Source organism: Platalea leucorodia (genome assembly GCF_965183815.1).
Source record: "Platalea leucorodia genome assembly, chromosome: 24".
NCBI classification, from domain to species: Eukaryota; Metazoa; Chordata; class Aves; order Pelecaniformes; family Threskiornithidae; genus Platalea; species Platalea leucorodia.
Genome location: NC_138846.1, coordinates 2087450 through 2350049, shown reverse-complemented (window position 1 = coordinate 2350049; position 262600 = coordinate 2087450). Strand labels below are relative to the sequence as shown.

General features: G+C 62.9%; 21 protein-coding genes and 3 long non-coding RNA genes across 42 annotated transcripts; 16 read left to right on the top strand and 8 right to left on the bottom strand.

Moving 5' to 3' along the window:
* Positions 1–3186: 3186 nt before the first annotated feature.
* On the top strand, positions 3187–3998 carry LOC309600637. Its single transcript, XR_014230441.1, has 3 exons — positions 3187–3281; positions 3501–3547; positions 3709–3998. It is a non-coding gene; the product is annotated as an uncharacterized lncRNA (long non-coding RNA).
* A 27688-nt stretch (positions 3999–31686) lies between these two features.
* Positions 31687–32262, top strand: LOC309600487. Its single transcript, XR_014230435.1, has 3 exons — positions 31687–31755; positions 31975–32021; positions 32183–32262. It is a non-coding gene; the product is annotated as an uncharacterized lncRNA (long non-coding RNA).
* Positions 32263–37518: 5256 nt separating this feature from the next.
* On the top strand, positions 37519–38422 carry LOC309600742. The gene is made up of 3 exons (XR_014230458.1): positions 37519–37631; positions 38064–38180; positions 38400–38422. It is a non-coding gene; the product is annotated as an uncharacterized lncRNA (long non-coding RNA).
* Positions 38423–39067: 645 nt separating this feature from the next.
* On the top strand, positions 39068–43315 carry APH1A (aph-1 homolog A, gamma-secretase subunit). 2 transcript variants are annotated; one of them, XM_082332870.1, is made up of 7 exons: positions 39068–39192; positions 40739–40909; positions 41150–41223; positions 41471–41593; positions 41746–41873; positions 42271–42394; positions 42683–43315. In XM_082332870.1, exons 1-7 carry the CDS (start codon positions 39080–39082, stop codon positions 42745–42747), a joined length of 798 nt encoding a protein of 265 aa, XP_082188996.1. In that variant the 5' UTR covers positions 39068–39079; the 3' UTR covers positions 42748–43315. The 2 variants fall into 2 exon arrangements, 1 of the variants encoding a protein (XP_082188996.1); XR_014230434.1 differs by lacking the exon at positions 42683–43315 and having other exon boundaries at positions 41746–42073; positions 42271–42351.
* Positions 43316–43892: 577 nt separating this feature from the next.
* Positions 43893–48025, bottom strand: CA14 (carbonic anhydrase 14; the record flags this gene model as incomplete). Its single annotated transcript, XM_082332765.1, has 9 exons — positions 43893–43981; positions 44194–44320; positions 44415–44572; positions 44680–44746; positions 44827–44922; positions 46225–46370; positions 46453–46632; positions 47868–47888; positions 47974–48025. 9 exons carry the CDS (start codon positions 48023–48025, stop codon positions 43893–43895), a joined length of 936 nt encoding a protein of 311 aa, XP_082188891.1.
* Positions 48026–48273: 248 nt separating this feature from the next.
* Positions 48274–51238, top strand: CIART (circadian associated repressor of transcription; the record flags this gene model as incomplete). The annotated part of the gene is made up of 6 exons (XM_082332764.1): positions 48274–48278; positions 48975–49067; positions 49727–50051; positions 50229–50304; positions 50423–50501; positions 50612–51238. The coding sequence occupies 6 exons, from the start codon at positions 48274–48276 to the stop codon at positions 50898–50900; spliced, it is 867 nt and encodes a 288-aa protein (XP_082188890.1). The 3' UTR covers positions 50901–51238.
* A 485-nt stretch (positions 51239–51723) lies between these two features.
* MRPS21 (mitochondrial ribosomal protein S21) lies at positions 51724–54766 on the top strand. 4 transcript variants are annotated; one of them, XM_082333363.1, is made up of 3 exons: positions 51724–51770; positions 52082–52177; positions 54529–54766. In XM_082333363.1, exons 2-3 carry the CDS (start codon positions 52095–52097, stop codon positions 54707–54709), a joined length of 264 nt encoding a protein of 87 aa, XP_082189489.1. In that variant the 5' UTR covers positions 51724–51770; positions 52082–52094; the 3' UTR covers positions 54710–54766. The 4 variants fall into 4 exon arrangements, with proteins under 4 accessions (XP_082189489.1, XP_082189488.1, XP_082189486.1 ...); XM_082333362.1 differs by having other exon boundaries at positions 51730–51770; positions 52079–52177; XM_082333360.1 differs by having other exon boundaries at positions 51745–51839.
* Positions 54767–55003: 237 nt separating this feature from the next.
* Positions 55004–68373, top strand: PRPF3 (pre-mRNA processing factor 3). 4 transcript variants are annotated; one of them, XM_082333147.1, is made up of 18 exons: positions 55018–55086; positions 55499–55944; positions 56355–56461; positions 57200–57382; positions 58114–58244; positions 61397–61543; positions 62014–62097; positions 62208–62428; positions 62783–63089; positions 63817–63983; positions 64610–64692; positions 65241–65384; positions 65594–65693; positions 66200–66313; positions 66878–66996; positions 67576–67659; positions 67752–67813; positions 68121–68373. In XM_082333147.1, exons 4-18 carry the CDS (start codon positions 57238–57240, stop codon positions 68265–68267), a joined length of 2055 nt encoding a protein of 684 aa, XP_082189273.1. In that variant the 5' UTR covers positions 55018–55086; positions 55499–55944; positions 56355–56461; positions 57200–57237; the 3' UTR covers positions 68268–68373. The 4 variants fall into 4 exon arrangements, with proteins under 4 accessions (XP_082189275.1, XP_082189274.1, XP_082189273.1 ...); XM_082333149.1 differs by lacking the exon at positions 55499–55944 and having other exon boundaries at positions 55004–55086; XM_082333146.1 differs by having other exon boundaries at positions 55499–56461.
* A 649-nt stretch (positions 68374–69022) lies between these two features.
* Positions 69023–89159, top strand: RPRD2 (regulation of nuclear pre-mRNA domain containing 2). 2 transcript variants are annotated; one of them, XM_082333084.1, is made up of 11 exons: positions 69023–69314; positions 75521–75650; positions 78224–78324; positions 79565–79642; positions 81563–81615; positions 82363–82489; positions 83376–83551; positions 84217–84502; positions 84842–85108; positions 85394–85597; positions 86287–89159. In XM_082333084.1, exons 1-11 carry the CDS (start codon positions 69098–69100, stop codon positions 89013–89015), a joined length of 4368 nt encoding a protein of 1455 aa, XP_082189210.1. In that variant the 5' UTR covers positions 69023–69097; the 3' UTR covers positions 89016–89159. The 2 variants fall into 2 exon arrangements, with proteins under 2 accessions (XP_082189210.1, XP_082189209.1); XM_082333083.1 differs by lacking the exon at positions 79565–79642 and having other exon boundaries at positions 69027–69314.
* A 1437-nt stretch (positions 89160–90596) lies between these two features.
* Positions 90597–98169, top strand: TARS2 (threonyl-tRNA synthetase 2, mitochondrial). 2 transcript variants are annotated; one of them, XM_082333348.1, is made up of 18 exons: positions 90597–90667; positions 90814–91010; positions 91621–91744; positions 91831–91952; positions 92025–92142; positions 92388–92452; positions 92533–92611; positions 92692–92838; positions 92939–93037; positions 93290–93456; positions 93531–93693; positions 93769–93906; positions 94744–94821; positions 94905–95005; positions 95094–95195; positions 95346–95418; positions 96394–96508; positions 97296–98168. In XM_082333348.1, exons 1-18 carry the CDS (start codon positions 90608–90610, stop codon positions 97442–97444), a joined length of 2097 nt encoding a protein of 698 aa, XP_082189474.1. In that variant the 5' UTR covers positions 90597–90607; the 3' UTR covers positions 97445–98168. The 2 variants fall into 2 exon arrangements, with proteins under 2 accessions (XP_082189474.1, XP_082189475.1); XM_082333349.1 differs by lacking the exon at positions 93769–93906 and having other exon boundaries at positions 97296–98169.
* A 72-nt stretch (positions 98170–98241) lies between these two features.
* ECM1 (extracellular matrix protein 1) lies at positions 98242–101457 on the top strand. The gene is given in 8 exon segments (XM_082333350.1): positions 98242–98420; positions 99187–99258; positions 99706–99896; positions 99898–100020; positions 100103–100474; positions 100753–100973; positions 101077–101164; positions 101258–101457. Coding segments are annotated over 8 exon segments (1281 nt in total). The 5' UTR covers positions 98242–98380; the 3' UTR covers positions 101432–101457.
* Positions 101458–104335: 2878 nt separating this feature from the next.
* RPS27 (ribosomal protein S27) lies at positions 104336–105463 on the bottom strand. The gene is made up of 4 exons (XM_082332732.1): positions 105409–105463; positions 105075–105183; positions 104853–104963; positions 104336–104566 (listed from the first exon to the last, which is right to left on the bottom strand). Exons 1-4 carry the CDS (start codon positions 105412–105414, stop codon positions 104538–104540), a joined length of 255 nt encoding a protein of 84 aa, XP_082188858.1. The 5' UTR covers positions 105415–105463; the 3' UTR covers positions 104336–104537.
* Positions 105464–105754: 291 nt separating this feature from the next.
* On the top strand, positions 105755–109050 carry RAB13 (RAB13, member RAS oncogene family). The gene is made up of 11 exons (XM_082332784.1): positions 105755–105916; positions 106894–106954; positions 107039–107099; positions 107228–107305; positions 107386–107475; positions 107575–107640; positions 107774–107824; positions 107917–107971; positions 108684–108724; positions 108831–108916; positions 108996–109050. Exons 1-9 carry the CDS (start codon positions 105793–105795, stop codon positions 108704–108706), a joined length of 609 nt encoding a protein of 202 aa, XP_082188910.1. The 5' UTR covers positions 105755–105792; the 3' UTR covers positions 108707–108724; positions 108831–108916; positions 108996–109050.
* A 583-nt stretch (positions 109051–109633) lies between these two features.
* Positions 109634–111654, bottom strand: CREB3L4 (cAMP responsive element binding protein 3 like 4; the record flags this gene model as incomplete). Its single annotated transcript, XM_082332763.1, has 9 exons — positions 109634–110058; positions 110141–110237; positions 110325–110400; positions 110485–110553; positions 110647–110753; positions 110819–110896; positions 110970–111079; positions 111200–111410; positions 111514–111654. The coding sequence occupies 9 exons, from the start codon at positions 111652–111654 to the stop codon at positions 109817–109819; spliced, it is 1131 nt and encodes a 376-aa protein (XP_082188889.1). The 3' UTR covers positions 109634–109816.
* Positions 111655–111810: 156 nt separating this feature from the next.
* On the top strand, positions 111811–115336 carry SLC39A1 (solute carrier family 39 member 1). The gene is made up of 4 exons (XM_082332837.1): positions 111811–112089; positions 112483–112767; positions 113484–113614; positions 114356–115336. The coding sequence occupies exons 2-4, from the start codon at positions 112587–112589 to the stop codon at positions 114980–114982; spliced, it is 939 nt and encodes a 312-aa protein (XP_082188963.1). The 5' UTR covers positions 111811–112089; positions 112483–112586; the 3' UTR covers positions 114983–115336.
* Positions 115337–115833: 497 nt separating this feature from the next.
* Positions 115834–128030, top strand: CRTC2 (CREB regulated transcription coactivator 2). 2 transcript variants are annotated; one of them, XM_082333277.1, is made up of 14 exons: positions 115834–116033; positions 119868–119969; positions 120313–120431; positions 120659–120718; positions 122188–122256; positions 123711–123814; positions 124066–124095; positions 124320–124399; positions 124590–124639; positions 124777–125021; positions 125609–126057; positions 126527–126820; positions 126918–127092; positions 127190–128030. In XM_082333277.1, exons 1-14 carry the CDS (start codon positions 115863–115865, stop codon positions 127396–127398), a joined length of 2157 nt encoding a protein of 718 aa, XP_082189403.1. In that variant the 5' UTR covers positions 115834–115862; the 3' UTR covers positions 127399–128030. The 2 variants fall into 2 exon arrangements, with proteins under 2 accessions (XP_082189403.1, XP_082189404.1); XM_082333278.1 differs by lacking the exon at positions 122188–122256.
* A 525-nt stretch (positions 128031–128555) lies between these two features.
* Positions 128556–138246, top strand: DENND4B (DENN domain containing 4B). Of its 3 annotated transcripts, XM_082333102.1 has the most exons (27): positions 128556–128620; positions 130989–131299; positions 131378–131630; positions 131724–131793; positions 131952–132121; positions 132212–132453; positions 132542–132608; positions 132692–132750; positions 132845–132989; positions 133081–133256; positions 133367–133467; positions 133543–133758; positions 133833–133978; positions 134053–134192; positions 134272–134395; positions 134519–134725; positions 134803–134931; positions 135010–135157; positions 135232–135791; positions 135871–135993; positions 136078–136253; positions 136705–136828; positions 136914–137147; positions 137220–137325; positions 137410–137575; positions 137647–137711; positions 137812–138246. In XM_082333102.1, the coding sequence occupies exons 2-27, from the start codon at positions 131001–131003 to the stop codon at positions 137955–137957; spliced, it is 4392 nt and encodes a 1463-aa protein (XP_082189228.1). In that variant the 5' UTR covers positions 128556–128620; positions 130989–131000; the 3' UTR covers positions 137958–138246. The 3 variants fall into 3 exon arrangements, with proteins under 3 accessions (XP_082189228.1, XP_082189229.1, XP_082189227.1); XM_082333103.1 differs by having other exon boundaries at positions 135430–135791; positions 136914–137325; XM_082333101.1 differs by having other exon boundaries at positions 136914–137325.
* Positions 138247–139051: 805 nt separating this feature from the next.
* GATAD2B (GATA zinc finger domain containing 2B) lies at positions 139052–182633 on the top strand. Of its 4 annotated transcripts, none has more exons than XM_082333218.1 (11): positions 139052–139158; positions 165102–165431; positions 170847–170976; positions 171249–171380; positions 171723–171854; positions 174039–174209; positions 176232–176547; positions 177400–177602; positions 178458–178568; positions 179106–179223; positions 179532–182633. In XM_082333218.1, the coding sequence occupies exons 2-11, from the start codon at positions 165103–165105 to the stop codon at positions 179663–179665; spliced, it is 1776 nt and encodes a 591-aa protein (XP_082189344.1). In that variant the 5' UTR covers positions 139052–139158; position 165102; the 3' UTR covers positions 179666–182633. The 4 variants fall into 4 exon arrangements, with proteins under 4 accessions (XP_082189344.1, XP_082189346.1, XP_082189345.1 ...); XM_082333220.1 differs by lacking the exon at positions 139052–139158 and adding an exon at positions 157990–158081; XM_082333219.1 differs by lacking the exon at positions 139052–139158 and adding an exon at positions 158589–158626.
* A 3942-nt stretch (positions 182634–186575) lies between these two features.
* On the bottom strand, positions 186576–190421 carry SLC27A3 (solute carrier family 27 member 3; the record flags this gene model as incomplete). 2 transcript variants are annotated; one of them, XR_014230451.1, is made up of 11 exons in its annotated part: positions 186576–186977; positions 187228–187547; positions 187626–187756; positions 187842–187939; positions 188031–188229; positions 188304–188394; positions 188477–188671; positions 188743–188867; positions 188947–189105; positions 189182–189391; positions 189950–190421. XR_014230451.1 is itself a non-coding variant. In XM_082333236.1 (10 exons), the coding sequence occupies 10 exons, from the start codon at positions 190419–190421 to the stop codon at positions 187371–187373; spliced, it is 1857 nt and encodes a 618-aa protein (XP_082189362.1). In that variant the 3' UTR covers positions 186576–187370. The 2 variants fall into 2 exon arrangements, 1 of the variants encoding a protein (XP_082189362.1); XM_082333236.1 differs by having other exon boundaries at positions 186576–187547.
* A 1253-nt stretch (positions 190422–191674) lies between these two features.
* Positions 191675–233866, bottom strand: INTS3 (integrator complex subunit 3). The gene is made up of 30 exons (XM_082333009.1): positions 233454–233866; positions 229868–229951; positions 228631–228714; positions 223369–223482; positions 223034–223118; positions 221352–221418; positions 217622–217766; positions 216553–216682; positions 213216–213313; positions 212252–212443; positions 211271–211358; positions 210618–210697; positions 208657–208748; positions 207951–208057; positions 207027–207146; positions 205474–205603; positions 204557–204611; positions 203514–203617; positions 202914–202958; positions 202320–202439; positions 202008–202161; positions 200068–200136; positions 197967–198042; positions 196128–196241; positions 195993–196041; positions 194789–194956; positions 192645–192745; positions 192367–192439; positions 192110–192266; positions 191675–192012 (listed from the first exon to the last, which is right to left on the bottom strand). The coding sequence occupies exons 1-30, from the start codon at positions 233544–233546 to the stop codon at positions 191935–191937; spliced, it is 3072 nt and encodes a 1023-aa protein (XP_082189135.1). The 5' UTR covers positions 233547–233866; the 3' UTR covers positions 191675–191934.
* Positions 233867–235213: 1347 nt separating this feature from the next.
* On the bottom strand, positions 235214–246587 carry NPR1 (natriuretic peptide receptor 1). Its single transcript, XM_082332783.1, has 21 exons — positions 245842–246587; positions 244450–244649; positions 243940–244053; positions 243047–243182; positions 242794–242885; positions 242575–242710; positions 242405–242489; positions 242166–242286; positions 242012–242086; positions 241863–241940; positions 241641–241745; positions 240019–240090; positions 239759–239918; positions 239510–239665; positions 238524–238692; positions 238295–238441; positions 237559–237751; positions 237258–237432; positions 236360–236458; positions 236188–236279; positions 235214–235505 (listed from the first exon to the last, which is right to left on the bottom strand). The coding sequence occupies exons 1-21, from the start codon at positions 246521–246523 to the stop codon at positions 235443–235445; spliced, it is 3150 nt and encodes a 1049-aa protein (XP_082188909.1). The 5' UTR covers positions 246524–246587; the 3' UTR covers positions 235214–235442.
* A 953-nt stretch (positions 246588–247540) lies between these two features.
* On the top strand, positions 247541–252973 carry ILF2 (interleukin enhancer binding factor 2). Of its 3 annotated transcripts, XM_082333252.1 has the most exons (14): positions 247541–247635; positions 247801–247860; positions 248280–248322; positions 249278–249382; positions 249704–249781; positions 249960–250062; positions 250142–250207; positions 250384–250500; positions 250619–250697; positions 250843–250930; positions 251085–251146; positions 251357–251471; positions 251545–251635; positions 252639–252973. In XM_082333252.1, exons 1-14 carry the CDS (start codon positions 247631–247633, stop codon positions 252797–252799), a joined length of 1173 nt encoding a protein of 390 aa, XP_082189378.1. In that variant the 5' UTR covers positions 247541–247630; the 3' UTR covers positions 252800–252973. The 3 variants fall into 3 exon arrangements, with proteins under 3 accessions (XP_082189378.1, XP_082189380.1, XP_082189379.1); XM_082333254.1 differs by lacking the exon at positions 247541–247635 and having other exon boundaries at positions 247801–247844; positions 248281–248322; XM_082333253.1 differs by lacking the exon at positions 247541–247635 and having other exon boundaries at positions 248280–248559.
* Positions 252974–253178: 205 nt separating this feature from the next.
* Positions 253179–254624, bottom strand: SNAPIN (SNAP associated protein). The gene is made up of 4 exons (XM_082333255.1): positions 254463–254624; positions 253908–253954; positions 253691–253809; positions 253179–253599 (listed from the first exon to the last, which is right to left on the bottom strand). Exons 1-4 carry the CDS (start codon positions 254570–254572, stop codon positions 253495–253497), a joined length of 381 nt encoding a protein of 126 aa, XP_082189381.1. The 5' UTR covers positions 254573–254624; the 3' UTR covers positions 253179–253494.
* Positions 254625–254668: 44 nt separating this feature from the next.
* LOC309600711 (mothers against decapentaplegic homolog 4-like) lies at positions 254669–262400 on the bottom strand. The gene is made up of 12 exons (XM_082333251.1): positions 262334–262400; positions 259429–259677; positions 258384–258558; positions 258254–258274; positions 257937–258140; positions 257716–257847; positions 257500–257628; positions 257363–257416; positions 257084–257267; positions 255763–255931; positions 255259–255397; positions 254669–255167 (listed from the first exon to the last, which is right to left on the bottom strand). Exons 2-12 carry the CDS (start codon positions 259663–259665, stop codon positions 254956–254958), a joined length of 1656 nt encoding a protein of 551 aa, XP_082189377.1. The 5' UTR covers positions 259666–259677; positions 262334–262400; the 3' UTR covers positions 254669–254955.
* Positions 262401–262600: the final 200 nt, after the last annotated feature.

Below are 262600 nucleotides of genomic sequence, written 5' to 3'. Positions count from 1 at the left end.
CTCTGCCGAGGCACCTCCTGCACGGGGGGAGCGGCTGTGAGTGGGATTCTCTGCACTGGGGGCTTTCCCATCCAGCGCCTTCAAGGCGTTTGGGGGCAAAACCCCCCCAGCGGCGCATGGGGCGCGGGTCGGGGGCTCTGGAGCGGGCACGTACCTGGCAGGAGGAGCAGGAGGGTCCCCAGGAGCGCGGAGGACATGCTGGCCAAAGCCCTTTTGCCGGGGAGCTTTTTCTCGGCCTCCGCGGCTGGGGGGCTCTGAAGGCCGAGCCCCGCCGGGGGTTTGGCAGCCGCACGCCCCGCGGGCGCTCGGAGGAGGCAGCCCAGGAGCTGGCCCTGCCCCGGGCGGGACGGGGGGGTCCCCCACGTGTCCCCCCGCAGCGCGGGGCTTTCCAGCCTCGGCAGCCTCCGTGGCTGATGGCAACGGGGTGGCGACGGCGGCTTTGCCCCCCGTCCCCTGCCCACGGGCCCTTTCTGGGCTGGGTTTGGCGCAGGGTGATGGCGGAGGGGGTTGCGGGTCCCAGGGATCCTCCGGCCTGGGGGCCGGTTGGGGGCTTGGGGGGCCGGAGAGGGGGGGTTTGGGGAGGGACCCGAGCGCCCTGCTCTCGCTTGCCAAATGGGATTTCAAGGCCAGCTCCGTGTTGCACCGAGGGTTCTCATGCCCCCGCCCGAGCCCGCGCGGACCCCGGGCTTCGTCGTCCCCTGGGTTTCTGCTCTCCCGGGCCAACGTTTTGCTCGCCCTGGGTCTTTGGGCTGGATTTCCCCAGGCGCCCGCATGGGAGCCACCGGGAATCGCCCCCGGAGCACGGCCTCCCCCTCCAGCAGGAGCATCTCTCGCTCCTGCAATGCCCAGCAGCTATTCTTCCGCCCTTCTGCAGCAGCTGCAGGCTTTGCTCGAGCTGGAGATGGCTGCGGTCGGCCTCGCTGCTGCATTTTCTCACTTCGACGGGGTTTCTTGCCACCAAACAGCTTCCCCCCCGCCAGCACTGGGCCTTTGTGCTGCTTTTCGGCGCCGGTTTGGCCGAGGGCCCCGTGTGCCCAACCGCAGCAGGAAAGGCGGTGGCAGGGCTGGGGGCTGGGAAGGGCTTTGCAGTGTTCGGTCCCTTGGAAGGGCGTTTTGGGGCGGTGGGGGGCGGCTGGGGGCGGCTGGGGGTGGCGGGGGAGACGCTCCACCAACCGCTGCCGGGAATTGCCCCCAAGCCAGGGGCGGGGATGGGATTTCTGTGGTTTCAGCGCGTCTGGGACTCGGCCGGCGTTGGAAGGCTGCACCCAGCCCCAGTCCGCCTGGCCGGGGCCGTCTCCGTCCCCCAGCATCGCCCAGATGCTTCCCCCGCCAGGTTTCCCCCCAGCCTGGTGCCAGGCAGCGCCCGGCTCCGGACCTGCAGCCTCTCGCCCCGCTTTTGCATCCAGAAACGATTTCCTCTCCATTGCGGAGGCCGTGGAGGGGGGTTCAGCATGCCCTCGGCGCAGGGCATCGCCCGGCCGGGTTTATTCCCCCACGATGCTCCCAGAGCCCCAAGTTGGACTCGGGGGCTTGGAAAGCGGGGGGTGAGGGCGGCCGGTGGCATCTCAGCCCCAGCGCCCAAGCGTCCGCCACGTCCCCGGTGACGAAGGCAGCGGGGTGGGGGGATGTCGCTGCCCAGGGCCCCGTGGTTTCGGCGGCGGCGGCAGCGGCAGCTCTGCAGAAGGGCTCGGCCCTGGGGAGGAGCTGGACCCCAGCGCAGCACGGGCCCGCGATGGCAGCCGGGGGCTCGCTGGCCCCCGCGGGGCTGCTGTGGCTCTGCCTGGGTGGGTGGCAGGGCCGGGGCTGGGGGAGCGCGGCCAGGCCCGGGGCTGGGGAGATTTCTGGGCTTTTTGGAGCAACTGGCTGCTGGGGGTGGCGGGGGCTACGGCGGGGCCGGGCTGAGCCCCCGCTTGGTCCCCGCAGCCCCGGCAGCGCTGCTGAGGCTGCGCCAGCCCCAGCCCGTCCTGGTTGTGGAGCCCGGGGAGCCGGTGCGGATCGGCTGCGAGGCCAGCGAGGACACGGAGAGCAGCGGCAAAGTGCTGTGGTACCGGCGCGGCGGCAGGGACGGACCCCAGCAGGTCCTGCATTGCTGGACCTGGAAAAAGGGGGGGTTCTCCTGCGAGTACGGGCGGCACAAAATCACCCTGCACATCGCCAACGCCAGCCCCGAGGACACCGGCATCTACCTGTGTGCCTACAAGAATGGAAACCGCCTGGATTTCGGCAGCGGCACTGTGCTGCTGGTGGGAGGTAGGACGGCGACATTGCCGGGGTGGGACCGCCATGTCACCCCCATGTCCCTCATCCCCTGCTGTCACCCACTGTGCTGTCCAGCATCCTCCACTCCCCTCCAGCACCCTCTATCCCCATCCACCACCCGCTCTGTACCCGTCCATCCCCTCCGTCCCCTCTGTCCCCTCCGTCCCCTCCGTCCCCTCCATCCCCTCCATCCCTTCCATCCCCTCCGTCCCCTCCGTCCCCTCCGTCCCCTCTGTCCCCTCCATCCCCTCCATCCCCTCCATCCCCTCCGTCCCCTCTGTCCCCTCCGTCCCCTCCACCCCGGCTCCGTGCCCACCCCAGACCCCGCTGCAGCCCCTCTCCCTGTTGCAGACAGTTGGACGGCCGCGAGCTGGGTGCGGGTGCTGGCGCCCCGCAGGGACCCCTGGGACCCCCCCAGCCTGGTCTGTGCCGTGGGTGCCAGCGCCGGCCCCGTCCTTGTCTCCTGGCCGGGGGGGATCGGGGCGGTGCTGGGGCTGGGGGCCAGCGTGGAGCCGTTCAACAGCACCGTGGGCCTGGCCGGGGGGGCCGGGGGGCTCTGCGAGGTGCGCTTCAACGCCTCGGGGCCCCCCGTCCGCAGGAGCATGGAGCTGCGTGAGGCCGCGGGTGAGTGCAGGGACCCCCCAGCTGGGTCACCCCTGGGGAAACTGAGGCAGCGGGGACGGCTTGGCCGCAGGGCGAGGGGACGGTGGGGGGTGGTGGGGGCTGATGGTGGGGGCTGTTGGGGGATGATGGTGGAGGCTGTTGGGGGCTGATGGGGGGGTGTTGGGGGCTGATGGTGGGGGATGATCGGGGCTGATGGGGGGGTGTTGGGGGCTGATGGTGGGGGCTGTTGGGGGTGTGGGGGGCTTTGGGGGGGATGATGGGACGAGTCAGCCCCTCTCGCCCAGGCTGCTCCTTCCTGAGCCCCACCTGGGTCGTAGCCGGGGTCGGGGTGCTGCTGCTGCTCAGCCTCTGCCTCAGCATCTGCCACCTCCGCCGCCTCCGCCGCCCCACGCCGATGGGTAAGGAGTGTGGCACAGGCGGGGGACGTCCCACCATGTCCCCGCTGTCCCCCGCTGTCCTCTCCATCTCGCTGTGATCCCTCCATCCCCACTCCCCCTCCATCCCCAATGCCCCTCCGTCCTCCTCCCTCCTCCCTCATCCTCCTCCACCCCCTCCGGCCCCCTCGGCCCCCTCCAGCCCCACGCTAGGGACACGTCTCCCCGCTCTGTCCCCTCCAGGCCACCAGCCCGGGACCCCGATGGCACCAGCGTCGCAGGAGGTTGAGGTGAGGCCGTGCGGCCCCCGGCTGCCCCAAAGCTGGGCTGGGGCCTCCGGGCTGGCGGGGAGGCGGCGTCCCCCGGCTCGGGGAGCGCAGGCGGCGGGGGCCGGCGGCAGCAGAGGGGGAACTGGGGGTGCGGGCGGCTCTGACGGCGCGGTCGCCCGCAGGAGGAGCTGAAGTACGCCCAGCTGATCTTCGCCGCCCCGGCAGGGCCCCGGCCGTGAGCTGGAGGCGGGTGCCGAGCCCACCCCCGCGGCTCGTCCCTCCGTGCCCGAAACCCCCCGCTATCGGCGTGCGACCCCCCCGGGGCGCTGGGGCTGCTCCCCGCGCCGTGCCGCAGCGGCTGAAATAAAGAGCTTTGGGCTTCGGCAGCGTCCCGGGGCTGAATTCCAAGGGATTTGCTGCCTTGGGGCTGAGAACAGCTCCTCGTGGCTGGACGCGAGGATGTCCAACTTGGAAAAACTGGGGAAAGAAAACTGTGTGGCACCCGCAGGGCGGAGATGCCGCTAAGGGAGCTGGATAAAATGTGCTGGAAGGCGAGGGAGGGGGCCAAGAAACCCTTGGCACCAGACCCTGCTGCTCTTGCGCGGCTGCCATCGCATCGGTGCCCGGCTGGAGCATCCCCGGCGGCATCCCGCCTCTCGGTGGGGCGAGGGACGGCCCTCGGGGCCGGGGGCACCGGGGAAACGCGAGGGCGGATTGGGAGGGGTGTTTCTGGCCGGAGGAATAAAACGCTCTGGTTACGGTCAGTTTTTTCCTTTTACCTTTCTTCTTACTGGCTTTTCCTGTCTCGCACCACAGAGCAAAAGCATCGCAATGCAAAGAGCAGCCAAAGAAAGCAGCCAAACCAGCGTCTTTGCCGTTTCCCTTTCACAGCTTTGGGGTATTTTTCGCTGCCCTGGGTGAGGCCGGGCGGGGGACGGTGGGGACCGGTGCCAGCGCTGGCAAAACGTGGTCCCCCTGAGCGGGCAAAGGAAATCTTGGGTGCCTAACCCAGCCTCGCCCCCGCGTTTGAGGCTTTTGGAAGCAGCCGGGCTGCTTCTGAGCTGCGGCTGCCGTGCGAAGGGCCGGGGCTCAGGCTGGGGAGCCGCGGCGCTCCCCCAGAGAGGGTTTGGGGGGGACACGCGAGGCCTGGGAGCCGGACCCGGGCGCGAGCCGACGCCTGGGCGAGCTTTACCCTCGGCTTTTGGGCGACGCGAGCGGCGGCCGGCGCCTTGGGGGATGCTCCAGGCGGCAGCCCAGGGATGCGGCAGCAGCGTCTGCAGCAGCACCGCCAGGCAAACGGGAGCTGTCTGCCCGGGCGGCTGGGGTTTTCCCCCCAGGGAAACGCCGGAGGCAACTCTGGATGCGAGGGGTGCTGGGTTTTGAGCAGAGCACCGTTCCGAAGCTGTAAATGTCTGTCTGTCTGCCTCGTGCGCCGGGGGCTGGGGAAGCGGTTTCACCTCCCGGCTGGGTCTCCCGGGTGGGCGTGCGGGTGGCCGGGGGAGGCGAGGCGAGAGCCGGGGCGAAGGGGCTGCGAGGGGGCCCCGGAGCGGGGGTGGGCTCCGGCCAGGCGCTGTCTGCAGAGCAGGATGGTCAGCTGGAGCAGGAGAAGGAGGGAGACGCAGGACAGCCCCAGGCTCAGCGGCCAGGAAGGGCATCCTTCTGCGGAGGGGAAAGGAGAGGTGACAGAGGGGGAGGCGGTGGGTTTGGTCCCCCTGGAGAGCCGAGCATCCCCGGAACGGGGAGGTGCAGGGCTGGGCAAGGGGGGACGTGCAGGTTTCAAGGCTTTCAGGGCAGGGGGACCCCAGTGAGGAGATGGGAAGGGGCCGAGGGATTTCCGAAATGGGGCTTCAGGAGGACGAAGTGGGACGTGGGGCTTTCCGAAATGCGGCAAGGCTGGGAGAAGTGGGGTGCAGGGGGTGGGGGGAGGCCGGGATGCGCAGGGGGCTGGGGGGGATGGACTAATTACCCTGCCCGGCTCCTTTGCCGATGGCGACGCTGGCGGTCCTGTTCGTGCCGCTCTGCAGGGCCGTGCACGTCGCAGCCCCGTGCCACCGCTCGGCCGGGAGCCAGGCGATGCTCCAGGCGCTGAGGACGCCACGCTCGTCCACGGCCGCCGCCGTCACCGGCGTCTCCTGCCCGCCGGGCTGCCAGCGCACGGTGTCCCAGCCCGGAGGGAGGTCGTGGAGGCGGCAGAGCAGGGGGATGGCGGCCGGGGGCGGCCCGGGCTCCTCTGCGCCAACGGGCACCAGGATGGAGAGCTGGGGCTGGGTGGCATCTGAAGAGGGAAAGTGGGTGCCGCGGGGTGGCAGAAACCTCCCCGGGGATGTCCCCAGCCCCACGCGACCGGCCGGGCACTCACCGGTGACGACGAGCCTGGTCCCGTTCCCAAATGAGAGGAAGAAGGTGTGGGAGCTGCAGTAATAAACCCCGGAGTCCTCCCTCTGCGCGGGGCTGATGGCCAGGGAAAAATCGTACTCGTTTTCCATCCTCCCCGAGTATTTTCCCTTCGGAGAGGAGAACTTTGTGGTCTGGTAAATCCAGTGCAAACTGCCGCCTGGCTTCTCCTTGTACCAGTTCACGTGGCTGCCGTGGTCCGGGATGCGACAGCTCAGGTTCGCCGTCTGTCCGGGGAGCAGCCAGAGCTGCCGCGGGCTTTGCTGGACCCCCGTGCCCTCTGCCGAGGCACCTCCTGCACGGGGGGAGCGGCTGTGAGTGGGATTCTCTGCACTGGGGGCTTTCCCATCCAGCGCCTTCAAGGCGTTTGGGGGCAAAACCCCCCCAGCGGCGCATGGGGCGCGGGTCGGGGGCTCTGGAGCGGGCACGTACCTGGCAGGAGGAGCAGGAGGGTCCCCAGGAGCGCGGAGGACATGCTGGCCAAAGCCCTTTTGCCGGGGAGCTTTTTCTCGGCCTCCGCGGCTGGGGGGCTCTGAAGGCCGAGCCCCGCCGGGGGTTTGGCAGCCGCACGCCCCGCGGGCGCTCGGAGGAGGCAGCCCAGGAGCTGGCCCTGCCCCGGGCGGGACGGGGGGGTCCCCCACGTGTGCCCCCGCAGCGCGGGGCTTTCCAGCCTCGGCAGCCTCCGTGGCTGATGGCAACGGGGTGGCGACGGCGGCTTTGCCCCCCGTCCCCTGCCCACGGGCCCTTTCTGGGCTGGGTTTGGCGCAGGGTGATGGCGGAGGGGGTTGCGGGTCCCAGGGATCCTCCGGCCTGGGGTCCGGTTGGGGGCTTGGGGGGCAGGAGAGGGGGGGTTTGGGGAGGGACCCGAGCGCCCTGCTCTCGCTTGCCAAATGGGATTTCAAGGCCAGCTCCGTGTTGCACCGAGGGTTCTCATGCCCCCGCCCGAGCCCGCGCGGACCCCGGGCTTCGTCGTCCCCTGGGTTTCTGCTCTCCCGGGCCAACGTTTTGCTCGCCCTGGGTCTTTGGGCTGGATTTCCCCAGGCGCCCGCATGGGAGCCACCGGGAATCGCCCCCGGAGCACGGCCTCCCCCTCCAGCAGGAGCATCTCTCGCTCCTGCAATGCCCAGCAGCTATTCTTCCGCCCTTCTGCAGCAGCTGCAGGCTTTGCTCGAGCTGGAGATGGCTGCGGTCGGCCTCGCTGCTGCATTTTCTCACTTCGACGGGGTTTCTTGCCACCAAACAGCTTCCCCCCCGCCAGCACTGGGCCTTTGTGCTGCTTTTCGGCGCCGGTTTGGCCGAGGGCCCCGTGTGCCCAACCGCAGCAGGAAAGGCGGTGGCAGGGCTGGGGGCTGGGAAGGGCTTTGCAGTGTTCGGTCCCTTGGAAGGGCGTTTTGGGGCGGTGGGGGGCGGCTGGGGGTGGCGGGGGAGACGCTCCACCAACCGCTGCCGGGAATTGCCCCCAAGCCAGGGGCGGGGATGGGATTTCTGTGGTTTCAGCGCGTCTGGGACTCGGCCGGCGTTGGAAGGCTGCACCCAGCCCCAGTCCGCCTGGCCGGGGCCGTCTCCGTCCCCCAGCATCGCCCAGATGCTTCCCCCGCCAGGTTTCCCCCCAGCCTGGTGCCAGGCAGCGCCCGGCTCCGGACCTGCAGCCTCTCGCCCCGCTTTTGCATCCAGAAACGATTTCCTCTCCATTGCGGAGGCCGTGGAGGGGGGTTCAGCATGCCCTCGGCGCAGGGCATCGCCCGGCCGGGTTTATTCCCCCACGATGCTCCCAGAGCCCCAAGTTGGACTCGGGGGCTTGGAAAGCGGGGGGTGAGGGCGGCCGGTGGCATCTCAGCCCCAGCGCCCAAGCGTCCGCCACGTCCCCGGTGACGAAGGCAGCGGGGTGGGGGGATGTCGCTGCCCAGGGCCCCGTGGTTTCGGCGGCGGCGGCAGCGGCAGCTCTGCAGAAGGGCTCGGCCCTGGGGAGGAGCTGGACCCCAGCGCAGCACGGGCCCGCGATGGCAGCCGGGGGCTCGCTGGCCCCCGCGGGGCTGCTGTGGCTCTGCCTGGGTGGGTGGCAGGGCCGGGGCTGGGGGAGCGCGGCCAGGCCCGGGGCTGGGGAGATTTCTGGGCTTTTTGGAGCAACTGGCTGCTGGGGGTGGCGGGGGCTACGGCGGGGCCGGGCTGAGCCCCCGCTTGGTCCCCGCAGCCCCGGCAGCGCTGCTGAGGCTGCGCCAGCCCCAGCCCGTCCTGGTTGTGGAGCCCGGGGAGCCGGTGCGGATCGGCTGCGAGGCCAGCGAGGACACGGAGAGCAGAGGCAATGTGCTGTGGTACCGGCGCGGCGGCAGGGACGGACCCCAGCAGGTCCTGCATTGCTGGACCTGGAAAAAGGGGGGGTTCTCCTGCGAGTACGGGCGGCACAAAATCACCCTGCACATCGCCAACGCCAGCCCCGAGGACACCGGCATCTACCTGTGTGCCTACAACAATGGAAACCGCCTGGTTTTCGGCAGTGGCACTGCGCTGCTGGTGGGAGGTAGGACGGCGACATTGCCGGGGTGGGACCGCCATGTCACCCCCATGTCCCTCATCCCCTGCTGTCACCCACTGTGCTGTCCAGCATCCTCCACTCCCCTCCAGCACCCTCTATCCCCATCCACCACCCGCTCTGTACCCGTCCATCCCCTCCGTCCCCTTCATCCCCTCTGTCCCTCTCTGTCGCCCTCCATCCACTCCATCCCCTCCGTCCCCTCTTGCCCCCTGCGTCCCCTCTTGCCCCCTCCATCCCCTCCGTCCCCTCCATCCCCTCCGTCCCCTCTGTCCCCTCCGTCCCCTCCACCCCGGCTCCGTGCCCACCCCAGACCCCGCTGCAGCCCCTCTCCCTGTTGCAGACAGTTGGACGGCCGCGAGCTGGGTGCGGGTGCTGGCACCCCGCAGGGACCCCTGGGACCCCCCCAGCCTGGTCTGTGCCGTGGGTGCCAGCGCCGGCCCCGTCCTTGTCTCCTGGCCGGGGGGGATCGGGGGGGTGCTGGGGCTGGGGGCCAGCGTGGAGCCGTTCCAGAGCACCGTGGGCCTGGCCGGGGGGGCCGGGGGGCTCTGCGAGGTGCGCTTCAACGCCTCGGGGCCCCCCGTCCGCAGGAGCATGGAGCTGCGTGAGGCCGCGGGTGAGTGCAGGGACCCCCCCAGCTGGGTCACCCCTGGGGAAACTGAGGCAGCGGGGACGGCTTGGCCGCAGGGCGAGGGGACGGTGGGGGGTGGTGGGGGATGATGATGGTGGAGGCTGTTGGGGGCTGATGGGGGGGGATGATGATGGTGGGGGCTGTTGGGGGCTGATGGTGGGGAACGATGATGGTGGGGGCTGTTGGGGGTGTGGGGGGATGATGATGGGGCAGTGTTGGGGGATGATGATGGGGGGGTGTTGGGGGCTGATGGTGGGGGCTGTTGGGGGCTGATGGTGGGGGATGATGATGGTGGGGGCTGTTGGGGGTGTGGGGGGATGATGATGGGGGGGTGTTGGCGGCTGATGGTGGGGGCTGTTGGGGGCTGATGGGGGGGTGTTGGGGGCTGATGGTGGGGGATGATGGGGGCTGATGGGGGGGTGTTGGGGGATGATGGTGGGGGCTCTTGGGGGCTGATGGGGGGGTGTTGGGGGCTGATGGTGGGGGATGATGATGGTGGGGGATGATGGGGGAGTGTTCGGGGATGATGGTGGGAGGTTGTTGGGGGATGATGGTGGGGGATGATGGGGGCTGATGGGGGGGTGTTGGGGGATGATGGGGGTTGCTGTTGGGGGTGTGGGGGGCTTTGGGGGGGACGATGGGACGAGTCAGCCCCTCTCGCCCAGGCTGCTTCTTCCTGAAACTCAGCACCTGGGTCGTAGCCGGGGTCGGGGTGCTGCTGCTGCTCAGCCTCTGCCTCAGCATCTGCCACCTCCGCCGCCTCCGCCGCCCCACGCCGATGGGTAAGGAGTGTGGCACAGGCGGGGGACGTCCCACCATGTCCCCGCTGTCCCCCGCTGTCCTCTCCATCTCGCTGTGATCCCTCCATCCCCACTCCCCCTCCATCCCCAATGCCCCTCCGTCCTCCTCCCTCCTCCCTCATCCTCCTCCACCCCCTCCGGCCCCCTCGGCCCCCTCCAGCCCCACGCTAGGGACACGTCTCCCCGCTCTGTCCCCTCCAGGCCACCAGCCCGGGACCCCGATGGCACCAGAGTCACAGTAGGTTGAGGTGAGGCCGTGCGGCCCCCGGCTGCCCCAAAGCTGGGCTGGGGCCTCCGGGCTGGCGGGGAGGCGGCGTCCCCCGGCTCGGGGAGCGCAGGCGGCGGGGGCCGGCGGCAGCAGAGGGGGAACTGGGGGTGCGGGCGGCTCTGACGGCGTGGTCGCCCGCAGGAGGAGCTGAAGTACGCCCAGCTGATCTTCGCCGCCCCGGCAGGGCCCCGGCCGTGAGCCGGAGGCGGGTGCCGAGCCCACCCCCGCGGCTCGTCCCTCCGTGCCCGAAACCCCCCGCTATCGGCGTGCGACCCCCCGGGGCGCTGGGGCTGCTCCCCGCGCCGTGCCGCAGCGGCTGAAATAAAGAGCTTTGGGCTTCGGCAGCGTCCCGGGGCTGAATTCCAAGGGATTTGCTGCCTTGGGGCTGAGAACCGCTCCTCGTGGCTGGATGCGAGGATGTCCAACTTGGAAAAACTGGGGAAAGAAAACTGTGTGGTACCCGCAGGGCGGAGATGCCGCTAAGGGAGCTGGATAAAATGTGCTGGAAGGCGAGGGAGGGGGCCAAGAAACCCTTGGCACCAGACCCTGCTGCTCTTGCGCGGCTGCCATCGCATCGGTGCCCGGCTGGAGCATCCCCGGCGGCATCCCACCTCTCGGTGGGGCGAGGGACGGCCCTCGGGGCCGGGGGCACCGGGGAAACGCGAGGGCGGATTGGGAGGGGTGTTTCTGGCCGGAGGAATAAAACGCTCTGGTTACGGTCAGTTTTTTCCTTTTACCTTTGTTCTTACTGGCTTTTCCTGTCTCGCACCACAGAGCAAAAGCATCGCAATGCAAAGAGCAGCCAAAGAAAGCAGCCAAACCAGCGTCTTTGCCGTTTCCCATCCCATGCTGCTTTCCCAAAACCGAATTCCTGGTTTGCACCATCTCTGTGCTTTTACGCCTTTTTTTTGAATTGTTGAAGTTTACACGCGGAAATCAAACTGTACGAGGTCCCGCAGCGAGGGAGCAGCGTGGGAGCGAGGCCTTTCCCATGGGAAAACTCCATGTGCGAGCCAGCAAACCTACGGCTTTTGCAGAAAGGGCTGGCGCTGCCGGCTCTTGCTTCCGACGACGGCGACGGCGCTGCGTCCCGGGGCTGCGCCGAGCATCCCGGCGCGGCGAAGCCTGGCAGGCTGCGGTCGGGGCTTGCCCCGCGACCGTGGGTTTTATGCTGAGGACGAAGGTGTGAATGAGATCACTGCCATCCTCGGCTCTCGGAGGCATCGCGTCATTTCCCAGCTTTAATAGGCGGAAGCGCAACTTGAAGGGAAATTTAAAAAATGCAGCTGGTAAATCAGACTCTTCCCTTAACAATGACTTGTGCCCGAGCAGATGCCGTTGTCAGGATTCCTGCGGAAGCCGCGGGAGGGGACGTTGTGGAGTGGTTTTGCTGCAGGAGGCGAGAAGATGGATGAAGGAAACCCCCAAAATCCGTTGCCCCACGGCACCGGCTGCCGCGGGCTTCCCAGCGCTCCCCGAGGGGCCGCGTGCCGGCCGGGAGGTAGGTGGGACGAGCTGCCCTTCCTGCGGGGCCCTCGGGGAGCGGAGGGGCTTTTCTAGCGAGCAGGCTGCTCTCGCTGTCCGACGGGGTTTTCTGCTCTGGCTGAAGCTTTCCTGCCCTTCCCTGGCCTTTTGTGATCAGCGGCTGCTTGGGCTGGCGGCCGCCAACGGGGAGATCATGACGCGGTCCTTTAGAGACTTTGAAATAACGAAAAAAGGCCCTTTGAAGCAGCCGTTCTTAAGAAAATAACATAAAGTAGAAATGAAGTAAAAATGGGGTAAAAATAAAGCAAAATAAAAATGAAGTAAGGTAAAAATAAAGTAAAAGTAAGGTAAAAATAAAGTAAAAGTAAGGTAAAAATAAAGTAAAAGTAAGGTAAAAATAAAGTAAAAGTAAGGTAAAAATAAAGTAAAAGTAAGGTAAAAATAAAGGTAAAAAAAATTAAAAATAAGGTAAGGTAAAAATAAAGTCAAAATAAGGTAAGGTAAAAATAAAGTCAAAATAAAGTAAGGTAAAAATAAAGTCAAAATAAAGTAAGGTAAAAATAAAGTCAAAATAAAGTAAGGTAAAAATAAAGTCAAAATAAAGTAAACCCAAACCCATGTTTGTGGTTTTCCCAGTCGGTGCCCGCCGTGCAGCGGGGCAGCAGCTCGCTCCCCCCTGGGCCTCGTCCCCACGCGCGGCTCCCGACGGCTCCCGACGGGGATGAAGCAGGGGGGATTTGCCACCCCGTGATCAGCGGCGCGAAGCCCCGGGCCGCTCTCGGGCTGCGTTCGAGGGCTCGGAGCAATGGAGGGTGCTTCCCCTCCCCTCCGAAATACCCCTCCGGCCGCAGCACCCACCGAAACGGGGGCGATGAATCGCACCCAAGCACCCGCAGCACCGCAGAGTCCCGGCCTCCGGGCGTTACCGGGGCATCGCCGAGCAGCCGGGGAACCGGGAGCATCCTCGGAGCAGGGAGAGGAGTCGCTCTCTGCGTGTCCTGCGGTTGCCCTGCGGTGCGTTTTGCCGCCCCGTGAGCAGAGGGAGGAGGGGAGGGGCTGTAACGCGGCTTTGCTTGGTTTGGTGGCTTTAAACTACCTTTTTTCCTGTTTAACAGCAATTTCTGATGGCTGCTGGGCAGGGTCCCACAAGGCACGACCTGATACGAATACCAGAGCTCGGTTGCTTACCCAGGGATTGGGAATTTTATTATTTTTATGCCATCTCTCATTGCTAGCGAGCATCCCTTCCCTCTCCCGGCGCCTACAGCCTTCCTCCTCCTCCTCCTCGGCAAGCAGGAAAAAAGCCAAGGTTATTCCCCCCCCAGCCCCAGCGCCCTGGGAGGGCCAAAACTGGGATCAGGGAGCTGCTGGGGGTGCTCCGGGCACCCAAAGGCCGCGGGCTCCGGCCGGTGGGGCCCGGTGGCGGTGGCACTAGATGGCGGTGGCACCGCGCTGGCTCGCCCCATCCCACCTCGCTCCGAGCGCTTGGCAGCTGCCCAGGCCTTTGACATTTTTTTCCGGAGCGCTCGTGCGCTTATTAGCTGGTGAACCACCGAAATGAGCTTTCCGGGCGGTTTGCGTGTGATACCGTCTATGAGCAGCCGTGAAATTCGCTTCTGAGATGAGAAAGGGGTAAAAAACTTCCGCTCAAACCCCTCCCCGAGAGGCAGAAAACACCTGCAGGGAACTTTCCCGGGGCTGGTGGTCAAATCCTACGGGGAAAGATTGTGCCGCAAAACTGCTCCTGGCTCTTGCAAAGCTCCTGCAAGTTTGCAAACTCTTCCCGGGGCAAACCTGCCCGTTCTTGCGGGAGGTTTGCGCGCTGCGGCCGACAAGGGGCCGTGCCCGCCCAGCTCCCACCCCGCCGGCTCTGGCGATTTTCCCTTTTCTCTGGGTTCGGAACTCCTTGCAGCCGGCGGTTTTGGCAGCGCGGGGCAGGGGAGATGGGGCGCCTCGCCGGCGTGGAGCCCTCTGCGAGAGGAAGCGAGAGCCGGTGTTGTTCAACCGCGTTCTGCACTGGAGGAGGCGGGCAGCGAAACAAAAAGGCTTTGGGGTATTTTTCGCTGCCCTGGGTGAGGCCGGGCGGGGGACGGTGGGGACCGGTGCCAGCGCTGGCAAAACGTGGTCCCCCTGAGCGGGCAAAGGAAATCTTGGGTGCCTAACCCAGCCTCGCCCCCGCGTTTGAGGCTTTTGGAAGCAGCCGGGCTGCTTCTGAGCTGCGGCTGCCGTGCGAAGGGCCGGGGCTCAGGCTGGGGAGCCGCGGCGCTCCCCCAGAGAGGGTTTGGGGGGGACAGGCGAGGCCTGGGAGCCGGACCCGGGCGCGAGCCGACGCCTGGGCGAGCTTTACCCTCGGCTTTTGGGCGACGCGAGCGGCGGCCGGCGCCTTGGGGGATGCTCCAGGCGGCAGCCCAGGGATGCGGCAGCAGCGTCTGCAGCAGCACCGCCAGGCAAACGGGAGCTGTCTGCCCGGGCGGCTGGGGTTTTCCCCCCAGGGAAACGCCGGAGGCAACTCTGGATGCGAGGGGTGCTGGGTTTTGAGCAGAGCACCGTTCCGAAGCTGTAAATGTCTGTCTGTCTGCCTCGTGCGCCGGGGGCTGGGGAAGCGGTTTCACCTCCCGGCTGGGTCTCCCGGGTGGGCGTGCGGGTGGCCGGGGGAGGCGAGGCGAGAGCCGGGGCGAAGGGGCTGCGAGGGGGCCCCGGAGCGGGGGTGGGCTCCGGCCAGGCGCTGTCTGCAGAGCAGGATGGCCAGCTGGAGCAGGAGAAGGAGGGAGACGCAGGACAGCCCCAGGCTCAGCGGCCAGGAAGGGCATCCTTCTGCGGAGGGGAAAGGAGAGGTGACAGAGGGGGAGGCGGTGGGTTTGGTCCCCCTGGAGAGCCGAGCATCCCCGGAACGGGGAGGTGCAGGGCTGGGCAAGGGGGGACGTGCAGGTTTCAAGGCTTTCAGGGCAGGGGGACCCCAGTGAGGAGACGGGAAGGGGCCGAGGGATTTCCGAAATGGGGCTTCAGGAGGACGAAGTGGGACGTGGGGCTTTCCGAAATGCGGCAAGGCTGGGAGAAGTGGGGTGCAGGGGGTGGGGGGAGGCCGGGATCCGCAGGGGGCTGGGGGGGATGGACTAATTACCCTGCCCGGCTCCTTTGCCGATGGCGACGCTGGCGGTCCTGTTCGTGCCGCTCTGCAGGGCCGTGCACGTCGCAGCCCCGTGCCACCGCTCGGCCGGGAGCCAGGCGATGCTCCAGGCGCTGAGGACGCCACGCTCGTCCACGGCCGCCGCCGTCACCGGCGTCTCCTGCCCGCCGGGCTGCCAGCGCACGGTGTCCCAGCCCGGAGGGAGGTCGTGGAGGCGGCAGAGCAGGGGGATGGCGGCCGGGGGCTGCCCGGGCTCCTCTGCGTCAACGGGCACCAGGATGGAGAGCTGGGGCTGGGTGGCATCTGAAGAGGGAAAGTGGGTGCCGCGGGGTGGCAGAAGCCTCCCCGGGGATGTCCCCAGCCCCACGCGACCGGCCGGGCACTCACCGGTGACGACGAGCCTGGTCCCGCTCCCAAATGAGAGGAAGAAGGTGTGGGAGCTGCAGTAATAAACCCCGGAGTCCTCCCTCTGCGCGGGGCTGATGGCCAGGGAAAAATCGTACTCATTTTCCATCCTCCCCGAGTATTTTCCCTTCGGAGAGGAGAACTTTGTGGTCTGGTAAATCCAGTGCAAACTGCCGCCTGGCTTCTCCTTGTACCAGTTCACGTGGCTGCCGCGGTCCCAGATGCGACAGCTCAGGTTCGCCGTCTGTCCGGGGAGCAGCCAGAGCTGCCGCGGGCTTTGCTGGACCCCCGTGCCCTCTGCCGAGGCACCTCCTGCACGGGGGGAGCGGCTGTGAGTGGGATTCTCTGCACTGGGGGCTTTCCCATCCAGCGCCTTCAAGGCGTTTGGGGGCAAAACCCCCCCAGCGGCGCATGGGGCGCGGGTCGGGGGCTCTGGAGCGGGCACGTACCTGGCAGGAGGAGCAGGAGGGTCCCCAGGAGCGCGGAGGACATGCTGGCCAAAGCCCTTTTGCCGGGGAGCTTTTTCTCGGCCTCCGCGGCTGGGGGGCTCTGAAGGCCGAGCCCCGCCGGGGGTTTGGCAGCCGCACGCCCCGCGGGCGCTCGGAGGAGGCAGCCCAGGAGCTGGCCCTGCCCCGGGCGGGACGGGGGGGTCCCCCACGTGTGCCCCCGCAGCGCGGGGCTTTCCAGCCTCGGCAGCCTCCGTGGCTGATGGCAACGGGGTGGCGACGGCGGCTTTGCCCCCCGTCCCCTGCCCACGGGCCCTTTCTGGGCTGGGTTTGGCGCAGGGTGATGGCGGAGGGGGTTGCGGGTCCCAGGGATCCTCCGGCCTGGGGGCCGGTTGGGGGCTTGGGGGGCAGGAGAGGGGGGGTTTGGGGAGGGACCCGAGCGCCCTGCTCTCGCTTGCCAAATGGGATTTCAAGGCCAGCTCCGTGTTGCACCGAGGGTTCTCATGCCCCCGCCCGAGCCCGCGCGGACCCCGGGCTTCGTCGTCCCCTGGGTTTCTGCTCTCCCGGGCCAACGTTTTGCTCGCCCTGGGTCTTTGGGCTGGATTTCCCCAGGCGCCCGCATGGGAGCCACCGGGAATCGCCCCCGGAGCACGGCCTCCCCCTCCAGCAGGAGCATCTCTCGCTCCTGCAATGCCCAGCAGCTATTCTTCCGCCCTTCTGCAGCAGCTGCAGGCTTTGCTCGAGCTGGAGATGGCTGCGGTCGGCCTCGCTGCTGCATTTTCTCACTTCGACGGGGTTTCTTGCCACCAAACAGCTTCCCCCCCGCCAGCACTGGGCCTTTGTGCTGCTTTTCGGCGCCGGTTTGGCCGAGGGCCCCGTGTGCCCAACCGCAGCAGGAAAGGCGGTGGCAGGGCTGGGGGCTGGGAAGGGCTTTGCAGTGTTCGGTCCCTTGGAAGGGCGTTTTGGGGCGGTGGGGGGCGGCTGGGGGTGGCGGGGGAGACGCTCCACCAACCGCTGCCGGGAATTGCCCCCAAGCCAGGGGCGGGGATGGGATTTCTGTGGTTTCAGCGCGTCTGGGACTCGGCCGGCGTTGGAAGGCTGCACCCAGCCCCAGTCCGCCTGGCCGGGGCCGTCTCCGTCCCCCAGCATCGCCCAGATGCTTCCCCCGCCAGGTTTCCCCCCAGCCTGGTGCCAGGCAGCGCCCGGCTCCGGACCTGCAGCCTCTCGCCCCGCTTTTGCATCCAGAAACGATTTCCTCTCCATTGCGGAGGCCGTGGAGGGGGGTTCAGCATGCCCTCGGCGCAGGGCATCGCCCGGCCGGGTTTATTCCCCCACGATGCTCCCAGAGCCCCAAGTTGGACTCGGGGGCTTGGAAAGCGGGGGGTGAGGGCGGCCGGTGGCATCTCAGCCCCAGCGCCCAAGCGTCCGCCACGTCCCCGGTGACGAAGGCAGCGGGGTGGGGGGATGTCGCTGCCCAGGGCCCCGTGGTTTCGGCGGCGGCGGCAGCGGCAGCTCTGCAGAAGGGCTCGGCCCTGGGGAGGAGCTGGACCCCAGCGCAGCACGGGCCCGCGATGGCAGCCGGGGGCTCGCTGGCCCCCGCGGGGCTGCTGTGGCTCTGCCTGGGTGGGTGGCAGGGCCGGGGCTGGGGGAGCGCGGCCAGGCCCGGGGCTGGGGAGATTTCTGGGCTTTTTGGAGCAACTGGCTGCTGGGGGTGGCGGGGGCTACGGCGGGGCCGGGCTGAGCCCCCGCTTGGTCCCCGCAGCCCCGGCAGCGCTGCTGAGGCTGCGCCAGCCCCAGCCCGTCCTGGTTGTGGAGCCCGGGGAGCCGGTGCGGATCGGCTGCGAGGCCAGCGAGGACACGGAGAGCAGCGGCAAAGTGCTGTGGTACCGGCGCGGCGGCAGGGACGGACCCCAGCAGGTCCTGTATTGCTGGACCTGGAAAAAGGGGGGGTTCTCCTGCGAGTACGGGCGGCACAAAATCACCCTGCACATCGCCAACGCCAGCCCCGAGGACACCGGCATCTACCTGTGTGCCTACAAGAATGGAAACCGCCTGGTTTTCGGCAGCGGCACTGCGCTGCTGGTGGGAGGTAGGACGGCGACATTGCCGGGGTGGGACCCCCATGTCACCCCCATGTCCCTCATCCCCTGCTGTCACCCACTGTGCTGTCCAGCATCCTCCACTCCCCTCCAGCACCCTCTATCCCCATCCACCACCCGCTCTGTACCCGTCCATCCCCTCTGTCCCCTCCGTCCCCTTCATCCCCTCTGTCCCTCTCTGTCGCCCTCCATCCACTCCATCCCCTCCATCCCCTCTTGCCCCCTCCATCCCCTCCGTCCCCTCCATCCCCTCTTGCCCCCTCCATCCCCTCTGTCCCTTCCATCCCCTCTGTCCCTCTCTGTCCCCCTCCGTCCCCTCCATCCCCTCCATCCCCTCCGTCCCCTCTGTCCCTTCCATCCCCTCTGTCCCTCTCTGTCCCCCTCCGTCCCCTCCATCCCCTCCATCCCCTCCGTCCCCTCTGTCCCCTCCGTCCCCTCCGTCCCCTCCACCCCGGCTCCGTGCCCACCCCAGACCCCGCTGCAGCCCCTCTCCCTGTTGCAGACAGTTGGACGGCCGCGAGCTGGGTGCGGGTGCTGGTCTGTGCCGTGGGTGCCAGCGCCGGCCCCGTCCTTGTCTCCTGGCCGGGGGGGATCAGGGGGGTGCTGGGGCTGGGGGCCAGCGTGGAGCCGTTCAACAGCACCGTGGGCCTGGCCGGGGGGGCCGGGGGGCTCTGCGAGGTGCGCTTCAACGCCTCGGGGCCCCCCGTCCGCAGGAGCATGGAGCTGCGTGAGGCCGCGGGTGAGTGCAGGGACCCCCCAGCTGGGTCACCCCTGGGGAAACTGAGGCAGCGGGGACGGCTTGGCCGCAGGGCGAGGGGACGGTGGGGGGTGGTGGGGGCTGATGGTGGGGGCTCTTGTGGGCTGATGGGGGGGTGTTGGGGGATGATGGTGGAGGCTGTTGGGGGCTGATGGGGGGGTGTTGGGGGCTGATGGTGGGGGATGATCGGGGCTGATGGGGGGGTGTTGGGGGCTGATGGTGGGGGCTGTTGGGGGTGTGGGGGGCTTTGGGGGGGACGATGGGACGAGTCAGCCCCTCTCGCCCAGGCTGCTCCTTCCTGAGCCCCACCTGGGTCGTAGCCGGGGTCGGGGTGCTGCTGCTGCTCAGCCTCTGCCTCAGCATCTGCCACCTCCGCCGCCTCCGCCGCCCCACGCCGATGGGTAAGGAGTGTGGCACAGGCGGGGGACGTCCCACCATGTCCCCGCTGTCCCCCGCTGTCCTCTCCATCTCGCTGTGATCCCTCCATCCCCACTCCCCCTCCATCCCCAATGCCCCTCCATCCTCCTCCCTCCTCCCTCATCCTCCTCCACCCCCTCCGGCCCCCTCGGCCCCCTCCAGCCCCACGCTAGGGACACGTCTCCCCGCTCTGTCCCCTCCAGGCCACCAGCCCGGGACCCCGATGGCACCAGCGTCGCAGGAGGTTGAGGTGAGGCCGTGCGGCCCCCGGCTGCCCCAAAGCTGGGCTGGGGCCTCCGGGCTGGCGGGGAGGCGGCGTCCCCCGGCTCGGGGAGCGCAGGCGGCGGGGGCCGGCGGCAGCAGAGGGGGAACTGGGGGTGCGGGCGGCTCTGACGGCGCGGTCGCCCGCAGGAGGAGCTGAAGTACGCCCAGCTGATCTTCGCCGCCCCGGCAGGGCCCCGGCCGTGAGCTGGAGGCGGGTGCCGAGCCCACCCCCGCGGCTCGTCCCTCCGTGCCCGAAACCCCCCGCTATCGGCGTGCGACCCCCCCGGGGCGCTGGGGCTGCTCCCCGCGCCGTGCCGCAGCGGCTGAAATAAAGAGCTTTGGGCTTCGGCAGCGTCCCGGGGCTGAATTCCAAGGGATTTGCTGGCTTGGGGCTGAGAACCGCTCCTCGTGGCTGGACGCGAGGATGTCCAACTTGGAAAAACTGGGGAAAGAAAACTGTGTGGTACCCGCAGGGCGGAGATGCCGCTAAGGGAGCTGGATAAAATGTGCTGGAAGGCGAGGGAGGGGGCCAAGAAACCCTTGGCACCAGACCCTGCTGCTCTTGCGCGGCTGCCATCGCATCGGTGCCCGGCTGGAGCATCCCCGGCGGCATCCCGCCTCTCGGTGGGGCGAGGGACGGCCCTCGGGGCCGGGGGCACCGGGGAAACGCGAGGGCGGATTGGGAGGGGTGTTTCTGGCCGGAGGAATAAAACGCTCTGGTTACGGTCAGTTTTTTCCTTTTACCTTTGTTCTTACTGGCTTTTCCTGTCTCGCGCCACAGAGCAAAAGCATCGCAATGCAAAGAGCAGCCAAAGAAAGCAGCCAAACCAGCGTCTTTGCCGTTTCCCATTCACAGCTTTGGGGTATTTTTCGCTGCCCTGGGTGAGGCCGGGCGGGGGACGGTGGGGACCGGTGCCAGCGCTGGCAAAACGTGGTCCCCCTGAGCGGGCAAAGGAAATCTTGGGTGCCTAACCCAGCCTCGCCCCCGCGTTTGAGGCTTTTGGAAGCAGCCGGGCTGCTTCTGAGCTGCGGCTGCCGTGCGAAGGGCCGGGGCTCAGGCTGGGGAGCCGCGGCGCTCCCCCAGAGAGGGTTTGGGGGGGACAGGCGAGGCCTGGGAGCCGGACCCGGGCGCGAGCCGACGCCTGGGCGAGCTTTACCCTCGGCTTTTGGGCGACGCGAGCGGCGGCCGGCGCCTTGGGGGATGCTCCAGGCGGCAGCCCAGGGATGCGGCAGCAGCGTCTGCAGCAGCACCGCCAGGCAAACGGGAGCTGTCTGCCCGGGCGGCTGGGGTTTTCCCCCCAGGGAAACGCCGGAGGCAACTCTGGATGCGAGGGGTGCTGGGTTTTGAGCAGAGCACCGTTCCGAAGCTGTAAATGTCTGTCTGTCTGCCTCGTGCGCCGGGGGCTGGGGAAGCGGTTTCACCTCCCGGCTGGGTCTCCCGGGTGGGCGTGCGGGTGGCCGGGGGAGGCGAGGCGAGAGCCGGGGCGAAGGGGCTGCGAGGGGGCCCCGGAGCGGGGGTGGGCTCCGGCCAGGCGCTGTCTGCAGAGCAGGATGGTCAGCTGGAGCAGGAGAAGGAGGGAGACGCAGGACAGCCCCAGGCTCAGCGGCCAGGAAGGGCATCCTTCTGCGGAGGGGAAAGGAGAGGTGACAGAGGGGGAGGCGGTGGGTTTGGTCCCCCTGGAGAGCCGAGCATCCCCGGAACGGGGAGGTGCAGGGCTGGGCAAGGGGGGACGTGCAGGTTTCAAGGCTTTCAGGGCAGGGGGACCCCAGTGAGGAGATGGGAAGGGGCCGAGGGATTTCCGAAATGGGGCTTCAGGAGGACAAAGTGGGACGTGGGGCTTTCCGAAATGCGGCAAGGCTGGGAGAAGTGGGGTGCAGGGGGTGGGGGGAGGCCGGGATCCGCAGGGGGCTGGGGGGGATGGACTAATTACCCTGCCCGGCTCCTTTGCCGATGGCGACGCTGGCGGTCCTGTTCGTGCCGCTCTGCAGGGCCGTGCACGTCGCAGCCCCGTGCCACCGCTCGGCCGGGAGCCAGGCGATGCTCCAGGCGCTGAGGACGCCACGCTCGTCCACGGCCGCCGCCGTCACCGGCGTCTCCTGCCCGCCGGGCTGCCAGCGCACGGTGTCCCAGCCCGGAGGGAGGTCGTGGAGGCGGCAGAGCAGGGGGATGGCGGCCAGGGGCTGCCCGGGCTCCTCTGCGTCAACGGGCACCAGGATGGAGAGCTGGGGCTGGGTGGCATCTGAAGAGGGAAAGTGGGTGCCGCGGGGTGGCAGAAGCCTCCCCGGGGATGTCCCCAGCCCCACGCGACCGGCCGGGCACTCACCGGTGACGACGAGCCTGGTCCCGTTCCCAAATGAGAGGAAGAAGGTGTGGGAGCTGCAGTAATAAACCCCGGAGTCCTCCCTCTGCGCGGGGCTGATGGCCAGGGAAAAATCGTACTCGTTTTCCATCCTCCCGGAGTATTTTCCCTTCGGAGAGGAGAACTTTGTGGTCTGGTAAATCCAGTGCAAACTGCCGCCTGGCTTCTCCTTGTACCAGTTCACGTGGCTGCCGCGGTCCCAGATGCGACAGCTCAGGTTCGCCGTCTGTCCGGGGAGCAGCCAGAGCTGCCGCGGGCTTTGCTGGACCCCCGTGCCCTCTGCCGAGGCACCTCCTGCACGGGGGGAGCGGCTGTGAGTGGGATTCTCTGCACTGGGGGCTTTCCCATCCAGCGCCTTCAAGGCGTTTGGGGGCAAAACCCCCCCAGCGGCGCATGGGGCGCGGGTCGGGGGCTCTGGAGCGGGCACGTACCTGGCAGGAGGAGCAGGAGGGTCCCCAGGAGCGCGGAGGACATGCTGGCCAAAGCCCTTTTGCCGGGGAGCTTTTTCTCGGCCTCCGCGGCTGGGGGGCTCTGAAGGCCGAGCCCCGCCGGGGGTTTGGCAGCCGCACGCCCCGCGGGCGCTCGGAGGAGGCAGCCCAGGAGCTGGCCCTGCCCCGGGCGGGACGGGGGGGTCCCCCACGTGTGCCCCCGCAGCGCGGGGCTTTCCAGCCTCGGCAGCCTCCGTGGCTGATGGCAACGGGGTGGCGACGGCGGCTTTGCCCCCCGTCCCCTGCCCACGGGCCCTTTCTGGGCTGGGTTTGGCGCAGGGTGATGGCGGAGGGGGTTGTGGGTCCCAGGGATCCTCCGGCCTGGGGTCCGGTTGGGGGCTTGGGGGGCCGGAGAGGGGGGGTTTGGGGAGGGACCCGAGCGCCCTGCTCTCGCTTGCCAAATGGGATTTCAAGGCCAGCTCCGTGTTGCACCGAGGGTTCTCATGCCCCCGCCCGAGCCCGCGCGGACCCCGGGCTTCGTCGTCCCCTGGGTTTCTGCTCTCCCGGGCCAACGTTTTGCTCGCCCTGGGTCTTTGGGCTGGATTTCCCCAGGCGCCCGCATGGGAGCCACCGGGAATCGCCCCCGGAGCACGGCCTCCCCCTCCAGCAGGAGCATCTCTCGCTCCTGCAATGCCCAGCAGCTATTCTTCCGCCCTTCTGCAGCAGCTGCAGGCTTTGCTCGAGCTGGAGATGGCTGCGGTCGGCCTCGCTGCTGCATTTTCTCACTTCGACGGGGTTTCTTGCCACCAAACAGCTTCCCCCCCGCCAGCACTGGGCCTTTGTGCTGCTTTTCGGCGCCGGTTTGGCCGAGGGCCCCGTGTGCCCAACCGCAGCAGGAAAGGCGGTGGCAGGGCTGGGGGCTGGGAAGGGCTTTGCAGTGTTCGGTCCCTTGGAAGGGCGTTTTGGGGCGGTGGGGGGCGGCTGGGGGTGGCGGGGGAGACGCTCCACCAACCGCTGCCGGGAATTGCCCCCAAGCCAGGGGCGGGGATGGGATTTCTGTGGTTTCAGCGCGTCTGGGACTCGGCCGGCGTTGGAAGGCTGCACCCAGCCCCAGTCCGCCTGGCCGGGGCCGTCTCCGTCCCCCAGCATCGCCCAGATGCTTCCCCCGCCAGGTTTCCCCCCAGCCTGGTGCCAGGCAGCGCCCGGCTCCGGACCTGCAGCCTCTCGCCCCGCTTTTGCATCCAGAAACGATTTCCTCTCCATTGCGGAGGCCGTGGAGGGGGGTTCAGCATGCCCTCGGCGCAGGGCATCGCCCGGCCGGGTTTATTCCCCCACGATGCTCCCAGAGCCCCAAGTTGGACTCGGGGGCTTGGAAAGCGGGGGGTGAGGGCGGCCGGTGGCATCTCAGCCCCAGCGCCCAAGCGTCCGCCACGTCCCCGGTGACGAAGGCAGCGGGGTGGGGGGATGTCGCTGCCCAGGGCCCCGTGGTTTCGGCGGCGGCGGCAGCGGCAGCTCTGCAGAAGGGCTCGGCCCTGGGGAGGAGCTGGACCCCAGCGCAGCACGGGCCCGCGATGGCAGCCGGGGGCTCGCTGGCCCCCGCGGGGCTGCTGTGGCTCTGCCTGGGTGGGTGGCAGGGCCGGGGCTGGGGGAGCGCGGCCAGGCCCGGGGCTGGGGAGATTTCTGGGCTTTTTGGAGCAACTGGCTGCTGGGGGTGGCGGGGGCTACGGCGGGGCCGGGCTGAGCCCCCGCTTGGTCCCCGCAGCCCCGGCAGCGCTGCTGAGGCTGCGCCAGCCCCAGCCCGTCCTGGTTGTGGAGCCCGGGGAGCCGGTGCGGATCGGCTGCGAGGCCAGCGAGGACACGGAGAGCAGAGGCAATGTGCTGTGGTACCGGCGCGGCGGCAGGGACGGACCCCAGCAGGTCCTGGATTGCTGGACCTGGAAAAAGGGGGGGTTCTCCTGCGAGTACGGGCGGCACAAAATCACCCTGCACATCGCCAACGCCAGCCCCGAGGACACCGGCATCTACCTGTGTGCCTACGACAATGGAAACCGCCTGGTTTTCGGCAGTGGCACTGCGCTGCTGGTGGGAGGTAGGACGGCGACATTGCCGGGGTGGGACCGCCATGTCACCCCCATGTCCCTCATCCCCTGCTGTCACCCACTGTGCTGTCCAGCATCCCCCACTCCCCTCCAGCACCCTCTATCCCCATCCACCACCCGCTCTGTACCCGTCCATCCCCTCCGTCCCCTCCGTCCCCTCCGTCCCCTCCGTCCCCTCCATCCCCTCCATCCCTTCCATCCCCCTCCATCCCCTCCATCCCCTCCGTCCCCTCCACCCCCCTCCATCCCCTCCGTCCCCTCCGTCCCCTCCTTCCCCTCCGTCCCCTCCATCCCCTCTGTCCCTCTCTGTCCCCCTCCATCCCCTCCATCCCCTCCGTCCCCTCCTTCCCCTCCGTCCCCTCCATCCCCTCTGTCCCTCTCTGTCCCCCTCCATCCCCTCCGTCCCCTCCGTCCCCTCCATCCCCTCCGTCCCCTCTGTCCCCTCCGTCCCCTCCGTCCCCTCTGTCCCCTCCGTCCCCTCCACCCCGGCTCCGTGCCCACCCCAGACCCCGCTGCAGCCCCTCTCCCTGTTGCAGACAGTTGGACGGCCGCGAGCTGGGTGCGGGTGCTGGTCTGTGCCATGGGTGCCAGCGCCGGCCCCGTCCTTGTCTCCTGGCCGGGGGGGATCGGGGGGGTGCTGGGGCTGGGGGCCAGCGTGGAGCCGTTCAACAGCACCGTGGGCCTGGCCGGGGGGGCCGGGGGGCTCTGCGAGGTGCGCTTCAACGCCTCGGGGCCCCCCGTCCGCAGGAGCATGGAGCTGCGTGAGGCCGCGGGTGAGTGCAGGGACCACCCCAGCTGGGTCACCCCTGGGGAAACTGAGGCAGCGGGGACGGCTTGGCCGCAGGGCGAGGGGACGGTGGGGGCTGTTGGGGGCTGATGGTGGGGGCTGTTGGGGGCTGATGGTGGGGGATGATGATGGTGGGGGCTGATGGGGGGGTGTTGGGGGATGATGATGGGGGGGTGTTGGGGGATGATGATGGGGGGGTGTTGGGGGCTGATGGGGGCTGATGGGGGGGTGTTGGGGGATGATGGTGGGGGCTGTTGGGGGCTGATGGTGGGGGATGATGATGGTGGGGGATGATGGGGCAGTGTTGGGGGATGATGATGGGGGGGTGTTGGGGGATGATGGTGGGGGCTGTTGGGGGCTGATGGGGGGGTGTTGGGGGATGATGGTGGGGGCTGTTGGGGGTGTGGGGGGCTTTGGGGGGGACGATGGGACGAGTCAGCCCCTCTCGCCCAGGCTGCTCCTTCCTGAACCCCACCACCTGGGTCGTAGCCGGGGTCGGGGTGCTGCTGCTGCTCAGCCTCTGCCTCAGCATCTGCCACCTCCGCCACCTCCGCCGCCCCACACCGATGGGTAAGGAGTGTGGCACAGGCGGGGGACGTCCCACCATGTCCCCGCTGTCCCCCACTGTCCTCTCCATCTCGCTGTGATCCCTCCATCCCCACTCCCCCTCCATCCCCAATGCCCCTCCATCCTCCTCCCTCCTCCCTCATCCTCCTCCACCCCCTCCGGCCCCCTCGGCCCCCTCCAGCCCCACGCTAGGGACACGTCTCCCCGCTCTGTCCCCTCCAGGCCACCAGCCCGGGACCCCGATGGCACCAGCGTCGCAGGAGGTTGAGGTGAGGCCGTGCGGCCCCCGGCTGCCCCAAAGCTGGGCTGGGGCCTCCGGGCTGGCGGGGAGGCGGCGTCCCCCGGCTCGGGGAGCGCAGGCGGCGGGGGCCGGCGGCAGCAGAGGGGGAACTGGGGGTGCGGGCGGCTCTGACGGCGCGGTCGCCCGCAGGAGGAGCTGAAGTACGCCCAGCTGATCTTCGCCGCCCCGGCAGGGCCCCGGCCGTGAGCTGGAGGCGGGTGCCGAGCCCACCCCCGCGGCTCGTCCCTCCGTGCCCGAAACCCCCCGCTATCGGCGTGCGACCCCCCCGGGGCGCTGGGGCTGCTCCCCGCGCCGTGCCGCAGCGGCTGAAATAAAGAGCTTTGGGCTTCGGCAGCGTCCCGGGGCTGAATTCCAAGGGATTTGCTGGCTTGGGGCTGAGAACCGCTCCTCGTGGCTGGACGCGAGGATGTCCAACTTGGAAAAACTGGGGAAAGAAAACTGTGTGGTACCCGCAGGGCGGAGATGCCGCTAAGGGAGCTGGATAAAATGTGCTGGAAGGCGAGGGAGGGGGCCAAGAAACCCTTGGCACCAGACCCTGCTGCTCTTGCGCGGCTGCCATCGCATCGGTGCCCGGCTGGAGCATCCCCGGCGGCATCCCGCCTCTCGGTGGGGCGAGGGACGGCCCTGGGGGCCGGGGGCACCGGGGAAACGCGAGGGCGGATTGGGAGGGGTGTTTCTGGCCGGAGGAATAAAACGCTCTGGTTACGGTCAGTTTTTTCCTTTTACCTTTGCTCTTACTGGCTTTTCCTGTCTCGCGCCACAGAGCAAAAGCATCGCAATGCAAAGAGCAGCCAAAGAAAGCAGCCAAACCAGCGTCTTTGCCGTTTCCCATTCACAGCTTTGGGGTATTTTTCGCTGCCCTGGGTGAGGCCGGGCGGGGGACGGTGGGGACCGGTGCCAGCGCTGGCAAAACGTGGTCCCCCTGAGCGGGCAAAGGAAATCTTGGGTGCCTAACCCAGCCTCGCCCCCGCGTTTGAGGCTTTTGGAAGCAGCCGGGCTGCTTCTGAGCTGCGGCTGCCGTGCGAAGGGCCGGGGCTCAGGCTGGGGAGCCGCGGCGCTCCCCCAGGGAGGGTTTGGGGGGGACAGGCGAGGCCTGGGAGCCGGACCCGGGCGCGAGCCGACGCCTGGGCGAGCTTTACCCTCGGCTTTTGGGCGACGCGAGCGGCGGCCGGCGCCTTGGGGGATGCTCCAGGCGGCAGCCCAGGGATGCGGCAGCAGCGTCTGCAGCAGCACCGCCAGGCAAACGGGAGCTGTCTGCCCGGGCGGCTGGGGTTTTCCCCCCAGGGAAACGCCGGAGGCAACTCTGGATGCGAGGGGTGCTGGGTTTTGAGCAGAGCACCGTTCCGAAGCTGTAAATGTCTGTCTGTCTGCCTCGTGCGCCGGGGGCTGGGGAAGCGGTTTCACCTCCCGGCTGGGTCTCCCGGGTGGGCGTGCGGGTGGCCGGGGGAGGCGAGGCGAGAGCCGGGGCGAAGGGGCTGCGAGGGGGCCCCGGAGCGGGGGTGGGCTCCGGCCAGGCGCTGTCTGCAGAGCAGGATGGCCAGCTGGAGCAGGAGAAGGAGGGAGACGCAGGACAGCCCCAGGCTCAGCGGCCAGGAAGGGCATCCTTCTGCGGAGGGGAAAGGAGAGGTGACAGAGGGGGAGGCGGTGGGTTTGGTCCCCCTGGAGAGCCGAGCATCCCCGGAACGGGGAGGTGCAGGGCTGGGCAAGGGGGGACGTGCAGGTTTCAAGGCTTTCAGGGCAGGGGGACCCCAGTGAGGAGACGGGAAGGGGCCGAGGGATTTCCGAAATGGGGCTTCAGGAGGACGAAGTGGGACGTGGGGCTTTCCGAAATGCGGCAAGGCTGGGAGAAGTGGGGTGCAGGGGGTGGGGGGAGGCCGGGATCCGCAGGGGGCTGGGGGGGATGGACTAATTACCCTGCCCGGCTCCTTTGCCGATGGCGACGCTGGCGGTCCTGTTCGTGCCGCTCTGCAGGGCCGTGCACGTCGCAGCCCCGTGCCACCGCTCGGCCGGGAGCCAGGCGATGCTCCAGGCGCTGAGGACGCCACGCTCGTCCACGGCCGCCGCCGTCACCGGCGTCTCCTGCCCGCCGGGCTGCCAGCGCACGGTGTCCCAGCCCGGAGGGAGGTCGTGGAGGCGGCAGAGCAGGGGGATGGCGGCCAGGGGCTGCCCGGGCTCCTCTGCGTCAACGGGCACCAGGATGGAGAGCTGGGGCTGGGTGGCATCTGAAGAGGGAAAGTGGGTGCCGCGGGGTGGCAGAAGCCTCCCCGGGGATGTCCCCAGCCCCACGCGACCGGCCGGGCACTCACCGGTGACGACGAGCCTGGTCCCGTTCCCAAATGAGAGGAAGAAGGTGTGGAAGCTGCAGTAATAAACCCCGGAGTCCTCCCTCTGCGCGGGGCTGATGGCCAGGGAAAAATCGTACTCGTTTTCCATCCTCCCCGAGTATTTTCCCTTCGGAGAGGAGAACTTTGTGGTCTGGTAAATCCAGTGCAAACTGCCGCCTGGCTTCTCCTTGTACCAGTTCACGTGGCTGCCGCGGTCCCAGATGCGACAGCTCAGGTTCGCCGTCTGTCCGGGGAGCAGCCAGAGCTGCCGCGGGCTTTGCTGGACCCCCGTGCCCTCTGCCGAGGCACCTCCTGCACGGGGGGAGCGGCTGTGAGTGGGATTCTCTGCACTGGGGGCTTTCCCATCCAGCGCCTTCAAGGCGTTTGGGGGCAAAACCCCCCCAGCGGCGCATGGGGCGCGGGTCGGGGGCTCTGGAGCGGGCACGTACCTGGCAGGAGGAGCAGGAGGGTCCCCAGGAGCGCGGAGGACATGCTGGCCAAAGCCCTTTTGCTGGGGAGCTTTTTCTCGGCCTCCGCGGCTGGGGGGCTCTGAAGGCCGAGCCCCGCCGGGGGTTTGGCAGCCGCACGCCCCGCGGGCGCTCGGAGGAGGCAGCCCAGGAGCTGGCCCTGCCCCGGGCGGGACGGGGGGGTCCCCCACGTGTCCCCCCGCCGCGCGGGGCTTTCCAGCCTCGGCAGCCTCCGTGGCTGATGGAAACGGGGTGGCGACGGCGGCTTTGCCCCCCGTCCCCTGCCCACGGGCCCTTTCTGGGCTGGGTTTGGCGCAGGGTGATGGCGGAGGGGGTTGCGGGTCCCAGGGATCCTCCGGCCTGGGGGCCGGTTGGGGGCTTGGGGGGCCGGAGAGGGGGGGTTTGGGGAGGGACCCGAGCGCCCTGCTCTCGCTTGCCAAATGGGATTTCAAGGCCAGCTCCGTGTTGCACCGAGGGTTCTCATGCCCCCGCCCGAGCCCGCGCGGACCCCGGGCTTCGTCGTCCCCTGGGTTTCTGCTCTCCCGGGCCAACGTTTTGCTCGCCCTGGGTCTTTGGGCTGGATTTCCCCAGGCGCCCGCATGGGAGCCACCGGGAATCGCCCCCGGAGCACGGCCTCCCCCTCCAGCAGGAGCATCTCTCGCTCCTGCAATGCCCAGCAGCTATTCTTCCGCCCTTCTGCAGCAGCTGCAGGCTTTGCTCGAGCTGGAGATGGCTGCGGTCGGCCTCGCTGCTGCATTTTCTCACTTCGACGGGGTTTCTTGCCACCAAACAGCTTCCCCCCCGCCAGCACTGGGCCTTTGTGCTGCTTTTCGGCGCCGGTTTGGCCGAGGGCCCCGTGTGCCCAACCGCAGCAGGAAAGGCGGTGGCAGGGCTGGGGGCTGGGAAGGGCTTTGCAGTGTTCGGTCCCTTGGAAGGGCGTTTTGGGGCGGTGGGGGGCGGCTGGGGGTGGCGGGGGAGACGCTCCACCAACCGCTGCCGGGAATTGCCCCCAAGCCAGGGGCGGGGATGGGATTTCTGTGGTTTCAGCGCGTCTGGGACTCGGCCGGCGTTGGAAGGCTGCACCCAGCCCCAGTCCGCCTGGCCGGGGCCGTCTCCGTCCCCCAGCATCGCCCAGATGCTTCCCCCGCCAGGTTTCCCCCCAGCCTGGTGCCAGGCAGCGCCCGGCTCCGGACCTGCAGCCTCTCGCCCCGCTTTTGCATCCAGAAACGATTTCCTCTCCATTGCGGAGGCCGTGGAGGGGGGTTCAGCATGCCCTCGGCGCAGGGCATCGCCCGGCCGGGTTTATTCCCCCACGATGCTCCCAGAGCCCCAAGTTGGACTCGGGGGCTTGGAAAGCGGGGGGTGAGGGCGGCCGGTGGCATCTCAGCCCCAGCGCCCAAGCGTCCGCCACGTCCCCGGTGACGAAGGCAGCGGGGTGGGGGGATGTCGCTGCCCAGGGCCCCGTGGTTTCGGCGGCGGCGGCAGCGGCAGCTCTGCAGAAGGGCTCGGCCCTGGGGAGGAGCTGGACCCCAGCGCAGCACGGGCCCGCGATGGCAGCCGGGGGCTCGCTGGCCCCCGCGGGGCTGCTGTGGCTCTGCCTGGGTGGGTGGCAGGGCCGGGGCTGGGGGAGCGCGGCCAGGCCCGGGGCTGGGGAGATTTCTGGGCTTTTTGGAGCAACTGGCTGCTGGGGGTGGCGGGGGCTACGGCGGGGCCGGGCTGAGCCCCCGCTTGGTCCCCGCAGCCCCGGCAGCGCTGCTGAGGCTGCGCCAGCCCCAGCCCGTCCTGGTTGTGGAGCCCGGGGAGCCGGTGCGGATCGGCTGCGAGGCCAGCGAGGACACGGAGAGCAGCAGCAATGTGCTGTGGTACCGGCGCGGCGGCAGGGACGGACCCCAGCAGGTCCTGCATTGCTGGACCTGGAAAAAGGGGGGGTTCTCCTGCGAGTACGGGCGGCACAAAATCACCCTGCACATCGCCAACGCCAGCCCCGAGGACACCGGCATCTACCTGTGTGCCTACAACAATGGAAACCGCCTGGTTTTCGGCAGCGGCACTGCGCTGCTGGTGGGAGGTAGGACGGCGACATTGCCGGGGTGGGACCGCCATGTCACCCCCATGTCCCTCATCCCCTGCTGTCACCCACTGTGCTCTCCAGCATCCTCCACTCCCCTCCAGCACCCTCTATCCCCATCCACCACCCGCTCTGTACCCGTCCATCCCCTCCGTCCCCTCCGTCCCCTTCATCCCCTCTGTCCCTCTCTGTCCCCTCCATCCCCTCTGTCCCTTCCGTCCCCCTCCATCCCCTCCGTCCCCTCCGTCCCCTCTGTCCCCTCCATCCCCTCTGTCCCTTCCGTCCCCCTCCATCCCCTCCGTCCCCTCCGTCCCCTCCATCCCCTCCATCCCCTCCATCCCTTCCATCCCCTCCATCCCCTCCGTCCCCTCCGTCCCCTCTGTCCCCTCCATCCCCTCTGTCCCTTCCGTCCCCCTCCATCCCCTCCGTCCCCTCCGTCCCCTCCATCCCCTCCATCCCCTCCATCCCCTCCGTCCCCTCCGTCCCCTCCACCCCGGCTCCGTGCCCACCCCAGACCCCGCTGCAGCCCCTCTCCCTGTTGCAGACAGTTGGACGGCCGCGAGCTGGGTGCGGGTGCTGGCTCCCGGCAGGGACCCCTGGGACCCCCCCAGCCTGGTCTGTGCCGTGGGTGCCAGCGCCGGCCCCGTCCTTGTGTCCTGGCCGGGGGGCATCGGGGGGGTGCTGGGGCTGGGGGCCAGCGTGGAGCCGTTCCAGAGCACCGTGGGCCTGGCCGGGGGGGCCGGGGGGCTCTGCGAGGTGCGCTTCAACGCCTCGGGGCCCCCCGTCCGCAGGAGCATGGAGCTGCGTGAGGCCGCGGGTGAGTGCAGGGACCCCCCAGCTGGGTCACCCCTGGGGAAACTGAGGCAGCGGGACGGCTTGGCCGCAGGGCAAGGGGACGGTGGGGGGTGGTGGGGGCTGATGGTGGGGGCTGTTGGGGGCTGATGGTGGGGAATGATGATGGTGGGGGATGTTGGGGCAGTGTTGGGGGATGATGATGGGGGGGTGTTGGGGGATGATGGTGGGGGATGATCGGGGCTGATGGGGGGCTTTGGGGGGGACGATGGGACGAGTCAGCCCCTCTCGCCCAGGCTGCTCCTCCCTGAGCCCCACCACCTGGCGTGTAGCCGAGGTCGGGGTGCTGCTGCTGCTCAGCCTCTGCCTCAGCATCTGCCACCTCCGCCGCCTCCGCCGCCCCACGCCGATGGGTAAGGAGTGTGGCACAGGCGGGGGACGTCCCACCATGTCCCCGCTGTCCCCCGCTGTCCTCTCCATCTCGCTGTGATCCCTCCATCCCCACTCCCCCTCCATCCCCAATGCCCCTCCGTCCTCCTCCCTCCTCCCTCATCCTTCTCCACCCCCTCCGGCCCCCTCGGCCCCCTCCAGCCCCACGCTAGGGACACGTCTCCCCGCTCTGTCCCCTCCAGGCCACCAGCCCGGGACCCCGATGGCACCAGCGTCGCAGGAGGTTGAGGTGAGGCCGTGCGGCCCCCGGCTGCCCCAAAGCTGGGCTGGGGCCTCCGGGCTGGCGGGGAGGCGGCGTCCCCCGGCTCGGGGAGCGCAGGCGGCGGGGGCCGGCGGCAGCAGAGGGGGAACTGGGGGTGCGGGCGGCTCTGACGGCGCGGTCGCCCGCAGGAGGAGCTGAAGTACGCCCAGCTGATCTTCGCCGCCCCGGCAGGGCCCCGGCCGTGAGCCGGAGGCGGGTGCCGAGCCCACCCCCGCGGCTCATCCCTCCGTGCCCGAAACCCCCCGCTATCGGCGTGCGACCCCCCCGGGGCGCTGGGGCTGCTCCCCGCGCCGTGCCGCAGCGGCTGAAATAAAGAGCTTTGGGCTTCGGCAGCGTCCCGGGGCTGAATTCCAAGGGATTTGCTGGCTTGGGGCTGAGAACAGCTCCTCGTGGCTGGACGCGAGGATGTCCAACTTGGAAAAACTGGGGAAAGAAAACTGTGTGGCACCCGCAGGGCGGAGATGCCGCTAAGGGAGCTGGATAAAATGTGCTGGAAGGCGAGGGAGGGGGCCAAGAAACCCTTGGCACCAGACCCTGCTGCTCTTGTGCGGCTGCCATCGCATCGGTGCCCGGCTGGAGCATCCCCGGCGGCATCCCGCCTCTCGGTGGGGCGAGGGACGGCCCTCGGGGCCGGGGGCACCGGGGAAACGCGAGGGCGGATTGGGAGGGGTGTTTCTGGCCGGAGGAATAAAACGCTCTGGTTACGGTCAGTTTTTTCCTTTTACCTTTGCTCTTACTGGCTTTTCCTGTCTCGCGCCACAGAGCAAAAGCATCGCAATGCAAAGAGCAGCCAAAGAAAGCAGCCAAACCAGCGTCTTTGCCGTTTCCCATTCACAGCTTTGGGGTATTTTTCGCTGCCCTGGGTGAGGCCGGGCGGGGGACGGTGGGGACCGGTGCCAGCGCTGGCAAAACGTGGTCCCCCTGAGCGGGCAAAGGAAATCTTGGGTGCCTAACCCAGCCTCGCCCCCGCGTTTGAGGCTTTTGGAAGCAGCCGGGCTGCTTCTGAGCTGCGGCTGCCGTGCGAAGGGCCGGGGCTCAGGCTGGGGAGCCGCGGCGCTCCCCCAGAGAGGGTTTGGGGGGGACAGGCGAGGCCTGGGAGCCGGACCCGGGCGCGAGCCGACGCCTGGGCGAGCTTTACCCTCGGCTTTTGGGCAACGCGAGCGGCGGCCGGCGCCTTGGGGGATGCTCCAGGCGGCAGCCCAGGGATGCGGCAGCAGCGTCTGCAGCAGCACCGCCAGGCAAACGGGAGCTGTCTGCCCGGGCGGCTGGGGTTTTCCCCCCAGGGAAACGCCGGAGGCAACTCTGGATGCGAGGGGTGCTGGGTTTTGAGCAGAGCACCGTTCCGAAGCTGTAAATGTCTGTCTGTCTGCCTCGTGCGCCGGGGGCTGGGGAAGCGGTTTCACCTCCCGGCTGGGTCTCCCGGGTGGGCGTGCGGGTGGCCGGGGGAGGCAAGGCGAGAGCCGGGGCGAAGGGGCTGCGAGGGGGCCCCGGAGCGGGGGTGGGCTCCGGCCAGGCGCTGTCTGCAGAGCAGGATGGCCAGCTGGAGCAGGAGAAGGAGGGAGACGCAGGACAGCCCCAGGCTCAGCGGCCAGGAAGGGCATCCTTCTGCGGAGGGGAAAGGAGAGGTGACAGAGGGGGAGGCGGTGGGTTTGGTCCCCCTGGAGAGCCGAGCATCCCCGGAACGGGGAGGTGCAGGGCTGGGCAAGGGGGGACGTGCAGGTTTCAAGGCTTTCAGGGCAGGGGGACCCCAGTGAGGAGACGGGAAGGGGCCGAGGGATTTCCGAAATGGGGCTTCAGGAGGACGAAGTGGGACGTGGGGCTTTCCGAAATGCGGCAAGGCTGGGAGAAGTGGGGTGCAGGGGGTGGGGGGAGGCCGGGATCCGCAGGGGGCTGGGGGGGATGGACTAATTACCCTGCCCGGCTCCTTTGCCGATGGCGACGCTGGCGGTCCTGTTCGTGCCGCTCTGCAGGGCCGTGCACGTCGCAGCCCCGTGCCACCGCTCGGCCGGGAGCCAGGCGATGCTCCAGGCGCTGAGGACGCCACGCTCGTCCACGGCCGCCGCCGTCACCGGCGTCTCCTGCCCGCCGGGCTGCCAGCGCACGGTGTCCCAGCCCGGAGGGAGGTCGTGGAGGCGGCAGAGCAGGGGGATGGCGGCCAGGGGCTGCCCGGGCTCCTCTGCGTCAACGGGCACCAGGATGGAGAGCTGGGGCTGGGTGGCATCTGAAGAGGGAAAGTGGGTGCCGCGGGGTGGCAGAAGCCTCCCCGGGGATGTCCCCAGCCCCACGCGACCGGCCGGGCACTCACCGGTGACGACGAGCCTGGTCCCGCTCCCAAATGAGAGGAAGAAGGTGTGGAAGCTGCAGTAATAAACCCCGGAGTCCTCCCTCTGCGCGGAGCTGATGGCCAGGGAAAAATCGTACTCGTTTTCCATCCTCCCCGAGTATTTTCCCTTCGGAGAGGAGAACTTTGTGGTCTGGTAAATCCAGTGCAAACTGCCGCCTGGCTTCTCCTTGTACCAGTTCACGTGGCTGCCGCGGTCCCAGATGCGACAGCTCAGGTTCGCCGTCTGTCCGGGGAGCAGCCAGAGCTGCCGCGGGCTTTGCTGGACCCCCGTGCCCTCTGCCGAGGCACCTCCTGCACGGGGGGAGCGGCTGTGAGTGGGATTCTCTGCACTGGGGGCTTTCCCATCCAGCGCCTTCAAGGCGTTTGGGGGCAAAACCCCCCCAGCGGCGCATGGGGCGCGGGTCGGGGGCTCTGGAGCGGGCACGTACCTGGCAGGAGGAGCAGGAGGGTCCCCAGGAGCGCGGAGGACATGCTGGCCAAAGCCCTTTTGCCGGGGAGCTTTTTCTCGGCCTCCGCGGCTGGGGGGCTCTGAAGGCCGAGCCCCGCCGGGGGTTTGGCAGCCGCACGCCCCGCGGGCGCTCGGAGGAGGCAGCCCAGGAGCTGGCCCTGCCCCGGGCGGGACGGGGGGGTCCCCCACGTGTCCCCCCGCCGCGCGGGGCTTTCCAGCCTCGGCAGCCTCCGTGGCTGATGGCAACGGGGTGGCGACGGCGGCTTTGCCCCCCGTCCCCTGCCCACGGGCCCTTTCTGGGCTGGGTTTGGCGCAGGGTGATGGCGGAGGGGGTTGCGGGTCCCAGGGATCCTCCGGCCTGGGGGCCGGTTGGGGGCTTGGGGGGCCGGAGAGGGGGGGTTTGGGGAGGGACCCGAGCGCCCTGCTCTCGCTTGCCAAATGGGATTTCAAGGCCAGCTCCGTGTTGCACCGAGGGTTCTCATGCCCCCGCCCGAGCCCGCGCGGACCCCGGGCTTCGTCGTCCCCTGGGTTTCTGCTCTCCCGGGCCAACGTTTTGCTCGCCCTGGGTCTTTGGGCTGGATTTCCCCAGGCGCCCGCATGGGAGCCACCGGGAATCGCCCCCGGAGCACGGCCTCCCCCTCCAGCAGGAGCATCTCTCGCTCCTGCAATGCCCAGCAGCTATTCTTCCGCCCTTCTGCAGCAGCTGCAGGCTTTGCTCGAGCTGGAGATGGCTGCGGTCGGCCTCGCTGCTGCATTTTCTCACTTCGACGGGGTTTCTTGCCACCAAACAGCTTCCCCCCCGCCAGCACTGGGCCTTTGTGCTGCTTTTCGGCGCCGGTTTGGCCGAGGGCCCCGTGTGCCCAACCGCAGCAGGAAAGGCGGTGGCAGGGCTGGGGGCTGGGAAGGGCTTTGCAGTGTTCGGTCCCTTGGAAGGGCGTTTTGGGGCGGTGGGGGGCGGCTGGGGGTGGCGGGGGAGACGCTCCACCAACCGCTGCCGGGAATTGCCCCCAAGCCAGGGGCGGGGATGGGATTTCTGTGGTTTCAGCGCGTCTGGGACTCGGCCGGCGTTGGAAGGCTGCACCCAGCCCCAGTCCGCCTGGCCGGGGCCGTCTCCGTCCCCCAGCATCGCCCAGATGCTTCCCCCGCCAGGTTTCCCCCCAGCCTGGTGCCAGGCAGCGCCCGGCTCCGGACCTGCAGCCTCTCGCCCCGCTTTTGCATCCAGAAACGATTTCCTCTCCATTGCGGAGGCCGTGGAGGGGGGTTCAGCATGCCCTCGGCGCAGGGCATCGCCCGGCCGGGTTTGTTCCCCCACGATGCTCCCAAAGCCCCAAGTTGGACTCGGGGGCTTGGAAAGCGGGGGGTGAGGGCGGCCGGTGGCATCTCAGCCCCAGCGCCCAAGCGTCCGCCACGTCCCCGGTGACGAAGGCAGCGGGGTGGGGGGATGTCGCTGCCCAGGGCCCCGTGGTTTCGGCGGCGGCGGCAGCGGCAGCTCTGCAGAAGGGCTCGGCCCTGGGGAGGAGCTGGACCCCAGCGCAGCACGGGCCCGCGATGGCAGCCGGGGGCTCGCTGGCCCCCGCGGGGCTGCTGTGGCTCTGCCTGGGTGGGTGGCAGGGCCGGGGCTGGGGGAGCGCGGCCAGGCCCGGGGCTGGGGAGATTTCTGGGCTTTTTGGAGCAACTGGCTGCTGGGGGTGGCGGGGGCTACGGCGGGGCCGGGCTGAGCCCCCGCTTGGTCCCCGCAGCCCCGGCAGCGCTGCTGAGGCTGCGCCAGCCCCAGCCCGTCCTGGTTGTGGAGCCCGGGGAGCCGGTGCGGATCGGCTGCGAGGCCAGCGAGGACACGGAGAGCAGAGGCAATGTGCTGTGGTACCGGCGCGGCGGCAGGGACGGACCCCAGCAGGTCCTGCATTGCTTGAGTGAGAGAAAGGGGGGGTTCTCCTGCGAGTACGGGCGGCACAAAATCACCCTGCACATCGCCAACGCCAGCCCCGAGGACACCGGCATCTACCTGTGTGCCTACAACAATGGAAACCGCCTGGTTTTCGGCAGTGGCACTGCGCTGCTGGTGGGAGGTAGGACGGCGACATTGCCGGGGTGGGACCGCCATGTCACCCCCATGTCCCTCATCCCCTGCTGTCACCCACTGTGCTGTCCAGCATCCCCCACTCCCCTCCAGCACCCTCTATCCCCATCCACCACCCGCTCTGTACCCGTCCATCCCCTCCGTCCCCTCCGTCCCCTCCGTCCCCTCCATCCCCTCCATCCCTTCCATCCCCCTCCATCCCCTCCATCCCCTCCGTCCCCTCCACCCCCCTCCATCCCCTCCGTCCCCTCCACTCCCCTCCTTCCCCTCCGTCCCCTCCATCCCCTCTGTCCCTCTCTGTCCCCCTCCATCCCCTCCATCCCCTCCATCCCCTCCATCCCCTCCATCCCCTCCGTCCCCTCTGTCCCCTCCGTCCCCTCCACCCCGGCTCCGTGCCCACCCCAGACCCCGCTGCAGCCCCTCTCCCTGTTGCAGACAGTTGGACGGCCGCGAGCTGGGTGCGGGTGCTGGCTCCCCGCAGGGACCCCTGGGACCCCCCCAGCCTGGTCTGTGCCGTGGGTGCCAGCGCCGGCCCCGTCCTTGTCTCCTGGCCGGGGGGGATCGGGGGGGTGCTGGGGCTGGGGGCCAGCGTGGAGCCGTTCAACAGCACCGTGGGCCTGGCCGGGGGGGCCGGGGGGCTCTGCGAGGTGCGCTTCAACGCCTCGGGGCCCCCCGTCCGCAGGAGCATGGAGCTGCGTGAGGCCGCGGGTGAGTGCAGGGACCCCCCAGCTGGGTCACCCCTGGGGAAACTGAGGCAGCGGGGACGGCTTGGCCGCAGGGCGAGGGGACGGTGGGGGCTGTTGGGGGCTGATGGTGGGGGATGATGATGGTGGGGGATGATGGGACAGTGTTGGGGGATGATGATGGGGGGGTGTTGGGGGCTGATGGTGGGGGCTGATGGGGGCTGATGGGGGGGTGTTGGGGGATGATGGTGGGGGCTGTTGGGGGCTGATGGTGGGGGATGATGATGGTGGGGGATGATGGGGCAGTGTTGGGGGATGATGATGGGGGGGTGTTGGGGGATGATGGTGGGGGCTGTTGGGGGCTGATGGGGGGGTGTTGGGGGCTGATGGTGGGGGCTGTTGGGGGTGTGGGGGGCTTTGGGGGGGACGATGGGACGAGTCAGCCCCTCTCGCCCAGGCTGCTCCTCCCTGAGCCCCACCACCTGGGTCGTAGCCGGGGTCAGGGTGCTGCTGCTGCTCAGCCTCTGCCTCAGCATCTGCCACCTCCGCCGCCTCCGCCGCCCCACGCCGATGGGTAAGGAGTGTGGCACAGGCGGGCGACGTCCCACCATGTCCCCGCTGTCCCCCGCTGTCCTCTCCATCTCGCTGTGATCCCTCCATCCCCACTCCCCCTCCATCCCCAATGCCCCTCCGTCCTCCTCCCTCCTCCCTCATCCTCCTCCATCCCCTCCGGCCCCCTCGGCCCCCTCCAGCCCCACGCTAGGGACACGTCTCCCCGCTCTGTCCCCTCCAGGCCACCAGCCCGGGACCCCGATGGCACCAGAGTCACAGTAGGTTGAGGTGAGGCCGTGCGGCCCCCGGCTGCCCCAAAGCTGGGCTGGGGCCTCCGGGCTGGCGGGGAGGCGGCGTCCCCCGGCTCGGGGAGCGCAGGCGGCGGGGGCCGGCGGCAGCAGAGGGGGAACTGGGGGTGCGGGCGGCTCTGACGGCGCGGTCGCCCGCAGGAGGAGCTGAAGTATGCCCAGCTGATCTTCGCCGCCCCGGCAGGGCCCCGGCCGTGAGCCGGAGGCGGGTGCCGAGCCCACCCCCGCGGCTCGTCCCTCCGTGCCCGAAACCCCCCGCTATCGGCGTGCGACCCCCCCGGGGCGCTGGGGCTGCTCCCCGCGCCGTGCCGCAGCGGCTGAAATAAAGAGCTTTGGGCTTCGGCAGCGTCCCGGGGCAACGGCGCCGTGCGGGCAGCGGGTCCCCAGGCCGCGGCGGCGTCGGGGGAGCTGCGGGGCCCCTGCTCTGGAGGGGATTTTGGGGTGCAGAGGGGCTCCCCCCCCGCTCGGAGCATCCCCGGGGCTGGTCCTACCCCCCCCACTGCCGCAGCGCGGCGCGGCCTCCCGCCGCCAGGCGGCGCTGTCCCCGCCGCGCGGACTACAACTCCCGGCGTGCCCCGCGCGGCCCCGCCCCGCCCCGCCCCGCCCCGCCGCCATGGGGGCCGCCGTCTTCTTCGGCTGCGCCGGCATCGCCTTCGGGCCGGCGCTCGCCCTCGTTCTGCTGACGGTGGCGGCGGAGCCGCTGCGGGTCATCGTCCTGGTGGCGGGGTGAGCCCGGGGGGCCGGGGCCGGGGCCGTCGCGCTGCGGGGGCCGTCGCGCTGCGGGGGCCGTCGCGCTGCGGGGGCCGTCGCGCTGCGGGGGCCGTCGGGCTGCGGGGGCCGTCGGGGGGGGTCGGGGGTATTGAGGGAGGCAGCTGGGGGGGGGTCAGAGAGCACTGAGGGGGGCTGTGGGGGCAGCTGGGGGTGTCCGGGGGTGGAGGCAGCTCTGAGGGGGCTTTCGGGGGGCTGAAGGGGCAGTTCTGGGGCAGTTGGGGGGTGATGGAGCTTTGAGGGGGGGCTGTTGGGGCCGTTTTGGGGCAGCTGAGGGGGTCGGGGAGCATTGAGGGGGCGGTTGGGGGGGTCAGAGAGCATCGAGGGGGGCTGAGGGGGCAGCTGGGAGGGTCCTGGGGGGGCAGGCAGCGCTGAGGGGGCTGTGGGGGCTGTTCTGGGGCAGCTGGGGGGGCCGGAGAGCTTTGAGGGGGGCAGTTGTGGGGCACTCGGGGGGTCTGGGGGCGAGGCAGCTTTGTGGGGGGCTGAGGGGGCAGCTCTGGGGCAGTTTGGGGGTCAGGGAGCTTTGAGGGGTTCTGGGGCTGCTGGGAGGGGCTAGGGGGGCTGTCAGCTCTGAGGGGGCTGTTCTGGGGCAGTTGGGGTGTCCGAGAGCATTGGGGGGCAGTTGGGGGGTCAGAGAGCTTTGAGGGGGGCTGAGGGGGCAGTTCCTGGGCAGAGGGGTGTTGGGGGGGGGCAGGCAGCTCTGGGGGGCTGTGGGGGCCATTGTGGGGCAGCCGGGAGGTCTGGGGCCGGGCAGGCAGCCCGGGGGGTGAGGGCAGAGCTGCGGGGGTGCTGGGGCAGGCAGGGGTGGAGGGGTGTGGGAGAGGGGTGGGGAGGCCGTTCTGGGGTAGGGGAGGGGGCGCCGGGGGGGTTGGCAGCTGAGAGAGGGGGGGCTGGGGTGCAGGCAGCGCTGGGGGGGGCTTCGGGGGCAGGTGGGGGTGTCTGAGAGGGGCAGGCAGCCCCGGGCAGGGGCTGAAGGGGGGGGTCTGGGGTGGGCGGCAGTGCCTGGGGGGGCAGTTTGGGGGGATGCTGGGGGCCGGCTGTGGCTGGGGGGGCTGGGGAGTTTGTCCTGGGGTCACGGCTCCTGCCCCGTCTGCCCGTGTGGGGGATTCGCTGTTTCAAAAAGAGCGAGGGGAGCGGCTCCGAGCCGGCCGTGTCCCGCCACGCTTGGCTTCCTGAGGGCAGACCCGTGTTTAACCTCCGAAGGGCGAAGCACTGAGCGTCCTTCCCCACTTCGCGGGGCAGCAGCTTTCCTCCAAGCAGGTTGCCGCAGCTCTGAGTGCAGAAAGGAGGATTTCGGTTTCTGAATCTGTTTGGTTTTCAGCCGCACGCTTCCTTCGCGTGCGCTCCTCACGTGACGATGACCAGGCAGCCCGCGCTGCCGCCGAAAGCTTCCCCTGCTGAACGCGTGACCCGGAGCCCGGGCAGAGCGAGCCCGCAGCTTGGCGCGTGTTTGCTGCGTGATTCTGAGCTCCGGCGCCTGAGCTTGGCCTTCCTCTCTGCCCAGGGCGTTTTTCTGGCTGGTGTCGCTGCTCCTGGCGTCTCTGATCTGGTTCGTTTCGGTTCATCTCAGCGACCGGGAGGATGCCAAGCTGCAGTACGGCCTCCTCATCTTCGGGGCTGCCGTCTCCGTCCTGCTGCAGGAGGCTTTCCGATTCGCCTACTTCAAGCTGCTGAAGTAAGAGCCTGCCCGGGGGCGGCCCGCTCGTGCCGCGTGGGGCCGGGTGACCTGTGCTGGTAGCTGCCATCCCTCTGCTCTTTGTCCGGGGATCCCCACAAAGCATCTTCCTCGTTAGATCCTGGGAGAGAGCTGTTCCTCCTCGCCCCAGGCTCGTTTATAACCACCCCTTCCCCTCTCCTGCGTGATGAGGCCCCTGTTCCACACTGGCCGCTCACGCTTGCTCTCCCGCCCGAGCAGGAAAGCGGATGAAGGCCTGGCGACGATCAGCGAGGACGGCCGGTCCCCCATCTCCCTCAGGCAGATGGCTTACGGTGAGCACGGACCCGGACAGGGCTTGGGCTGTTGCTGACCTCCCCGCGCTCTTTGCGGCTGCCTGGCAGCAGGATGCTCGGCTATCGGAGACCGGCGGTGGTGTCGAGCCCACCGGGCTAACGCAGCCTTCCCGGTTCCCTTTCCCGCTCTCCTGCCTTTCCCTGAGCCGACGTGCGGAGTCTGGGGCTCGCGGCAGAGGCAGCGTGGCTGCGGTCGCTCTTGGCTGACTCCCTTCTCCCTCCGCAGTTTCGGGCCTGTCCTTCGGCATCATCAGCGGCGTGTTTTCCGTCATTAACATCCTGGCAGACTCCATCGGGCCGGGAATCGTCGGGATCCACGGGGACTCGCCGTACTACTTCATCACGTCCGGTGAGGCTGGGGGCCAGCGCGTGCCGTGGGATCGTGCCCGGCAATGCCGGTTAGAGCCGGAGTCCGGCCCCAGCATGGGGCCCTTCACCGAGGTGAGGAGGAGGAAGGTGGCGGCCAGGTCTGAGGGGGTCTGTGTCGCCCTCTTCCCCCAGCGTTCCTCACCATGGCCCTCGTCCTGCTCCACACCTTCTGGGGAGTGATCTTCTTCGACGCCTGCGAAAAGCGCCGCTACTGGTGCCTGGGGCTGGTGGTTGCCAGTCACCTCCTCACCTCGGGGCTGGTGAGTTTGATGAGCCAGAGCCGACCGGACCTGCACCGAAAGCTGTCCCCGAAGTGAAGCGGTTGTGGCCGTCATCGGACGCCCGTCTGGGCGCGGGGAGGGGATCGCGGGGACGCCCGCTGCTGCGTCAGCCTCCCTAAATCCCTGCCTCCGAGCTTGGGACGAGTCGCGGCACTGCCTGCCCGGGGCAGCCTGTTGGGGTGTGCTCGGGGAAGGCGGGTTAACGAAGGACTGCGGGTCGGAGGGAGGATTAGCGGCTAAGCTTCTGGTGGGAAACCGCTCGGCAGGAGTTTAAGCCAGGCTTACGGGAGCCTGGCTCCCCTTCCCCGCCCCCAGCTGGTTAGGGGGGGCTGTGGCAGGCGGTGACGTTCCTAACGTGGCGCTCTCCGTCCCCCAGACGTTCCTGAACCCCTGGTACGAGGCCAGCCTGGTCCCCATCTTCATCATCACCCTCTGCACGGGCCTCTGGGCCTTCTTCACCGCCGGGGGCTCCTTCCGCAACATCCTCAAGTGCCTCTCCTGTAAGGGGGGGCCGGGCAGGGAGGGGCGATGGGGGGCGTCACCGCTGCGACGCGGGGGCTTTGCTGGTGGGTCTCTGTCCCCTTTTAGGTGTTGGGGGGCTTGGACACGGGTGCAGGGGGGCCCAGAGCTGCTGGGAGGGGGGAGGACGGGTTTTGCCGGCAACCGTCACCCTTTCGCTGAATGGGGGCCGCGTCTCCCGGCTGTCGGGGGCCCCTGCGAACCCACAAACAGGCCCCCGCCCCCCGAACAGCCCTGCTCTCACCCTCTCCCTCCTTCCTGCCCCCCAGGTAAGCAGGAGGACGACAGCAGAGTGATGATGTACTCAGCGCTGCAGGTGCCTTTCGAGGACTGAGCGGCCGCGGCAGCCGCAGCCCTGCCCGCTCGCACTGCCTGCGCTGCCCGCGCCGCTGCCGTACCCAAGTGCCCTCTTCTCGGCAGCTGGAAGATCACGACGCTGCCTTTGCCTCTGCCGTTTGCTCCTCCGGTGCTGCCGCCCGGCCCAGCCCTGGCCCCTCTCTGTGGCACAGAGGCAGCTCCGTGCCCCGGCCCGCTCCGAAGGGGATTTTTGGGGTGCAACCAGTGCTCGTGGGCTCCCGGTTAGTGACTCCGGTAGGCTTTTGTTCCTGACAGGGTATGGCTGCAGGGTGAGCGCGGGGAAGGTGGGAGGGGGGCCGGGCGCCCCGTGGTGCGGCCGGGCTTGCGGGGCTCGGGGCAGGACCCCCCTTCCCTCGCATTTCCCCCCCGGCGGGGCCCTGCCCTCGGTGCTGTTCCCCGCTCGGGCTCGGCGGAAGCGAGGTGACGCTCTTGGGGCGGGGGGTGCTCTGCCCCGCTCACCCCCTTTCCGCTCCCCGCCGGGTCTCGTCTGGGGGCACTCGTTACCCTGCTGTGCAACTGGGAGGGGGGGTAAATTATTTTTTTGATTGAGAGTAAAACCCTTTTAATAGAGCGACGGGTACCACGGCACTGAGGCGACTTCTGTGACGGGGACGGGGGAAGAGGGGTCTCCCCCATCTTGCTCTGCTCCCAGCCCCTGTCCGTGCTTCGGGGGGAGCACCCGGCTCTCCTGGTTTCTCGGGGCTGGCAGGATCCGGCCCCGAAGCCCCTCGGCGAACGGCCCCGTTCCCTCCCCAGAAAAGAGCCGCCGGTGCCGTGGGGTGGGGAAGGGGCTTTATTTCCAGTGGGGCCGGAGCTGCTGCCGCTGTGGGGCTGAGCCCCAGCAGCTCCTCTGGCACGGGCGGAGGGCTGGGGGGCGGCGGCGGGGGTCCGTCACAGCCCGGCCCGGCGTGGGGTTCAAGGGCGGGGGCTGTCATCGGAGGGGCTGCGGCGGGAGGAGGCTTTGAACACGACATCCTGCTCCTGTGCCCTCCTCGCTCTGCGTCGGGGGGGGGGAAAGGGCTGAGGTGAGAGCGACCCTCCCCTGTGGGGGTCCGGACCCTCTCAGTGGGGGGCCTGGACCCCCGGCTGCAGGGGGGTCCCCTCCTCGGGGCGGGAGGCCTCTCACCGCATCCTCTTGGCCGCAAAATGGACGGCGAGGAAGATGCCGAGGCAACCGGAGACGGCGCCAAAGATGATGGCGACGATTTCACCTGCGTGACGCCGCAGAGGGCTCAGGGGGGGCTGGGGGGGCGACCCCCCCCCCCCCCAGCCCCCCCGTCCGGGCTGTACCTGTCGAATACCCCTGGGGCTCTGCAAGAGAAGAGCCGGGGCTCAGCACCGCGTCCCAGCACCAGCTGGGGCTCCGGGAGCCGTTTTGGGGGTGCAGGGGGGCCCTTCCCACCCTCCCCGGCCCGGCTCTCACCCCTGGGGACGGACGCCAGCACCAGCCGCTGGTTGAGCTCCTGCGGGACCCGAAAATTATCCACCAGGCGCCGAGGCTGGGGCTCGGCCGCCGCCGTGGCGTAGAGAGTTCCCTGGAGCTGCTCCAGCTGAAATAGCGGAAGGGGAGTGCTGGGGCTTTTACCCCAAAACCAGGGGCTTTTACCCCAAAACCAGGGGCTTTTACCCCAAAGCGGGTCCCACCTGGGCCGGGCTGATGCGGACGGGGTGCTGGAAGAGGGTCCAGAGGACGCCCTGGAAGCAGGGCGGGGTGGTGAGGGAGCCGTTGTAGCGGTAGTAGAGGTCCAGGCGCGGGGGCAGCAGGTCCTGCACGCTGAAGGAGGGGATGGCCGTCGTCTGTCCTGCGGGGGGGCGCAGGGTGAGGATTTTGGGGGTCTCCCCGCCGCCACCGCGCGTTTTCCCTGCCGTCTCCCTGCGCTACCCCCTCGCTCGCGCGCCGTTCGCTCGCCTGCGTAGCGGATGCTCCCGAGGTGGCTCAGGATGTTGTCGTAGGCGGGGTGGGGGTCAGCACCCACCTGGGGGGGGAGCAAGGAGGGGGTCAGGGCTGGGGGGGGCGGTGTGGGGGGGGGGGGGAGTGTTTTGGGGGTCCGCGTACCTCCAGGAGGACACCGAGCACGGCCAGGCCGCCGGCATGGTGCTGCGCCTCGCTGGCGTTGGCGTAGCGCTCCGCGTCGTAGTGCACCACGTGCATCTGGGGGCGAGAGCGGCTCCGCGCGGGGGGGGGGACGGGGACAGAGCGGGGACACCCCTCCAACCCGCGACCCCCGGGCTGGCGGCCCCCCGCTCACCCCCTCTCCCACGCCCGCTTCCCAGCCCCGGTCCCGCGCCGCTGCCTGCACCCATCCCGGCGCCTTCCGCGGTGGCTGGATCGGCTGCCAGCACCCGGACCTGCTCCTCACCCGTTCCCCCGTCTCTCACCCGGTCCCGTGCTGGTTCCTGCTCCCGTTCCCCACCCCTTTCCCCTTCCTGCACCCATTTCCCGCACCCGGACCCCTTTCCCCTGCCCTTTCCCGTGCATTCTCCCATGCCTGCACCCAATTCCCGCACCCAGAGCCCTCCCTGCACCATTCCTGTGCTGTTTCCCGCGCCCATCCTGCCCCCAGACCCATTTCCCACCCTATTTCCCTGCCAGCTTCCCGTGCCCAGACCCCTTTCCCATTCCCTGCACCCGATTCCTGCACCCAGCCTCCTTCCTGCACCCGTTCCCGTGCCAGTTCCCGCGCTCTGCCCCGTTCCTGCACCCAGCCCCGTTTCCCACGCCATTCCCGTGCTGTTTCCCACCCCCAGTCCCATTTCCCGCACCCTTTCCACGCTGTTTCCCACCCCCAGCTCCCTTCCCGCACCCGTTTCCCACTCCCAAATCAATTTCCCTGCCTGTTTCCTGTGCCCAGACCCCTTTCCCTTTCCCTGCACCCAATTCCGGCACCCAAACTCCTTCTTGCACCCATTCCTGTGCCAGTTCCCACACCCTGCCCCGTTCCTGCGCCCATTTCCCACCCCCAGACCCATTTCCCGCACCATTCCCATGATGTTTCCCACCCCCAGACCCCTTCCCGCACCCATTTCCCACCCCCAGTCCCATTTCCCGCAGCCTTTCCACGCTGTTTTCCATACCCAGCTCCCTTCCCGCACCCATTTCCCCCTCCCAGACCAATTTCCCTGCCTGTTTCCCGTGCCCAGACCCATTTCCCATTCCCTGCACCCGATTCCTGCACCCAGCCTCCTTCCTGCACCCATTCCCGTGCCAGTTCTCGCACCCCGTCCCATTCCCGCACCCATTTCCCACCCCCATTTCCCTGCTTGTTTCCTGCACCTGGACCCATTTCCCGCACCAGGCCCCCTTTTCCCATTCCCGCTCCCATTTCCCGCCCCCATTCCCATTTCCCACCCCCATTCCCATGCCATTTCCCTCACCCATCCCCTCTCCCAGGCCGCAGCTCCCTTTGGGGACCCCCACCCCTTGGGGACCCCCACCCTCGGGGCCACCCCGTACCTCGGCGGGAGCGCGGCGGCCGTCGAGGAGATGCTCGGCGCCGCCATCGCCGCGGCCGGGCCGACCCCAGTGGAAATGGAGCTGCGCGGCGGCGAAGCGGCGGGGCAGCCCCTGCAGCCGCAGGGACGGCGGCAGCGCCAGCACCGCTGCGAGGGGACACTGAGCGGGGCCGGGACGCTTGGGGGGACCCCCCCGCCATCCCAGACCCCCGCCCCGGCACCCGCTCACCGGTGTGGCCGTTGTTGGCGAGGGTGAAGGCCGGGGTGCCGGGGGAGCGGTAGCCCACGGGGCGGATGGGCGGCAGCGAGGGGTCCGGCTGCGCCGCTCGCGTCGCGATATCGATGGGCGACTGGGCCCGGCCCCCGCACGCCGGGTGCCCCTCGGGCCAGTGCTGCTGCCCGTGGGGACCTGGGGGGACCCAGGCGTCGGGGCGGGCCCCCCACCCCCCGCGGGGATGCCGCTTTCCCCGGCACGGCCCCGTGGCCCAAAACGCCCTCGTTTCCCCCAAAACGAGGACACGGGTGACATTCCCAACGTGCTCGGTAATCTGGGGACATTTTTTCCGGCTGGGGGAGCGGGGACAAAGCCGAGGCCGGGGGAGCGGGGGGGGACCCGTGGGGTCCCCGTGGGCCCGGCGGGACGAGGCTTAGCCGGGATTTGGCCGGGGACGGATCCTAATTGGATTTGGCAGCGGGAGCGGGGCCGGAGCCTTACGTAAAGGAGAACAATGGGACCATTGGAGCGCGAGGGGGACCCGGGCGCCCGGGGGGACTGCACCCATCCGTCTCCCTCCCATTTGGGGGACCCAGGTGTTGGGGGGGCTGCACCCATCCGTCTCCCTCCTTTTTGGGGGGACCCAGGTGTCGGGGGGGGCTGCACCCATCCATCTCCCTCCTTTTTGGGGGGACCCAGGTGTTGGGGGGCCCTGCACCCATCCATCTCCCTCCTTTTTGGGGGGACCCAGGTGTTGGGGGGAGCTGCACCCATCCATCTCCCTCCTTTTTGGGGGGACCCAGGTGTTGGGGGGGGCTGCACCCATCCGTCTCCCTCCCATTTGGGGGACCCAGGTGTTGGGGGGCCCTGCACCCATCCATCTCCCTCCCTTTTGGGGGGACCCAGGTGTTGGGGGGGGCTGCACCCATCCATCTCCCTCCTATTTGGGGGACCCAGGTGTCTGGGAGTTGGGTGGGGGGTTATGGGGGGCTGCACCCATCCTATTTGGGGGCTGTCCTTCCTATTTGGGGGACCCAGGTGTCCGGGGAGGGGTCATGGGGGCTGCACCCATCCATCTCCCTCCCATTTGGGGGGACCCTGGTGTTGGGGGGGCTGCACCCATCCATCTCCCTCCCATTTGGGGGGACCCTGGTGTTGGGGGGGCTGCACCCATCCATCTCCCTCCCATTTGGGGGGACCCTGGTGTTGGGGGGGGCCATGGGGGGTCTGCACCCATCCATCTTGTTCCTATACGGGGAGACCCAGGTGCCTGTGGGTGGGGTGGGGGGCACGGGGGGGCTGCACCCATCCAACCCCCTCCCTCCAGGGGGGACCCGGGCGATGCCCCTGGGCTCGGGGTGCGCGGGGGCGGTGGGTTCGGGCTGGGGGAGCAAATGGGGGGGGTCCCGGGGGGGGGGGGTCCCACTCACCCTCGTACGCCCAGTGGGGACCTGGGGGGGGAAGCAGAGGCTCAGGTGGGGGCCCCGGCCCGGGCGCGGGGGCTGCAGCCCGGGGCTCCCGGCCGGGGGCACTCACCGGCGGGCAGGGCGGGGGCCAGGCCCCCCAGCAGCAGGAGGGCGCGCAGCATGGCGGGGGGCCGGGCGCCCCTGCTCCGGCCTTAAATCCCCCCCGGGCCGGGGCCCCGGGGCGGGGGCCGGGGAGGGATGGAGGGGCCATGCCCGGGCCGGGGGGGCCGGGGGGTGGGATGGGGGCTGGGGGGGCCGGGGGGGCTGGGGGGGTGGGATGGGGGCTGGGGGGGGGCCGGGGGGGGTGGGATGGGGGGGCTGGGGGGGCTGGGGGTGCCGGGGGTTGGGGGGGGGTTCGGGGGGGGGACCCATGGGGTCGGGGGGGGGCCGGGACGGAGCCTGCACAAGCTCCCCTCGCCCCGCCCCCTTTCCCAGCCCCGCCCCTTTGCCCGACAGCCCCGCCCCCTCGCCTATCAGCCCCGCCCCCTTTGCGCCCCCCCCCGCCCCCGGAGGGGCCGCGGCCAGGCGCGCGCCCAGGTCGCCCCGCCCCGCCCCGCCCGCGCTCCCGTGCGCGCGCTGACGTCGCCCAGGCGCGCGCCCCGCCCCCACGTGGGTGCCCACGCGCCTGCTTTCCCTTATTATGTAACGGCGCCGAGGCGTGGCCGCCCGCTCCCCCCTCCTCCCCCATTGGCCGCGCCGGCCGTGACGCGCGGCCCAGGCCGCCGCCCATTGGCGGTCGGCGGCGGGGCGGGGCCGGGCGGGGGCGGGGTGAGGGGGGGGGGCCTCGTGCTCCCCGCCGCCCGCCAGGGGGCGCTGCCCCGCGCCGCGTCCCCCCGCGTCTCCACATGGAGGGGCGTGGCCGCGGCCCCCGCCCTCCCGACCAATCAGCGCAGGGCGGCCTCCGCATTGGGCAGCGCCGCCGGCGGCCCGGGCCAATAGGGGCGAAGGGGCGGGGCGGGGAAGCGGAGGCTCCTCCCGCTGCCGGGGCTCGGCGGCCAATGGGAGCGCGGGGGGGGGCGTGGCCCAGCGGGAGGCACGTGCGGCCGCGCACGTGTCCGCGTGGGGCCGCAGCAGCCGGGGCGGAACCGGCGCCGGCACCGGGACGGGGACACCGGGACCCCCACACCCACACCGCGGCACCGGCACCGCCGCAGCCGGGAGCAGGTGGGACCCGGGGCCGGGCGGGGAGGGCCCGGGGCTGGGGGTGGGAGGGTCCGCGGGGGGGGGGGGGCCGGGGCCGGGGGAGAGGGATCCCGGGGCTGGGGGGGGGGGGGGGGGCCGGGGCTGGGAGTGGGGCATGGGACCAGATGGGGGGGTCCCTGTCCTGGGGGGGGGTCCCGGTGCCAGGGGAGAGAGGTCCTGGTGCTGGGGGGGGGAGTCCCGGGGCTGGGAGGGTCCCCGGGAGGGTTAGGGGGGTCCCGGTGCCGGGGGGGAGCGGGGGGGGGAGGCCGGTCCTGGGGGGGGGTCCCGGTGATGGGTATGGGGGTCCCGATGATGGGTGGGGGGGTCTTGGTCCTGAGTGGGGGCTTCCCAATCCTGCGCAGGGGGGTCCTAGGGCCGGTTGGGGGGTCCTGGTCCTGGTCCTGGGGGTCCCAGTGCTGGGATGGGAGGGTCCCCACCTTGGGACGGGGGGGGTACCGGACCTGGGGGGGGTCTGGTACTGGATATGGGGGTCCCGGTGCCTGGTGGGGGGACCCGGGGCTGGGGGGGGGGGGTCCTGGTGCAACCGGGGGGACACAACCCCCCCATGGGGGAGCACAGTGCTTTCTCCATTTCCCATTTTTTCCCATTTTCCCCACTTTTTCCCTCTTTTTTGCCCCCAGGTGGCCTCGGCCAGGCGGCACCGCAGGCGCTGAACCCCGGGAAAGGCTCCCCCGGGGGGCCCCCCCCCCGCCATGGAGCCCCCCGCCCGCGCCTGCTCCTGCGGCTCCCCCGCCTCCAGCCCGGGGGGTCCCTCCGACAGCGAGGCCGAGGCGGGCGCCCCCCCCCCCGGGCCCCCCAAAACCCGAGCGGAGCCGCAAACGACCGGGACGGCCGGACCGAGCACCCCCCGAATCGCCCCCGTCGCCCCGCGGGGGGAAGCGGCCCCGGAAGGGGGACGGGGGGGACGCCCCTCCCAGCGACGGCGACCGACTTTTTGCCCAAAAAGTGAGTTTTTGGCAGGAAAATGGAGGAGCACCCCCAAACCTGAAGGGTGTGCCAACCCCAGAACGCCTCTCCGCCCGGCTCTGCCTCAGTTTCCCCACCTGAAACAGGTGGGGGGGGGGATGACACCCCCTCCCCGGTCTGGATCGCGGGTCACCATCCTCCTCCTCTTCCTCACAGTGCCAGGAGCTGCGGGGCTTCATCCGACCGCTGGCGGAGCTGCTGGAGGGGCTGAAACGGGGGCGATACGACAGAGGTGGGTGCCCGCCCCCCCCTTTTCCCCCCCTGAACCCCCTTTTCCCCCCCCGCCTCCCCCTTCCCCCCCCCCCCCAGCCCCCCCCCAGGAGGACTCACCGATTTTTGGGGTTCCCCAGGGCTGAGCAGCTTCCAGCAGAGCGTGGCCATGGACCGGATCCAGCGGATCATCGGGGTCCTGCAGAAACCCGAAATGGGGTGAGTGGCCCCCCGACAGCCCCCCGGGGTGGGGCGGGGGGGCAAAGGGACACCCCCCATGGGGTGAGCCCCCCCCGCAGCGGGGTGACGGCTGCTCTCTGTCCCCCCAGCGCCCGCTACCTGGGGACGCTGCTGCAGGTGGAGGGGATGCTGAGGGTCTGGTTCCCCCACGTCGCCCCCAAACCCGCGCCGGAGCCGTCTCCCGCCTCCGCCCTCCTCCTCCGCCGCCGCCCCCCCGCCGGCCCCCCCGGGGCCCCCCGCTGCCGCCGCCTGCCCGGGGACACCCCCCCCTCCGTCTCCGCGGGGACGCCGGGGACGTCGCATCGAGGGGGGCGCCCCAGGTGCCAGCGCCCCCCCCAGCCCGGGACCCCCGCCGCCGCCCCAGCGCCGGATGCGTGACCCCCCCGAGCCGGGGGGGTTCCTCCTGGTTTCCTTGCGTTTTGCCTTTTTTTGATGTTTTGGGTTTTTTTTTAAATTGTGGACAGTGAGACCTGTGGGCGGGGGGGGACCCAACCCCCCCCAGGGAGCCCCCAGAACCCCATGGTGGGGGGCGCGCGTGCCTTCGCCGGAGCGGAGCCCCCTCCTGGGGGCCGTGGTGCCTTGGCGCACGGCGGGGGGGGCGGGGGGCTGGCCCCCCCGCCGGGCTCCTGCCCTGCCCCCGCCCCGGGTGGCGCTGGGGGGGGGGGGCAGGGGGGTGCGTGTCCGTCTGTCCGTCCCCCCCCCAAAGTGGGGCTGCCCCACAGCTCGGCCCTGCTGGAAGCAATAAATGCCGCCGGAGCGGCCGGGGCCACCCGGTGCCGGTGTCCTCTGTCCCCGGGGGGGTCTCGTCACCGGGGGGGGCCTTGTCGCCCCCGTGGGACCCCGCGGTGCCTCCTGTCCCCCCCCCGTGGGGCAGGGCTGGATTGAGGGGGGGGGGGCCCAGGCCTGGGGACCCCCAACAGCCCCGCGTGGGGCCTGGGGCCCCGCCCCATGGCCAGGCCCCGCCCCCTGACCCCTGCCCCACATCCTAACCTTGACCCCTGCCCCTGTGACCTTCACCCTCGGCCTTGACCCCGTGCCCCACATCCCAGCCCCGCCCCTTGTCCCCCACGGGTCAGGCCCCGCCCCTTAACCCAGCTCATTGAACCCCGCCCCTTCCCGACAGGCCCCGCCCCTCACCCCCGTGACCCAGAGGTCAGGCTCCGCCCCCTCTGATCCCGACCCGCTAAGCCCCGCCCATATCCCGCCCCAAGCCACGCCCCCTCGGTAGCGACTTCCGGTTCCGGGGCGGTGAGTGGAGCGGTCGCGGCTCCCCGGGGGGTCCGCCGCTATCGCGACAGGGACCGCGACCGGGCTCTGGTGAAGCCTCTGGGGGCGGGGGGGCCCTACCGGGTCCGTTTGGGGGGGGCCGGGTCCTTCCGTGAGGGGAGGGGGGGCCGTACCGGGCCCGGCCGCGGGGGGGCGGCCCGTGAGGGGGGCAGGGCCCTGCCCGGTCCCGGGCGGGGTGGGGGGGTCCCGCCGTGTTCCCGGGGGGGGTGGGGGGGGTGCGGGGTCCCGGAGCCGCCCCGTCCCACCCGCCGCCCCCCCCCGTCCCGCAGCAGCTCGGTCACCGCCATGGCGAACCATCTCCGGTTCCTGGGCCGCACCGTCATGGTGCAGAACGGCAACGTGGAGGCGGCCTACGGGGCCCTCAACAGGTGAGGGGCCGGGGCCCGGGCGGCTTTGGGGCGCGGGAGGGTCCCCAAAGCTTGAGGACGGCACGATGGCATTAATTAAAACAGGTGTAATTAATTGTTGGCTGGGGTGCTCCCCCGCCAGTCCCCTGTGGCGCATCCCTGCGGGCGCCTCGTCCCGTTTGATCCCGTGAATTGGGCTCAGAACTTACGTTTTTAGGGGTTTCTTGTACATTTTTAGAGGCTTTTCCCAACTTTCCATCCCAACGCCTCCTCGGACATGGATTTAATTAAAAATACATTAAAAAAACCCAAATTAGCACCAAAGCAGGCAGGGATGGGGGCAGCGGCGTTGCTGGGGTGTGGAGGGTTGGCGGCCGGTGACGGCTCCAGCAGAGGAGGAGGAGGAGATGGAGATGATCCCCCCGTCGTGCTGGGACCTGCAGCACCCGCCTCCGTTTCTCCCAGCCTAACGAAGCTCCCCGGGCGCTCGCTCCCCTCCTCGTTATCCTCAGCCCGAGCCTGGCGTGCACCGAGTTGTGCCTGGTGTTTGCGTGGGGGGGGGAGGTTCCTTTTGTGCCTTTTTGGGGATAAAAAAAGTCCTCGGAAGCTGGCTGGACGCCAGGTGCCACCGAAGCTGCCCTGTCCCTGGACAGGGGAGAGAAAATATAACGAAAGGCTCCTGGGTCAAGATAAGGGCAGGGAGATCACTCAGCAGTTACCGTCACAGACAAAACGGACTGAAATCAGGGAAATTAATTTAATTTATTGCCAATCAAATCAGAGTAGGGGAATGAGAAATAAAAACTAAATCTTAAAACCCCTTCCCCCCACCCCTCCCCTCTTCCCAGGCTCAGCTTCACTCCCGATTTTTGCTCCCTCCTCCCCGCAGGGGGACGGGGATGGGGGTTGCGGTCAGTTATCACACGCTGCCTCTGCCGCTCCTCCCTCCTCCTCCTCGCGCTCTGCCCCTGCTCCAGCCGGGGATCCCTCCCGCGGCAGCCAGCCCTCCACCAGCTCCTCCAGCGCGGGCTTCCCACGGGGTCGCAGCCTCCTCCGGGCGCCCCCCTGCCCCGGTGTGGGGCCCTCCGCGGGCTGCGGGGGCACAGCCTGCCTCACCGCGGTCTTCATCACAGGCTGCTCCCCCTCTTTCACTGACCTTGGTGGCCGCAGAGTTGTTCCTCTCACAGATTCTCACTCCTCTCTCCGGCCGCTGTTTTTTCCAGCAGGTTTTTGTTTTCCCCCTTCTTAAATACGTTATCCAAGTTGGGGGGAGCGCTGATCTGCTGGGGGGCAGGAGGCTCTGCAGAGGGCCCTGGCCAGGCAGGGTCGAGGGGCCCAGGCCACCGGGTGAGGGGCAACAAGGCTCAGGGCCGGGTCCTGCCCTGGGGGCACAGCAACCCCAGGCACCGCTGCAGGCGTGGGGAGGAGCGGCTGGGAGCTGCCCGGCGGGAAAGGGCCTGGGGGTGCTGGTCGACAGCCGCTGGACATGAGCCAGCAGGGTGCCCAGGTGGCCAAGGGGGCCAGTGGCATCCTGGCTTGTATCAGGAACGGTGTGGCCAGCAGGAGCAGGGCAGGGATGGTCCCCCTGTGCTGGGCGCTGGTGAGGCCGCCCCTCGAATGCTGTGCTCAGCGCTGGGCCCCGCACCCCAAGGCGGCCATGGAGGGGCTGGAGCGTGGCCAGAGCAGGGCAGCGAGGCTGGGGCAGGGGCTGGAGCACAAGGCTGGGGAGGAGCGGCTGGGGGAGCTGGGGGAGCTCAGCCTGGAGAAGAGGAGGCTGAGGGGAGCCCTCATCGCTCTCTGCAACGGCCTGAAAGGAGGCTGGAGCCGGGGGGGTCGGTCTCTGCTCCCCAGGAACAAGCGATGGGACGAGAGGGAACGGCCTCAAGCTGCGCCAGGGCAGGGTTGGGGTGGGTGTTAGGGAAAATTCCTTCCCCAAAGGGCTGTCAGGGCCTGGCCCAGGCTGCCCAGGGCAGGGGCTGAGTCCCCATCCCTGGGGGATTTAAAAGCTGGGGAGATGTGGTGCTTGGGGACATGGGCTAGTGGTGGCCTTGGCAGTGCTGGGTTAACGGTTGGACTCAATGAGCTTAAGGGTCTTTTCCGACCCAAACGATTCTGTGTCTGATAGAGGCGTGGCCACCGTCACCGACAGGCTCAGCAGCGGGTCCGCCTTGGAGCCGGCGGCATCGCCTCTGCCAGACACAGCGGAGGCTCCCAGCACCTTCTCACAGAAGCCACCCCGGTAGCCCTGCGGCTACCAAATCCTTGCCGCAGAAAGGCTTCGGCTCTGGAGGGGCGGCTGCGGAAAGGGGGGGTGCCGGGGTGGGGGGGGCGCGGCGCCTCTCACCTCATCTCTCCCCCCCCCCCCCCCCCAGGATCCTCTCGCACGACGGCCTGGCGGAGGCGGTGCGGCGGCGGCGGTACTACGAGAAGCCGTGCCGGCGGCGGCAGCGCCTGGCCTACGAGGCGTGCCGGCGCGTCTACAACGCCGAGATGGGGCGGAAGATCAGCTTCCTGGCACGGGGCAGCCGCCAGGACCCCTGGCTGGGCTGCTAGGGGGGGGCGAGCCACGCCCCCGCTTAATAAAGGCCCCTCCCCTTCGTCGCCTTTTAATTTAGCGTTAATTAATTAATTACGGTGATGAGGCGGGGATCGAACCGCGCCGGCACATGGCGGCCGTTCCCGCGCGGGAAAAAGGGCGCGGGGGCGGGTTCTGCAGCCACGTGATGTGGGCGGTGCCGAGGGCTCGCCCCGCCCCTCCTCGGCAAGCGCCGGCCTTTCCCCGCGCGCCCCGCCCTCCTCCTTCCCGGCACCCCCCGCGCCAGCGGGCGCGCAGGCGCCGCGCCGTCGTTTCCGCTTCCGCCCCGACGTCCCGTCGCCGTCAGGGCCGCCGCCGACCGGGCCGGGGCCTGCCGGGGCCGCGCCCCGCTCCGGTGAGGGGAGGCGGGCGCCGGGAGGGGGAGGAGGCGGCTGAGGGGAGGGGGGCGCCGGGGAGGCCGCGCCTGAGCCGGCCCCGGGGCCGGGCGCCGGTCCCAGCCAGCGCGGAGCGCTCGGCCGCGGTCCCTCCGCGCTGAGGCCGCTTCCCCCGGCGCTAGGCCGCACCGAGGGGGCGGCGGGGGCTCCGCCGGACCGCACGGAGCCGGGGCCTCCGGTAGCGGTGGGAAGCCGGGGCCGGGCTGGGCGGGTACCGGCTGCGGGGATCTTCCGCACCGGGCGGCGAGCGGAGGCGCCTCCGGGGCGTGCGGCAGCGGGGGCTCCCCGGGGCCGCGACCTCGGCGGGAACTGGGGCCTCAGGCGGGCGAGTTTTAGGCGGGGAAGCCGAACTCCTCTCTTTTTCCCCCAAAGGCAGCGGCTCGTCCTGCCGGCAGCGCCGCGGGAGCAGCGGCTCCTCCCCGGGCTGGCAGGTAGCGCGGCGAAGGCGGTCGGTACCTATATATATATATATATATATATACATTTAGCAGCAAACACCCGCGTTATTTCCTCACGGGGTGCCCTGCCAGCACCCGTGCGTGCCCAGGAGTCCCCGAGGGCGCTGATGGAGGCGTTCCCGATATTCCCAATATTCCGAGGGAAACGCCGTTAGACCCCTTGCGCTCCTCCTTATTAGATTACAGGAGTTGAAGATTAACATAGCGTTTAAAGGAGGCACTAATTATCCAAGTTCTGTTTTTAATAGCATCCGTGCGTGAACCTATTGACGCGTCAGCGTAGTAATTAATTATTTCAACTTGTCTTGAACCTCCGGCTTTGTCCCGAAGCGTTCCATACCGCAAAGTCAGGACTTACAGGTGAAATTCAGTAATAATAGTCTTTTGGGCTGTATTTGATGCTGCTTTTTAAAATATCTCTGAGAAACTGGGTGTAAAAGGTAGGCAGCCAGGGAGGTTTTCAGGCTTTTGGCTGCAGAGGGGTGAGAGCTCTCCAGAGGGAGCGCGGGCCCCCGCGTCGCTGCTCGAAACCTGTAGATTTACTGCTCTTAGCTGCTGTTTGCCGTTCGCAGACCCCCAAATGGAGAAGTACTTCGTTAGAACTAACGCCCGGGCTCTTAATTCCCAGTTTCAGGAATGATAACCGTCTTTGATCGGTTTTCTGTTAAAATAGACTCCCGTTAACATCAGGGCTCCGCAGGCTTTTTCGTGTGGGGAAGAAACACCGAGGTCAAACATACTTCCTTAAGAAGATTTTCTCCTGTTTCCAGATAAAGGAGACTTGGTTTCCAAATCAGATTAGAGCCCGGGCGCGTAATTAAACGTTATTGCATCTGCAGACCGTGCCTGACAGCGTGAGAACCGCTAACGATTAACGGTGAGAAATTTTTGCCTTGAAAAACCTGTGATTTCGGGTTCAGCGGCCACCGGCTGAAGCAGCGAACGCAGAGGCAGCCGAGTGCGTGCTGAATTTTTAACTCTCAGTGAAGCGGAGCGTGTTGTGTGAACCTCATGGGAAAGAGAGTAATTAAGGGCGAGCGGGTGTGCGTGAGGTCTTTCTGTATCTGCGTGAAGCGTCGTTTCGCTGGCGTTGCGCGAGGCAGGCTCGCAGCCGCGCCTCCGAGACCATCGAGCGCGGACTTGTGGCCTCGAGGCGCGTCAGTCGCCGGCTCAGCAGCCGCGAAAAGAGCGGGGAGAAGTTCGGAGAGGTGCGAAGGGACGCCCCGAGACCAAACGTTCCCCTTTGGGGGCGATCCGTGCATGGAAGCGGAGCCTGATGGGGAAGGAGGGGCGCGGTGCTCGCTGTCCGTCTGTCTGTCATCCGTGAGGGAAGGCTGGTGGGATGTAGGAGTTCAGGGCTTCCCCTGCAGAGTAATCCGCAAGCATGATTTCCCTTCTGCGTCTTGTCTGCTCGGGTCGCGGGCTCCTCGCTTCCACCGCGTGCGGCTCATCTGATTTTAGCCTGTGTTTTAAAAATAAGGGAGCAAAGATCATCTCCAAAAGCTTTCACCATTTCTAAGCTTTCTCACGAAGGAGAAAAGCGCGGCACTGAAGCAACGATAAACTGATACTTTATTTTACTAGTCTGCGGTTTTCTCGTTTGTCTTCTTCACAGGTACAAGCGAAAATAATTCAGTTCGGCTCCTGGCAAAGATGTCGCTCTCCAAAAGGGAATTGGATGAGCTGAAACCATGGATCGAGAAGACAGTGAAGCGAGTCCTGGGGTTCTCGGAGCCCACCGTGGTCACCGCAGCGCTGAACTGCGTCGGCAAGGGCATGGACAAAAAGAAAGCCGCCGGTACGTCCCGCGGGCTGCAGCCCGGTTCGTAGAGGTGGTCAGACCCCCTCGACGGAGAAAATAGGTGCACACAAAGCCTCAAATATCCTTGAAATAGCCTCAAATCAGATTTAAACTCACTCCCTCTATTCCCGGAAGACCGACCTAGTGCTGGGCTGCGTGGCAGGTCGTGGTTTCGGTGGTGGCTGGCAGTGTCTGGGGGGCGAACGCCATCCCTGCAGGTGTGAAATCTGGTTTGTGTTGAGCTAGTTTTATAAAACAAACAAAAAACCCCAGACCTGGAAGCTCTCGAGTGTACGTGGGGGTGATTCCCACTCGGCCGCGATGAAGGGAGCGCATGCAAATCTACGCAGACAGGTGAGATGCGATCAAAAGGCTTGGAATACGTTACAAAACCCAAGGAAGTAAAAATTAATTTAAGGCCTCTTTTTCTAAAGGAATTGAAAATGGTAATTTAACCCATGGCAGGTTTTTTTGACCATTAGAGCCCTAATTTTTTCTAGTTGAGGCCTGGACTGCCTTAATCCTTCAGAGTTGAAAGCTCCTGCTGACAGGATCTGCAGATCCCGGAGGCCTTTGGAGCCTAGGCCACAGGCCCCGCTGCATTAGTAGGGTTAAATCCACCTTTAAATAAGTGTTTTACAGCTTCGCCGAAGGCTCTGCGAATTCCGTTCTTCTGCTCGTCCCACGCAGTGAATTCTGCCATTTACACAACTCCTCCTCTTTTCCAGACCACCTCAAGCCCTTTCTTGACGATTCCACCCTGCGATTCGTGGACAAGCTCTTTGAAGCGGTGGAGGAAGGCCGAAGCTCCAGGCACTCCAAATCCAACAGCGACCGGAACCGGAAACGAGAACTGAAGGTGATTATTGAGTATTGATTGCCTTTTTTTTTTTTTTTTTCCTGTGGTTTGGTGGCTGTGGAGGCAGCACCGGTACTCTGCCACACTTTCCTCTTCCAGAGAGGTACATCTCGTAATGCTTAAAGTTCAAGAGAAAAGACCTTTCTCCATGATGAAGTGTGTGAGCCTTTACCTTGCGGTTCTCTTTATCTTCGGATGAGGTAGCGCCAAGGTGGAAGCTTGGGCTTTTGGTTTCTTTAACAACCTCCGCCAGGCTCGTGCAGCGGGGGTAACTTCGCAGGGCTCCGTCTCTCCGGTTTCTGTACCGTCGCGGTGGCGGTGCTGTGTTTTCGCTGGGGTAGGTGCTCCCGGCAGCATCCCGTTGCTCTTCCTTGCCCAGACGCGCCGCGTTTCGCTCTGCCAGCCGGCTCTCCCCGTCAGCAAGTGCGTGGGGCTCCGTGGTGGGTGATCCACTGGGTTTTCATTCGCTTTTTTTCCATCCGGAGTCAACAGAGGGTGGTTTTTGACAAGCCCCATCGTAGCACGAGGTTTATTACAGCAGGGATTTAATCACACTCTGGTGTTTCTCCCATCTAACGCTTGGCTGGGATGGTGGAAGTCTCGTGCATCCAAACCTGTTTTCACCTCCTTTTTTCTCTTGAAGACTTTACTCGTCATCTTCTGGAATTGCATTTTTTTTCATCACTCGCATTCCGAGTTTAAAAGGGGCTACTCTCCCTGCGGCTCCCCGCTTACAACGTAAGTTCCCTTTCACTTTTTCTGAGGTTCCTTTTTTATGGCAATCTGTGTTTCTCTGTGACAGTTTTAGTCAGCACTTAACCTCAGGGAGCTGGAATAATCCTGTTGGGGATTTGGATCTCTTCAGGTGTGTTGGGAGACAGCTGCTCTCCCTCCCTGTTTTCTGTTAGAAACTGTTTTTTTCTCCCACTGCCTGGCTGAGGCTTTAACTGGTGCCAGAGAAGGGTTTCCTCCGGGTCTGGGTCCAGTCACTGGTTAGGGAACGGCGCGTTAAAACGGGTTCCATCCTGCAGAGCTGGTACAGCCCGAGCAGCAGCAGCAGCGCAACCCGATTTACTGATCTGGAGAGGTTTGGGTTCACATGTCCCAGCCCCCTGAGAGCAGGCTTCGATCTTCTGCAGCTTTCTTGGTCACAACAGAGGTGCCAATAAGCGTCTTTTCAAGTTATTTCCACGCTGTGGTTCCGCTTTAATTGGGGTAGGGGGCTGGCACGGCCACACTCTGCGCCGAGCTGCCACGGGGCCGTTCGAAAGCGAGGTTTCGGCTAGGCTGGCGGATCCTGGCTGCTCCCCTCGACCCTCTTGCTTTTGGCCTCTTGGGGAGATGGCAGAGAGAGAGGGACGTCGTCGATCCCATCGCTGCTTGGTGCTTCGCGGTGGCAGGACTGCAGGCTGCAGCCTGGCGGGGTGACTCTTGCAGCCCCGTGGCGCAGCTGATGCCTGCGGAATCCCGCCTTTCTTCAGAAATTTAATTCGGATTGCGCCTGCCTGCGGGCTGGCTTGTCCTCATCTTCCTGGTGGCCGTGGCCGGCGCGCTGCAGGACGGGGGGAAGGGAGGGAGCAGCCGCCTGTCGCAGAGGGGATCTTGCGCTGGCAGAGCGGAGCGGGGATGGGGCTGGGTGCGGAGCAGGCGATTCTTCTCCGGTGAAGCGTCCGCTGGGGTGTCTCGCGTGACCACAGGGGGTTAACGGTGTTCTCGGCTTCCCAGCTGACCCGAAAGCGGGGCTGGGAAGCGGCAGAGCAGGCCCATCCTCTTCTCTTGGCTCCTGGCCTGGGGACAGGCGTCCCACCTGCCAAATCGTCAGCCCCTCTCTCCGGAATTCCCTTTCTTGGAGGTTGTCCGTCAAGATCTAGATGCGTCCTGACCCTGCTGTAACACGAGGTGGCCTAGTGGGGCCGTCAGATCACGGTTGTGCTTGCAGACTGACGTCCTCCCCTACCCCAGTGCAGGTTTTAGAGTTGAATTTGCACTTGCACACTTAGCTCTTGCAGCAACGAGCAGCGGATGAATTCAGAACGCTGCTCGCTGGTCGTGTTGGCTGTCTTCAGCGCGCTGCCTGGCCTGCCTTCTCTCTCCTTGGTTAACTCTTGTGGGGTAGGTCGTTGCTTGGGAAGTTTCAGGAACTAAAACGTAATGGTTTACACACTTTATACTATGGGCAAGTCCTTTCTCTTGAACTTGTAGGTTTTCCAAGAAGTACCTGTGTCTGGATGAGGAAGTGTCCTTGTAGAATATGAACCGTTATAGTGAAGAAGGGATTGCAACTAACGCTTACAACCGGTGTGTATATTTTCTTTTCAAATAACACCTTGACGCACGCACACACACACACTACAGTAACACAGTCGCATGGACAAATCCAGTTTACCCTACACAAAGCAGGCACTGACTAGATGAAATCCGTGGCCGCAGTCTCACGAGCTGGGGCGCGCTTGACCGGAGCTCGGTGTAAAGCTCGCCTCGCCGTTTGTTTTGTGACCCTCACGCTGCATGCGAGTCCATCAGCGTGGTCGTTGCTCTGCCTGCTCTCTGAGCTGCGCTTCTCCGGAGCGGCTCAGTTGGAGCGCGGCGTCTTTGGATCCGAGCTGGAGTCGGCTGGGTCGGAGCGTGAGGGAATGCCGCAGGTGTCCCGCCCCGGGGCTGGGGCCGCAGCCTCCTTTTGGGGAGGACGTGGTAGGACAGCGCAGCGTCCTTCACCAAACCCTCCGAAGTTGGCGGAAGACGTGGAAACCATTTTAGCCCAGTCAGGTCAGCTTGTGGGCTGGCTCTTTCCCTCTCTCCGGGTAGCTGAGCGAGACTTTAAATCTCCTCGGTGCCAAAAAGCCTTTTGACCACCTGAGAGAACGATGGTGGCTTTTACACAGGCGCATCCCTGCGATGTCTCCTGTCCTTCAAGCTCTTGCATGGATCATCATTGATGCTTCTCTGGTGGGGGACCAGGGCACAGGCTTCACGCGGGATTTCCAGTAAGATCAGCCTGCAAGTGCCGCCCTGGAAGCTCCGAACCACAGCGCAGTGCTGACCGTACAGTGTCGGATCTGATCCGCCTGGTGGTTTCTCGTCTTAAAACAGTGGCTGTGAGGAGAACTCTTTGTTTTTAACCACGGTTTTCTCCTTCTCTCCTTTCACATTAGGATGTGTTTGGTGATGACTCTGAGGTATCCAAGGAATCTTCCGGCGTCAAGAAGCGGCGCATACCGCGGTTCGAGGAGGTCGAGGATGAGCCTGAGGTCATTCCAGGCCCGCCGTCAGAGAGCCCTGGGATGCTGACCAAGCTACAGGTCAGTCTGCTAGGCTGTGTTACGCGAGCTCTGCCCCGGAACGGAGCTGCCCGTGCCCAGGATCTTGAATTCCAACACAGTTTAGTGTTTACTTAATTCATATCACGAGCTGAGCAAGCAAATGGCAAGTTGCTTTTGACTGTCCTTTGCTTGCTGCAGTCGTTGCCCGTGTTTGCTTCGCAAGGCTCGCTGCCGCTTGTGCGTTAGGCTAACGAGAATGCGAAGCCTTCCAGTGAGGAAAGTTTGGGTGTTCTCTTCCCATAAGCTGGAGTGAGCGGTCTTGGTAGAAAGCGCCTGCGCTGTTGGATTCCTTCTCTACAGCTGGAGGTTGTTGACTGGAGCAGTTTGATACAATTCTGTTCTCGCTAAGCTGGCTTGCCTGCGTTTGCAGCTGTAAAAGGGTGCTGAGGACCCCTTCTCTCCTCCTGATAGAGGGAAGAAAAAGTCACTCTCCAATGTTCTTTCCACAGATCAAACAGATGATGGAGGCAGCCACCCGGCAGATTGAAGAGAGGAAAAAGCAGCTGAGTTTCATCAGTCCTCCAACACCACAGGTACCTACCGCAAGCAACAGGCAAATCCCGCGGTCCCCCTTTCGGCTATGACACGGTGACTTAGGTGTGCTGGAACAGGCACGTAACAAAACGTCTTTCTCTGTCGACAGCCAAAAATTTCTTCTTCATCCCAATCGGAACGTCTCCCCATCGGCAACACGATCCAGCCCTCCCAGGCAGCGACGTTCATGAACGACGCCATTGAGAAGGCCAGGAAAGCCGCGGAGCTGCAGGCCCGAATCCAGGCTCAGCTGGCCTTGAAACCAGGGCTCATCGGCAACGCCAACATGGTGGGGCTGGCCAACCTGCACGCGATGGGGATCGCGCCGCCGTGAGTACCCGCCATTTGCTCCGTAATCCTGACGAGCCTAACGCCAGAATGCCGATGGAGGGTCTGACTCCAGGTTTCTCCAGCGCTGTTGGTTCCCTAGCAGTGGCCTTAATGGCTGCTGAAGGAACGAGTTTAATATAAAAGAGGTGAAATGGAGGTTACTCCTTCCTTGGGTAAGACTCCCAACTTCTGCACGTGAGATTTGAGTCCTTTCCGGCGGCATAGATGAGATTTAACGTTACGAGGAGGCCTTTCACGAGTTGTGGGCTGGTTTGGTGCTTACTGTGGGCAGGAGGCTCCCGTTTCCTTTGAATTAATGGCGTTTTAATGCGACGTATCTTGTCTTGCCACCAGGAAAGTGGAGCTGAAGGATCAGACAAAGCCTACGCCACTGATCTTGGATGAGCAAGGCCGAACTGTTGATGCGACTGGTAAAGAGATTGAGTTGACTCACCGCATGCCAACCCTAAAAGCAAACATCAGAGCTGTGAAGAGAGAGCAGTTCAAACAGCAGCTTAAAGAAAAGCCCTCGGAAGATATGGAGTCGAACACTTACTTTGACCCCCGGGTCTCCATAACCCCAGCCCAGCGTCAGAAACGCACCTTTAAGTTCCATGAAAAAGGCAAATTTGAGAAAATTGCCCAGAGGTTGCGAACGAAGGTATTTGAGGTCTTGCCATGCTAACTGACAGCACGGAAGTGAGGGTTCGGTTCGGGAGGGGAGTTGATTCTCCTCTCCTGGGATGCGAAGGGATGCCGCGTTGGCTTTGACTAAGAAGCTTTGCAGTAAAGTCACCTGAAACTTTTCAGTCGACACCGTTCTCGTTGGAAAGGCAGGCATCCACGTTAGAACGTGTGTGTGGAAAGCATTTTCTTGCCGCTGGCTTCACTTGATGACAGACAAAATCTATTTTTTTTGACAAAAGATTGACAATTTCCAAAGAGAATAGATCATTTTCTGGCCGAGTGTTCCTTCCACAGAAGTGATCACCCTGGAGGTGGAGATTGAAAGGAATCTTGGTAAAATGCCCAAGTTCTTGGGGAGAAGGGGAGAGAACAGCTTCATTAGACAGAAAAGTCCAGGGATATGATGCCGAGGGAGACATTCCTTTGGGATCGTTCCATGCTCCTAGAAGGCTCAGTAATAAGAGCAGATTTTTGGCAAGTTTGTGAGCTGCTGCAAAAGCACTCCACCATCCTGTGCTGTGTGGTTTCTTCTGTGGTCTGCTTCAGATTGTTTTTAAAAAACAAACAAACAAACAAACAAACAAAAAAACCAACCAAAAAACCAAAAATAAATCAGCAGGTGCATACGTATTTTGCTTTTCCTGAAGATTGTGCTATTTTGCAGTGACCTTTATGTGCCATTTTCCTCTCCTTGTTCTCAGGCTCAACTAGAAAAACTGCAGGCAGAGATCTCGCAGGCTGCCAGGAAGACAGGGATACACACTTCCACCAAGTTGGCTCTTATCACCCCGAAGAAGGAGCTGAAAGAGGGGGAGATCCCGGAGATCGAGTGGTGGGACTCCTACATCATCCCTAACGGCCTTGACTTGTAAGTAGTTTACTCGCCGGTTTTGGATCGTTCTGCCGCAGGAGGAAACTCGGGGAGCTTCTCGGGGGTGAGACGGTGGTCTGTTGAGCACTTGGGGTAGATCGGGACAGACGGATCTGCTTGAGCTATCGAATTCCACCTCCCTCCTCTCCGAGATCCAGGTGGGCGCTAGGTTTGCTCCCAACGTTTCTTGGAGCTGGTGGTAGGCAGCTGCCCTTCTCCCTCGTTGGAGGCGGCGTTCCTCAGAAGGTGACTGCCATAGAGTTAGAGGGATTTTTTTGGCCCGGAGTTGGTGCTGTGTGTTGGTTTGGTTTTTCTCCAAGCGTGAGTGAGTGTTCTGTACGAGTCTGGTTCATGGCAGAGTTGTGGGAAGCCCACCTCCTAACCGTGAAATGTGGGTGGATATTCCACTGGGGGAGACACCTGCGCATTAATACGACGTCACTGCGTGTCTCCTTCAGCACAGCAAGCTCTGATCTGTGCTTGGTAGGGATTTGTGTGCGTCGCAGGCCCGCCACGGCTGGCCCAAGGGAAGCGTTGGGGGGTTTTTTCATGGCTTGTGCTTAAGGGAACGCAGGAATTGAGGCTGAGAGATTTGCGATGACGCCCAACTCTCTCCTTTCTAGAAAAGGCGGAACGTCCTCAAAGAGAGACGAGTACTTTGGGATCACAAACCTCGTGGAGCACCCAGCGCAGCTCAACCCGCCAGGTACTGCCCCAGTTTTGGTCGACTTTGCTGTTAAACTAGGCAGAAAGCACCCCGAGCGGCTGGCGCTTGGTGGGGTGAACCAGCACGCAATCCCCCGCTTGTAGCACTGCAGCCCAGTGTCTCTCGTCCCTGTGAGGAGAAAAAATTGTGCGAAGATAAGTCTGAAAGCTCTGCAAAGATAGCTGAAATCGGGAGGGAGAGTCTCTGCCCTGGTTTCGGAAATTTGATATAAAACCTGTAGCGGTTACCAGTAGCTTGCTTACCTATCGACGAGCTCCTCATCTCCGGCAGGTTGGTTTTGACCGTCTTGCCCTGAGGAAGGGACATAAAATAACTATAGAGCATTTTACTTTTGGGTAAAATCAAAAAATAGCCAAATCTTGTTTTCCTGGTTCCATGTTTGGTGCAGCCTGCAGCGCTGCAGAGGTCGGGTTTGTCGATGAAGCGTGGATATAACGGAGCGTGGTACGGGTGTAACGGTTGCAGGCGTTATTTTCTCTTTCTTCAAAAGCAGATTTATGTTTATCTTGCCTCATTTCTCTTCCCAGTGGACAGCGACACACCAGTGACCCTGGGTGTTTATTTAACTAAGAAAGAGCAGAAGAAATTACGGCGACAGACTCGGAGAGAAGCGCAGAAGGAGCTGCAAGAGAAAGTCAGGCTGGGCCTGATGCCGCCGCCAGAGCCCAAAGGTAAATGACGGCCATGGCCAAGCGCGGACGTGGTTGGGAATGCTGCAGGCAGCACAGCCTCTCCGGAATCGCGTGGATCTGCGTATCGGTGTGATCCAATACCTACCCGTCCGGTCGGTTTAGGAGCCTGGTATTTCTGTGCTTTACCGTTACGGCAAGCCGGTGTCCGACAGCAGCCTCTCACAGCTCCTCTCCCCTTTCCCTTGCAGTAAGAATTTCAAACTTGATGCGAGTACTGGGGACGGAAGCTGTTCAGGACCCAACAAAAGTCGAAGCTCACGTTAGAGCGCAGATGGCGAAGAGACAGAAGTAGGTGGCACATTGTACCTTTTTTTTTTGTCGTTTTTAGATGGATTTAGTGCTGGTGCTGCATTTGTTTGTAGAGAACGAAAGCCTTGAACTGACGCAGCAAGGCAGCAGCAGTGTGATTTTCTGCATGTTGCCTGTTTCAGCTGCCTTGAACGGCCACCCCGAGGGGAGCTGGGTCTTGGTGATCAGCTCTTGCCTTTGGCGAGCGGCCTCGTGCCCTGTATGAAACGAGTTTCTCACTGTGATAATGATCACCGTCGCAGTTGTTACTAATGAATGTTTTCAGGGAAGAGACCGAGGATGAATTGCACTGGTGGTTGGATTAAAAAAAGCCCACGTGCTTTTAATGCAGGCAGGTGCAGGCAGAAATCCGGGCAGGAGTTGCAGCTGCTATGGGATGCGTGGAGCATATTCTGTGCTTAGGAAGAGAAGGATCCGTTTCGATGCCGTAACGGGTACACCCTAGGCTGCGTTTTGCTTATTGCTGCGTCTCTCTTTGCATCCAGAGCTCACGAAGAAGCAAATGCTGCGAGAAAGCTCACAGCGGAACAGCGAAAAGCAAAGAAGGTTAAAAAGCTGAAAGAAGACGTCTCGCAGGGAGTTCACATAGCCGTGTACAGGTGAGTGCCGGGCTGGGCGCTCTCGGCAGATGGTTCGCCGTGCGTGTCTTCCTAAATAAACCTGTAAATGTCCTGTAGAAACGTGCTGGTAGAGAGGAGCAGCTTTCAGTAGCAGGACTGTGCCCCTGCTCCTCAGGTTTCCATCAAGCGTTAAAGAATCCCGGCCTGTGGGGATTACACTGTCCTAAAAGACGTGTCCGGTAAAACTCTGTCCTTAACAGGATGTCCTGTTACAGCCGAGCACTAAAAACATGTCAGGTTTGGAGCATTTCAGCTGGGACTGAAGTTTCTGATGAGCAGAGCCATTTCCCAGCTGTCAGAGCTACACCGATGTCCAGAAATCAGGAAACTTTCAAGATCTAAATGGAATGAGAATGGGAGGGGACGGACACAGCCTCTCTGAGCAGTCCGATAACAAGCGAGGTGGGAGTGAAGCGCCTGAGGAGCTGGAGGAGGAAATGCTGGACTCGGTCGAGGCAGGGTAGGGAGCTCCTAGGGCTGGTGATTATAGTTCTGTTTTCCCACAAACTTTTTTTTTTTTTTTTTCTTTTATCCTATCCTTAGGGTCAGAAACTTGAGCAATCCAGCAAAAAAATTCAAAATCGAGGCGAACGCTGGCCAGCTGTACCTAACAGGCGTGGTGGTTTTACACAAAGATGTCAACGTGGTCGTGGTAGAAGGAGGTGAGCACTTCCGAGGCAGGCTTTTGGTCACAGCGTAGCGTTCAAAAGCTTGCCTCTAGCAAAAATTACCGTGAAAATTGTTGACTGAGGGTTACGGAAGGACAAGGAAGTAAGGAGGCTGTTTGAAACTCCCTTAATTACGGCTCTAATGGGGTTAGCACTGACTGCAGAGCGCACTAATCCAGTTAGAAAAACTAAGCGCGTTCAGTGTTGAAGGGAAAAGCACTTGATTTGAATCCCTGATGCTCTGAGCGGATGCTTAGAGCAAGGAGAGCCTCAGCGCTCGGTCTGGCGCGGTTCCTCACGGTTTGAAGTCGTTTTGCGAGGTGTTGAAGAGCCTGTTTGGCAGCAGGAAATCCCGAGGCGGCCGAGAGCCGAGTGCTGTGCCAAAGGATGCGGGAAAAGCTTGGCCACCCCAGGGGTGTCAGTGCTGGATCAGCCTGGCCGTGCTTTGCGTGCCGTGCCTGGTCGGCTGGGAAGTGTTTGTGGGCGTCGTTTGGCTTTTGCTGCTTTTTAGAACCACCTAAAAACTGAAAGGTAAAGGATTTTTTGTGAATGTTGAGTCTCGATTCTCCTCAGGCCCGAAAGCACAGAAGAAATTCAAACGTCTTATGCTTCATCGAATAAAATGGGACGAGCAAACATCGAACACAAAGGGAGAGGGTAAGTGTAAAACTGTGTGCGGAGGGGTGGTGAGGTGGCTCTTCCTCTGCCGTCGGGACTAAAATTAGCTTTATTGGTTGGGTTTTTTTCAGATGATGATGAGTCCGACGAAGAGTCCGTTAAGAAAACAAACAAATGCTCTCTGGTTTGGGAGGTGAGTGGTAGTTCAGTATGGGGGGCTTAGGCTGGAGGGAAGCGAAGCCCCGTCTGATAGCGGCTGAGGCAGAAACCGATGTTTGGAGGCCGTGGATCGGACGCAAACCTGCTGCTCCGACTCTTTCCGTAGCGTTTCTTGAGCTGTAGCAGAACTCGGCGCATCTCCCCCACGCAGCGCCCGTGCCCCTAGTCACGCGTCGGCCTGAAAAAGTGTTTATTCCCGGGTTCCCGGACTCGCTGGGAGCCTGTTCCATGACTTTCCCCCGGAGATGGGTGGGAAAAGCGTCCTTTTTCTCCTCCCCCAGGGCACAGCGAAGGACCGCAGCTTCGGGGAAATGAAATTTAAGCAGTGCCCCACGGAGAACATGGCACGGGAGCACTTTAAGAAGCACGGCGCGGAGCACTACTGGGACCTGGCCCTCAGCGAGTCCGTGCTGGAGTCCACAGACTGAGGCGAGGCGGCCGCCGCCGCCCCCTCCTCACACCACAACCCCTCCGTTGGATCTCGGACAGCCCCTTCCTCCCTTTGCTCTCCTCAGTGCAGCGATTAAAGACATATTTTTTAAAACAAAGCACCGCTACGCTTGTTTTCGGGATAAAGGGAGGTGAGGGCGGAGGCTGCCTGCCCCTGGGTTTTGCCTTTGCTCTCTGTGGAAAGAAGGGCGGCGGGGGGAACCGAAGGCGGGTGTCTGAGGGGACCGGGGGGCGCAGGCTGCCCCCGGGGGCCTGGCGGTGCCTGCAGCCGCCTCCCCTTTATTTACACCGTAAACTGTTCTATTTCTAAAGCCGGGGCTGTCGCCCGGCCCCGGGGCCGTGCCCCGTTTGACGCCCCGCTGACGGCCGGGGGCGGCCGCCATCTTGCAGGGCGGGAGGCGGCGCGGCGCGCAGGCGCGGCGGGGGCCGGGCGGGCCGGCGCAGGCGCGGAGGGGCGGCCCGTGTGAGGGAGCCCGGCACAAAATGGCGGCGGGGGGGCGGGCGCTGCGTGCGGGGGGGGCCGGCCGGTGACCGCGCCGCCGCCGCCGCTCCCAGCCGCCGCCCGGGGCAGCGGGACGGGCCCGACGGGCCGCGGCCGAACGATCGCCCTCGGGGCGGGCGGCGCCGCCGCCGCCGTCGCCCGTTCCTCGGCCGGGCGCAGCGGCCCGCCGCATTCCCCGCCCCGCCGCGGCGGGCCCCGCCGCCTCCTGAGGCGCCGCCGCCCGCGTCCCGCCGGGGCCGAGAGCGGAGCGGGGAAGGCCGCGCCGCCGCCGTCCGTGCGGCCCGGTTGGGCGAGCAGGGCGGGAAGATGGCGGCGGGCGGCGGAGGCGGCGGCCGGGCCTCCTCCTCCTCCTCGGCCGCCGCCTCCTCCTCCTCGGCCGGCGCGCTGGAGGCCTCGCTCGATAGGAAGCTGCAGGCGGTGACCAACACGATGGAGTCCATCCAGGGCCTCTCCTCCTGGTGCCTGGAGAACAAGCGGCACCACAGCACCATCGTCTACCACTGGATGAAGTGGCTGCGCCGCTGTGAGTGCGGGGCGCCGGCGGGGTGGGCCCGGGACCGGGGCGGGGGGGGGGGGGACGGGACACCGGGGACCGGCCCTTGAGCTCGGGCAGGTGCTCGGCCACCTCCCCGTAGCCTCGTCCCGCTTCGCCCGGTGGCTGTCGGGGCTCGGAGCCTGCATGGAGGCCGTCGGCGGCCGCTGGTTGGGGGTCCGTAGGGGGGAAGGAGATGGGGCGCGGGTTACGCGGCTGTGCCGGGGGTTTCGGAGGCGACGTCGTGAAATCGGAGGTTCTCCCATCGCTCGGAAATCTGTCGGCGTTGCGTGGCCCCTGGGTAGGGTTTCTGCTTAGCATCACCTCGTCATGCTTAGAAAAACAGAAATTGCGTGGTTGCACCTGGACGGTGGCACCTTCAACCCGCTGAATTCTGCGTCTGCTTGGCCGGGATCTTATAAAACATTATTTTGAGAGCCGGGGGGAAAGATGCCTTCAGCGTTGTGGGGGCGAGGGACGTTGCTGTCCCTTTCCGCGGGCATGGCAGCCTGTTGTGGGCACAGATAAGCGTTGGGTGCCAACACTCGGATTTGGCAGGCGCCCGCAGGCGACGCAGCGGTGACCCGAGAGTAGGAAAGTTAATGTTTTCATGAGTCTAAACAAGGCAGCGTTATCTCTGCTGTCTTGCTGCCGTGTGAAGGTTTTGCCTGTTGTCGCAGGAGTTAAAAGTAAGCTTTGCAGTAACGCGAAGGTAACGTTCCCATCCCAAAGCGTCGCTCCGGTTTGTGTTAAACCTTTTGGAAAGTTTGGGATAGTTTGTTTTCTCTATCGAGGCCCTTCTGCAAAATGCAGAGGGCCCTCTCCCCCCAAATTTTGATTTACGTTTTTTCTTGTCTGCGCACTGCGTGATTAAAGAGAGCAAGGTAAGAGCCCGAGGGCTGTTCTCTGGTCCATACTGACCTGCTGGGGAGGAGAAGCTGGCCCTGGCCTGTCCTGCCTCACCGTTGTTGCCCACCTCTCCTGGAAATCCTCTTCCCTCTGACAGCCCTCCTCAGCAGGGGGGTTCTGCGGGACCGTCCCCGGTCCTCTTTGCCCTCTTGCTCCGAGCACACCCCCTCAGAACAAAATCCAGCTCCCGTCTCTCCTCGGGATGCGCAGACTCCTCTGGACTTGGTGTCTCTCGTCACAGCTGCCATTCTGGCTCCTCTCTAGGGCCTCGGTGAACGCCTCGCTGTAGGTCAGGCTCAGCACGACCCAGCTCCTCGTTCCCTGCCTGTACCTCGGGGCAGGTCCTCGCTTTGCCCGGCCGCTCGCTGGGAGCGCAGAGCCTTTGTGCCAGCGCGACTCCCCCATGTTTATCATCCTACAGCTCCCATCCCACTGGCTCGTGGAGCGGAGACTCTTCCCTGGACTCCTGCCGCTTCTCCGTGGCTGACATTCGTCTTTCAGCTCCTGGCCAAGGCGGCTGAGCTTCCAGAGACGCTGCTTTGGCGCTTGCCCCTTCCTTCTCCCTTGCACTCCTCCATTACTCATTCCCTCCTTCCCAAGCTCATCAAAAGTAATTTAGTTGTTCCCACTTGCAGGGCCCTTGACGCTCTGGTCTCGACGCCGGCTCCCATCAGCTGCTGGGCTGTCGGCTCCTGCCCCTGAGCCCTTGGTACCAGCCTGGACACTGTTTTATTTTGGCACGAGCGCTTTCAAGGCGTTCCTTGCGCAGCCCTCGCGAGGATCTCCCCTCAACACCCCTCGTGTTTGTCCAAGTTCCTCCTTAAGTATCTTATCCGAGGTACCAGCTAAAGCAACCCTTGACAGTGGCCGTGATGCTGCTGTGCCCTGACCCCTGATGATTTGGTTACTTCCCACTCATGCGGGGCTTTTTTTTCCTGCTTTTCCCTTCGTGGTACCCTTCATTCTCTGCCCCGAGGACCTCGCAGCCTCTCTGTGCTCTCATGCAGCGGAAAGTCGCGGTCCCAACCAGAAGAGCTCAGTAGTAATAATAACGGCGAGTACAGCTTGCTTTTGGGTTCCTTTTCCAGCTTTTAAATATTTTAACTCTAAAGCTTCTAAGAGAGCCGCTCTTTCCAGGGAGCTCCTTGCGAAGGATGGATGTGGTGGGATCGGGGGCTGTATCTCGGTGCTCTGCCCGGGTGAAGATGAAGCGGGGAGAAGTGCCTTCGTACCTCTTAGATGTGCGTCTCCGTCAAGTGTGAGACCCTTGAGTAGGGCAGTTCCTGCGTGGTCTCTCTCCAGCGATGCCGGCGTTGGGCTGAGGGCGGTTTCTTGCAGGAGGCTTGTAGAAAATGTCAAGTGTGGGGGGATAAAATTGTCCTTTTTATTCTTTATCTTCTATAAATCAGAGTAAGTAGGCGTTGGGCTGGCCTGCGGGGCGGCTGGTGCTCCTGGCCCGGGCTGTGAAGGGATTTTGCCCGAGCATTGGTGGTCTCGTGGGTGCTCCCGCCCCGGGGGTGGTCGGTCCCTCTCCCCCTGCACACTTTTGAGAGGGAACGGCTGCGTTCTGCTGTGGGTATTTTCTAGCATCCACGCTTTACCGTATCCCAATGGAGCTTTCTGCGCTTTGCTGTTAGATATTTGTTTCAGCTGATGTGAAATGTCCAGTTTAACCGAAGGTGCGGCTATTTGGACAAAGAATTTGGTCCTTTCAGAGAAAAAAAAAAAAAAAAAAAAGAATGCTGGTATTTAAATATGTTGCTGTTGGCATGGGCATCTCCCTTCCCGGGTCAAGGCTTGTCCTGAGCACGAGCCGGTCACAGCTGTTGGCCAAGAGCTTTACGACATAAATGTTTTGTGAGGTAACGCTGCGATAACTTTACCTCTGGGAAGTTTTTGTTGCGAATGGAGAGCTTTCTTGCAGGAGGGTCGTCTCGTCGGTGTGTCCACGCGAACAGCCCTTAAATGTGAATTAAATTGGACGCATCGCACACCGGCTGCCCGGAGATGTCGCTCGATGGAGCAGGCGGCTGTCCTGGAGCTGAGCAAAAAGCTGGGGTGGGCTCAGTTCTAAAATTTCCTGTTTCTTGTCTATATTTCCTCTCCGGTTTAAGCTGAGATGGTCTTAAGAGTAATTAAGAAGCCGTTCATCCATCAGATACGGCCACTTGCATAATGTGGTTGAAACCGCTTGTATAAAGTGCATCTTGGACTCAAAGGCGCTTGGTTTTCTTCGTGCAGCTTGTCCGTAGCCTAGGTACTGGTCTAGCATGGCTTTTTCCTACCGTGTAATTTGGGTGAATCTTGTTTTATAAATATTAGCTCTAAATCGAGGAGCTAAATTAGTTCTGCCTTGGCTGAGGTCCTTGTGGAAACGGCGGCGGAGGTGATGGTGCAGGCTGTGCTCCTTCCTTATGGCGTTTGTCTTGACGTTGGCTCTGGGTCTTTCTGCTGCATTTGAAGGCTGTCTTGAATCGTTTACATCAAAGGTTTATATATCTTCAAGATCTCTTTTGCGTTATGTCATAAGATCTGAAATCAGCGCTATCGCTGCTGGCGAATAGCATCGCTGAGATCAAAAGAGCATCCAGTGACCAGCGGGTGAATTAGCAGTGGAGTGCTGGATTTTAATTAAATTGCAGAAAACCCATTTTGATGGGGTGATGATCTGATAGACTGTTGAAGCTGGTGTTTCGGGGCAAGCTGGCTCTGAATCGTTTTGGGAAGTCAGGCGGGCGCAGCACCGCTCCGGTTGGATTTCCAGCCCTCAGGGCAGAGCAGAGCGCTCCTCACTCCGCTTCTCGCTCAGGCAAACAAACCCCGATCTGCCGTGTAAGCACATTTAGGGTGAAGGTTGTAAATAAGTTTCTGGTAACGAAAATAAATGTAAATAAGTTTCTGGAGGGGATAAGGCCGTGGGGAGCAGGGACACCGTGCTGTTCCTGCCCCGGGTTTGGGGTTGGACGATGCCTCTTGCTCACCCACCGGTCCGTAGCGACACTCGGCGGGCACCAGCAACGAGCAAGAAGAACCGGTGCCGCTTGTAGGGGCTCGTGGAGGCTCTTCACTTCACGGCATCAACCTGTTGAGGATCTGACAATCAAACCAAACTAAGCCTTTGCACTTATCCTCAGCTTTGCTTTCCCAAAGAGGCTGCCTTCTGTGAAAGATCTTCATTTTGAACAAACAACTTGCTAAATTATCCCTTAATATCGGTGGGTCAGCGTAGAGCCCATAGGGTCAAAATCTTCCTGGCGTGAGCTTTTCAAGCAAGCTCGCTGCGTGCAGGGACTCCTGTGCTGGGTGGGTGCTGGACCCACGTCTGCTTGCTTGATTCCTCATCTGGGATCGAGCCCTTCTGCAGGGAAGGCGTGCGAGAGCGCGGGCGAGAGTTGTGCGCAGAGAGGAGTCCCGGAAAACACCAGCGTTTCATGCCCAGCCTCCCATATGCGAGTACACCGTGTCATTCGTGAGCAGGGATTCTCTGCCTTATAATAAGGCTTTTGAATAATTGCATTCCGTACGCTAAAAATTAACTAACCCCGTATTTCTGTGGCTGCGATCCTGCTTCGATGGGCTCCTTGCCAGAAGTCCGTTGGTGGCCACTGACCCTCTCCTCTGCATCAGAGAGGAATGTTAGAAAAGAGGGAGGCAATATTTAACAATTAGTTTCCAATAAAAGCGTTTGAGCTTATTGTTGGCTGGAAAATATTCGCGTAGGGGCTTTTCCTTAGGCGCGGTCTAAGGCGCGAATGAGTTTTGTGAAAATCCTGGCTTTATTTCTGGTTGGCTTCGAGTAGGAGGAGAGCGCAGAGCTGCCGGAGATTGTCGCCACTGTGGGTGGTTTGGGGTTTTTCTGCGACAGGTCGTGAATGCAGGAGCGGTGTCAGTAAGGGTGAGCTCCCACCAGGGGCTCTGGACCAGGGATGACGCTGAGAGCTTCCCAATGGGAAACCCGGAGACCGGGATAGCCACAGGGTGCAGCCGTGCTGCAGGAAGAGGCTCTGGCGAGGTAGGGACGACTGGAAAATGAAGCGGGATAGAGAATTAAAGGATTTGTCGATAAAAACTCTGATTACTAATGCAGCTGGGGTACAGCCGGAGCGGGTGTAACGCGGGGAAGGTGGGAGCCTGATAGAGCTCACGGGCACGTGAAACAAACCCATCTATTGTCACCGTTCCTATATTTAAATCCTCATGTTGTGCCGTTAAATTAAGTGAAGAAGCTAATTAGCATGTGGATGAGCTTACTGCACTACAAGCGCTGTTACAGGCCGACTGAAGAAGAGGTTTGATGAAATAATTAAATTTGGAGCTGAATATAAGGAAGATCAGAGGTGCGTTGTTTGGAGTGCGGCTGCGGGTGGGAGGTCTGGGTGCGAAGGTCAGCGCCGGCTCAGCAGGGACGGGGAGGTGTTTTTGGAGAAATCGATCTCTGGAGGAGAAGGGACGGGGATCCGGGGTCCTTTGTGTGCCACACAAAAGCTGGTGCCTGGCTGGTGTTAAATCGCACGTCGGAAAGGGCCGTCCAGGCAGCCGCGTCCCAGGAACTGGCAGTGCGTATTAAACATATTAATAATAAACATTGGTTTATTAATAGGAGGCGTTTAAAGGAACGTGGAGAAGGTCTCTCCGTGTCTGTACTAAGTGCCCTCTGAACAGCTCTGGACATAGGTGCATGCCTGGTAAAACCTCCCCGATAAAGCTGCCAATCTTAGAGACCATTTTAAGCCATTACAGCTTAAAAAAAGGGGACATTTATACATGACGATTCTTAGAAAATATGAGTGAGTGGCCTCTAAACTATTAAACAGTAGATTGCACGGAGTCGGTAGCCAAACGGGGTGATGCTGGCGCTTTGGAGACCGGACCAGACACGCGCTCTGGAGCGGTTGGGTTTTTTCCCCTGCAGAAGTTCGTGCCGTTTTGTGTTTGGCTGCTTACCGCGGGCGATGCTGATCTCTCTGGCTGTACGGTTCCACTTGCTGCGCGGGTATCGTAGAAATAGCACAGGGTCAACGGCTTTTTGTGTCCTTTCTAAGCCTAAGTCAGAGACAAGGCTTGGCGTTACCAAATGTTTAGTTTTTGAGGAGGTCTGGAAATGATTTGGAAATTGAAGTCTTCCTCTCTAGTCTCCAGTTTTGACCACTGGACTTGCCCTCGGACGCGCCATTGACGGAAACGCTGAAAAGCCCCCCAAAAGCAGGCACTTAAATGTTATCAAAATGCGGCCGATGTGACTACTTCTACTTGATGATGAATCTGAATTTTTTTCTTTTTGTCTTTAGCTGCCTTTCCTCATCGACTGAACCTTTTTTACTTGGCCAATGACGTCATACAGAACTGCAAGAGAAAAAACGCGATTGTCTTTCGTGATACGTTTGCAGAAGTGCTTCCTGAAGCTGCTTCGTTAGTGAAGTAAGTAACGATGTCAGAAGGTTGAATGTCTGAAAAAATGTGAATTTCTCTTCTAACATCTCCGACTCTCTAGAAACATCAGCAAAATTTCAAGGATTTTGTTCGAACGACTGTGTGGGTTTGAGCTTCTCTACAAGGCGTGTGCTAGAACGGGCGTAAAGCTGGCTTTTAATTTGCGTGGGGGTCTCATTTGAGTAAAATTATCACGTGAAGTCGTGCGAGGGGCGTTCTTGCACCAGTACCCTGTAGTTCTGCCCTCCCCTGCCTCCTCGTGCTTGTGTGCGGGCAGCGATGCCTTGTGCTGCCGCTGGGGGGGACGGTGGCAGACTCAGGGGAGTGCTTGCAGCAAGGAGGGGTGCGACGAGACAGGGAGGAAGAGGAGGAGAGGAGAGGGAGGTCTTTGCCGTCTCCGGGGATCTGCCTGTGGTTGGCCACCATGAAAACAAGCACCACAGATGCCAGTCTAATCCCTGCCTGGCTTCTGTGAGCTTCTCTCTGGCTCCTGTGCTGCCGTACCCATCTGCTAAAACTTTATTTCAAGGTAACGCGTTCTCAAAGGCGGTTTTGCGCCCTGCTGGAAATCAGAGACTTTAATTTATTAGAGAAATGTGGGACGAAAAGATCTCGCGCGGGCGCGTGTCCGGGTGGGGTGAGCCCCGTCCCGTCGTTACCCCCCTGCGAGGCAGGTTGCCTTGCTGCCCTCCGTTTTGGTTTCCGAATCTTCCTCAAACCAGATGGTCTTGAAGGGGCAGGACATAGTAAAAATACAAAGCGGCTCCTTAGTCGTAAAGTGATGTTGCTGGTTTGTGTGCCTTTGGAACGGGGTTTGAAGCGGCAGATGGTTGAACGTAGCATGAGGCAGGGAAAAGGTTAAGGTTGGACTGCTCATTAGCTTATATTTAAATGTAAGTTGCCAGAAGAGAAAGTTGAAAATACCATTAATAGTTGCCAACAATGAGGAGGAGGAAGAAAAAATTCTGGGCGTATCAGCTACCAAAGCAAAAGAGAGAAGGAAAAGCTACAGCAAGAATTGGAAGTTACCGATCCTTTGATAGCCCCACCAGGCTTTACCGAGCCCGGTCCGATGCCGGTCTAGAAATGATTAAATGGATAAAAGTTCTGTGAACTTGCTGTTTCCATCTTTCGGTGTCTGTGTACCGTGGGGGTGTGATTTGGCTACCCTTTGTGGACCCCGATGGAAGATTTTTGCCTCTTCCACGTGCACCTTGCTGCTCCTGGCAGGTGATGTCATTCTGTCTGTCCATCTGCAAAGCCGGGGACAGCAGTGTCACTCCACAGCAGAATCTCGGTGACCGAGCTTTTTCCAGTTGGTTTAAAAAGCAGTAAAAGCGGCCAGAAAATGCGTCGCTCTTTCTTGAAACGCTGAGCTGGAACGCGAATGCAGCAGGGCTCGAAGTTGCGTGGGACAGCTGCTCGGGTGGTCTTTAAAAAGGTCCCTCCCAACCCAGACGGTTCTGTGAAGCACCCTTCCTTCCCTCGCTCTGCCCGGCAGAGCACCCGCCGCCCGAGGGTGCGGAGCAGCCCCTTTGGGTCTGGAGCCCTGCCGCGGTGCCAGCTGCCACCCGGCTCCCACGCTGCGGTGGCGGCTCCGCTTCCCAATTAGAGTTCATTATTCCGAGCTCAAGTCCTCTGGGGCAGTCGCTTCTGGTTGTTGGCAGGGTTCAGGCTCGCGTGCTGCCCTCGGAGTGCGAAGTTCGGGGTGCGTGAACCTTAATTCGGGTTGCTTTGCAGGAAGCGCTCTTCGTTCGGGTGATCAGCAGGGTGACGACTGGTCTGGTCATGCGTTTTTCCTCTCTCATCCCAAGAGCTGTCCCTTGGGTCTGCGCCCTTGCGTTCGCTCGGGGGTCTAGGGAGAACACACTTTGAGAGCGGTTGCTTACAGGTGTTTTATTTGTCCGTTTTTTTCCTCGAAACAGAAGGACCTGGATGAGATTTGACACCAGGCCATCTCCTTTTCTTTCTTTCTTTGGAGATTCTTACAGATGACATTGCTTAACTCCCAAGGCTGATGCTGCTAGGCACAGAGGGGATGTGTGATCAGAGATGAGTGGGAGAGCTCGTCGTCTTGATGAAGTTCAACACCACCGATCGCCTGCTATACAGTCGCTTCTCTCTGAAGCAGTTACTCTTCTCTGTGAAGACAGTAATGCTTTATTTCCCTCCCACCCTGCCCTGGAATAATCACTTTTCTCCCCGAGTATCTGTATAGAAAGCTGCTTTGGAAAAGTAACAAAAATTTTTTTTCCCGTGAAGAAAGGCTTCAGAGAAATCCTATTGTGTTCCTACCACTCTGAAACCTTCTAATTTTACCCAAAAAAGGGCCCCAGTCCGTTACGATACGGAAGCGTGTGCGTGCTTAACTCCGAGCGTGTGGACTTGCTGCCTTGGTCTCACTGGGACCCCTTGCAGTGGAAGGAAAGTCATCCCCCGGGCTGAAGGGCCTTTTGAAGTTTTGATTTAAACACTTAATTATTTACATTATTATCCATTCTAGAATCACAAGAAATTACAGTGTGGGGGTAAAGAAAGCCCAATCTGCTCTTCTTTTTCAGGGATCCATCCGTTTCCAAATCTATCGAAAGAATCTTCAAAATCTGGGAGGACAGAAATGTGTACCCTGAGGAAACCATTTTGGCACTAAAAGAAGCTCTGAGTAAGTTACTTACCCTTTGCATTTCTTACCTTAGAAACTAACGCGTGATGAGGGTAAAGAAAATGTCTGGAACCGCTGAGTGAAGTTATTGCGCGTATCTGTTCTTTCTGCATTTGCACCTAGCACAGGCTTTAAAGTAGCGAGGCGTTGTACGTGAGCAGCACTGAATTCACCTGCTTCACGGTTTTTTGTACCTTTCTCAAGACAGCTCTGAATCCTTTCACGTACGCTGGAGTTGTTCCAGCTGAGATTAAACAGAACGTGAAGGTAAAGTGGTCCTACAAGTCCTGAACGCGGTGCCCTGGCAGAGGGCTCGTGTCCCTGGCTCTTCCTTTGAGCGTGAGCCGACTCTCAGCTGCCGCAGTGGGGCGAGGAACAGAGGCGGCTGCCTTCCTTTCTAGTCTGTTTTAGCAATAAGTTGATTTTACTAATAATATTTGTGGTATGGGAAAGAGGCTGGGAAGCAAAGCTTGGAGGGTGAAGGGTCCTTGAGTACTTATGAAAGAACTCTGCTTAAAAGCTGAAATGGCTAACGTTAATTGGAAACACGTGTAGTCAGTTAAAACCAGAAATGAGCCAATACTCAAATACTTGAAGGAAACGAGTCCACGTTTCTGCTTTGCTTGGTTCCATCATTAAGAGCTAAAGGTGCTTCAGGAGATCCTCAAGTGTGGTTTTGAGAGCCAGTCGTCGTCACGGCAGGAGAAACACGGTGTCTCGAGTTCAGGCTTTGGCACGTGAAAAGGCTTTAGTTGGGCGTTGCATGTTGAGAAGTGAAGCGTACGTGTACGTTCTGAAATCTCTAATTTTTGTAACTTGAAAACAAAAATATTTCAGCTTGTAAATGAGGTATTGTGACTATTTTCCCAGCTTGCATTACTTGCCTGTTGAATGCTGATTTCGTAAAAGCCTACCTAAAGAGCCGAGCGGTATAGTTCTATTTTTCGATGCTGTGTGTTTTTCCTTTTTACTCTGGTCATTACTGTGATTTTTTTGAACTGTCTTAGTGTAAGGGCAAACAGAAACTTGATTTAAAAATGGAAGACCATCCCGCAGGTTGCTGTATTCCTGAGTAAACTTAGGTTCTCTTGGGCATCCAGCAGCTCCTCTAAGGAAGTTGGTCTAGGTATTTTAAAACAAATTTCTGTTCACTCTTTTACCGTGCAACCGTATGGCACCAAAACCAGATTCTTAAAGGAATCGCATAATGCCAGACTGCAAAAAATGAAATGTTTTCCAGGTACCACTTTCAAAACTCAGAAGCAGCTGAAAGAAACTCTGAACAAACAACCGAATAAGCCGTGGAAGAAATCGCAAAGTAAGGAAACAATGTGAACTCTCTGAACTAATATAGAAATTGCCTTCTTGAGGAAGAGAAGAAAGGCTAGCCCAAACCGGGCAAAGTACCTGGACTAAAAGATGAGCCAGCATGCGTCTTCCAGGCTTGTAAAGCTCCTTACAGGCTAATATGTAAAGCACCAAGGAGTTGTTTTTGCTAGAGAACCACTTTTTAAAGGAAAGAAGTATGACCAAAAAAAAAAAAAAAATCTTTGTGAGAGCAGAGGTTATGAACAGTAGAGGAAAGAGCTGGTGGAACCTCTTGGAAACTGGCGTTAGACTATGCAGAGATGGAGAGAAGCCAGACAGAACCGTGTACTTTGGCAGCGGGAGGTGGACAGCGCCTTCGCGCTCAGGAACACATCTTCAACAGCAAACTAGGTGCTAGGATAACAGAAAACTGGAGGCTGGCAGTGCAGATAATGAACTGTGGTGTCCGACAGTACCGGCAGTGCAGTCTAGCAGGAAATGCATTTATAATATACCAATCTCGCTAATCTCATTATACGCTAAAGCCTTGAATGGTCCGAGATGGTGGAACGTTAGGTGTAAGATGTGGCCTGCGCCCGCCTGTACGAGTGCCGAGATCAGAAGGTTAACAAAAGAGTTTGGAAGCATTTATTACTTGGCTTAACATCATGTCCTGGTTTTGGCTGGGATAGAGTTAATTTTCTTCCTAGTAGCTGGCATAGTGCCGTGGTTTGGATTTAGGAGGAGAATAATGTTGGTAACGCACTGATGGTGTAGTTGTTGCTGAGCAGGGCTTACACTAAGTCAAGGTTTTCAGCTTCTCATGCTCTACCGACTGAGAAGGCTGGGGGTGGAGGAGCGGCTGGGAGGGGGCCCAGCCAGGACAGCTGACCCAGACCGGCCCGCGGGCCGTTCCGCACCACACGACGTCACGCTCAGGGCATAAACTAGGGGAACGTTGGCCGGGGGCCGCTGCTCGGGGACTGGCTGGGCATCGGTCAGCGGGTGGTGAGCAACTGCATTGTGCATCACTTATTTTGTACACTCTTTATCATTACTATTATTATTATTAATAATAGTAAGTATTTTCCCTTTCTTTTCTGTCCTATTAAATTGTCTTCATCTCAACCCACGAATCGTACTTTTTTTTTTTTTCCCCTCCCTCCCCAATTCTCTCCCCCATCCCGCTGGGGGTGGGGAGCGAGCAAACGGCTGCGTGCTGTTCAGCTGCCTGCCGGGTTAAACCACGACCCATCCCAGGCTGCTTTCCCAAAAATGTGCTCTATTCAGCACGGATGAAGGGTTTAGCATTTTGCTTCTTATCAAATGTTTCTTCTGTTTTGTCCAGAAACCAATGGATTTAGTGTCTCTTGATAGTGGGATTCGTTCCCCCCGCTCTCTTAAGAAGATGTCAGAATAGAGGTCTAAGAGTTTTTAAGGTTGAAGAGCGTGGTTAGGCCTAGGAAGTACTGAAGGGAGACCCCGTCCGAAGGAAACGCTGGGCTGCCTCTGTCAGCTCTAAGCCTGGCACATGGGAAATAACGTTACCTTCCCTGTAGAGAGGGCTAAACTCACTGGGTACGGCTGTCAGATCAGCCCTTGCAGGGACTTGTCTTCCCAACGGTAGAGCTGGAAAAGGTATGCACAGAAAATCTTCATAGCATGTTAAAAAAAAAAAGAAAAAGCGCTAGTATAATTTGTTGACCTCAGTCACAGTCTAGCTGCGCGTGACCGTGTCCCGGTTAGCTAACGGAAAGCCGGAGCATTGAGGGACATCTCTCTGGAGGGGAAAATGTAATGAGTAACAACAGCCTGCGAGTCTTCCGCTGAATTATGCTAAATTATTTTTTATTAGAACTGCCTTTTGTGACTTACTTTTAGTCGGGGCTTAGTTCCTTGGTTTCTTTATACTTTTTCTTTATTCCAACAGCATCCACAAACCCGAAAGCTGCTTTGAAGTCCAAGATTGTTGCCGAATTCAGAGTAAGTCTGCGAGTGGAAATATTCTGTTGCACTAACCTCGGTCCTTGGGCTGTAGCTTTTGTGTAGCTTACGTCCACCAGCAGCAGCAGCTTGATGGGAAGCTCTAGTATTCGGTGTCTTTTTGTTCCTTGGCCTATAATGCCTGCTGGGCATTTCGGTTGTGAGTTTTGTAAGGGCTGCCACCCTTTCCGTGCGCTGTTACGGACAGCAAGGCAGCTGGAAAGCCTTCGGAGCGCTGCGGAGGCTCCCTACGGAAACACGGGTTTTCGTTTGGGGTAACCTCGTACGAGAGAGCAGTTTGCCGTCTCGGGAGCTGCGTGAAATCCACGGGCCCTACGCTTAGAGGGGCTGGCTGTTACGGACGGTGCTCACCGAGGTCAGGTTGTCCTAGTGAAGGAGGAGTTTAGGGTGGCCGAGGAGTTGGCGGCAAGAAATTTGTCTAAATTAGGTCCCCCAGAGGCGTGCGGTGTGTTAACGAAACGCATGTCCCTACTCTTAACCATCATAGCCAGGAGACTGGTAGAATTGCAGCCCCTGCCTGAGCCTGAGCCCACCGATCCGTTTGACTTGAGGTTAAAAATCCAGAGATTCGCAGGGTTCGTTTCTGCGTTAGCTCTCGTTCAGAAACGGTCTTGAACCAGAGCGTTGTTTGTCGCTAAAGCGGGTCTGGGCTGTTCGTTCTGCACAGCAGGGCTTCTCTTCCGCGGAATGTGATGAGGATGCTTTTCTTGTTTGATTTTTTTCCAGCCCCAGTCTCTCATTGATGAATTGCTACTATACAAGCGCTCGGAAGACCAGATAGAACTGAAAGAGAAGCAGCTTTCCACTATGAGAGTGGATGTGTGCAGCACTGAAACACTTAAATGCTTAAAAGGTAAAGACAGCGTGTAACGTACAAAACCCGAGGTAATCGAAGGACGTGCAAAATACGTATCCTAACGGCTGTAGGAGCTCCTCGGTTCTGTTGAGCCTTAGACCAGAAACCAGACCGTGTCTGTAAAATGCCAGAATTTCAAAGTGCGGTTAGGAACCACCAAGCAGGAGCCTAAAACCTTTGTTAATTCGAACCTGTTCCTAGAAACCCACGGATACAGCGCTCAGACAAAGCAGAAGGGATGAAGATGTGTTTTGTACTAGTCAAACATGCCCTTGTATATCGTTAAAACACGCGTTGTTCTTAACGCGTTCAGAACTCCTTAAATAATTTTGGATTTAGGTTAATGCATCCATCGATGGCTACAGTTTGAGAATGCCAACTGCGAGTCCCGTAGCAAGCAGCGCATCTTAGGGGTGAAGGCACTGAGTTACGTTGAGCCACGCTAACAGGAAATTTAATTGTAAAACTGCAGGTAGCTCGCTCTGTGCTTGGTAATCCGTGACTGCAGGCTTTGAAAATGGTCGCAGTCGTGGCAAGGCGTAGCTGTTGTGAACCCCGATGATGTTAGGAACCTTTGGAATATGGTAACGAAGGAAAAATAAAACTCAAGATGAAATTACGCGCTCTGGGTAGTTGAAAGAGTAAAATTTTACACCTCTGTGTCTTGAACTTATTTATCACTAAAAACTAGTTGAAAAACAATATATTCTGCTAGCAGCTTGGCCTCTTTTTTTAATGGATACCGACGGATGGACGGGGCGGTCTGGAGAGCGTACGGCGTGATGCAGCGTCCCCGGTTGCCGCTGTTGAGGACGCGCTTCTGAGAGCTGATTTCCCGTTTGGCGGATGGCAGCTTATTTACATGGTGTTAATCTCCTTGCAGACAAAACAGGAGGAAAGAAGTTCTCCAAGGAGTTTGAAGAAGCAAGTTCAAAGCTGGAAGAGTTTGTAAATGGCTTAGACAAGCAAGTGAAAAACGGCCCCTCGCTCACCGAAGCCCTGGAGAACGCCGGTATATTTTATGAAGCGCAGTATAAGGAAGTCAAGGTGGTAGCAAATGTAAGTGCGCTTTTCCTCGGTCCTCCCCAGGCGGGCCGACATCCGCCTATGTTTGCTAAGCATCTCAGAGGCCAGAAAATGCATCCCCTCTCTATTCACAGCGGAAGAAGTTTGGCGTAGTTGTACAAAGGGTTTCAAAAGAGAGCGGGGTTGAGGTGTCGGGCAAGAAAAGGAGACGTTACAAAAATCCATGGGTCAGAAGCTCAGTTCTTGTATGTTGCTGGGATTTTGTAGCCGCTCTGCGTTTTTAAACGGGGGCAAGATTACAGTTAGTCTAACAAATCCTAAATTCTAGAAACGGCACGAGTTGCGATCAATATGCAAACTAGATGAACAAATGAAGAGAGAGTCCAGTAAAGCATTGTAAAAACAACCAACTCTACCAGAAAAACCCCCGAACAGGCAGCATATTTGTTAGAAAACATTTTTTTTTTTTTAATGAAAATCGTTTTAAGTCACTGGACAAAAGGTTTTACCTTCCCCTTTTTTTGTGGTCCTTGCTCTGCAAGTCAGGCTGAGAAGCTGAGTTCTTACTGCAGGGTTCTCACTGCAGGGTTCGGGCAATTGGAAATGGTTTTCTAAGGCCGTGTGCTTCGTTAGGGAAGTGATTGAGGCACGCTGTCTTCCTATAAAAGATACTCAGTCCGATGTCCTTTCTTTCTTAGGCTTATAAAACATTTGCTAATCGAGTGAGCAATCTCAAGAAAAAGCTGGACCAGTTGAAAGCAACGCTTCCTGATCCGGAGGAGTCTCCTGTCCCTTCTCCAAGTATGGACGCCCCGTCTCCGACGGGCTCCGAGTCCCCTTTTCAGGGGATGGGGGAGGAAGATAGCTCCCGGTCTCCGGTGGTCGGAAGCCGCAAGACGATATCTCCGGAGCCTGTGACGGATAATCGGGACGTGGAAGACATGGAGCTCTCTGATGTGGAGGATGATACGTCTAAAATTATCGGTACGTTCTCGCGGGAGCAACAGAGTAATTGTCGTGTAGAAATCACATCGAGGCAAAGCAGCCCTTTCGCACCTCCTTTGGGATGCAGCGGATGCGCAAAGCCCTTGTTGAGCTGCGGATCGGTGCTCTTGGGTCTCGATCTCCTACCCCAGTCCCCTGACACAAGCAGGGAAGTCCCGATCTAGCCGCAATCGTTCTCGTCTCCCAAACCCCTCATCAAAATACGGTTTTACGTAGCCTGTGGGAATCAGGCCTAATGATGAGGATCCCGTTGAAAATCCTGTACCCTGAGTAATTCTTGACAACCTTCTGGTCTTGTTCTCCCCCTCCCTGATGCAGTGGAAGAGAGGAAGGAGAAGCAGGCTGCTCCCGCTTCGGCACCCGCAAAGACCGAAAGCGTCCCCAAAGCGGTGCCGTCTACCGCCGCAGCAGGCACGACTTCAGTGACGGTGACGACGCCTGCCCAGACTCCTCCGGCCCCGAAGCCGGTGAGCGCAGCGGCCGTCCCTCCGTCGCCAGCGCTTGCGTTGCCCAACCTGGCCAACGTGGACCTGGCAAAGATCAGCTCCATTCTTAGCAGTTTAACTTCTGTAATGAAAAATACAGGTGAGTGCTGAAGCAGCGCTGGCCCAGGTGTTTGGTTAACAGAGCTAACAACGGAGTTTTGTTTTGTAATCTTTTAAAGCTTTAATTGTCTCAAAATAAACACGAATGAGTTACTACTTGCAAGATCTGGCTCGGTCTCTCTGACGCACGACTGTCGGCTTCGTGAGCCTCTCCTTGCTCGCGCTCGGTGGAGCTCTGCTGCAGTTGTATCTGTGGAAAACTTGAGCCAAAAAAAGCTTCTGTTAACGAAGCAGCGTACGTGAGTGGTGTGTGCTTCCGTCCTAGGTGTCAGTCCCGCCTCGAGACCTTCTCCGGGAACCCCGACGAGCCCAACCGCTCTCACTAGTGGCCTGAAGACTCCGGTCATGGGGACTCCATCTGCTCCTTCCAATCCGTTAGCAAATATTCTCTCCAAAGTTGAAATAACTCCTGAAAGTATTTTGTCTGCTCTCTCCAAAACCCAGACTCAGACCGCACCAGCATTGCAAGGTACCGGAGCGTGGGTCTTGAGGGAGTGGCTAGCGGTGTATTTGATGGCAGCAGCCGCGCTGAAACGGGCTGCTGTGCTTATCCTAAAGCGAAAATGAAGGGACAAAAGCTTATTTGGAATGTATTACATCTTTGGCAAATGCAGATGACGTTTTTCTCAGGTAGCACACGTGTTACGGACCAGCGAGTTTTGTTACTTCCCTGTACACCTTTGTCTTTTTGCCGTGACCGAAGCGCACTTATCCGGCACGCTTCGTGGAAGGGCACTGACCGGGACAGGAGACCGAGAGGTCTTTGTGGTTTCCCTGTGCTTCGGAGAGCGCTTTTTTTAGAGCAGGAAACTTCCCAGGGGTGCTGCTCCCGCTTCTGCACCTTGAGGGTGTAACCCTGGTCAGTAGCGCAACGGTTTTTACGCCTGGCTGCAAAGCCAGGATGAGTTATCGGCTGATTCAGATGTATGTTGTAATTTGTATTTATAGATCGATCTGAGCCTCTGGCAAAAGCCTGCACCTCGGTGGGTGCTACCGTCAATATTAACGCAGCGAAATCCAGTCATTTTCAAACATGAAGTCGTTTTAAGGAACGACATCTGCGGTACAAACACCGAAACCTTTCCCTTGACAGTGGCTGAGGTTCACTTGCCTCTTGCCTGGCTAGCTGAACGCAGCGTTCTCTTGTTTTTTTTCCAGGTTTGTCATCTTTACTTCAGAGTGTTGCTGGAAATACCGTTCAGTCAAGCGAAACTGCGTCGCAGAGCACTTCAGCATCGCCAGCCAACACGACTGTTCCTTGCGTGAAGGGGAGGAATATTCCTTCCAGCACTCAGTCCTTTATATCCAAAAGTTTTGGTTATTCTCCCAACTCATCTACTGCTGAGGTTTCCTCAACTTCAGTTAATAAGGCTCCCGTTGGACATACCCCAGGGCTGTCAAGCTCCAGTTTTAAGCCGCCAACCAATTCCCTGGGATTTTCCAGTTCCCACCCCACCAGTCCTTCTTCCCTTTTGCCAACAGAAACCTCACTGGGTCAATCCTCCGAAATTTCAAAAGCGAAGCTGGAATCGGAACCCCCTTCTCCGAGCCTGGAGATGAAGATACACAATTTCTTGAAGGGAAATCCCGGCTTCAGCGGTCTGAACTTGAATATTCCAATTCTCAGCAGCTTAGGGTCCAGCATCGCAACGGAAAGTCACGCGTCCGACTTCCAGCGTGGTCCTACCAGCACTTCCATGGACAATGTGGACGGAACGCCGGTGCGCGATGAGCGAAGCGGGACGCCCACCCAGGACGAGATGATGGATAAGCCGACGTCGAGCAACGTCGACACTATCTCCCTGCTGTCGAAAATCATGAGCCCCGGTTCTTCTACTCCCAGCAGCACGCGGTCACCTCTTCAGAGCCGGGACGACGGATATCCCCAAGAACTTCCCAACTCCGTGCACACCTACCGGCCCTTCGGCCTCGGCAGAGAGTCTCCGGCCGGCCTGTACAAGCAGTCTGCAGACAGCATGGAGATACCCTCCTCTTTAATGGACTCCTCCCAGGAGAAGTTTTACCCAGACACCTCTTTTCAAGAAGACGAAGATTACCGCGACTTCGATTACTCGGGGCCGCCGCCGTCGGCCATGCTAAACCTGGAGAAGAAGCCCGCCAAGTCTATCTTGAAATCGAGTAAACTCTCGGAAGCTGCCGAGTACCAGCCGGTCCTGTCCAGCTACGGTCAGAGATCGCAGGAGTTTGGCGTGAAGTCATCCTTCCCTCAGTCGATGAGGTCTATTCTTGATCAGAGCGAGGGCTGCGACCCGCTGGCGTCGTCTCCCGGGATGTACGGGAGCTACGGCCTGCGGGGAAACGACTCCACCTCGGACGGCTCCCCTTCGCCCAGCAAGAACGACGTGTTTTTCGCGCCGGACTCCAATCACAACAACTTAGCGAAATCGGTGGTGCACTCCGGCCTCTCGCAGAAGCAATACCCGGACTCGCCCCACTCGATTCCCCACCGCTCGCTTTTCTCTTCTCAGAACGCCCTCTCCAGCCCCGCGGGCAGAGCGCCCGCGGCGAGCGTGGAGAAATCGTTGGGTTCTTCCATTTCCGCCACGTCGACCATCGAGTTCAAGAACATGCTCAAAAACGCCTCCCGTAAGCCCTCCGAGGAGAAGCATTTTGGTCAGATTTCCAAAAGCGGCTCCGGCGAGGGGGTGAGCTTGTCCGGCCACGGCCCGGCCGGAGCTCCCAAGGGAGAGCCGCAGCCGCAGGAGGAGCACTACCGCATAGAGACCAGGGTCTCCTCGTCCTGCTTGGACTTGCCCGACAGCACCGAGGAGAAAGGGGCCCCCATCGAAACGCTGGGTTACCACAACGCCTCGAGCAGGGGGATGTCGGGAGAGCCCATCCAGACCGTGGAGTCCATCCGGGTTCTGGGGAAGGGGAACCGAGGACACGGGCGAGAGGCGAGCCGAGCGGCGGGGTGGTTCGAGATGAGCAGCGGCGGGAGCGCCTTCGATAACGGGCCCTCGGGCACGTCGGAGCTGCCCGGCATGGGCGGCTTCCCGGCGCCGTACAAGGAGCACGTCCCGCCTTTCCAGGAGAGCGTCAACAACTTCCGAACAAATAACTTCAGCCCCGCTTTCGAGCACCACATGCCGCCGCCGCCGCCCCTCGCGCCGCCTCCCATCGAGCACGGGACTCCCTTCCAGCGGGAGCCGGTGGGTCCGCCCGCCGGACCCCCGGCCGCCCCCGCCAAGGACCACGGCAGCCTCTTCCCGAGGGATCACTCGGTCCCTCCCCGCATGCCGTCGGTGGATCACGCCAACCCCTTCTCGAAGGAAACCTCCGCTCCGCTCTCGCTGCCCCACGGCGTCCCCCCGCCTCCCTCCGTGGAGCACGCCGGGGTCCCCTTCCCCACGCCCCCGCCGCCCCCCGTCCCCGGGGAGCACGCCGGCGTCCCCTTCCCCGCCCAGCCGCCGCCGGCCGGGGAACACGGCGGCGTCCCCTTCCCCGCGCCGCCCCCCATGGCGGTGGAGCACAGCGCCGGCGCCTTCCCCAAGGAGCACGGTACGATCCACCAAGGGACGATAAAAGAGCATTTCGCCGTGCACGCCGGATCCCGGGAATCGGTGACCCAACCCCAACAGCGGGACCACGCCGCAGCCCCCCTCTCCCGTAACCGCGAGGCCGTGGGTCTGTCCCCCCTCTCCCGGGAGCAGCTGGGGACGGCCCGCGGCCTGGGTCCCCCCGCTCACCGGGACGGCGGCAGCCGCGGCGGGGTGCTGGTCAGGACCCCCCGCGCCGAATTCAGGCCGCGGGAGCCCTTCGTAAGCAGAGACCCCTTCCATAGCCTGAAAAGACCCCGGCCGCCATTCGGGAGGGGATCCCCCTTCTTCGCCCCAAAACGCCCCTTCTTCCCCCCCAGGTACTGAAGCAGACGCCCAGCTCCCGAGCGAAGGCATCCGGACGCTGTCGAGGGCAGCGGAGTAGCGCTTTCACTTGGTTTTTCCATATTTTTTTTTTTCTTTCCCCCCAGAGCCCCCATAACCTTCTCCTAAATTAAATGTTCTCTATTATTTTTTTTTTTTTTCGGTTCTTTATTTCCCAAGCCCACCCAGTTGGTGCGAGACTAGGAAAAAAAAAAGAAAAAAAAAAAAGTTTTAACGAAAAGAAGCATTGCTGTTGAAATAAAAACTTCCAGTAGTAGTTTAAAAAGTTTAAAAAAAAAAAAACAAAACAAAAAAACACACCAAAAAAAGTAAAAAAAAAAAAAAGAAAAAAAAAAAACAACTAAAAAACCGCAAGGAAAGATGAAGCGTGCTGTTGGGATGTTGTTTTTTAGCCGATTACCAAATCGCTGCCGCAGGGAGGAGCGAAGGGTCCGAGCGGTGGCAGAGACCCCCCAGCCCCTCCTGTGCCTTCCTCTGCAGCGACCGTCGCCGCTCCCCCTCCAGCTGGCCAAAATCCACCAAAAACAAAACAAAAAAAAAAGGCAAAAAGGCAGAAAAACAACAAAAAAACCCCACCTTAGGAGGATCTCCGGACTGTTCGGCTCCCGGCGCCCCGGGAGCGAGGAGGGGTCCCCCCGCCTGTCCCCCCCCTTCCGCCTCGGGAAAAATCTGTCGTCTGTTGGTTGGTTTTTGGTTTATTTTGGAAATTTTTGGGTTTTTTTTTTTTGTTTTTTTTTCTTCTCTCCCCTGGGAACACTGTTGACTTTCTACGTGTGTGTATATAATAATCACTTTTTAATTCCATCTCTCGATCGTTCACGACGCGCAGACGGAGCCCGCGGGGGGCTCGGGGCGCTGCCCCCCAGCCCAGGGCCGCCCCGCAGCCGCGCCGGCGGCTTTTATATGAAGTTGGAGTTTTACTTGATTTATTTTGTTTTATTTTGTTTCGGTTTTTTGGTTTTTTTTTTTTTTTTTAGTTGCTAGAATCCATCATATATGTTTGATAAAGGTGTAGGGTTAAACATCTACATAAAAATTACAAAAACGAGAAGGTGGCGGATCGTTTCTTTGTGCGCCTCGGTCACCTCAGCCCTGAGGGGATCCCCGCCGCCATCGCCCCCGGGGGGGGCTTCTCCGGCCCCGAGGCGGGGGAGCCCTGGGCGGGGGTCGGTGCCGGCCAAAGCCGCGTTCCCCTGCGGGCACCGGGGGCTGTGGGGGAGCCGGGTTGGGGGGGGGGGTCCCGGTCCCGGTGTCCCCCCCCGCCCGTGTCGGTGGTTCCGTCCCGCCCGCGGGGTTTCCCCACGGCTGGGCGAGTCCAACGCGGCCTCCCCGGGGGGGGACGGGAGGACGACGGGAGGACGAGGCTGAGGCAGCACGCGCCGTTCCCGCCATACGCACAGAGGGTGGGACTGTCCTTGCCTGGCCCCGCCTCTGGGCGGGGATTCCACCCCGGTCCCCGCCAATGGGAGGGACGATCCAGCGTCTGACTCCGCCTCTGGGCGGGGACTCGGACTTTTAGCTCCGCCTCCAGGGCGGGCATCCGGCCGGCGGCGGAAGGGGCGGAGCCTCCCGCCATGCCGGCCGCCCGCACCGGGGGGCGGCTGCTCTTCGCGGGACCCCCGCGCCGGCACCGGGTGCGCTCGGCCCCCCCCCCCCCCCTTCCCCGGGACACCGGCGTCCTCCCCCACCCCCTCCCCGCCCTGACCGGCACCCGAGGGCGACCCAGGCGGCCCGACCCCCCGTTAACCCCACGCTGACCCCTGCCCTCCCCGCTCCCCAGGTCTCCGGGCCGGAGCCCCGCCTCACCGAGCGCCTCCGGCTCTTCCAGCAGCTGCGGGCGGCGCAGGAGCAGCGGGATGGAGCCGGGACCGGCCGCCCCGCGCCGGGGACCCCCATCCGCATCGCCCTGCCCGGGGGGGGCCGCCTGCCCGGCCGGGCCCTGCAGACCACCCCCTTCCAGGTGGCCGCGCAGCTGGGGTACGTGCGGGCCCCGTCCCTCCCCTCCCCGCCGGGGACAGCCAGGGGCTCCGCGGGGTCCCCGCAGCGTCCCTACGGCCTCCCCACACTGCCCCTGCCGTCCCCAGCGTGTCCCCACGGGGTCCCCAGGGTCCCCAGCATCCCCACGGGTCCCCACAGGGTCCCCAGGGTCCTCACAGTTTCCCCACAGGGACCCCAGTGTCCCCACGGGGTCCCCACACTGTCCCTAAGGTCCCCACGGGGTCCCCATTGTCTTCACAGTGTCCCCACAGGGTCCCCACACTGTCCCTATCATCCCCGGGGTGTCCCCAGGGTCCTCATGGTGTCTGTAGTGTCTCCACAAGGTCCCCAGCATCCCTACAGGGTCCCTATGGTGTCCCCATGGTGTCCCTAGGGTCCTCACAGTGTTCCCACAAGGTCCCCAGTGTCCCTACGGGGTCCTTACACTGTCCCTGTGGTCCCCACAGCCTCCCCAGGTCCCTACGGTGTCCACAAGGTCCCCACAGGGTCCCCAGCATCCCTGCAGGGTCCCCACAGTGTCCCCACAGTGTCCCCAGGGTCCCCACAAGGTCCTCAGGGTCCCCACGGTGTTCCCCCGGTGTCCCCGCAGGGGTGGCCTGGCAGAGGCAGCGCTGGTGGCCCGGGTGAACGGGACCCTCCAGGACCTCGACCGGCCCCTGGAGAGCGACACCGACCTGGAGCTCCTCGACTTCTCCACGCCGGAGGGACGGGCGGTGAGTCCGGGGGGACGCGGGGGCCGGGCCCGCGCCCCGCTCCCCTCACAGCGCGTCCCCTCCCTGTCCCCTCCGTGTCCCCCCAGGCTTTCTGGCAGTCTGGCGCCTGCGTCCTGGGGGCCGTGGCGGAGCAGTTTTTCGGGGCCACGCTCTGCAGCGCCCAGGCCACCGAGGACGGCTTCTTCTGCGACGTCCACATGGGGCAGAGGTAAGGAGAGGGGGGGACACACGGGTTCCCCCCGTGGGGCGCCGTGTCCCCAGCCCGTCCCCGCGCCCGCAGGACGGTGCAGCGCGGCGAGCTGCCGGCGCTGGAGGACGCTTGCGCGGCTTTTGCCCGCGCCGGGCATCGCTTCGAGCGCCTCGAGGCCACCCGCCAGCAGCTGGCTGAGCTCTTCAAGGTGAGACCCCCGGCGTGTCCCCTCCCCGGCGTGTCCCCTCCCTGGCGTGTCCCCTTCCCAGTGCATCCCAGGATGGGGCACGGGAGCCCAGTTTGGGGACATCGGGGCCCTCCCGGTTGGGGTTATGGACCAGGGTGATGCTAACGGGGACCAGTGTCACCCCCACTCTGTGTTGCCCCTCCGCAGTGTCACCCCCTCGGTGTCACCCGTGCCACTGTCACCCACCTCGCTGTCCCCCCTCTCAGGACAACAGCTTCCAGCTGCAGCAGATCAAGGAGGAGGTGACGTCCCCTACGGCCACCGTCTATAGGTGAGCGCAGGGGGCACCGGGGAGGGGACGAATCTGGGGTCCCTGCGTCCGTCCCCACGTCCGTCCGTCCGTCCCTGCAGGTGCGGCCCCCTGCTCCAGCTCTGCCCCGGTCCCCTCCTCCGGCACACGGGGCTGATCACAGCCCTCCGCGTCCTGACGGTAGGTGTAAACGCGGGGCAGGGAGGGGACCCCGGCATCCGGACCCCACTGATTTTCCCCCCCACCCCACCCCACGGCAGAGTTCGGCTGCGTTTTGGCAAGGGGCCGGTGGCCGCCAGTCGCTGCAACGCCTCACCGCCGTCGCCTTCCCCAGCGCCCAGGATTTGGCCGACTGGCAGCAGGCGCAGGATGAGGCCGCTCTGCGGGATCACCGCCGCATCGGGCGGGTAAGCCCCACGCTGCTTTGGGGGGGAGGTGGGCGTTAATGGGGGGTCGCCGGCGGCCGCCGGCGACCCCCCATTAACGCCCACCCCCCCCCCGTTGCAGGAGCAGGAGCTTTTCTTCTTCCACAAGCTCAGCCCCGGCAGCTGCTTCTTCCTGCCCCGCGGCGCCCACATCTACAACACCCTTGTCGACTTTATCAGGGTACGGCGTCACCGTCGCCTCCGCCGGGGGAGAAATCGGGGTCTGCCTTTGCCCCCCGGCTGTGCGCCCCGACCCTGCCCTGCAGCGTGGCCCCGCTGCGCCCCATCCCTGCCGCCCCCAGGCCCCGTCGCGCCCCAACTCCCCGCCGTGCCCCGTCCTTGCAGCGCCCACGGCTGCAGCTCCCGCAGCCCCCCTTGGGGCAGGTGCCACGGGGCCGGACTGATGTCCCCGTCCCTGTCCCCGTCCCCGCAGAGCGAGTACCGGGCGAGGGGCTTCTGCGAGGTGGTGACCCCCAACGTCTTCAGCCCGCGGCTCTGGGAGCTCTCGGGGCACTGGCAGCACTACAGCACCCACATGTTCTCCTTCACCGCCGGCACAGAGACCCTCTCCCTCAAACCCATGAACTGCCCGGCCCACTGGTGAGTGAGGGGGGCACGGGGGAGACACGGCGGGGGCTGACAATGCCTCTGACCGTCCGTCTGTCCGTCCGCAGCCTGATGTTCGCCCACCGGCCACGCTCGTGGCGGGAGCTGCCGTTGCGCCTGGCCGATTTCGGGGTGCTGCACCGTAACGAGCCCCCCGGCAGCTTGACGGGGCTGACGCGGGTACGGCGCTTCCAGCAGGACGACGCTCACATCTTCTGCACGCTGGAGCAGGTGAGCGTCCCCCGCTGTCCCCTCCCCGTGTCCCCCCACGCCGCGTCACCCCCTCCGCTGACGCCTCCTCCCCAGCTGGAGGGCGAGATCGACGCCTGCCTGGACTTCGTGCGGACGGTTTACGCCGTGCTGGGCTTCTCCTTCCGCCTGGCCCTGGCCACCCGCCCCCCCGGCTTCCTGGGGGACCCCGAGACCTGGGACCGCGCCGAGCAGGTGGGACGGGGACGGGGACAGAGCGTGGCCCTGCCGCGGGCGCTGTGCCCGGCATCGCGTCCCGGCTTTGCCACCGTGTTCCCTGCCTCGCTCCCGCCTTGCCGGCGTGTCCCCGGTGATGTCCCCCGCATCGTGTCCCCTGCACCGTGTCCCGGCTTTGTCCCCGTGTCCCACGTGCCGCGTCCCAGCCTGGCCACAGTGTCCCCTACAGCGTGCCCTGGGCATCACGTCCCAGCTTTGCTGCCACATCCCGTGTCGGGTCCCCTCCCCGCTGTGTCCCCAAGTCCCGGGCATCGCGTCCTGGCTGTGCCCGGCGTCCCCTGCGCCGTGTCCCATCCGTCCTGTCCCAGCTTTGCCCCCACGTCCTGCGCGTCACCTCCCAGCTCTGCTGCGGCGTCCCCTGCCTTGTCCCATCGTGTCCCCTGCGGTGCCCCGTGTGCCACCTCCCAGCTGCGCCATCGCCTCCCTTGCACGCGGCATGTCCCACGTGTCACCTCCCGGCTTTGCTGTCCCGTCCCTGCGTCGGGTCCCCTGCATCGCACCTGTACGTCCTGCCTGTGTCGCACCCCCGCGTCGTGTCCCTGTGTCACGTCCCCACGTTGTGTCCCCTGCCTCGTGCCTGTGCGCTGTCCCTTGCGTCGTGTCCCCACGTTGTGTCTGTCACCTGTTTCGTGCCTTCGTATCGTGTCCCCTGCTTCGTGTCCCCTGCGTTGCGCCTTCACGTCGTGTCCCCTGCGTCATCCCTTGCGCCGCGCCTCCATCGCAGCTGTCCGCGGCGTCCCCCGTGTCACACCCCCTGCGTCCCGGCCCCCCCGACCCCCCAATCTGTCCCCGCAGCAGCTGGAGCGGAGCCTCCGCGCCTTCGGGCAGCCCTGGGAGCTGAGTCCGGGCGACGGCGCCTTTTACGGCCCCAAGGTGAGAGATTTTGGGGACGAGGGGGTCCCCGAGGGGACAAACCGGGATCTTTCGTGACCCCCCCCCTCCGTTATTCCCGATAGATCGATATCCAGATCCGGGATGCGCTGGGACGGCAGCACCAATGCGGCACCGTCCAACTGGATTTCCAAATGCCGGAAAGATTTGGGCTGGAATACGCCAGGTTGGGGCTGGGTGGGGTGGGGTGTCAGGATTGGGGCTGGGGGTCCCCCCCCTTGCACCCCCCTCACCCCCGGCGTCCCCCTCCCCAGCGCGACAGGGGGGCCGGCGCGGCCGGTGCTGATCCATCGGGCGGTGCTGGGCTCCGTCGAGCGCATGGTGGCCGTGCTGGCCGAGAGCTGCGGTGGCCGATGGTGAGTGGGGGGGGTGGCCCCAAAAGGTCCCGGTTTGCCCCTTTGGGGCAAACCGGGACCTTTTGGGGCCACCCCCCCCCCCAAAAATCTCTCTTGTCACTTTGGGGACACCCCCCAATCCGTGGGTCACCCCCCGATGTCACCCCCCAGGCCGCTCTGGCTGTCCCCGCTGCAGGCGATGGTCATCCCGCAGGCGCCCGAAGTCGAGGATTACGCCCGGGAGGTGAGCGTGTGTGTGTGTGTCCCCCGTGTCCCCCCCATCCCTCTGACTCCCCCTGAATCCTCCCGGGTCCCCAAGTCCCCCCCATCCCTGTGTCCCCCCCCATCCCCGAGTCCCCCTGCATCCTCCTGTGTCCCTCTGTGTCCCCCCCATGTCCCTCCATGTCCCCCCCATCCCTCCATGTCCCCTCATTCCCCTGTCCCCCCCCCACCCCTCCCTGTCCCCCCCACATCCCTCCTTGTCCCTCTGTGTCCCCCCCATCCCTCTGTGTCCCCCCAATTCCCTTGTGCCCCCCATCCCTCCTTGTCCCCCCATGTCCCCTTGTCCCTCTGTGCCCCCCATGCCCCTGTGTCCCCCCCGTCCCTCCCTGTCCCCCCCACCCCTCTGTGCCCCCCGTGTCCCCTCACATCCCCCCGTCCCTCTGTGTCCCCCCAATTCCCTTGTTTCCCTCCTTGTCCCCCCATGTCCCCCCATTCCGTGTCCCCACATCCTTCCTTGTCCCTCTATGTCCCCCCAATTCTCTTGTGCCCCCCCATCCCTCCTTGTCCCTCTGTGCCCCCCATTCCTCTGTGTCCCCCCTGTCCCCCCCACCCCTCTGCGCCCGTGTCCCCTCACATCCCTCCTTGTCCCCCCAATTCCCTTGTTTCCCTCCTTGTCCCCCCATGTCCCCCCCATTCCATGTCCCCACATCCCTCCTTGTCCCTCTGTGCCCCCCATTCCTGTGTCCCCCATCCCTCCCTGTCCCCCCCACCCCTCTGCGCCCCGTGTCCCCTCATATCCCTCCTTGTCCCCCCATGTCCCCCCTGTCCATCCGTGTCCCCCCAATTCCCTTTTTTCCCCGTCACGTCCCTCCTTGTCCCCCCAGTCCCCTGTCCCTCCCTGTCCCCCCCAGTCCCCCCACGTCCCCCCAGTCCCCTGTCCCTCCCTGTCCCCCCCAGTCCCCCCAGTCCCCCCATTCCCCCGTCCCCCCGTGCGCAGGTGCAGGCCGTGCTGCGGGGGGGCGGGGTGGTGGCCGACCTGGACGGGGACGCGGGGGCCACCCTGGCCAGGAAGATCCGCCGGGCCCAGCTCGCCCACTACAACTTCCAGCTGGGTAAGGGGGGGCACAGCCCCGACCCCCGGGACCCCCCCACCTGGGACCGGCTGTGCCGAGTCCGCAGCACCCGACCACCCCCCACCCGAACTGGGAGCTGCTGGGGGGGGACACACGGGACCCTGGGACCCCTCCTTGGGACCCCCCTGGGACCCTTCTAGGACCCCCCCTTGGGCCTGCCCTGCAACTCCCCCGAGACCCCCCCCCCCCCCGGGACCCCTCTGGGCCCTTGGGACACCCTGGACCCCCCCCGAGACCCCTCCTTGGGACCTTCTGGGACCCCTCTGTAGACGCCCCCACCTTGGGCCCCCCCTGGGACTCCCCCTGTAGCCCCCCCCGCGACTCCCCAAGAGCCCCCCCCTCCTTGGGACCTTCTGGGACTCCCCCTCTAGACCCACCCGCCTTGGGACCCCCCAGGATCCCCTGACCCCCCCAGGACCCCCCCAGGACTCCCCAAGAGCCCCCCCCCTCCTTGGGACCTTCTGGGACTCCCCCTGTAGACCCACCCGCCTTGGGACCCCCCAGGATCCCCTGACCCCCCCAGGACCCCCCCGGGACTCCCCAAGAGCCCCCCCCCTCCTTGGGACCTTCTGGGACTCCCCCTGTAGACCCCCCCGCCTTGGGAGCCCCCCAGGACCCCCCCCGGGACTCCCCTGTGGACCCCCAGCAGCCCCCCCCTCCTTGGGACCCCCCCGGGACCCCCCTGGGCGGCCGTGCCCAACACGGGTGGGTGCACGCGCGGGGTGGGGGGCCCACGGGCCCCCCCCACCGCCCTGTCCCCCCGCAGTGGTGGGCCGGCGGGAGCGGGCGCGCGGCACCGTCAGCGTCCGGACGCGGGACAACCGGCAGCTGGGGGAGCGCGACCTGCGCTGGGTGCTGCAGCGGCTGCGGGAGCTGCGGGACGCTCGCGTCCCCGACGCCGAGGAGCGCTTCTGACCCCCCCCCCCCCCGTCCGTGTGTCCCCCCCGTCCGCGTCCGCGCGTCCCCCCCGCCCCGACACCCATTAAAGTGCTGGGAAGCAGTGCCAGGCTGTGGTGGGAGCTGAGGCCGGGGCAGCTCGGTGCATCTCCCGGACCCCTGGGTGCGGGGAGCACCCCTGGGTGCCGGGGGGGGCACAGGACCCCTGGGTCCCCGTTCCCCCTCCCCCCCCCCCCGGGATTTACCCCCCCCCGGGCACCCAGGTCCCCCCCGGGGGGGGGAGGGGGTTGCGCAAACCCGCGTCACGTTGCGGCGTTGGGCAATCGCGGGGGGGCCCGGGGCTCTCTCCCCCCCCCCCCCCAGCACCGGGCACCTGCCCAAAAGCTTGGGCTCAGCCCCGAGCAGGATGCGGCCGTGCTGGGGGGGGGGACAGGGCCCCCCAGGGCCCCCCGGGGCGAAGCGAGGTGCCCCCTCCTGCCGCCGCCCCCCCTGGCAGGGGGGGTCCCCGCTGTGGGTGGGGGGCGTGAGCTGAGCCCCCCCAGCCCCCCCGGGGGGGCTCCTCCGGGGGTGCCCCCCCGGCGCCGGGGGTGACTCAGCGGGTGGGGCAGGCCCCGAAACGGGGCAAAAACCGCAAAAATCTGACCGCTTCCCCCTGCCGTGACGCAGGGGTGGGGGGGGGGGGCCGGGGCCACCCGGGGGGGGCACAGGGGGCCACCAGGGTGGGGGACAGGACCACCGTGCCCCCGGCCCCCCCGGCCTGGTGGGGGCTGGGGTCGGGGCTGTGACCCTGCTCGGGGTCCAGCACCCGCAGCCCCCCGGGCCCCCCCCGGGGCCCCCCCCGGGCCCCGCTGCGACGTCAGGCCGTGACTCAGCCCCCGCAGGATGCGGCCCCGCACCCGCCCCGGCCCTTCATAAGGTGGCAGAACCGGCAGTGTCCGCACAGCGCCCGACGCCATGGCCGCCCTCGGCCTCCTCCTCCTCTTCGGCGCCGTCGGTGAGTCCCACGGCCCCGACCGAGGCCGGGGTCCCCCCCTGCATGGCCGGGTCCCCTTCCCGGGCACCGGGGTCCCCTCCGTGGACACCGGGGTCCCCTTCCCGGGCACCTGCGTCCCTTTCCCGAACGCCGGTGTCCCATTCCCAGACGCCGGTGTCCCTGCCCACACGTTTGGGCCACCTCCCCGGGCACCTGGGTCCCTCCCCGGACGCTGGGGTCCCCTCCACCCGCACCTGGGTCCCCTTCCCAGCCACCAGGGTCCCCTCCCCGGACACCTGGGTCCCCACCCACACCTGCGTCCCTTTCCCGGACACCTGCGTCCCTTTCCCGAATGCCTGAGTCCCACCCCCAGACGCCGGTGTCCCTGCCCACATGTTTGGGTCCCCTCCCCGGGTGCCTGGGTCCCTTTCCCGGACATTGGGGTCCCCTTCCCGGACACCTGGGTCCCTCCCTGGATTCCTGGGTCCCCTCCAGGACACCAGGGTCCCCTTTCCAAACACCTGGGTCCCTGCCCGCACATCTGGGTCCCCTTCCTCAGCACTTGGGTCCCCTCCCGGGTGCCTGGGTCCCCCCTGAACGCCTGGGTTCCTCTTCCTGCACCCCTGGGGCCCTGTCCACACATTTGGGTCCCCTCCCGGACGCCTGGGTCCCCTCCCCATCGTGGGACTCGAAACCCGGGGGATCGGGGGTCCCCACTTGCCCCCCTCCCCGGTGGGGGGTCCCCTGCTCACCCCCCGTCTGTCCTGTCCGTCCCTCCCGGTGACAGTGGCGGCACTGGAGAGACCCCAGTACGTGGAACAGGAGAGGGTGGTCCTGCGGCACCCCCACAGCGAGCAGCGTGAGGACAGGGACCGGGGGGGACACCCTGGGATGGGGGGACGTGGGGGGACACCCCGGGATGGGGGGACATGGGGACAGGGGGTGTTGGGGATGGGGGGGGCATGGGGACATGGATGGGGAGACACCCAGGGGTGGGGACACAGGTGGGGGGGACATGGGGATGGCCAAGGTTGGAGATGAAGGGACATGGGGACAGGGATGGGGGGACGTGGTGACGGGGGGGACAGGAGGGACATGGATGGGGAGACACGGGGGGGGGACGGACACCTTGGGATGGGGACATGGACAGGGGGGACATGGGTGGGGGCGACACAGAGGCCATGGGGACAGCGAGGGCTGGGGAGACACCACGGTGGGGGGCCAGGGACACAGGGACAAGCGTCACCTGGGGACAGGGCAGCGGGGACCCCCGCCGCGTCCCCACACCCCCTCTCGCCCCTTCCAGTGCTGCAGGAGCGGCAGGACCCCCCGCTGCCCCCCCACGTCCTGGCGGCAGCGGTGGCGGCGGCGGGCGCCACGCCCCCCCCGCACCCCTCCCGCGTCTGGGGCAGCACCCTGGAGGGCTTCCCCCCCACCTGGCCCGTGGCCGACGCCGTCACCCGCCACTGCCGCCAGCCCCCGCCGCCCGCCCCCACCCCCCCCGCTGCCCCCCAACGCCTTCGCCCACCTGCGCCGGCAAGCGGCCGCGCTCGACGCCTTCCGGCCCCGCCTCGACGCCTGCTGCCGCCGCCAGAACCCGCTGCCCTGCGCCCGCCACGCCGTGAGTGCCCGGGGAGGGGACACGGGGACGCCGGGAGGGGGGGTGACGCACGGCGGGGGGGTCTGACCCCGCTGTCCCGCAGTGGAAGGACGTGCTGGACGGATTCTGCACCGATGAATTCGGGGTGAAGACGCGGCAGTTCCACTGCTGCCACCAGCACGGCGCCGCACGCCGCCGCTGCTTCACCCAGGACCCCGATGCCATTGCCGCCGCCGAGGCCGCCGCCGCCGAGGTCGTCGCCGTCACCACCTGGGACCTCGCCGGCGAGCCGCCCTTCCCCCCCGGCGAGCCCACCGCCGCCAACATGGGCAACATCTGCGGCCTGCGGGGGCTGCGCCCCGGCCCCCCCGGCCCCGCCGGCCCCTCCGGGCCCCGCGTCCACCTGCGGCTGCGCCTGGAGCGCGACTACGGCCGCTGCTGCCGCAACGGGAGCCTCGACTGCGCCCGCGACGCCGTGAGTGCTGGGAGGGGACAAGGAAGAGGGACCCAGACGTTGGGGTGGGGGGACCCAGGTGTCCGGGGAGGGGACCCAGGCGGCGAGGAGGAAGCCAGGCTTCCGGGGAGGGACCCAGGAAGGGCTCCAGGCGTTCAGAAACCAGGGAGGGACCCAGGAATCCGGGAGGGACCCAGGTGTCCCGGAAATTATCCAGGTGTCTGGGAGGGACCCGGGCGTCCCCGCGGGGGGACCCCAGGCGTCTGGGTGCCCCCAACTGATCCCCGCCGCCCCCGCAGTGGCAGAAGGGGCTGGAGCGGTTCTGCCGGGAGGAGGCCGCGGTGAAGACGAAGCAGCACCGGTGCTGCCAGCGCGGCGGGGGCCGCGCTCGGGCCCGCTGCTTCGCCGCCGCCGCCCCCCACCCTGCCTACGACCGGGAGCTGCACAACATCAGCCTGGCCCAGCCCGGCCCCGCGCTGCTCCGCTCCCTCTGCGGGCCCACCCGCCTGCTCACCAAGAGGTGGGTGCCCCCCGCCCCAAGCAGGGACCCCCCCAATGTCGAAGGGGTCCCATGCGGCCGGGTCCCACCCAGGAGGTGACCCGTCCGTGTCCGTGTCCCGCAGGCGGCCGGTGCCGGAGCTGCTGGGGGCCGTGACGGCCGCGTGCTGCCCGCTGCCCGCCGAGGAGCGAAGCGCCTGCGCCCAGGAGCAGGTGAGCGTGGGATGGGGGGACCCGAGGTGGGGGGGGGGGGAAGGTCTGGGGGACCCCCACAGCCACCCTGACCCCCCCCCGTGTCGTCCACAGCTGTCCCAGGGCATCGCCACCCTCTGCGCCACCCCGCGCGACGCCTGGCGCGACCCCCAGGGCTGCTGCTCGCGGGAGGGCCCCGAGCGGCGCCGCTGCTTCGACGCCGCGTACCTCGGGCAGGTGACCCTGGGGGCCGCCGTGGCCCCCCCGCCCCCCGGCCACGACCAGTGACCCCCCCCGGGGCGAGGGGGACAATAAAGGTGCTGTGGTTTTGCTGCCGTGGGCCTCAGTGTCCCCGTTTTGTGTGTGTGTGAGGGTGGTCCCCGTGCCTCAGTTTCCCCACCGCGTGGCCCCCCCGTGCCTCAGTTTCCCTGCAGGGCCCCATCCCCCCCCGCCGGCCCCGGGCTGTGCCGGGGTGCGGGGGCGGCTGTCGCGGTGTTGGTGGTGTCGGGGTGTGTCAGGGCCCGGCTGTGACACAGGTGTTTGTGTATCGGGGTGCGCCCTCTGCCCGGCAGCGTCACTGTCACCTGTGTCCCCCACTCTGCCATGATCCCAGGGTGTCCCCACATCCTCCCAGCATCCCCATGTCCCCCCCCCCGGGGTGTCCCCGTGTCCCCACATCCCCCCCAGCATCCCCATGTGTCCCCCCGGGGTGTCCCCGTGTCCCCACATCCCCCCCAGCATCCCCATGTCCCCCCCCAGGGTGTCCCCGTGTCCCCACATGTCCCCCCCTGGGGTGTCCCCGTGTCCCCACATCCCCCCCAGCGTCCCCATGTCCCCCCCCCCGGGGTGTCCCCGTGTCCCCACATCCCCTCCAGCATCCCCATGTCCCCCACCCGGGGTGTCCCCGTGTCCCCACATCCCCCCCAGCGTCCCCATGTCCCCCCCCCCGGGGTGTCCCCGTGTCCCCACATCCCCCCCAGCGTCCCCATGATCACAAGTGGGGAAACTGAGGTTGGGGGGGAGCTGACCTGCTCTCAAGGCTGCCCCCCCCCATTTTTGCAGCCTCCCCGTTTTTACACCCCCCTTCCGTGTGCCCATTTTTAACCCCAATTTTTCCCCTCTCTCTGCCTCCCCCCCCCATCCTGCTGTGGGGTCACCCCATCATCTGCCCCGTGCCTCAGTTTCCCCTCCAGCAGCTCAGGCTCCCTGAGGGACCCCGGCTGAGAGCCCCTGGGAGGGGACGGTGCTCCCTGGGGGGGGTCTGGGGGTCCCTGGGGACCACCCCCCCATCCCTCCCCCTCCACACCCTTCCCCGCATCCATCTGCCCCCAGATGCTCCAGGCACTTGCTGCCCGTCTGTCCCTCCCTTCCCACAGCTGGTGTCCCTCCATCCATCTGTCCATCCCTGCAACCCCCAGACTGTCCGTCCGTCCGTCGCATCACAGAAGGGGTTGGGCGGGAAGGGGCCTCACAGACACACAACCCCCCCTCGCCCGGCTGAGGCAGCCCAGGACGCGGTTGCCTTTCTGGCAAAAACCGGCTCCTTCGTCCCCCGCCGGTGCCCCCACGTCCTTCCCGCGGGGCTGCCCCCCGCCCGTCCGCCCCCGCCCCGCGGCAGGACCTTGCACTCGCCCGTGCCGAACCTCACCGGCGCCGGCTCCTCCAGCCTGCCCGCGTCCCTCGGGCCGCCACCGCCTCCCTCCCCCAAACCGGCGGGCACACAGCAGTACGGAATTGGGGCATCCCCGTTTTTTCACGTTAAATCCCTGGGGTTTTGTTTCACCACCGTTTCCTGCGCTCTCAGGGGCCAGAGAGCGGCAGCGAGCTCCGGTGAGCGCCCAAGGGGGCTCCTCGTGGAGCGCCCCTGCTGCGGGCGCAGGCTGAGGGCTGGGGTGCTCGGCCTGGAGAAGAGGCGGCTGCGGGGAGGCCTTGCTGCGGCCTGCCAGGGCTTGTAAGATGGGGACAGACGTTTTAGCAGGGCCTGTAGCGACGGGACAAGGGGGAATGGTTGTAAACTGAAAGAGGGGAGATGCAGATGAGATAAAAGGAAGAAATTTGTGACGCTGAGGGTGGCGAGACGCTGGCACGGGTGCCCAGAGAGGCGGTGGGTGCCCCGTCCCTGGAGATATTCAAGGCCAGGTTGGACGGGGCCCCGAGCAGCCCCATCTGGGTGAAGACGTTTGGTCTTTGAGGGTCCCTTCCCACCCAAACCCCTCTACGACGCTATAAAACACCCGCCACGACAGCGCTGTCAAAACCCCGGTGACGAGATTCAAATTCACCCCAGCGAAATGGGGAATGGAGCAGGGAACCGTTCCGGTGCCCGCGCTCCCCTGATCCGAAGGGCATCGACCCCCCGCCCCGACCACGGGCGGTTACGGGACGCCGCTTCTTTGAAGCGGTTGCGGAGGGGAAGCGACCTGCGCGCAGCGCTTACCCTCTGCTCTGCGACTCCGCCGGCGACGCGGAATCCCTCAACAGCTCGCGGCCTCTGCCCGCGTTCTCCTCTTCGCTCTTTTAGCGTCCACGGCTGTCGCGTTCCTCAGTAAGCGAAAGAAGAGGTTTATAGTTCAGTAATTAACACAAATACGTCCTTTTTCCCCTTTCTAAGCTTTAAGACAATTACGCGCGGCTGCTTTTCGCATTTCTGAGCTTTGGAAGTGAACTTGGGTCGTTCTAGAAAAGCCCGGACCCGAGCGCGATCGTTTCTCTCGCGCCGTCGGTGAGGAGCTGATCCGAACCTCAACCAGCGAAAAGGGGCGACGCGACAGGAAACCTCCCGCTCGCAGCTCCAATACCGCTAGCTGAAGAATCCGGGAATCTGGAAGCTGAAGAATCCGGGAATCCTCGGATATCAGAGCAGCCCCCCCGTAATCCCTTCCTTCCTGGCCATCCCTGCCCTCCTGCAGGCTCCCAGCAGGGAACGGGAGTCAGCCGGGGCCCTGGAGCGTAGGGAAGCAAAGCCCTGCGTGCAGGGAACGCGACGTTACGGCGGCCAGAGATCCTCCGTTGCACGTGGGGGTGGTTTTGTTTCTGGCCTGAATAAAGGGAAGCGTTTAGTTCGTCTCAAAGGTTAACACCGCTCGACTTCCAGCGCTTACCTACCCGGGGGAGCCAAACCCCGGCCTCAGGCCCGCCGCCAAACCCCCCCTTCTCGCAGCGAAGAACCAGAGCACTAAAAGCAAACCGATCTGTATGTGTTGTATCCAAAATTTATTGACAGCAAGATGGCTGGGGCTACAGGGACAGAACCCAAGTCGCGTTTGTGGTCGGCCTTCCGTGGAGACCCGCGGGGGTCAGGCCTGGACACGCAGCTCGGCGGCGGCAGCCCCTGCTCTCGCGCTCTCTGCGGCCATCTGTGCGAGTAGTCCCATCCATCCCCCGCTCCCTTCGCTTAATGCTGCTTTCGTCTGAAGGAGCAGCCTAAGGAAGGGAAAAAATATAGGTAGAGCAGTCAGCGACACTGCGGCCTCTTTACATCCCGTCTGTACGGGGATTTCCTTCCCTCACCGGCCGAAATTCAGCACGTTTTGCCTTGTTTTAAGAGGAAAGCACCACCCCAGTTCTGAAAATGCCCGTAAGAGAGCAGCTTTTATCATCTTCCAGCCCAGAAGCATCTCCACAAGCCGCCCCGGGACCCAAGGCCACCCCGGGAGCTCCCCGAGGAGGCGGCGGGGGCCGTAAGCCGCCCCCCGGCCCCGCTACCCACCTTCTGTCAGCCTCGCCTTGCCCCCCGTGGGCTGGCACAGCACGGTCGAGCAACCCACGCACAACACCACGGTCTGAGCGTGGCTAAACACCGTAGTGATCTTGTAGCAACCTGCCGGGAAGGGGAGAGCTCTGAGGGGGAGGCGGGGGGGCACCGGGACCGGTTGCCCCCCCCCTCACCCGCGTCCTCCCGCCCGCCCCCCGGCCCTGCCCGCCGCCCTACCCGGGCACTTGACGTCCATGAAGTAGGAGTTGGGGCTCTGCACCAGCCGCTTCTTCTTGTGCTTCCTTTTCTCCTCCTCAGGGGAAGGGTGCAGCAAGTCCTTCGCCAGCTGCGGGGGGAACAGCCCCGGTCAGCGCCCGCTCCCCGCCCGCCGCCATCTTGGGGCCCCCGCCGTGGAGATGGCGGCGGTCCCGGCCCACCCCAGGCCGACAGCGCGGCCCGCCCGCGCCCGCTTCCCTCTCCCCCACCCTCCTCCCTCCCGTGCCGCGGTGCCCGGCCCCTCCCGGGCCCGGAGGGGAGCCGGGGCGGGGGCCCGGGCCGCGGCCGCACTCACGGGCATGGTGGCGTGGAGGCAGCCGCGACCGAAAAGGGGCCACACCGGAAGCGGGAGCCGCTATATCCGCTGCGGGGTTTCCCGCACGGGCGGAAGTGAGGCGCGGCCGCGCCGCGCCGCCATCTTGGGAAGGTCGCGTGGTGGCGGCCATGTTGAGAAGGTCTCTTGGGCGCCGCCATCTTGGGAGAGGCGTCCGTGGCGGGGGGGGGGGGGTGTGTGCCACGGGAGTCGTGACGTCGGGTAATCACTGCGCTGACGTCACGGTGGGTGGTGACGTCATGGCGAGGGGAGGGCTCAAGGCGAGTCCCCGCCCGGGAGGCGGGGGCCGGGGCCGGGTCCCGGTGGCGGCAGCGGGGGAGAGCGGCCCGGCGGCGGGCGGGGGCCATGGCCAAGGCCTACGACCACCTCTTCAAGCTGCTGCTGATCGGGGACAGCGGCGTGGGCAAGACCTGCCTCATCATCCGCTTCGCCGAGGACAACTTCAACAGCACCTACATCTCCACCATCGGTGGGTGAGCGGCGCCCCGGGACCCCCCGGCACCCCCGGGACCCCCGCACCGGTGCCTGCCCTCCCCTCCGTCCCCACCGCGCACCCCGGGGCGGCCGGACGACGGCCAGGGCGGCCGGGTCCGCTCTCATCCCTCGCCGCCCTTCTCCATGCCCTGCCTGCCTCCTGCCCGCACCCCGGCACTGCCAGGACGGCGGGAACGGCACCGGGAACGGCACCGGGGCCACGGCCGCCCCGCGGGGCGGCTCCAGGCCTCATCCCGGCCGGCGGACGGGGGGTCGGAGCCGTTTCCAGGGGCTGCATCACGAAGGAAGCCAGCGCGGTGCAGCGGTGTCGGCCGCGGCTCGACGCTGGTCCTGCCCTGCAGCCGCCACCGAGCCGGGACCCCGGCGCCCGCCGCCCCGTCCTCCTCCTCCGAGTTCCCACCACGCTGGTACGGCCATTTCTTGAGCCTGGAGCAGCCGCCCCGGCACGGCCCATGCCATAAACTCCGGCGCGGACACGCCGCCTGCCAGCTGCCGGCTGGGCTGGGATCCAGGCTGTGCCCCACCATCATCCCTCTGGCCAGCTCCAGCCCTTCCTCCTCCTCCTCCTCATCTGCTTCAGCCCCTGAAATGGGGCTGAGCAGGGAGGGGGTGCAGGGACAGGGGAGTCGGGGCGGGGGGCTTCTGCCAGCTTTTGGGGGGGTCCGGCGGCTCCATCCGTCTCTTCCCCCGCCGCCGCTGTGGGCAGCGTCGCAGGCAGCCGCGCGGGGTGATGCCATCCTGCAGGAATGCCGTGGCCAGCCGGCTCGGGGATGCCGCCGGTGCCCCCCTCCCACCCGCTGCAGCCAGTGCCAGGCCTGGACTGTGCCCCCCCTCCCCTTTCCCGGGGTGCCGGGTGGTTACTGGGAAAATGGAGACTGGGACTGAGAGTGGAGCTGTTTACGGCAGCTCCCGGCATCACCGTCCCATCATGTCTCTCTCCTCCCATCCCAGGGATCGACTTCAAAATCCGGACAGTGGACATCGATGGGACGAAGATCAAGCTGCAGGTCTGGTAAGTGGGGAAATGGGGGGGGGGGATTGGGGACCCCCCAGCTTCCTCCTGAGCCGCTCTCACCCTCCTCTGCCTCTCCCGCAGGGACACGGCAGGACAAGAACGCTTCAAAACCATCACAACGGCCTATTACCGGGGAGCTGTGGTATGGAGGGGGGTGCCGGCAGCCCCCAAAAGGGCTGGGACAGCTCGGGGGGGGACGACTGTGCCTGCCTGGGGATGAGACCCCCCCCCAAGAGGGTCCCTGCCCCACTGACTGCGCCGTCCTGGCAGGGCATCATCCTGGTGTACGACATCACCGATGAGAAATCCTTCGAGAATATCCAAAATTGGATGAAAAGCATCAAGGAGGTGGGTGTGCACCGGGGCTGGGGACGCTGGGGGGGTCGGGGGGGGTCGGGGGGGTCCTGCCCGTCCTCTCCTGCCCGCAGAACGCCTCTGCCGGGGTCGAGCGTCTCCTCATCGGCAACAAGTGCGACATGGAGAGCAAGCGCAAAGTGCAGCGGGACGAGGCCGAGAAGGTAGGGGGGGGATCCCGTGGGGCCGGGGGGGGCCCCGTGGGGCTGGGGGGGCCCCCCCTCCGGCCCCCAGATCAAAGGGGGGGTCCCCTTGTCCCGCAGCTGGCGAAGGAGCACGGGATCCGCTTCTTTGAGACCAGCGCCAAATCCAGCGTGAACGTGGAGGAGGTGAGGGGGGGGTCCCGGATGCGGGGGGGGGAGGGGCGCTGCGCACCCCACAACGGGAGCAGCCCAGGGGGGTTCCCCCAGCCCGGGGAGGGGTCCCCGGGCGCTGCCCCCGCTGACCGTCCCCTCTCCCCAGGCCTTCAGCACACTGGCGCGGGACATCCTGCAGAAATCCTCCCGGAAAGCGGTGAGTGGGGTCTGGGGGCGGGGGGGGACCGGGTGAGGGACCCCACCCCCCCGGCTCCGGCCCCCCCTGACCCCCTCCCCTCCCTCTTCCAGGCCCCCAGCAGCAGCAGGCCCCTGCTGGAGCCCAACCCGCCGAGGAAGGCCGGGGGTAAATGCTCCCTGGCGTAGGGCCGGCGTCCCCGCCGCCGCCGCCGCCGCCGCTCCCCCCCGCCTGCCCCGGGGCAGCGCGGGCGCCTCTCTGGGGCGGGGGACCGGGGCGGGGGGGTCCCGGGCGGAGCGGGGAGGGGAGGGCTGACCCCCCCGTCCGCATCTTGTGCCATAAAGCCCAGCTTGTGCCTTGCCCCGGCTCCCGTGTCTCTGTTGGGGGGGGGGGGGGAACGGGGACGGGGCGGGGGGAACCGGGGACGGGGCGGGGGGGGGGGCCGCGGCGGGGCCGCGCGAAGCCACGCCCCCTTCGCGCAAACCCCGCCTCCCTTAGCTGGAAACCACGCCCCCGTTCGCTCAAAGCCACGCCCATTCCCCTGCACGCCCCGCCTTCTCGCAACGCCTCAAGCCCCGCCCCTCCCGCACCAAACCCCGCCTACCGCCCCAGGCCCCGCCCCCTCGCCCTTCCCGTCATCCCCCGCTTCTCCCAGCGGCCCCCGCGCCTCAAGATGGCGGCGCCGGCGGAGGAGCGGGGCCCGGCCCGGTAGTTTCGCCGCGCCGATGGGGCCCCGTGGCCCCGCCGGACCGCGCTGCTGCGCCCTCTACGCTGTCCTGGGCGCCCTGGTCTGCGGCCTGCGGTGAGCGGGCGGCCCGGGGAGGGAGCGCGGCCCGGTGCGGGGAGCGCGGCCCTCACAGCGTCTCTGCTCTCCCCACAGGCCGGCGGCGGCGATGGCGGTGAGCGACGAGAGGCGCTCGGGTGAGCACGGGGCCGGGCCCGGCGGGGAGCGGGAGGCTGGGGCTCGGCGGGGAGCCCGGTGAGGTCCCGGCTGGGCCCGCGCTCAGCGGCCGCGCTCTCTCCGCAGCGAGCCCGGTGGCCGTCACGCCGTGCTGGCAGGTGGAGGACTTCGTGGTGGCGCAGGAATGCACCCGCTGCTCCAGCTTCGAGGCGGTGAGTGAGCCGGGGCTGGCGGGGTCGGGGGGCAGCTCCTGCCCCGCCGCGGCCTCTGACCGGCCCCTCTCGCTTGCAGAAGAGAATACTGCAGTGTAGCCCCACGGGCTTCATCGAGAAGATCAGCTGTCCCACCTCCAAGAGGGACGAGTTCAAGAGGTGGGTGCTGGCCCCGGCCGGGGGGGACGGGGCAACCGTGAGGCCCGGGGGACACACGGAGGGATTTGGGGCCGAGGCTGTTCCCTGCGGGGTACCTAACCCGCCGTGGGCACAGCTGTCGCTCCGCAGTGATGGAGGCGCACGTTTTCTGGAGGTTCGTGGGTACCATGATGTGCGTGACCGCCGTCTTCGCGGTGCTGGTGGTGTGTCGCCAGCGCGTGCTGGACAGGAAGGCGCTGGAGAAGGTCCGCAAGCAGATCGAGTCCATTTAGCCGAGCCCGGCTGCCCTGGAGCGGAGGACTCTGCTCGCCCGCTGCTCCCAACCGGGTGGGAGGAGGAACGGGTGCCCGGGGCAGGCCCTGCCCTGCTCCGTGGACATGGACTCCTGCCGGGAGCTGCCGCCGGGGCGTCCCCTGGGACCGGCTGAGGGTGCCCTGCCCGCCCGCGGGGAGCGCGGTGCCTAATAAATCCTGATCACTGTCACCGGAGCGACGCTGGCATTTGTGCCCGGGAGGACGGGAGCGACGCAGGGCTGTGCCACCGGCTCCGCTCCCCGGTTGGAGCCCTGGGGGACCCTCCGACACACGTTGGGGTGCAAACCGGGTGCGGATTTATTCACCGGCACACAGATCTGCCGGTGGTGGGTGGGGGGCACCCCCAGCACCCCCTGCCTGGGCCGGGCTGGGTGTCCCCCCGCTGCTGCCCCCACCCCGGGGCCGCAGAGCAGCTCTCCGCTGCCTGTCACATCTCGTCCCCGTGTCCCCGTTTCGCTGTCCCCACCAGAGCCCGCGGGGGGGCCTGGCCTGAGGCGTTGGTGCCCGGCTCCCTGCCGGGGGGGGTGCTCCCGTCCCCCCCCTCGGCTCCGTCCTCCGCGGCAGCCGCAGATCCTGCCTCTTCCACCCGCAGCCACCCCAGCACAGGGAATGGGGCTTCTCCGGCCGATCCCAGCGGCTCCCCCTGGGTCAGGATGTTCCTGGAAATCACTGTGGGAACAGGGAACCCCGCGGTGGGCAGCGCTGGCGGCGGGGGGAGCCGCAGCCGGGGCTCCCGCGGCGTCCCCGTTACCTCCGGTGGGCCTGTCGCCGTCCCGGCTGCCCCCCGCGCCGCGGCGGAAGGGGCTGTAGCTGGGGGAGAGGATGAGTCCCAGGGAAAGGAGCAGGATCTGCCGGGGAGGGATGAGAACCGTGTGTGCCCGAGCAGCGCCGGGGGCCGCCGGCGTGCCCGGTGTGCCGCGGTGCGCGTGCCGTACCAGGACACAGGTGCTGGTCTGGGCGGCCTTGTTGGACGTTGACTTGAGCAGCGCCTGCAGCTGCCGCAGCAGCGACCTGCGGGACAAGGGGTTGGCGAGCGCCCACCCTGGCGCCGAGCCACCCCGGCACCGAGCCACCCCGGCGCCGTGCCACGCTCACCCATTGCGCTTCTCCAGCTCCTGGATTTTCTTCCGGAGCTCCTGGTTCTGGGCTGAGCACGCGGCTGCCCTGCCCGGGCAGAGACGGGGAGAGGTGAGGGACGTGCCGGGGACGTGCCGCGATGCCGGGGACGTGCCGGCTCGCGGTGCCACCAGCGCCCACCTGCTCTCCAGCCCGTCCAGGTATTCCTTCTTCCTCCGCCGGCTGTCCTGGGCCGACTGCTTGTTCCGGATCTTTCTCCTCACCTTTTTCAGGATCCGTTCCTCGGCCTGGGGGGGCGGAGGGGTGAGCCCTGCCCCGCGCCCACCCCCGTGGCCGCCCCCTCCCCACGCACCTGGGTGAGGGGCAGGGTGCTGGGCAGCGTCACCCCCTCCTGCGCCAGCAGCCGCTTCTCCTCCTCCGTCAGACGCAGCTGCGGAGAGACGGGACGCGCTTGGGGACAGGCTGGGGGGGCCGGGGCCGCAGCGGGGGTCGCGGGGACTCACCGTGGGGCTGGGGGCCGGCAGCGTTGCGGGCAGCGGAGCGGGCAGGGACGCGGCAGGCAGCTCGTTGACGATGCAGGAACCGGGGAGCAGCGCGGGGCACAGCCAGTCGTCTGCAAGGGGGGAGAGGCAGCCATGCCCTGCCTGCTCCTGCCTGCACCGAGCCGGGGAGCCGCTCTGCTCCCTGCCCCGCGCCGGCAGGATGCGGCCCTGCCGGGCTGAGCCCCACTGACCCAGCTGGATGGAGACGACGCTGCCGCGCAGCGGGGTGCTGAGGTCGCAGACCACCTCGTAGAGGGTGGCGGCGGGGAGCTCGGCGGGCCGGCGGGGCTCCGGGCTGGCATCCTGGGAGCTGTGGCCACCCGGGGAGGCGAGGTGGCCACCCAGGCCGCAGACGACATCGGGGTTCACCGTCAGCCGCAGCAGCTCCTCGGTTTTGCTCCCCTGCGGCCGGAGAGATGGTGGCAGGGGAGAGGGGGGACCCCCGGCCCCGGCGGCCCTCGGGGGGGCTCCCCCCTGCCCCGCTCCCCCTCCCACGCCCACTCACGCCGTCCTCCGGGAGCCTCCAGCCCTCGACGGCCGGCTCCGAGCCACCGGGGAAGGGGGGATCGGGGAAGACGCTGCCCGGGAAGAGCCCGTCCGGCGGCTCCAGGAGAGCGTCCAGCAGCTCCGGTGCCTCCGGTTCCATCACCTGGGCCCGAAGGGTGAGCGCGGGGGCTACCGGCCACCCCGGCGGGGTGCCTGGGGCCCCTCCCGGCCCGGGGGGACCCTCTGGCAGCTCCGTGCCCCGACGCAGCGGGGATGGGCCCCCAACCCCCGGTTTCCCACCTCGGTTCCCGGTTGTGCAGCCGCCTCCGCCCAGTCCCGGGGCTGTGCACCAGGATCTCCGGTATCCTGGGCAAACCCAGCCAAGTCCCACCCCCGGAGCTTTACACCGGTAAAAGGGCCGGGCTTCCCGCCTACGGTGTGGCCCCGGGACCCCTCTACCGGAGGGGGGGGCACGGAGGGCCCGGTTGGGCTGAGGCTGCCCCGGTACCGGGTCCCGGTGGCAGCGGGGAACAGCAACGAGCCGTTCCGCGGGGAAACCGGTTTGCTGCAGCCGACGGTGGCTCCAGGCCCGGGGGTCGGTGCCCTCCCGGTAACGGGGTCCCGGGGCGGGGGGAACGGGGGAGAAGGGACCGACGCGCCCCGGCGGAACCGGACCGGTGCGTTCTCGTTTCCTATTGGCTGCCACGCGCGTCACTCAGGGTTTTCCGCTTCGCTATTGGTTACGACGCGCGGTGCTCGGGGGGGGGCGGACCGGGACCGGGACCGGGGACGGAGACTTTGTCCCGGTCCCCGATCCCGGTCCCCGATCCCGGTCCCCAATCCCGGTCCTTGATCCCGATCCCGGTCCTTGATCCCGATCCCGGTCCCCAGGACGGGACGATCGGTGCCGGCGGGAGGGATCTGTGAGTCACCGGGGCCGGGAGGCGGCACCGGCCGCTCTGACGGTCCCGTTCCGTCCCTCCCGTAGCTCCGCTTCGCTCCGGGGATGCGAATCGCGATCGAAGCGATAGCAACGACGGGGCGGAGGAGCTTCCCCCGCGGTGGGTGTTGAACCCGGAGCCCCGGCAAAGGATGGCGGCGGGAAGCGGGACCGGCGGCGGGGCGGAGGAGCTGGCCTGGAGCCCCGGGACGGTGCGGCGGCCCTCGCCCGGCCTGGAGGCGAAGCTGGGCTCGCTGGTGCTGCTGCTGCTGCTGCCCCTCGCCTGCGGCCTCGCCCCGCTCTGCTGCTTCCGACAGCCCCCGAGCTCCGCCGGTACGGCCGGCCCGGGACCGGGGGGGGGCCGGCGGGTCCCGGGGGTCCGGGGGGGTCTGGGGGGTCTCAGGGGTCCGGGGGGGCCTGGGGGGTCCGGGGGATCCCCGGGGGTTTCAGGGGTCTGGGGGGGTCTTGGGGGTCCGGGAGGGTCTCAGGGCTCTGGAGGGGGGGGGGTCCCGGGGAGTCTGGGGGATCCGGGAAATCTCAGGGGCCTGGGGGGTCACAGGGGTCTGGGGGGGTCTGGGGGATCCTGGGGGGTCCGGGGGGTCTCAGGGCTCCGGGGAGTCCCGGGGAGTCTGGGGGGGTCACAGGGGTCTGGGGGGGGGTCTGGGGGATCCCGGGAGGTGCAGGGGGTCTCAGGGGTCTGGGGGGTCCAGGGGGTTTCAGGGGTCCAAGGGGAATTGGGGGATCACAGGGGTTTGGGGGGTCCCAGGGGGCCTGGGGGAATCCGAGGTGTCCCGGGGAGTCTGGAGGGGGGTCCGGGGGGTCTGGGGGATCCTGGAGGGGCTCGGGGGATCCGGGGGGTTTCAGGGGTCCAGGGGGTTTGGGGGATCCTGGGGGCTGAGAGCGTCCTGGGGGTTTGGGGGGTCCCGGGGGTCCGGGATGGGCTGGGGACAGGGCTGTCACCCAGGGCAGGGCTGACCCCAAAGGGCCCGGCGGGGTGCGGGGCTGCGGTGGGGGTCTTGGCGGGGGTCTCAGCCCCCCCTGCCCCGCAGACGCCCGCAGCCCGGTGCTCAGCCTGGTGAGCTGCTTCGCCGGCGGCGTCTTCCTGGCCACCTGCCTGCTCGACCTCCTGCCCGACTACCTGGCCAGCATCAGCGCGGCGCTGGAGGAGCTGCGCGTCACGGTGAGCGCCCGGGCCCCCCGGGGTCCTGCTCCCGCCAGGGACCCTGTGTGTGTCCCCCCGGCTCTGCCCCGGGGGTTTCCCGGTGTCCTTGGCCCTGGGATTGGGATCAGCAGCTCCGGCTGGGTGTGGGAGGCTGGCTGTGCTGGGACAGCGGGGAGGGGACAGCGGGGAGGGGGAGAGTGGGGATGGGATGGAAGGGAGGGAGAGGAGAGGATGGGATGGCGGGGAGGGGACAGTGGGGATGGGACAGTGAGGAGGGGGACAGCAGGGATGGGATGGTGGGGAAGGGACAGTGGGGACAAGACGGTGGGGATGGGACAGTGGGGAGGGGGACAGTGGGGATGGGACAGTGGGGAGGGGGACAGCAGGGATGGGATGGTGGGGATGGGACAAGAGGGAGGGGAGTGGTGGGGATGGGACAGTGGGGATGGGACAGTGTCGGGGGGACAGTGGGGACGGGGACAGCGGGGATGGGGACAGCGGGGACGGGGCAGCAGGGAGGGAGCTGGCAGGGCCGAGCTGGTGGCCGCGGAGCAGCCGGGAGAGGACGGTGGGGCCGGGCCAGCGGAGAGGCCTCATGTCCAGCTGTGACTCATGGAAAGATCCTCCCTCTGCCCACGGCTTCCCGGCAGCCACCGCCTCCGGCTTCCTTCCCCAGGGCAGGCAGCGCAGGCAGGGCCGGGTGCAGGCAGGGCCGGGTGCAGGCAGGCGCTGAGCCCCCCTTTTCCCCCGCTCTCACAGCTGCAGTTCCCCTTGCCGGAGTTCATCCTGGCCATGGGCTTCTTCCTGGTGCTGGTGCTGGAGCAGGTCGCGCTGGCGCAACGGGAACCGTCGTCCATCCCGGAGGAAACGCGGGCTCTGCTTCCCACCGGTTCCATCCAAACCCCTTCGCCGCAGCCTCCCATCGCCGGCGCCCGCGGTGCCGTCCGCGCCGGGTTGCTGGTGCTGGCGCTGGCGCTGCACGCCGTGCTGGAGGGGCTGGCGCTGGGGCTGCAGGAGGCGGAGGGGGCCGTGCTGCGCGTCTGCCTGGCCCTGCTGCTGCACAAATGCGCGGTGGCCTTCAGCCTGGCGCTGAAGCTGCTGCGGGGTCGCCTGCGCCCGCCGGCGGTCGTCGCCTGTTTGGTTCTCTTCGCCATGATGTCGCCTTTGGGCGTGGGGTTGGGGACGGCGGTGGCGGCGGGCGCGGGGCCGCGGCAGCGGTTGTGCCGGGGGGTGTTGGAGGGGTTGGCGGCCGGGACCTTCCTCTACATCACCTTCCTGGAGATCCTGCCCCAGGAGCTGGGGGTCCCGCAGCACCGCGTCCCCAAGGTCATCCTCCTCCTCGCCGGCTTCGCCCTCGTCACCGCCATCCTCTTCATCAAGATCTGAGACGCCCCCTCCCCGGGTGTGGGGGATCCCCCCCCCCCACGCAGGACTCCGGGGAAGGGGGGGTTCCCCTCTGCACCCCCTCCTCCGTGCAAGTGCCAAAGTGCCGCCCCAGGGGCCGTCCCTGGGCCCCCCCAGCCCTCCCGGGCGGCCCCCGTGCCTCAGTTTCCCCACCCGCACAGGGGGAACGGTGCTGTCCCCGCCGCGGGACCCCCAGGGCGGGGGCGGTGAGCGCCCCCCCCTCACCCACAAGTGCCCTTACAGCGCGGGCGGGCGCCCTGGGGTGCGCAGCCCCGGCCCCCCCCGGCCCCCCGGGACGGGGAGAGGCGTTGATGAAGCAAATAAAAGACTGGACCTGACGGTGCTGCCTCTGCCTGGGATGGGGCGGGGGGGGGGCTGCAATTTTGGGGGGGGGGTCACAGTGCCCGGGAGGGGGTCACAGTGCCTGGAGGGGGGTCACAGTGCCCCCCCGGGCCTATACGGGCTGGGGGGGGTCCAGGCCCCTCCAGTTTTGGGGGGCAGGGGGGCTCTGCGCTGTTCCCAGCCACGGGGGGGGCGGCCCTGCTGTGTCCCCCCCCCCCAGCGCTGACCCCATGCAGCGTCGCCCCCTCGCCCCGCCCCCGGCTCCGCCCACCCCGGTGCACGCCGGGAGTTGTAGTCGGGCCCGCCCTCCGCGCCCCGCGGGGGCGCCCCGCCTCGGGGGACTCCGCGGACTCCGTTTCCCAGCGGCCCCTGCGGGCGCGCCGCGGGGGCCGCTGGGAATTGTAGTCCCCCGCGCGCCCGCGGCCCAGCGGCGGCCCTCGGCCCGCGGACTCCAGGTCCCAGCCTGCCCCGCGCTGCGGCGGCGGCGGCGGCGGCGGCCGGAGCGGCCGGAGCAGGGAAGATGGCGGCGGCGGGCGCGGGGGCCGGGCCCGGGCCCGGTGCTGGTTCTTCAACCGGTACCGGTGCTTCTAACCCGCGGAAGTTCAGTGAGAAAATCGCCCTGCAGAAGCAGCGGCAGGCGGAGGAGACGGCGGCCTTCGAGGAGGTGATGATGGAGATCTGCTCCACCCGGGTGAGCAGCGCCGCCGCCGCGGCCTCCGGATGCGCGACGGGCCCGGGAGCCGTGAGGGGGCCCGGGGGCCGGGGGGGCCCGGGGGTCGTGTGAGGGGCCGGGGGGGTCGTGAGGGTCCCGGGGGCGCCGGGGGCTGAGTGCAGGCCGGGGGGGGGGTGCAGGGGGCCGGGGGCTGGGGGGGCGCGGGGTTCAGGGGTGCGGGGGGGGGGGGGCGGTGGGGTAGCGGGGGGCCGGGGGCTCGGCTGGGGATGCAGGGTGGGGAGGGGGGGTCAGGGGGTGCAGAGGGAATGGGGGGGGGGCTCAGGTGGGTGCCCGAAGGGGTTTGGGGGTGCAGAGGAGGGGGGCGTCACCCGAGGCTCGGGGGGGCGGGGGTCCTGCATTTGGCGTCGTGCGGGGGGCTGGGAAGGGCCCCCGCCCCCCAGAGGAACGCCCCCTCTCCCGCCTGCGCCCCGCTTCTCCTTCCCCCGGGTTTGTTTTGATGTATTTATTTTTTATTTCTTTGGCCGCGGGTTTCACGGCGAGGGTTCGCACGTGGCTCGCGCCGGCCCGTGGCCGCCGTGCGTGGGTCCCGGCGCGCGCCGTACGCCTCCTCCGCTTCCGAGCGTACGGCCCGGCGACCGGGTGGAAAAAGCGACTCGCCGCCTGCGGCACCTGAGGGTTCGCCGGGGTTCTCGCCGGTTCTTGCCGCGGGGGCGAGGAGCCGATCCCCGTGCCCACGCCTCTGGGACGGGCTCCCACCGTGTTGCAGCCCTGCGTCACCTTTACCGGGCGATCCTCCACCGGCCCCGCGGCTCGGGGGGGCTGTCCCTGAGCACCGGGGACCCTCAGGAGGGCTGGGTTGATCCGACGTAGCCGGCTCCCGCGGGAAGCGACGGATGCTTCATCCCTGGAGACGCTTAAATTTAGCTCGGCCGGAGCCTGAGAAAAGGCAGCGTTGGGAGTGTGGATGAGTGCGTCAGATCTGAGCCGGCAAAACTGCCCCGCTCGGCCGAGGGCTTCTCAGAGGGACCTTGGTGGCAGGAGGGCTGCCCTGGGGTGCCGGGGGCTGGTGGCGGAGCGGGGAGGCCGGGAACGCCGCGGAGCGTCTCCGGGAGCGTGGTTTCCCAGGTGGGGGAAGCCGTCGAGAGGAGAAGTCGGCTCCGGTTTGCGTTTTGCTCTGTGTCGGCCCCGAGGAGTCGGCGGGGATTGTGCGGCCGTTTGCCAAGATCGGGGTTTGGCCAGATTTCAGCTCCCGGAGAGGTGGGTTGGTGCCAACCCCGGCGATGGGGTTCTGCAGTGCCGCGGGTCGCTGTGCCGGCAGCCGCGGGGTCCGGCAGCCAGCGCCGTCCTTCCCGGCAGAGATACGGCCTGGATGAGCAAGGGGAGAGGAGTGCGGAGCTGAGGGAGCCGGAGACCCCGAGAGGCTCTTCCAGGTGACAGGGACCGGTGCCGGGGAGGCTCCTGTGTCCCCCTGCGCTTGGGGTCGGCAGGACTGCGAGAAGAGGGGAGCAAAATCCATCAGGCCTTTAAAAAAGGGGGTGTTTGGGTTGGAGAGCCCCGCCGGCACCCCGGGTCTGGCGAGGCAGCGGTGCCCTGACATCCACGGAGCCGAGGCTGTCGCTGGGAGGGTGACGGGGATAGGGTCCAGCCGATCCCAAGGGAGCGACGTGCGGCTCTCCGCGCCGAGCCGAGAGCAGCCCCGTCCCCGGCGGGCAGGCAGGGCTCCTGAGCGGGGGACATCTCTCCGGAGGTTTTGTCCCCTCTCTCGCCGGGATGGCAGGCGGGAGCAGCGACCTGCGCATCGCCGGTGAGTTTGGGAGTGGGCTGGAGCCTCCCGCACCGTGTTTGCACAGTAAACAGCTGGTTAATGTGCAGCAAAGCCGGGGGGAGAGGCAGCAGGACTGTCCTCCCCGCTAATCCCTGCCCCAGGACGCTTCCTCCGGGAGTTTGTTCCCCACACGTGGGACCGGCAGCCCTGGAGAGGCGCAGAGCGGCACGACCTGGGACAGGAGCTGGTCCCAAGGTGGCTTCTGGCCTCGATGGTCCCCTCCATCGTTGCCCATAGGGCTACAGGCAAGGAGCTGGCAGCAGCCCTTGCGCCGGCAGCTTGTGCCCCGCACGGGAGCCTCCGTTTCGTGGCTCCTCGCTGGGGGAGAAGCTTCTGCCTGCCCTCAGCACGGCTGGGGGGCTGCTGCCCAGCTCTGGGGTGCCCCGCTCCCGCCGTGGGGATCCATCAGCCCCCTCAAGCTTTGCTTTGTGTTTCCTGGAGTTTTTTCTGGCCGCTTGCGAGCGGCTGCCTGATTTCGGCCTCGTCTGGCTCTGCCGGCTCCCGCAGGGACCCTGGCTCAGAGAACAGAGCAGGATCCCAAGACCTTAAGCCCCAGTGCAACTCCTCGCACTAATCCTGCAGTGCCTGCGCAGCCAGCTGTTGACTAAATCTCCCATTTTTTTGGTTGTTTTTCTTTTTTTTTTTTTTTTTTTTCCCCCCCCTGGATCTGGATTTCGTTAGTCTTAAGCTTGGGAATTTGCTGTCGCAGGTTTCCCAGCTGCAGCCTGTTTCCAAGCTGCTTTTTGCACTTCATCTCCTCTTTCCCCGGGGTTCGTCCAGGACCGACGAGCGCTGGTGCTGGCCGGCGCATGGGGCTCCTCAGGGATCCCCCCCGGGTCCAAAGGGAAGGTGGATTCGTGCGCGCTCAGCTTTGGCTCTGTGGATTGGGGTTGGGGAAACCCTCCTTCTCCGGTGGGATGCCGGAGGGGGCGGAATGGGATATCCCCTTGTGCCGGAGGGGATGATGGAGGGGATGATGGGGGCCGGGCCCTTTCCCGGGATGCGGGCAGCAGAACGCCTTCCTGCTGCTGTCGGGATGAGGAAGTCTGCGCCGCTCATGGCGGGTCAAGCCCCTGCCCGGCTCGGCTGCGGGGCTGGGGCAGGAGGGGGCTTTCGGGGCCGGCTCGGTGCTGGCGCTGCGCCGGGACCCCGGCTCTCCTCTGCTGTGGGGTTGTCCTCCGCCGGCGAGCGCGGGGGGGCGGGTGCCCAGACCCGGTTATCTTCCGTCTGCGGTTTGCCTTGGCTCCTTCCCTCAGCCTTGAGCAGCGTCGGGAGCCGGTGGGCTGCCGTGCCGTGCCGTGCCGAGCAGCGAGCCCTTCCTGCTCTCCCTACTGGAGTCCCAGCTCCAGGCTGGGATCTCCCCCGTTTTTTTTGGGCTGCGGCGTTGCCGACAGCCCCAGGACTGTCTTTGGTGTGGACAAGGTGCCTGCTGGAAAACCCAGCACCTCCGGATCGAAGGGGATGGGCTGACTCACTGGCCACCAGTGACCGGGGAGCCCAGAGCCCGCTCGGGTGGGCACGGAGGCTTCGGCTGTTCGGGGGGGGAGCAGGGCTGGGCTCAGCTGCTGCTCCAGGGATGTGGGTGCTGCAGCCCACGGGAGAGATGTGGCTTTCCCCGCTCCTGGCTGCTAAACCCAGCAGGGCCTCAGCATCCTTCCTGCACCAGAGCACCCACGGAGGGAGGAAAGTCCCTTGCGGGGCCTCCTCCGCACTCGGTGGTGTCAAAGCAGAGAGGTACCGGCCACCTCGAGCCCTCCTGGCCCACTCCTGCGCGGTTCCTGAGGCCGACCGGGTTGGACATGCCTCGCTCGGGGGCCACCTCCTCCCATGGGTCACCCCAGGGGCTCGATACCGTGTGTGGGGCAAGCTTGGGGCCGGGCTGCAGGAGGGAGAGCGTGGGGATGACCCGCCGGGATGGGGACGGGGATGTCTCGGGTGTGACGGGGCGGTTCGGAGGAGCCCCAGCACCCCAGGGTGCCCGCTGGCCCCCTGGCCCCCCCTGACCTGCCTCCCCTCCCCTGGCCCAGCTGCAGGCACAGAAGCTGAGGCTGGCGCACAGCCGGGGACCCTACTACAGCGGCTCCCTGCCCAACGTCAACCAGATCGGCAGCGGCGTCTCCGACTTCCAGGTGAGCAGTGCCCGCTCTGCCGGCCGGGGGCTGCCCCGGGAGGGTCTGGGGGGGCCACCCCCCGTGGCACAGCGGCTGCCGCCCTCGGTGCCTTGGGGAGGGGGATCAGGAGCTGCGTCAGGACTCGGGGTGGGCGTCGGGGAGGAGGAGGATGAAGAGCCGTGGCATGGGCTGCTGTTGGGGACAGATGGGGACAAGGGGAGGTTCTCTAATCGCCTTGCCTGGCCCCAGCTCCGTCCCCCCGGCAGCGCTGCCAGCGATGGGGCAGTTGAGGCGGGCTGATCCTGAGGCCCCTTCCCTCGCGGACGGGCGGTGGGCTCACCCCGGTGTCTCCTCCTCGCAGAGCCCTTTGCAGTCCCCGCTGGATTCCACGCGCAGCACCCGGCACCACGGCCTGGTGGAGCGAGTGCAGCGGGACCCGCGCCGGATGATGTCCCCCCTTCGCCGCTATGTCCGACAGATATCCTTTATCCCGTTCCCTCCTGCCCCGTTGGCGGGGGCAGGCAGCTTTTTCTCCCGCTGCTGGGGCTCCTGCGCCGATCCCAGCGCCCCACGTGCTCGTCTCTTTGGGATTAGCGAGCATTAGCAACGCGTGCTGCCCTGGCCTGTCTGCGGGGTTGCGTTAGGTGCCTGCACGCCGGCCGCTCAGCCCCTCGCTCTCCGTTTGGCCCTTAACGTGCCTCTCACATCGACAGCTCTCCCTACGGACCGACCTACCTGTCGCCTCCGCCCGAGCCCAGCTGGAGGAGGTAAAAACCCCGTGTTTTTTTGGCTGCCAGCACTTGTTTTCCGGGTGCCAGTTCCCAGCCCGCTGCCTCCCCGTGTCTGTGAGGTCGCTGGAGCCTGTGCGTGCTGGAGCTCTGTGCTAAAGAGCACCCGGAGGTTTGGAAACAGGCAGGCTGGCAGGAGCCCAGCGCGAGAGAGTCCCTCGCAACGGGCAGCCGTCCCGGGAGGGTTTACACAGCTTCCCTTACCGGTCTGCGGGGGAGAAACCGGACTGGGGGGGGGCAGAGAGAAATGCTGAGATGCCGGCAGTGGGGCTGGGAGGTCTCCCACCTCCCTGATTTCGGGTGCTGCCTGCACCGTCCCACAGAGGGGGGGAATTTTTAAGGAGGAATGATTTTATCGTGCCCAAAAGAGCCAGCTCCGGCACGCAGGGCGGCATCCGCCCGCCGTGGCAGTGGGAAGAGGGATCCTGCCCGAAGTGAATCACCGGGCGGCCGAGCCTCTGCGTGCTCTGGCTCTTGGCCCCGGGGGCAGGCGAGGACAGGGCTGGCTGGCCAAGCCCAAGCGTGCCCCGAGCATCGGCTCCGTCCCACAGAGGTCCGTCCCGGTGAGCTGTGGCTCTGCGCAGGAGCTGTTTGGGCTCAGCTCAGCGCGGCTCAGCCCTTTAAGAGGTTGCTCGGGGCTCCTGGGCCGTATTTTCAAGGCTGCCATTCCTCCGAAGTGCTGCGCTCAGCACAGCTCTCCTTCCCCAGCCCGAGGACTGTTCTCCGGGGAGCCTCGCTGCCGATGCTCCTGCCGTGTCCGTGCCCGGCTCGGCTGCCGTCTCGGTGCACCGGGAGCCCAAGGGGCCGTGTGTGCCCGTTCTCCCCCGCCCGGCGGGGACACCAGCGGCAGGTGCCGGCTGGCAGCCCCGCGCTGTGCCAGGGTCTGCTGGAGGTTCATGTTGTGTCTTGCACTTTGTCCCTCGCGATGAGCCACAGCGCCGGTCAGTCCAGAGTGCGAGGGCCGCGGCCTCGTCCCCGGCACATCTTCCCCCATCCCGCTGTGTCCCAGCCCAGCCGTCGGGTGCCCTCTCTGCCGTCCTCCCTGACCTCCCGGGGCAAAGCCTTGGCTTTTTGCCCCAGAAGAAGAGGTTGTCTCAAAACCTCCCCGCAGCGAGCGCAGCCGCCCTCCCCGCAGGGCCTCGGGCTGTGGGGAGCCATCCCCGGGAGCATCTCGCTGCGAATCCCACTGCAGATTCCCTGTCCCAGGCTCGGCAGGCACTTTCATCCGTCTTCCAAACGGGTGCTTTCACGGGAACCTCAAGATTGAAACAACCTTGGCTGCGGTCTGCGCGGGCTGGGCCAGCGGCCGTGGTTTTGGGTCCCTGAGGCTGAGCGCCCATCGCTGCGGTGTCTGGGCCTCCCCGCTGCCAGCCCTCCCTCCCGTGGGGCAGTGCTGCCCTGTGCCCCCCTCTGCCCCCCAAGTAACCCTGCTGTTTCTCCTTACAAAGGACCATGCCCTGGGGTAACTTTCCCATGGAGAAAGGACATTTGTTTAGGCTGCCGTCGGCTCTCAACAGGTGAATGATTTTTGATTCCGTTTTCTCTCTCTCCCTGTCTCTCAGCCGGGCTCCAGCCCTTCCCCAGGACCCCCAGGGTGGGCACGGCCCTGGTTGTAACAACTCCAATCCCCGAGGAGGAGGGAAGGGGTCTCCAGGCTGCCCCGGCTGCTGAACGGGGGGAGCCCTGGGGTGGAGGACCTGGGGAGGAGGTGGCCCTGCGCACCTGGGCCTTGGTGCAGCCCTCGTGCCTCCGCGGGCTGTGTGGTCCCGCAGCCGCTCTGAGCTCCCCGAGGAGCTGCTTTTGGGGGCACGGGGCTCCTGGATGCAGGGCAGGGTGTCCACCAGGGCTGCCCTGGCTCGGTGCTGGCTCCCAGGGCGAGGATGCAGCTCTGCCCGCTGCCGTGGCTGCTTGGTTTCACCCCGGCACGGCACAAGGAGCGGGAGCCAGCGCAGCCCTGGGGGATCAGGCCACCTCTCAGGAGCCCAGCAAGGTGACAGAGCAGTGGGTTCCCCATGGGGTTTGAGCCCGTGGCTGGGCTTGGAGCTGCCCTTGCCACCCTGGAGAGCCGTGGCTTTGCCCCGCAGGGGCCGGGGTGGCTTTGGGGTTGTCCCTTTCCCTGGGCTGGGGCACAGCGGGGTCTCGGCAGGGCGAGCTGGGGCTTGGGGCTGGCACATTGCTGATGCTGCTCATGGCAGTCCCCGCTCCGTCTCCCTTGGGCCGTGCGAGGAGCAGTGCCGGCACCTCCCGGGGCTCGGTGCCGCGGACGGGTGCCCATCGCTCCCCGGCTGGGCCCCGTGCCGGAGGGGGCTGCGTCCCATGGGCGGCGGGGGGAGCTTCCTGCCTCCCAGCTGCGCCGCAGCTGAACAATATCCCCCTTGTGCGGTCCCAGGACGCGTCATTAGCTCGAGCAGCCCTTTCCCAGCTCCTCCCTGTGCTCATCCGCTTCAGACCAACTAATTGGGAACACAATGGGTGTTATATCCCTGGGTCCTCTGCCCCCAGCCCCTCCAGGGCCCCCGGGGGAGCCCGTCTTCCCCCGTGCCAGGGGTGGCGAGGGCTCCGGGGCCTTTGCTGTGGTGGCAGAGCCGTCCCTCGGAGGAGACGGGGCCAGAGCAAGCCCCAGCATGTCTGGAAGTGCAGGGTGAGGGACCCTGCCAGAGCATCGCGTGGGGAGGGGATGGCGGAAGGGGACAGCGTCCCCGCAGAGCCCCTTGGCATCTGCCTCCAGGGCTCGCCCTGGGCATGGCGAGCGTCGGGCACGGAGGGCTTTGAAGGAGACGGTTGTTCCTCCAGCGAAACCCCCATGCTCTGCTTCCCTTCCTCCCCCTGCTCTTCCCCTTTTTTGCCCGCTGCCCTGGCCCTGCTCTCGCCCACCGTCCTGGGGCCGGGGCTGTCACAGCAGCAGGGTGTAAATGGGGTGGGGGGACGAGGGCCGGGCCCGTCTGACGATTGCCTTTCCTTTTCCAATTAGAACAAATTCCGACTCGGCGCTTCACACGAGCGTGATGAACCCCAACCCCCAGGACGCGTACCTGGGCCCCTCGCAGGGCGCCCCGCCGCCTGGCCGCCGGAGCGGTGAGCGTCCCCTCCCTCCGCACCCCGCTTTCCCCAGCGGGACCCCGCCGCTCCCCACCTCCACCCGGCTGCCTCGGGACCCCCGGGCCCCTTCCACCCCTCGAGGACTCGGAGGGGGAACCGCGTGGAGCCCTGTCCCTCCGCAGCAGGGTCACGCAGCAGCCCCCCCTTCCTGCCTTCGCTCCGCAGTGCTGGCCGATGTCCCCCGTGTCCCCATGCGCTGCCGCTAACGATCGCCTGCTCTCTTGCAGGTTTTCTGGACGGGGACGCGGACAGTAAAGGTGAGCGCCTGCCCGCGCCCAGCAGCGTGCCGCCGCGCCCGTGTGTCCCTTCCTTGCAGTCTGCAAAGAGTCGGGGCAGCGGGTGGGATGCGGGGGGCAGTGGCTGGGACCCCTCTGTGGCGGGTGGGTCTGGAACCCCCCCATGACTGGTGGGTGCCCCCGGGGTGGGTGCGGGTGGGCCGTGCTGCTCTCCCCGCGCTGACCCTCTGCTCCCCCCTCGCCAGTGTTTCTTTTCCAAGTGCCTCCCATCGAAGAGACCTTCGACGACAACAAGCATTCGCTGAAGCCCTGGGACACCAAGAAGGTGGGTGCGGAGGAAGGACCGCCAGGAAATCGCCCCTGCGCCCCCCTGCCCCGGCTGCCGGCTTCCTGCCCGCCGGGCGTTGCGACACCAGGGTGGCTCTGCCTCCTTCCTGCCCTCAAACCCCGGCTGGCCCAGGGTTGGCAGGTTCAGCATCCCGGCCTCGCTTCACTCCTCCTCTTTGATTTCGCAGCTCTCCTCATCCTCGGCCCGTCCGCGCTCCTGCGAAGTCCCTGGGATCCAGTAAGTCCTGGGCTGGGGCCCACGGGCGGCTGCGGAAAAGGGGCTGGAGGCGGGAGGGGGCCAGGCTGCTGGGGAGGGGGGTGCTGGAGGAGGCAGCGGTGTTCCCACGCCGAGCGTGTCTCTCTCTTTCCCCCCAGCATATTTCCATCCCCGGATCAGCCTGCCAACGTCCCCCTCATCCCCTCGGCCCTCAACACGGGTGGCTCCCTTCCCGACCTCACCAACCTGCACTTCCCCTCCCCGCTGCCCACCCCTCTCGACCCGGACGAGACCGCGTACCCCAGCCTGAGCGGGGGCAACAGCACCAGCAACCTGGCCAACACCATGACGCACCTGGGCATCAGCGGCGGCATGGGACTGGGGACGGGCTACGACTCGCCAGGTGAGGGCTGGCCCCGGCCCGCCGCTGCCGGCGGGCAGGGAGACGGCGGAGCCGACATGCCGGGGTGGCTGGACCAGCCGCCGAGACACACGGGGCTGGCGTGGGGAGCCGAGAGAGGGTCCCCCGTGGCGGGGAGCCGCCTGCAGCGAGTGCTCGGTGGGGCTGGAGGAGATGGGAACCCCCTGGCCGGCATCCCAGTGCCGGCTGTGGCAGAAATCGGCTTCTCCGGGCGATCCCGGCCTGGCACGGAGATGCCGCAGCCTGGGAGCGGGGTGGGGGGAGCTGCGGGGTCCAATGGCATCGGGGTTCTGTGGGATGGTGGCCCCGGCGGGGAGCCCGCCGCCCGCGCCGCTCCTGCCCCGGCGCCCTCCGCTTGCCGAGCCGGAGCATCCTGCGCCGCCGCCGGCCCCGTTCCCGGGCTGTGTGTGTTTCTGTCTCTGTCTCCATCGTTTTGGTCGCCTCCGTCACCTTCCATCCCACCCGGGGCAGACGGGGAGCCCCAGCCCGGCCCGGCCCGGGGAGGAGAGCCTGGGGCGCGGGGCGATTCCGTGGGTAACGGTGGTGTCTCTTCTTTTTTGTCCCCACAGGACTTACCTCACCTATGCAGAGCTCCCTGAGTAACCCGTCCCTGCAGTCCTCGCTTAGCAATCCCAACCTCCAGGCCTCCCTGCGAAGCCCCTCGCTCCAGTCTTCCCTCAGCAACCCCTCGCTCCAGTCCTCCCAAAGCAGTTCCTCCATCCCTTCCTCGCTCTCCAACCAGTCCCTGCCTTCCTCCCTCTCCTCCTCGCTCAGCAATCCCTCCCTCCCCACGTCCCCCCGCAGCCAGCCCATGCAGTCCTCCCCCAGCAACCCCAGCCTGCCCTCCGGCTTGAGCGGCTCTTCCTACGCCCCCATGGTGCAGGCGTCCATAAACACCTCGCCCCGCCGACGGGTCCCGCTCAGCCCCCTCACCCTCCCAATGGGTGGCGACTCCAGAAGGCAGCACCCCAAACAGTTCTCACCAACAATGTCACCCACATTGTCCTCCATCACCCAGGTATGCATGGTCCATCGCCCGCGCCGGCCCCGCGCCGCGCGCTCGCCTCCGTCTTCCTCCTCCTTCGACTTCTCTCTTGTCTCGTTTCCATCCTCATCTCAGCCACATGCCAGGGAAGCCCCTCGCCCCCCCTGTCCCACCCCGCGGACCCCTCCCCGCGGTCAGGGATGCCGGGGGGACGCGGCGCATCCCAGCCGAGGCTCCCCCGCCCCGGTTTCCCGCTCCGGAGGGGGGAGCCTGGCCCGCGGCGGGTGCTGGGTGCAGGGTTTCGGCGCCGGGTGCTGCCGGCGGGGCTGAAATTCGGGGTCTCCCCGATGGCCGTGGTCTCCCCAACCCGCTGCCGGTGCTGGGGGACGCACCGGGGGGCTGGCGGAGACGGGGGCACCGGGGCACCGAGCAGAGGGGCCGGATCCTGGCGGGCGCCGGGCTGGGTGCAGGCTGACCCCCCTCCTCTCCGCTCTCTCCGCAGGGGGTGCCCCTGGACACCAGCAAGCTGCCGGCCGACCAGCGGCTCCCGCCGTACTCCTACAGCCAGCCCGGCCTGCTCCTGCCGTCCCAGCCGAGCCAGAAAACCCTGCACCAACCCGTGCAGTCCCCCCCGCAGCCGGCATTGCCCCCCGCCCCGCCGGCACGGCCCCCGCCGCCGGCGGTGCCGCCGAGCGGGGCCACGCAGCGCCCGTACGGTCCCCAGTACCAGTCTAACGCCTCCCTGCAGCAGCAGCAGCAGCTGGGACAGCCCCTGAGCGACTTCGGTTTGGGCAGCGTGAGTGCTCCCGGGACGGGGACGGTGGGGGGACGCCGGGGGGACACCGGGAGGGACAGCAGGGGTCTTCGTCCCCGTAACCCGCCTCTCCCCGCAGTTTGAGCAGTTTGGGATGGGGGAAAGCCCCACCGGCAACAGCGGCGGCTTCCCCGAGGAGCTGGGGAGCCTGAGCTACCCCCCAACCGAGGGGGGCTACGACCCCCACGTCCTCAACCGGCAAAACCTGAGCAACTGCAGCCGCCACGGCCCCATCCCCAACATCATCCTCACAGGTGGGTGGGCAGGGGGCACCGGCAGCCCCCCGCGGGGCGCGGGATGGCGGATGGGGGGTCCTGAGCCCTGAACCCCCCATCTCCCCCCCCCCAATAGGGGATTCCCCCCCCGGCATCTCCAAGGAGATCGCGACGGCGCTGGCCGGCGTCCCCGGCTTCGAGGTGGACGCGGCGGCCTTGGGGCTGGAGGAGGATCTGAAAATCGAGCCCCTCACCCTGGACGGACTGAACATGCTGAGCGATCCCTACGCCCTCCTCACCGACCCGGCCGTGGAGGACTCCTTCCGCACCGACCGCCTCCAGTGAGGGCCGGGGGCTCCGCCAGCACCCACCCGCCCGCGGACCCTCGCCCCCCACCTCCGGACCCTCCCCAGTTTCCCCTCACCCCCCCCATTTTTTCACTTTTTTTCTGGTAAAACGGTGAGGCCACCGCTGGCTTCTTTTCCGGTAAAACGGGGCCGGGGGACGCCGGAGCCGGCGGGAAGGTGGGGGGGACGCGAGCCAGGCGCTCTCCGGCCCCGTGGCACCCCCAAACCCCGGCGGAGAGGGGGCTCCCGTCCCCCGGGGGCGGCTGTACATAACCCCGTAGGTAGAGACCCCCGCGGGGGGCGGGGGGGGCTGCTTATATTTTTATTTTTCTTTTTTTTTTTCCTGGCTAATCATCATGTTTAAGGAGAAATCCCGCTCTCCCCCCCCCCAGCTGCGCCCCACATGTACCCCCAGACCCCCCCACCTTACCCAGCCGCCGGGGACCCCGCGGGACGTATAGAAAGCACTTGTAACTTTGCCCCCCGTCCCCCCCAAACCCGCGGGGGAGCGCGGGGGGGCCCCGTCCACGGGCGGGGGGACCTGGGGCCCCAGGACCCGCGTTCCCCCCCCGCCCAGGAGGGAGCCAGAATGATTTATTATTATTATTATTTTTTAAAATATATTATATGTTAATTAAACCCCTCCTGTGAGGGCGTGTGGCTGATTTCATGGGGGGGGACACACACGGCGAGGCTGCGGGGAGTTCCTGGGGGGGTTTGGGGGGTACGGGGGGGTTCAGCTACTCCAGTGTCCCCCCCCCGTTTGGTCTGGGGTCCCTTACGGGGGGGGAGTGGGTGTGAAATGGGGTCCCCCCAGTACCTGGGGGTGCTGGTGAGGGGGGGGGGTGTGTGGCCATGGGGAGCTTGGGGGGGGTCCTTGAGGTTGTTGGGGGTGCTAGGAGAGAGTCCTGGGGAGTTCTGGGGAGCTGGGGGGGTCCCTGGGGGCGTCCTGGAAGTTTCTGGGGGTGCTGGAGGGGTCCCTGGGGGGGTCCTGGAAGTTTGTGGGGGTGCTGGGGGGTCCCTGGGGGGGTCCTGGAAGTTTGTGGGGGTGCTGGAGGGGTCCTGGCCGTTCTTGGGGGGTCCCTGGGGGTCCTGTGTCCCCCGGCGGGTGCAGAGGGTCCTCCCGGCCGCCAGGGGTCGCTGGCGGCGGCGGCGGGGCCGGGCGGGCGCGCGGTAGCGGCCCAGCGGAACCCAGCGGCGCGGCCCGGCCCGGCCCGCAGGTAGCGGCGGGGGGGGCCGGGGGCTGCTGGGGCCGGGGGGCCTGGCTGGCTGCGGGGCCGGGTGCAGGGCCTGGGCCGGCTACAGGGCCTGCGGGGCCGGGTGTAGGGCCTGCGGGGCCGGGCGTGTATACGGGGAGTATAGGGCCGGCTGGGGAGTGTATAGGGGCGGCCGGGGCTATATAGGGCCGGCTATGAGGTGTATAGGGCCGGCTGGGGGTATATAGGGCCGGCTGTGAGGTGTATAGCACTGGCTATGAGGTATATAGGGCCGGCTGGGGCTACATAGGGCCGGCTGTGCAGTGTATAGGGCTGGCTGGGGCTATATAGGGCCATCTATGAGGTGTATAGGGCTGGCTGGGGGATGTATAGGGCCGGCTGGGGCTATATAGGGCCAGCTATGAGGTGTATAGGGCTGGCTGGGGATATATAGGGCCGACTATGAGGTCTATAGCGCTGGCTATGAGGTGTATAGGGCCGGCTGGGAGATGTATAGGGCCGGCTGGTGCTATATAGGGCCAGCTATGAAGTGTATAGGGCTGGCTGGGGGTATATAGGGCCGGCTATGAGGTGTATAGCACTGGCTATGAGGTATATAGGGCCAGCTGGGGCTATATAGGGCCGGCTATGAGGTGTATAGGGCCGGCTGGTGCTATATAGGGCCAGCTATGAAGTGTATAGGGCTGGCTGGGGGTATATAGGGCCGGCTATGAGGTGTATAGCACTGGCTATGAGGTATATAGGGCCAGCTGGGGCTATATAGGGCCGGCTGTGCAGTGTATAGAGCTGGCTGGGGCTATATAGGCCCAGCTATGAGGTGCATAGAGCCGGCTGGGGGGTATATAGGGCCGGCTGTGCAGTGTATAGGGTCGGCTATAGGGTGTAGGGTGCGTGTAGCGTGCGCAGCGCTGGCGGGGGTGGCTCTGTGGGCTCTCCTGACGCCCCCATTTCCAGCCCAGGGTTTCCAGCCCGGGCCGTGGGGCCTGCGGGTGCCGGGAGCCGTGGGGCAGAGGGCAGGCAGCGGGCCAGGGTCCCAGCACCGTGGGGCAGCGGCTGTGGGGGCCGTGCTGCTGCCTGGGGACCCCCGGGGCTGGATCCTGCCCCAGGATGGGTCCTGCCCCCCCCAGTCACCGCTTCCCCCTCAGCAGCCCCACGGTGGGGCCGGTTCCCGCTCTCGCTGCAGCCAGAGGCAAAGCCCAGCCTCTCCCGCGGGACCCCTCCATGGGGCTGCCCACGCCGGGGTCACCGGTGGGGTCCATGGGGACGTGAGGAGGGGTCAGGGCACCCGTTATCCGGGCCTCTGCCGCGTCCTGCTGGCTCCCAGGGGGGTGCCCCACTGCGGGGGCCCGGGCAGCAGGACCCATGAGAGGGGGGGCCGTGGTGGGGGGCACAGGCTGGCGGTGGGGACCCCCCCGGCCGCTTTCTCCCCACCCGAGGTGGGTGGCAGGAAGCTAAATCGGGAGCCGGGGCTGCGTTTCGGCGGCTCGGCCGTTATCACGTGGTGCTGGGCTAAAAATATCCCGGGTGGCTGCTCGCGGGGCTGGGGGCTCCCGGGGTCCCCGGCCGGGGGACGGGGACAGGCTCCAGGCGCTGCCGTGGCCCTGCCTCTGCCGGCACGGGGGATGCTGGCACGGCCCCCGTGGGGTGAGACCCGCGCCCCGGCTAAGGGGGTTTCCTCCTGGCGTCGTGGGGCCACCGCAGTGTCCCTGCCTGGGGTCTCCGTGTTCGGGGTTGGGACCAGTTTGCCCCCCCGCCCCGGTGCGGCTGGGACAGAGCTGGTGTCGTGCCGCGGTGCCCCGTGGAGGGGGGGTGACGGCCGGGGGGGTGTGACGTGGGTGTTCACGGCCTCCTCGCCTGCTTCCTTCCCCTTTCCAGCCCACCCCGTGCAGCTCTCTGGCGGCCTCCGCGGACCCCTCCTGCGGCGCCCGGGCAAGCTGGGGGCGCTGGGGACAGGGAGGGGGTGCGTGGAGGGGAGAGGGGCCGGCCGCGGGCCAGGGGTGCCGCCACCAAGCTGGGGGGGCCACGCCGCAGGGTGGGGGTCCTGTCTCAGGGGCTCTGCCCGAGGGGTGTCCCCCCGCAGCCGCCGTGCTCGGGGTGGGGTGCTGCCCCCCCAAGCCGTGGGGGTCCCCATCGCATTGCCCTGTGCTTCGCGGCGTGACCGGAAGCCTCCTCCCTTCCCGTCCCCGGCTGCTTTTGCCCCGTCAGCTCCACCGTGCCCCACGGCCGCCGGCTCAGCCGTGGGGCACCCCACGCTGCCAGCCTGCCGGGGCGAAGGAGCTTCCCCTGCTCCGTGGGGCCGCGGGGACGGCTGGGCCGGGTGGGCTGTGGGGCAGGGTTGGGGTGTCACCCATCCCACTGTGTCCCCCCCCAGATGCCGTGAGCCATGTCGGACGAGAAGCCCCCACAGCTGGTGGACTACTTCGTGGTGGCCGGACTGACGGACACCTCGCGGCCGCTGGAGGAGGAGAACCAGCAGCACCGCCCGGCCCGCCCCAGCGAACCCATCACCGACGTGGCCGTCATCATCCGCTCGCAGGGCGAGGAGGTGCCCCACGGCTTCACCTGCATCGAGACCACCACCTCGGGCCACCCCGTTGACCTCAACGCCGGGCTGCTCAACAACCCGCAGATGTTCATATGCTACAAGCGGGGCCGGGACAAGCCCCCCCTCATCGAGCTGGGGTGAGTCCCGGGGTCCGGGGCTGTGGGAGGGGGACACGAGCGCCCCGGGGGTCCCCCTCACCCCTCCTCTCCACCCAGGGTGCACTATGAGGGCAAGGACCGCCCGAAGCCGGGCTATAAGATCCTGGACACGACGCCCTACAGCCGCTCGGCCAACCTCAATTCGGGGGGGCCGGGACATCAACGCACCTTCCTGACGTACCGGCGGGCGGCCGAGCCCCACGGCCACAACACGCTGGGGGTCACCGACATCTGCCTCGTCATGCCCAGCAAGGGCGAGAGCACGCCCCACACCTTCTGCCGGGTGGACAAGAACCTCAACACCAGCATGGTGGGTGCCAGGGTCCCCCCTCTCGCCGCTGCCGGGATGTCCCTGCTGCCGTCTGGCCCACGCTGACCCCCTCCCTCCGCTCCCTCCTTGCAGTGGGGCCCTGCCCTGTTCCTGTGCTACAAGATCGCCATGGCCAAGGCCAACACGCTGGTCTATGAAGCGGGTAGGGTCTCTCGTGATGATTGCTGGGGGTCAGCCCGCCGTGGGTTCGCCTTGGCAGGCTGCCGGGCGCCCACCCAGCCGCTCCCTCCCTCCCCCTCCTCAGCTGGATGGGGGAAATGATAAGGTGAGGCTCATCCTTCTGTCTGTCTGTCCATCCAGGACTGCTGGGACGTTACCCCGAGCAGGACAGCGAGTCCTTCCCCCTGCCCGAATCAGTGCCCGTCTTCTGCCTGCCCATGGGGGCCACCATCGAGAGCTGGCCGGCCGACACCAAGTACCCGCTGCCCGTCTTCTCCACCTTCGTGCTGACCGGCGCCTCGGGCGACAAGGCAGGACGGGGCCGGGGGGGTCCGGGCTGGCGGGGGAGAGGCGGCGTCGGCAGCGGGGGATGTTTCGCCCTGACCGCCCGCCCCACGCAGGTTTACGGAGCGGCCATCCAGTTCCACGAGGCGTTTCCCCGGGAGCGGCTGTCGGAGAAGCAGAGCCTGCGCCTGGGGCTGCTGAGCGTGGTGGACCGACGGCCCGTGGCCGGCCGCTCGCTGCAGACCCGCAAGAGCATCTGCGTCCTCTCCCACTGGCCCTTCTTCGACGTCTTCCGCAAGTTCCTCATGTTTATCTACCGCTACTCCATCTCGGGGCCCCACGTGCTGCCCCTCGAGACGTGAGCGCCGGGCGGGGGGAGGCTTGGGGGGGGACAAGGGGGTGGCCCCCGCCGCCTGCCCCCGCTGACGGGCCCCTCTGCCCTGCAGGCACATCTCCCACTTCATGCACAACGTCCCCTTCCCATCCCCGCAGCGGCCGCGCATCCTGGTCCAGGTGAGTCATCGTGTGTCCCCCTCGCCATCCCCGTCCCCGTGCTGGCTCCCCCCAGCCCACTGTGTCCCCGTGTCCCCCAACAGATGTCCCCGTATGACAACCTGCTGCTGTGCCGGCCCGTGTCCTCCCCGTTGCCGCTCAGGTAGGGATGGCTGCGGGGCGCTGGGGCTGGAGGGGACACCCGCACACACGGCAGGGGGACATGGGGCGGCTGAGTGACGTCCCCCCCCCCGCAGCGGCGCCAGCTTCCTGACGCTGCTGCAGAACCTGGGCCCCGACAACGCGGTGGCACTGCTGGTGGCCGTGCTGACCGAGCAGAAGCTCCTCATCCATTCCCTCCGTCCCGACGTCCTGACCAGCGTGGGCGAAGCCCTGGTGGCGGTGAGTGCCGGGGAGGGGACACCGCGGGGGACACGCCGCGGCGCTGGGGACCCCCGGCCCACGGCGCTGACCGCCCTTGTCCTGTCCCCAGATGATCTTCCCCCTGCGCTGGCAGTGCCCCTACATCCCGCTGTGCCCGCTGGCGCTGGCTGACGTGCTGTGTGCCCCCGTGCCCTTCATTGTAGGCATCCACTCCAGCTACTTCGACCTCTACGAGCCCCCCAGGGACGTCATCTTCGTCGACCTGGACACCAACACCATCTTCCAGTGAGTGGCCCCCAATTCTTGGCCACGGCGGGGGGGTTTCCCCAGCCGGGTGCTGCCTGGCGGGATGCCAGGGGTCCGCCGTTCCTCCCCTTGTCCCTCTGTCCCCCCAGGAGCGAGGAACGCAAGCTGCTGTCCCCCCGCTCCCTGCCCCGCCGGCCCTGCAAGGTGCTGCTGGCCTCGCTGCACAGCCTCTCCCAGCAGCTGGACGAGAGTGAGTGGGGGTCCAGGGGGGTCCCCACAGCCGCCTGAGCCCCCCACCCTAATTTTTCCCCCCTTGCTTTCGCAGTGTACAGCGGGCCGGGGGAAGAGGCGTCGCTGGAGCTGCTGCTGAGCGACGCGGAGGCGGCGCGAGGCCGGCGGGCGCAGCTGGAGCTGGAGGCGCGGGCGGCTTTCCTGCGCTTCATGGCCTGCGTCCTGCGGGGTTACCGCTCCTTCCTGTGCCCCATCGCCCTGGCGCCCGCCCCGGCCGGCCGCGACGCCGGCAGCCTCTTCGCCCTACAGGGTGGGTGGGCGACGGGGAAAGGGGTGACCAGGGAGGGGTCGGCTGGATTTAACCCCCCTGTCCCGTCCCCTCAGGGTTCCTCAAGTCCCGGGAGCGGGCGTACCACCGGTTTTACAGCCAGCTGCTGCGCACCCAGCTCTTCACCCAGTTCATCGAGGACTGCTCCTTCGCCAGCGACCGAGACCCCTGCCTTGAGTTTTTCGACACCTGCGTGGATAAGGTGGGTCCCGCCGGCTCCGCGTCGTGTCCCTGTGTGTCCCCCCCGCCCAGTGACACCCCGCGCCCCCTCCCCAGGTGCAGGCAGACCTGGAGAAGCCGGAGGACACCCCGCTGATGGAGCTGGACGACCCGCGGGGGGGCGAGCACACCGTCTTCATCACCCCCCCCGAGCAGCCGGCGGGTCCCGACGGTGCCGAGCTGCCTGCGCAGTACCGGTGAGACCCCCCGCCACCGCCCCCAGCCCTGCCACCCCCCCCGGGCCCCCCCAAATCATCCTCTGCTCCCCGCCGCCAGCTACGACGGGTTCCCCACCCTGCGCCCCGAGCTGCTGGAGCCCCCCCGGGACCCGCTGGTGGCCCAGCTGTGCCAGGCCAGGAGCAGTGCCCCCAGCAGCCCGGCCCCGCGCAGGACCAAGCAGGTGAGCGGGGCCAACGGTGCGACGAGTTGGCCGGGCCTCAGCAGGGACGGGACAGCGAGGGGCGCAGGACACCAGCTGCACCCCCCCCCCCCAGCTCCCTCCTCTTCCTCCCCTCGTCCCCAGGAGATGAAGGTGGCCCAGCGCGTGGCCCAGAAGTACTCCTCGGTGCCCGACATGTGGGCCAAGTGCCTGCTGGGGCACTGCTACGGGCTCTGGTTCCTCTACCTGCCCACCCACGTCCGCGCCGCCCCCGCCAAGCTGCGGGCGCTCCAGCTGGCCTACGAGGTCCTGCGCAAGATGGAGGCTCACAAAGTGGTGCTGCCGGACGAGGTAGGCGGCATTTGGGGCAGGGGGGGTGGCTGTGGGGGACCCTGGCCACCCCTGATTGCCCGTGGTTGCCCCCCCAGGTCTGCTACCGCATCCTGATGCAGCTCTGCGGGCAGTACGGGGAGCCGGTGCTGTCGGTGCGGGTGCTGCTGGAGATGAAGCGCGCCGGCATCGTACCCAACACCATCACCTACGGCTACTACAACAAGGTGACGGGGGGGACGCGCACATGGGGGGGACGCGGGGGGTCCCCGCCGGCGCCTGACGGTGTCCCCCCACCCTCGCAGGCGGTGCTGGAGAGCAAGTGGCCGGCGGGCACCCAGAGCGGGCGCCTGCGCTGGGCCAAGCTCCGCAACGTGGTGCTGGGGGCCGCCCAGTTTCGGCAGCCCCTGCGGCAGCGGGAACGCCGGGCTGCCGCCGCCGCTGCCGCCTCAGGTAGGTGGGGATGGGGGGGAGGCCGCGGGGGGCTGCTGTCACCCCGCTGACGGCCCCCTCATCCCCTCCCGCAGGCGGCCGAGCCCCCCCAGCGCCCCGTCCCACCCTGCAGCGGCAGACCACCTGGGCCGGCCGCAGCCTGCGGGACCCCCCCCCGGCCCCCCGGCTGGTGAAGAGCGGCAGCCTCAGCTTCCCCGGCGGCACCCATGGTGAGGGGGGCCGGGGGGGACCGGGGGAGCCTCCGACTACCCGGTCCCCCCCTCTTCCCGCAGCCCCAGACCCGCTGCCCCCCCGGCTGCGGGGTCCCCCCGGCTCGGCCGATGGGAGCCTGTCGGACGTCAGCTTCGCCACGGATGAGAGCGACCGGGCGGATGAAGGGCCGGCGGGTGCCGGGGGGCCGGCGGGGGGCACGCCGCGGCGGGGGCTGGCCGCCAAGCTGCAGCAGCTGCTGTCCCCCGGCAAGCGGCCCCCGCTCCGGCCGGCCGCCAGCACCGAGCTCCCTGCCGCCTCCCGGGACGCTGCCGCCTGCCCGCGCCGGGGCTCCGAGCAGCGCGATGGCGAGCCCCCGCCGCGCCGCAGCCCCGCCGAGACCCTGCTGCGCCCACGGGAGCGCCCCGAATCCACCGCCTCCGAGGTACCCAGCTTCTCCCCGGGGCCTGTAGCTGTCCGTCCGTCTGTCCGTCCTCGCTGATGGCGTATGTGTCCCCCCCCAGAGCTCCGTCTCGCTGGGCAGCGAGTTGGACCTGTCGGACACGTCGGTGGGCAGCACCGGCGTTCCCAAATCCTCCGAGCCGATGGCCGACGGGGCGGCCGGGCAGGAGCCGCCTGCTGTGGAGGTGAGTTGGGGGGTCCCTTCCCACTGCCACCCCCCACCCTCTGCCAGTGCCGCGGGGGCTGACGGTGCCGCCGGCGGCGGCCAGGTCCTGCTGTCCAGCTGCTCGCGGTGCCAGGGCTGCGGCGCGCTGGTGTACGACGAGGAGGTGATGGCCGGCTGGACCTCCGACGACTCCAACCTCAACACCACCTGCCCCTTCTGCGGCCGCTCCTTCGTCCCCTTCCTCAGCATCGAGATCCAGGACTTCCAGCTGCCCCCCAGGTGGGACCCCCCACGTCCCCTGTCCTCCGGGGGAAACCCTAATGTCCCCCATCCTCCCTGGGGTCCCCAGTGTCCCCAGTCCCCCTCTTTGCTCCCCACCAGTGTCCTCGCGTCCTTCTGTCCTCTGGGGGAAACCCCTCATGTCCCACATACTCCCCAGTGTCCCCAGCACCCCTCTTTGCTGCCCACCGGTGTCTCCTGTCTTGTCCTCGGGAAAAACCTAATGTCCCACCTACTCCCCGCTGTCCCCAGTGTCCCTAACCCCCGTCTTTGCTGCCCACTGGTGTCCCCCATCCTTCCATCCTCTGGGAGAAACCCCAATGTCCACATCCCCCCCGGTGTCCCCAAACCCCCTCTTTGCTGTCCACCATTTCCCCCATCCTCCAGGGAAACGTCCCACATCCTCCCCGGTGCCCCCCCGTTTCCGTAACCCCCCCTCTTTGCCGCACAGCGCCGCCGAGGACGGCTCCCTCCCTCCTCCCGCCGCGCAGGGACCGGTGCTCAGCGACCGCCGCCGCTGCCTGGCCCTGGACGAGGCCGAGCCGGAGCTCTGCAACGGCTGCCCGGACGCGGCGGTACGGTGCCGGGCACGGAGAGGGGAGACAACCGTCCCCGCGCCGGGGTCTGGGTGTCCCAGCGGTGCGTCCCCCTCTCCCGCAGGTGCCGCGGCGGTCGGAACGGGTGGCTTTCGCCTACCTGAGCCCGTTGGTGCTGCGGAAGGAGCTGGAAAGTTTGGTGGAGAACGAAGGCGGCGAGTTTTTGGCGCAGCCGGAGCTGGTGGACAGCCACCCCATCATCTACTGGAACCTCGTCTGGTACTTCCAGCGCCTGGGGCTGCCCAGCAACCTCCCCCGCCTGCTCCTGGGCTCCCAGCACGTCGCCCCCGCCCCACAGGTAAAGTTGGGGGGGCTCTGGGGAGGACTGTGGGGGGGCCGCCAGCCCGGCGCCCACCTGCCCGTCCCGCAGGCGCAGCCCCCCGACTCCCCCTGCGTGCGCGTGCGGCTGCTTTGGGACGTCCTGGCCCCCGAGCCCGACAGCTGCCCCCCGCTTTACGTCCTCTGGCGGCTTCACAGTGAGTCTGGGGGCAGTGGGGAGGGGGGAACCGGGGTGCCGGGGCGGCGCCGAGCCCCCCCATCTCCGTTCCCGTCTCCCCAAGGTAACGTCCCCACCCGGCTGCGGTCCTGGCGGCCCCACGGCCACCCCTTCTCGCTGGCCTTCCTGGAGGCCGTGCTGAGCCACGTGGGGCTGAGCGAGGTGCACAAAGCCATCGCGCTCTTCCTCGAGACGCTGGCAGCCCCGGGCGCCCCCCGACACCTGCAGAGGTAGGAGCGGGACCCCCCAAAACCCCCGTCGGCCCCGCGCCGGCCCCCCCTCACCGCTCTGCCCTCCCCAGGAGCATCTACCGGGAAATCCTCTTCCTCACGCTGGCGGCGCTGGGCAGGGACCACATGGATATCGGTACCGGGGGCTCGGGGAGCGGCTGGGGGGGAACCGGGGGGCTCCCCGCCGGCAACGCTGATGGTCCGTCTGTCTGTCCGTCCCCCTCCTTGCCTCGCAGCCGCCTTCGACAAGAAATACAAGTCGGCCTACAACAAGCTGGCGGGGAGCCTGGGCAAGGAGGAGCTGCGGCGGCGGCGGGCGCAGCCCCCCAGCTCCAAAGCCATCGACTGCCGCAAGAGCTTCGGGGCCACCCTCGAGTGCTAGAGGTGGCCCCCACGGCCCCCTCCCTGGGGACAGAGGGGGGGTCCCAGGTCACCGCCACGGCCCCCGCCTCACAGAGGGTTTTATATGTCAGTGTTAATATATTTTTATTTATTTATTCCCCCACCCCTCGCTTGTGCTGGCAGCCGGGTGGGCGCCGGGACGGGCTCTGCGCGTCCCCCCCATCTCCGCCTCGTCCCCCCCCGTCCCCGCCTGCCCGTTCCCGGGGGGGTTTTGGGGCCATCGTGGGGATTTTGGGGGGGGTCGGGGGACCCCCCCCCCCCTCCTCGCACTGTGCAATAGGAGCCCCCCGCCCCGGGGGTCTGTAAATAAAAGCCGCTGAGGTTATTTTCCCCGCCGCCTCCCCGGGTGCCTTCTTGGGGGGCGTCGCGGGGGAGCGGGACCCCACGGCGGGGAGCGGGACCCCCACGGGGGGACACGGACCCCCGGGGGTGTCGGTGGCACCATCGAGACGGGGAGGGAAGAGGTGCCAGAGCGTTGGCCTGTGGCCACGGCGGCCATCTTGGGGCCTGGCGGAGGCCTCCGGGCTGGCGCGAGGCCTCCTCAGCGCTGGGGCCCTGCCCGCTGCCGCCGACCCCGGGGGAGGGCGGGGGAACCCGCGGCCCTGCCCGGTACCGGGGCCCGTTCCCCCCCTCCCCGGCGTCGCACCGGGCCACGTGCAGCCCCGTACCGGGCGCCACGTGGGCCGGGCGCAGGGCGGCTACGGCGGCCGCTTTGGGCCCAAATTCCCCCGCGGGGGGGGTGGGGGTGGTTTTTGCCCGCCGACACCGCGCGCGGCCGGCGGTACCCGGATGTCCAGGCTCGGGGACCCATTAAAGGCGCCCCGCGGGGAAGCTCGGCGGCTTCCCATTGGCGGAGCCGCGCGCCAATCTCCGCGCCCGCTCGCCAGTAAGAAGCGGGAGGCGGGCCCGGCGGGGAGGCCGGCGTGTTCGTTTGGTTGAGCGCCGCGTCCGTCGTCGCGCCGCACCAATGGGCGTCGCGTTTGGGGTCGGGAGGCGGGGCGAGAGCGGCGGGGCCGCTGCCCAATCAGCGGCATTGTTTGTGGTGGTGCCGGCTGCGCTCCGCGGCGGCTGGTGGCTGCGGCGCCGCGTCTGCTCCGCCCGCCCGGCCCGGCCCGGCCCCGGCTCGGCCCCAGGGCACCCACCGGCGCCCCCGGCCCCCAGGGCGGCGTCCCCCGAGCCAGGTGAGGGCTGCGGGGGCGGAGGGGGGCCGGGCCCGGCGGGGGCGGGGGTGCCGGGGGGGGGGCAGGGCCCGGCGGCGGTGGGGGGGGCAAGGCCCGGGGGCTGAGGGGGGCGGGTGTCGGTGTTTGGGGGGGGGGCAGCAGCCGCCGTTGGGCTTGGGGGGGGGTATCTGCTGTCAGGGGGGCGTGGGGCGGCAGGGATTTGGGAGGGCGGGGGCGGGGGGGTGTGCTTTTGTGGGGGCAGAGCTGAGAGGGTTTGGGGGGGGCAGAGCTGAGAGGGTTTGGGGGGGCAGAGTTGAGAGGGTTTGGGGGGGCAGAGCTGAGAGGGTTTGGGGGGGGAAAGCTGAGGGGGTTTGGGGGGGCAGAACCTCAGGGGATTGGGGGGAGCAGAGCGGAGGAGTTGGGGGGCAGAGCCTAAAGGGTTTGGGGGGGGGCAGAGCCGAGGTGTTTGGGGGGGCAGAGCCCTGGGCTTCTGAGGCTGGCGCTAGCACAGTGCAGAGCTCGGGGGCGTTTGGGGAGATACAGACCGAGGGGTTTGGGGGGGGGCAGAGCCGAGGGGTTTGGGGGTGGCAGAGCCCAGGGGTTTTGGGGGGGCAGGGGCTGGCCCAGCCCTCGGAGACGGGGGAGGAGGGCTGGGGGCGGGGATACCCCGTGGTAAAACGGGGTGTTGGCTCTTCCTCCAGGGCCGGGGGTGCGGGGGGGCCGGTCCCTGCCCGGCTGGGGACCGTCTGGGCCGGGGCGGGGCTGTCTGGGCCGGGGGCGGCGGGGAAGCGGGGTGCGGGCGCTGCCTGGCTGCGGGCCTGGCCTGCGTGGGGGGGTCCCCGGGGCGAGGGAGAGCGGGGAGGGGGCGGCCGCCTCCCTCTGGCCAGAGGCGACGGAGCGGGGCGGGAGCAGCCGCCTCTCCCTGCACCTGGAGGGTTTGGGGGAGCGGGGTCCGTGTGTCCCCCCCTCCATCCTCGGGGCTGGGTACCGCTGCTTCGCGGGGAGCGCTGGCGAGCGATGCTGCGATGGAGCGGCCCTCCAGGATGCGGGGCTTGGGGCCGGCTGCTCCCCCCGTCACCCGGAGGGGACACCCCCTTTGTTCCCTCCTCTTCTGCCGGGTTTCCTTCTGCGATTCCCATTTCCTTCTGCGATTCCCGTTTCCTTCTGCGTTGCCATCGCGGCGTTTCCCTGTTCCCTCGTTAGGGAGGCGATGGGAACGGGTGATTGACCGTCCCTGCCTCGCTCTGCCACCGGTTGGGAAACCAGGTTTTCTGCCCTGCAGGATTCTGCCTCCTTTCTTCACTCGTGCCCCTCTTGGCTTCCCCACGTCAAAACCAGGGGCAGCGAGGAAAACTTTCAAATCTCTGCTTTAACGTGGAGCAAGAGAGTCCAGCAGCCGCTGCCTCCTTCTGTGTGGGCAGCACAGGCAGCCCTGCCTGCAACCCTGCCTGCACCCCTTTTGCCGTGGGGATCGGGGGGGTGGTGGGGGATGAAAACGCTGCTTCTGGGGAGGCACAGGCCCTTCCTCACTTGGCGTTTGGGAAGCTGGGCGGCACAGTTCCTCTCCCCTTTGCTCAATTTCCCAAAACAAGAGTGTTTGAGACGTTTAAAAATGCTCTCCCTTCCCCTCCGCGCCTCGAAAGAAGGGTCCCTTTGATGGCAGGGGGTGCTTTGCCAGGAAGAGAGGAGGAGGAGGAGGAGGTTTGGGCAAGCAGAGGGTAGCTGAAAGCAAGGAGGAAGAGCGACAGCATATGGATGCGATCGTATCGATTCGCTTTAGCTGCCTTGCCTTCCTCGCCTTCTGTTTGCTGAAATCACCCCCCGAAAAGGGATTTTTTTTTTTATTTTTTTTTTCGATTTTTTTTTTTTTGAGCCTGCCTTGGCTGCTGACAGGCTGGAGGAGGAAGGGGGGGGTATGAGCCCGTGGGGAACGGCGTCCTTCTGGAAGAAGGTGTGGGAGGTTTTGACTCTTATTTCTCAGTGTTCTTCGGTGGGGGTTGGGGAAGGATTGCAACAACAAGCGGTTCAAGAGGACGGTGGTTTTTAAGGATTGTGCGTGGTTGGCTACCGGCAGAGGAGCGTGTGGCTTCTTGCCGGGGAGCCGAGGGCTGGCCGTGTTAGAGCTGTCTTGGTGCGCAGGGAGAGCCCCCCACCCCTCGAAACGCCGGTGCTCTGCTCCGGCATGTCACTGGGTGGCCCGCGATGCTCCTGTCACCGGGGGCAAACGTGATTTCGGCTCACGTGGGCGTCGCGGGAGCTCGGGGCAGCCGTCGCGCCGGGGTGCCGCTGGGGCCTGGCGTCCTCGGGGTGAAACACTGCTTTAACGGCGTTTGCACCTTATCCGAAACGCGGTTCGTGTCCCCTCGGATGGGTGCCTGTAGGGATCCCCGTGCCTCGCCGTGATTTAGGAGCATGCCTGGAATTTGTTGCATTCCTGGTTTTCCTGGGCGCGTCGGAGCTGCTGATTGCCCCGCGGTGGGAAACGGCCAAAAAAAGACCCATCTCGGGGCCGGCGACCTGGTTTCCGAGCCGTTAAGATCTCCGGCGCGAGGTGCAACCTTCGCTTCGGCGCTTTTCCTGATCACGAGGCTGCGTGAAACCGAATGTGACGTGCAGCTGACAGGGAGCATCCATCTTTGCAGCGCTGCGGTTTGCCCGTGCCGAGAGCGGCCTGGCTTCCTCTTCCGACGGCTAACGGGCTCCTGCCGGTCGTGGCACCCGGCTCCGCTCGGAGCATCCCAATCCCTGCTGTGCTCCTGGTGGCGGGGGATCACTGCCTCCTTTCGGATGTTTCTGGGAGGGGGAGAGCAGAAATATCTACTCGGCAGAGTTAATTAAACTTAAGATGCTCTTGAAAGTGTCTTTTCTGCCAATGTTTTCTTCCGAGGGAGCGGTGCGGGGCTCGCGATCAAGCGCTCGGAGGATGCGGGGGGGTTTAAACGAGAGGAGCTTCCCGGCTTCGTTCACCGTGCTGCTTCCAGCGCTCGCTGCTCCCTTCAGCATTTAAGGAAAAACAATCACTGAAGCTTTTTTTTTTTTTTTTTTAATTTATTTCCCGGTTAATTGACAACTCTCTGCGCTACAAACCGCTCGCCGGACCCTGATCTCGCGGGGGGTAGCGGGTCGCGGCCCCTGCCCACCGGATAACTCGCCCCCTTTTTGGGAGCCTTTGTCTGGCGAGCGGCCCCGCTCATCCCGGCTCGGAAGGAGTCCCGTCGCACCGCTCGCTTGTAAGAATCGCTGATTTTTAAAACATTTTGGCAATAAGAAGAACTAGGGATGAGGAGGGGGAAAAAAAAAAATCGCAGTTTTTTTTACAACCCACTGTACTACCCCACGGAGAGCAACTTTTATTTTTTAAAGCGGTGTTTGGTTCGGGTGGTGTTTAAAGCTGCTGGCGTGTGAGCACCGAGCGCGCGGCTCTGCATCGTGTTTGTGCCGAGGCACAACGGCAAAATGTTTCTGTTTAAAAAAAAAAAAAAACGAGATTGGCTATAAATCTAATCCCCGTGTAAAGCTATCCACCTCGCGCGCAGAAATTCAACCTATCAGGCCGTGCCACATGCCGCTGCAGTTTTATAGCGCTGGATCGACTGCTGGAAGATGGAGAAGAAACTTACTTTTACGCGGAGCTGCCGTGCCGAGGCCTCGCCGGCGCTTCTGCCGCGGGCAGGTCGAGCGCGGACGCGGTTTGGGGATCCGTTCGCTTCCGTAGCTCCTCGGTGCTGCGAGCGATCCCGCCGTGGAAAGCCGCGGCTTTGGGTTTTGCCCGGAGACTCGTGGATTTCTGCTCCTTAATCTTGAGGTGGTTTAGAGGAGCCCGGTTACAGATGGCTGGGGTTTCATTTGCCGAGACTTTTTTTTGTTGTTGTTGTTGCATGTAGGTTATTTTGCAGTTTTTTTTAAACACGTGGGATGATAAATCGCTGTTCCATAACTTAGTTCGCATCATCTCAGGGCGATGCACCGAGCGACGGGGCCTGGGAAGTGAGATGTCGCGATGAGCCTGTAGTTCTCTCCTTCGCTGTTACGGATAGACTTCAAGTCATTTCTCTTGATCGGTGTCAGTATTTCAGGTAATTTGGCTATTTAAAAAAAAAAAAAATCACAAATATTTTCCGCCTCGGCTGCGCTTTCTTCAGGTTTCCGTGGAAAGCAGTGGAAAAGCGAGGAGCTGTGCTCGCACGTGTCCCGGTGGACCATCTGCCTGGGGAGAGGCTCGTTTTGCTGTGGCACGTACTTACTGCGAGAGGTGGAGTTGAAATGCTTATCTGGGTCATTTGAGAAAGAGATGGTTTGTTTAATTTTTTATTTTTTTTTTTTCCCCTTAAAGAGCATTACTCTGAAATCAGGACTTTAACGAATACGTCAGCCTGCCCGGCGTGACAGTCGGGTCTTGCTTTCGTGGGCCCAGCTTGCCCGCGCTCTGACGGTGCGGCTGGGGACGAAGCTTCGTGGCCGGAGCGATGCCGCTGGCCCGTGGATGTGCAGTGCTTCTTGTTTTCCTGCTTTTTTTGTTAAAGCTGGAAACGAACGGGCATAAAGTTTAGCTAACCTTAAAATGGAGCTACGTACCTGGTGGCTTCCTGGTGCTTTCCAGCTCTCTGTGGAGCAGCTGAGGCCGATGGTGGCTTTCCCCCTTCCCTGAGCATCGCCAGCCGAGCACGGCATCCCAAGCTTTCCTGCTCTTTCCCAGACCTGCAGCTAAACTGGAGACTGGCCTTCGGACACCGCTGCGTTCACGCGCCAAACGTGATTCGGAGAAAAATGATTTCCTGGGTTAATTGGGCAGAGGATGGAAGCCGTCCCGGCGGCGTGGCGGTGCCTGGGTCCAGCGATGGCCGTGGCTCGGCTTCGGTGGGGCTGCAGAGAGAAACGGCCTCGGGCCGGGGAGGGGAGCGGGACCCGGGGACCCCCAGGCCTGGGGGGTTCGTTTGGGCATCGCGGGTCCCGTCCTTGAGCTGGGCAGCTTTTCATCTCCTACGTGTTTCCTTGGAGGCATTCCTTGCCCTCTGCTCTCTCCCCTTCAGATGCCCAAAATCTTAAAGAATGCCGTTAGCATTTGGGCTTCTTTTCATGGAATCAAGGAAAACTGAAGTAGTTTCAGGGAATTTTTTGTTGTTGTTGTTTTTCCCCAGCGTGACCCACGTAACTGGGGCAATGAGCTCCGTAAAATGAATACGAGAGCGCGGTTCTCCCTCCGTTCGTTTTAACAACTCTGGGTGCGCTGTTTTCACGTGGAGCTCTGGCCCGTTTGCTGATAACGCTGCCCTAAGGTAGGGGGGCTTCCTCGTCGTGACTCACCGGTTCCCTCCCGTCGCCGTACGGTCTTGTCTTGTGCAGAACCAGAGCGGGCGACGATCCCAGGTCGGACGTTTTTAGGTTTGTCAAACGCCTCGTTGCGTGCCCGGACCTCAGAAAGCTCGTCCCCGTCCGCGGGGAAGTGGGTCGGGGGAGAGGCTACAGTGCTGGGATTTATTCTTTTTTTATTCTCCATGATTTTCATATAAATGTGGCATATCGCTTCTAATTGCTCGCTCTCAGCCCTCGCAAAGACGGGATTATTTAAGATGCGTTGAGGAAAGGGGGGATAACGCTAAACTTCGGATTGCAATCAGTTTTGCAACTCTGTCCCTTGGATGCGGAATATTATCCGGTTATTTGGGATAACGGTATCCAGAATATGCCTGAAATCCTTCTGAAGACCAGCACCAGCATTTGGAATTTGGAGGGTGTGAGGAGAGGCGCTTCCAAGCCTCCTCTCTAAAATTAGACCGAAGACCAGCACGGAGGAGTCTATAAAGAGCCTCGGGAGCTTTTTTTTTTTTTCCACGGAGCATCGACGCGACCGTTGCACGTCGGTCCTGCGAAGCCGCATCCATTTTGTTTCATCCCTAATCGAAGTCTTTCGGCTTCGTGGCGGCCGCAGGTATTTCCAGGTAGGGGGTTCCAGCTCCGGCGGAGCCGTGCACGCGCTGGGATGGCTTAACAGGCTTTCGCTGGATGGAGCGTGCTACTCCTCGGGTTTGAGTGTGGATTTTGGGGCTGAACCCTGAAATTGTCCTATTTCAGAGTCCCGATGGTAGATTAGAAGCAGCTCTCACTTACGAGCCCTGCCTGGTTCCTCGGCGGCGGAGGAGCATCCTGCCAGGTGATGGAAAGACTCGAGAGAGGGGAGAGAGAGGCATGAAAAGACCATTAAGGTGGTGAGGGAAAGCAAAAGCCAGAGAAGTTCTCGGTTTGGGCTGAAATGAGCTGTGTTTCCTCCGGTCCCATGGCGCAATGGGGAGCGGCGAGGCAGGAGGAAAGGTGTCCTGTTGTGCTTGGAGGTGCTGGAGGATCTGCCCCGAGACACGCGTTTCCTCCCGTTTCTTGGTTTTCGTCGCAGCAGTTGGCTTTCTCGTAGCGATTCTTTTCCTGCGTAAATTTTTCATGCCTGGTCTTTAAAGGCGAACCTCGCTGCTGTTGAATATGCAAACGCGCGGTGCTGTCGGTGGGGCGGCTGGTGCATGCGCTCTCCCGGCGTGCCGGCTGCCGGAGCCCTGCGCTGGTGCCTTTCGGGCGCCTGCGTCAAAATAGCAGCTCGGTACGGCTGCGCAGGGGCCAGACGGTGCTAATAATAAAATAACTTGTGGCCGTGTGCCCTTCGGTTCAATGGAAGAATTAAAAATGCCTTAAAACACCCAGTTCTGGATCCTGTAGGGTCAGCGGTTGCGGTGCTGCTGGACTCAGGCTTCTGTGGGGAAAATTGTAGTGACCATAAGCTGAAACCGCCTGAAGCCGCTAAGTGTATTTTTCCAGAGTATCCTGGATTTAGGCCTCGTTTTCACTGAATCTCAGAAAATGAATGCAAGAATCCTGTTTCTTTGGGATTAGACCTAACCAAAACCCATCTGTCATCTCGGGAAGAGGTGCCGCAGCTTACTGCCTGTTTTCCCTCTCCTGGCCCTGCGGCTTTGGGTTATGCCCTGCCCGTACTTCGGAGCAGAGCAGCTGTGCGCTTCGATACACACAGACAAAACATTTAAACACTTACCTTTCATTCCAGTTAATGCTCTCGCTCGGTATTGGGGGCTAGAAACGGGATCGTTATCACCAAACCTGCATAAAGAGAAATACTTGCAGGGAATAAAACCCTTCTGCACGCAGCGTCTCAACGCGTTGCCTTTCCCTATCCAAATCTTTCTGGGCCTGATATTGCGGTCTCGGATGGCCGGGGTTCTCCCGGGGAGCAGGCGGGCGCATCCCTCCCCTTCCCAAAGGAGAGGGGTCCCAAGAAGCAAGCTACGGAAACGGGATTTTGAAGGAAAGAGGCTGGACCTCTCCCTGCCGTCTTGGGGAGCTCGCGTGTGGGGATCAGGCTTTTTACCCCTCTTCTGCCAAGCCCGAATACCTTTTGGTCGCGTCCCTACCGGCAAGGAAACAGATGGAAGTGTGTTTCTTCAGGCTCCCAGCAAGGAAGGAGGATGTGTCCTCCCGAAATGCCTCTCGTCGGAGGCTAAATCTGGCTCTTTTCCCCCAAACTGCGCCCTGGCGAGGTGCCTTGGGGTGCAAGTCGGCTCTGGCTCCTCCGGTCCGTGCAAGAAGCTCTCTCGTCCGCATCCTGGCACGAAGACTTGCAAAGCAACGGTGCGAGATCTCGCTCTGCGCCCTGGTATTGCATCCTCGCGGCGAGGCGCAGGGGAGACGCGAAGGGAGACGGATAACCTGAAATCCTCCTGCCGACGAGGTTTTTGCTGCTGACAAGTTCTGGGTTTAACAGTTTGCTTGTCTTTTTTTTTTTTTTTCCTTTTCCCAACCGCCTAACGCAGTTTGTAGGAGAAGAAAGATAATTCACTTTAATGAATTATAAAACTTGTTTCACTGCAGTGGGTCTTCATTTTTCCTTTTGTCTGCAGCAGAGTCACTGTTTGAGTAGAATAAAATTAACTTAGTCCCTGAAAAGACAAAAGAGCTGAAACTCCTCGCTGCTGAGAGGAGCCGAGGGAGGGAGGGGGCAGGACATTATCTCGAAGGCCCCATATACTTTGCCAATCATAATGTTTTGGGGTTTTTTTTTTGTAATCTGGAGTTTTAAATTTAAACACTTTGCCATTTAAAAATGGTTCTTTTTATATATATATATATATATATATATATAAAAATATATGTATTTTTGTTTTCCCAGTCGGTTTCTGAGAGCTATATGCGTGTATCCGGAAACAAACTGCGTAAAGTTAACGGGACTCCGCAGCATCTTTACGAGCATCTATGGGTGTAGTCTGTCCGTCTGCGCTCCGGCAGCCACCGTGTTTGGTGAGGGACTGGGGCAGCAAATGCAAAACCTCCCTGTCCTTTTGCTGCGTGACTTGCTACGAAATCGTAGGGCGTTTTAAGATTTACGCTGTAAAGTATTTGTTAAAGTTGGGTCGTTGTCTCGGTTAGGTGTCTGAGCGAAGGTCCGCACCAGGGCTTGGACTGGGGAGTAGCTGGAAATCTGGGCATCAGCTGAGCTGCTCCCAGTTTACTCCCCGTTTAAAACCACCCTTTAGATGGTGGTTTGTAGCGATGACCCGGAGCGGGCGACTGATGCGCGGGGTGTAGCCCGTGCAGGTGGAGATGCCGCTCCCGTATCTGGAACGAAGCTATCCGCTCCTCAAACGCATCTATTAACGCCCCGCGCAGTCTGGCTTCCCTCCCTCACCAGCCAAGAGATGATGCTCTTTAGATTTTGTTGTTTTTAAAAGGGAATTTTGAGTGAAAGGAAATCAATCAGGCAGATGCAGACTTTCAGAGAGTTTCAAAATGGTTGCTTGGTAATAGTCCCTTGTTGTCGAATAAGTCCAAACCTAATGCATTTTCCCCTTCTGTGAATCACTCCTTAACTCGCTTCTTATTAAAGTCCCTGATTCTAATTTAATCTTGGAGACCTGACAATTTTAAATACCTACTAGTGCAGCGTGAGTCCGATTTGGCATTTCAGTAGCTTATTGTTTTAGTCCCTGCAACAATTTCGACAAACCAGTGGCCGCGCGGAGGAAGGCGGCACTTCAGTGGCCGCAGCCGGAGTCTCCGCTCTCCATTCGGAGGCACCGGTTTAACGTAGCGCTGCGTGTGCGGTAGCCCTGGGACAACACACGTGTCCGCCGAACTAGAGGAAAGATGCTAATATACGTGTTTTTAAAGGAATGGCTTTAATGGAAGATCAGATCGCAAATTTCTTCAGCAATACCGTTTTAAAATAAGCTCCCTTCTGGGCTCAGCTGTATTTAGTCAGTGTGTTTTGCCGAGATTTGGATAAATCGAAGGAACGACGGGTCAGGAAGCTTGCTGCAAGCCACCGAGGATGTCTTAATAAATTGCTGGGCACCATATGGCAGTTTCGGGTGTTTCTCTCGCTGTGTCGGCGAGCCCGTTTTCTCGATGGCTCGCAAATGGGGTTTGCGTGGACCACCAGCAGCCCCCGGACTCCTTGCGTTCTCTTCGCCATGGGCTTTTTTTGTTGTTTTGCTCTCACGCTGGCATTTTTGCGCTAATTGTACTTGCTTTACTCTCATTTAGTCTGCTGCTCCGAAATACCTGGACCCAAAGTGCCGCTCGCTAGTTTTACGTTTCAGCGCTGAAAACAACTGGGCTGGGAAGCCGGCAGCTGCTGGACATGGTTAGCTTCCCACGCTTTGTGGTGAGGATAGAAATAGGACTGCCGTCCGTTCGCTTTCCGGTGGGGTAGCACCGTGATGGAAATATCGCATTGCAGCTAGTCGGTGGTGTCATGGATGGTGAGCGGTCTGTTAAAATTGCCGTTCGAAGTGAGGGAGGGGAGCTAACTTCGGCACTGTACTGAAAAATTCAGAGGAGATGGGGCAAAGGACAGATCTGAGCCTTGGTTGTGTTGCATTTTAGAGAGAATTGGTCGTTTCAGAGGGGTTCGCCCCAGACCCGGACTGAAGGTGGGTAGTGGGGTTATACCAGTTGGGACTAACCCATAGAAAATGAAATAAGTGAATTATGCGGAGGCGGTCCTGGCGGTCTTTTCCTGGTGAACGTTCTTCTGCTTCATGTGAGTTTGCTGGTGAAACCTTGTTAACCGGTTCCTTTGCCTTGAGATTAGCAAGCTTTGAAGTTGTATCGAATGGCAATTTAGGTCTCTAGTTTAAAAAAAATTCATGTAATCATTTTCCAGTTTTACCGAAATATTTTTCAAAGTACTGTTGTTAGTCTGAAGCTGGATGATGATGATCATCATCATCTGCTTGCTATTAGCTAATGAGAAGGAAGGAAAGAAAGTCCAAAAAACATGAAGAGGAGGGGATTTGGTCCAGGATCCCTCTGTTGTGGAGGAGAAGAGGCAGCTCAGATGACAGATTCATAACCGAAGGACAGCACAGGTGGGGAATAAGCAACGAGGGAAGAGATGAGTCCTGGTGAAACCCACCTATTCCCCTCGCTCGCTTTCCTGCGAAAGCCGTCCCGTTTGCGCCCTGCGGTGTTGGAGGCTCTCCGGTGCTCCCCGGCGCGGCGAAGGGCAGGGACGGTCCACGGGACCGGGTGTGGTGATGTGGGGTTTTTTTCCAGAAAAATGATGAGGAGAGATGGATTGTTCTTAGAAGTGTTGATTTGAAATACCAGCAACACAGGTCTGTATCCTGACCTGCGTTTTAGTCCTTCGGTTCCTCATGGAGCCTCGCCCGGAGATTCAGCGCGGGATTTAGGCAACGCTGAGGAGCGATGCTGCCGGCATCCCCATCCTTTAGTGATACTGGGCTGTCATTGCTTTGAACTGCTGACTTTATTACTATTCTTGTATTTACACCACCGACAACTGTCTGTCGTTGGATGTTTAGTTCTGGTTGAATTTTAAATTCATAGAAGTGTTGTAATTAAATCTTTTTCTCCTCCCCAATGATTATCCTCACACTGGGTGTTGGGAGTCCTCTGGGCTCAACCTCGTTACCAGCCTGTACCTTCAAACCCCCCCTCTGCTCTTCGTTTCTTGCACCCTTCTGTGCGATTAAACGCGATGGATTCATCACTTGTCCCCAGCGTTGGGAGCGTTACCCAATTTTATTGCTTATTTTGGGGTTGTGGCACCGTCGTCGTTTCCCGGGCCAGTGTGCGGTGGTCAGATCATGGGCTAAATCTCACCCTGCCGTTACTTGGGTACCACGTTAACGTCAGTCCTTTTACAAGTGACTTTATAATTCAAACTTCCCAAATATTTCATCCCAATAAATTAACTCCAGGCGATCGCATCCTACTTTTCTGGTCGGCCGCCTCTTTCTTACCTTCCCGATTCGTTACCTGGGAAAGCTTGAAGGTTTGCCGCCCCAGAGACCCTTGCCACCCGTCCTTTGTGTATTATATGTAAGAATCGCTGTAAAAGCGTAAATGAAGAGAAGACGGGGACTTCTGGGCTAATCACCCAGCAGCGCCGACGGGAACGGGGAGAGATTTCTCAGCGATGGATCACCTGCAGATAATGAATTGGGTTCGGGAAACAGAGCCGCATAAAAGCAGCTATTGTTAGCACGTTTGCAGACTTCGTCAAAGGCCTTTTCATACTGGAAATAGAAGCACCCAGAGGATGGGTCCTTGTGAAAGGACCCTAAAATTCAATTAAATGAACAGTCCAGTGATGTTTTACCGATACCTTTCCCCATCCCGGCCATAAAGATCTCTCAGAAGCCTTGCAACAGCGGGATAAAGGACAGGGCAGGAGGAGAGATGTAAGGCATCTTCAACCGCCCCTGATTTGTTGGAAACGGTTTCATCTCTGCCGAATCTCCGCATGCCTTCAAACAAGGATGAAAGGTCTGGAGGAAGATGGGGAGTATGCAGAAAGCCTGAAACGGTCCTAAAAATAAGAGAGTGGAAACGGCGGAGGACAGAGCAAAATGCTGGAGAAACTTTTTGCTGGGGTGGGCTGAGGGCGATGAGGAGGTGAGGTGGAGAAGTGTGCGATGGAGGTTTCCCTAGAGGGAACCGTTTGAGGCCGTGCAGTCTCCTCCTTGATACCAGTCGCTGTTTCTCCATGACACAGTGAAGAATTACAAGCTGCAAGGCTGGGCAGAGCCTCCCTGCGGTGCCCGGGGAGGCGAACACCAGTGAATACCAGTGAGTACCAGTGTACGGGCTGCGGCTGCACCGAGCATCACACGCGGACGCAGTGCTGGGGAACCGCGTTTCAGCGGCGAAGGCCCGCAGCCGAGGACACGCTGCTTAGGCGTGAGACAGTCAGCAAAAACATCTCAGTCCTGGGTTTTAAACGAAGAGAGGGTCAGCTTCGTCTGTGATCTGAGCCAAGCGGCGTTACGTTAGAGATAACGGCCGTCTGCGGAGGGAAAGGAGAACCGGTGCCGGGATGTCGGCGAGACGGCTGCCTCCAGCCCCGGCTGGGCTTGAGAAGCGTTTCCCAGGTATCGCCACGTAGGTTTTTTTTTCCCAGAATTGAACAAATACCGTGAAAGACGAGCGTTTGCTCCCTGGGAGAAGCCACGCCTGCCCATCTCTGCGTGGAGGGGCCGTACCCACCAGCGATGACCATGGCGCGTCGGAGGCTGCGGGTTTCTTCACGCCGTATGGAAGAGAGGTTTCCTAATGTAATACCTTCTTTTTTTCCCCCCCGAGACCCCAAAACACATCATTTCTTCAGGCAGAACCTCAGGATTTCTGAAGGCTTCTCAGCTGTAATGCGCTTGGGCTTTCTCTCAAAAAATGCCAGTTTCTTATCCCGCGCTTCTCTTCGTTCTCCCGTGGTCCGCCACTCGGTCTGCGCTTTTTCGGTGGATGCAGCCTGGAAATAAATCTTATTGGGGCCCAAACCACCACGTCATTAGTTTATAAATCTATGGTAACTACCATGTAATTAAAGCCTAATTAGTTATTTCCCCCTTTGTAAACGAAATTGTTCCATTTTATCTAATAAAGGCAAACTGGGGTAGTACCAGCGCTTGGAGTGGCATTGAAACTCGGCTTAATTACCAGATTCTCTGCAGCCCATAGGTTGACTAAATACATGATAGTTACTGGGTATTACAGATTACATGGTTATTTGTGCACTGTGTAATAGCTTTATTTTTAGAAGATGATTTGATAATGCTTTCAGCGTGTAAAACCAGTGAAACCTGCGTGCGCTATCTTGAAAAAGATGTAATTTGCAAGTCGGTCACTTCTGCTTGCTCCACAAATAAATTAAGTGTAGTACTAATACTAATTACATGCAGGGAGTCTCTCCAAATTGATGCTAGCGCTCTTGTTAACCTTTGATTAGCACCATTTTGTGATTTGCAACCCAAAATGGAAGGTTCCCGTTTCATCAGTTATTTCAGCCGCCCGGTCACACCAACCGTTTTCATCTGACCGCTGAGACGCCGATTCCCGTTCCGTGTTTGGCAAAGCCGGGTTTGTGGGGGGGTTTGGGGTAATCCATCCGTTCACCAGCTTTGGAAAATACTTGAACCGACTCGTTGCCGGAGAGGGTTTTGACCAGACTGGTCCCAGTAAAGGATGCGGTGTGGGGAGGTGGGTGAGCTCTAGGTCTTTCCCTTTGGATAGGAACTTTAAATGGTAAAATATATTGGAGATGTAAATAATAAATGGTAAAATGTATTGGAGATGCCTCGTGTAAAGGATATGGTCATTCAAAAAATTCCGTTCCAAGCTTTTTAACCACTTTCTGGACGTGCATCGGTAGACGTTTGGGTAGGGCGAGCGGCGGTAGCCCAGCTTCGCTTCGCTTTCACGTCAGGCTCTCCGTCTCAGGTTCTCCATTCGGGCTTGCAAAGATGGGGGAATATTGGTTTTATTTCTGCTTTCAGCATAAAGAAACCGAATTCGATAATTCTGATTTTATAAAAAGCTGATGGGCTAGCGGAGCTGGACTAAGACAAACGTGAATCATTTCTGGCCTGGTTGCTTTTGGAGGACCTGCTCGGTGTGCTGGGCGCTCAAAATGCACGTTAATTCCTTAACGAGGCCTCAAACTTGTCACCATCATCCTTAGCGCTGCTGCTTCCCAGGTTTCGTCTTTAGCCCCTTGCTTCCACCTCTAGACTTCAGGGCAGCCTTTCCTTCGCCGTAGGGACCGGTGCTGCAGGGTGAGGAGCCGCGGGAATCGGTCGTCTTTGAGGTTTGGGTAAAACAGATCCGCCCGAGGTTTGGTAGAGCCGCTCTCCGCTGGAGTCCGGCCTCAGGTGCCGCGGTGCCCTCGCCACCAGCCAAAATCCTGCTGGATCCTTCCTCTCCAACAAAGGAGGGAAGATGAGATGCCAAACCCGCAGCCGGCGTCTTCGAAACCATCCGGGTGTTTGAAACCAGGTGTCCATGGCCGGTTCGGTCAGAGCTCCGGGCCAGGCTCCGCTGTCCCGAGGGTGCGGAGATGCCTTGCTCCGGCGAGCAGGGATGCGGTCATCCGTGCCGCCGGTCCACCCTCGTGCCGCGGTCGGCTTCGCCGGCATCCCTCGGCACCTTCGCTGGGACCAGCGTGCCGTAAGGCGGGCGATGGAGGGGATGCTTTGACACCTTACCCTCCCTCGGGGTCCAGTTTTTTTGAGGGGGGAGCAGAGCCCCGCGTGCGCCGGCTCGGCGTGCGGAGCGTCGAGGGACCCGACCGGCGTTTTTCGGGAGCGAAACGGTTAAAATACCATCAGAGGAAAGGAGCTCTCATGAATGAAGACAAAGTTTGGCGGGGGGCCAGGGGCTGCTGGCGGCCGGGGGGAGGGAGGGGGCGGCAGCCAACTGACTCTTACACCACAACCCACTTAAAAAAAAAAAAAAAAATAAAAAAAAAAAAAATTAAGAGATAATTCCATGTCCTGAGGTTACAAACCGGCTGCAACTGGTTTTTTTTTTTTTTTTCCCTTTTTTTTTTTTTTCTCTTTTTCCCTGCCCCGCGAGGCATCATGGGTAAAAGTAAGCATCCCCCTTTTCTTTTGTTTAATATAACAGTACAGCGCATGATTGGCAGGGAAGTGCCCGTTTTGAGACAGGGTTTCTGCAGGTCCCTGGAGGGGGATGGCACGCGGGGCCGCCCATGCTCTTCCGAGAGGGCTCCTCGTAAAAAAAGCTTGGCTCTTCCTCGCCCTCCTCTCCCCCCTTCCCGCTCCGCCGTCCCCGCTCCCCGGCTCTCCTGTCCCCCCTTCTTTTCTCCCTAATTTTCTTGACAACTAGAGGAGGCAGCAGGAATATTGTACCTGTAAGTATTCTTTAGACTGTCCTTTTTTTAATTTTTTTTATTTTTTAACAGGCAAAAGGCTCTTTATGGATTATCAGATCTGCGTTTTCTCTTTTTTTTTTTTTTTAACATGAGTTTGGCAGCTAAATGTAATGTCTTTACAGAATATTTTAAGGAGAAAACTAGCACTGTTGCTTGTATTTGCTGTTGGAGCGGTTCCCTTCCCCCATTCCCCCCCACCCCTCCAAAAAAACCCCACCTCTCTCCAGGCTCCTACCATCGCTATTCTGCTGGAATTACTAAATCCGACCCTCCCCGCTCGACCGCTGCAAGGGAAAGCTGATTTCGGGTATTAAAAAAAAAAAAAAAAAAAAAAAAGAAATTATTATTTTTTTTTCTTTTGTCTGCAGCGCTGATGGTTCGATGTAACAGCATCCCCCCCTCCCTTTTATTTTTATTTTTATTATTTATTTTTTTTTTTTCCCCTCTTTTCATGTCAGCCCCGGCCCCGCTGTGCGCGGAGGCCGCCAGCTGACGGGCGCGCGTGGCTCGCCGCCAGCGCGCAGGAGCGTGCGGCGCGCACAAAGGCAGGGCCCGCAGTCGAGGAAATCGCGGCGCATTATATAAGGAAGCCTGCGTCATCCCCGGCTTGCTCAGCCTGACGGATGGGGAGGAGAGGTGGAGGAGGATGGAGGCGAACGCTCCCCTTTCCCCCCTCGCCTTTATCAGGAGTAGTATTATATATATTTTTCTCTAACTGACCGGTTCATCGAGGGTGGGGAGCGTTTTCCAGCTGGCAGGGCTGGCTTTCCCCAGAGCGTGCGATTGCAGCCAAATTCCCCGTGAAGCAGGAGGAGTGTTTTTATATATATTTTTTTTTTTTTCCCCCATTGAGGAGCAAAAAGCAGCTTTTTTTTTTTTTCCCCTCTCCCTTCCCTTCTCCCCATCTGCCACAACCTGAAAATGATTTTATATGGGGTAAGGTGGAAGGTCCGTTGCGCTGGATGCAGCAGCCGTGATTACCTCCTCCTAATAAATTAACTTTGCTAAAAACGCAAACTTAGGAGGGGAGGACAGGAGAGGGAAAGAAGCACTTTTTCTGCCCACCGCCTGCTCCCCACCGTTTGGTTCGTGCTCTGCAAAACTCGACCTGGGGCTGCAAAACCCGGGGCTGCTCTGAGCCGGACAGCGGCGATTTGGAGTCTGGGGGCCGGGGTTGTGTTTCCCGAGCCGTGCAGTCCCCCCCACCGCAGCCACGGGCGTTTTATCCGGCGAGCCGGAGTCGATTTGGAAGTTGTGATGTGTCCGTACCGACCACGGCGTTTTTAGAATCATAGACAAATATTTTGCCCGTTCGTTTATTAATTTGCTTTCTCGATGGGGCTCCGGTTTGTCGGGGAAGGCGAAGGCAGGGAGCAGGGGCTGTCGGAGGGGGGGACCGGTGTCTCCCATCGCTCGGAGCTGGGCATGGGAAGGGGAAACAGCAGAACTGTTTAACGAGTTTGCGCCGAAACGACCGTAAGAATTTACGGTCTGCTGCATCCGAGAGACAGCTCCCCGATCCTGTCGAAAACTAGCCTCACGGTTTGTCTTCTAAAATATTTTCTTTGTCTTTTTTTTTTCCCTTCCCCTCTCGTGCATCTGAATGGCAGGGAGAAGCCTTGCTTAACCCCCCAGTTTATGAATAACTCTCCTTTTACGCTCGGTGAATTTTTTTAAAGACTCTGTCAGCTATTTTCTCTTTGTTAAGGCTGTATTTAGGGCTGTGTGTTTCTTTAAAGCCTCGTGCACGTTCTGCTCTTGATAAAATCTCCGCGATAGGCCCTACGTATTTTCTTTCTTACCTGCATAAAAATTCCTCCACAGGGCTGTAGCGTAGTATTTCTCTTTGCGGCTCGCACAATAATCCGAGCCCAGCGTAGTATTTCTTGACAACTTACAATCTGTAGCATCAGGATTCAAAGAGCAGCATGGTTTTATTCGATAGTGGGTTTTTGATTTTTTTTTTTTTTTTCCCCCCTTTGCATCAGTGTTCTTGCAGATCTCTCTTCAGACTGCCGAGCCGTTAAGTCATAATTACCTTTTTAGGTTATTATCCTTTTTATAGTATTGTATGGAAATGCTCGTCTTGGGAGCCAGCCATTTTGTGTGTGCTGTGTTGAAATGCATTTTACGACGTAGATGTTGGTTTGTATTCAGCCTAGATGGAAGCGAAGACGTCGGAGCGGTGCATGTGCCGGGCTCTTGGCAGCCCCTAGACACACGATTTCATCCCACGGCACCGGTGGGCTCCAGATGAGGAGCCAAACCCTGTGAAACCCGCGGGTTGCCTACGGGCTCGGCGTGTTTTTAAGCGTGCGAGGGGAATCGTGCGATTCAGGGGTGCAAAAGTGGCTTTTGAACAGCGGGAGCGGAGCACGTTCAGGTAAGTTGGACCTCGCCTCCTCAGCGCACGTAAATGGTAAATGCCATTTCTGCTCCCTGAGCCCAGCAGAACAGGGCTTGAAACAGCTTTTATTCCACCAACATAATAGTTTTTAATATATAAATCGTGGCGCGGCGCGGTTCCTGTTGTTTGGAGGGACCAAGATGGTGGCAGAGCCGCTGGGAGCGCCTTCGCTCTAACCTGGCTGCGGCACGCGGGGACGGACACGCCGGTCGGGCGTTCGGTCCCTGCAAACGCTACGGATAACGTGGGGACGTTGGGGTTTGGACGCTGGCGCAGGTGCCCGAGTTGCCGAGTTTCTTTGTGCGACCCTGTGTGTTACAAGCGCGTTTGTTCTGGTAATCCAACCCGTTGGCTTTTTCGAACTAACGCAGCCCCAAATGTTTCCGAATTGCGCGTGAAGGTGCCTGCTTCCCCTCGGGTTTTATTTCATGGGGTGGGTGGGGGGTACCCGCATCGCTCCCGAATCTCTCGTCCCAGCGGGGCTTGCTCCTGCTGCTGAGCCGGGGCAAAGCCTGGGCAAAGTCTAGGCTGAAGCCGTCGATTTAGGCTGGGTCTGGCACTCGAGTGGTGGAAGGGCAGCTCTGCGACCATCAGCTTCCCTGGATGCTTGGGGTCTGCTTGGATGGCTTGGAAGAATCAAAAATACTCGGTTGGGATTTACTGGTGATACTGGCCGTGTGTTGGTGGCTGAAGGATGGCGTCCTTCTAGTTGAGCATGGCGACTGAAAACTGTTCTTGCCCGCCTGGGATGTGGGAGATGCTCTGCCCGCCTGGACCGTGTCACGTAGTCCGCGCCGGCGTTGGAGATGTTTCTGGACGTCTCTCCTATCAGGCTGGGAGAAAAAGCGGCCGCCTTGTCTGCTGGAGCGTCGTGAGGCTGTAGTGGTCCGTGCATGCGGATGGACTTACGCTGCACTTGGGGAGAGTAGAAATTAATCTTTCTAGAAAATAGCCCTTCTCAAAGGGTTTAGGATGCTTCTGGGCTCCTGAAGCTGCTGCAGATGCCCGTCTGTCTGCGTTCGGTTCTTGCTGCTTGGTGGACGGCGCTGGCGCTGGGCCTTCACCACTGCTCCCCACCCAAACTCTGCCGATAACCTGTGCAAAGAACCGTACCGTCCCATTCCTTACTTGAGCGTGACCAGCTTTCTTTTAACACAGCCCTCCTCCGTTCTCCACAGGGCTCCGGGTGAGCGACCTGCTTGTCACGGGGAGGATTTTCTCTCCTATAGGCGCATCCATAAACGCGTGTGTAGGAGATGGACACGTGCACGCTATCGCGCCTGCAAAATTTTTGGCGTCTGCAGTGCCCGACCATCGCGTGGTGATGCTGTAACGTGGAGTGGGGTCAGTACTACGCCGTCGCGAACAGCCTGGCTTTCTCTCCGGGTAATCTCTAGAGATGAGCTACCCCAAGCGACTTCCTCACCACCGGTCTCATCCTCATTGCAAGTGCTGAGCATCCCAGCAGGCTTTAGCGAGCTGCTGTGAGCGCCCTGAACCAGGCAAGGGCTGAAAAACTTGCTTTTGGTGCTTCCTCCTCCAAGAAGGAGCTGCCGGGCCAGCGCTGCCTCCTGCGCTGCTCCGGGCCGGCCGACGGCAGCCGGTGTTGCCCCAAAGCTGTGTCGCATTAAGCAGCAGGGTTATAAAGGTGATGCTTTACCTGGATGGCAAAGAAACAAGAACAGAAATAAACGTGCCATCTGCACGCGGAGCACGTCCCTTTGCTCTGCGCACCGGTACCCGGCGGCGCTGCACGGCCCGTGGTGCACGGCGTGTCCTCGCCTTTCTCCTCCGTGGAAGACGAGCAGCTTCGCAAGGAGCAGAGCAGGCGCCAGGGCTGGTTTGTCCTTGTATTTTCCTTTCGTGCTCCCTCGGAGGCAGGAACCCAGGTAGGCTCCTCGGCTCTTCCAGGGCCGTCGGCTGCCTCTGTGCGGCAGCTCCGCTCATAGTAACTCCTTGTGCTGCTGGAGCAGAGATGAGTAAGGAAACTGGTTGTTACTGGGCGGGGTGGGACTGGGGAGACCTTGTGTCACTGGAACCACGTGGCCGAGGGAAGATTTTTCCTTTTAAGAAATGTCAGAGGAGATCCGTTGTAGAGTCCGTCTTGCCTCGGACGCTTGTGCCGGCGGCCAGTATAAACAGCTTTGCAGGAAGGCAGGAGTCGGGTTGCCAGGAGGATTTTGGAGCACGCTGCAAAAAGTTTTAGCCCCGGATGGTTTGGAGAGAAGGCAGATCAGAGATCCCTCGTCGTGGATCAGAGATCCCTCGTGCAGAGAGTCCGGAGCGGAGGAAAAGAGGAGACTTTGCTCTTGCCCGGCCGGGGATGGAGCATTGGAGCGTGCCCCATCTCGGCTGATCCACGCTTGGCGTGGCCGATGCTGCCTGGAGCGCGAGCGGCCGGAAAGCTCCAGCCTGGGAGCTGGAGGAAGCCTCCGACAGCGGTGGCGTGACTTCTGGATGTCGTGGCCTCGACCTCGGGCGCCTCGCTCGGACTCCTGCGAGAAAGGAGAAGTGTGGGTTGCACCTCCCGGTCTGGATCGCGTCCAGAGATAGAAATTGGAGGATTTCTGTCTGTTTTTTCTGCACCTGCGGCCTCCCTCTTGGCTCCAGGGGAGTCTTGCTGAGCGTCCGCTGGTTTCTTTTATCCGATTTTTCCTTCTGGGTACTGCGGGTTCTCGGTTGGGCAGGTAGGATGGCATATTATCTTGCGTCACCTTTCAGCTTCGCTGTGTGTCAGCCTGTTAATTGCAACCCATCAATTAGTTCTGGAGGGTCTGAGGCCGGGAATAGCGGCCGGACGATGCGCTTGGTCGCGTAGGACTCGAGGAAGACAAAAAGCGTGGGATAATGCAACGGAGGAGCCCTAAAAGAAAGACAGGGAAGGGGTTGTAACCTCCCGGGGCTTCCCTGAATAAACTCGAGTTGAAATTAACTTCTGCTGATGCTGCCAGATTTCGGGTGCTTGGTCCCACCTTCGTCAGGTAGATCTCGGAAGGATGTTTATCCGTGCAGGCTGCGCGTTAGGAACCGGCTATACCTAGTCTCTAGATATACTTGCTTCTCCAGTATAATATTCATTTTTTTGGCCCAACTCACTTGTTCCAGCTTTTAAAATAGTTGTGTTGGGGTTTGGGTTTTTTTTTTTTCCCCCCTTGTGGGTGCTGTATTGAATATAAATGGAAAATTGGGCTGCTGCTTTGTTTGTCTGGGAGCGGCAAACCTGTCTTTCGAGCACTGGAGAAGTGAAACCGCCTAAAGCTAAAGGAACATATAGAGGAGCACATGATGCTGAAGCTAATGACGGCCTTGCCCCTGACCATGCTGAAGGCAGCATCGGCACAGACGGGCACCGGGCTGCGATGCTCTTGCGTTTCCGCACAGGACAACGGGCCCGTGGTGTCGTCCGCGGGTGTGGGGACGTTGTGAACCAAAACCGAAGGTGAGCCTGGAAACCGGCGATGCTGGAAATGCCTGGTTCAAACTGGAGGGGCTGCGGAGAGGAGAGCTCTTGCGCTTAGAAACCGGGATGGGGTGCGGGGACTTGGCTGGCGCTGGGGTGGAGAGGGGTTTGGAGAAGGGGGACGTTCGGCAGCTGCTGGAGCGTCGGATTTGGGGACCCAGAGTCTTTGGGAAGAGCGTCCGTGCACCAAGCGGCTGCGACTTGTCCATTTATATCGGGGAATTGCCATCAGTAGAGCACGAGGGCGATGCTCCCGTCGCAGCTAGGTGCTGCGGGTTCCCCGGCTCGGCTGCAGAAGTTTTGCTGGGATTCCCAGAAGGCATTTTTCCTCCAGCATCAGCGGGGGGAAGATGCGGCCGTTCCGGTGTTGCTGACGATGCTGCGTTTCGTCTCTCGGACCGCCCTGCATCACGGGGGCTGAGCAAGGTGTCCCCTCTCCTCTTCTGGCCGCCTCCTCCCTGGGAGCCTCTTAAATGTTGGCTCTGAACTGAGACCAGCTTTTTTTTCCCTAGGTAGTCAGAAAGCTTGCTCACCTACAGAGCTGCAACTGGAGATAATTACAGTCTGTATCAAGTGAGAAACAAAACACGTTTTATAGCTCTCTTGTTTTCCCCTGGGGGATTTTGCCACCATTTGAGAATTTTGTATCCCTTTTTTTTTTGTTTTTTTTTGTTTTTTTTTTAAATAAAGTTCCTTAGGGAAGCGAGAGGGAGAGCCTGCGTCCTGGGATGTGCCAGATCTCCGGGAGCGCTTTGCCGGAGGGAGGCGAGTCAGGATGATCTGGTTTGCGATGCCAGATGAAGATGTGCCGTCGTGCCCGTTGCCTCCCGTCCTTCAGGCGTGACTTGAGCACACCCGTGTTGTCTGGTGCCGCTGAACGGCATCGCTCGACGTGCATCCATTTAACGTGGCCCTATTGCTCTCTGCTTAACGAGGCTGGTTTCTTCTGAAAAGTGGCTAAAATTCAGAGGGGGGGAGGGAAATCTGCTCTTGCTTAGTTTATAATCCCAGATTGCTGATAAAGAGGAGATGCTCCACAGCCAGTCCTTGTTCACGAGTCAAACCCGAGACGTTTAATCTCTGCCCTTCGTCTGGGTTACTGCGACACAGAGCAGGGCCGGTACTGAAGTTCCTGACTGTCTGACCTTCAGACTCGCTGAATAGCCCGTGGTTGAAAGAATTCCTGCTCTTTTCTGCTCGTTTTTAGATGAAGTCGAGTGCTCTCCCCTGGCGTGCCCAGTTCTGCAGTCGAGGTGCTCTGGAAATTCCCAGGGCTCCCAGGAAAGCTGCAGTTTTTCCCCTCCCCTTCGCCCTCCTCGCAGCTGAGTGTTAATGCTGAAGGGCCCCATTCAATAAAGAATCCGAAGCCTAATTTAATTTTTATTGAATCTGGCTGAAAGCATGTGCTCCTTACCAAGCCTGGAAAGCCTCCTCTTGAAGGGATTAAATAGTCGTGGTACCTGTTTCTGATAACAGTGCTTTTGATTTGTTTCTAGTACCGAAGCCACTTACGTTAAAGGGGAGGGCATTTTGAAACCCTTCAGATACCATCTACTCGCGTCTCTGCAAGCAGGGGTTTCATTCATGGTCTGCTCAGTCTTCCCCTCCTGCGGCGAGTGGATGTGCTAAATGATGCTGCCGAAATCCCGCTGACTGGTAGCCATCGAGTCCTGGCGGCTGGTGTGGTGTTTCTGCAGTGTTTGTTGGCCAAAAGCTTGATTTCCTACCCGGTGCGTTCCCCTTCTGCATCCCGAGACGGCGTTTCCTTAGCTTTCCAAAAGACAAACTGCTTGTCCTCCCGCTCTGTGCTAGCGGGTGACGGCAAAGCTGGAAAACCACAGGGATGCTGTGATGCTTGGGGACGTGGTACCGCTCTTGCGATGGAGCAGGATGGGTCCGCGTAGGTGAGGGACACCCAAAACCCCACTTTGGCGATGGGCCCGGTAGGTCTCTGGGCTTCCTGCAGGGAAGGGGAGGCAGAAGGAGACCTTCTGCCTCGCAAAGAGGCCGACCAAAAGGTTTGTTCTCCTTTCGTACCGCCCCTGTGTCTCCTTTGTGGTCTTGGTGGTGGACCCTGGCTGCTGCCGACTCCGTCGCTTGGCACAGATCCTGCCGGTGCCTCCGTCGCTGGCTTTGTTTCGTGCTCCGGCTCCGATCGGAGCGTGGCAATAACGCTCCTCATCGCCTGCGTGCCGGCAGACGGGGCTTTACATCCTCCTCCTCCTGCTCGCGGTTGCGCAGAGGCAGCCCAGCTCCACACCAGCAGTTACTGGTGGCAATTTCTTCTCTTTTCCTATGTCGCAGTTCAAAGGGACAGCGGCTGCCGTGGGTCTTTAAAGGAAACGCGCGTCTCCGCTCGCGTTTCGGGGTGGTGCTTTGGCTCGCTTAAATAACTGCCTGCGAAGGGGTATGGCTCAATATGAAAGCTCATCAGAGCCCAGCAGCTCTCCCTTTGGGTACGCTGCTTTTTTTTTGTCCGTGCCAGGCTTGCTGGATGTGACACCTTGAGGTGCAGATGTCACCTTTCATGTTTTTTAAAACAGGCAAGTTTTTACCAAGTTCTGATGGTTTTCCTCGCGCAGGTACATCTCACCACCCTTCTGAAGGCCAGTAGAAGACCACTGTGCGCTCAGGAAGCCTGAACCTCCTCTGCGCGCTCCAGTATCGTTTTATTTTTCTCCTTGCAAGCAACGTTACAGCTGCGTTTGTCTTGGTGTCAGAACACATGACGTGCATTATCCACGTGCGTGAAGCAGCGCAAGGTTTTTGAGTACCGAGACGTAATTCAGTGAAATTGCTTCAGATTGCTTATCAGTCAAGGTGGCACCAGCTCTCCTATGCTCCGTGTGTGTTGTTTTGGGGGTTTTTAAGCGATATATTCAGTTTACATGTCAATGTGGAGCTCGTTTCATAGGCACGAAGCGGCTTCCCAGTAGGGAAGAACCTGGAGGATGGGTTGACCACACCGAGGGTGGGTACCACTACCTAGGGATGCTTTTTTAACGTGTCCTCAAGCAAACACCGAAGCGACGGCTGGTTAGAAAGTGCCTGTGCGCCCTCCCCATGCGTCAGCCTTTGTCTCCCTCCTCCTCCTCCTCGCTCTCTTTCATCTCCCACGAGTACGAAGTGGAGGAAGCAGCCGTGGAGGCCCTTTCATGGCTGAGTTAATTGGAGCTCGGCGCTTTCCCAGCAGCCGGATCCAGACAGCAGCGCTGGGTGCGGTGAGGCTTCTCGCTATCCCGTGGTGTCTTAAATAACCCACCACCACTCACAGCTTCAATTTAACCTGGGGTCACTTCTTAGGGATGGGGGTGGAGAGCAGCATTTCATGTGTCTTCCTTGGCTTGCCCGTGCTTGCCTTTCTATATTTGGTTGCAGCAGACGTGCATTTTCCTGCAGAGAGACTAGACCGTCAAGTAGAAAGAAGTCTAAGGTGCTCACCCTGAACATGGCAGCCTCTTGGAGATCGGGCTGTGCCAGAGGCTTGGTCGGACTTTTTTTCTTTTGCATTGCAGATTTGCATTTGTTTTCTTGCTGCCTGCCGTGACTGCACCCCTTTTTTTAAGTGTAAGGTTTCTCTAGCATGGTTCATACCCTTGGAACCGTATTGATGCTGTAGTTGAACTTGTGTGACAGCTGTACTTCAGAAGATGTGTAATTATCGGGGATTTAGAACTGAGCCAGAACAACATTTTCCTGGCAGAAATTTGGCTTGGCGCAGCTTTATCTCGCGAGTGACTTGGAGCCGGGTTTAGGAAGCTCCACCTGAAGCGAGCGTGGAGGAGCAGAGGTGCCCGAGATTCAGCTGCTTTGGCCTCGTCTTTCAGCTCGGAGCACGCAGACCTTATTAACCAGCCCCTGCGAGCTGCTGGCGTGCGCAGCGAAAAAACCTATCGGCGTTCTTGAGACAGCTGTGCTAATTCTGACTTATTCCCTGGTTGTTTGTCATCATCCCCAGCCCCAGTCTGCACGTCGGTAGGTAAAGACCTCACCGAGCTGGTCTTTCCTTCTTTGCAGGTGGAGCTCCCTTGGCTTTTTTTTTTTGTTGTTGTAGCTGGTTTCTTATCAGCCTGGGAGCAGAGAGATGGGGTTGGGATGGGCTCTGCGGCTCCTTCCCCTTTTTTTACTGCATCTGTTTGCCATGGGGCATTTTTGCACCTGGAGGAGAGGCAGGCGGGCGGCTGGGGAAGATGGAGAGCGAGCGTGGGTGGGGATGCTCTTGTGTGCGCCTTCATCCTTTGAGTGCAAAGGTGCCTCGTGTTCCTCGCCGACTAACAGGGCGACTTCGCCCGAGAGCGTAGGAAGAGCAGGAAAATCGGCGTGGTAGGGGATTTTCTGTATTTTGGAAGCTTGCTAGCGAACCTGGTGTGCTGTGGCATTCATACTGAGAGCAGGGGGCTCAAACCATGCCTCGGGTCCCCTCAAAAAACAAAAGTCCACGGCACGAAGCCTGCGAATGAAGCCTTACAAAAACTAAGGCTGGGCACACGTAGTGCGAGAAGGAGCTAAGCTGCCCTCGCTGTGTCCCTGGATGACTCGAGTGTTTGCCGGCTCCCCTTTCTAGTAAATCTCGTCAAGTCGCAGGCGGCAGTGGTTTAATGCTGAATGAGGGATTGTGCCCTCGTTCTCAAGGGCTTCGGGGAGCTCTCGCCCATCGGGTGCGTGCGGTTCCTTCTGCTTGGGAAATTCCCGCCTGGCTGGTTTAGGATCGGGACGAAAAGCGTGCGGCACTGCTGCCGGCAGGTCACCGCATGCCGGCGCATGGGAGGTCGGTGCTCCCCGCGGGGGGAGGCTGGGCTCGGAGGTCCCCGCCGGCCCCGGGGGAGTTAAGCCGGGTCTGCCACGACGGTTTTCTGTTTGCCGTGAATACTGATTGTGTCCTTATGTCAACCTCTGTCCTGCAGGATGGACAGAATGACGGAAGATGCTCTGCGCCTGAACCTTTTGAAACGGAGCTTGGACCAAGCAGATGATCGGGATGATGTCCTGGCAAAGAGATTGAAAATGGAAGGACATGAGGCGATGGAGCGCCTGAAGATGCTGGCACTGCTGAAGAGGAAAGACCTCTCGGGCATCGAGGTGCCCCACGAGCTCCCGGTGAAACAGGATGGTGTGAAAGTCTATGAAGAAAAGCTGAATGGGAGCCTTAGGCCCCATGGGGATGGCAGGACTGCAGGGAGGCCAGGGAAGGAAAACATTAACGATGAGCCGGTGGATATGAGTGCGAGGAGAAGGTAGGTGCCAAACGACTAGAGTCTCTAGCTTGCCTGTTGTTAATCCTGTGCTCTGCAGATGTGAGAACCCAAGTCAGAAATTAAATCGACGTTTTGCGGTCCTGGGGGAGTCTTCCCGGTGTCTGCAAGGTCCCTTTGGCTGAACGCCGAGGAGAGGAGCCTGCTCTCCCAGCAGAGTTTCTCTGGAAGGCATTCAGCACTATTCTTTCATTGTTTTTTGCTTCTGCTGCCCTTCTTATTCCACCCCAAAACCAGATGGATTTTGTTTCATCCTCCATCCATAGGTTTAGTATTATAAGCTACAACCGTCGGGTGGCTGGCAGAGCAGACCCTGCCGGTGCACACGGAGGAGGAGGAGGGCTTCCCCTCCAGCCAGGACTTTTTATTAGCACCTACAAAAGCGGCAGCAGAAGTCCTTTATTTAGCTGGAGGCCAGATCTGATGCAAGTGGCACGGACAAGTCGCTCTCGAACCTGACCCTGGCCAGGCTAATGCCTCTGCGAGGAAGAAGTAAATGGTTTTTCCTGCTGAGGCTGCTCGTGAGAAGCGGTTGCTTGAGCGATCGAGTGCTGGTGAGCTGTGTCTGTTTTTCAGGAGAAGCTTTGGTGTTCTTCACGCTCTCCGTATGCGCGGCGCGCGCACACCTGATTTTTATCATCGGTGAACTCTGGCAACTCAATTTCCGCAGCTGACACCTGCAGCCAGGTTCTGCGCGGGGGAGTTGGAGGGTCACGCGTGAGAGCCCGTGTGCTGCGCAGCACCGGTGCATCCCGCCTCTGTTCTTATTTCAGCTTTCTTGGGAGGGAGAAGGAAAGAAACGTTAATGATTTTGATTTTTTGGCTTGATTTGGGTGCCAAGCCAGCGCAGGCTTGGCTGACAGGCTGAGGAGCAGGACGGAGGAGTCCTGGTGTAAGTAGGTGCAAAGTGCTGAGACCTTCCCGTGATGTTTTGGTCAATGAAAAACTGGACATGAGCCAGCAATGTGCGTTTGCAGCCCAAAAAGCCAACCATATTGTGGGCTGCCTCACCCGCAGCGTGGCCAGCGGGGCGAGGGGGGGGATTCTGCCCCTCTGCTCCGCTCTGGGGAGACCCCCCTGGAGCCCCGCGTCCAGCTCGGGCGTCCCCAGCACGGGAAGGACATGGAGCTGCGGGAACGGGGCCAGAGGAGGCCACTGAAATGGTCCGAGGGTGGCACAGCTCTGTTGTGGGGACGGGCTGAGAGGGTTGGGGTTGTGCAGCCTGGAGAGGAGAAGGCTGCGGGGAGACCTCACTGTGGCCTTTCAATACTTAAAAGAAAAATGGGGACAGACTTTTTAGCAGGGCCTGCAGCAATAGGACAAGGGGGAATGGTTGTAAACTAAAAGAGGGGAGATTCAGACTGGATATAAAGAAGAAATTTTTCACGCTGAGGGTGGCGAGACGCTGGCACGGGTGCCCAGAGAGGCCGTGGGTGCCCCGTCCCTGGAGACGGTCAAGGCCAGGTTGGACGGGGCTCCGAGCAGCCTGGTCTGGGTGAAGGCGTCCTGCTCACGGCAGGGGGATGGACTGGGTGGCCTTTGAAGGTCCCTTCCCACCCAAACCATTCTGTGAGTCTCTGTTTTCTTGGTGCTTCAGACAAACGACTGCCCCTTGCTCAGGAGCCAGGGTATTTGCAGTTGAAGCGTGTTTGAAGGAGACGGTTGTAATTCCTGTGCAAAGCTGCAGCCTGCAACGACAGGAGCTGCGTTCACGGGCCGGGGGAGAGATGCCGGTGTCCCGACTGGTTGAGTACGTCTTTGCCTGTGGACGTGCGGGGAGTCTGGCTGCTTCAGCGGGAAGGTGCGAGGGCAGGGAGAGCCCTCCTCCCGATGGGGTGCCTTGCCAGCGTTCTCCGGTCTCACTCTCCCTCTTCATCGAGGAACCGGGATCGTGATTGAGCAAAACCGGGATTGTTTGTCTTCGTTCATGCGTCATATCGGGGTCTTTTTGTGTCGGTGGTGGCTTTTGGATAACAAGGGGGTGCTGCCTGCGCTTCTGGGGGGCTCCTGTCCCAGCGGGGGCTGGTGAGCAGGTGATGGACGGGGGATTTGAAGGCAGGGGATCTCAACGCTTCAAGCCCTTTCTGGGTGCTGCCAGTATAGTAAATACTATAACGACTAATGCCTTCACAGGCACTTTCTTATCTGTCACACCCTGGCTGAAGCGTCAGAAGTGGTGAACAGACCTGGAGAGCCAGAGGTGGGAAGGAGAAAACCACCTGGATTATTTTTCTTTAATGACAATATATGTGGCTTAAATCTGCCCGGTCACCTCTGCCGCTGGTTCAGCCTCCCATAACATCTGAAGAACTGCACGCGGTGAGGCAGAGACGTTATTGTTGCGTACCGCAGGGTTTTACCTGCGCTGGCGGGAGCATTGGGGTACGAGCAGCACCCTCGGTAGGCGCCCGGGCTTTGCTCATGTCCTGCTCCGGGTGCATCATCGCGGTGTTGCACCTCCTGAAAAGTGCAATTCTCCCAAAAAGCCCCGTGGGTGAGACAACACGGGTAATACTCAACCACTTGGCAAATGGGTTTAAGCTCTCGAGGCGTTAAATGCTGTAGGAATAACCCTGGCTCTGGGTAAGTTACTGTGCAGGTCATCTTCTCCCCAAAAAGCTGGGAGGCGAGCGTTGGGCACCGCGGAGGGCTGCGTGCTCAGCTGAGTTGCTTGAATATTGTGCGAGACGTGGGGAATCCAGTTAGGTACCAACATCGGACGCGGACACTTGAATCACTAACTGTGATTGAAAAGAAATCAGCCTTAAAAAGAGGCAGAAAAATTCTGCTATGAGTTTTGAAATAATTGAGTCCACATCGTCTCACCTCTGCCTGCCTCCTGCGCCATCGGCGTAGCTCTTCTTCCAGTAGTTTTGTTGTAATTGTGCTCTTCCCTTGACAAAAGTAAATAAAACAACCCTGATATATTCAGCAGTTCTTTGCAGATGGCCCTGTTTTCCCCTGTCTGGTTTTGACGCTGGCTTTGCTTTTTTCCCCTCGATGGAATGTAAATAAAACAGCCTGGATGTATCTGGATGCTCGTACAAAATAATCACCAGCAGCCATAATGACAGCCCGCGATTAGGAAAATCCTGACCCCAAATCCGATGCTTTATTACTCCGGGTGTGCCCGAGATGTGGCCACGGATGCACGAAGAACAAGAAAAGCTGTTGTGCTCAATGCTTGATTGCCTTCAGTCTCTCTGGTCCGAGAGTTTGGGATGCTGTTACTCAAAGCAAGCGCATCCAGAGGCTTGCAGCGGAATAAGGGACTTGGTTTTGGTGCTTGTGGGGTCCGCGCGAGCAGCCCTGATGCTGATGAGGGAGGGGACCCTCAGCTGAAGCCTGCTGCATTTTTATTTTTGACGTGCGATCCTGTGCGTACCGGAGAGCCTCCTATCCAACACTTGGTCATCGCAGTATTTGTTGACATTTGAAACTCTGGGGAATGGTGGCTGCGAGTCGACCTGGGATACCTGCTTCGTCGCGAGGACGTGTTTATTCCTGAGCGGTTTCGTGTACAGACGTGCCCTAATGGGTGGCTGGGAGATAGGCACCTTGGGTAGCTTGCAGCAGGAGCCAGATAAAATGCCGTGGGAGAGCAATGGGCCGCTCAAGAGCTGTTGAAGACTCATCCAAAAGCAGCTCTTGCTCTTGGCCAGCTAAATATAAAACTCCTCGGATGCAGGTTGGTTTGCCTGGACCGGCTCGGGCTGACTTTATCTCGATAGGATGCTCTGGACCTTCTCTGCCGACCGCGCTGCTGGGACAGACCACAAACTCCGCTGGAAACCCTCCTGCCACCGGTGACCTGAGAAGCTGCCTCCTCTGCGGCTTCCAGAGGGAGCAGCAGCTGGAAAACCCCTGGTTTGGGTCCCACAGGCGGCATCCGTGGGGTGCTGAAAGGAGATCCGCAGGAACAGGATATCTATTGATCCGCAGATACCGCGTTCATGTGACGCCGTAAGTGTGTGATGGCCCACAAAGAGGTTATTGAGGGCTCTGAAATAACGCGCCCACAAATACCGTGCAGAGCCATGCCCCGGCACTTTTGGGCTCAGCCAAGAGCTTTCGCGGCTTTGATTTCTTCTTTTATTTATTTTTTTTTTTCCCTGCTGGTTTGGAGCCACGCTGCTGGGGGCGTTTCTCCAATTTCTCCAGCTGAAGAGCGACCTGCAAACTCCGGGATCGATGGGCTTTGCAGTGGACGTGCAATGGCTGGAGAAGGGGGCAGCTACGCAGCACTAACGCTTTGAAATGCCCACGAAAGCGGCTGTAACGTTCGGGAGATGAAGCTGCCAAAAGCAAAACCCCCCTGCGAGCCAACGTCCCGCTCCGAGCATCCTCTCCGGATCCACCGCCCTCGGAGCGGCCGAGCCTGGGAGCTGGGATTCGGCTCTGTGCTTCCTCCTGGGTGTTCGAAGCGAAAAGTTTCGGATAAGATAACTGCGCATCTCCTCCCCCTCCGCAGCCTCACAGCAAAGACCTTCCCGTGAGTCCGAGCACGATAAGTGTCTGCCTCGGTGGCAGCGCGCCCGGCACCTTTACAACCACTTCCCACTGGATTATTTAGCATTTTTCCAAGGCTTTCCCAGCACCATCACGTTAAATCGGTGATAGCAAAGGGCTTTTATTAGTGTCTCCTTACTCCGAATGATGCCACCGCGAACAGTGCGGTGCTTGGATACTGCTGGATTATGGCATTGATTTTTTTTTTTTTTTAAATTTTTATTTTTTTTCCCAGCAACGGGCTGTTGTCATTGCTGCTCCTTTCGTTTACTGATTTCTAGGTCACGGTTCAACTGGATCTTTTGACTCTACGCAGGGTATTTATTCAGATTTTCCTTTATGGAGTGACCTTTTAAAATCAATTTGTATTGAGACAGGCTTGGAGTATTTACATTTCTGTTAACTGGGGGGACTTAGCCCGTTCTCATCCCCAGCGTCGTGGTGATCCTTCCTGAGTAAGTGTGAACAACACCGGGCCGGAGGATCTGCCCTGGTCCCTCTCATCTCAGCACCTGGCTACGGTTGTGTCTCCCTCTTTAGTCACTACCCGGCTCATGATGAACACCCGACGGGGCCTCTCGCAGACAGGGTTTGCATCACGCGTTTGCTTACCTTGCGCTTCCAACAACCCACCTTTCCCCCTGGTGAAGAAAACGTTTCCGAAGGAGTCTTCTCCCTCCTGCGAGCGGAGGATGCTTCTGTCCTACGGCCGGCACTCCGCTGGTGTCGGTCGGCTCCGCAGGCCAGGGGAGCAGTGCCGAGCTCCGGTTCGCATCCGTGGTGGAGGGAGCGCTTGTCCCTCTCCCGGATTTGCTGCCAATGTCTCGGTGTCGTGGCTCAGTCTTGTCTCTTTTTTTTTTTTTTTTTTTTTTTCCTTCTGTTGCACAGTGACCAGGACAGGGGACGATTAACCCCTTCGCCAGATATAATTGTCCTCTCCGATAATGAGGCATCCAGTCCCCGTTCCAGCTCTCGTATGGAGGAAAGACTTAAGGCAGCAAATCTTGAAATGTTTAAGGTAAGGGCTTTCTCGGCTGTCCCGGGCGGCCGCTCCAGCGGAGAGCCGTTCTGCTGCACGGGGTTTCTGCTTTTCTGAAGGATTTGGGAGCTAAGGGGGTTTCTTAGCCATGCGGTAACTTCTGGGCACAACGATCCAGTTCTTGCATCCTTGGTGATCCGTGGTACAAATTCTTGCTTGTATTAAAGCTTCCTCACGCTGTCTTGCCACCAAGGCACAGCAGCAGGTTTCAACTGTTTGAGTTTTGACTGATCTTCTGCTTTTTTTTGTAGGGTAAAAGCATAGAGGAGCGACAGCAGCTGATCAAGCAGCTTCGGGATGAGCTACGGCTGGAGGAGGCCAGGCTTGTGCTGCTGAAGAAACTGAGGCAAAGTCAGCTGCAAAAGGAGAACGTGGTACAGAAGGTGAAGCTCTGAGCAGCACCGTTTGGGGCTGGGCGGGATAAGGGGAAGGGGCTTGGCCTCGCAGCAGCCTGTTAACAGGCAAACACAAAGACTTGCTCGGCTCCTGGACCTCCCTTTACGCCACGTTTGTCCTCCTGTGTGATATTTCTTACCAAAGGGTGTCTGTGGCAAATCCACAGCCCATCCTACCCTCAGGGCCAGCTGAGAGGATAAATCCATGCAGCTCTGAAGTGTTAGTATTTGCTGTAGCATCGATGAGGCTTGGTCCGCGTCGGGTCTGTCGATGGATTTCCTTTCCCAGCACCGTGCACTGATGGCGGTTCTCGTTTTCTCCCAATCTAGACTCCAGTTGTCCAGAATGCGGCGTCTATTGTCCAGCCATCTCCTGCTCACGTGGGACAGCAGGGACTGTCCAAGCTTCCCTCCAGGCCTGGAGCTCAGGGGGTTGAGCCTCAGAACTTAAGGACATTACAGGTGAGCCTTCCTGACACCCGTTTTCCATGCCAAAGACTATGATTTTGCTTGGTGCACACGCAACGCTGCACGTTTGCCGGACTGAGATGCTTTTTCCAAGAGGCAGATAAATGCTGGCAGTTCTCAGCGCCGTGAGTAGAACAGGCTGGTGTCCCACAGTTGGTCTGGGAAGTTCTCTCTGCAGGCGAGGTCGTCTCTGAAGCTGATCAGCAGAGACCGAGCCACCCCCGTAACGCTTCGTGCCTGTCCCAGCTCTTGGCCCCTCGCGGGACGTGCGTGGGGAGGTCTGGGTGCTCTGCCGCTTCAGAGGCGGCAGATTTTTCAGCAGGGAGGTCTGGAGGTTAGTCCAGCCAACGGTTCGGGTTGTGTGAGGTGGAAGGAGCCGAATTTAGATGCAGTGGCCCTGAAGAAAGTTGTCTGCTGCTTGGTCGTGCAAGTTCTGGGGCTGCAGGGAGAAAACTGCTCATTTGCACGTACCCGCAGGAGAGCTGCTTTTTGAAATGGTGCAGAATGGTCAGAGGAAGAGGGTGAAGAAAAATGCAAACAAAACAGGGAATTGAAACGTTTACCTTCTTTGGGAAAGCGCTATAGGCAGAGCAGGGTGCTGTCTGACACGGCTACCTTTCTGCCTGGGCGCTGGAGGAATGCTAATTCTGGATGACACAATTGTTTAATGTTGCACGGGTAAACAAGAAGCCAACGGTATGAGCTCACTGGAAGGAGGGCGCTCGGCGTGCGGGGTGTTGATGCTGCCGGGCGATGGGGATTTCTTTCCTGGGGCTTGGTCCAGCTCTGCTGCAGGGCTTGGGGTCCCCTCCCCAAGTGCTCCTCTTCCCCGAGCTCGGTAGCATCGGGAAACGGACTTTGTCCTTTCAGCAGGAGGCTGTCAGTTGTATTTCTTTGATAATACATTGGGATATACGAAGTCCCAGCGATGCGGTTGTGAACCCAGACGCTGGGAGGATGGTGTAGGGGACGAGGATGGAGGAGATCCTCCAGCCGCTCTCTCTGCCTGCAGCTTTCTCTCCTGCTTTTGCCAAAAGACTTTCATTTCAATCTTGCTGATCATTTACTCCCTCCATTAACCATCTTCTTTGTTTGTGGCATTTGTTTTCTTTGCTATGGCAACGATTCCGGGTCAAGTCTATTGTGGCTTCGCAGTGGGATCGGGCTGGTAAAGGAAACGGGCTTTAGGAGAAGAGGAAACGCATTGTTTGCACGGTCTTTGTGAAGCTTTTCTTACGTGTGACAGCGATGAACCTCATCTAGAACAAGTCTAGCAAAAAAAAAAAAAAAAAGAAAGGGGGAGGAGGGGAGAAAAAGGTTGGCAGACGGGAGGTGTTTAATGTTTTAAGGTCATCTCTGATAAAAAAAATTGAGCCCTTCTACCTGTCGTCCCCCCTTGGAGCCGTTGTGGCGGTGCTCGGAGACGCGAAGACCTTGCTGTGAGCTGAGCCTTAGGAGAAGCCTGGGCAGGTCAAGCCCTGGCTCAGCCCGCGCTCAGGTCTTTCCAATCCGGGTGTCATGTTTCTGACTGCCGGGATTGAGGTTTGTAACACGCCTCCGCATTCCTGCACCAAAGGCAAACACCCATCTCCCTCTTAGTCAGGACTCTTATAACTGTTTTGCTTTGAACTTGGTCCCCGGTGTGAATTCTGGTTTTAATAGCTCTAAGCAGCTGGCAAACAGCCTCCTCCTTTTATTTTTTTTTTTTAATCCCCTCTTTTCCCCTTGCATTCTTCCATATTGATCAAATTGACGGGGTTGTTTTTCATGCAAAGATAGGCCACGAAGGTGTGTCTTGAAAATTACATTCCGAATCATCCCAGCCTAGATCCTGAAGTTCCAGCCTCTTCCCCGTGAGCTGGGAAGCCTTGCTCCACCAGATTACTACCCCTTCCCTTGACTCGGGTGCAATTCCAGCCTCTCAACAGAAAATATGAATACGTTAACTTGAGACATCCTCCCTCCAGGCAAAATGGCCATGATTATTTAATATAAAGGACAATTAGAGGAAAAGTTAAGTTCTTTGAGCGGCGTCTCGCGTTAGAAGTTAACTGGAATTACAGATGAGTGGAAATGCTCTGCTGTTGCAGAGCCTGATCAGGGAACTGAAAATTCTGGTTTGCCTCAAGTCCTTCTTTTTTTTTTTTTAAATCTATTTCTTGTTTCCTTTCTCGACAGGGTCACAGTGTCATTAGGTCTGCCACAAATACGACTCTGCCCCATATGCTTATGTCGCAGCGTGTGATTGCTCCGAACCCTGCCCAGTTACAAGGGCAGCGGGTTCCTCCTAAACCTGGCCTCATCCGCACTACAACTCCAAGCATGAATCCAGCCATCAACTACCAGCCGGTAGGTTCCTCGTCTGTCGCTGGGCTTTGGGCACAGTCGCCTGGTGGGGTTAGCAAGAAGGGAAAACGGGAGGTGCCTTATGAATCTAGTGAGCGCCGCGGAGGGGCTCGGAGCTCAGCGTGAAGACGTCGGAGCAAAGCTTGCAGCTGGAAACATGTCCCAAGCGTGGACGAAGACGGATGTCCTTGACCCACGTGGAAGAAGGAAACGATAAATAATTTAAAAGCTGCCTATTTGGAGCTGCCAGCTACCAAAGTGCTGGTTCGTCCGAGCAGCGCTGGCCTCCTGCTGTAACAGCGACACGAAGACCCCAGTGAAGCGGGGTGACTGGTTTGGGAGCAGGACTGGTTCCTCTTCCCGCGGTCACTAGCAAGCGCTCGCTCGCGTGTGCTTTTCTTCCGCTTCTCTCTGCCAGAAGAGCGCAGCGAGCCCCCTGCAGCCGAGGAGCAGGACGCTTAAAACCATTTGTTTTACTTTTGCAAGAGCGGAAAGACTTCTGTGAAGACTGGAAACGGAGAGGGGGAAAAAAAAAAACCTAACGCTTTCCAGTTCTAGCACTGGTGCTGCGTCAAGCAATCAAACCTTTCTCCTGCAAACAGCCTTGGTTCCTGGGCTGCGTCTCCCGCGCTGCAGGATGGTCTCTGTTCCTCATCGCAGGCCGCGACGCTTGGCGATGCTCTGTGTGTGGGCAGGCCCAGGTTAACGGCCCCTGTTAATTCCTTTCAGGGTTTGTTGCCAGTTCTTAAAGCCTTTAAGCTGTCCTAACGATAGGATAGTGCAAATTTGTAAATGATAAACGTGACTACACAACAATCTGAAAGTCCTGTATCTGAACAACTGTCAAACAAACCTAATTCGTTTAAAAAAACCACCCCAACTGCTCTTACAGAAGAGTTGTAAGTTCATTGGTGTTAATTCATCAACTGTTTATTTAAATTGGCGTGAGTTATCCCTGATCGGCTCTGCCATTAATTTTCCTGGTCCTACATTAGAACGACTGGTTTGGGATTAGCTTGGTTCTCTGCCTTTTTTCCCCAATCAGCGAAGCGTTAGCAGTCTTAAAAAAGAAAACTGGGGCAAACTGATTGATCTTCAGTGTGTTATTCTCGATCGACACGACTGTGCCCCCCGAGCTTTGGTAGCTGACCCCGTTTGAATCGCTGAGAGGGTTTGTTACCGTTTGGGATTTTCCCCTTTGCATGCGTGGAAGTGTTCCTACCCTGGGAACCAGGTAGGCTGGGTGAGAGGCTGGCAGCAGCCCTGCCTGGGCTTAAATAGGTTGCAGGCTGATGGCTTCTTATCACAAAAGACTGCGAAAGCTGCATCCTCGGGTCGGCAGAAGTCTTTGTGCTTTGCTACCGTCACGTGCCAGAGGGGACCGCGCATCCAAATGAACGGAGGATGCAGAAGCAAGCTGCTGGAAATGGAGGAGGAGGGAATTGGCACATTCGGAGCACCTGTGTGGGAGGGGACGGACACCATCTGGCAGCGGGGATGCTGCCTGGGCGCCTGCCAGATCAGCGAAGCAAGAGGTGGAGGAGCAGAACTCGGCAGTGAGCGATGGTGCCCGTGCGTGAATCATGGCAGCTCGGCGCTACCTACGCTCGGCAAGGCCGACGCCAGGTCCTGAGGCCAGACCTGCGCACGCGTTGCCTCGCCTGCAGAAGTCCCCGGGCTGCTCTGGATGCCGAGACGACTCCTGCGGATTCCGGTGCACCGGAGGCTCCTCGGCACCGGTGCTGCTGATGGCTTTATCGTAGGGGCTGAGACTCCTCCGGCAGATTCCGGTGCGCCGGAGGCTCCTTGGCACTGGCACTGCTTTATTGTAGGGGCTGAGCCGAGCTCCCTGCTCCCGAGTTCCAGCACGGCTCCTGTCTCCCCAGGTCCTTTTGGGAACGTTGGCAGACAGAGGGAGGGTTGTGAGAAGGTGATCTGGCTCATCCAGCTTACCTTAGGGGCTGAGCCGTAGTCGGGGACTGTATTAATTTTCTGTATTAATCCTCATCTCCTCTTCCTCTCCAGCAATCAAGTTCTTCTGTTCCTTGCCAGCGTACGTCGTCTTCAGCCATCTATATGAACCTTGCCTCTCACATCCAGCCTGGCACTGTGAACAGGGTGTCGTCTCCGCTCCCCAGCCCCAGTGCTCTGAACGACGCCGCCAACTCCCAGGCAGCCGCCAAGCTTGCCCTGCGCAAGCAGCTGGAAAAGACGCTGCTGGAGATCCCACCCCCGAAGCCGCCCGCTCCCCTGCTGCATTTCTTGCCCAGCGCAGCCAACAGCGAGTTCATCTACATGGTGGGGCTGGAGGAGGTGGTGCAGAGCGTTATCGACAGTCAAGGTGAGCTCGGGGGGCTCAGCTTTCCTCAATCGCCACAATCCAGTGCTCCCTCAGGCCGTTTCCTATTTATTTTTTTTTGCAAAACACCAAAATCTGCAGCTCGGGAGGCTGCGAGAGAACGGTTTCTGGTCTTGCCCAGCCCTGGACTCCGCTCCTTCTTGCTGCGGCTGCCTGCAGCGGAGGGGAGGGCAGAGCCCGGATCCCCCCGGGCGCCAGGGAGCTGCGTGCGGACCCCGTGGGCACGGGGCCGGTCTGGCGAGGCTGGCAGCCGTGATGTGCCAGGCGTGCAGCCGGCCCCGGAGCAGCGGTGTCTGTGTCCTGGGGCTCGTCGGGCTGTGCCCACTTGGGGAGGGGTCTCCCAGGCCCTTCCCTTGCCCTGAATGAACGTTTGGGAGCTGAGATGCAAAATCCTCGGAGCTGTGACTGCCCGGGGTCCCGTCCCTGCGGGATGGTGGAGGTTTTAGCTCCCACTTCACCATTCCCTCTGGATTGTCGCCTCCCAGCTGGCTGGGATCTCGCCTGTGCTCTTCCAGTGCGTCCTCGGCACGGCGTAACTGCGGTGCATCGGTGGCTCGCCTGACTCAACCACCAAGACCCCCGGATTTTTATAGTCTTGTCCCAGCACCATTGGGTTGTTCTGTCCCTGGGGCAGGATTTCTCCTGTGTCTCCCCCGGGATGCTGAGCTCTTGCCCAGAGCGGGGTTGGACTTGGATGCAATGCTGTCCTGAAAATCCGTTGATTTGCTGGGACCTTCCCTCCCGCTCCGACGGTGCCCGGGATGGAGGAGGCGGTGTGAGAGTGGGGGGGCTGTCCCTTTTTCCCACCTAACTCCCATTCTTGCTGACTCCCAGGGAAAAGCTGCGCGTCCCTCCTGCGTGTGGAGCCCTTTGTCTGTGCCCAGTGCCGCACCGACTTCACCCCTCATTGGAAGCAGGAGAAAAACGGGAAGATCCTGTGCGAGCAGTGCATGACTTCCAATCAGAAGAAGGCGCTGAAGGCAGAGCACACCAACCGACTGAAGAACGCCTTCGTGAAAGCTTTGCAGCAGGAGCAGGCAAGTAGACGGCCACCCTCTGAGCTGCGCCGGTGGGGCACGTTTGCTCCGGGAGAGCCTGGAGCTCCCCGCCCCGGGCTCCGGGACCCCCTGCTCCCCTTCCCTTTGCACATCGGGGTTCCCCATGAGTGAGCTTGAGGAGTTTGGGTTTTCCACGCCCAGCTCAGCACATGGAGTTTCGAAGAGCGAAAGGCTGGTGCCGAGTGTCCAGAGTGCTCCGGAGCGGCTGCTCCTCTCCCTTTGTGCATTGTTTTCCCCTTGGATTTGTAGCTCGAGGGCTGGCTGGGGACAGCTGCCACTGACCTTCCTGGAACTCGCGGGAAGTCGCTTAACTGCTTGCTGCCTGCTCGCTTTTCTGTGGAAGGGGGGAATTTGTTAAATTTCCGTGATAAATCAGTGTTGGAGAACTTGTTTAGAGGCCCTGGGGTAAAATAAACTGGAATCATCATTTGTGAACTGTAAAAAAAAAAACCCTAAATACGAAGTGGAATCTGGCTGCTGACAAATGGGACGTGCCTGTTTCGGAGCAAAAAGAGTCTTTGGGCTGTTTGTAACACGTGGGTGCAGAGAGAGAAAAGCTGTTCGTGTTGGCTGCGGCAAGACTGCGGTTCCAGTAACACCTTGGGAAAGCAGCCGGGTTTTCAGTGGTTTTCCAATAAAGCAGCGATTGCGGAGCGTGGGGAGAGGGACCTGCTTCCCCCCTTTCCGGGAATGCCGCCGGTGCCGGCGTGAGCCCCGGCGTGCCCTGCTCGTGGTGCCGGAGGGGTCAGCTTGGACCTGTTGCGTCTGGTCGGGGCGGCGAGGTCTAATCGGGTGGCGTGCGCCTCTGAGGATGCTTCTGGTTCTTTCGCTCAGGAGATCGAGCAGAGGCTACAGCAGCAGGCAGCCTTGTCCCCCACCGCAGCTCCTGCCGTCTCCAGCGTCAGCAAACAGGAGAACATCATGCGGCACCACACGCTCCGGCAGGTGAGCCGCGCTCGTTCTTCCGCAGCTCCGGCGCTGGGCTCCCGGCCGAGCGGGACCACGCGTCCCCTCGCTTGTAGCCCGGACGGGCGCTCCTGGTTCGGAGCGGGGCGGGCACAGCGAGCGCTCCCCGAGGAGGGGGCTGCGAGCGTCCCGCTGCCTTCTCTCTTACAGCAGCATTGGGGTCTGGCTGCCCTTTTCCCAGGGCACTGAGGGTTGCTTTTAACCGGGGTCCCCTGCACCCCGTTTCTTCAAGCCAGCAGAGACCGTAGCTGCTGCTGGTCTCCTCCCACCCCTTCCCCTTGGGATCCCTCCCCTGTCGATCCCGTGCCGTCCGGTGGGGGAGCCCGCAGCGCGGCCCCGGACTCCGCCGCCCGATTACGTACCTCTACAGAGCCATCTGCAAACTGCGTTTTCCACATAGCAGCCAAAAACCACGACGGATTCTTCACCCTCTGGCTGCAGCTCCGTCAGCGACTGCTTCCAGACTGCCGGGCCATCCCACTGCCTTCCTACCAACTTTGTTCTCCTCTTCCTCAGGCTCCGCAGCCCCAGAGCACTTTGCAGCGTGGCATCCCCACCTCTGCCCGCTCCATGCTTTCCAACTTTGCGCAGGCACCCCAGCTGTCGGTGGCGGGCGGTCTCCTCGGCATGCCAGGTAACGTCCCCCCGTCCGCGCCGGAGAGCTTGGGGCTAGACGGAGAGCGGGACGGGTCGCTCTGCGCCTGGTTTGATTTTTGGGGGGCGGATTGCCACCAGCAGAGGCTGATGGTGATCGTGGTGCTTCCCTTCCCCCTGCCGCCGAGGCCCTGCAATCCTCCGCGGATGTCGGAGGCGTGGGTTTGGGTTAAATTACTCCTTCCTTGGTAAAAGCTGGGAGCGTCCTGGCTCGCTGGGCTGGGTCGGGAACCGGGGACCTGCGAGGAGCTGGAGGAGTCCCCACCTCCTTTTCTCTCCCCTCTCCAGGTGTTAACATCGCTTACCTGAATGCTGGGATCGGAGGCCACAAAGCGTCGAGTTTGGCGGACCGGCAGCGGGAATACCTTTTGGATATGATCCCACCCCGCTCTATATCGCAGTCCATCAGCGGACAGAAATAACGCCTGTTGACCGTCCCCCCCTTCCTCCCCACTTCCGTCGCATGCAGTGCCTGTACTGGTGCCTACCGTACACGGGGAAAAAAAAGACAAAAAAAAAGAAACAAAAAACAAACAAATGAAAAAACAAACAAACAAAAAAAAAACCATTTCAAACCTTCAGCGACCTGTCCTTTTTCCAAACCTTAACTTCTTTGGTTTTCTATAGCAGTGAGAGGTCACTTCCTTTGCCCGAGGTCAGAACAATGTCTGCTTGAAATCAGCACTCTACATGTGTTAAAGCTTGTTTTATGCTATTTTTTGTAATGACAAAGCATAGAATTTTTAATTGTGTTGTGGTTTTTTTTTTTCCTTTTTTCTTTTTCCCCCCCCTCCTTTGCTAAATGGATGGTTAAACCTTTTTTTTCCTTTCCAGAGACTTTGTAAGGGCATCCACTTGACATTAAGTGACCATTATTTTTTTTAAAGGGCAGCCTATGCTGACTCACGGGGAAACGGGGGCAAAGAGATGCGATGGGCTGGAGCCCGGACCGCCGTCCGCGGTAGGGTGCTACGGTTCCCTTGGCTCGGCAGAAGAAGTCCGGAGACGCCGATTCCGACACCTTAGCTCCCCTCTCTCTCTCTCTCCCCGGAGGAAGGGAGCCCGGTTTGGTGAGGAGCCGGTGCCCGTCGGCATCGGTGTGCGGGCATCGGCGCCGGCGGGGTCGATGGACGGTGCTGGCAACCCCCTTGACCGACCCGAGGAGCCCGGCGGGGCGCAGAGGGGTGTCGATGCCGCCCGGTGAGCGCCCGGCACGGTGGGCGGCCGCCATGGTGCGCGCCGGCGGCGGTGCTTCTCGGCGGGCTCTAGAGCAGACTGCGAACGACCGCTGGCCTCGGGCGCGGTGAGTCCCCCTCCTCTCCCCTCCGCGCTCTTGCATGCTCCGGAGCCGCTCTCGGTCGTCATCTCCCGCCGCCGGCCCTCGCGGACGATGGGGACGGCACCGCGGTCCCCGTGTGGCACCCGGGCTCCGGCCGGCGGTTAACGAACCCAAAGCAAGAAATAAGCCGCGAAAAGTCGTCTGAGAAACGCTCTATTTGCACTTAACCTTCACACTAACGGGCCCTCCCCTCCTCCTCCTCCTCCTCCTCCGCAGACAACCACCCCAGCCAGCCAAATCGCGCCCCGGCTGCCGGAGAGGCCCCGGCAGAGCCGTCCCCGCGTCCCCTCGCCTCCGCCGGGACCCCTCGGCGCCCAACCATGCCCAAACCCGAGGGTCGGCGCGGGGGTTTGCTGCTCCCGGGGTTTCCTGAGAGTTTTCTGGTTGCTTTTTCCAAAAAAATTTTTTTTAATGAATTCCCTTTTTTTAAGTTTTTTGGTTTGTTTTTTTTTTTTTTCTTTCCCTGACGTTAAAATTTTCTCGTGCAATTTTGAAGCGCCAGCTCGCCCGGGGGGAGCTGCTCGACGGGTGGGGGGTCCGGGAGCCCCCCGCCAGCGTCCCCCCTCAATTCAATGAGCACTTAACCCCCGAGGGGTCTGGGCGCCGCCACCCCCCCGGGGCCCTCCAGAAGCAAAAGGATTTTTGGGGTTTTTTTAAATTTTTTTTTTTTGGAAGCTAGTGAAGCGTAGTGACGTATATATATATATACATATATATATATTTTTGTGGGGTTTTTTTGTTTTTATTCTTGTTTAGCTGGCTCCCCTCTTCACGCCCCCACCCCGGGACGCTGAGATCCTTTTCAAATCTCCTTTTATCGCCCTGCTTCCACGGGAGCACTTTGACGAATTGTTTCTTCTTGGCTAAACCTGAGTTTTTGGTTATTTTGGGGGTTTATTGGGTTTGGTTTTTTTTTTTTTTCTCGGCTTATCCTTCACTTCAGGGCCCTTCGACGTGGTCGAGCCCCCCTGCCCCGTCCCTCGCTCAAGTGCCATTCTCCCCCGTCAGGTGTTACCGAGAGGTACGAGGTGACCTGGGCGCATGGGTTGAGATTAAATTATAAAACTTAAAAAAAAAAAAAAAACAAAACAAAAACAAACAAACAAAAAATACATGAAAAAAAAAATACAAAAAAAAAACCAAGTGCAATACTTAATGCCGAGTCTCTCCCGGCGACGGCGGGGGCGGACGGAGGGAACCGATGGAGAACAAGATGCCGACTTCATGGTGCTATAAGTGAAATCCGCCCCCGGGGACGGGGGGACCCTTTTTTGCCCCCTCCTCCCCCGGGAGCGGGGGGCTCGACGGGGCCGGGACGGAGCGGGCGCCGCGGCCCCGGGGTCTGCAGGCAGTTCCCCCCCCCCCCCAAAAACGGCCCCGAAACCGTGGCCGGGGCGGCCGAGCGGGGCCGTCCCTCTGCCCCCGAGGCTTCGGCTGTGACCTGCGCAGGTTTAACAGTTTTATTATTATTATTTTTATTATTTTTTTTTTCGCTTGAGCCCCCCCCCCCCCCCCCCCAGCCCCCAGGGATGTGATGTACGGTAGAAAATCCTCCTTTTCCTTTTTATTTTTTTTCCTGGATACAGAAATAAGGATTTCTTTCCGCTTTTGTTCGCGTTTCTTTTACAGCTAGGGGTAGATCCGCTTGTGAAAATGCTTTTATTGGGAATTTTTTGGGGGGGGGGGGGGGGGTGTTTTGGTTTTTTTTTTTGGTTCCTCCAAAGGCGTAACCCGTCCCTCCTCTAACCTCCCCCCCGCCCCTTCATTAGCTTATGATATTGCTGCCGAAATGTTATAACAAGGACTCATTCGTGTATATAAGCTATTTCTTGACACATTAAAAAAAAAAAAAAAAAAAAAAGAAAAAAAAGGATAAAAAAAAATACAAAAAAAAAAAAAATTGTACATTGTGTAGAAAAAAAAAACAAACAACCGAAGGGAAAGCGAACCCGCCTAGCCATGGGTGTTGTGGAAGTCGTCACGTCCTTCTCGTAGTGTGACCTCGTGTGTATGACATGAAACGTGCAAAAGGGGGGTTCCCGGCGGCTCGGCTCGGCTCGGGGGGGGGGGGGGACACGGGGCTGGGGAGGGGGGGGGGACACGGGACCGGCGACCCCCCCCCGGCCCCGGCGATGCACTGGTGGCGGCGGCCACCTCCCGAATCTGTGCCTTTCACACACACGCAAACTCGGCCCCCCCGCGGCACCAGCAGCCCCGGAGGCGGGGAGGGGGCGTCCCGAGGGGGGCAGCGCTGAGCACGGGGGGAGCGGGGCCGGGGGGGGACGAGTATTATAAACTGTAACTGTATTTGCACTGTTTTTATTATTGCATTGGCATATATACAATATACATCTATAACAACCTGCCGTCTGCAGCCTCCTTCCTCTTCCCCCGGCGGCACGCATCCCCCCCCCCCCCCAAAAAAAACCCACCCCAGCAGGGATCTCGGCCCAAATTTGCAGGATTTTCGGCCCAATTTGCGGGATTTTCGGCCCAATTTGCGGGATTTCAGGCTGAATTTGTAGGATTTCAGCCTCAGTTTGCAGGATTTTAGGCCAAATTGGGGATTTGGGGCCCAGTTTCTGGGATTTTAGTCTCAATTTGTGGGATTCCGGCCCAAATTTGCAGGCTTTCAGGTCGAATTTGTAGGATTTCAGCCTCAATTTGCAGGATTTTAGGCCAAATTGGGGATTTGGGGCCCAGTTTCTGGGATTTTAGTCTCAATTTGTGGGATTCCGGCCCAAATTTGCAGGCTTTCAGGTCGAATTTGTAGGTTTTCAGCCTCAATTTGCAGGATTTTAGGCCAAATTGGGGATTTGGGGCCCAGTTTCTGGGATTTTAGTCTCAATTTGTGGGATTCCGGCCCAAATTTGCAGGCTTTCAGGTCGAATTTGTAGGTTTTCAGCCTCAATTTGCAGGATTTTAGGCCAAATTGGGGATTTGGGGCCCAGTTTCTGGGATTTTAGTCTCAATTTGTGGGATTCCGGCCCAAATTTGCAGGCTTTCAGGTCGAATTTGTAGGTTTTCAGCCTCAATTTGCAGGATTTTAGGCCAAATTGAGGATTTGGGGCCCAGTTTCTGGGATTTTAGTCTCAATTTGTGGGATTCCGGCCCAAATTTGCAGGCTTTCAGGCTGAATTTGTAGGTTTTCAGCCTCAATTTGCAGGATTTTAGGCCAAATTGAGGATTTGGGGCCCAGTTTCTGGGATTTTAGTCTCAATTTGTGGGATTCCGGCCCAAATTTGCAGGCTTTCAGGTCGAATTTGTAGGTTTTCAGCCTCAATTTGCAGGATTTTAGGCCAAAGTGAGGATTTGGGGCCCAGTTTCTGGGATTTTAGTCTCAATTTGTGGGATTCCGGCCCAAATTTGCAGGCTTTCAGGCTGAATTTGTAGGTTTTCAGCCTCAATTTGCAGGATTTTAGGCCAAATTGGGGATTTGGGGCCCAGTTTCTGGGATTTTAGTCTCAATTTGTGGGATTCCGGCCCAAATTTGCAGGCTTTCAGGTCGAATTTGTAGGTTTTCAGCCTCAATTTGCAGGATTTTAGGCCAAAGTGAGGATTTGGGGCCCAGTTTCTGGGATTTTAGTCTCAATTTGTGGGATTCCGGCCCAAATTTGCAGGCTTTCAGGCTGAATTTGTAGGTTTTCAGCCTCAATTTGCAGGATTTTAGGCCAAATTGAGGATTTGGGGCCCAGTTTCTGGGATTTTAGTCTCAATTTGTGGGATTCCGGCCCAAATTTGCAGGCTTTCAGGTCGAATTTGTAGGATTTCAGCCTCAATTTGCAGGATTTTAGGCCAAATTGGGGATTTGGGGCCCAGTTTCTGGGATTTTAGTCTCAATTTGTGGGATTCCGGCCCAAATTTGCAGGCTTTCAGGTCGAATTTGTAGGATTTCAGCCTTAATTTGCAGGATTTTAGGCCAAATTGGGGATTTGGGGCCCAGTTTCTGAGATTTCAGCCTCGATTTGCAGGATTTCAGGCCTCATTTGGAGGTTTTTAGGTGCAATTTCTGGGATTTTAGGCCAAATTTGTGGGATTCCAGCCCAAATTTGCAGGCTTTCAGGCCAAATTTGTAGGATTTCAGCCTCAATTTGCAGGATTTTAAGCAAAACTGAGGATTTGGGGCCCAGTTTCTGGGATTTCAGCCTTGATTTGCAGGACTTCAGGCCTAATTTGCAGGATTTTAGGTGCAATTTCTGGGATTTTAGTCTCAATTTGTGGGATTCCAGCCCAAATTTGCAGGCTTTCAGGCCAAATTTGTAGGATTTCAGCCTCAATTTGCAGGATTTTAGGCCAAATTGGGTATTTTGGGCCCAATTTCTGAGATTTCAGCCTCAATTTGCAGGATTTTAGGTGCGATTTCTGGGATTCCAGGGCAAATTTGTGGTATTTCAGCCTTGATTTGCAAAATTTTGGGCCCAATTTGTGGGATTTAAGGCCAAATTTGTGCGATTTCAGCCTCAATTTGCAGGATTTTGGCCTAGTTTGCACGTTCTCAGGCCAAATTTGAAGGCTTTTAGGCTCAGTCTGTGGGATTTCAGCCCTAGCTTGCAAGATTTTGGTCCTGATTTGCAGGATTTCAGTCACAGTTTGCAGGTTTTCAGTCTCTATTTGTGGAATATCAGCCCAAATTTGCAGGATTTTGGTCCTGATTTGCAGGACTTTGGCCCAAATTTGCAGGATCTCACTCCCAATTTGCAGGTTTTTAGGCCAAAGTTATAGGATTTTGGCCCAAGTTTGCAAGATTTTGGTCCCGAATTGTGGGATTTCAGGCCAAGTTTGCAGGGTTTTGGCCTAAATTTGAGGATTTCAGTCCTGATTTGCAGTTTTTCAGCCCCAATTTGCAGGATTCCAGTCCTGATTTGCAGGATTTTAGGCCAGATTTGTGGGATTTCGGCCCAAATTTGCAAGATTTTAGGCGAAATTTGTGGGATTTCAGCCCAAATTTGCAGGATTTTGGCTCAAATTTGAGGATTTTAGTCCCGATTTGCAGGATTTCAGCCCCAGTTTGCAGGGAGACGGCACAAAAGCATCTTGGGGAGGAAGGGGCGAGCGTGGGGCAGCCGCGGCGCAGCTGGATTGGGGGGAGCACGGGGGGGGGGGGTCCCCATTCCTGGATGCCGTCACCTTTGGGCTCCCCCCAGCTCCCTTCCTGGCTGCTGGGTGCCAGGATCAGGCCCCAGCGGTGCTTGGGCGGGGGGGGGGGGGAGGGGGTGGGCAGCTCGGGACCCCCCAAAATCCCTGTGCCCTGGTTTGCACCCACCAGCTCCGCTGTGACCCCCCCCCCCACCCCAAATCCCAGCGCTCCTTCGGGGCTCCCGGTGCCTCGGCCCCCCCCCAATACCCAAATTACTGCCCCCCCCCCCCCCAGCTGCACCCTGCTGCTGCCTCCTGCACCCCCCAATTTGCCCCCCCCGTGGCTTTTTGGGGAGGGGGACAAGCGTCGCCCCGACCTGAGCCCAGGAATGGGGGGGGGGGGCAGCCACAAGTGACCCCAAACCCAACCCTCCCGCAAGAAGGGGGGTGCGGGGGGGGGGGGCACAGCCGAGCTGGGGGGGGGGGGAGGGGGGAACCCGGCCTTTTGCACAAATTTAAGGTTTGTTGGGGGTTTTTTTCCCTTTTTTCTTTTTTTTTTCCCTCCTTTTTTTGCATTGTGCTCGGAATCTGGTTTAACGACAAGGCGAAGCCGGTTCGATGCTGCCAGCTGGGGAGGCGGCGGCTGAGGACAAATAATAAGCTAATTTTTGGAGAAAGGATTAAAATAAAAATTAAAAAAAAAAAAAAGCCAAAACCTTTGTAATATTTATCACTTGCAAGCTATGTTTAATAAAGAAAGGAATGGTTTATAACTTTCGATGTGGCTGCTGTGGTGCGTTGGGGGGGGGTCCCAGCTGGGGACGGTTTGGGGGGGAGCCCCTGCATTGAGGTAGGGACCCCCCGAAGCGCGGTGTCCCCCGGCCCCGCAGAGCCCCCGGGGACTGGGGACGGTGGCGTTGGTGTCCCCCTCCCTGAGCCTCAGCCCTGGGGGGATCCCCCCACCCCCAAATCCTGCAGCGGGACGGGGGTGACAGCACTGAGACTTGCTACAAAAGAGTTTATTTGCCAAAAAAAGAAAAAAAAAAAACACCAAAAAACCCCACCAAAAAAAAGACTACGTAGGTATAAAGAGCAGGACCCCGGTGGGGGCGAAGGCACCGGTGGCCGGGGGTGGGCACCCCACGGGTGGGGACGGGGACAGGAATGGTGGCACGGGGGGGGGCATGGGGACAGGGATGGCCGTGGGGAGCCAGGAGGCACTCGGGGACAGCAGGACGGACGTGGGGACCTGCGGGACGGACAGGGGCTACCTGGGGATGGCAGGACGGACGTGGGGATGGCAGGACGGACGTGGGGACCTGGGGATGGCAGGACGGACATGGGGGACACTCAGGATGAACGTGGGGTACCCAGGGATGGCAGGAAGGACGTGAGGACTGGCAGGATGGACATACGGACCCACAGGACGGATGTGGGGTACCCGGGGGTGGCGGGACGGATGTGGGGACCCTCGGGATGGATGTGGGGTACCCAGGGGTGGCGGGACGGACGTGGGGACCCTCGGGATGGATGTGGGGTACCTGGGGGTGGCAGGACGGACGTGGGGACCCTCGGGATGGATGTGGGGTACCTGGGGGTGGCAGGACGGACGTGGGGACCCGCAGGGCACCCAGTGCTGGTGGGACGGACACGGGGCGCTTTGGGGCACCCAGTGCCAGGACACCCATGGGCTCGGGGCCCCCGGGCGAGGTCTAAATGCGTCGGCTCCCGTCCAGGACGCCCTCCCAGAGCGCGGGGCTGAGGGGCACGTAGGCTTTGGCGGGCTCATCCAGCAGGAAGAGAGGATCGGGGACGCGAGTCGGATCGAAGCCCTCCTGCGCCAGCCGCACCTTCTGCTGCTTGAAGGTCTCCGTCATCGCCAGGTGCTCCTGGGAGGGCGGCGGGGCCGGGTTGGGGAGAGCCCTGGTCACCCCCGATCCCCCTGCACCCCCAGCCCACCCCAGTACCTGCAGCCGGAGGAAACGGGGCCGGGCGTAGGGCGGCAGGAGCTGCTCCACGTGCCGGTAGAGAGCGGGACCGTCCAGCCGGCAGCCGGGGCGCAGCACCAGTGCCGCCATCCCGGCACGACCCTCGTGGCCTGTGGGCGAGGGCAGAGCTTGGGGGGCCACCGCTAGGCTGGGGGGGGCAACGACACCATGGCGGGATCAGGGGGGCATCAGTACCTGGCACGGTGACGCCGTAGACGGTGGCTTCTTGCAGGGACTCGTGGGCCATCAAGGCTTCGGCCACCTCCGTGGTGGCCACGTTCTCGCCTTTCCACCTGGGAGGGGGACGAGAGGGATGGGCAGGATGGGGCTGAGCCCCCCCAGCCATGCAGTGGGGCTGTCCCCCATCAGCGGGGCCTTTGGCACCTGTAGGTGTCCCCGGTGCGGTCGCGGAAGCGGACGAACTGGGCCGCATCCTGCTCCATCAGGTCGCCGGTGCTGAAGTAGGTGTCACCCTCGGTGAAGACCCCCCGCAGCAGCTTCTGCTCCGACAGCTCCCGGCTGCCGGCGTAGCCCAGGAAGGGGGTCCGGGGGGTCACCGGGGCGATCAGCAGCCCCGTCTCGCCTGCGGGGACAGCGACGCGTGACGGGGGGCACCCATGGGGACCCCCAATCCGCCCCCCCATCCCCGCTACTCACCCGCCCCCACGCGGATGCAGCGCCCGGCCGTGTCCCGCACCGGGGCTCCCTCCGTCACGTCGTAGCGCACGATCTCGAAGGGCGAGAAGAGCTGGGGAGAGGGGGCCGGGTGGGCATCAGCGTCCTGGCGGGGCCGGCACGGGGTGGGGGGCACCCACCCCGGCCCCTCTCACCTTGTAGATGAAGCTGCTGCGCCCCACGGCCCCCGGCGTCCCCGTGTAGTTGAAGAGGGTGACGTTGCCCTCGGTCATCCCGTAGGTCTCCACGATGCGGATGGGCCCGAAGCGCTGCAGGAAGCTCCGCCAGACGTCGGGGCGCAGCCCGCTGCCCACCGCCAGCCGCAGCCCGTGCTCCCGCTCCCCGGGGCGCTGCGGGGCCGCAGGGTCAGATCTGGGGGGGCCCCCCCGGACCGCGCCACCCACCCTGGCTCCCCCCTGACCTCGGGCTGGTTGACCAGGTAGCGGCAGAGCTCCCCGATGTACTGGAAGACGGTGACCCCCTCGGCGCGACAGTCATCCCAGAACTGGCTGGCTGAGAACTTCTCCTTCAGCACACAAGTGGCTCCTGTGGAGAGCCAGGATGGGGGGGATCAGCCCCCCGAAATGCCAGCGGGCTCAGCCACGGGGGCCCCGGCCCTGCTCACCGATGCCGATGCAGCCGACGATGCCCAGGAGGGAGCCGGCCATGTGGTAGAGGGGCAGCGCCAGGTACACCACGTCCCGGCTGGAGGCTCCCACCAGCTCGTAGAAGCTCAGGCACATGATGGACTTGAGGTGGGAGACGCGGGCAGCTTTGGGGAGACCTGGAAGGGGGGAGACGGCGTCAAGACCCCCCCCACTCGCCCGGGGCACCCTGTCCCGCCAGCGCCAGGCACCCACCGGTGGTGCCGGAGGTGAAGATGTAGAGGCAAGTGTCGTTCATGTCCTCGGGCTGCCAGACGTCCTCGGGCTCCAGCTCCTCGGAGGCCGCATCCAGCAGCTCCTGCAGGGCCACGACGCCGGGGGGGTACGGCCCCGAGCCCAGCACCCACACCACGATGCCGTCCTCCTGCAGGCTGGGCAGGATGGGCTCCACCACCGCAAACAGGTCTGGGAGCGGGGGGGAGAGGCTGGCACGGGGACGGGTCCTGGGCACGGCCCGTGGTCCCCCCAGCCCGGCCCAGAGGACGGTGGGGACGAAGGCCGGGCCCTGCCCGGAGTGAGGGGGCAGGAGCCACGCGGGACACGTGGATGGGGCCAGTTTGGGGGACCAAAACATGGCACAACTGGAGGGACCCGTGGGGGGCACCCGAAACCCGCCACGCTGAGCCGCCCCGGAGCCCCGAGCTGCCCGAGCCCTGGCTGGCCGCGCCGGAGCCCCCGGTGCCACCCCGTCCCCTGGAGCCTTTCCCATCCCGGGTCCCCCTCATCCCCTGGAGCCTTTCCCGCCCCTGGTACCCCGGGTCCCAGCCCAGCCTTTGAGCTTTTCCCACGGGCCCGGTGCCCCCGGTACGACCCCATTCCCCGGTCCCATCCCATCCCCTGGACCCCTTCCCATCCCGGCACCCCTGTCCCATCCCATCCCCCGGAGCCTTTCCCCCCCCCCTTCCCCGCTCCCTCCCCGTGTCGCCCCCATTCCCCGCTCCCCCCGGTGCCCCCGCTCCTCACCGTCCGCCACCAGCAGCGCCCGGGCCCCGCAGGCGCGCAGGCAGTGCCGGAGGGCGGCGGGGCGCAGCGCCGTGCCCAGGAAGGCGGCCCGGGCCCCCAGCGCCGCCAGCCCCAACCACCCCCAGACGAAGCGGGGCTCGTTGCCCACCAGCAGCCCCACGGTCGCCCCGGGACCCAGCTCCCCGCCGCCCAGGGGCCGCCCCCGCAGCGCGTTGGCCACCCGGGCCACCCTCCCCGCCGCCCGCCCGTAGGGCTCGGCGCCGCCCGCCGCCCGCAGGAACGGGCGGCCCGGCGCCTCCCGCGCCGCCCGCAGGAACCGGGCGGCCAAGCTGCCCCCGCCGCCCGCCGCCGCCCGCCGCCGGCACCGGGCCGCCCGCAGGGCGAAGGCGAGGTCGGCCCAGAGGTGCGGCCGCAGCAGCCGCTGCAGCAGCGCCAGCGCCGCCAGCCCCGCCAGCAGCGCGGCCAGCGCCATCGCGGCGGCCGCAGGGCGCGGGCGGGGCCGGGACACGCCCAGGGCGGGGCCCCGCCCCCCGGCCCCGCCCCCCGGCCCCACCCCGTCCCTGGCCCCGCCCCCCGCCCCCGGCCCCCTCCTCTCCCAGCCCCAGCCCCGTCCCCCCGCCCCGCCCCCTCCCATCCCGTCCCTGGTGCCCGCGCCGCGGCCCCCCCGTGCCACCCCCGTCCCCTCCGTCACGTCCCGGTCCCCGTCCCACGCCCCCGACCCCTCTCCCATTCCCAGCTCTGTCTGTCCCCCACCCCAGACCCCATCCTGTCCCCATCCTCCCCACCATGGCCCCCCCATTTCATCCCCGTCCCCTCCATGATGTCCCAGTCCCCATCCCACTCCCCCGACCCCTCTCCCATGCCCAGCACCATCCCAGACCCTCCCATCGTGTCCCTGTTGTCCCCACTACGGCCCCCCACCATGTCGTCCCCACCCCACGCCCCCGGACCCCTCTCCCATTCCCAGCCCTGTATGTCCCCCCCCCAGACCCCATCCTGTCCCCATCCTCCCCATTCCATCCCCAGCCCTGTCCCCCTCACCCACTGAAACTCCCCAGTTCCTCCCAGTTCCCCCCATCCCATCCCTGTCCTCACCCCAGACCCCTCTCCCACCCCAACCCCCTCCCCTCCCCGTGGCCGCCCCTCGTCCCCGGTTCCCCCTGGGGCTCGGGGGGAGCTGGCAGCACCGCGGGCCCGTGGTAGCCACAGGCCAGGGCCTGCTGGCCACGCCGCGCCGGGGGCCGCTGGCCCTGGGGACCCGCGGGAGACGCGGCAGAAAGAGGTGGTGTTTTGTACAAAACGTTTGAGAGGTTTTTTATTGTTTTTTTTAAAAACACTTAAAAACGCTAATAGCTCTGGGGGGTGACGCGGGAGAGCGGCGTCCCCTTCTCACGCGGGCGATGCGCTCCGGCGCGGGCGGCGTCCACCGAAGCGACGGCGCTGCCCGGCGGGTGCTGGCGCGTCCCCCCCCGCCGCAGCAGCTCCCCGGGGAGCTGCGGCCCTGGGAGGGGAGCGGAGGCTGCGGGGGGCTCGGCCTCCCCTCGTCCCCGCAGGCAGGGACCCGAGCTCCCCCCTCCCCAAAGCATCCTGGAGCAGCAACTCAGTTCGCACTGTTTATTTACATTTCTTATACGAAAATAGGGGACTGGTGATATCCCTCCCCCCCGCCCCCCCCGGGTCCCCTTCCCCTCCCCGTGGCGCCGTGTCCCCTCTCGGGGACCCCTCGCCACGCTGCCCCTGGATGCGGGCAGGGGCTGGAGCCAGGTCCGATCCCTCCCCGGTAAAAAGGAGCTAAAAAGTCAAGCGGGGAGGGTTGGCGTGGAAGCACAGTGCCCGCAGCGGGAGCCGGGGTGGCCCCGTCCCCTTGGGCTCCCGGAGGGGACGCGTGCTCTCCTTCCCGGCCTGGCAATGGCTTCTGTCCGAGCGCGGCAGGGCCACCGGGCACCACGGGGACCCGAGAGCGGCCGGGGGAGAGGGCAGAGCCCTCAGTCACTGTCCGAGCCCACGGCGGAGGAGCCTTTTCTTTTCCTTTTGGCGGGTTTGGGTTTGGTGTCTTCCTCCTCCTGTGCCGGGAGAGGGGGAAGCAGGGGTCACTGCGCCTCCTGGGAGCGGGGCTGCGGCCGAGGGGCCGCGGGGGGACGGGGGGACGGGGACGCTTACCGAGGCGCTGCTGGAAGCCGACTCCTCCTCGTTGTTGGCCGGCTGGGCCGCGTTCTTGCGGCTGCGGGGGCTGGAGAGGGTGGCTTTTCGGCGGCTCTTGGGGGGTTTGGTGGAGGAGTCTTCATACTCCTCTGCCAGGGAGAAGAGGTCGCTGAACCTGGGAGGAAGCAGGGGGTGGTGGGTGGGGGGTCAGGCGCTGTCGGGGCACGCGGGGGTCCCGAGGCCACCGGGCGCCGGGCAGGGAAGGGCCGACTCACTTCATCTTGTGGGCTTCGTCGCAGCTGGCCTGGACGTGCTGCAGCGCCTGCAGGATCGGGGTTTGGCTGAAAACTGTCAAGGAACCAGCAGAAACGGGAGTCAGAGAGCCGACGGCGGGTACCCCCAGGCAGGGGAACCCCCCACCCATCCGGGGTTTTCACAGCTTTGCAAGGGGCTCCCAGTATCCCAGAGCATCCCAGTTCCCAGGTGAGGCCTGGGGCACGGCCCGGCGACGGGAGCGGCCACGGGGCTGGCCCGGTTGCGCGGCGCTACGTACAGTTCTGTTTGGTGTTGGTCAGGTTGAGGCGGAGGTTGTCCAGGTGCTCCAGGATCTGCTCCAGGGTGAGCTGGGCCAGTTTGCTGCTGGAGCTGCGCAGGCTGAGGGCAGAGGAGCAGCACCCGTTAGCGCGCGCCCCGCTCCCCCTGCCCACCCCTGGCTCGTCCCCCCAAAACCAGGCTGCGGGTGGGCAGAGCGAGGGCCACGGCGCTGCAGCAGCACCCCCAAACCCCCAGGCAGATGCGGGGCACAGGTAACCCTGCCATCGGCGCTGCCCCGGGGTGCCCCAGCACCCAGAGCAGGGGGGCTCGGGGACGGGGAGCAGCACGGGATCAGTTTTCCAGCTCCAGCACCCGCGGGGTCCCCTGGGGCTGGTCTGCCTGCGCTGTTCCAGCCCAGGGATTAAGGGGATAAATCCTGCTCAGGGCGTTCACCGCCGCCATCCCCGGCGGTTCTGGGGAGCACTAAGCTCCCCGTGCTGAGCCTCGGCCGCAGGACGGTGCGCGGTGCCAGCACCCCGGCGCTGCCAGCAGCCGGGGCCTCAGCTGGCCGCCCGTTAATTAGCGGGGATTAGAGCTGGATACGGCTCGGATCCCGGAACAGAAACACAGTGAAAACAGCCGCGCTGTTGAGCTGCGAAAGGCCCTTAATTAACGCGGAGGAACAGATGAAGGCGCAGGCCTCCGCCGCAGCCTCTTCCGAGGGCTGGGGGGACCCAGAGGTGGCCGAGATGCCGGCGGGACCGGCCGCTCTCCCGGTGCCGGCGTGCGACGTGCACACGGAGCACCGGGAGCACCAGCGAGATCCTGGCGATGGCGAACCTCCCGGCAAGGCTCCGTCCGAGCCGCTGGCCGTGACCCAGCTCCGTGCCGCGGTGGTGCCGGCTCCCTGGGTGCTGGGTGGGGGTCCTTGGGGACCCGCAGCCCTCGCTGCGGTGGGAGCGCGGTGCTGCTCTGCTTTCCCAGGACACTAGATGTCCTTCCTACTCCAGCAAAGGGCTGCAGGCACCCAGCCAGGAATGGGCCGCAGAGCACCCCGTCAGCCCGGCACGGCGGGCTGGGGGCTGCCGGAGCGGATCACCCTCCTCTCCCCCCAACCCAGACCCCGGCAGCGAGGGGCTGCCGGCGGCGCTGGTCGCACCCGCGCTGCCGTGAGCCGGCACGGAGCAGGCAGCGGGACTGGGCAACCCTGATGTTGGTCTTTGAGGCTGGGTAAGAGGCTGGGAAGTCACCCGGGGAGCTGAGAGCGGCAGAAAGAGCTCCTGCCTCCCCGCCGAGGGACACCGTGGGGTTGGGGTGAGGTGTCCCACGTGCCATCACGGCCAGGAGCCGGCACGGCAGCGCAGGACCAGCTGCGGCACCCCGTGCTGCTCTCCGTTCCTCTCCCACAGCCCACGGTGGTGAGGTCCGGCCGCCTCCTCCAGCACCCAGAGCTCTGCCCACGCAGGGTGGCCGGGAACAAGCCCTCTGCCCCTTCCCCCCAGAGGCCAGGAACCTTGCCCCGGGGAGCAGGGATTTCACCGCCGCAGGCTACGGCTTGGCCCAGCTGCGTCCTTTAGTCCCACTGCACTGAGGGACCCTGACCCCATCCACCCCCGAGGCAGCAGCGTCCCAGCAGAGATTAAGCGAACCACATCTAGAAGATTATTTGCACCAAAAGATGCTCTGCAAACATCCAGCTGTGCCCAGGGGGGCACAGCGGGGCCGAGCAGAGGGGCCTGCCTGGCCGGCGCGGCAGCAGGGGAGCACCGAGCCTTGGCACTGCTCACACAAGCAGCTGAAAGCGCTTCCCCACGCAGCCGGGGTAACGGGCTCGGCATAAAAGGGTCCTGCTGGCGGGGTGTCAGCGCGGGCGAGATCAAAGCGCAGCCTCCCGCACGGCTCTGGAGCGGAGACGCTCGCTCGGGGCTCTGGCTGAGCATCAGCGCGTGGGTGGCCAGCGGCACCGCCCCGGCCTCGAGGAGACGGTGGCATAACCGGCAGGACGGGCCGGCGTGCCCGCACCGCGCCGACGGCACGCAGCGTCGCGGCTGCCTGGCCGGCGCGCAGAGCGGGGCACAAGGCAGAGTTTGTCACTCGGTTCCCGGTGGCAGGGCGGCCCCAGGGGACACAGCGGGAGATGCCGCGCCGGCCCCGGCCCCTCACCTTTGGCGTTTTCGCGGTAGGCTGTTGTTCTTGATCAGCAGCGACTTGATGTGCTCGGCCAGGAGGTCGTCGTGTTTGATGCACCAGTGCCGCAGGATGCTGGTGGTGAACTGGTCGTCGGGGTGGCAGGGCCGGCTCAGCACCATCTTCACCATCTCCTCGCTGGGCCTGCGGCAAACGGGGAAGGGCACGTGAGGGGGAAGGCCGAGCGGTTCGCACCCGGTGGGCTGGGGTCCCCCCTGCAGCCACTGCCGCCCGCTTGAGCCTGATGGGAGGCTTCAGAGCCGGACGTTACCAGGCTGTGGAGCTGCCGTGCCGCGAGGGAGCTGGCACAGGAGCCCCGGCGCAGCTTGGACGTGACCAAGCTTCCCCAGACACCGCCTGGGACCCGCACGCTCTTTGGCAGCCCCAGCAGCGTTGGCTCCCAGGCTCAGGGGATGACGGGCAGTGTTCAGACTCCTCTGCTTCCCCGAGATCGCTGGCAAGCAATCCTCCTGGGGACTAGCTGCCACCAAGCTCACCCAGTCGTGCCAGCCCCGCTCCCTCCCCGCCGTGGGAAAAGCGCTGCCGCACGCTGGCGGCCCGAGCTCGCCCCTGCACTCTCCGTCATCACGGGCTTTTCACTAACGCAATTTAGAGCTGGGATTAGATTAGCCACCCTCATGCGCTGCATTAATGAAAACAAATAAAGTGCTCTTCACTCAGAGCGGTGGGATGCGGCCGATCCACCCCAGCAGGCAGAGGCAGCGCAGATCAATGCCAAGGCAGCTCTAATGCTGCGCCCCGGGGGGGCGGGTGACAGCGGGTGACGGCCCGCTCTCCCTTAATGGGCTCCAGGATGCACAAGGACAAAACAGCCCATCAGCACTCGGCAAACGGTGCTCCCCAGGCTGCGGCACGGCAGGGAGCTGCTGCCTTTCGGAAGGGTGCTACCGCTGGGGTCTCGTCACACGTGTCCACCCTACTTCGTCCCCACGGGCTCCAGGGAAGGACTCGCGCCCAAAGTGAGCTGGGGAGTGCCAGCAAGAGGGGCTTTCCCCACACCTCGCTTCTCCAACAGCCCAAGCCGGAGCGGGTGGCATCCCCTTGTCCCCACCACGCTGACGGTGCTCAGGAAAGCCACCGGCCGCAGCGTGCCCCACAAGCCCGCAGGCACAGGACCCTCTGCGGAGTGCTGCACAGCCCTGTGCTCGGCGGCACTTACTTCTCTCGCCTCAGCTGCAGCAGCAGGCAGGATAACGCCTCAGGGTGCTCTGCAAAGGAAAGAACATCCTCAGCACAGGAGCTCGTGGCCGCCGTGGCCCAGCGCCGTGCCTCTCCCGAGCAGGGGAAAGCTCACCTTTGTATTTGAGGTGCTGCAGGATCGGGATGATGGTCTCCAGAGGAATGCTGTGTGCGAGGAAGAGCTGCCAGGTGCAGTACTGCTCAAAGGTCTCCCAGTCCAGGCTTTGAACTAGGGTGAAGCACAGGATGGTGAGGGGAGCTGCACAGCACCCGGAGGAAGGGCAGGGACCTGCCAGAGCCACCGCGGGCAGCTCTGCCCCAGCCCCTCTGCGAGGTTCAGCTGCGCTCAGGGCCGGCGCTGCTCCTGCCTGGCGTTACACCCACCCCTCCAGCCCAGAGCAGGGCACGGAGAAGGGGACGGTGCCTCAAACCCTGCTCGTGTCGGGGTTCGCGCCGTGCCAGGGCAGCTGCGCGAGCAGCACGGGCAGCCCCACGCGTGCCGAGGCCGAGCAAGGGCTCCGGGACCTGGCAGGTGGCACCGGCGCAGGCTCTGCCAGCTGAGGCATGGGTGGCAGAGCTGCAAAGTCACTAAAGCAGCTGCTCGGGGCTCAGAGGAAGAGAATTAACGAGGCTCTTTTAATTAATGGGCTTAGACTGCTGCTTACAGCTTGTGTAACACCAGAGCTGGATCTAGGCAGCCATCGGATCAGGGCGATGGGGCTTCTCTCCGGAACCGCTGGCTCCCACGCACCGAGCTCTCCGCGCTGGCTCTGCCCAAAGGGCTGCAGCCGTGGCCAGCTCTGACTGCTGGGCAGGAGCCACGGGGCACACACGGGCAAAACGCAGCGTTGGCTGGGGACCGAAAGGGCTTTTCCGCTGTGTGACAGCCAGCGGCTTGCACAGATGCGAGCCAAAGTGCAATTAAAAAGCGACAAGAGGAACTGGGTCACCCACTGGTGATCCTGGGGGGAAAGGCAAGGAACGCTGCGAGGGAGAGATCACGGGCACCAGCCTTTCCCTACGCAGTGGCGAAGGGGACCGTGGTCCTGGCAAAGGGCTGGGTGTCCATCCCAGAGGCTTACTCTGTTAGTTCAGGGCGGTCTAAGGGCCAGACTAAACAGCAGTGAGGGCCTTTTTGCTCTTGGGGTGTCACAGTCAGCAGAAAACGAAGGGAAATGCCCGTTCCAACTTTTCTGACCACCCTTTTGCCACCACGTCCCAGCTGCCCTCACCCCTGCTGCACTGGGAGAAGAGGTTACAGCCGTCCCCAGGAAGGCCTGGCCTCCAGCACCGCCGTACCAGCTGCTGCGCAGCAGGGAACAGCCGACTGCGCAGCACTGGCCACGGGTGCGCACCAGGACAAGTTCACGTCCCCGGAGACGCAGCAGCTGGGACCATGTGGAGAGGCTGCAGAGCTGGGGGAGATTTTAGGACTTTCCTCTTTCTCATTTTTTATTTTTTTCCTCTGCCCGGGCAGGCTGCAGATGCGCAGAGCCCCGGATTACACTTTGCCTGGCACGGCGGAGAGCCAGGGCTCCCAAGCCATCGTACAGCCAGCCGGGTAAAACCCATTAGAGCGCACAGCTTGGATCACACAGCTAAACCGAAAAATCCAGTTTAGGGCAGTGATCCTTTAAGCAGCGGCAATAATACCACGAGGAAATCCAGACCTCGGCATAACGTGGCCAGCCCAAGAGCCTCTCTCGGACGCTGCGTGAGCAGCCACCTTCTGCAGGGCTCCTCCTATGGCGGCGTGGCCAGGGACTACAGCCCTCCCGATCAGAAAGGGCAAAGCTGTGGTGAAGGCTGCAGCCTTCTCCCTTTCCAGGGACTTGGGGTCTCTCTGCAAAACGGGGGCCCAAAGGGCAGGAAGGGTTGGGGCTGCCCAGGAACCGCTCCGCTTTCACTCCCGCCCTCTCCGAGATGCGCTCGGGCCTGCAGGAGTGCTACTCACTCAGGATGTTCAGCACCGAGTCTTTCCGAAACATGACGAGGTTCCCCATCATCACGTGGCACACCAGCTCCTGCAACTGGGCAGCAGAGAAAACGGGGTTAGCGGGATGCCCAGGCTCTGCAGAAGCCCTCTGATGTGGGGGAGCACCGGGCAGGTCCGGAGAGCAAGCAGGGAAGCTGTTGCTCTGCCAACATCAGCCATCTCCGCAAGAGCAGGGATCCAGCGGGGAGTCCCAGAAACCCCGCGGGCTGCAGGTGGCTCATAAATCAGAGCTGGGTTAAGCAGCTCCAGGGAGAGGCAGCTGTTGTGAGGGACCAGCAGAGGCAAAGAAGTAATGAGAGGTTAATGGTTTCACACATCAACACCCAGGCTGGAGAGCAAGCGTCACGCAGGACAGACAGCAGATCCCCGCAGGCCGGGCCAGGGCGGGTGGGATGGCGTCGCCCTGTTCGGAGAGCTCGGCTGCCGCGCAAGCGCTGGGGACCTGCTCCTTGTGCTCCAGGCGCTCTCAGACCCAGGCTTTTGCCAACGGATGCGCAAAGCCCACCTGAGGGCTGGCAGCAGGGAGGGGTTGGCAGCCTGCTGGGAAAGCTCAGACAACCCCAGACCTCTCTGCTCGGGGCCCCGGAGCGTCCCTGGTCTGCGGGACGGGAGCTGACACTACCCAGACGCGTGGTGCTTCCTGCACTGACTCACCCCTTTCATCCCTGGGAGAGGTGGAAGCAGAGGCAGGGGGACGGGACGCACGGGGAGCCGGCCCGGGCTGCACTGGAGCCGGGACGGGAGCTGGGGAGCACCGTTCCCCGCTCCTGCGGTGACAGGCTCAGCTCTAGAGCACGCCTCGGCTCTCATCTGCCTTCCTCCCCGCTCCTCGGCCTCTGGGTCCAAGCCACCGCAGCCTGCCCGGGCGCAGGGTGCTGGAGGCACGCAGAGCCCGAGGGCAGGGTGCTCTGCTCGCAGACCCCACGTGGGCCGGGCACGGGGGCCACGCAGCCAGAGCATCGTGGGGAAACAGATGAAGAATAACAGGAAGGAACGAAGGAATTGGAGAAGGGAGGGGAGAGGAAACGCTACAGGCCTCTGCTGAGAAAAACAAAACCTTTGCATTTCAGCATGGGGCAGAGCCCGGGAGCAGAGGAGTAAGAGCAGGGCTGAGCTGGAGGGGTCAGGGCATCATGACTCAAACCTTTCCTGTACCCAACTTCGGCTCCAGCCTGCCAAGCAAAACTTGCTGGCGAGGCGTTCTGGCCCCTGCGCAGCTGGGAAAAGCACGACTGGCCAGGAATGGTGTATAAATAGGGCGAGTTAAAGGGTTATCAGCAGATCACGCTCCAGACGAGCCTAGACAGCAGAAACACGCAGTACAGCATTCTTGCCGGTGCCCACCTCCCCGCCCCCAGCTTTCGCCGTGACTATTTTTGGGTTGCTCATGGCAACTCAGAGTGACCACGGGGAAAGGTTCCTTCCAGGAGGGTTTAACGAGGGCTTGGCCTTCCGCTTGTTAGCCTGCTGAGCCTGGAGTGGATCTCCCACCAGGATGGGAAGAGCTGGGCGCGATCTCAGCCCTGCCGGCCCGCAGGCAGCAGGGGACGTGCTGCCTGCACCTTGCCTGCGCCCTCCCGCACACGTGCCCGTCGTGACGCTGCCCATAGCTTTGCGTCTCCCCAGCAGCACTAAGCACCTCCCTGCCAAGGGGCTTATTATTGATAATTATTATTATTACTGATTGCCTGCAGCAGCGCTGGCCATGGCGGTGCTTTTCGCCAATGCCTGCAACTCAAGAGGGATCAGAGCAAACCCAGGCAAATCTCTCCCGGCTCGGCGGGCAGCAAGATCCCCTGAAAGCAGCAGCTTGGATTCAGCCTTCTGACACCGCAGCTCCTCAAGGGAAAGAGATACCCGGAGCTTTCGGGGATCCTCTTCGCAAAGGCCAATGCTTCACCCAAGAATGGGGGCAAGGAGGACTAAGCAAGCAGAGCACTGCCCTGCGCGCCCCGCGGATGGGCTGCTGCAGGTTTAAACCTCCTGGGAGCGGAGGAGACAAGCGCTGCCGCTTCAGGAACGTGCTGCCTCCCGCCCCAGACACCGGTCCCCTCCTTACCTGGAATGAGTCTATGACAGCTACAATCATGTTCAGCAGCTCGCCGCTTCGTAGGGTCTCGTCTGGGAACTGGAAGAGTACAAAAGCAAGGCAGGGCTCAGGAAAGGACACGAGGGAGAGGCCAGTCAAAAGCTCCTATCCCCAGAGCTGAGGCAAAACTCCTCCTCGGTTCAGGCTCAGACACACGCACACGTTCCTCCTCGCAAGGGGCAGCATCGCCCTGCCGGACCTGGCGGCTCCCCGAGGGCTGGACCAGAACCAGCACCGCTTCCTAAACGCAACGGGGGAAGTGGCTGTGAGCGGGAAAAGGAGCCAAGAAAGCACGGGAGGGTTGACAGGCTGTTTTCTGTGCGCAGCCCGGAGCAGGCAGGTTTATTCGCTGCTCGAGCAGGCCAAGGGCTGCAAAGCAGCGCACCGGCAGGCTGCTGCGAGCGAGTGCCCAGCGCATCTGTGAGATGCAGCTGACATCAACCATCTGGAGCGAGCGGAGCTGCGCAAGGAGTGAGGCTGCTTTGACTGCGGGTGGCAGAAGTCAGCCAGATCAGTGGTGAAAATTCCCCATTTTTCCCTATCCTTGCTAGCTTTGCTCGCCATTCCAGGGCCTCACGCGTTACATAGCACTGCAAGGAAATTAAAAAAAATCAACACACGGGGCAAAAGGCCAGGAAAATTGGCAGCAGTGAGCTATGGCTGCACCGTTCGGATCTGGCTGTCCAGACAGGCTGCTCTCAGGACATTCTGCCTGACTCGAGCTGGTCGCTACGCCCACGGGGGCAGCAACAGTCTGACCCCGCTTTGGGGAGGGAGGCTGTTCAATCCGAAGGGCCAGGGAGGGGATCCAGCTGCTGCTCTACGCCAGGATCCCCCCCGGAGCGTGCACCATGCTGCTGCGTGGTACAGTACCTGCTCTTGCGCAGGTTTTTCTCCCCTCCCCAGGCTGTTTCTGTGCCCCTTTCCCCACAGAAGCCCCCGGGAAGCGCTCATGAGGAATGGGGGTGGACGGCCTCAACGCCCAGCAGATGTTCCTGCTGAACCAGCCAGAAAGGAGGGAGGAGCGGGGCCAGCTCATTCCTCCCAGGGAATGAGAAAGTACACGCAGAACCGTGACCCCTCCGTCTATTCAGAGTGCGTGATGTTACTTTCCCTCTCTCCAACCCCCAGCACCGCTCCCTGGAGCCGGGGGATCGCTGGATGCTTGTTGGAAGCAGCCTCCACCCTGCAACCATTTCAAATAAAAGGTTGCAGCCTGCACGGGGCTGCAAGAGGGCTCGACAGCATCGCGGCAGCAGGAAGGTAGCAGCAGCTCTGTCCAAGACCCAGGCAGGCTGCATGAACTGGGACCGAGCTGTGACCGATCTGGTGCAGATGCCTGGCTCCCCGTTCCAAATGTGCTCTCTAAGTCCAGCTGGCTCCACCTCAGCACCGAGCACTGAAAGCAATAAAACCTTTCACTAAACCCAAGGGTTTGGAGCAGGCAGCAGAACTCGTTCTGAGCGCTGCCTCCCCCAGACTTTGACACGTCTGCTCGGAGCCTTCACCTGCTGCTCTCCAGGAGAAAAGCAGCGGAGAGCAAAACCCCTTTAACCAGGGAGCGCAGACAGCACTGCGCTGGGAGCCAAGCACGTGCATGAGATGAATCCGGGGCAGCCATCCCCAGAGCGCGACAGGCTTTAACGGGGCTGGAGCAGGTAGGATGAGAGCTGAACATCGATCTCGACTGCAGCACGCTGACCCCGTTAAGCTGGGCTGAGGGGTGGATGGAAACCGTGTTGTGCTCAGCCTGACAGAACTGTTTCTAGGCTTTTATGGCTTCTCTGCTGCAGTTTAACAGGCCTGAGGCTCAGAAGCAAACCAGCCCAGCCCCGAGCCTGCCCGCAGGAAGGTGAAGGGGTGCCCCGTGCGTCTGAACCGGCGTTCCTGGAGCCTGGCAGGGGCCTTACCTCTGTGTAAATGGAGGGGGTGAGGTAGCAGAGCAGCCGTACATCGTCTTCCTGGCAGGCCTTCATGTCCATCATCAGACACGTGTGCAGGTCCCCCAGCTGCGTGGCCTGGGCGAAGGACTCGTACAGGTTCATCTTCCCCGCTGCAGCTTTGCTAGAAGGAGACATGCCCAGGTGAGCGAGGAGCCTGCCAGCCCCGTCCCTGCCGCAGCGAGGGCTGGAGCGGTGGTGGCGCGACACCGAGCTGTCTCTTGGAGGCAGCGCGAGCCAAGCCGAAGCTTGGACGCTTCCCCGCAATCCCCACTGGCCTACCTGGCTTTTAAATAGTACAGGAGGTGGTAGCCGATCTTGGGTTGCTTCTGATAGAGCTCTGACAGGAGATCCAGCAGCAGTGAGAAACCGCTATTATCCTCCTGCATCTGGCAGAGGTTCCTTGGGGAGGGAACACAGGGAGACAGCTATGTTACACGGGATACCACGCACGAGCTTCTCCGCTGACGATGAGGACGGGCAGCTTGCAGGGAAACCCAGCTCCCAGTACCAGGCGGTGCTGGCCGCTCGCTCTCTGGACTGGACACAGGGGCCACCTCTCCCACCCCTGCTGCAGAGGACGGCGGGACGTGCAGCAGCAAAGGGGTCAGGACCAAGCACACTTCAGTTACCCAGGGATCCCAGGCTTCCACAAATGACCAAATGAGCCGTGATTTTTCCTGTATTTTAACTCGTTCTCCTAAACAAAACGCAAGGTAGGCAGAACGAAGCAATAAACTCTTCTGATTCTGGGATCAGCCCTGGGGTAAGCAGGGACATGGCACAATTAGACCCACTGGGTTCACCCAGGGTGGTGGTCAGGAATCAACAAGAAAGCCCTAACTAGGTTATTGAAAAATTTCAGAACAGACATACCTAAATATTAGGTAGAGAGGCTTCCCCACCGACTCCTCCAGAGACCTGCGGGACAAACGCAATAGTCAGAGCTCTACAGGCACCCACTCTGTGTTTCCCCAGCAATGGCAGGGAACAAGCCCTGGACCTTGCTCGCTGTGGTCCTCGGGCCATCAAGTGCTAGCCCTAGCTACTGAGGAGACAGGAACGGTCCTGCTGATAGAACTCAGCAGCTCTTACTCCGAGCCCTAGTCCAACAAAATCCCGGAGGAAGAGTGTACGGTGCTGGTTTGTGCTAGTACAGAAGGACAGATTTAGGACCCCGTGCGCCCCGGTCCGACAGTCAGAAGCCACCAGAGCATCACCTAAACTGCGCTCTGACACAAGGACCTGCGGCGGCAGGTTCTCCCTGCGCTGCTGGGGAGGAGGAAGATGGTCTCTTTTGAGCCCTGGATACGACAACTGTTGATCAGCTCCACACTGACCCTGGATTCCTTCATAGGGGAAGCTGCTGGCTTCAGCACAGCCTTCTGAAAGCGGTGAATGTTGTATTGGGACAAGCCCAAGCCCCAGTGTGAAAGGATGAGACACAAAAAAAAAAAAAAAAAAAAAGATCCTTACTCCTCCGTGATTTCTTCTGGCAAAACCTCACCACGGAAGTGAGCCTTAAATAGCTCCTGGAGGCAGGATGCGAGCACTGATAGCTGCTCCGAGTCAAAGTCCTCCTGGTAGAGAGAAAGGAAGGAATGAGAGGAGAAAGCACAAGCTCAAACCCTGCCTGCCCGGCACAGGTACAGCTGGAAGGGACACAGCAGAGTCACTGCTGCGGGGAACGGACCCCAAGCTGCTCCGGAGCCATTTTGCGCCTACATTGCAACAGGAGCTGGCCATCAGCACGACAAGCCTCTAATTGATGTCCAGCTCTGAAGCACTTCACAGTCACTGTGGTCCACTTATCCTCTAATGGCTAGTAATTCACTGAGCTCCGCTCTCCCTCTGCAAAGGGCTAACAGGGACCGAAGGCACTTGGCAATGAGGACTTACACCCTGACAAGCCCTTTCCCAGTGCTCCCACAGAGGGGAGAAGCAGCTCTCCTATGCTAAAAGGCCACTTGACTCTAAAGGGAGCTGATTAGAGGCAGGGGATGCAACCTCCCTTGAACGCTCAGCTCCTGGAAAACATCCGCAGCTCTTCTGCTGGGCAGGGCTTGCTGCAGCCTCGCCTGAGCACGAAGCCCAGGGCCAAAAGCAAGGGAGCATCCCAGATGCACGGCACAGGCAGAAGCCCCCAGAAGCTCTGCAGACACTATAGCAGCCATGCAGGGTCAAAACGTGAGCGTGCCTCACCCAGCGTCCCATCTGACAGCAACTACGGGGACGTTTAGGCACGGGGTATAAGGAAACGGAGCATGGACAGAGCGATCTTCCCCTGCTAGACCCTTCCAGCAAGCAGCAGCTCGGGGCTGTGTATAACAACCACGGATAGAGCTGCACAGTGCCATTTTGAACTCCTTTAGGATTCGAGCGTCCTCAGGGAGTCCCTCCTTCAGTCGCAGCTCTCGGGACAGAGCCACGCAGGCTGGGAGCTGCCCAGCCCACGCCACCCCAGCTGCTCTGGTTTTACAGTTAGGCAGCAGCGCTGCTCCCCGGGTCTGTGCCGTTACCTCCAGGACTTGATCCACGATTTCCTGCATGACCTCACACTGAGCTTCCGTATCGCTGGAGCACAAAAACAAGAGGAAATCCAAGTTACATAGGAAGATACCGAGAGCAGGGACAAGGGGGCTTTGTGCTGAGCTGGCTCTGCTCGGGAGCCCCCCAGGACCTGAGAGTGGGGGAGGCTCTGCTTTGAGCTGTGCCAGGCTTAGAGGAAGGCACGGCGCAGAAGCACACGCTGCAGAGACCCAGCCCCAGAATAACGCGTTGCACTGCTGCAGCACTCGCTTACAAAAGTGCCCGAGGTTGTCTGCAGCAAGACAAACAAATTAAATGACTAAAAGCATAAGATTAAATGCACTTAAAACCATAAAGACATAAATGACGTTAAATCAGTCTACTGTGCTGAGGTCTGCAAAGCAAGAGCTTATTTTAACCTTCAGCAGACGGAGTTAATTCCAAGGTCACTGAAAATCAGGAGTGGAGGTGGGGAAGTCCAGAGACCACAGGTACATCTCTGTTCAAAGTGAACGTGTCCCATGCAGAGACGTACTGAAACTCCCAGGCAGCAACAGCCCCAAAGGCCTGCGCAGCCTCCCCTCATCACTCCGACAGTGAAGGATGAAACTCGGAGCCTTTTGCCTTCCTGTCACTGATTCAGAGAAATTGCTGTTGCGTTCTGGTCTGAGCCTGTTCAAGGACAAATTACAAGGCACCCAGCATCTTTCAAAACCACCTGAACGCTTCCCGCAGAAACTGTGCAGGAGGACCTCTCCGTGTTAGAGGGAGACAAGCCACAAGATTGCATTAGCTTTGAGAGAAGGGCTCTGGAGCAAGCAGCATTGTACAACAGGACTAAAAGGTCTTGTGTGTCGTTGCCCTGAAGAGACCGACACGAAATGTATCCTGACCAAACGATACCAACCTTCCCTTCTGCAGCTGCAGGACTTTATCCTTCAGCGACTCATCCAGCTGGTCCAGGAATGGCGTGATATCAACAGGCTCCTCCACAATGGTTTCTTTGATCGGATGAAACCTGAACTCCCTCTTCTTCCCTGCAACAAAGAAAGCAACAGTGGAATAGTCTGTTTTCCCAAGCAACTACATCTAAGAAGTACCAGAGGCAATCTCTGTCCCAGCAGCGGGAGTTGTGCGGGGCTGCGGGGGCGGCTGCCAGCCCAGGACAGCAGCGTGCCCCCAGCGTGCAGTCCAGCCTCAGATCTTGCTCTCACCCTTTAGAGACGCGTCCAGGTCACAGCAGGAAGGTGGGATGGGATCTGAACAAAGGGGGCGTCCAGAATTGTGCTTCCCGTTCAGCCCAGTTTCCAAACCTGATGCTTTGCCCGTCCTTCAACATGCTCAACAAACGTAGCGAGCTCGCAAGCCTCTCTCCACCCGAGGCACAAACGCTTGTGTTCAGGACTCTGGGACTAAGATATCCCAACTGCTTTTCCACACCCTCATCCTCCAGGCTCATTCCAGGCCACAAAAACGAACTGCAGCAGAGTCCAGAAGCACCAGGGCCAAGGCAGATGCGCTCGCAAAGAAGCTGCCGCTAAGGGATGGGACAGGGTGGCCAATCCCCTCTGCGAAAATCCTCTCTGCACGTGGCTTTTGAGCCTGTGTCCCTCTCAGGGGCCCCAAGCAGCCGGCAGGGCCCGACGGGACGACTGAAGACAGCGCTACAGCACCGTGTCACATTCTCTCCGCCATCCTGGGGCTGTGGCCCCTGCCCACCGCAGGGCTAGCCCTCCAGCATGGCAGGTAGCCCACAAGAGTCCCACCACCAAGGAACAGCTTGAGATGCCTCTAGCTCCAGAGAGCGAGCAGAGAGGATTCTGGCCTTATGCGGGCTTGTCAGCCCCGTGGCTTCGAGAGGGAGCGAGCGTAATGAAAACCGTGTGGTTGAGCAATTAGGAGGCCTGAGCCTCATTAGCAGCTGCCTGAGAACAGAGACGCCCTGTTCCCAAACAAACCATTCGGCATGGCATCTGCCACAGGGATTCCCAACCAGGCAGTGCAGAGGGGCTTGAGACTAGTCACACATCTAGAGAGGACACATGGGTGGAGAAAGCGCTACGTTCGAACGGTCTAAGCTTTAGGGAATAAGCAGGCAAGGAGATGAAGCCCAACAGCCTTTCCCTTTGAGCGCAGACCTGTATGGGATCTGCCGAGGCTGGCTGTCAGGGCCTGGGAAGCAGCAGAGCATTGGCCTCAACACCCTCTCTTGCAGAAGGAAACCTGGATCTCAAGAAGGGGGTCTGCCTCGAGTCCAGCAATTCCCGCTGCTCGTGGGAAAGGGGCTTTGAGGGAACTGTGCTTACAGCTGGTTGTCTGGGGATCCTCCATCACGAAGGGAAGGTGCCCGCTAGCCCGCGGGGAAACACCGTCCGGCGCAGAGGCAGACGGCAGCTATTCACACTGCGGCGATGCAGAAGTACTTGAGAGCATCGGCGCCCAGCTGACTGCACTCCTCACCTTTGCTGTTCAAGTCGTCTTCGTCGTCACTGAACGCGGCCTCGGCGTTGTCATAGCAACTGTCATCCTTTTCTGACATATGATTGTCCATCTCCATGGAAACGGGTTCCTCAATTTTGACTGCAAGAACGTAGGCAAAGGGGTCAGAGCAGACAGTGAGGTTACGATGGCTCCTCGCACAGACGAGTGGCAGGGCAGGCTCTGCCTACGAGTCACCTCTGCCGATAAACAGGCTCTGGCAAGGAGATGAAAGTGCTTTGAAAAGGGAAGAAAGAGTCTGGGCAAGCAGCGGACCCTGGAAAACTCAAGCTGGGGAAGGACGCTCCCATTTAACCATCCCTACCCGGTGTGGCAGGACCGGGTTATTCTCCACCTAAGCTGCCCAGCAGCCTTCGTGCTTCGTCCCTCACCCAGGCCACAAGCAGAGCCCGAGCCCCTGAGCGGAGCAAGAGCTTTGCCAGCTCGGCGAGGCCGAGAAGCTTGGGGCAGCGGGGTTTGTTGGTTAGGTGGGTCCCTTCAGCCAGAGCAGCTGATGGAACAGGGAAACCAGACAGGCTTACAGACACAGTCCTTCAGCAGATCTGGCAAAGCAGCAGCACTCTCCTGTTAAATACAGGTTAGAAACGCTTGCTCTTTGTTTAACCTAATTACGTTCATCAATTAGCCTACAGAGAAGAAAGGCTAAGTAGCCCCTACGGAGCAGGGAGAGAAACGGGTAGCGTGCATCTTTAGTGCACAGCAGGGCTGAGATGAAGGGAGACCACAACCACCCATAAATACGAGCACCCAGAGCCCTCCTCTCCCCGGAGTCCCGGTCCGACCCTCTGAACAGCTGCTATGGCTGCAGGAGAGCCGGGAAAAGCCCCATTCCTGGGAAGGCAGCACCGGCCACAGCCTCCCTCCGCCACGCGCCCCGCTCCCTACCTTCGATGGGGGGCGAGGGCGAACTGCAGAACTCTGGGAATTTCTCCCTCAACATGGCGCGGAGCTCTTTGTCCAGCTTGGGGTTGTCGAAGAGCGGGGCCAGATGTCTGTGTAGGGGTAGGAAGGGAAAGGGATGAGAAAGAGCCGGGATGCGGTGCCCTGCTGTGTAGCTTCACCTCGGTGGACAAGCAAGGGGATCTCCGCCCTCACGCCAGGGCTTTGGCTTGCGTTACAGACCGCAAGCTACGAGGTCCCACCTTCCCCCCTGCAGCTCAGCTGGGGTTCCCTCACTTTGCTACCAATGGGACCGGCGTCACCAGAAGGCACAGGGGAAGGGGAGAAGAGGTTTTACCTCCCGGGAGGGGAACGTGGCTGAGGCAGGAGCTGTCTGCAGGCTGGAGCACCATGAGCAAGGCTGCTCCATTCAGCTCGGGGACCAGAAAGGGCTGGGGTCATTTCTGTTCATCGGAAGCAGAGTGGCTATAGCTTTCCTAACCCACGCACTCCCTCGCTTCAAGGAACAGCTCTCAGGACAAGCCTCAGCACCATAAAAACACAACTATGGCTTCCTCCAAGGTTCACACACAATACAAATCCCCTCCGCAGCTCTTACAGGGCCCAGAGGTCATTTTGACTAGGCTGCAAGACCCAGGAAAACTGGTACACAGCAGTCGTATAAATATAGTAAAATTCAGAGCTGTCTTACGCAAGGACTCGCTTCTCCACAATGTGGGTGAGAGAGTTGAACACGCCTTGCCGGACGTGGGCCTCCAGCGGGGGGTAGAAGTTGGGAATGATCTGAAAACAGGACAACGACCACGTTAGTGCCATGAACCCTTCTGCCTACCATCGGGCCTGCGCCAGCCGGCAGGACACAGCCAGGACCAGCTAAGGCCATCGGTCAGCTTCTTGGGTCACCCTCGACTCAAGCACCAGCCGGTGGCATCTCCCAGGGATGAGAAAAACACACAGATGGTGCCTCAGGAGCTGTGAGAAGCCCTGGGGCTTGCCAGGGCAATGCTCCAAGCTGCAGGAGCAGGGGGAATACAAGAAGGGCACCCTAAACAATATTCAGCTCTGTCCACACGCAGTCCTTGGCTTCTGGAGGGAGCAAGAGGACTCCTCCCTGAAATCTGGGTCATCCCGGGAACCTTCCACCCAGTTCCTCTGCCAGAAGCCAGCAGCTGCTCTTGGACTCGGGCAACCCGGGGACGGGAGCACACAGAGCGTGCTGGTGGGAGGAAGGAAAGCGATGCGATTCGCAGCTCTTCCAGCGCTCATGCCACGGAAAGAGCCCGCTTCCAAGAAACACCGTCAGCCCTCCCTGGGACCAAACTACTGGAACCGGCAACTGGTGGCACTGCTTTTTCCAGGGGCAGGACCAGCTCTGCTCCCTGCCTGAGGAGGGCTGTCCTTTGAAAGGGAGAGGATGGGTCTGACTTGGCCCCTGCTGCAGTGAGATTCTGTTTGCCCTCAGGGAATGACACTGGGCCAAGCATTTCATTAGGTACTAAAGGGAACAATTCAGAAGCTTTTTTCCTACTAATGCTCATCATTCTGGAAGGATTTCTTTGCAGACTTGGGAAGCCTTACATGTGTTCCTGCAGTGGCATTCCCATTAATGACACATGGGCCCAACGCTCCGACCTCCAGGAACGGCCCTGGATTTATCAAGAGGCCGTGAGGGCTCACCAAAGCCTCTGGTGGCTGGTTTTAAGAGACGAATAACTTGGCTGAGCGTCCGCAGCACTGTGCCTGACTGTGCTCTTGGCAGATCAGCAAGGAGAAAATCCCTCCTTAATTTAGCATAGGTAAGGGGAGGTTAAAAGGGCTGCCAGCAGATAGCGAGCTACTCTACAGGCTATTTCGCAATCAAGAGGCTCAGGGCAGAACAGACCAGATGATGCACTGAGGAATGTGGAGAAAAAAGAAGGGTGAACAGCTTTTTTGTTTTGGTTGGGGTTTTTTTTTGGCTCTGAAGAATGGGCAGCGAGACGACACTATTTTGCTGCTCCAGTATCACTGGTTCTAGGGATTAATGAAATTCCCTTCCTGCGTGATGGAGAGGCAACGGGCCTTTGCCCTGAAACTCTCTGAGGAGTGAAGACATCTGTCTGGCCTGAGCCCGCGTTACCGTTCCTGCCCTTCGTGACCGGTCAGCACAGAGCAAGGGGCGGCCCGCAGGGAGCAGGCTGCGCGGCTCACCACTTGACTGCTCCCAGCTTCTGTCTTGGCAGAGAAGGAAAAGCACTGACCCACGCCAACACGCTGCTGCACCAGGGATGGGCGGTGGGGAGCGCTCAGAGGAGGGCACGGCTGCAGGGCCCGGCTGCAATCCCTAAGGGAGCACCCCTCGGCCAGCGCACTTCCACTCCTCTGCACGACGGAGAAGCGTACGAGGCTAAAACAAGCCCCCGAGGCTGACACAGTGACCAGCTCTCTTTGGAGCGTGACCTCTGCGCAGCTGGCTGCTGCAAGCAGATGAGAGCGCGGCTGTTTCCCTCTACACTGTCCTCTGTCGACACTCCTGAGGAGTCTCTGTCCCACTGGTGGCACAGGGACTGCTCGGACCCCAGCGGTTGCTTTCACAGCCCTCATCACTCAACCTCCATCATGCAACTCCTTTGGCAAGCCACGTAATTCCCCAGAGAGCGAGGGGCAGCTCACCCGGCACATGAAATCCAGCAGCGTGGCGGTGATGGCAGGGTGAGGCTTCATGGAGTGATGCATCACCAGAATGGCAGGCTCTGGAAGGAGAGAGCAGGGAGCCCTGTGCTGAGAGCCCCAGAGATGCCCATACCCCCCGTGTCCCCCCATTCCTGCAGACCCAGCCTTCTGCCCCTGGGGAGCAGAGGGAACCCCTTCTTTTGGCTTGTACACACCCTTGCCCTCATCCAGCTCCTAAACAACACTTAGACTCCAAACCCTGGCCAGAACCAGCTTCCCTGCAGGCAGGAGCTCCCAGCAATGCCCCCGGCTGTGTCAGTCCTTGCTCGTGTGCCCTGAGCCCCTGGACAGCCCTGCGGTCAGGCAGCCTGCCTGCCCACCGGGAGGGACGCGCTGGGGCCAGCCACCGACCTCGAGGAAGACGCTTGCTGCTACCACAGATAGGAAAGCCACAATTCAAAGCGGCTCCATCAGAGCAGCTCTCCTGCAAGCCAGCAAATCCCAGGAGTTCAGGGCACGGGAGGGAACTGATGCCCTCTGGAGATAATCTGTTGGGCTTTCCCCACCAGATCCCCCTACCTCTACCAGCTCTGGAAGGCACTAAGCCCTTCTTCGACCCTTGCCCATTCAGAGAAAGACTCCCCGTGGAGTACCTATATTCATGATGCTGTCCTTCTCGGGGTTGAAGAAGAGCCAGTCATAGAATAGGGCCAGTTTGGCATTTGAAGCAGCAACGTTGGACTAGAGAAGAAAAAAAAAATACAAATTGGCTGATGAATACGGTGCTGACCCCCCCGTCCCCTCTGCACGCCCGACGTGCCGGGCCCTGCTGCTGCGAGGCGGGGACTGGCGATGCTCTTCCCACCAGCAGGATAGGGCAGAGCTGGGAAACCCCCCCGGGGTGCCCGCTGCTGCTGCGCGGGCGTGAGTTTTCAGAGAGGGTGGAAAATTCTTGAGCAAACCCGCCTGCTTTGAAAGCAGCTCCAGCCAGGGCAGCAGGCAGAGCCGCAGAGGCCAAGGCAGCCCCAAGACTGGCAGATACAAGCCACGTGCTCTGCAAAGCGCAGCCTGGCTATAATCCTGAATTGTGCATAATTGGGCCCCGCACATCCCTTGGCGTTATCTGCTACGCGTTCACAGGCACAGCAACAGCCCTTTCCTCGGTAACTTCTGCTCTGACAAGTGCTGCAGACCTCGGTCCTGGGTGGGACAAGGGACGAGAGGCCGAGCAGAGAGAGTGGAAGCCAACGAGGCTGTAATGAAGCATCTCGTTGCATGTGCTCTCGCACGCCACCGGGACAGGAGAGGCCCCACGCCTTGCAGACGGGCCATAAACATAAAGTAGAAACAAAGGGCACGACAAGCTGAAAGTGAGATGGTGAGGTTTATGCTGGGAAAGCAGATCCCCAAAGGATCCAACGTGCAGCAGAGCCAAGACTAAAATCCAGAGCACAGAACAGAGGCTGATGTCCTAACCCCTGCTCTGCAACTCCCTCCTTCAGCCCAGCCAGCAAATACCTAATCCCAACCTCCCCCAGCAGCTTCCAGCATCAGCAGGTTACCCCCTTCCCTGCAAGGGAAGAGATCCCAGGGGATTACGTGAGCCACTTTCGGGTTTGGCCCTCGCAACTCACCGTGCAGGTGGTGAGCAGCCAGCCAATGATGGCCCAGCGCGGCAGGATGTCGGAGCTGAGCACCTCGTTGGAGGGGTGGACCACGCCACAGATGTAGCGGATGAGGTCGCAGCGCAGGGACTGGCTGTCTGGGGTGGACAGGTACTGCCGCTGAAACCAGTCCTGGTACCGCTTCTGCTGGCCGAACCGGACCTGAAGGGAAAGGGAAAGACTCAGGTTTTGCTCAAGGCTCGGGGAAAGGCTGCTAGAACCACGGTCTCCCATCCTCCAAGCTGCTTCTTTCGGCAAACTCTGCTTCACACCCTGCTCCCCATCAGCCCCGTGCTGGCAGCGTCTTCAGAGAGACCGAGGAAGCAAAAAGGCCATTGTGCAGCGTTCTCACACAGGGCCCGTCTCCAGCTGAGCGGACGGGACCACACGCCCCGCGTGTGCGGCGCAGCGCAGCCCCTGCGAGCAGCCTCAGCCGGCGAGCGGCTGGGCCGGAGGCAGAGCTCGCTTCCCCCCGGCTCTGCCTGGTGTGCGAACACAGATAACAGTTAACCCCGGTGCTGTCACTGCGCAGCTCCTGGCCTCTCTTGAATACGGCCGCTGTTGTCGGAGCTCCGATAACCCACCGCATTGCAGCCATTCAGAGAAAGTGCTTGCCTTGGAAAGCGGCCAGCCAGGAGCAATGTTCCCCTGCAAAGCTGTTTTGTGCCTTTTAATGAACACCAGGGATGTCTCGGGCCCATCTACATCAGCTCCTGCTGGGCAGCCTCTCCTCCTCCTGTCACCATTAGATGCCAGAAGCAACAAATACTCGCACCAGTAAAGCTCTGCCCTTTGCCCAGACCGGTGCTCTGCCCTCCCTCCCCGTGCCCAGCGTGAGCGTGGGAACGGGACTGGTGCATCGGGGACCGGGCAGGGACGAGTGCCCTCCTCCCCCGCGCTGGCACAGGACCCCCGGCGAGCAGGAGGGAATTACCCGTGAGGTCATGAAGAGCAGCTTGGTTTCCATGTCGGGAGTGAGGCGACACGCCAGGAATTTGCGAGAAGTCCGCGACTGGAGGAGCTGCAGGACACCTGGGGGGAGACAGAGAGGTCGGTCTGCGCTCGCACGGCCCCGTGGACGGCACAGCACGAACGGGATCCAGGCAGGGATCTACCAACACCCACAGTGAGCCGAGTTCGGAGCATTAAGCTCCATTTCCCCAAGGCTACAGGCAGTGAAAAGGGATCAAGATTTTGGCTGGAAAAGGTCTCCTAAAACATCTCCTGTCTGGAGCAAGCTTTTGTCAGGGATCGCTAATGAGGATGCCAGGAAGGAGAGCCTGGAGAAAGGGAGAGAGGATGCAGAGCAGGGCAAAGATCTGGAGGACAAATGAGAAATTCCAGAGGCCAAATCCCAAGCCGTAACCAACACAGCACGTTCCCCATCTCCCACCCCTCGTCCTGGGCACCAGAAAGCAGGGCTGGCATAGAGAGCACCCATCCTGGGCTGTGCCAGCACCTAAGTCCAGTTCCTCCCCTGGAGTAAAGGCACCCAGATGTGACAACGAAGATCAGGCTTAGAAAAACTTGCGTCTGCACGTGCACGTAGAGAACGGAGGATGGGAAGGAGAAGAGGAGGCTGCAAAAGCCGCTCTTGTTCCCAGACAGCTGCAAGAGGAGGAATTTACGACCTGAGCCGAGAGGCTTTGCTGCTGCTTGACAAGACCTGAAGGATTTACAGGGCAGCCGGCTCTGACGCAGACAGGCAGGCGCCAGGGACGCCGCGCACTCGAGGTGCGCTTCGCGCTCTCGCCGTTTGGAAGTCGTCCTTCTGCCGCGCAGCCGGAGGGTCACACCTGGGGGACGGCTGGAGGAGGGAAGCTTCAAAGCAGAAAGAACAGATGCCAGCTCCCGCGGAGCTCAGAGAAAGGGTGGAGCGAGCTGCGCATCGGGGGAAGAGAGCCACAAAAGCACCTTGCTTGTTAAGAGCTCCCAGCTGCTGGGAGGGAGGGATGGGTCCTGCACCCGGAGCCACCCCTGCTGCGGTTTTCCCCTCGCGCTCGGTGCTGCCGAGCTCTGGTCTCGGTCGCAGGAGCGTGGAGCTCAGCACGACCGACTCGGATCGGAGGTTACAGAGCGATACAAACCCGAGAGCACGCGGACCGGCAGCTGCTAGAGATAACAGCCACCTTGCCGAGCAATTATTACAGCTCTCAACAGCAGGCAAGAGGGCAAAGAAGTAGTCATGACCAACTGCAGGGGAAATTATTTTGGGGAGGGGACCTTCCAGGCGCCACGCGAGCAAGTACGAATGAGGGCACCCCTGGACAGATCAGCTTCTGCTCGGATTCCTCTCCCTGGCCCCCGGAGCCAACTGCGGGGTCCTCTGCGGGACAGGGAGGAGTGACAAACCGGAGCGGGCTGCGGGTGCGCTGCCGGACACAGCCCACCTCTCCCCGCCGCCCCGAGGGCTGCCCGGCCGCCTGCACTGACGCGCAGGAACTCTGCCTGCTCCAGCGCTCCGCAGCTGCAACGGCAAGGAGAAACACGCTCGTGTGCGCCTGCACTTACCCAGGTGTCGTCTCACCTCTACGAACCATCGGGCAACACCACGGGCCACCGGTTGTGGTGTCAAACAGAAGACAAAGGGAACCGAAGGAGAAAGGGCAAAACCCACGGGGAGTTTGCTAGTTGTCAGAAGAGAATGAGTCAGGAGCACAGATGTTAGCCCCAATTTAGGCATTGTTTTGCTGGGTCATTGGGCTAAAATTGGCAGCAAACCAGGAAATAACCCTGAGCAGCTGCCCCTACCGGTGTGGGAAGCAAGTGAAGCTAGAGGGATGTTTTTTAGGTGCCCCAGGATGCTCCAAGCACGGGCACGAAAGCTCTCAGCTGGGAAGATCCAGACAAAGCTAAGAAATGCTTCTAGTGAAGGTACAGCTGCAGGAAGAGGCAGGGCTGAGCCCTGGAAATGTGAAATGTGAGCCTTCCTTAGGTTTAGGGCTACGACGCCTCCGCAAGCCCCGCAGGCTAACTGCTAACCCAGGGAGGGGAACTGGGTCACCGCAGCCCTTCGGCTGGCAAGTCCCAGCAGAGACCAGCAATGACAGGAGGTTCTGGAGATGGAGAAGCAGCCAGAGATCGCAGAGCTTAAGGAGCATTTAATCAAATGATGTGCTGCGAGTTTCCCGGAGCATAATCTGAGATCTTTAAAGTGACATTAACACGGCCCCTGAGAGGAGAACAGGCACCGGGGGCGGGGGGAGAACACTTTAAAGCCCCATTTCCAAAGACTCACTAGAATTGCTGCAGACAGATAATGATGTGACAGCCCCTAGAGAAGTGAATAATTTATACCAATAAAAATTAGAAATATAACACTCTCTCCGTCATGTCTATTTTGACCCAGGCTGTGCAGAGAGCTCCACAGCTGAGTGTTCGGCACACCAAGCGCGCAAGGCTACTGGGAGAAATAAAATCCCATATAGAGAGTGTCGGTTGCTGCATCTTCTGGACTTGTTGCTTTAGAGCTATGGAGCTTCATCGGGCTCTTTTCTGGAGAGTCTGAAGGACTCAGACACTTCATATCCTTGGGCTCCAACTACATCTCAGCTCAATTACAAAAAAAGCAACAACTACAATTATAAAAGCGTTAAGTCCAGAACAAGCAATACAATTTAATGCCTCTTGTCGTGGCCCAGCTGCGTTCTCGTGATCTGTCATTACAGCGGCCTGAAATATCTGTTTTTCAGGATGGTTTAAAGCCCAGATGCCTAGAAGGCCTCTGCAGCATTGAAAAAACATGGCAAAAGCCGCCAAGCGCCGGAGCTGACCATGGGAGACTGGTCCAGGCGCTGCCCCTATTCCTAAGCTCCCCGCAGCCAGCAGAAAGCTGCTTTGGGAGGCATCTTCTTCCAGTTAGTGACGGGAGGGGCTCTGGAAGCCGCCACGTGGGCCTTGACGCTGATGGAGGTGGGATCACACAGCGTAATTATAGCTCTCGCTGCGTGTTCTCCTCTAAGAGAGCATCTGGAAGGAACCCACACACCCAGCGTGTTCTGCTTTAGCAGGGCTGTAATAGAGCCTGTCTGCTCTAGCACGGTCCTGAGACCTGGGCCAGGTGGGGTGTGCAGAGTGAAAAACAGCCGCTGTGCAGGATTTTTGCTCCAACTCACCCTGGAATGGGCCAACAGTCATGGTAGCCTTGCCGCAAGGGCATGCGAAGGCAGGAGGGGGTTGCCTGCGGCTAGCGGGGCTCCGGCAGAGGCTCTCCTTGCGTGTGGGCAAGGCAGGACGGAGCTGGCCGCCCCTTCGGCCCCAGCCCTGCCTACCTGTGAACTGCGCGCTGAGGACCTGCGGGTTGTGGATGATGTCCTTCCAGAGCTGCTCAAACTCGGGTATCCTTGCAACGTTCTGCAGCAGCCGCACAAGGTCGCGGCCGATCATGAAGCAGTCCATGAACTGGGGAAAGGAGAGGAAAAATCTCATTTACTGTTTACCTGCTCCTGAGCAGGGGCAAGGGAGAAGGCACTGGGGGGCAGGAGGAGGGGAAGGGAGGAACAGTCAGTCCTTCAACCCTACCGCCGGCTCCAGATGATTCACTCTTTGCACAATATCTACACTCCTGCCCCTGGCAGCCTGCCCCTCTTTTGAAGCTCGCAGGTTCTGAGAGGCAGGGTGACAGGCGGGAAGGTCAGCAGCTATTTTAAAATGTTCTCTCTCTTCTAAAGCAAACAATCGGCCCATAAATCTGACATTTTCTCTCCAGGACTACAGCCAGTCTCTGAAGCTAGGACTTGACACTTGGTCCTTCCCGCCCAGCAAGGAGGAAGGGGAGAGCGGGCAGCACTCAGACCAGCGGGCAGAGCCATCACGTCCCGCAGGGCCAGGACGCCAAGCACGAGGATTTCTGCCGACACCTAGCTTTGGTGGCTTCTCCTGCGTGATACGGACCAGAGCGGCCTGGAGCTGGCTAGCGTGTTCTCGCTAAGCCTGCGAAGACACTGGCTGCCTCCCTAAGGGAGGAACTGATGTTCTTGCAGCTACGGTAAGCCACAAGCGCTGAGGTGCCACAGCAGCAGAAAAAGAATGGTTTCAACCCTTGTGGCCTGAATAAGAGACTGAAATGAGGCAGCCCCATCCCAACAGCCGCTCTCCCCTCTCTACAGCCTGGAATCTGTTGGGTGTAAATGGGTTCAAAAGCCATTCGCAGCCTGCGGCGAGAATGAACCACACACCACTGCCCGCACGGTGCAAGCTGGGGGTGACTGAGGAACCAGCACATCTCACCCTTCCAGCCGCACGAGGAACACGGGGCAAGGCCGCCACAGGCAGACACAGGCTCCCCGGAGGGGCAGGTCTCCTTTCCCAGCCACCCCTTGAGTCCCCCGATTTGCTCACCCGTTCACGGAGGAGGGAGATGCAGAAATCCACCTCCTTTTGACGAAGAACCTGGAGCTGAGACGTGCCGTGATGGTCCACGATGAGCCGTAGGTACGTGTACACCGCCATGGCTATCAAGAGGCTGCTTTTCAGTACCCACTCTCTGTAAAGGAATTAAAAAAAAGACAGACCTTCAGCCCCGTCCGTGGGGGAACCACAGTCAGAAGTGATATAAACGTGGAGACTCAGGACAGAGGAAAATAAAGCACAAAAGAAACAGCAAGGGCAGGGACTCCAGCCTCTTGTGCCAGCCCGGAGAACGCTCATCCACAGACCACTCCCTGCTCCATCGTGGGTGCTTGCTCCGCTTTGGTCCCCCTCTTCCCCGCCCAGGACAGTCCCATCACAGTCCACCATCTGGGTGCTCGCACCCCAGGCTCTCTGGCAGGGTGGCAGACGCGCTCATGTGAAGCGCTGGGTGGATTTCCAGGGCCGCAGAGATGCTCGCTGCCACGGTAATCTCAGGTATTTGCAACTGCAAGCAATAAAGTGCTCAGGAGCGAGTGGAGGGAGCAGCTGCCCCGCAGACTTGACCTTGATGCCAACACCAGCCACCACAGGAGCCTCTTTACTGGTCTCCATAGCCAGAACAGCAGCGAGCAAGAGGCAACGCACCAGGACAAGCTACGCAGGACCTTCCCGTACGATTCAAGCCCCAAATGCTCTCACGCACACTCATGCAAGAGGTGTTTTCATGCTCCCCCATCGCCAGTCTGCCAGTGCCAAGTGGATTAATCCAGCAAAATCGGTGGCATCCTGAGCAGCAGGTCACGCAGGGCAGCTGTCAGTGCGATACGGCAGCTCTCGAGCCTGCACTGGGCTGGGAAGCGGCTCCCGCAGCGCTGGGGGCAGAAGAAGAGCTGCCCCTGCCCTGGCTTGACCAGGCAACGGTGTGTGGGGCAGAAGGAGAAGAGCAGTCATGACTGCTGGGGAGCTGGAAGCACCAAATGGCAAGAACTGGGGAAAACCAGATGTGCTTAAGATCAAATACTAGGGAGACTTGAGAGAGGGCAGAGCTGGCTGCGTAGAGAGGGTCTGCGGGGAGAGAGACAGCGCGGCCCCGCCGTGGGCACGGCAGGAGTCTGTCCTACCTCGGGGACGGACAGGGTCAGCACGGGGGCTCTATACCCAGGACCGGCTTTCTGGAAGCAGATTTACTCCTCACCCACTGGCTTCGCATGCTGAGCGCGGGCAGGAGCTTCAGCCTCGCTCCCTCGGAGCGGCAGAGCCCACCGGCAAAGCGTTTCCATCGGCTGCTCCGCCGCTGTCTCCTGCCTGCGCTGCCCTGCCTGCTCCGTGCGGCAGCGCCCTGTCTGCTGGGTGTGCCGCGTTCTCAACCTCCCTTATCTAAGCGCAACAATAAATATTCTTGGTCCATAAAAAGGACCTCGTCAGCTTGGTTATTTGCGCTGGATGCCAAGAACGGGCCAGGCCGGCTCGGTGCCTCCAGCGTGATTGATCACCCACAGCATCCCCCGGCTCGGCGAGCTGTAAATCAGAAGTCCCGGGGAAGCGCCGCCGCTGCGCGCAGCAGCTGTAACGCCATGGCCACCTGAAGAGACACCGGCCCAGTGGCAAATGAGTCAGCTGCCCTCAATCACCGGGGGGGAACCGGGGAAGACGTGACAAGTGTTTGTTTCCCCAGGCTCTTCTCCCTGCACCTCGCTGGACGCTCGGAGCAGGGTGATTAGCCGGCTGGGCGGGCTGGCCTGGCGGCACACGGCGCTGAGCGGAGGTTATGTTAGGGAGGATGTGGGAGTAATTAAGGCCGGGATCCCGGGGGGCTGGCAGATCAGCATCTCCCCCTTTTCCCAGTGAGGGCTGGGCAGAAAATAAAAATGCTGCCAAAGCGGGGGGGCAAAAGCCACCCACAGCCACAGGATTCATCGATCCGACAGGCAGAGAAAACGAAAACACTCGGAGGAAGCATCGCACTCGTGCCGCCATTAGCAGCAAGAAGCTAAATTAACACCCGGCTTTCGAGAGGCAGCGGACTTGCCTCCTCTCCGAGGCGGGCAGTGCTTGAGAAGCAGCTTTGCTCTAACTGTTTTTAATTAAACCAAGCACTCAACACTCTGAATGTGGCATCAGATCTTCGCATGCGTGGCTTTAATTAAAGCTCTGGCTCTCCCCTAATCAAAGCACATAAATCCCAGCAAAGAGCTGCAGGTTCTCCCTTGGGCTCACTTCCAAATCTCAGCTCTCCTCGTGCTCAGGCAGTTTCTGCGCTGCTACAGTACGTATCACTGACGCTCCAGCAAAACCTTCAACAGGGGCCGAGCCTTTTCCTCTCACATCTGCTCCTCTGACAAACTCCTCTCCTCAAGTGACAAAGCTCAGCTGTTATTTAGTGCGCGGGGCTTTCTCCTGCAGACCCGCGGCCAGGTGTGGCTTTGGATCACCACGGAGAAGCTGCTATTTCTCCCCCAGTCCAGCTGTTTGCAGTTATTGGTTTGCAAGACGAGAGCTGCAACGTGCTTTGGCGAGATGAGGAGCCCTTCCGAGACGCTCCAAGGCGCGGGGTGGCAGCGGTGATAGCACCAGCACACGGGAAGGCCACATCAAGAGCTGGTAGGGGCTTAAACGTGGCTGGGAACAGAAGAGTTGAGCTTAGCATGAAGGCAGCCGAGGCAATATTGCGAAGAACCGAAGGTCAGCCAAGCCCAGACCACCTCAGAGGGTCTCTCCTTCCCCTGCACGGTGCGGCACTAGATGGCACTCGCAGCAGCACGCACCCGCGCAGCTATTCCCGGAATACAAATCCCTAGGACTGTTAGCTGCGGCCAAATAAATGCTTTAACAACTTGATTGTTAACCGCAGTAATAAACGATTTTAGGAGAATCGCTGCTATTATAGACAGCGCTCAGTGAAAAGCTATAGGCTATTTAAAAATAATGACTCTGCCCAGCCAAAGGCTGCAGCTAGGAATTCTGCTTATCATCAATTAGCGGCTGCTTTGCCAACAAAGGACAATGCGGAGCCCCTAGGACAATACTTCCCAGATGGCTTGTCCACGACAAATTAAAGTTGCAGCCCTGATGAAGCAGGAGCTGTTTAAACACAGGAAGCTTTTTGGGCAATTAACTCTATCCTACTCCTCCAAAAGGAACACCTCCCCCGCAGCTCGGGAAACTCAGGAAGAAAATATTCCTGGGATGCTGCTCCCGAGCCACACGTGCTCCTCGGCCACACGAGGCGATGCCACCCCACTGCCCAGAGCGGGGGCCGACCACGCACCGGGTGCCACACGTTAGGGAACAGCCGTGTCCTCGCACACGGCTCGGGGAGAGGTATCAGCCTGCGCAGACCACCTTATTCGACGCGACGCGCGGCCCCTCTCCAAACCCCGCAGAGGAGGTTTGCTAACGGAGGGACTCGAGGACACCCTCCCACACACAGCCTGCAGCAAGAGGGCTCCGAGAGCTAGAAATTCACGCCACGGCTTGAAAATGTGCTTGGTAACACGGTAAGGGAACGCAGAGGTCTTTTGCGCAGGAAAGCCCATCAACACACTCCCACGCAGGCTGTCACCGCAAACAGGCTGCCCCGAAATCTGCCTCTCTTGCAGGGAGCAGGACAGCCACCCTCTTCGCAGGCAGACGAGGAGCGCTCTCCCTCGCTTCGTGCCTGGCCGCTGCTCTCTTCAGACCGCAGCAGCCTCGGCCAGCGCCTCCCGACCAGCCGTACCTTTGCTCCGTCAGTATCTCCAGGACGTTCTCGGCCAGCCAGATATTCTTCGCTGTCACATCCCCACCTGAAAGGGAAAAAGAAAAGCCAGTCAGATGAACGGGTGCGGTTCTGTTGCCAGACTCAGCTGAACCACTGACCGCTTCGATCCTGCATCCCCAGTAAGGCACAGCTAATTAAGGAGCTTGCTCCCTGTCTGGAGCACACGCTCCTGCCCGGTCCCGCTCTGCCTGCCACACGTGCTTGGCTGTTCCTAGATACAGCACATTTCCAGGTACCAGTGCCTTTCCATTAGGGGATCGAGGGAGTCTCTGCTGCAACAGTATTCTTGCAAAAGAACGGTGATAATATGGAGTCAGTAATTATCCTTCTGGAAAGCAAAGGAGAAGCCAGAAAGGGACAAGATTCAGTAGCTGGGAAAGAGAAAACATTTGCAGCTGCTGAGCCTACAAAGGAGAAACGGCATCTGCAAAGAATGCCCAAACTCTCAAACAAAGGCCAGGTGTCAGAGCGGTGTCTCACGCCCTCAGCGCGGGCCGTCAGCACGAAGCCGGAGCCTTTGGCTGATGTCGCTGGGAGCAGAGCGGGACTCCTGCTCGCAGGGGCACGGAAAACGCCTAAAGCAGGCAAGCCAAAACAATGGGATCATAACAATTAAGGCATCGTAAAAGCGGTGAGAAGTGAGACAGCGGCGTCCTTCCAGAACAGAAGGGGCCCTGAACGGGGAGGTGCAACCGAGGGGAAACAAGGGATGCCTTCACCAGTGGTTTTTAAAATGTTCTGTGTTTACACTGTGACAACAGGGCCAGGGCAGCTTGGCCCGCAGTCAGGACTCTGTCCCCTCCCTCTCCATTCTTCCTCCCCTGAAGAGCAGACACGGCAATTTCCAATCCAGGCTGCCCAGCCCCGTGTCACAGGCGCATACAATAAAAACACAATGTCAGGCTTTATGGTGGGACATTAATTCCTCCTTCGTGGACGTCAGTGGCCGGCACCAGCACCGAGTAGAGAACACGGAAGAGGCACCGTTCCTGTGAATCCGGAAAGGCGTGTGCGTGTGTGCACGGCTGTGGGGCGCTCACACCGAGGGCCGGGGGGAACTCGCTACAGGCTACCATACGGCCAGCTCCCTGGAGGAGCTACTGACTTCACGTGGGGCGAAGCAGCCTCCTGCGTCTCTGATGAGGTACAGAGGAGCTGCATGCATGGCTCTTGCCACCCCAGAGGTCAGAGCAGGGCCTAAGGATGATCCCGGTGCTCTTGCGCAGTGCTACGGGGCGAAAGCTGGCAGCAACAGGAACCAATACGCTTCCTGGCTCTTCCAGCGTTTGCCAGAAGCCTCCTGGCTCGCTCTGTGATTCACCCCTCGTAGAGGCTGTTGGGAGCAACAGACTCTTGAAGGCTTATCCTCTGCTCCATCCTCCCTGGAGAGATTTCCTCACCAGACAGGTTGGGGCAGGCTTGGTGCCTGCCAGTGAGCCCTGCTCCGGCCTGTCAGCTGGGCACAGAGACACTCGGGAAGCCTGTCCAGACCTGGCTGCACAGCAGCACCGGCTCTGGCTCTGACGCCAAGCGCAGCACGCCACGAGCCAGCCCTGGTTCGCCACCGACAGCGCCCAGCCCGCGGGCACGAGCAGGGGGGATGCAGGCAGCGGTCACCTCGCTCCTGTGGCACAACTCACCTGCAATCTGCTTCATGAAGGTCATGCAGACGCCATCCGCGCCGAGCACCCCGCTCTTCACCAGCTCCCGCAGCAACCACACCAGCTGGGCAGAGGGAGAGATCAGTGCAGCTTTTGCCCCAGAACCCCCAACGCCTCTCCCCAACACCGTGGCTGCCTCGGCTGGCAAATGCCGCCACGTTTCCCTTCCAAAGGCGAGTCCTTAACACGGAGCAAAGGAGCTCCACCGATGCCGACTGCCCCCCAAGCCCTCCACATTCAAGCGCCCTCTGCTCATCCTCTGCCTGGCTGGTGTCAAAGGAGCAATTCTGGGGAGACGACCTTCTTCTCCTCACCTGGGTCCGACAAGTGTCCTGCAGCTTCAAGTACTTCTCCATGAGAATATGGTTGATCTTGTTGAGAACGATGTTCATGCCATCTCGGCTCACCAGTGCCAAGTCCCGGTAGCACTGCAGCAAAGAAGAGCGGGAGGTGGTTACAGATGAAGGACCATGACGAAAAACACACAATGGTTTTATCAAACTTGTCCAGATAACAGCGAATAAATGAATCTCAGGGAAAGAACTTCAAGGCACGCAGAATCCCAGGAGGTGACCTGAACTGGCACCCCAGGGCCAGGCAGGGAGAGCCGTGAATCCTCTGGGGCGTTATAAATTGACAGCTGGATTCACTGGATTTAGCCCCAGGAGCCAAAGGTTTCTCACTCCAGAACGGGGACTGTCGGGTGTCCCTGTCCCCTCATCCCAGCCTTCCCCGCACCCTGCCACAGCTCTGGAGAGACCAACACTAGAGAGAAAAGACAGACAATCATCTTTTGGGAAGGATCAGTTAATAAATAGTCACATCCAGATTGCTTAGGCCCCCCGCTGCTCCAGTCTCCCTGGCACCAGTGACAACTGGAACCGCACTGAAGATGCCCGCGGGACTGGGTGATGCTGGTTCGATACCATGGGAGCTCCACCGCAGGAGCGGAGGCAGATCGTCCCCACGCCACCCGCTCCTGCTCACACAAGACTTCTGAGGTCAGACAGAGCTGAATTTGGAGACCATCTGGTTCAAAACCATGCTACCATGTCGGCTTGTTTTGGGTTAGAAATCCAGACATCCTGCCCGCCGTCCAAACCGGCAGATTTGGTGGGGCTCTGCTACGGGAAGAGGGAACTATCGTAGGGAAAGGAAAGACTTTCTCCACTCTCATCTGCCACCAGCAGCCAGACAAAACGCTGGCCAGAGAGCAAAGGTGCTGGCTCTCCCTTCCCCTCTGGTCAGGACAGCAGGGGGTGGAGGGCGATTAGGAAGTAATTTGCTAAGTGGTTCTGCATGAATGTTAATTTGTGCCAGTAAATGTCATGATATTCCAGAGAGCAGGGGTCTGGTCTCTGCATCCTCCTTTAGAGAGTTAATGAGGTCTCAAAAGATCGCTTTGATTAGACTCCCTGTGCTCAGGCTTTCTCCCTCCCTTTTTCATATAGCACTGCGTAAAAAAAAAAAAAAAATCCCAAACGAAAAACCAGAATCCAAGAGGTATAGACTCTTTGGGGCCTTTAATTGCTTTTGAAATGCTAAATGAATACCCACAAAGCAAAGCCAGACTCGAAGTCTCCACACAGACAACTACCTGGCCAGGAACGCACAACATCTCCCTCCACTGCATCAGCTTTGGAAAAGAAACACATACATCACACCGATGGGAAAACATGGGGGACAAGGCTGCTCCAGGACGGAGCCGGGCAGGGAGCAGGCGGGATGCCCGTTCCCCTGGGGTCTGCCCGGGCTCAGGCGAAGCTTTTGCTTCGTTTGGAAAGCGCTGGGGTTGTCAGGCCCCTGCCCTGCCTGGATCCTGCCTCCCGTGCTTGACGACAGGACTACGACCACCCATCGCCCCGGCACTTCCCCCTCACGGGCAGGGGCATTTCCGCACCCTTAGGAGCAGCGACGAGATGAACATTTTTCATCTTAGTAGCTTTACTTGGTGGTCAGTAGCTGCTTCTGTGTTCAAAGAATTCATGCTTTTCTGGGTGAAAGACCCAGGCTTTGGTTTTCTGCCGGACGTGTGCGAGGTGCAGTGTCCACACCTGCATTTAAAGCCACCAAGAGGTCCCGTGATACGGCCCTGAGCGGGGATTAATTCCTGCCTGGCTGGGCTGATTCTGGCAGCATCCTCAGGAGAAGGGCTGGAACGAACAGCTAGAAGAGACACTCCAAGGGATTTACTTCTGATTCACCATTTAAGTCCCAGGAGGAAGGACACCATAATCCTATTGCCTAAGGAAGTTTGGCAGCTCTTCGCCTTGCTTACTGCGTACTTCCTCAAATCCCATGAGCAAACACTGCAGAAAAGCAGAACTCAAACTGCACCTAGGGTGTTGCTGATCCCTGGCCCAAAGTACAACTGGCCAGAGAACAAGTCCCATTTCATCAGGGCCACGGCAGTATGGCGCGTCACCGGCCGGTGGCTTAGACGGGTCAGACTGGACCCCTGCCTAACCAGCCTCCGGCACAAGGATGGCAGCAATAATCCGAAGGAAGGTGCTTGGAGAAAACCTTCAGGGCTCCAGCGGCTAGGGGGTGGGGAGAGAACCTGAATTTCTTGATTATTGCCAAGGCTGCAAACAATCCATCGTCTCCTCCCGGCTCTCGGCAGATTGGAGCCGCCACTCGCCCAGGCCGGTTAATTAACAGGAAGGAACAAATGATAAATGTTCGCTTTAAATGAGAGGAGAAGAAACAAACACCACCAAAAAAAAAAAGAAAACAGCCGTGGAGTGGAGGAGAGGGGCCCCCTCCCACCCAGCACCAGGGCAGAAGAGGCGGACGGACGCCGGAGATGTCAGGGAAGGACTGCGCTCATCTGCAGGGAGGGCTCCGTGCACCCTGATCCCGGAGCAGAGTGTTAATTAAAGTGAGAGATGCCAAGCGGAGGAGGGAGATCTGCCGGATCAGTGGCTGTCACTTTGATATTTGAAGGCGGTCAAGTGTCCCTCCTCACAGCTGGACAAGTTGAGCACAGCGAATCTCTCCTGGCTGGAGCGTCAAGGCAACAAAGGGGAGGAGGAAGGCTGCGTGCTTCAGCCGACCCTCCGCCGCGGCGAGGGGAGGGCTGCGCCACCGCTTCTTTAGTCGATCAGCGAGGGGACCGGGTAGCTCAAGCCCCCTCCCAAAAAGAAAGGGAGATGCTCAGCTTCTAGAGCAACAAGCGCTAAAATACCCTTGAATGCAAATCTGGCCAGCTACAATATCCCTTTTTTTTTTTTTTTTTGGCAAAACAGCAGGTCCCAGGAGCACGGAGAAGCCTGTGGGGTACGCTCGATTCAGAGCAGTACCCCTTCCACACCAGGCTCGCTGGGTTCGATGCCCCCTGACACAACGCTCCCGTGCTGACATCTGAGGGTGCGAATCTTCACCCGTGACCAGACGCGGGAACGGTTATTGCCGATGCCCGGAGCTGGCTGCGCCGAGCGTCCTGGACCCGCGGGCTTCTCGCTGGAGGATGACCAGAGCTCTGCCCCCTGTGTGATGATTTCAGAGCTCTCTCAAGAGTCTCACAAGATGCTTTATCAGTCGGGCAAGCGTTAACCCCTCTTCGCAGGCAGGGAGCAAAGGCGAGGAGTACCTCCCCCCCCCAAAACCCTGGTAGAAAATCACTGACTGGCTTCCTGTCCTTGCTGTCTGGATGCAGGGCAGGTGGCAGCAACAGATGACATCAGAGCCCGGCAGACTGGCAGATCCAATTACTCCCTAAGAAAAGTAACGTGCTCCGCAGAGCAGATCTGACAAGAGCAGGAGGACCAGCCACCTCTAATTAACGTGGCCACGAGCAGCAAAGCATGCCTCCAGCCTGCCGTCTGACAGAGACGGCGTCGGCGCCTGTCAGCAGCTCGGTCGCGAGGGAGCCGGACCGCTCACCCCCTCGCTCCCCTTTGCCAGAGGAGAGCACAGCGGGGAACGTGCCGGGCAGGTTTCTCTCGGCCCCTCGCAGTGGGATGGCCAGCGTGCCGTGCGGATGGAAAGCTGGAGCACGCCGGACTCGCTCAACCTTTGCTTCCAGCGCACGGAAGCACCGGCCCCGCGAGTCTTATGCTCAGTTAAGGGTGTCTGGACGCTCCCCACCGCATCCCAGCTGTGGTCCACCACATCCCAGAGGGGAGAAGAGCATTGTATTTGATGCAGAGGAGGTTCACCCTTTGGAAGACCATCCTGTAGGGCGCTGTGAGTCAGCAACTAGAGATATGCTTTGGCTCCCACAGCGTCTTGGAAACAAGGATCGGTCAGCGGTGCTCAGCTGGGTTCAGCCTCTCCAGGTTTACAAGTCTTGTGCACGAGGCAGAATCAGGCCAGAGCCTAAGGACAGCAGGGCTGGGGACTCTGCGGTCAGGATTTGGGAAGGCCTTAAGCCAACAAGGAGAGAGAGCAAAACGTAGCCATCTAACCGAAGGGAAATCTGCCTCGCACCAGCACCGTAAGCAGTCAGGCCTAAAGACGCCCAGGAGAAGCATGTTTTGCTTTCAAGAGGTGATTCCTGGGGAACGGAGCTGTACCTTCACTGACAAAGACTGTCCCAATAGCAATGCCAAGGCAGCTATGAGTTCTGCGAGCTAATGCGGATCTATTGCTTTGGTGGAGAGAGCTCTGCCCTCATAGCAGTGATTAAATCAAGAGAGAATATTGCATGAGTCACCTTCGGTTCAGCGCAGCGCCAGGATTTACAGAGCACCCCTAATGGCACGCCACTCGGCCGCGCTCGCGGCAGACCCTGCTGACTTCAAGAGTCCACTTCAACCCTTTCAAACCCTCTGCAGCACCCGTTAACTGAAACCCATCCAAACAAGGACACCTGGGTCTCGCTCGCCACGCGCGGCCCTTCCAACACTGCTTTTGTTTTTCCTTGTACCTGCTACAAGTAGGTCTGGTTTCTAAAACCAAACATCGGTTTCAACTCCCTCCCTGAGCACCCCCAGTTTGCAGCAACAGCGCCAAATCCACATCCACGATCTTTAGAATGCAAAACATTCATCCTCCTGTAGGTAACTACAATTTTAAACTCACAGTTTACAGCGTCGTTAAAAAGAGTTATTTAAAAATTAAATCTGGTCTGTGGAAATTAATAGAGGTGGACTTCTAAAAAGCAATTTTCTCTAGGAATTGAACATGTTCCTCCTCTAGAGTCTACATGATTATTTCTGCAGGCATCTACATCTGGCTTCCAGCACGCAAATCTGTTCCGGGCCTCCAAAGACAAGGCAGAAACTGGGAAAGGCCTTACAGTTTCTTGAAGAATCAGTACTTGCCTCCCACAGCGAAAAACAATTCATTCTAGGGCTGTGAAAGAACCCAGCCGAACTCCCGGCGGCAGCATCTGCATTCCCCCAAGCAGCGGCTGCTGCAGCCCCTGTGCCACGTGGACGCAACAAACCCAGGAACGTTCCAAGCAAAGTCACTGCCCCGCTACAATAAACACTGAGGGTTCCAGCCAGGCGCCTTCCGACGCCTGCACGAGACCCAAAACTTCCACAGCTCCAAATCCCCGGCTGCCTGGAAAGCAAAATATCTCGCGGACAAACTTTCCGCGCTCACCGAGGGGCGCAGGCGTGCCTTACCTTCTGTGCCTGAGCGGGTTCGGTTAAGACCAGAGTGAAAAGACCCAGGCAGATTTCCTCGTGCTGGGGGGTTCCTTTACATATCTGAGAGAGAAAAACGCAAGTGCCGTTGGTGAGCAGGTGAGAGGGGAGGTTAGAGGAAGGTCAGTAAAGCAACAGAGGAAGGAAACCCCTCTCAAGCCCCCCAAATGGGTGGTCAACGGAGCACCCAGCAGCCCACAAGGAATTCAAAGCGGGATCACAAGGGAATACAGAAAACACACAGGCTCTCCCTAACATTTGTACCCCGTTGCAAAGCTGATACTGGTGCAAACCTCTCAGTACCGAGAGCTTTCCAGTGATTTTAGTTGTGCCACTTCAGGATATCTCGTTACCGAGGGGCGATAAGCCCCCGGACAAGAGCAGCAGCGGATCCCTGAGCCCCGTCCTGTGGCTGGGGACCTGCCCAGGCTCTTCCTACAGACTTTTCTGCAACCTGTTCACCCAAGTGGGAAAGCATTTTATGAGCTTCAGAGCCCTGAAATCCAGCCTGAGTTGCCAACCTTTTCCCATTAAGGGAAGGCAACTCTGTACCACTGACTCCAACAGCCCAAGGTGTTCTGGGGAGGAAAAAAACGCAACCAACGTGTCTGAGGGCCCACTGACATGTCACACGACGGTTTTCCTTATACGGTAACATCTGCAGCTTGCTGGCAAGTATTTTAAGACTATGCAGAGTTAGAAATAAATGCTCCATCCCTCAGTAGAAAGGCTGAACCTGCCCTTTCCAGTGGTCTGCAGGCTGGCTGTTTGGAGGGCAGGAAAAAGCTGATTTGAGCAGCACAGGAGTACAAAAACACAGGAGGAATGCAAACACCAGCAGCACAGGCATAGCGACAGCCTCCTGCCTGCGTGCACACCTACAGAGCGCTCGTATGCTGGGAGAGAGACGGGCTCAGCCAGATTTCAGCAAGAAATCGCACTGCAGGTCAGCTTCCAAAGAGGTGACTGGACAAGGATTAAAGCCACGATGCTGTTTTGTCTTTTAACCGTAATAGCTCTGGGAATCCTTGACAGGCTGAGAGCCGCGAGAGCTCAGCAGGCTCCATTCCCCAGCCTCTTCGTATCCGCCTGCTCTTTGTGCCTCGCTAAGAGCTTGCCTGCCCGCTCCCTCAGACAGAGATCCGCGCGGGGACAATATACCATGAATTATCTCATCCAGGCAGGATTTCCCATCTCTCAAGGAGCTGACACTTACGTGAGCGTTCAGGGCATCGTTAGCTTCCCTCTCCGACAGCCCGTTGGTTAGCGAAGTCACGATGCCCACGCACCTTTCTAGTCTCTGAAACAGAGAAAAGCCAAACGTCACAAACTTGGAAGAATAAGTACACTCGAGCACATCCTCACCAAGACAAGATACAGCAGAGGCTGCTTTGACCCCCACCCGAACACCTGAGCGGACGGACAAACAGCCAGCGACGCAACAGCCGTTCTTGGCTCGTGTCAAGGCCCCGAACCTCCTGCCAGCTGGAGAAGCTACTGCTTCATCAGCCTTCATTTATGCACAGGTTTGGGTTTTAAATACCCTGCTGACACCACTCAGAGAGCCAAAAAGTAAATGCGTGATTATTCAGTGATACTAATACTGATGTCACTTTGAGGCGAAGCCAAGACGCAGTCGTGCAAAGGCTGAATTTGAAGCAGGGTTGTCAGTCTTCACTCTGAGAGCGGAGCTGCGCCCTGAGATGACGAGCCGTCCCCGGCCCCCAGCGCAGGGAAGCCAGAGCTGTCATCCAGCAGCTCCGCAGCACAAGACCCACCGCTCCCGTCCGTGTGGGAACCCTGGGCCGCGGGGCAGCAGCCTGGAAACCTTCTGTTCTCCTCACTTAACATCTGAGCAACTTCTGGCTGAGAATAAACAGCAAGAGCAGCTGTTTGCATGCGAGCACCGCGAGGGACGAAGCGATGGGAAGAGCCACAAAGTCAGGACTGGGAAGCTACAAGAGCGCAGCCATGAAAATACTGGAGGAGCAAACGGCAAAGGCGTCCGCTCAACCGGAGAGAGTTCAGAGAGTCGTCCCCTCTTCACACAGGGCATGAGCAGCCCCACGCAGAAATGGTTTCTCCTGTCCGGCCGGCTGGGCACCGGTGGGAGCCGATGCCTGCCTCTGGCGTGGGGAAAGCGTGAGCAGAACGGGGTGACTCCGGGCACACCACGTCCCGTCCCCACCTCGTGGTGCCATCTCGGGGACGGCGACAGAAGGGCCGCGTGGACTCGCAGGCTCATCACGTGCTCTCGCAGCAGCGATGACACCCGAGAGCCCGCAAACAGGTGGAGAGCAGGGTTCCCGGCTGTCAGCGGCTCGACCGCAGGGCTCCTTTAACGGCGGGGTCTCGCTCTCACGCTACGACTCGCACGGCGAGACGCTGTTCTAAATTAAACTCCTCCATAAACAGCTCTGTTGCCGCGCGAAGGAGATGCGCCCTGCCTTCTCTGCTGGTGCCACCAGTTCCACGCCAGAGCTGTGGACCCGGCTGGACCGTTTCAGCCACGGCAGCAACTCGAGGGTCGCCGGCAGCTGGGAAAAGGAAGTCTTGCTTTCCCGGAGTTTCCTTGGAGCCTGCAGTTAACGAAGCAGTGACCTGTTTGCACCAGGAAAAAGCGGCAAATGCAGCCCAAGACAGGCAATAAGCAGGTTACAAGGAGGTTACTTCTACACAGTCACTTCTTGATTAAAACGCAAACACATCGCCCTGATTATGGAACTGATTAGCGACTCCTTTGCATATCAAAGGGGCTGCAGTGAAGAAGCTATTGAGAAAGAGGTCAACAGTTCTCCACTCTAAGGCGATATGAAAGAAGATGTACTGGTCAGTAACGCAGAGATAATGCCTTTGTGAAACCGGCTTTGTTCCAGGCCCAGCGATGGCATTATGAAAGAGCAATGGGGCAAAACCCATGAAAATCTCAAATCTAAAGCAGATGAATTATTTGAAAGGAAGGACAAGATCCAGCGGCTGAAAACCAGACTTAGAAAAATCCCAGTGAGAAATAAGACAACTTGTTGGCAGATAATGCAGCCAATGAACCACCAGAAGAGCCTTGCAAGGAAGTTCAGTGTCAAATAATGTCTTTGATCTGAGACCCGCTGAGGGACTTGCAGGATCGGGGTTCGGTATTCCCACCCTGGGGTGCACGGGAGACGCACCGACGCGCTACTGCCAGGTAGGGAGGCTATTTGAAAAGAGTATTTCTACCTTTGAGCAAGTTGAACGGTTCACGTCCTTGTAACAAGCTCTGCTGCCTCTACCAAAACCCACGGCGGAACAAGACATCCATTTCTTTAACGCCTACTATGAGACATATTTTTACGAGCTCCAGTCCTTCCGATCACCTCTTTCTCCCCAGAACAGATGTGTTCAACTTACTGCCACCAGCAGCTCCGACAACTGCTAAAGGGAAAGACCGGAGGAGGTTTTTTTCCTTAAACATGGCAGTTTACTGCCAAAACTCGATGCGCAGCGATCACGCACGCTTGTTCCTGTGTACGCCCTGCTTCCTGTTTGTTGCAGTCTTTAACGCAAGAAACACAAAACTTGTGACAGTAAATCCATCAGCGCTCAGGAGTATAATTAATATCCAAACGAGTTTCTCCCAGCTGACCGGGCTTTTAGGTAAAAGTGCTGCTTTCCAGTGGTTTAAGAGGGATGGGAGGAAGGGTTGCCGGATAAGAATGTCTCTGGAAAGTCTTCTTCTGGTACTTGTCTGCTCGGATACATTGCTTTCACCAAACCTGAGCTCCACCACGCTCGCCGACTCATGGTGGCTCCTTCCCAGACCCAATGCTCTCGAGGAAAGCTCTGGGTGAGCGCGCCCCGGACCCCAGCAGACCCCGCTTCGATAGCCTGGAGCCCATTTCCAAGCCCAAGCGAAGGTCCCGGCCATGCCGGGCTCGCAGAGTTGCACGGGTCCGAAGCTGGGAACGTTCTGTCCAGACCTGGACAGGACCCAAAACACACACGGGGACTGACGACTGCTTTGAAGGAATATAAATACACTCCAAATGGCAAAGGACAGTTGCCAGACCTTGAGACCTAGTTATTCCAGTTACCACCCTGTTTTTCTCCTGCAACTGAAATCCAACATTCTCTGCACCATTTCATGAGCCCCGAATACACTCGTTTCCATCACACAATAAATAACCAGTCTCTCCCACAAGTCTCAGAGTTCACAAGAGCATCGCCGCCGCCGTGGCACCAGGGAAGCCGGCCCTACGCCAGCTTTAGGGAGATCCCTGAACACTCGCCGAGTTGACCCTGCAAGCCCGGTGTAAATCAGCGGTACAGAAGGGCCCGAGCAATGCATCCGCCTCGCCCAGGTCCCTGTGCTACCGGCTCTTCCGCGGCTCCTCCACACCAGGAACAGATCCCAGGTGTCCTGGGGAGACCCCCAAACCTTCCCCACCTGTAAGAGAACCAGCTCTCTTTTCCCAGTGCAGGAAGTAAAGCTCAGTGGGAAGCAGGACAGCGCTGTGTAACTTGGGGCCTGGCGAACACAGGTCAGAAAGTTTCCCAGGTGCTGGAAGGATGAGTCCTGTCGGTGCTCGGGCGCGAGGCAAACTTCATAATCCTGCTCCGCAGCCTGCAGCCGCCCTGCCCGAGCGCAGCCGGGGCGAGGCGGGCAGGGGGACCCCGGCGGGGAGGTGGTTTCTGCGTAGAGCGAGCCCCCTCCCCGCTCAGGGACGGGCGAGGGGAGCGGCGTGTGCCACCCAGCCCGCACCCCGCGGGGGGCCGAGCCCGTGGCCCCCCCTGGAGCCCCCCTGCCCCGAGCCCCGGGCACCTACCTCCTCCAACTCATCCTTGGCATCCAGAAGAGTGGAGACCAGCAACTTCCCTCCTCCTCCTGCTGTTCCCCCCTTCCCCTTCTGCATCTCCATGGCTGGGGGGGGGGGGCAGGACAGCCCCTATCCAGGGGGCTTGGCCTGAGAGGAGCCCCCCCTTTTTGCTTGGCGATCCCCCCCACCCAGCTCTTCCTCCTGGGAGGGGGGTGTTTATGGGAAATACCCCCCCTCCGGAGCACCCCCCGCTCCTGCAATGGGGTGGAGGGGATGGGGCACCCCTGTCTGCTCCTCGGGGGCTTCACCCCGGACCGGGGGGGGGAGGGCACAGGGGGGGCGGAGGGCTGCCCCCCCCTTCGCAGGGGTGGAGGGGCTGCTATTCGACTGGGGCAGGCCGGGGACCTGCGGCCTGGGGCCGTGCTGGGGGGACCCGAGCTATGGGGGGGGCCCTACGGGAGGGTGCTGGGGGGCCGGAGGGGGGTCCCGGGGCGGGGAGGGGGTCCCCGTCGGCCGTGCCAGAAGAGGCCTGTGGGGAGGGAAGGCCCCGGGGGAGGCCTGAGGTGAAGGGGGGCCCCGGGGGGGCGGGCGGCCGGGGGGGTGACAGGTCCCCCGGCGCGGTGCGGTGCGGTGCGGGGCAGGGCAGGGCGGGCGCTGGGGCTGCCGCCGGGGCGGGGGGGGGGGCTCCGCCGGGCGGCGGGGCGGGGGTCTCGGTGCCCGGGGGAGGGGAGCGGCGGCTCCGCACCCCCCGCCCAGCGCCGCCGACCGGAAGTCACTGGGAGAGGGACGGGAGGGCGCGGGGGGGAAGAGGAAGCGCACGGCGGCCGGAAGCGCCCGCCCCCCCCGTCCTCTGGCCAATGGTAGCAGCGAGACGGCTCGGAGTGACAGCGCGGGCGGCCGGCCTTCGGGGGCGGGGCCTCGGAGGGCTGCTCCACCAATGGGGCGGAGGGGGCGGGGCCTGTCCCGGGCGAACGCTCCGCCTCCCGCCGCTCCCGGAGCGCCGCGTGCGGCCGGGACCCCCGGGACCCCCGGGGCGGGCAGGGACGGGACCCCCCGGGACCCCCCCGGGGCGGGCAGGGACGGGACCCCCGGGGCGGGAAGGGACGGGAACCCCCGGGACCCCCCCGGGGCGGGCAGGGACGGGACCCCCCGGGACCCCCCCGGGGCGGGAAGGGACGGGACCCCCCGGGACCCCCGGGACCCCCCCGGGGCGGGCAGGGACGGGACCCCCGGGACCCCCGGGGCGGGAAGGGACGGGACCCCCCGGGACCCCCGGGGCGGGAGTGATCAAGACCCCTTTGGACCCCCCGGGCCCCCCCGGGCCGGGCGCGGCCGGGATCCGCCCGGGCCCCCCCCGGAGCGTGCACGGCCGGGCACCCGGGGGTCTCCCGGACCTCCCCCCAAGCCTCCCCCCCCCCGGGCAGCCCCCCCGAGCCCCCCCGGCCCCCGCCCCGCTCTGCCTGCACGGCCGCCCCGTCCCGGCTCCTCCGCCTCCGCAGAGCCCCCCTGAAAAGACACCCCCCCCCCCCCCCATTTTCTTGCGAAGCCCCCCCTCCCTGCAAGGGGGCTTGAGACCCCCCCGGGACCACCCGCTGCCCCGGGGGGACCTGGGTGCATGGGGACCCCCAACGTGGGGTGCAGGGGGACCCAAAGACCCACGGCGAGTGCGTACACACCAGCTTTATTACAAAAATTAGAGCTCTAGTGACCCCCACGCGGGGTCCGGGGGCGCCCCCGGCCCCCCATGTCCCCCCCGGCCCCCCGCCGGCCTCGGCCCCGCTCCTCCGCCGGTGCCCGCGCCAGGGTCAAGGCCACGGGGCTGCTCGGGGACGGGGTCCCCCCAGGAACGGTTGGGGTTCAGCTTGGGGAGCGCGGTGCAGCTGGGGGGTGCCCCCAGCCCCCGGGCGCTGGCGGTGCCCCCCGCCTGGCCCCGGCCCGGGGGGACCCGTGGCGGTGGTGCCGGGAAGGGCCCTGCGGGCCCTGGTGCTGCTGGGGGGGTCAGCCCCGGGTGCTGCTCCCGCGCTCCCCCAAAAGCCAGTACGTCCTCACCTTCCCCTTGCCCTGCGGAGAGAGGGGGCGGGGGTGCAGGGGGTCCCCGTTGCCCCAGGGGTCGGGGTGCAGGGGGGGCCCATAGCCTCAGTGGATTTGGGGTGCAGGGGGTACACGTTGCCCCAGGGTTTGGGGTGCGGGGGGGACCCATTGCCCCAGGGGCTGGGGTGCAGGGGGGCCCATTGCCTCGGTGGGTTTGGGGTGCAGGGGAGTACACATTGCCCCAAGCATTGGGGTGCACGGGGGGGCCCATTGCCCCAGGGACGGGGGTGCAGGAGGGTGCCCATTGCCCCAGGGCCTGGGGTGCAGGGGGGGCCCATTGCCTCCATAGGTTTGGGGTGCAGGGATTCCCTATTGCCCCGGGGCTGGGGTGCAGGGGGACACACATTGCCCCAAGCATTGGGGTGCAGGGGGGGACCCATTGCCCCAGGGGTCGGGGTGCACAGGGCACCCATTGCCCCAAGCATTGGGGTGCAGGGGGGTGCCCATTGCCCCAGGGGTCGGGGTGCAGGGGTGCCCAGCGCCCCAGCAGGAGCGGGGTCCGGGAGGGAGGCATTGCCCCGGTGGGGTTGGGGTGCAGGGGGTGCTCGTTGCTCCAGCGGGGCTGCGGGCTGAGGACGCGGGGGGGGCCCAGCTGGGGGGACCCCACTGGGGCAGCCGGGGGGGGTGGGCTGGCGGGGGGGCCGGGGCTCACCTTCATCTCCACGTCACCCCGCAGCTCCAGCTCGAAGCAGCCGAACTCCTCCAGCACGGCCTTGGTCACCGCCGAGATGTGGATCTTCAGGGCTGGCGGGAGGCGGCCCCGTCAGCACCCACGGGTGCCCGGCCCGGCCCCAGCCCCGTCAGCACCCATGGGTGCCCCTCACCTTCCCCGTTGGACTCCATGCGCGAGGCCGTGTTCACCGTGTCCCCGAAGAGGCAGTACCGGGGCATTTTGAGACCCACGACGCCGGCGCAGACAGGTCCTGTGGGGCGCCCGGTGAGCCCCCCCAGCAGCCCCGAGCCCCGACCCGGCCCCCTCGCTGCGGGCTCCCAGCCCCGGTGGCCCCGCTGTCCCCCCCTGGGTGCTGGTGTCCCTTCCCCTGTCCCTGGGGTCCATGGGAGGGCTGGGTGCCCCCCTGCCCCATCGGGTGCCCTGTCCCCCCCATCCCTGCTGGGCCATGTCTCCCCGCCCCACAGACCCCTGGGGCTGCCATGTCCCCCCTACCCATGAACCCATATGGGTGCCATGTCCCCGTCCCTGCTAACCCACATGGGTGCCATATCCCCATCCCTGCTAATCCATATGGGTGCCATATCCCCATCCCCATCCCTGCTAATCCATGTGGATGCCATGTCCCTGTCCCCATCCCTGCTAATCCATGTGGATGCCATGTCCCTGTCCCCATCCCTGCTAATCCATGTGGGTGCCATGTCCCTGTCCCCATCCCTGCTAATCCATGTGGATGCCATGTCCCTGTCCCCATCCCTGCTAATCCATGTGGATGCCATGTCCCTGTCCCCATCCCTGCTAATCCATGTGGGTGCCATGTCCCTGTCCCCATCCCCACTGACCCATACGGATGCCACATCCCTGTCCCCGCTGACCAATATGGATGCCTTGTCCCCATCCCTGCTGACCCACATGGGTGCCATGTCCTTGTCCCTGCTGACCCGTGTGGGTGCCGTGTCCCCATCCCTGTCCCCACTGACCCGTATGGATGCCACATCCCTGTCCCCGTCCCCGCGGCCCCATCCGGATGCCACATCCCTGTCCCCGCTGACCCGTGTGGATGCCGATGCGCAGCTTGAGCTGCTGCTGCGGCCGGTGGCGGATGCGGAAGGAGCGGACGGCATCCAGCAGCGCCAGGGCCATGCGGGCCACCTCGCGAGCGTGCAGCTTCCCGTTGCGCACCGGCAGCCCCGACACCACCATGTAGGCGTCCCCGATCGTCTCCACCTGGGTAGGGGACGCACACACCACCGGGGACACGCTGTGGGTGCGACGCCGGCTCTGGGGTGTCCAGCGTGACCCACGGTGCATGCATGTTTGTGCATGTGCATGCGTGTGCATGCGTGTCCTCACCTTGTAGACGTCGAAGTTGTCGATGATGGCGTCGAAGCAGGTGTAGAGGTCGTTGAGCAGCGTCACCACCTGCATGGGGGTGCTCTCGGCCGACAGCGCCGTGAAGCCCACGATGTCGCTGAAGTAGATGGTGACGCTGTCGAAGGCCTCCGCCTGCACCGTCTCCCCCCGCTTCAGCTGCTCCGCCACCGAGCTGGGGGTGCAGGGGGTGGGTGAGGGGGGGGGCACAGCCCCCCAACCCCTCCTGGGGGCACGGCGTCCCCACCCTCCAGCCGTGCCGGGGGGTCCTTGGGGTCTCCAGCCCTCTGAGGACCCCCAGCCCTGAGCAATGCTGGGGGGCCAGGGTCATCCTTGGCACCTTCAGGTACCCCAAGCCCCAAAGAGCCGTGGCAGGGGGTCCTTGGGGGCTCCAGCCCTCCAAGCACCCCCAGGCCTGAACCAAGCTGGGGGGTCCTTGGGGTCCCTGGCCTCTTCAGGCACCCTGAGCCATGCAGGAGTCTGGGGGGGTCCCCAGTTCCTCCAAACACCCCTGGCCCCAAGCCACATGGGGGTCCTTGGTGTCCCCAGGGGGTCCCCAGCCCCTCAAACACCCCCAGCCGCAAGCCATGTGGGGTCCTTGGTGTCCCCAGCCCCCCCCAAGCATCCCCAGCCATGCAGGGCATCCATGGGGGACCCCAGCCCCGGGGTGCCCAGCAGCGGGGGGCGCACAGAGGGCCGGGGCCCCCCCGGTGCTCACTGGGGCAGGATCTGGTAGAGAAGAGCCTCAGCCTTGCCCTTCTCCTCCAGGTAGGCTTGGGTTCGCTCCTCCACCAGCTCCTCCAGGTTGTTGGCGTACTGCTCCATGCGGGACAGCAGGTTGTCCAGGATGTTGCTGCTGCTCTCCCTGCGGGCAGGGGGTGAGCACCCACCTGGGGACCCTTTTCGGGGTCACCCATCACCCACGGGGCTGGGGGAGGCGGAGGTACCTGTTGAACTTGCGGAGCTGGACCTTGATCTGGTTGAAGTCGGGACGCTCCAGCACGTCCTCAGCCCAGCAGTGCTGCATCAGCTGGCCCAGCTCCTCCATGTGGCACCCCACATTGGCCGAGGGGCGGAAGCTGGGGCGCTCCCCGCTCTTCACCCGCTCAATGATCTCTGTGGGGCCAAGCACCCGTCAGTGGGTCCAAACACCCATCAGTGAGTGCAAGCACCCATCAGTGGTTCCAAGCACCCATCACAGCATGTCCAAGCACCCATCAAGTGAGGCCAACCATCCATCAGCTGGTCCAATCACCATCAGCTGGTTCAAGCACCCATCAGCTGGTCCAATAACCCACCAGCAGGTCCAGCCACCCACCAGTGGGTCGAACCACCCATCAGCAAGGCCAACAACCCATCAGGTGACCCAAGCACCCATCACAGGAGGTCCAAGCACCCATCAGCTGGTTCAACAACCCATCAGCAAGTCCAAGAACCCATCACAGGAGGTCCAAGCACCCATCACAGGAGGTCCAAGCACCCATCAGCTGGTCCAACAACCCATCAGCAGGTCCAAGCACCCATCAGCTGGTCCAATAACCCATCAGCTGGTTCAACAACCCATCAGCAAGTCCAAGAACCCATCACAGGAGGTCCAAGCACCCATCACAGGAGGTCCAAGCACCCATCAGCAGGTCCAAGCATCCATCAGCTGGTCCAACAACCCAGCAGCAGGTCCAACCACCCATCAGCTGGTCCACAACCCATCAGCTGGTCCAAGCACCCATCAGCAAGTCCAAGAACCCATCACAGCGGGTCCAAGAACCTGTCACAGCAGGTCCAACAACCCATCAGCGGGGCTAAGCACCTATCACAGCAGGTCTAAGCACCCATCAGCTGGTCCAAGCACCCACCAGTGGGGCCAAGGACTCATCAGCTGGTCAAACCACCCGTCACCAGGTGCCTGGCACCATCGCCCAGCCCTCCTGCTCACCTTTGGGGCTGAGGTCCATCCCCTCCACGTAGAAGACGCCGTTGCGCAGGGCGATCTCTTGCAGGATGATGCCGAAGCTGTAAACGTCACCCTTCTGCGTGCCGCGGGCCGGCGGCGTCTCCATCCGCAGCAGCTCGGGCGCCGTCCACAGCTTCTCTGTGGCACCAGGGAGGGGGCTCAGGCCGGGCAGGGACCCCGGGCAGGGGCTGCTCCTGGGGCGGGTGGGTTGAGGACGGGCAGGGTGCTCACTGGCGAAGAGCGCGTGGGAGTCCTCGCCGTCGGGGGCCACGCGGAAGCTCTCCAGCCCGTAGTCTGTGATCTTCAGCACGAAGCGGCTGTCCACCACGCAGTTGGAGGACTTGAGGTTCCCGTGGGAGACGATCACCCCGTTGTGCAGGAACTGCATCCCCTGGCAGGGCGGAGAGCGGTCGGACCTGCTTGTCCCCCCCCTCCGTGGGAACGGGGGACCCCCATGGGAACTGGGTGCCCGGTGGGAACCGGCTCGTTACCTTAACGATGTCATGGGTGAGGGAATAGCGGAACATCCAGTCCAGCGTGATGCTCTCGTTCTCCAAGATGTCCTGGGGGCGGCAGGGTCACGTTGCTGTCCCCGCACCATGGACGCTCCCGGGATGGGGGACAGCATCCGTCTGCCCGCTGCGGTCGGCTCCCTCCCGCCCCGGTAGAGCGGCTCTGGGCAGCCCCGACGCTGGGTGATGGGCACCGTGCAGCCCCGACGCTGGGTGACGGGCACTGTGCAGCCCCGACGCTGGGTGACGGGCACTGTGCAGCCCCACCGCTGGGTGATGGGCACCGTGCAGCCCCGACGCTGGGTGACGGGCACCGTGCAGCCCCGACGCTGGGTGACGGGCACTGTGCAGCCCCACCGCTGGGTGATGGGCACCGTGCAGCCCTGATGCTGGGTGATGGGCACCGTGCAGCCCCGACGCTGGGTGATGGGCACCGTGCAGCCCTGATGCTGGGTGATGGGCACCGTGCAGCCCCGACGCTGGGTGATGGGCACCGTGCAGCCCTGATGCTGGGTGATGGGCACCGTGCAGCCCCGACGCTGGGTGACGGGCACCGTGCAGCCCCACCGCTGGGTGATGGGCACCGTGCAGCCCCGACGCTGGGTGATGGGCACCGTGCAGCCCTGATGCTGGGTGATGGGCACCGTGCAGCCCCGACGCTGGGTGATGGGCACCGTGCAGCCCTGATGCTGGGTGATGGGCACCGTGCAGCCCCGACGCTGGGTGACGGGCACCGTGCAGCCCCACCGCTGGGTGATGGGCACCGTGCAGCCCCGACGCTGGGTGATGGGCACCGTGCAGCCCTGACGCTGGGTGATGGGCACCGTGCAGCCCCGACGCTGGGTGATGGGCACCGTGCAGCCCTGATGCTGGGTGATGGGCACTGTGCGGCCCCGATGCTCGGTGATGGGCACTGTGCAGCCCTGACGCTGGGTGATGGGCACCGTGCAGCCCCGACGCTGGGTGACGGGCACTGTGCAGCCCTGACGCTGGGTGATGGGCACCGTGCAGCCCCGACGCTGGGTGACGGGCACCGTGCAGCCCTGACGCTGGGTGACGGGCACCATGCAGCCCCGACGCTGGGTGACGGGCACCGTGCAGCCCTGACGCTGGGTGACGGGCACTGTGCAGCCCCGACGCTGGGTGATGGGCACCGTGCAGCCCCGACGCTGGGTGACGGGCACCGTGCAGCCCTGACGCTGGGTGACGGGCACCATGCAGCCCCGACGCTGGGTGACGGGCACCGTGCAGCCCCACCGCTGGGTGATGGGCACCGTGCAGCCCCGACGCTGGGTGACGGGCACCGTGCAGCCCTGACGCTGGGTGACGGGCACCATGCAGCCCCGACGCTGGGTGACGGGCACCGTGCAGCCCCGACGCTGGGTGATGGGCACCGTGCAGCCCCGACGCTGGGTGACGGGCACCGTGCAGCTCTGACGCTGGGTGATGGGCACCGTGCAGCCCCGACGCTGGGTGATGGGCACTGTGCAGCCCCGATGCTCGGTGATGGGCACCGTGCAGCCCTGATGCTGGGTGATGGGCACTGGAAGGAGAGGCTCCAGCCCCAGATGGCTGCCAGGGAGCCGGGACCCCGCCGGTACCTGGAGGCTCCCGCGCGGGCAGTACTCGGTCAGGATGCAGATGTTCGGGGGGTCGGTGCAGGCGCCGATGAAGCGGGTCAGATGCTCGTTTTGGATATCCCGCATCTAAGGTGGAGCAGGGTGTGGGACCAGGCTGACGCCACGTCCCACCCACCCCACCCAGGGGACGCTGGGCTGGGCACCCCTATTCCGCCGCGCGGCGCCGAGCCGGGGTCCACCTACGTGCTTCAGCTCGAACAAGACCTTGCGCGTCAGCTCGATGCGCTTGCGGTTGAGGTGCTTCACGGCCACGAGGTTGCCCTGGGGAGACACGGGGTGATGGGTGCCCGGCGGGGCGGTGGGTGCCCACGCCCGCTCCCGCGCCCCCATACCTTGTAATACGCCGTCTTGGCGTAGACCTGGAACTGCCCCTCCGCCGTCATCAGCGAGCCGTAGTTGGAGCCCCTCTGCGGGAAGGGACGTGGGGTGAGCCCGGTCCCTGGTCCCCATCCCCGGAGCAGGGCTGGGGACGGGATGGGTGCTCACCAGGGAGAGGGTGAGCTTGCTGCCGGCGCTCCGGAGGTGTTTCTCCAGGCTGCTCATCTGCACGTCCTCCCAGCGGATACGCCACAGCTCGGCCGCCAGCTCCTTCTCCAGCTGCAGCTTCCTGCGCCGGGAGGGCAGGGTGAGACCCCCGGGGTCTGTGTGTCCCCCCTCCGGCCCCGCCACCTCCAGGGACAGCGGCGCAGCCTCGGGGTCCCCCTCCCCGCCCCCGGCACCCCCACCTGTAGATGAAGAAGGAGGTGATGGTGATGGCCAGGAGGATCAGGCTGACCACGAGGGACAGGACCTCCAGGGTGGACAGGCTGGCTGCACAGCGAGAGGAGGGCGGTGAGGGGCTGGCGGGTGCCCGGGGCGGGGGGCTCGTGCCGTGTCCCCCCCCGACACCACTCACCTTTGTGGCACAGGGGGTTGCTGTTATCAAAGCCACAGGGGGGGACGTCAGAGGGGACCGCGTTCCCCGGCCAGTGGATCTCGCGCCCCGGCACCATCTGGATCTTCTTGGTGGTGCCATTGTAGTTGGCCACGATCTTGGGGAGGGGAGGGCAAGAAATGGGTGGGGGGAGGCCCCCGGCCGCCCCGTGGGACCGGCTGCCCCCGCGCCGGGGCTCACCTGGAAGTCCCCCCGCGCGGGGTCCATGTCCCACAGGGAGTAGTCGCTCTCCCGGTCCCCGTTCTCGTCGATCTTCAGGAAGCCGGTGACGCCTGAGGACGGAGGGTGAGGGGCTGGGGGGGACCCCCAGGGACCCCAGCCCATGGGTGGGGGTCTGATCCCAAAATATCATCCCGGGAGTGGGGCAGGCGGGAGCCTGGCAGGCGGCACCCAGCTGGGACAGGGACGGGGACGGGGATGGGATGGGGCTCACCGTAGAAGGTGCGGTTCCACATCTGGCGGGTGATGGCGGAGGCGTTGGTGATGGAGCCGCCCCGCTCCAGCGTCTCATTGACGGCCTGGGCGTAGAGCAGCACCCCGTCGTGGAAGGCGGCCGCGATGAAGTTCATCTGGGGGCACGGGGATGGCTCGGGGACGGGGCGCAGCCGGGGGGTCCCCGTCCCCTCATTCCCAGCAGCCACAGCTCATCCTGCAGCTCCTCATCCCCAGCAGCCTTGGCTCCAGCCTGTCCCTGGCTCCATCCCGTGTCCCCCTGTCCTCAGCTCCATCCCGTGTCCCCCAGCAGCTCCAGCTCCATCCCGTGTCCCCTGTCCCCAGCTCCATCCCATGTCCCCAGCTCCATCCCATGTCCCCCAGCAGCTCCAGCTCCATCCCATGTCCCCTTGTCCCCAGCTCCATCCCATATCCCTGAGCAGCCTCAGCTCCGTCCCGTGTCCCCCAGAAGCTCCAGTGCCATCCCATGTCCCCCTGTCCCCAGCTCCATCCCATGTCCCCCAGCAGCTCCAGCTCCATCCCATGTCCCCTTGTCCCCAGCTCCATCCCATGTCCCCCAGCAGCTCCAGCTCCATCCCATGTCCCCTGTCCCCAGCTCCATTCCATGTCCCCTTGTCCCCAGCTCCATCCCATGTCCCCCAGCAGCTCCAGCTCCATCCCATGTCCCCTGTCCCCAGCTCCATTCCATGTCCCCTTGTCCCCAGCTCCATCCCATGTCCCCCAGCAGCTCCAGCTCCATCCCATGTCCCCTGTCCCCAGCTCCATTCCATGTCCCCTTGTCCCCAGCTCCATCCCATGTCCCCCAGCAGCCCCAGCTCCCTCCTGTGCCCCCCTCGCCCCGTGCCCCCCAGCTTTCCCAGCCCCGTGTCCCACCAAGCCGTCCTTCATGGAGAAGTTGAAGTGGGCGCGCGCCTCCTCCTTCAGCCGTGCCAGGAAGGGCCGGTACTCGGGGTTTTCGGGCTCCTTGTAGGTGATGATGGTGACGGCCTGGGATGGGGACAGCGGCTGGCAGCGGGGCTGGCGGGACCCCGCCGGGGACAGGGACCCTGCCCGGTCCCCTTGGGGACGGGGGTCCCAGGCTGTGGGCAGGGGCTGCCGGCCTTTCTGCCGTGCCTATTAATAGCCTCTGCTCCAGGCAGCGCCGGAGCTGGGACCTGGGGCCATTAATCTCGTTTCCTTCCTCCGCGGTGGCTGCCAGCAGCGGGGAGCGAGTGGGGGAAGGCGGGGGCTGCTCCGCCAGCCCCGGCACCCACCGCGGCCCCGCTCCCCGCGCCGGGGTGCGCACACGTGGCTGGGTGCCCGTGCACATGCACACGCGTGCGTGGTGGGTGCCCGCGCACGTGGCGCACGTGGGTGGGTGCCGGTGCAGAGCCCCGGGCTCACCTCGAAGGCTTGCCGGGCGCTGGCGTCGTGGCGGTCCCCCCGCTTCCAGGGCCGCTGGGGCTCGGGGAAGCGGCTGCCCTGCAGGCTGGCCCCAAAGATGTCGATGTAGAAGAAGGCGTAGTCGCCGCGGGTCAGCCCCTCGCGCCCCGCCTGCAGCATCAGCTCCCGCAGCGTCTCCGGGGCGCAGCACACGTAGACGACTGCGCGGGGCGAGGCGGCTCATGGCACCCCAAGACCCCAGCCCAGCGTCCCGGGGGTCCCCGGTTAAGGCGCGATACGGGAGGGGACGTGCGGTGGGTCGTGCTGCCGAGCGGGCGGAGGGCGGCCAAGCAGGATGCCAGGTAGTGAGGGGGTCCGGACCCCCGCTGCCTGCCCCCCGCCCCGTGCCCTGCCCTCCCCTGCCCTCCCCTGCCCTCCGCCGCGGGCGCCAGGCCGAGGTTTCCTGTTTTCCCGACTCCGTTTCCTCCCAACTGCGGCCCAGATCGCCGGCAGAGATTGATTTTCGGCAGCACGGTGACCCCGGTGGGTGCCGCCTGCCCCACTGCCATGGTCCCCTTCGGCACGGGGTCGCGGTGCTGGTGGGACCGCGGGGTGCTGCCCGGCACAGAGCATGGCTGTGCCACCCACCAGGGCCGCGGGGCCCCAAAACAGCACCCGTCGAGGCCAAGCAGCAAGATGGCGAGGCCGGGGACGGCCGGGCGCCACCCACCCAGTGCCAGCCCCGTCGGCACCCGCTCCGCTGGTGCCACCCGGGACGGCTCCGACTGGAGCAGCTGGCAGGGACGGGGACGGAGCCAGACTGGGCCACCGGGACGGAGGGGAGCGGGGCAGGTGGCCACGCTCAGCAGCTCCCGGTGGGGCACGGTGTGGGGCGGGGGGCCGGGGGGGTCGGGGTGCGGGGCCGGGGCAGCACACGCGTGGGCAGTCATGCAGCACGCCCGTGTACAGCCGTGCAGAGCCGTGCGCACCCGTGCAGAGCCGTGCACGCCCGTGTACTGCCACGAACACCCGTGCACAGGCATGTAGAGCCGTGCACAGCCACGCTCCCTCGGGCAGAGCCACGCACACCCGGGCAGAGCCGCGTAGAGCCGTGCACGGCCGCACACAGCCGTGCACAGCCGGGCACTGCCGTGAGCACCCGGGCACTGCCGTGAGCACCCTTGCACAGCCCTGTAGAGCTGTGCACACCCGCGCACACCCGCGCGGAGCCGTGCACACCCGTGTACACCTGCGTGGAGCCGTGTAGAGCTGTGCACACCCGTGTACACCCGTGTGGAGCCATGCACACCCGTGCCCCGCACCGGCCCCCCCCCCCCGGCCGCCCCGGCCCCTCTCCCGGTGCCGGTGCGGGGCGATGCCCCCCCGCCGGCGTGCGCGTGCCCCCGCACTCACCGCGCCCCTTCTGCTTGATCTCCTGGATGATGAAGGAGAAGTTGCCACCGTCGCGGAAGACCACGTCCAGGACGGTGAGGTTGCGCAGGGTGGGCAGCTGGACGTACAGCCCCTCGGCGGCGAAGAAGTACGGCCGGTCGTCCACCTTCTCGTCCCAGTAAACCAGTAAAGCCCGACGGGTCCAGTTGAAACGACGATGGAGCTGCACGCCCAGTTCACCCAGTTTACGGTGACTGGGACCGGCGCGGGTGGTCAATCCGAATTCCTCTCGCTTGTCGTCGAAGCCGTGGGCTTCGGCACCCGCTGTCACCAGTGGAAGCCGCCAGTGGCTGGTGAAGCGGGCGACCGGTGCTGCCGTGTAGACGCAACCGGGTCCCAAAAAAGCGGCGGGGTGATGAGCGAGCCGGAGGTCGACGGCGGCCAACGGCGCGGCCATTTCGGAGCAAACACCGTGGCGATCCTCGCTGCTCCCGAAAACCCACCGTAGGGTAAAGCCGGGTAATAAATCGGGACGGGCGTTGACGGCGGCGGCGGCTAACCGCACCGCCGGCCCCACTCGTGGCCAAGCCCACGGGTAGGTGAGGTTGCGTTCGGGTAACACCACCGCTAGAGTCAACGCGGTCGTCGCCGCCGCCGCCGCCGCCGTCACCGCGCCGCAGAGCACGGCCAGCACCGCCAGCATCGCCCACGGAGAGTGGCTTTTCCCTCCCGTGGCGGGGCTGAGCCTTTCCTCCCCCCCCCCACCGGTGACACAAAGGGCCGTTATCATCCACACCGAGCTTAACTCCTTCCTCCCCGTCCCCACGGCGTCCACAGAGGACCGGGATGGAGGATGGGGCCGCCCGGTGGTGGGTGTGGATATTCCCACCCGTGGCAAGTGGGGTGGGATGGTGGCGAGTGGGCGCGGTAGCCGGCGCACGCCGGGACACGCCGTACGGCGTGCGCCGGCTACCGCGCCCACCGGGGGTTCTTCCGTCACGGTCACCCGTGGCGGGGGGCTGAGACCTGACAAACTCATCGGCAGGCAGGGATCACCCCGCAATCCCACGCTCCGCCGGGCTTCGGGTGGTCCCGAGTGGGCTCCGTGGGACACACACACACACACACACGGAGGGGACTCGGGCCCCGCATCCCGGTCACGGGGAGGTTGCCCCGCTCCGAGGGCTGCGTGGCTGCCGGGGAGGTGCACAGCGCTGCGGGGGGGACACGCGTGGCCCCGGCCGTCCCGGGACGCTGGGCCCCGCCGTGCCGGACCGGGTCAGCCTCAGCGGGGAGGAGCGTTAGGGAGCGCCAGAAGCGGTGGCAAAAATTAAAGTGATTAATTAAGGTGTTAATGAGGGGGGAAAAACCACCCGCGGGGAGGTGAAAAAGCTACTAGCAGAGGATGGTTTCGATCCATCGACCTCTGGGTTATGGGCCCAGCACGCTTCCGCTGCGCCACTCTGCTGCTTGCTGCCTGCTCCCTATCGCTGCCATAGGTACCCATTCAGCTTCCGCGCATGCGCACTGAGCGCTCGGGCCGCTCCATTCATGAACTTCGTACTCCCTCCAGCGGCCGCCCGCCGCCCAGCGCGCGCGCCCGGCCTGCGCCGTGACTGGTCGCTTTCCCTCCCGCCCCGCCTCGGATTGATGGTCGGTTCAACCAATGGTTCGCAGCGGTATGCTCCCAGTGGGCAGAATCGCGTCGAGCGGGAACCAATAGGCGAGCGGGTTGTTGCGGGGTTGTGGGATCGCAGCCCGGCGCGGGGTCTCCACAGCAGCGGCGTTCATTGTTCGGAGCGGCGGAACCATGAGGTGAGCGGGGCCGGGCCGGGCCGGGGGGTCCCCGCCCCGCGGGGCGGGAGGCCCGGGCCCCCCCGGGGCGGTGCTGGGGCCCCTCCGGGAGGGCCCGGGGGGAAGCGGGGGGACCGGGGCCGCTCTCCCGCTCCGCTAACGCCGTTTCCCTCCTCTCTTCCGCAGGGGCGATCGAGGCAGAGGCCGTGGCGGACGCTTTGGTTCCAGGGGAGGCCCTGGCAGTGGGCGAGTCTGGCTTCTGCTTTAGCGAGGGTGGCTCTCTCAGCGTGCCAGGCCTAGGGGGGGGCGCGGCCGCCCCTGGGGGCGAGCTGCCGGGGCGCAGGGACCGGGGCTGGAGCTTGCAGCGTAGCGCAGGATAACGGTGAGGCGTAGGGCTGGGGGGCGGGGGGTGCTGGCCTCGCCAGGCCGGGTCTGGCAGCGCTGCGGAGCCCTCGGTGCGCGGCCACTGCCCGGTGGCACCGGGGCGGGGGGGGCAGGTAGCGTTAGGGGGTGATAAAGAAACCTTTCCTGTTTCTGTAGGGCCTTTCTCGCGTCTCGGGACCAAACCTCCACGGAACGGGGGGCGTTGGGCGATGAGGAACACGGCGGCGAGCGGGCAGGCATCCCTACAGAGAATAAAGTTCTTTTTTTCTTTCCCCCTTTAGGTTCCGGCCCTTTGTGCCGCACATCCCCTTTGATTTCTATGTCGTGAGTAACCCTCTGCTACGGAGCTGTTTGCAGGCAACAGCTGCGGGACTTTTCCGTGTTTAAAGATGCTGCCTTAAAAACCTCGTTTGCTGACTTTGATGGTTTAACTTCTTTTAGCTTAGCCGGAGTAAAGGAGCTCCCTGCAAATGCCGTTGGTTCAGTAACTAACCCGAAATAGATCTTCTTACTGTCTCTGTTGTTTGGAGCACTTGTCTCACACGGGATGACTGGGATGCAGTTGAGTAATAATCACCACAAATAAACGCCTTGATGGAGGTTTTTCTGCTTTAAAGGCACCTCACTCACCCAGCCCCTGGGTTCTGTCAGCTCTAACACAAACCTCGCGGGTTACTCCCAGAGCTGTCACTCGCCCGTCCCATGTTCTCCGGGCTCTTTTGCCGTGTTGCTCCTCACAAGGACCCACTGCAACGCCCGTTTCCCACCTTTTACAGGAGGAAATAATTTCCTCCTCTTGCCGCGCATCTGCCCTTTACAGACTTCCAAGGCAAAAACATTCACCCACTCTTCCCTTCCCGGCCCCGTGGCTGCGAATCCCATCGTAGTAACTGAAAAGCTCTGGCCATCTGCAAACAAAGGGTGTTATTCTTCAGGGACTGTAATATAGTTAATAAAAACCCTCTTGATAGACCCGTTCTTAATTAGATCTGCCCTGCCTCACACCCCGTAGTTGCACGGCGGCTCCTCTGCCGTTCCGGAAGACCCGCCGTTCCCGTCAGCACGGTGAGAGCGTACGGGCAGGACAGGCAGCTGCCCTCCCTCCCTTAAGATAACGTGAAAGTGAAATGATAAAAGCGACAAGTGAAAAGCACAGTGGGGAATCGCAAAGGAAACGAGCGCTGGAGAATAAAAAACATGGAGTAAATTTTGCTGATGAGTGGGTTGAACCAAAATCTTTTTCTCGGGCGTTGCCGTCTGATGTCTGATCCCGTTTCAGTGCGAAATGGCTTTCCCCCGCGTAAAACCTGCCGCCGACGAGACTGCGTTCAGTGAAGCCTTGCTGAAGAGAAACCAGGATCTCGCTCCGACCGCTGCTGAACAGGTTTTGTGCCGAAAATTGCCTTAAATTCTTTGGTGGGATGTTACTGCAGTGCTGGAGGATGCAAAACCAGACAGTCCTTCAGAGAGCATAGCCAGGAGCAGTCATTACCAGCCTGAAAGTAATTACTCCTCTCTGAAATAAGCACTGCAGTAGAAATATGGGTGGAGTTTCTTGGACAGTGATTTTTAAATATGTTTCTTTTATCTGTTTATTATATATCTTGCATCAGGGCTGTCTGCATTACGCTGTGCAAGATCAGATTATTTCAAGTCATACTGGACAACGGACTGATAACAGCACCCCTCTCTGTTTCCTTTTCAGGCTTCCATTCTTTCTCTGGTGACCAAAATAAACAACGTGATCGACAATTTAATTGTAGCACCAGGAACGTTTGAAGTGGTGAGTCCAAAAGTGGGGAGCTTGGGGAAAAAGCTACGTGGGGAGATGCTTCGGCACGAGGGATGCCGGTGGTGTAGCTACCAGACCCGGCCCCAGGTGGGTTAAAGGTTTGTGCCGACTCCCAGAAACGTAGCACGCGCGTTAAATTCACTAATTTTTGCTTTGCTTTTTCAAACAGCAAATCGAGGAGGTTCGCCAGGTGGGTTCCTACAAGAAGGGCACCATGACGACGGGGCACAACGTGGCCGATCTGGTGGTGATTCTGAAAATCCTGCCCACCCGTGAGTACCGGCTGCGCGGCTGCCGACTGAACCGCGGCGCGCGGCCCCGCTCTAACCGCCTCCTGCTGCTTCTCCCTAGTGGAAGCTGTGGCAGCCTTGGGAAACAAAGTCGTGGAAAGCCTGAGAGCGCAGGACCCTAGCGAAGGTGGGACGCTCGCCTGTGTGGTACGGGGTCGAGGGGACAGGGCTGAGGAGGACGGAGGCTGATGCGAGGCGGTTTCCCCTTGAGCTGCCAGGATCTGTGGTCTTTCCTGCGTTCCCGGGTGGAATGCCGGAGGTCTTCCAGCCCCTCCGTGAGGAATTCTTGGTCTTTCTCCCCAGTCCTGACCATGCTGACCAACGAGACCGGCTTTGAGATCAGCTCGGCCGACGCGACGGTGAAGATCCTCATCACCACGGTGCCGCCCAATCTCCGCAAGCTGGACCCCGAACTACACCGTAAGAGCTCAGCTCGCTCTGCCCCGCGCAGGAACCTTCACCGGGCTGGGGGAGAGCCGGCTGCCTCCCCCCCCCTCGCCTTTGGGTTGAAAAAAACAGGTATTTCCGCTTCTTTCAGTGGACATCAAAGTGCTGCAAAGCGCCCTGGCTGCCATCCGCCACGCTCGCTGGTTCGAGGAGAACGCTTCGCAATCCACGTGAGTTTGGCCTCAAACAGGAACTGCCGCTCCGAGGCCTGGTCGAAATTATCTTTACCGAGAACGGGGGGAAGCAGGGAGAGCTGTTCCTGCAGCAGGAGGGCGCGCGCCGCGTTACGAACCCTCCTCCTGCCGTCCTCTGCAGGGTGAAGGTCTTAATCCGGCTGCTGAAAGACCTGAGAATTCGATTCCCTGGCTTTGAGCCGCTCACGCCCTGGATTCTGGACCTGCTGGTGAGCGCGAGGGGGACGGCTGATGGCCGTAGCCAACTCGTAGCTGCTTGCGCGTACCTGGGCTCCGGCACAAAGCAGGAGTCGGGATTCCTACGCTTCCTTTGCGGGAAGCCGCTCTCCTCCTAACGCCCTCTTTCTTTTTTCACCTCTTCAGGGGCACTACGCCGTGATGAACAACCCCACCAGGCAGCCCCTGGCGCTCAACATCGCCTACAGGTCTGTCGCCATTTGCTTTGCTCGTAGAAATTCCCGTTACCGTCTCGGTTCTGACCGTAGCAAACACAAGCGGCGGCATCTCGGGGCTTGAAGCGACCTGCACCGGGGACAGAGCAGACTCCTCGCGTAGATGTGCCAACTGCAGACTTTCTGGCTGCGTTTCTGTGCTGGAACGGTCTGGTTTCTAACCCAAAACGTCTCGTCCTGTAGGCGCTGCCTTCAGATCCTGGCGGCGGGGCTCTTCCTCCCTGGATCTGTTGGGATCACCGATCCCTGCGAGAGCGGGAACTTCAGAGTCCACACGGTTATGACGCTGGAACAGCAGGTGAGCCGCCTCGTCTGCCGCGGGCGAAGGGACTAGAACCCGTCCGCGCTCTGACTCCTCCCCGTCCCCGCAGGACATGGTGTGCTACACCGCGCAGACGCTCGTCCGGATTCTCTCTCACGGAGGCTACAGGAAAATCCTCGGCCAAGAAGGCGACGCCAGCTGTAAGTGGGATCGGCGCAACGCATGGGTCTTCCTCCGCGCAGGCTGTCAGCGTCTCGGTGGGGGATTGGGACCGGTTTTCTGCGTTGCTGGAGAAAGTTAAGGGCTCTGAGGAGAAGCGACTCAAACCCCAGAGCGGTGGGGAGGGGAAGCGGGCGAGGCGGGGTGTCCTGCTTCCCCCTGCGCATCCTGGGGACGGGGCTTCTCTGCGCTGCCCAAGGCCGCCCTGGTCCTTCTTCGAATCACAGAGTCGTTTGGGTTGGAAAAGACCCTTAAGATCGAGTCCAACCGCTAACCCAGCGCTGCCAAGGCCACCACTAACCCATGTCCCCAAGCACCACATCTCCCCAGCTTTTAAATCCCCCCAGGGATGGGGACTCAGCCCCTGCCCTGGGCAGCCTGGGCCAGGCCCTGACAGCCCTTTGGGGGAAGAAGTTTTTCCCAATACCCAACCCAACCCTGCCCTGGCGCAGCTTGAGGCCGTTCCCTCTCGTCCCATCGCTTGTTCCTGGGGAGCAGAGACCGACCCCCCCGGCTCCAGCCTCCTTTCAGGCCGTTGCAGAGAGCGATGAGGGCTCCCCTCAGCCTCCTCTTCTCCAGGCTGAGCCCCCCCAGCTCCCCCAGCCGCTCCTCCCCAGCCTTGTGCTCCAGCCCCTGCCCCAGCCTCGCTGCCCGGCTCTGGCCACGCTCCAGCCCCTCCAGGGCCGCCTTGGGGTGCGGGGCCCAGCGCTGAGCACAGCATTCGAGGGGCGGCCTCACCAGTGCCCAGCACAGGGGCACCATCCCTGCCCTGCTCCTGCTGGCCACACCAGTCCCGACACAAGCCAGGGTGCCACTGGCCCTCTTGGCCACCTGGGCACCCTGCTGGCTCATGTTCAGCAGCTGTTGACCAGCACCCCCAGGCCCTTTCCCCCCGGGCAGCTCCCAGCCGCTCTCCCCACGCCTGCAGGGCTGCACAGGGTAAGCTTGGGGTGAGCTGCGGGCTCATGGCCACTGTTTCTGCAGACCTGGCTTCCGAAATGTCCACGTGGGACGGAGTGATAGTGACGCCTTCTGAAAAGGCTTACGAGAAGCCTCCAGAGAAGAAAGAAGGAGAAGAGGAAGAAGAGAATCAGGAAGAACCTGCTACAGGCGAGGAGGAAGAAAGCATGGAGACGCAGGAGTGACGTGCCCCGGGGCCGCGCTCCCCCTCCGCAGCAGGACCCCCGCCGCCGGGTGCCGCTGGCCGAAGGACGCGAAGAACCGAGGACCGAGCCCGTCCTCCGCGAACGCAGCCAGCTGACGTGACCTCTCCCTCGTATGTGTTTTTATAAGTTGCACATTAAAGCGTTCCCCCCTTTCGAGTGCGTCCTGTTTGTTTAGGTAGCAGATGCACGTTAAAGAAGGGGGGGCAGAAAAAGGTCTAACGGTGGGAGGGGTCCCAGAATTTGGGGATGCTGAACCCCAAGCTGCTCTCTGCGGGTTCTGCTTTCCCCGAGGGACATCAAGGGATGGCTGCGGCCGTGACGCGGGAGCGTTACAGACTCGCACGGCTTCACCGGCCCATAAGCAACACGTGATTACTTTTATTACGGCGCCTACAAATCTGGAAATGCAATTCAGGGTCCCCCGGTTCCTTCAGCTGCAGCCGAGGAGCTGCGGCCTCACTGTGCAGGACTTCTCGCCCCCTCCCGTGCTGCGGACGCGCAGGAGAACGCTGCTACAAACAGGGATACCCGCTCCCCTCGCCAGCGGCCCGTTCCCTTCGCTGTCCTTACGGGGTCGCACCCGTCACCATCCAGGGCCGCTCCGGCCCGGCTCACGGCGCTGTCGGCGCAGCCGTGGTGCGAGGCGGATTCGGCCCGGCGCTGCCGCGGGTGCCTCACTTGCCGGGCAGGCCCTGGGGGTAGCCGCCCGCCGCCTCCAGCATAGCCCTCCTCCGTACCGTCTCCTTGGCCACGCTGTGGTTCAGCCTCCGCAGCCGTTCCTACGCAGGGGAGCAGCAGCCATCAGGACCGGGGGAGCTGGGATCCCCCAAAACGCCGCAGCCCCCAACCCCTCGGGGTCCCCGCGCTGACCTGGGCGTTCTGCAGGATGTTGTTGACCAGCACCACCCTGCGCCGGGCGTTCAGCAGCTTCTTCACGTAGGGGTCGAGGTCCAGCGCCACTTTCTGGTCCTCATTGATGCGGCAGAGCTCTGGGGAGAGGGCAGAGGCTGGGAGCGGGTCCGGGGCACCGCGGACCCCGGGGGCTGCGGGGCAAACCCCACAGCGATGACCCCCCGCCGTGCCTCACCCGTGGCCAGGCTGTCGATGTGCTCCCGCAGCTCCACCTGGCTCTCCCTGCGGAGGGGACGGCTCGGTGGCCAGCACAAAACCCTCGACCCCAGCCCCACGGCCCCAAACCCACCCCTGCTCCCTCTCCAACACAGAACCTGCACCCCCAGCTGCCCCTAACTCCCAGTCCAAGCGCTCACCCCGGCCACCTGCATCCCCCTCAGCCACCCCTACCTCTCCCCAGCCCAGCTCCGTGCTCCCCCACCCCACACGCACCCCTAAAGCCCCCCCCCCCCAGCCCGGGGACCTGCCCCCACCGCCCCCAGCCCCTGCGGCCCCCTCAGCCCAGCTACGAACCCCTCAACTCCCCACCCAGGCACCCCTAAGCCACCCCCCTTAATCCCCACCCCCCCCAAACTGCCGCCTCCCCGGCCGTACCTGCCCCTCAGCCCCGCTCCCTGCTCCTCACCCCCCTCAGCCCCGCTCCCGCCGTCCCCCTCAGGCGCCCCGGGTCCTCCTCCCTCCTCCTCCTCCTCCTCCTCCTCCTCCCGGACCCCGCTCCCGCTTCCCGGACCTGACGGCGTGGACGTGTCCGTCGAGCTGCCTCACCGCCGGCCGCAGGAACTGCAGCAACCCCTCGGCGAACAACTCCCGGGCCGCCGGGCCGCCACTCCCCGCCGCCATCTTGGCGCCGCCAACGCCGCGGGGGCCGCCGGGAAATGGCGGCGGCGCGGGGGCCGCTGGGAAATGGAGTCCGCGGGGGCGGGAAGGAAACTTCCGCCCCGCGCCGCGGGGGCCGCTGGGAAATGGAGTCCCGGGGCGCGGCTGTGGGCACAGCTGGAGGCGCAGCTGGAAGCGCAGCTGTGGGCACAGCTGGAGCCGCAGCTGGAGCCGCCGAGCACCCGCGGAAGGCGCAGACAAAGCCAGGCGGCACCCCAAACCCCTTCATACCGGTTAAAAGCAGCCCCCGCCGCGCGTTTTTGGTACTTTCTGCTTCTTTTTTTTTTTTTTTTTTTTCTTTTTTTTTTGCCTTTTTCTTACAAAAATTAAATTAAGAGGAGCGGGGGTTAGCGCAGGGGGCCCGGCTCGGCGGCGGGCATGGTGTGCAGGACCTCGTCCAGCAGCTGCAGGGCGCGGTGGAGGTGCACCTCGATCCAGCACGGCGTGTGCTTGATGCTCTGCCGGGGGTAGTCGGGTCCCCAGCCCTTGACGAAGCTCAGCCGCAGGATGCACAACCGCCGCAGGTCGTCCACGCCGATCCCCGCCGCCGCCGAAAGCCCTGCCCGGGACGGACACGGCCGTAGGGGGGGATCCCCATGGCCACGGGGGTCCCGTCCCCTCCACTCTCCCAGCCCCGGGGGCTCACTCACCCACGGCGGGCGCGATGCCTCCCACCGAGCCGGGACCCGGGATGTTGCCGGCCACGGCGGCAGCCTGAGCGGCGGCCGCAGCCTGGGCCGTGGCTGCTTGCTGCTGCATCTGGCGGTGGCACTGGCGCAGGTCAAATACCTGGGGGGCAACGCAGGGGGACCCCTGAGCAGGGCGGCATCGGGGCGGGGGGATACCCTGGGGACCCCCTTCAGCACAGGCACGAGGGTTCCTCCATCCCTGGCGCCCCTCCATTGTCCCTCAGCATTGGGGACCCCCTTTAACATGGACATGGGGCTCCCTCCATCCCTGGGGTCCCTCCGTTGACCCCCAACATGGGTGACCCATTGCCCAGGACCCCCTTTAATGTGGGCACAGGGGTTCCTCCACCTCTGGTCCCCCCATTCGCCTTCCAACATGGGGGACCCCTTGCCCGGGACCCCCTTTAACATGGGCACGGGGGTCCCTCCATCCCTGGTACCCCATTTTCCCTGGGGATGCCCCACCTTGATGTAGGCGCCGGGATAGATCTTGTGCACGGCGTCGCCGGGGGCTCTCCCGGCCTCCCGGTCCAGGTAGTAGCTCTGCACGAAGACGGCGTGGTCGCTCAGGCACCGCATCCAGACGTCGCCCTCGCCCCGGCACTCCAGCTGCACGCCCTTCCCGATGTGCAGCCTGTCCCGCAGAGACCGTCAGCGCCGGCACCCCCCGGGCTGCCCCCAAAATCCCCCGTTAGCCCCCCATATCCCCCACCTGCCCCGTACAGCCCTCATTTGCCCTCTATATCCCTCTTCTGTCCTGTACATTGCCCATCTCCTCCCCTATGTCCCTCCTCTGCCCCATCATCCCCCAGTTGCCCCCTATATCCCTCTTCTGCCCTGTTATCCCCCAGTTGCCCCCTATACCCCCCTTCTGCCCTGTATAGCCATTTGCTCCCTATATTCCTCCTTCTGCCCCATCAACCCCCAGTTGCCCCCATGCACCCTTTTGCCCTCCATCTCCCTTTTCTGCCCCATCAACTCCCATTTGCCCCCTATATCCCCCCACCTGCCCCATATATTCCCCATTTGCCCCCTATATCCTCCCTTCTGCCCTGTATATCCCCCATTTGCCCCGTATATACCCCATTGGCCCCCTGCATCCCCCCTTCTGCCCTGTACATCACCCCTGCACCCCCAAGCACCCTTTTGCCCTCCATCTCCCTTTTCTGCCCCATCAACTCCCATTTGTCCCCTATATCCCCCCACCTGCACTGCATATCCTCCATTTGCCCCCTATATCCCCCCACCTGCCCCGTATATTCCCCATTTGCCCCCTATATCCTCCCTTCTGCCCTGTATATCTCCCATTGGCCCTCTATATCCCCCTTCTGCCCCCTACATCACCCCTGCGCCCCCATGCACCCTTTTGCCCCCCATCTCCCCCTTCTGCCCCATCCTCCCCCATTTGCCCCCTATATCCCCCATTTGCCCCCATCTCCCCCTTCTGCCCCATCCTCCCCCATTTGCCCCCTATATCCCCCTTCTGCCCCATCCTCCCCCATTTGCCCCCTATATCCCCCCATTTGCCCCCTATATCCCCCTTCTGCCCCATCCTCCCCCATTTGCCCCCTATATCCCCCCATTTGCCCCCTATATCCCCCTTCTGCCCCCTACATCACCCCTGCGCCCCCATGCACCCTTTTGCCCCCCATCTCCCCCTTCTGCCCCATGCCTCCCCCCCCCCATTTACCCCCATTCCTTCAACCCCCATTCCCTCCTGTGCCCCCCAGCTCCCCCCTCCCCTTTTCCCCCACCCTGCCCCGTCCCCCCTCGCCCCCCGCCCCACCGGGCCCGCTCGCTGGCGTCGGTGCGGTGTACGTTGGAGAGCTGCCCCAGGCAGAAGCGGTCCCCCCCTGAAGGGTCCACGTAACCGTCCACGACGACCACGGGGCAACTGGACGGCACCTTGAAGATCTCCCCCACCTGCACGTCCATCTCGAAGTAGGCGATGGAGCACCAAAACTCTGGCCCTTGGGGGGGGACACACAGACAGAGGGGGTCAGGGCACCCATGGCTCGAGGATGGGGTGATTACCGGGGTCCTAATTAGGGTGGGGGGCACTTACCAGGATGGGTGGACACTGGTTGCTGGTACGGCCCGGAGCTATGGTGTGGGGGCCCTGGGGAGGGGGCAAACACAGGGTCAACGCAGCGAAAGGGCTGGGACCTTGCCGACGACCCCCCCAGTCCCCCCCAAACCTACAGTAGTGGTTGGGGTGGTGGAGCGGGGGCTGCGGGTGGCTCCGGCTGCTGGGCTGCAGCGGGGGGGTGGGCTGCGACCCCCCCAAGCTTGGTGCATAGACGGCTGCGCCGGTCCAGCTCGCTGGTGAACCTGAGGCAGGAGAGAGGGTGGCCGGGGGGGTGTCCATGTGCGGGACCCCCGCCGAGCTGGGGGATGCGGGGTGTTCCCGGTACTCACTGTGGTAGGGCGGCTTGGGGTAGCCGTTCTGCGGGGGGGGCTGCGCCGGGGCGGCCGGGGGCGGCGTGGGGCAGGCGATCTGCAGCAGCCCCTCGCCGTGGGGCAGCGAGAGCAGGGAGCTGCCGGGGGCCACTGCGGGGGGGACAACAGGGTGGGGGGGCTCAGGCTGACGCCCCCAAACCCTTCCCAGGGGATGGGGACGGGGGTTAACGGGGTCTCACCTGGGGGTGACATGGGCAGCGTGGGGTAGAGGCTCCCGGGGACGCGGGGGGACTCGGGGAGCTGCAGGGGGGGCAGCGGCTGGCGGTAGGGCTCGGCGGGGGGCAGACGCGGCGCCCGCTTGGCCCCCTGCTCCCGGCCGGGCGGCACCTCCATCTGCACACAGTCATGGACAAACTCCTCCTTCACCAGGCGCGTGGGGGGCACTGGGGAAGGGGGGGGACACACACCGGAGACCATGGGGGGCACGGGGACCCGCTGCGGGGGGGGTGTGCTGGCTCCGGGGGTGCTCCCCGCCGGCCCCGTGCCGGGGTCTCACCTGTGCTCTGGATGCTCAGACCTGCCGGGGAGAGATGGGGCGGGGGGGGCGCGTTATGGGTGCTGGCGGTGGGCGCGGGGCGGCCCCCCCCCTCCCGGGGGTCCCGGCGGTGGCGCTGGGACTGGCTCACCGATGGCGGGGGCCACCACGCGCTCGTAGTGGTAGGGGTTGACGCAGACGCTGTCGTACTTGAGGTCGAAGGCGAACTGGCAGAATTTGACGTGTTTCAGCTCGTTTTTGTGTAGGTCGGGCCAGCGCCAGAGCCGGGCGTAGATGACGTGGGGGAACCCCTTCCTGCCGGCCACCTGCGGGGAGGGGGGACAGGACGGGGACGCCGCGGTGATGAGGCGGGGGTGCGGGGATGGTCCCCCCCATCGCCCCCCACCTCGGCTGACTGCATCCAGGCCGGCTGCACCGTGCCGCAAACCGCGTGCCCGGTGCCGGACCCCCCCAGCGACCCCCCCAGCGTGGGGGCTGGCGCCGGGCCGGGACCCCACGGCAGCCGGGGGGCTCCCCCTGCGCCTCCCTGGCTCCAGACATAACAACCCCCCCGCTGGCCCCCCCAGCCCGGCTCGCAGGCTGCCAGACAGTGACTCATCCCGGGAAGGGGGGCAGAGTCGCCGGGGGATGCCAGCGCGGGCAGGGGGGAACCGCGGGCAGGGGGCAACGCTGCCTGCAGCTGCCCCTGCCTGAACGCATCTGCCCCGAAAGGTGGGGGACCTCTCCCTGTCCCTGTCCCCCCCCTATCCCCAGATGCCGCGGCTGCGGGTGGGTGGGTGCGAGCCCAGACACTGAAGTCAGCGTGGCTCCCAGCCCGGAGCCGCAGGCTCGACGCGGCAGGGGTCCCCCTGTGCACCCCTCCTCGCGGGGGTCCCCTCCACCGGACCCCTTGCTGCCCGGACGCCTGGGTCCCCCCAGCTCGGGGAGGGCTGGGGGGGTCTCGGGGCGCCAGGATGGGTCCCCCCAGCTCAGGGAAGGCTTGGGGATCTTGGGGCATCCCAACACCCAGGTCCCCTAAGGTTAGGGAGGGCTTGCGTGGGGCGTCACGGGGCACCTGGGTCCCCCCCAGCTCGTGGGGTCTTGGGGGTCATGGGGCACCCCAACACCGGGTCCCCCCAGCTTGGGCGGGGCCACGGGGCACACGGGGGGCTGTCAGGCCGGCACGGTGGGGTTACCTGGAGCCGCCCGTCCAAGGTGCGCTGGATGGTGACGCACTTGCTGGGGTGGGCGCCGTTGGTGGTGACGGCGGCGATGAGCGAGTCGAGCTCGTCCTTCTTCTCCTTGAGCTTCTTGACCAGGCTCTCGATGGCCCGCTTGGCGAAGGTCTCGTTCTCCCCGCCCTGCCGGTGGCACATCAGGCTGTGCACGATGCTCAGGCAGGCGTCGCTGCTCGTGGGCGCGCCGAGGGACATGGCGCTGCTCCCCTGCAAGGCACGGCACGGCACGGCCCTGCCTGTCACCCCGCGGCAGGGGACCTGCTGTCCCCCCTGCCCTCGCCTGCACGGCCGCCGTGGCCACCGAGCCGGAGTTAAGCACCGCACGGGGCGCCGGCGCCCATGGGGCAGACACAGGGTGCTCGATGCTGGCAAGAGGGACACGCAGCCCCTGCGTGGCACCGGGGACGCAGCAGCCCCCCAAAACAGCACGTGGCAGGCGAGGAGGACGTGGGACAAAGCCGTGTGTCACCTCAAAGCAGGGGCCCAGCCCGGACGCCTGGGTTCCGCGGTCCCTGTCCAGGGTTGGAAGAGGCACAGGGGTTACAGCAGTGCTGGGACACTCAGGGTGTCCCCAGCTCCCCACGGTCCCTGGCTCCGACGGCAGCAGAGCCAGAGCTGGGCCACAGCGTCACGCTTGGCAGCGTGCACGGGCGTGGGGACACCGGCCGTGTCACACCAACGGCCTGGCAGGGAGCGCGCCTGCGTGCACGCAGCGTGCAAGGGTGCCTGCGTGCGTGCAAGCGCTCGCTCTGGGCCGGGGTGATGGACGCGTGCTCCGCGCTGCCTGTCCCATCGCTGGCGCGGGGGCCAGACTAAACAGAGCCCCAGCTTGGCGCCACTCCTTAACCCCTCGCTCGCTGCTGGGCTTCTCCCTTTCCTGCCTCCCCTGCCAGACCGTGTGCATGCCAAGAGCCGCATGCATACGCACACGTGCCGGGGCCCCGCGAGCATCCACCCCCCCGGCCGTGGCTGCGCCGGGGCTCTGCGCCCGCTGCGGTGCCGCTGCAGCAGGGTCCCAGCTCCGCGTCACGGCGGGTGCAACGCTCCAGGGCCTGGGAAAAACCTTGGGCCGGCGGCAGACACAACAAACCGTCAGCCCCTGCTCCGCGCCACTTATCCGCGGGACAAGAGGCAGGCCGTCCTGCCAGCGCCCTGCCTGCTCGTCCCCCGCCGTGCGGGCGCCGGGCCACGGCCCCCCTCTCGCAGCAGCGATGCCGCTGGCCGGGCTCCTCCGGCTTGAGACGAGCCAGATGCCATCGGCCATGGGGACACCTCCAGGGATGCTGGAGGGGCCCCGCGGAGCTCCCCGTGGCTGGGGCACAACCCTGAGCACCCCGCCAGGCTCTGGGGTTCGCCCTGTGGGTGCTAACGCAGCCTCGGGCACCCATCCCGGGGATGCCCGGTGCTGCCCTGATGCCAGCACTCCTGCCTGCTCTCTGCCAGCCCGCTCGTCCCCAGGGGCCCTGCCTGCCTGGCATGCTCTGCCTCAGGGCTCAATTTTGAGGCCAAAGGAGGTGAAAGAGGGCGGTGGGGACTCTGTGAGCAGGGGCTGTCCAGGATCGCCCGGGAAGGAGCATCTGGGGGCCCCAGCTTCAGTCCCGGTTCCCCTCAGCTCCGGTGGCTGGACCCCAAGGCCAATGCCGGCTGCTCCAGGAAGGACTCGAAGGGCCAGGGCTGTCTCCAGCCCCATCCAAAGCTCAGCCCAGTCTGGTTTGGGGGAAACGGGGGTGAGCGGGGGCCAGAGATGGCTTCTGGCTCCAGCTCCCCCCGGGGATGCGACGGCCAGGAGCACGCACCGGCTCTCAGAGAGGACGGCTGTCCCCGTCGGCACCGCAGGCAGAGCGGACCCCAAAAGGCCCCTCCTGCCCCGGCGTCGGAGCGAACCAGAGGAATAATGAGGCACCTCATCGTCCCGCTCCAGATGGGAAGTGACATTTCTGTGCGAGCCTTTTGTCCCAGCCGAGGGGACGTGGCTGGGGGCTTTTCACAAACCTGTCAGGGCTCCTCCTGCGGCAGCGCGGGGCTGGGATCGAGGTCTCCCCTCCTCCCCACCCCACATCGCTCCTGCTGTAAAAATACCTCGCTGATCCCGTGGCCCGAGCCCCAAAGCCAGGGCCAGCCTTGTCCCCCGGCCCAGGAGGGGGACGAGCAGCGCGGGCTGGGGGGAAGCCAGCTCCCGCAGCCCCCGCACGGACACGGACTCCGGCCTAATCTCCTTGGCTGCGGGGCCGCTAACTTTGCTCCCAGATAATTCCAAGGGCAGGGACAAAGGGACCGGCGGGTGCCTGGGTGGGGACTTTATTCCTGCCTGCGCTTCCCTGCTGCCAGCCCGGCTTCTGCCCCCAGCCCGGCTCCGGCTGCCCGGGCTGGGAAGGGGGATGCTCGCCGTCCTTGGAGCCTTGGCTCACGGAGGGAGGGTGCGACGGGAAGCAGGAGGGACGCCCCGGCAAAGCGGGTGCCAAGGGGGCATCCCCGCCACGTCCCAACTCCCAGGACTTTGCGGGGCAGCAGCCCACCTCCGTCCTGAGGTGGCCGGCGGGCTGAAAATGGGTGTTTTCCCTGGTTTTGGTGCAGCCTCGGAGCGGGGTTCGGGGCTACCGGCGGGAGGGAAGCGGGGAGAGGCGCAGAGGGGCCGCCCGACGGGCGGGGGTCCCCGCGCCCTGCCCGGCCCCGGCCCCGGCCGCGCAGCAGGGCGCTGTAACGGGGGCGAGGGCCCGGGGGTGCCGCAGGCAGGCGGGGCCGGCAGAGGGGGGCGCCGGGCCGGGCGCAGGGCTCCGAGGGGGGGACGAGAGCGGGGACGCCCCGCGGGACCCGGGGGGGATGGCGGGGGGAAGCACGCACCGGGGCCGGGCTGGCTACTCACCTCCGCCGCCCGCCTCTCCTCACTCGGGGCCCGGCTCCCGCTGCATCTCCTCCGGCTGCCCGCACGCTGCCCGCACGCTGCCCGCAGCCTGCCCGCAGCCTGCCCGCACCCTGCCCGCAGCCCTGCCCGCGCCCTGCCCGCAGCCCTGCCCGCAGCCCTGCCCGCACCCCTGCCCGCACCCTGCCCGCAGCCCTGCCCGCAGCCCTGCCCGCAGCCTGCCCGCAGCCCTGCCCGCAGCCCTGCCCGCCGCCGCTTTCCAACTTGTTT

Bases quoted from the DNA above. Each gene is read 5' to 3' on its own strand.
- TARS2 (XM_082333348.1), top strand. From the start codon at position 90,608: ATGCCGGCCGCCCGCACCGGGGGGCGGCTGCTCTTCGCGGGACCCCCG. The intron at 91,011-91,620 runs GTACGTGCGGGC...GTGTCCCCGCAG, and splicing joins CAGGTGGCCGCGCAGCTGGG to GGGTGGCCTGGCAGAGGCAG. The intron at 92,453-92,532 runs GTGAGCGCAGGG...CCGTCCCTGCAG, and splicing joins CCTACGGCCACCGTCTATAG to GTGCGGCCCCCTGCTCCAGC.
- SNAPIN (XM_082333255.1), bottom strand. From the start codon at position 254,572: ATGGCGGCGGGGAGTGGCGGCCCGGCGGCCCGGGAGTTGTTCGCCGAG. The intron at 253,810-253,907 runs GTGAGGCACGGC...CCCTCTCCCCAG, and splicing joins CATCGACAGCCTGGCCACGG to AGCTCTGCCGCATCAATGAG. The intron at 253,600-253,690 runs GTCAGCGCGGGG...TCCCCTGCGTAG, and splicing joins ACATCCTGCAGAACGCCCAG to GAACGGCTGCGGAGGCTGAA.
- INTS3 (XM_082333009.1), bottom strand. From the start codon at position 233,546: ATGGAGATGCAGAAGGGGAAGGGGGGAACAGCAGGAGGAGGAGGGAAG. The intron at 212,444-213,215 runs GTAATTCCCTCC...CTTTCCCTTCAG, and splicing joins TGCTCTTCATGACCTCACGG to GTCCGGTTCGGCCAGCAGAA. The intron at 192,267-192,366 runs GTGAGTCGGCCC...GCTTCCTCCCAG, and splicing joins GACGAAGCCCACAAGATGAA to GTTCAGCGACCTCTTCTCCC.
- DENND4B (XM_082333101.1), top strand. From the start codon at position 131,001: ATGTCGGACGAGAAGCCCCCACAGCTGGTGGACTACTTCGTGGTGGCC. The intron at 131,300-131,377 runs GTGAGTCCCGGG...CTCTCCACCCAG, and splicing joins CCCCCCCTCATCGAGCTGGG to GGTGCACTATGAGGGCAAGG. The intron at 134,932-135,009 runs GTGACGGGGGGG...CCACCCTCGCAG, and splicing joins CCTACGGCTACTACAACAAG to GCGGTGCTGGAGAGCAAGTG.
- MRPS21 (XM_082333363.1), top strand. From the start codon at position 52,095: ATGGCGAACCATCTCCGGTTCCTGGGCCGCACCGTCATGGTGCAGAAC. The intron at 52,178-54,528 runs GTGAGGGGCCGG...CCCCCCCCCCAG, and splicing joins GCCTACGGGGCCCTCAACAG to GATCCTCTCGCACGACGGCC.
- RAB13 (XM_082332784.1), top strand. From the start codon at position 105,793: ATGGCCAAGGCCTACGACCACCTCTTCAAGCTGCTGCTGATCGGGGAC. The intron at 106,955-107,038 runs GTAAGTGGGGAA...CCTCTCCCGCAG, and splicing joins AAGATCAAGCTGCAGGTCTG to GGACACGGCAGGACAAGAAC. The intron at 107,641-107,773 runs GTGAGGGGGGGG...CCCTCTCCCCAG, and splicing joins CCAGCGTGAACGTGGAGGAG to GCCTTCAGCACACTGGCGCG.
- APH1A (XM_082332870.1), top strand. From the start codon at position 39,080: ATGGGGGCCGCCGTCTTCTTCGGCTGCGCCGGCATCGCCTTCGGGCCG. The intron at 41,594-41,745 runs GTGAGGCTGGGG...CTCTTCCCCCAG, and splicing joins GTACTACTTCATCACGTCCG to CGTTCCTCACCATGGCCCTC. The intron at 41,874-42,270 runs GTGAGTTTGATG...TCCGTCCCCCAG, and splicing joins ACCTCCTCACCTCGGGGCTG to ACGTTCCTGAACCCCTGGTA.
- RPRD2 (XM_082333084.1), top strand. From the start codon at position 69,098: ATGGCGGCGGGCGGCGGAGGCGGCGGCCGGGCCTCCTCCTCCTCCTCG. The intron at 69,315-75,520 runs GTGAGTGCGGGG...TTTTGTCTTTAG, and splicing joins GATGAAGTGGCTGCGCCGCT to CTGCCTTTCCTCATCGACTG. The intron at 85,109-85,393 runs GTGAGTGCTGAA...CTTCCGTCCTAG, and splicing joins TTCTGTAATGAAAAATACAG to GTGTCAGTCCCGCCTCGAGA.
- CRTC2 (XM_082333277.1), top strand. From the start codon at position 115,863: ATGGCGGCGGCGGGCGCGGGGGCCGGGCCCGGGCCCGGTGCTGGTTCT. The intron at 116,034-119,867 runs GTGAGCAGCGCC...CCCCTGGCCCAG, and splicing joins TGGAGATCTGCTCCACCCGG to CTGCAGGCACAGAAGCTGAG. The intron at 120,432-120,658 runs ATCCTTTATCCC...TGCCTCTCACAT, and splicing joins CGCCGCTATGTCCGACAGAT to CGACAGCTCTCCCTACGGAC.
- GATAD2B (XM_082333218.1), top strand. From the start codon at position 165,103: ATGGACAGAATGACGGAAGATGCTCTGCGCCTGAACCTTTTGAAACGG. The intron at 165,432-170,846 runs GTAGGTGCCAAA...TCTGTTGCACAG, and splicing joins GATATGAGTGCGAGGAGAAG to TGACCAGGACAGGGGACGAT. The intron at 174,210-176,231 runs GTAGGTTCCTCG...CTTCCTCTCCAG, and splicing joins CAGCCATCAACTACCAGCCG to CAATCAAGTTCTTCTGTTCC.
- SLC39A1 (XM_082332837.1), top strand. From the start codon at position 112,587: ATGGCGGCGGGAAGCGGGACCGGCGGCGGGGCGGAGGAGCTGGCCTGG. The intron at 112,768-113,483 runs GTACGGCCGGCC...CCTGCCCCGCAG, and splicing joins ACAGCCCCCGAGCTCCGCCG to ACGCCCGCAGCCCGGTGCTC. The intron at 113,615-114,355 runs GTGAGCGCCCGG...CCGCTCTCACAG, and splicing joins TGGAGGAGCTGCGCGTCACG to CTGCAGTTCCCCTTGCCGGA.
- NPR1 (XM_082332783.1), bottom strand. From the start codon at position 246,523: ATGCTGGCGGTGCTGGCCGTGCTCTGCGGCGCGGTGACGGCGGCGGCG. The intron at 242,490-242,574 runs GTGAGTGGTGTC...CTCGCTGTGCAG, and splicing joins CAACCCCCTGTGCCACAAAG to CCAGCCTGTCCACCCTGGAG. The intron at 239,919-240,018 runs GTAACGAGCCGG...CCGCCCTGCCAG, and splicing joins TCACCCATGACATCGTTAAG to GGGATGCAGTTCCTGCACAA.
- RPS27 (XM_082332732.1), bottom strand. The intron at 104,964-105,074 runs GTAGGGCGGCGG...CCTTCCCGGCAG, and splicing joins CATGGACGTCAAGTGCCCGG to GTTGCTACAAGATCACTACG. The intron at 104,567-104,852 runs GTGGGTAGCGGG...TCCCTTCCTTAG, and splicing joins CAAGGCGAGGCTGACAGAAG to GCTGCTCCTTCAGACGAAAG.
- ILF2 (XM_082333252.1), top strand. The intron at 250,501-250,618 runs GTAAGAGCTCAG...CGCTTCTTTCAG, and splicing joins GCTGGACCCCGAACTACACC to TGGACATCAAAGTGCTGCAA. The intron at 250,698-250,842 runs GTGAGTTTGGCC...CGTCCTCTGCAG, and splicing joins GAGAACGCTTCGCAATCCAC to GGTGAAGGTCTTAATCCGGC.
- PRPF3 (XM_082333148.1), top strand. From the start codon at position 57,238: ATGTCGCTCTCCAAAAGGGAATTGGATGAGCTGAAACCATGGATCGAG. The intron at 64,693-65,240 runs GTACTGCCCCAG...TTCTCTTCCCAG, and splicing joins AGCGCAGCTCAACCCGCCAG to TGGACAGCGACACACCAGTG. The intron at 67,814-68,120 runs GTGAGTGGTAGT...CTCCTCCCCCAG, and splicing joins AATGCTCTCTGGTTTGGGAG to GGCACAGCGAAGGACCGCAG.
- LOC309600711 (XM_082333251.1), bottom strand. From the start codon at position 259,665: ATGTCCCTCGGCGCGCCCACGAGCAGCGACGCCTGCCTGAGCATCGTG. The intron at 258,275-258,383 runs GTGAGCCAGTCC...TCTCCCCGGCAG, and splicing joins CGTGGTGGCCCCCGCCATCG to GTCTGAGCATCCAGAGCACA. The intron at 255,932-257,083 runs GTGGGGCGGGGG...TCTGCGGGACAG, and splicing joins GACGCCAGCGAGCGGGCCCG to GCTGCACATCGGGAAGGGCG.